Genomic DNA, 263,359 nt, shown 5'->3' with positions numbered 1-263,359 from the left:
AAATGGTTTTCATCAAAGTCCTTTCAGTATGTAGACGTATAACAGAAGATTAGACTGGTGAAGACCAGACTGGTGGTACATAGCAAACCCTTAGTAGATGTTTAATTGAACCAAATCACCTTTATTCAGAACTAGGCCATAGCAAAATGGCTTGAAAGCAGGACAAAATGCTATTATAATAATGTATGACTATACTGATTCATCGTTCAATACATGATAGATGTAACAAGACATTTTGTGGGTCAGTATTTATTGTGTATACTTTTTCTTTGAAATATTTGGTTATTTGTGTTGCAAGTTTTGAGCTGTGAACTTGTCATTGAACTATGAACATCTATGACTCACTATAGATACAAAGTGTTGCATTCTGCTCTTTATTTATTGCAGCTCATGTTTTTAACAATAATACATGTAGAACATTTAGAGGAGACGATACTATTTTAGGGTTTGGGTTGAGTATTAGTGTTTATCACCTGTATTTACTTCAGCTATATAATCACACTCACAAATTTGTTATCACAACAGGCCCAGGACCAAACCAAGGCTACATCAGGACTAAACTAGGCTGGGACCAGCACCAAACCAAGTAAGTATGAACACATTTTCTATTACACACCTACAACAGTTTGATTTTGAAATTATGATGTCATGTCATTTATTCATTTGCTGTTAGTAAAGCCTCTGAGGGTTGCGCTGGGTGATTCTTATATCAAATCTATTCTTATATCAACTACATAGAATAACTACTTGTAGGGAGTCTATTGAGTTGTTCTGATGAGTGAATTAACAGGTTTTACAAGTATCCCTGTGCTCTTGTCTTAACTGAAGTGTAATCAGAGGAAGGTGACTTTGGGCTAGAGTGGTGATGTCACTGACCCCTACAGAGTGATTGAAGCCTCTCAATGGGGCCTCCTCTCAAACTGATGCTGCACAACACACAACTATAAAGTGCATAGGAAAATAGAACATACAGACATATATATACATATATATGTATGGACTTTTAAATTATCTGAAATTATGACAAACGTTTTTATTCTTTATAAGCCAAAATTGTCAATAGAACTAAATGACTCTCTGTTTAGTTCCATTCTTAATTTCTACAGTGTACATATTGAAAATGATAAGACTTGTGATATTTAGTTAATGGTAAAATATATCAACCTTTTCTGTGGGTTTGTTCACGTTTGATACTTAAACCTAATTTAAATACACGTTAAACCTAATTTCTTTTGGATTAATATAATGTTTAAATATTGTTACTTATGTATTAATTTTTGTCAACTTTGCCCACCCTTATTTGTAGATTGCTAAAAAATTAAATACAGTTCTGGAGGAATTTTCTTACAGTTAGAGTAAAAAGTTACCAAAAATATTGCAGTTCAAATCATTACATTTTTATTCCCAAATCTCAAAGGTTTTTCATTCATAATATAATTTACATGAGCTGAATGGGTCTCACCTGAGTGTTCAAAGCTGTTTCCTGTTTATTTGCTGCTACAATTGTTTTGTTCCTGACATTTTAGCTCAGCCGACTGGCAGTGCCATTAATAGGTTTGACATTTTAACATATAGCTTTGGCATTTTCATGTATTAATACGGGAATTTGATTGTACTTTTCAGTTCAGAGAGATTGAGGGCTTTAATAAATGACTGTGGCGTATGCAGTCAGAGCTGGCAGAATGTGTAATTATGTTTCAAACAGGTTCTAATGATTGGGCCTTCTTACATAACAGGTTAATACTGAATAAAGTGCACCTGTCAAAACACTCACTAAATCTAATCTGCTGCAGTTAATACAAAGTCAATCTAAAGACAGTGAAAATGATTGGCCACCTTTCTGTCAAACCGTGGGTCTCTTGTCCTGTTTCTCTCCCACTATGGTCAGGAGATATGCAGAGGTATAGACCAGTGAATACAAATTGCTGATTGAGAATGATCATGAATGTTTATCCAGCTCTTCTCAACTCAGTGGAGATTAGCAGAATATTTTATGAATTATTTAACATCTCATAATCTAAACTTCATCTTGGTAAATGACAACATAATACATTTTACTCAAAGGAAAATATTGAATGTTATTATTGCTCTTATTTATTTATTTATTTTTATTTTGAACATGCAAATGTATTCAGATTTTTCACTGTAACACATAGCTGATACCAAAACATAACCAAGCCAACAACAGCTATACAAAGTGTCAGCAAATTAAATTAAATGGATCAAATATAATTTTTCATGAATAATGCCATGGAAATCCGTGTTATAACAGTGCATTCAATATAATAATTGTAAGACATTGGTGGTTTTAATATTGTCATTCAGTAGAGTTTCTTATTTCTGTGATGGTTTTTGTCAGTATCTTGTTGCCTCTGTACTTGGTAGACTGTGTTAGGAATGGATTTGCCTATTTAAGTTTGTGCCTCTAGTTTGGACTCAAGTGAAAGATGCATTGAGTTGTGACTGTAGTTTTTTTGTCTGTCTGTCTGTCTGTCTGTCTGTTGTGGCTCAGCAGGACTCCACTCTTCATCAAGAACCAAACAGAGCTGTACCTGCCTATGTCTGCAGCCAGACGTCACCTTGATTATGATTACGTCTTCACCTCCCCTGGTCATGTTGCTTTATAAACCAAAAAAACAACAATATTGTACAGTTGTAGGTTACAAATACACATGAAAAGTTAACTTATTTCACCATGGAAATAATTAATAATTTGATATAATTGTACCTCCATAACAGATGTTTATACAGTTATTTTAAAGTGTGACTAAACACCTAAACTCCACTCAAAACCACATTGCAAATAGAGCTGCCAGTTTGGATAGAAGTATCTCAACAACATAAAACAAAATCTTACACTCCCTTTTATAATTTGCTGTCTTACAAAGTGGTATGGTCATATCCCCCCAAACTACCTCCTCCTCTTCCTTTTAGTTCTTTTCCTTCTTTGCCTCCAACACACTCCCAGCACTTTGGCAAATACATCCTATGAGCGGACTTTGCAGACGCAGTGTTTTCTTAGAGAACAAGCAAATCAGCTTTTTGGCTACTAGATCACAACAACCTTAAAATATTGTGTGCTTTTGTAAGTGCAACTTTAGAAAATACATTATATTACTAATATCTCTTTATGCAGCCACTATGCTCATGTGAGGCTTGTGTATGTTCTATGCCTATTTAACGCCATCTCTGTTTTTGAAAGAAACATCCAAACAGAAAATGTTGAACCTTTTCATTATTTGTTAGGGATTCGCTCCACAAATTTGCCATATTCATCTAATGTATTAAAGTTTTATACTGTATTTATAATTTATGCTGATAGGGAAGAGATTGAACTTTGTGCCCTTTTGTTTCATGTGGCTAGATTGAGTAATTAGAGATATTAAACCAGGACAAAACATCTGCAATCACACAGTTAAACAGCAACATATCTGAAGTTGCATTTTGTTTCATTTACGTATGTTTAACACACAAACCCTGCATATTTAGGCTGAGATCTTCTCTCAGACTTTGTTCCACCTTGTGATGTCATGTGTCAATAAAGAAAGTGCTCCACCGTATTTTTAAACTCCACACATCTTCACTAGAATCATTTGAATAATTTGAGCTCCACAATTGCCAATCTTTGCTGATCTAAAGATAAAAGGTAGATGTTAACTTGAAAACTACTCCTCAAGGTGGAACAGAGCATTTTGAGCTTTGGAGATGTACACAGACAGCTCCAGGTATGTTTTTGAAGAGGTAACAACATTCTAACATGATTTAAAGCCCACAAGAGTCCATTTTGCGTACTATAGGACCTTTAAAGATTGTAGATTGTTGTGATGTCACGTGACTGCTAACCCATTCCTCACGGTGAGTCCTCTTGTTGTTCAGTCACCATGGCATTTAATGTACACATTTATTTAGTCCAGTGCAGCGTGGCAGCCCTGATCTGACAGCTCCTATGTGATGTATTGTTACTTTAAGAAGCTCTTGTATGCACGTGCACAGGAGGAGGTATAGACACTGTTTATTTCATTAGAGTCAATGGAGACACAAGACAGAACCTGATGGTGCAGTGAGTAATGAAGGGTCTGGCAGTGTGACCAAAATAATATGCTTCTCCCTTATGTCCTTAAATGAATGATGTAATGAACAAAGCCCTGCCCAAAATTTTGTAACAAAGGGGGGCATTTTCAATTAGAAATCTGTGGAAAAACATTAGAAATAGACAGGTTTTTGGACTTTTGAGCTTATTTTCTATCAGCCTTAAATTTCACTTTAATACGAAGAGATAGCTGCAGAAAATGTGACTACACAGCTCTCTTATAGGTTTGTGGCAAAAAATTGACTTAGTGGGAGGGGGAGTAACAAATTTAAATTACATAATTTGGGGAAAATAATCAAAATTAACCCTACATATTGGTCCAAACACATCTTTAGAGCTTATCGGCCATCAGTTGCTCTAGATTCGAAGCTATTGGAGTTGGCCATGAAAAAACCCATTTCAGTTGATCACTAACAAAAATGAATAGTCATATGTGTAATAACAGAGGTTTCAGAAGTAGTTATGGACAAGAAATTATTCTCAAAACATTAACTGTCAAGAGCAATGACTGTAGTGTCCAAAGAAAAGTGTTGACATGATACTGAAATTTAAAACTAATTTCATTTATACAAAAAAATTCTCTATACTATAAAGTAAATTTCACATACCCATTGATTAACCTTTTGCACTTAGCACATATATTGTATGGACAAGGATTTAATCTCAAGGCCATTCAAAAACTATATTCAGGAAAAAAAAAATCTGTTTTTAGAATCAATTAAAAACTCCAGATCTTGAGCTAGGTTTGGTAAGTTCTATTCAGACGAAGGAGTGGTGTATTGTGCATGCTGGGTAAGCTGGTTTTAACTGTTATTTCATCAAGAAAGCTGCAATGAAATTGAGTCATTAAGTGCATGGAGGTGCTGCCAAAACAACATTTATCCATATTTTTCTATACTACATGGATTGGATTTATTAATCAAAATATAACGTTCTCCTCATCTTATGTCACCATTACGACAATTCTTTTTTAAGCATTATTCTACGATACACCCCTTTTTGTGCATTAAGACACACACATGGGTCAGTGTGTGTGCGTCTGTAGAAACTCTTAACCTTCAGTAGACGTATTTCATCTGCACTGCCTTGGTTTCAATCAGTGCTAATGGAAGAGCTGGCCACGACTCAGCTCTGCGCGTATACAGACTTTATATGAGCTCTGCAGCAGTCACGATCATCTCCACTGTATGCTCACAACTCCAGCTCAGCAAAAACAGTTGTACGTACATTTGTGGTGAAGGCCATCTAGAGGTAATTGTCAGAAGCAAGTTTTCCATCTAGATCGCAGTAGTAGAGGTTGGAATAGTTTCAATTAATCACTCAACTGTTTTCCTTATATCCTTATGTGGCTCTGTTACAATTTTTTATTTGATTTTGTGTTGTCTAAAACAAATTAGATTGACCCAAGTGTAGGATTCACGATTACAAAATGACTAAAGCCTGATTCAATTTAATTAACTGCACACCCCTACTGTTCCTACACAATAACTACAAGTAAAGGCAGAGAGATGTTGTAGTTGTTACTATTATTTATGGATATCCGTATGTGGGTGACATTAGCTTAGTCAGTAGAGCGTTTGTCCACTGATCCAAACATTGGAGGTTCAAATCGAGTTCCCACAGATGAATGCTATTGTTGTGTCCTTGGGCAAGACACTTAAGCCACCTCACTCCCCAGTGTCTGCATACATTAGTGCTTGAATGTGCATGTGAATGGGTGAGTGGTTCCTTGATGTAAAGCGCTTTGAGTGCCTTGAAGATGGAAAAGCGCTATACAAAAAAGTGTCCCTGACCATTAATGATTGATGACTTTAACTACCATTACTTCTTCTACTGTTAGAAATATTGCTAATCTCTACTCAGTGAATTACCCTGATTGTAATAAAAGAATACAATATGCTTTCAACTTGTACTTTCATTTCCAGTACAATTGCCTTTTGCAGTCGCTGCCATAAATACTATTGCCAATGCTGCTTTTATTAATATTACAAACTGTGATGACAACAACTATGACACTTACTTACCAAATATCTAGTTACTCTCCACATCCAATAACTGAATAGATTTTGCTGAGTTAACATTTCCACAGTCCATTTTTCCTATCCTTAAGTGTACAGCAGCTCTTCAGAAATAATGACTTTTCCCATTAATGGAAAAATCCCATAGACTCACACTATCTCCTCCTATGTCTCCCCTATGACATGCTAAAAGATATGTAACACGCAATGGCCATCATGAGGATATGCACTTTGATGTAGCCACACTTATCCTATATTGACTTTATATTTTTGAGCAATTATGCAGCATCAGTCAGTGTCAGAAGAACTGGCTTGCGATGGTAAGAACCCCATTAGTGAGATTGCAGTGGCTTCAGTGCCGCATAAAAAATAGGAGGAACAAGTAAGTTAATGTACTCCGAATGGCTAAGAATATGCTACCTCCTTGTCTCCATGGATATTTTTTCCTTTGCCTGAAATGTTTGCAGTATAGCTTTAAACTTGTATTTTGTATCAATTCAATGTTTTGTTTTGTTTTTTAAGAGCACATATTACGCTGTTTTCTGATCTATGTTATTCTCTTGTTTCCTCATCAAAAATATATCTGGAGTTGGGTTTTGTTTCATTCACACATATTTAACACAAAAATCCTGCATATTTAGGCTGAGTCATTCTCTCAAACAGACAACTCTCTGTTCCACCTTCACTAGAATCATTTGGATGACTTCAGCCCTTGAAGTGTCAATCTCAACTGAACAAAAGGGACAAGATAGCTGTTAAATTGAAAACTACTGCTTCATGACATCACAAGGTGGAGCAGAGCATTCGAGTTTTGGAGATGTAGACAGACCAATAGTTTTATCTGGACTGCAAAGTTTTAAAGCCTCCCAGAGAGTCAGTGCAGTTTTGAGTTGTTGTTGCACATGAACATTGAACATTTTACACAAATAATCCTACATTCATATCTCATATTTTAGCTGCGAAACTTCTCCTAAATTCTCAGTTGAAATGAATAGGATTCTCTTAATCAGAAGTGCCACCACAAAGAGAGAGTGGTTTAGGCAGATTTACAGCAAGTGGGTGGGGTGGAATAAGATCAATAAAGTTATGAAATGTACATGAATGAATAACAGTGAGATGAATCTTTGTCACGCTTGCCCTGATTTAAAACTGCTCCACAATATTTAGCAACAGGAAGTTGTACGGTAGCATGTGTAAAAGGAGAATCAAAGTGAATTTCCATTGTAAAATCCAAGAGAGAGAGTTAATGGTGCAGAACGTACATATGCATTCGCTATGTCAATACTGAAGCCTCTAAATGAACAGGGGTCAGCTACTGTAATAAATAGGTGACCGAGTTTATTGGATATGCATAAAACATGAGTTGTCTCTATTCAATCACACTAATGCAAGGTTCATGTGGAGCTATAGATAAAGCAAGGCAATACAGTGGAGTTCAGTAACAAGATTTATTTCTATTACACATATGTAGCCACTAATTTACAATGTTTCTGTAAGGAATATTGTTTGGTGAGAATTCATGGGTTTCAGTTTCCTGTTTATAAGCCCCATTTTGAGTACTTTTCACTATCCAAAAGATAATTAGTTTTGAATTGTTAATTGCTATGGCAACAATGTTTTGTCACTCTGAAACCCATTGATTGGTTGCTGATCTGTGTTACATGGGGTCTAATACCAATAAATAAATAAAAAGTGGTTAAAAAGAGCATTTCTTGCTAAAACAATTGAAACAATCCATTTGGTTCAGTGTAATTGCATATTAAATACATAAAATATGAAATTAAATGTAAAGATGTTTCTTCTAATCAAATGTTGAAAATAATATTAGTAAAAATACATTTGTGTAGGAGAACAAACATTTTAGTTGAAAGCTTTTGTTTGGTCTAATAGGATTTGCTGTTGTGGTTTCTGAATGGACCGCTGTTTCTGAATGTCACTTCTGGTAAACACATTTATTCAACTATGATGTCAGAATACTTTTGACTAAATGGTAACATTAGTAATTAGCATATTAACTCTCCATTGATTTAACATTATTAATGCCTAATTACCTACATTAGGCTTACTGAAAATTTTAGTGTGAGGACAATTCAAGTCTTCATTTAAGCCACAGTCTCACTTTATTTCACAAAGACTGCACATGATGTTATGTATCTCCTTTATTGATTGTCATTTGACTTTTCACATTCATCCTCCTGTGCATTCCTCAGCTGGAGTGATGTTTGACACTGTAAAAAAAAAAAAACTTCAAGTGGAGGTCACACGCCATTGTAAGTAACCTGGTTAGAGAGGTCAAAGGGCATGCTACCTCATTGGGATTAGTTGCTATAGGTCCTGGTTAAACATTGCTACTGACAGATTATATGAACAAATTGAACTAGCCTGCGGTTGCCAGTCCTCACTATTTTCATCACCTACATTGTTTTTCAAAATTGTATGGCCGGCTTCATGTTCACGTTTCCAGAAGTAGCCTATTTGTGTTTTTGGTGCTCACCCTGTCACACTGATCAAGATGAACTGTGGTGCACTGCCCAAATTCAATCTTACAGACTGGGACATCAATAATATATTAGTGGAGCAGTTAGCAGCCTAAAGATATCAGTATTGATCTGACTGTTTAGATTCAGTTTGTTCGGACTCAGAGATGAATGGGCTTTCGGGTGCTCTTGAGGCCCATTTAATTTTACTCACACTCACTGCGCTGTTTCGTGTTTGGCTGAAGTAATATGGGCCATCTACTGGACTATTGACATTAGTGGACTATAGTTGCTATCAAGATTAAACTCATTGGGAAAACAAGCTAAAAGGTTTGTTATTATACTGGGAGCAAATGTGGGTAGTATTCAAATGCATTTACTTTAGTCACTTTTTAAAGGTCCTATATTAGGCAAAACTGTCTCATGTGCAGCTTTTAGCCATGCTGGTACCTACTCAAAAAACATTCCTGAAGTTGTGTTTTGTTTCATTCACACATGCTTGATTAATCCTGGATTATAAGGCTGCTTGCATCCCCAAAATTCAAAATGGTGTATGAATTTAAAAACACAGCATTTCCTGTATTGTGTATTTGTGCTAGTAGAGTTTGTGAAGAGGAAACAACATTATAACATAAATCAAAAATAGGGCGATAAATTGTACTTTTAGTTTTCAGGCTGCATATTTTGAATCATATGTGAGTAAATTCACAAAGTAATTCATAAAGTTTTATGTTGACAATATTAAATTATTGTTTTTTGTTCAGGCAACCATCTTTACTTTTATTGTAGATTTATGCCATGCAGCTGTATCACTTTATTGGGATTTCCCTCATATGGACAATAGACAGCTGGCTGTAAATGTCCAGTCTGCAAATCAAAATGCCATGAAGTGAAGTGAAACTGATGGAAAACACTTCCTCCATCGGGGTGCACAACTTCTGTTTACAGAGAGAATCAATTGATGCTCTCAGCACTGCTCTGTTTTTGCTTTTGCTCTTTGTCAAATGAATCAATGCCAATCGGCATTTTAATGGAGTGAAAGTGAGAAAAGTCCATGCTCAATGCTAATTATGGCATTTAGTTTGACTGTCCTGTTCGCTCCTTTGACCAATAATATTTGTTTCCTCAAAACATTAGACAGTTAGAGAGTGTTTTTTCAAAATCTTTTCAAGTAACAGTTAAATGTATTCAGTTCAGCATTCTGGAAAAACACATTTAGAAATACTGAAATCAGTTCATGTAATGCACGTAATGTCTGAAAATGGCTTTGAATGTGTTTTGAATGTGGCTTTCTCATTTACATATTTGTTTTTACTTTAAACATTTAAGAAAACTTTACCCAATTCAAATTTGATTTGTTATTACATTAAGTATTTACATTAAAAAGATTATATTAATTAAAGCCAACATTGCATTTTTGGAGTCTAAGTTTGTAAGAACTGAGGAGTATCAGATTGGTGTTGATATATTTTTAATTGATTAGTCCTGCTTTTTTGGGACACATTCAGCAACAAACTGCAGATATTTGTGGATACTCCCACTTATCTGACTGAAATAGTGGAATAGCAACAGAAACAGCGAGTGTGCTCTTTTTATTTGTATCAGTTTAAGGGCCATTCCTCTGCATTTGGAAAACGGTCCCCAGTCTGTAACAGAGAAATAAAATGGTAAATAGGTTTGCTCATGTTAGATCTAATTATGGCTCTGCATCCAGAGAGTAACCTGATTATCTTCTGCTGTTTCCTCTATGGACTTTACATATGAATCAGGATAAGGCAGAGGAGGACAGATACACTGATATTTGCCTTATATTTTTCTCACATGATTTTTACAATCTTAAAATCATGACAAACAGAATTTTAAACAATTTGAAGTGGTCCAGAGTTATTCCTCACTTACCTTAAGCATTCAAGCATTTTAATTATTCAGTGCGATGAGTTTCTCAATTCTCAGAGACCATGGTAGTTTTGTCGTGATGGTAAAGTTAAGAACAACTAGCATGCCAATGTGCACTTCCTGATTATTGGACAATAAAATCCTTTCTACTTGAATGCAGACAGCACACAGCAAACGTATTTTGACCTCAAGCTGCCTAACATGTCTGTATGGGTCAAGACAAGTTTTGCTCAAATACATGGCAAAAAATCTGGTACACGCCCTTTAAGACCTTTGTATTTGTACAACTAATTATTGCAATGGATTAAAATGTAAAGCCTACAGCATGAAGAAAAATCATGTGTTTTATTGACAATATGAAATCCATGTTAGACAACATAGCATACAATAACGGTGATATAATTAGGCTTTGTTGGACCCTCTTTCTCTTGTTAATAAATCAATTATTAATCCATTAATTAATAAGTCATGACTCCATTCAATTAGTGAATCCTTATGGGAGCTTGGGATTCACCCTGATGTACAATATTCTGCTGTGTTAGGGATACCGACTGTTTGATGCTGGCACTCGTATCAACACTGCACACATAGGCACAATGGAGGACAGGCAATGCAATGTAACTCTGAACCACTAACAGAAGAGTCATGATAGATATAAAACTATAGAAACAATGTCATAAAACATATAAACACAGCACGTTTATTTTTATTTTTTTATGGTTTTAGCTAATTAACTAAGTCACTTTTAAATAAAGGGTATTTTGATTGATTCATGACAACTATAGAAAAATGTGCAAAATATGAGTAATTTGTGAGATAGGATCATTTATGTGTTCAGTATATGGCTTGGACCAATTATACAAATTCCAGTCACAAGGGTCAGTAATGGAACCAAACATTATCAGTTAGTAATATGATTGGATTCTTGTGTCAATTTCAATAAATATCTGCAACATTTTAACTTACGTTGACCTGCATCAACCTTACACACATATAACATATAGGTACAAACAGCAATTGGAACAGGCAATCCAATGTAACCCTTAACCACAGATTTTGATTCATGGTAGATATAAAACCAAAGAGTCAAATGAATAACATGATCTAGACAAGCAGTGCGTGTTCATTTATTCATACTACTTCTGTGTGTGTATGTGTGACAATATTGGCTAGCAGTTCTGTGGCTGTCATGGTCATATGTCATGTGTAAATGACACTGTCGTAAAGAATTACAGAGCGCGCAGCAGAGGAGAGCACGCTGCCAAGGCTTTGTTAACCAGATAAATGTTTCTGGCCCCTAAGCTGCCAGTTACCCACAAGACGCTATCAGTTCAAATCTAAACAACATCCTGTCTGCTCCAACAGGTGCCTGCAGGTAAAGACGGATAGATCTCTGTGAGAGATCATACTACAGAATCTTAGTGTTAATTTTTTTATCAGTAAGTTTTGATGCATATGGCCTAAAGAGTTCTGTAACATTGCAGGATAGGGTCCAAGTTACTAAAGGGTCCTTAAAGGACCAAATATCATTGAAAATTTGTTCTTATAACAGGTAGCTTCATGAGCTTCATTTGACTGGAGCTGAACACTACAGGTCACACTCCCTTAATCCACTCCTTTATACAGTCTATTTTCAGCTTAATCATTCCTGACTGAGATCAAGATCACTGAGTGATAGAGTCAAAGTGATAGAGTTGAAGTGTACATACCTCTAATTATTTTTAGGCATTATTAATACTTATTATGTTATGTGATTATGTAATATGATCTAAGAAATGAATTTAGAGAAATTACCAATGATTAATTTACACATAAAGACAATGCAACCTGAGACAATAATTGAATGTATAAATACACTGAAAACCTGCAGTAATTAGATGAGTTTTCCTTTATGTTAGAAAAAAAAGCCTAACAAAGCATAAATATCTCAAATTATAATTGCAAATTCTATAAATAATTTACTGGGCTACTTATCCATCCTCCAACCAGGATGAAAGTGGAAACAATTATTTGTGCCAAGTGGATGTCTTATTAAGAATTGACAACTTTGACGAGAGGAGGCTTTGAATTCATCCATATTATGAAGCCTCATCATCTTTGCACCTGCCAGATCTGCCTTTTCATCTTGATATGATTTCATGTTTGTGTAGAGCAGTGGAGCATAGAGCTGACGTATAGCTGGTCGTAGCCTTGTTTACCCTAGTATATGCTCATAATTTGCTCCCAAGGCTGCTCCTCCCTCCTCCATTCATTCACATTGCGGGTCTTAAGTAAATCACTGTGAAGGATCCCCCTCCTCCGAACGGTGGCGTAATGTAATTTGTGAGGTGGAGGTTGTGTGGGTTCAGCTGATTACGTGAGCACTGCGGAGACTGGACTGGGCTCTTGTCAGCTCATCGTCAAGAACCAGGGAGTTAGCTCTGAGCAGGTGAGGATAAGGCTATGAGTGGGACTAGAAATGTTCACGTTCTGTAGTGCACTTTAAATAACTGCTTAATCCACAAAAATATGGTCATTCAATGATTTTGTGCCATGTCTTTTTGGCAGAGGGTCCATCACCTATTGATTTCCATGGAGATGTTATTGTTTCGCCTATTCTTCTGTATGGCATTATACCTGTCTATCTCAGTGGAGAAGTGCAGGTGGTACCACAAGGCCAAGTTACAGCTCAGATCTGTAGACAGGCAAGCGCACTTATAGTAAGTTTCAACACCTGTAATTGATTGCCAAAAAACTTACAAAATGCATCTTTAATGATAACTAATTCTATTGGATTTGATTTAGTATTCAGCTTCACAAAACGACTTTCCCTTACTATCTCACAATCACACAAGGAAAGATGATGATGTGTCTTGCCAAACAGTATTGTGCCTGCAACTGGGATTGAACTACCAGTCTAATCAAATGCTTTGCCCATACTGTTGTCTATCCCACAGGTCTGCGTTCATTACCAAAAATAAAGGTGTATCATCATCAAATCCAACTCACAACAATTGTCATTTATGGTTAATTTGGGATTTGTTTTCCCCTCTGTCTTTAAGATTTAATGATCGCCTGTCACTTCCTACAGTCTGTATTATTTCTCACCAGAACACCTTCCACAGAGCAGCTTAAACCCTCTCCTGGTGCCTGGGCTCTCCCCTCGGGCCTATTAGAGCCTAATTGGGGCCTAGCTACTTACCACTGATGGGATCAATGAGCGAGGCAGCAGCGGACACTCACCATTTTCATTACTTACCGCAGTTCGATACATACGGCAGCTACCACAGCAGTTAGTGAATGAAGGATGAGGTATGGAAGGAAAGCAGTGGAGTATGGCTCTTTGGTGTAAGGGTATTTTTTCCAAAGCTTTCAGATCTATTGAATGCATGTGGTTACAAGTAACAGTTTGATAATATTTTTGTTTAATTTAGTTTATTTGCCAGTTTAATACATAGAGCAGCCCCCACAGCAGTTAATGAATGAAGAATGAGGTATAAAGGGAAAGTAGCAGAGTATCACTCTTTGGTGTGGGGGTATTTTTTCCGACACTTTTTGATCTATTGGACATATCTGGTTACAAGATAGAGACAAAGTTAAAACAACATTGATAAACATGTGCAAAAAGCTCATATTTGCATAGCACAACAATATTTTTCTCCATGTAGGTGCTAGAGGATTCCTATGCTGATCACGATAGTAAGATAGTAAGGTGGTTTGAATTACTTTGTGTACTACTGGTGCTCTACAAATAAACATCCCTTGCTTTAATGTTTGTTATTTGTGCATGTAAATGCTCAAATAGTCATAGACTTTTCTGAAATAATATTTCAAAGCTGACATGTTGTGTAGGGGGACATTGCTAAGAGAAGGTTTAATGACAGATGTTGGAGCCACGTTACTTATCTGTACCTCCTGGCACTGTGAGGCGCTATTTGTAATTTATGCAAGTACCTGCCCTATAAAAGGGGAGGAAAATGTGCATACAGGTGTTGAAGGTATGCATATTTTGACCGTCATCAATGAGTACTGAATCTGTGTATGTTTTGGATGGCCGTAAGGTACGCCAATAAACTAATTGAGAAACACAGTATTTGGACACTTTTATGGAGGACACGCGTCCGAGACACCACACACGCTGCAGCCATAGCGGACCTTTCATAGGGCAAGTTTTGGCCGCTACAACAGATATGGCATTCAAATCGGTTATCAGGTAAATAATTCCATAAAACCTTGGCAAAACCTGGCTGCAGTGAACATAAAATGCTCTCTTATCAGTTCTCCTTTGAGAGGAAGGCTAATATTTGCTATTCCATTACAACAACAGGAGAAAAATCAATTCATCAAATATGCAAGTCAATTCACAACTGTAGCCTGAATAAGGCTTCAGACATTACTTTTTGTGTAATGAAATTCAAATGACCACAGAGCCCTTTCTCTTTGCTCAAACAAAAAGACACCTGCAATTGAATGAAACTGAAATTTGTACCAAAATATTTCAAAAACATCAAAAATGTCAAGCTTTTCTTTTCTAGTATATTTTGCATGTAATTGTTGCTGTCTAAAAGAAAAAAGCCTGTTGAGTAGTCTTGATATTTTGCCTTGTTGTTCTCAGTGATAACGTCTGTCAGCTTTTCTTCATCTAAAATGGGATGTGACTGAATACATGAGTGGAGCAGCATGTAATCTAATGGAAGCATAAGACAAAGGAAGTCACTGGTAAACTGGTCCGTAGCACACCTGACAGCTGAGAGCTTGATATGTAGCAGAAACCAGACAACTCGATCAATATGGTTTATAGACACAGACCTGTATGGGAGAGACACTGTATATGGCAAGGCTCCAATGTGTTTTAGCAATGATTAAAAGATAAACCGTAAGGCTTTTAACAACAGTATCAAGTGTTCAGAACTTTTCATTTTATAATTACTGAAAAAGTTGCCAATTTAAGATAATAGAGTACATGTATTTACCTTGTCGACCTGTTTTGGCTGCTAGCTGCAAGCCATCTTCAAGACTGTCACCGGTTGTTACTTCCTGTAGGCGTGATCAGCCTGATGGACCTGGCAAGTCACTCAGACTGACACGCCTCCCGTCACCCGGTGTTCTCTGGAGGAGGGTGCTCCAGGCATGTGAAAGGAGGAATGCTCCGTCATCCTGGTTAATCCGTCTGTGCCCCGTTTCCTGATTTCAGTGGCCTCCCTGATTCAGCGTTCAGCGAATTTGTTGTATTCCGATCCAGTGACCCGTGCCTAGTCCCAGTCTATAATGTGGTTATTTGTTTTACAGTGATCTGATAAGGCAGATTTTAGGTTTTCCTGCTGTTCTTTGTCTTTTTGCTTTCTGGCGGTCTCGATTTTGTAGATGGATTTTGGGCTGATGACAGTTCTGAAGGCTTGCACCTAGCAGCTGAAACATGTCAACAAGGTAAATACATCCACTGTATTGGCTTAAAAAATGAACAGTAAGTTGCTAATGTTTAAAAAAAGACAAAATTAACACTTTTGGATTGCTGAACAAATTAGTTGATGTGTATACTCTTACCTCAAGAAGCCCTGGGTGTGGAGTGGGTTTTCTTTAGGTCCCTTGTTTTTCTCCATTAACTCAAAACATGTTCGACAGGCCTTGATCCAGTTATTTCGGACCAAACTCCCTGCTCAAAATCTGGAGATGGTCCAAATAGATTGTCCGAGGCACTAGTTGAAAAAAAAAAAAAAAAAAATCCTATTAAGTTACGGTACAGAGGGTTTTCATATTTCTAGAATTAAATACAGTAATTCTAAGTATCTGTGATCTTACATTTTCTCCATGCAGGGCCAGATATCACTCAGGAGGGGTAGCAACAGCAAAGCACAGGCTTCCTACTCCCAAGACGCTTCCTCCTGCATCTCCAGGTCTTGTTATTGGCTGAAGAACTCTTTACCTTCTGTTTTAAAATAATCAACTTCACAGAATAGTCCCACATGACTCACACTTTGTTTTCACTGTTGGTAGACTGTTGGTACTGTATATGTACCAATCGACCATCAGCGGCTATCAGTGATGACTATAAGTACTCAGAGTCAGCGATAGATATGCCTAAAAATCCCTAAAACTAACTTCACGAATCTCCAATCCCAATATGTAAAACCATAGGCCTACTTAATGTGCAGTGTTAGCGTAAATAAAACTCGAAGGCTAGATGACAACACCTCTTAATCAAAGTCTGTTGTGTTAGCCGTGTATAGCTAATTAGGCTACTCTTAACTGGGGCAATTAGCTGAGATGCTGAGAGCACTCTATAGCTAATTATTGCTAATGCTAAACCAAACTGGGTCTCTTCTAACTGAAAAGCAAGTCTATGACCATGGACCTTTTATTACGGTATTGTCCCAACTACATTCAGATAGAAAACCGGTTGCTGGGTTTCAGATGACATCACTACATTATAAATATGGCTTGGTCTATATTTCATGGCAAAGTACAGTGTAATCAATAGGAAAAACTGACTCTTGCCCCCTATCTGGAAGTATAACCTCGTCACATTCAAGCTGAAAACTACCAATAATGTAATATAATTGAATTTTAACCATTAAGCCTATTAAACCAACAAAAACCAGTCAGGGTGGTCAATAAGAAGACTGGCGCAAAAACACATTAATTACTTGGAAGAGGTAAAAAGATCCTTATTTTGAAAGCTGTGGTTTAAAACAAACCATTAATGGGAGAGATGTGATCCTGTGGTGCACAATGGAATGAAGCTGTATTTTTATAAGCCCTGAGCCACATTTATATTTTCTGCATTTCTCCAAATTATTTTTTCTTCTTGCAGTTGTGCTCCTTTCTCATGGTAATTGGTGCACTTAGTCTAATGTAGGTAATGACTGTTTTCCAGGCTGGCCCCTTATCCAAAAATCCATAACTGGGCCAAGATTTATTACTTTAAATTACATCATCTATGTGCTCCTGTTAAGTAGCATTTCCTTTATCTTCAGCTGTCCCATTTTCATATACTTTGTACTTCATATTTACACAAAAATATGATATTCTAGAAATTGGTGTGTGGCCCATTAAATAAAAATGGGCTATGTGACTTTCCTGGTGGAGGTTTATTGCACCTGCTTGTTGCCATGGAGATGTTATTGCTTTGCCTGGAATGCTGCGCAGTATGGCATTAAACCAGTTGGTCTTATTTATTCAATTACAGATATTTCTTTGCTATTTAAAAAAACACACTTATGCATTCTTGTTGTAAGTGGACTTGCCTCTCACACTGGTAAAGGGTGGTGTCCCCTGCTTATCTCCATTAAAATAAATGAATTTAATCCTACATCCAACATCTCTTTGAAGAAAAGAATGTGTCATGCAGGCGTTTCTTGTGTCATTGTTTGAGAATAAGTAATTTTTGCCGAAGGACTAAGGCCTTCTATGTTTAGAACATCCTATTGATGAGGCTTTTTCACATTGTTGTTTTCTCAGGGGAGGACAGTCATGCACCCTACAGTCTGGCTCTAGGGCAGGTGCAGATCCTGTTGGTGGAAATATTCATAAGACTTCCGCGACCGCCCAGATGGGAGTTCAACCAGAGGATTGTGTGAAGAAAAATGTGATGATCCATTGTAAAGGAGGAGTTAGACATGTAAAGTGACCAACATATGAAGAGAAGAAAAATGTATATGATTAGATGCTTACATATCGTAATTATTTTGTCTAAGCCCCAAGTCAAGGAAGATCATAGAACTTGTGTCAAATAAATATATAAAGCAGGAAGGAGCATTTGTTGAGGTAATGTATGCAAAAACACAGGATATAATTTCAGTATAAAGTCAGTATATTCTCATAATTTATACATAGACCTACATATTCGTGAGGATGGGTATTTCCACAAAGTACAAATACCAGAAATTGTCAGCATTTTTATTAAACTAATCCAGGTCTGTCACCTGCAGTGTGTCACTCAAATGGAGCAACAGTCTCTGACACTAACGCTAATAACATTTCACTATACGCCTGCACATATACAGCGTGTTGTTGTAGATACAGTATACAGTGACATGTACTTTTGACCCTATGAACTGTGTAATGACTCCGCCACTTTGCACATCTGGTCTTTCTAAATTTACTGGACACGAAAACTAAATTGACAATAAAATCTATTACATTATCTATAAATCTAACTTTTTCCCATTGAAAAGTTAAAAATGGCAGGTAGCTACTCCATTTGCAAGAAATTGTGTCAACATAGTGAATACCTGTAAATCGTAAACCATTATTCATTTAATAGTGCACAAAGTTTACAACTGTATTGGAATGTGATGAATCTAATTATTCAGAAATGGCTCAACTTGACTCAGAAATCCTTTGGGGAGCTACTTGGAAGTTGGTGAGGATCTTGTAGCACCCAGGTTAATTGGAGACATCTGTATGGTCCAGTCCATTCAAAATCATAAAAATACTAAAACAACCATAGCTAATAAACAATATATATATATAGGGAAAAAAAAACTAAATAAATAATGAATAACTAAGCAAAACTACCAAAAATAACCACTGGTCTGCTCTTCTGTCCAAAGGTCTGAAATGTAAAGTGGATGTGTTTAATCTTTGACTGGCCCTGGTTGGAGGCATCAATCAAAACAGCCACCTCTGAATCTTATAACTGTCACCACTGTCAGAGCTGTCAATCACCCGCTCCCTCCCCTTCTCACATGAAAATTAATCTCATTGTACTGCATGTATCAAAATATATATGGAAAGACAATACAACTGATGGCTGCTAAATAATATAATTTATTTAACTTACCTCACATATGTTTACAACTATATACTCTTATAGGCATAATAAATAAATAGCTCATTTTACTGTTGACAAAGCTGCATTTAAAATCTAATTAAAATTAGAGTTTCTATGCTTTTTTGGTATATTTACAAGTATCACACAAAAATACATTGCATTTTACAACACAGAGCTACAGACATTCATGTTACATTCACATTTAGTTTGATGAGATTGCCTGACACTTTGCATAGCATCAGAGCACAGTTTAACCCACGTCCTTATCAAACATACTGTGACAGTTCTAAGTCTGTGTCTAATAATGTAAAATGTTATAATTATACAGTATGACATTTCAGTATCAACATATTGTTCAAGCAAACCAATATGGCACTGATAAAACTCTCCTACAACACATGGTCACTGGATTTAGAAACTGGACATAATCTGAGTTTACTTTTTCTTCATATGTGTGTAACATGTCCTTGACCTTTCCATACTTTTAGGCCTGTCATGATAACAATGTTTGACAAAGTATGACATATAGCTACATTAAAATACCATGAAAAAATAGTCTATACCACTGATGCAATAACTTTAAAGCAGGATAAGCCCAGCAAGTTGTTTTATAAATGCATATTGTTTAAAAAATAAAACAAAACATAAGCTGCAATAAATGAATGAAGCAGAATCAAACAGTTAGTACCTATAATCAAAGAAGTTACCTGTTTGCCTCACTAAATCTTAAATCTTACGGTTCTCCATTAATTCAAAGAAAATGTACACATGATAAGCACTGAGCTTTCAGATATTGAATTATAAATTGATATAGTGACAGGCCTAATTCAACCATTGATCTCTGAATTAAGGCATAAGTTCCTAAGTGAAAACAGACTTAAACATACAACATCAAACCACAGGTGAACAAAGACAACATAGAAAGTAGTTACTGGCCGGAGTCTCATACTGTACATAGCAGGAGCCTTGAAGGGACTTATTCTCTGTCTCTGTACAGTAGAAGAAAACTGACCATCACTGCAGCGTTAATCAAATGTCCCGAGGGCTAATCAGGGACAGGATCAATACTGACCGGCCCCTCCGCCAGCGTCCTGGACTAACACTCATTTCCTGTCTCCTCTAACCTGCTGCGCTCAATAAAAGGTTTAGGACAAGGAAACAAACAATCATAAACACCCACACATACAACAATTCAGATATTTAAGACCATTTATCACTGACCTGGGCAATGAGAGGAGCTTAAACATTTAAACACTTGGAAAACAGTCTGCCAATGAAGGTATGAACCATATTAAAAATATAACCGCTTATATGCAAGAGCTGCAAATAGACATACTTAATGAATGTAGGCTAGAAAGGTTCATATTTGGACCATAATTTACTTCATCAAATATACCAAACATATGTAAACAAAGACATCATTCCTTAACAGTTTTCTTACTCTGCAATCCATTGCAATATCTTTTTTTTTTTTTTTTTTTTTTTAAGTTCAAGATCTTCTTCAGATACCTAAAGAGTTTGTTTGTATATCCACACACTATTGAACAGCACTGGCAAGTACCAAATTTACTGGTACACTTTGGCTTTGAATATATGAAATTTTATGTGATTATATTTTTAGTAATTGATTTATTTTTATCCTAAGAAATAGATGCAATGGCTTTGTGGATGGAGTCTCATTTAGAAAATTGAACTCTGTAATTAATTAGTAGTGTGACTGATGTTCTGAGTCATGATCTTATTTCTTAGCTAATTTGCAAGTAGCTCTGGATCTTGGCAAAATGTGAAGGGCAAACTTCTGCATGGACCATCAAAGACACCACTTAACAAAAGGACAATTTTTTTTTACACAGTGTTTAACTATCTGCACCTTAAAACATTATTGCTCTATTGTCTACTATGCAAATTAAATGTAAAAAAAAAAAAAAGCCTAAGACCTGATCTGAGGTCTATACACACACATAAACAGTATCGACACAATACAATTTTTATGATTAGATATTGCACTTTTCTCTTTACCAAAGCAGTCCGTTGTTCAAATATCCTTCAGTCAACTTTAGCAGCGTCAGTCTGGTTCTGTTGAGATGTTCCTTTGTCACACAAATTTGATTGAAAATTTTACTTCCTCAGACCTCTCCTTAATAAAAAGCATAAACTTGTATAGTCACTTTCTATGCATCCAGTGTGGCAGTAGCAAGTTTCCTGAAGAATACATCCTTTTACATTGTAGTATCTTAAAATTGATTTGTGCCGCTTAGTCCTCATTTTCAGATGGCTCAGGACTTGATCCACCATCGTCGCTCAAGATCTCAGTGTTTGTAAATGTCCCACCCCGTGATGCTCCCAACGCTTGTCTGACCGGTGCCATCTCTGCTAATCTAATATTATCCTGGTTGTTAACTAGTGTAGTCTTGTCCATAATCTCCTTGCTATGCTTGGACACCACTGCATCCAAAAAGTCATATTTGTGGGACAGCATACCACTTTCAAATAAATATTTAGTCAGATATGAAAAGCCAATGTTAGCCAATAATGAAGCTAGCATTGAAACAGATTTGAATGGGAAACGTTGCTGGATAAAATACTCCACATCCCCTGTAAGATGGTGGACCTTCTCTTGAGTAACCCAGCCGGGGTAGTAGATAAACGGGGGTAGTTTGAGGTAGGGTTCGCCTCCACCGATGCGCAACAAAAGTCCAAAAGTGTAGCCAGCCACAGAGCCATATGTATTAGTCCCTTTGACGAACAAAACACTAAGAAGTTGAGGAAAGATGATGACGTAAACCAGATCTGAACTCAAGTACCAGAGGCCATAGACAGATCCAGTTAGTAAAGCCATGGCAGTAGCAGCTGCTCCAAAAACAAAGATTGTGCAGCGCATCACCCATACTATTTCCCAGTCCGATGCCTGAACAAGAGAGAAAAACGTTCAAAATGAAATTAAGTTCAAGATGCTTCAGTAGTCTTATGGGATTATCAGAATGTCACGCAAGCACTAAACTTAAATGGTTGCATCAAGATAAGAAGTGGTTCTTCAACTGCATTATGCAAAGTCCCTCTGGTAGTAATACAGATTAACTGATGTTTTTGATATCCTTTGGGCTTCTCTCTAAAAAGTCATGGTAAGTGAAGCACCCGGGAACCCATTTCTGAATATTGAATTAGACATGGTCAGTACTACCAAGCCAGACATTGTTTAGCCTATACTGTACATGTTTTACTCTAAGTTGATTGGTGAACATGAAGTACCAAAAAAGAAAAGAAAAGAAAAGAAAAGAAAAAACACAATCACACACAAGGAGTAACATGCAAACTTTGCACAAAATGGCCCCACAACCAAAAAGGATGAGACCAAGGTGCTGGCCACTCAGTCAATGTTTGATGCTGATACAGTCAAATATCTACCATGAATCAAATTTAAAACAAGTGAAGAAGAGAATAACATGCATAAAATACAAATATATAAGATAAGCATGCAAGGGCAGCAGATTTGTTTTGTGAGAACCACAAATCGAAAAAGTCAAAAGAACCAGAAAGTTTTGATTAATTTGGCCACTTTTTCTTTACAACAAACAAACAACAGAAATGACAGAACAAAAACTGAAATTGATTTATTGATTGTTGTTCAGACTTTTCTAAAATTGGTGTAGCAGTAATTGTATTATTATCATTGTTGGCACTTACCGATTGTCGGAAGGCCTCTTGATAGATGTTCTTGGCAAACATGGAGCTGGCGGAGAGGATGGATGAGTCTGCGGATGACATCACAGCCGCTGAGACCGCCCCCAAACCAAAAAAAGAAATATAGGGCGGGCACAGGTGTTGGAGGACTATGGGTAAAATCATGTCCGACTCATCTTTGTCCTTTGGAGCTAAAGATCCATAAGTTGTCTGGTTCCAATCTGCAAGACAAAGGATTGAGAGTGGGCCAAGAGATAAATATTTTAAGCATCAAAAATACTCAGAGTTATGCGATGGATTTTTAAAGCTAGTACAGTAGGGGCAACAATAAAATGCTGTTTGCACTGTTACAATTTCTGTACGTACTTCTGTTATTTTCTACTGTTTTTACCTTTTTAAATATCCAAGTGTGGTTTAAAGGTGAAGTTTGTAACTTTTCTGGTGGAGGAACCTCCTCTACTTAACAGTATGACATTAAACTTATCTATTTCTTTAGAGCCAAATAGGTGATGCCACAACAGCAAGTTACCAATCAGATCTGTGGTGGGGTGATCCAGCTCACAGTGTGAAAGTATGTTTTTCATTCAAGGTATTGTTTCAGCAATAAAACACCTTTAATGCAATAAATACAAGATAAGTTTAATGCCACACAATGGAACATACCAGGCAGAGCAACCTCTCGATGGAGAAAGCAGGTGATAAACCCCCCACCAGAAAAGTTACAAAGTGCATCTTTATTTTTTCTATATTTCAAACCTTTAATTAAGCGATGGCAATACAAACAGTCAGTTTAGTTTCATGAGATGATTGATTAGTTTACAGTTGTGCAACATCAACTTTGAGTAATGACCCAGCGTTGTTGAATATATAATGCTCTTTAATTGGATTTTAATTGACTTTTTCATTAATAATCATTGAATTAATAATGTTTCATACTTGAAGCATTGTAAAGTATTATCAATATTGACCTGACATTTTGACATAACTGAATCGAGAAATACAGATGAACAAAGAGGTTGTATTAATCAAATTCAGTAGTAATTCACAAGTAGTGTTAAAGCTGGACAATTTTGAACATATACTGTATCTAATGGCTACTAATTATAAGTCAGTTTATTTAAAAAATAAAAATATAAAATAAATATTCAGTTCACAGTGCACATTTTAAAACATCCAGGAGTAACAGTTGAGGAAGGACTGAAATATTAACTGCTAAACAACAACAGTCACAGGTAAAATTTATAAATACACTTTTAATAGCCTTAATAAAGTATGAACCTTAATTCATAATGAACTAGAATGATCCAGGCTAAGTAACTAACCTTTTGTGGTTAATTTTACATTTACATTTACATTTTGTTCTAGACTATGTGTTGACTATGTGCTGACTATTATTTACAAGACAATGCAGAAAATATCAAGATACTAATTTCTGTCGATATGGCCCAGCCCTAGTTGAATGTACAAAGCAGGTATACTGGAGGTGTTTAATCTCATCTGACTGGGACTCACTACTGCTCTGGGTTCAGCTGGCCTTTACGTCTCTCAGCGGGACAGTGAATCATGTTTGCTCTTTCACCTGCCCCCCACATCAGTCTGAACCTACCAACCATTTCAACTGTATCACATAACATTAAGATATCTGTCTGCATCTCTCCCGTCTTCCTGGCTGTATCTCAAAATCTTAAGCTAATTAGCGATTACATAGAAACCGCCTCGACCAAAATAACGAGCTCCTCCTCAGATGTAATATTCACCAAATCATGGTCTGGTGCACTCCCGTACGGCTCGTGACAGGATACTTCTGCCTCCTGATACTGTATCTCTCTGTATTTTCACGTCTAAAAACAGTCAGTAAACATGTCGGCTCTGCTTTGATCTGTGGCTCTGTTTGAATAAAGGATCACTCTTCTGGACGCAGCCACTGACTTGTGATGTTTCATTCACTGCTTAATCAATGTGTGTGTGTGTGTGTGTGTGTGTGCATGCACCTAATTCACAGATTACCAAGAGATTTGGTTTCATGTGCAATTTAGTCTTAATAGATTTGTGTTTTTATGCTCTATATAAATATGTTAGTAGCACCCATGTCTTTTAGGTTTATTTTTTATTTTGAAGAACTTCTTTTTGAGAATATTGCAAGCCTAACTTTTCCATTCCAGTCATGGCAGAAATTATCCTAAAACATCACTGATGGCACAACTTTGAAGTACATACATGCACAATTCACGTTCATGCAGACAAGGTACATATGAGGAACCATGCTGATCAACAAAGTAATCGAGTGAAGGTAAAAATACATATATAAATTGTCATTACCAGTGGAAGCTCCTATGGCTCCAATCAGGACGGAGGGCACAGCCATAACTAGACAGCCAAAAGCCGCGAGGAAAGAGAGCACCTGTGCGTATGTGGCTGAAGAGGCTGAAAGAACCCTCTGAAAATACACCTGCCATGGGATCCCCCCTAACATCTGCAAACAGATCACCAGTCAATATACTGCACAGAAGTTATAACCTTAAAGAGCTGGGACCTTATGACATACCAATAAACAGAAGTTGTCAGCCCACAGCCACTTGTCCTCAGGCACAATCTTCCCCAGCCATGGACTTTGGTAGATCACTTCTTTAGCAGTGATACTGATGTCTGACACAGCCGGGTTGGACAAAGCAAAAGGCACGCTGATCCACTATAGGGAAAACAGAATGTGTTCAGTCTTGTATAAGCATCAAGGTATACTTTCATTATCCCCATAGGAAAATTTCTTCTCTACATGCTGCAGTGAAGCACCCAGAACCCATTTCTGAATATTGAGTTAGACATGGTCAAGACTATGAGCTAGAAGTTATTAACCTATACTGTGCTTGTTTTAGGTTGATTGAGGAACCTGAAGTACCAAAAGAAAACACACCCGCACACAAGGAGTAACATGCAAACTTTGCACATAATGACCCCACTCAACCCAAGAACCAAAGTGGTGAGACCAAGGTGCTGGCCACAGTCATTTTTTGATGCTAATGTAGTCAAATATCAACCATGAATGTAAGACCCACTTGTAAGAGGCTGTTAAAAGTACGAGGGGTCTAAAATCAAACACAGTGTTTAAAGTCAGACTAAATACCTAAACTCCACCCACAAGATTGTAGTAGCAAAAAAAGTTAATTTAACCTAAAACTAGGTCCTGGGTTTCATTCAATGATGAGTTTCCCTTGTGTTTTCTCAACCTCTAAGGACTAATCTTCCATCCAGTCTTTGCAATTTCTTTGAAATAATTGCATAACAACAAATAAGGTGCTTTACTTTTCTTAAAAAACAAAAACAAAACAACAACACTTCAATCAGTCTCAAACTCATAGATGTCACATATTTGGCTATAGCTTTTTTATGCCCAGCCTAAAATTTACCAATCCAAGAAAGATGCAGAAGAGCTGGACCACATCCGTATAGGCCACAGAGTAAAGTCCTCCCACCAGAGTGTAGAAGATGGCTATGAGAGCTGAAATTACTACTGACATGTTGATGTTTATGTCTACGATGACACTCAGAGTGGCACCTGCAAACAAGACCAATTATATTTTCCAGATAAGTTAATTAATATATTTCCATTTTAATGATTTCAGTTAACTGAGAACGTACCCAGGGCAGACAAAATGGCGGCTGACCAGAAGATTTCTCCCATGAGCGCTGGGATGAAGAGCAGTCCACCCATCCTCTTCCCGTACAGCAGTTGGAATGGGTCCAGCATGGTGACGTATCCTTGAGAACGCATCGGCTTGGCAAAGAAAAGGCCTCCTGAGTGATGCAAACCATTTAAGTAAGTCAGACAAATGGCCAGTCATTTAATGAATGAATGAATAGGGAGAACTTTATGAGTCACCACAGTAAGCAAGGTACACTACTGCTGTCTGGGTGTATTTGGACAGTTTATTTAAGGTAAAATACATCCTACTTTAAACAGGTATACTACCATTAATACAATTTCTTTGAGTCTCCTTTTCATAATTAAATTGGCCCACTCAAAATAGCATATACCACAGTCAGTAAAGTTGGTTGTACAAGCATGAACAGCAGTACGCAAAATCTATTTATAATTATAATTTGGGCAGTCCACAATAATGCTACATGAAAAAGAATACATTTGGACTTCATGCACTGTGCAATATTCAGCTTTTAATCTCAGCATAGCATTTTTCATGAGTCTAAAGGTATATATATATGTAGGTTTAATTGTCATCAAAGTGAAGTGTTCTTACCCACTACTAGACTGAGAGCGTATCCAAACGGAGCTTGTGCCCAGGCCAGTCCATAGTCGGGCAGATACACATACTCTGCTGTCCCGTTGATGTAGCCCCCACCTACCCATGTGGCTGGAGAGAACAATATGCAGTTTGAATGCAATGTTTAAGAATGCATTGACATTATGCAACAAATTCTATTCAGTTTGTGTGTTGCAAGGATTAAAGTTGATTGATAATACAGTAATATAATTGGTCCATTGCCAATATTCGTCACGTGAGGTGTGTATTTGCACTGTTCTGTATGTCTTACACTTAAGAGTCTTAGGTTTAAAAAAAAAAAAAAAAAAAAAAAAAAAAAAAACTAAAAAGATGTGCCATGGTTGTACGTAAAAAGCATTTCCATACTGTGCGCACCGAAACTTTTGAGAGAAATTTTTGCACAGTTAGCAAAACGACCAAAAACTAGTAAAACACACTCTAAAATGTTAAATGCTAGGTGATGGACGTCAAAAAAACTCACCAGTCATCGTGAATCCGCCAACGAACAGTCCAATGTCCCTTCCTCCGACCATGATTCTCTCGCTGCGGTCTCCATCAGCAGTAACTCCGGAGTTTTTATTCTTCCACGCAGCCCAAATTCCCACAAACAAAATCAAAACGTAAAAAAGCACAATAGCCACGAGACCCTCGATATGAATTGCCATCTTCTTCCTCTGGTCCGCGTAACTCCGCCGAGATCAAGTGCTACTGTGCGCCCTGGACCAGTGTCATGGAGAGCTAAGGGAAAGAGACAGTCGAGTGATTGAGACGAGAGCGCACGGGACAAAAGGCAGAACCAAGACTAATCTTTCTTTAAATGGAGTATTAACATTACTACAATAATAGCCACACCACTTGTCCTAATTACTTATTATCTTACAAAGGCACTGGTAGATTATAAAGCTATTTCAAGGATAAAGAAATAGAAACTGTACTAAAGGGAATTATTTTTAATTAGCTGACTTTACTGATAGTCAAGATGACGAAGATGATTTTCCCTACAGCTCTAAATGACCAAAACCACGAAGAGCTCATTAACTAAAAGAATTGTGGGTTTTACATTGTCTTACAGTGGACCTCATAAAATGAAATTGTTCATTTAGGTTATGTAATCACGTTTGACTGATAATGTGAGCTGAGTATCTAAAATTCAAAGTATCATGTCAGAAATGAAGACTGTTTAGTCAAAGCTATGACGGGTAGAGCCCGTATTAGACTCTACCCAAAGCATGTTTAGTTTGCGCACTGGGCGACATTATAAGTACCAACTAATTGATACTTTTTGGAAACATCCTACTTATAAATCAGTTTTTGTTGCACACGTTGTTCGATTGCGTAAAAGTGAACGTCTCTTTTCCAACCATTACGCACGGTCTAAAATGGCCAAACAGAAACTAAAATCAGTCACAATTTAGTTTCAGTGTGCTTTGATCAAACACGACCTCATCTTGCGTTTCTACTGACTCTGTGGTTCCAGGTATCAGTCCAGTATTGCAATATTGATTCCTCTAAATCAACGCCTGTCTCTGCAGTCAAATGCGGTTACTGAGTCAACGTCTTTTAGTTGAACAGCAGATTGTTAAATTAAAGACAAATGCAATCAGAATGCTTACCTTTTTCTTTATCGGAGCAGGGTCAGCCTAAGAAATCACTCCAGGAAGATTTCAAAGTGCAAAATATGATCTTGTTTAAGTTAAAATGTTAAAACTGGGCAATGTTCCTTTAGGTTGAACGAACCCAGTTGTCCTATGTTGTTTAAAAGTGCGCGTCGAGCGGGGAGCGAACGATGGAGAGAGCGGCGCGTGGAAGAGGAGGGGGTGGAGATGAATGGGAGTGGAGGGTTTATTGGGTGCTGTCAGGGTGGGTACACACGGGATGAATGTCTTCCAGGCCTGGACCAAAATAGCACCTAATAGAGAGTGGCGTGACGCACGGCTTCTCCGCTTCGGGAAAGCTTTCCAATATCAGAATATCATACTGGCAAAACCTTTACTTCCCAGGTTACGTCCAAATACTGATTTACGATCGTGCGCGCGGCTCCAACAAGTTAAGCGTCAGGGTTTTCTGCAGACGTGGGCTCTATAGTCGGAAGTACGACGTAAAGCACCCATATAACAATTTTAAGTGTACATCAATTTACTTTTATGACTATTGCCAATCTGAAACCATTCTTTACAACTTCAAACTCGACTTTCACAATTCTCGCTTACCGTGTGTAATTTCATGGTCCTTTTTACGGGTTCAGAAAAGGTCAGTTCATATTTTTCTACTTCGAAAACTCACTTCACCTTGATCAACAACTGTTATGATGCCTTCGATTCTCCAATTACATCAGCAGCAATACAACCAAGCGCAGTTATTGGAGAGGTTTGGATTGGAGCTGACCATGGTACTGAAACGAAGACTCTTTTAATGCTCAATATTTTCTGATCTGTACATCTTCATTCATGCATTTACAAGTAATCACAATATTTGAATACACTTGGACTCCAAAAAGTTGTATGATTTGACATGGTAATTATCTGAAAAATACTTATTAGTAGTCATAAATGTTTTTGCTTGCTGTAGTAGACCTTCTGTACTAAAAAAACGTTTTTTTCAGCAATCCAGAATTTAAGCAAATTTTAAGTTTCTTAGTTCATTGCTTGAATCGTGACAAGTCCCTTTATTAAGTGCGTGGCTGTCAGAAACGAAGGCAGAGGTTAGCTTTAATTGGAAGAGGTTTCACTAATATACACGGATAAATAAAGCCAAGCTGTCAGCATAACCATAAACGTATAAAGCACACTGCTGTCCAAAATTTTGAAATAGGCTTTAGCGCATAAAACAGACTTCAGAAACTTGTGCTGTGGAAGCAATTAACCTAAACTCCAGAGGTTCTTTGGCTCCATCTAGCGATCTTCTGTTTTTGTGCATCATGTTGTATGAACATAAAATTAAAAATGCATTTTATGTCACCAATTGCATATTTATTATTTCTATGGTTGCATTAACACTGATTTATTATCTTTAAATCAAAATATAGTTCAAATTAGTATCTTAGAAAACATCATGATTAGATTAAGGGGCACTTAACTTTTATAAAGGCAAAATTAATAAATGAAAATTTACGTATCTTCCAAAACACTTTTTTTTTTTTTTTTTTTTTGTGGTGTAGTCTTCTGCAAACAAGTGTACAACTACAAGAGTGTTATATCTTGTATGCACCTACTGTATCTATTACAAGATGTATGACTCCCCCTTGTGGTAACACCTAAAAAACATTTCAGTGAAGATTTAACAGTAAAAATGAATCTCTTGAGGTCCAAGAAAAGTCTAAAGATTCACAAAAAGTTGTGTGTAATGTGGATGACATCAAAATTCTATTAAAAGTTATGATTTTAGTCCAGAATCATAAGATACAAAGACTCCATAGTGTGATATTTAAACATAGTTATTGAGTCTGTATCCATTGCTGGACAGAGAGGTTACAGAAGGAGCCCGGTTGTCTTTGAGAGCCTCTGGGGGGTTGTAAGGTGGAGCAGGAGGGTAGATGTTGTTAAAAGCTGGAGGAGGAGACATGGGTTGACTCCTCTGTGTGTGAAACTCTGGACGTCTGGACCCACTTCTTCTACTGCTGCTCCAACAGATCACCACCCCCCCAACCAAGCTGAGGCATGAAGCAGCATAACCAAGGTATACACACAGACCAATCTCGTATTTAAAGCCAGCAGGGAGGAATGGGTCATAGAACTCCATTACCACATCATTGGTGGTCCATATGACAGTTATCAGGCAGAGGATCCCAGCACAGATGAAGCAGACGCCTCCGCTCAGAGCCAGGGGGGACTTGATGATGGAGCGGTGTGCAAAATAGGTGCACTTCATCCCCAAAACACTAACCACACCAGCCAGTACAGAGGTGACACAAGACAGGACCATAAGAGCTCGGGCTGCCTGCCAAGGGTTAAAAATAGGAGCAGTTAAGAGTTTTTTTTTTGTTTTTTTTTTTACAGCAGTTAGAGTTTTGTTACATATTACCAGAGGTTTAAAAAAAAAAAAAAAAAAAAAGAGGCTGATGTTTTCGTTAGCAGTTATAAATTAAAGGAATGTTTACCGTTCTCAATGTTATTTTGTATTTCTAACATAATATCTATAAATGTTTGAATAATGTTTGAAGAAGTCCTCTGAAAAAAAAACACTTCTTGTTATATTAAAGCTTAATATAACAGAAGGAAGTTGTAAGAAAAAAATCACATTAAGAAAAAAATCACATCTTCTGAACTAGTATTCCTTACATGCCTAGTGGATAGTAGATCCAGGCATAATGCTTTATTCTATACCAAGCAGTTGCAGTTACTAATGATAATGTTATCCATTTTGACTCCAATGACAACTACACAACTACTACCTTTTGACCAGCATTACATTTTTTTCTCTCTACAAATCAAAATTTCTAAAGAAAGAAAAAAAAACTCACATTGGAACAGATGTGTAAATCTGTAAGAGTTTTTACAGTATCTGGTACTTTTATTTATTTTTTAAATCTTTTTGCAATGTTATCTACATACCACTTGGCCAGGCATCCTTGCAAAAAAAATGTATTTGCATATTTCTAACCCGGTTAAATAAGGGTTAATAAATTAATCATGTTGCTCTTCCTCTCACCTGCAGATCCCGGGGCAGAGCCAGCATGGACCTGTAGACCTCACACTGATATATGCCAGTGCTGTGCCACACACACTCCATCCACAGGCCCTTCATGTATGATGTGGCTGTGATGATGTTAGACCCCACATAGGCTGTACTCCTCCAGTGGGGCAGCACTGTGGAGACTACAGTTCCCACAAACCCCAGCATCCCCAGGAAGAAGCCCAGGATCTGTACTGCCATGTTAGCCATGTCTGCGTCACTCACTCCAATATGTCACAACAGAAAGAGAGAAAACAAATTCATATATGAAAAAGATAGTTTTTATGTTTGTTTATTTTTATTTTGAAGTGTTATTTTTTCAACTTCACTAAAAAATGTAAATATTTTTAAGGTAATACTGAAACAGTACCATGAAAGTCTGATAGCTAGGCAGTAGAATCAGAAGCAAAATCAATTTACAGGAATAAGGAAAACTTGTCAAATAAAAATGTGTAAAGATACAGTGACAGTGCATTCCCATATCCGTATCCCTTTAGAAGCCATTGCCATAGACAGGTTGTGCAATCTCCCTGTTATTGCTGCCATGTTGTTACGCGTACAGTAAAATCCAATGAGCTTACATAGAGTCGGTGAGGCATCCTAGTAGTTTCCCTTGAGTTTGCACTGAAATAGCTGAATAAACTTTTAGTATGGTGCCATATGTCTCCCATGAGTGGCAGGTGACTGCATGTGTAACTAATGAGAGCAGTGTTCAGCTCCACCTGTTTAGAATTCCACTCTGGAGTCCTCCCACAAGAACAGAGCCAGGCAGGGAATTAAACATTTACAGAAGGTGCCCAAGCTCACAGCCTTGTTAAAAAATATCTACTGTTTCTTAAGGAAGGTGGTGTTACATATAAGACACTGTGGGTGGAAGTGGTAGTGGGAAGGTAGAAAATTATGTAATATTAAAGTGATTTGATTTCTCAAGATGTCAAATGTCAAATAATTTAAATAGTTGCCTCATTAAAAACAATGGCTTTCAAAGTTAAGTTAATAATTTATTTTTCCAACACTAGGCTTTATAACTGTTAACTTTGCTGAGGCTGAATTTATTGTTTATTGTTTCATGCCACTTACACTGTATTTCATATTTGAGTCATAATCTTACTACATTGTGTCTTATGTAGGTCTGTCATGATAATACATTTTGAAGTACGATACATTGCTATATACTGCTGAAGAAAATATAGACAATAAAGGATAACACTGAAATTAAATTATGCCACTGACTCAATAACCCCAAAGTAATATTATCCCCAGAAAACTATTCTAAATACATAATAGGGTTAAAAAAAAAAAAACTGCACTAAATAAATCCAGTGCACTCACATTTGAACACAGAAATCAAATCTTGTGTGAAACAACAATTCTAAGTAAGCACATCTGTTTGTGTAAATGTGTTCATTTATTATATAATTTAAATGAAATATAAAAACAAACAAGAGTAATTGTTGTGCTCAATTAAAAAAAAAAAACTTACAAAGGCATTTTTTGTAAAGGAAAGCAATTGTTTTCAATGTAAAAAGTGGTATTGTTGGAGCCTTCTCCATCCAACAACTGGCCTTATTGTTGCCACTTAATGATTGACTACATGGACATTACCAGGGAGAGAAAGGAAGGAAAACAAGCTTCCTTTTAATGATAAGGCATTATTGTTGTCGTAAAATGAACTACTGAGCTGAAGAACAGTTTTGTTTAAATACTCACCAATAAGGTTATGGCTGGATTAGTGAGGCATGCTTACAGGTGTCTGGGCAGCACATTAGACCAAAGAGGAGATTGGAGAGGGTCCAAATCAAACTGATACTGGCAAAGATCAGATCCCGTCTGTCTCTGCATCTGTCTGAACAAATAAGCAAAACTTGTGTGTTCAAAGGAGGACAACTCTTGTGAGTGAGTTATATATCATTAACAACTACATAATCTAAATGAGTATTAGGCATAATATGTCAATGAGACAAGGATTGAGGTAGATAAACAGGGGTAACTAAGACTGTTCCAACTACACAAAACAGATATTATATACATTTTAATTATGCTAGCCCATATTTTTATAACTATTTTTAACAGTAAGCTATATTTTAACAAAATGTACAATGTTACATAATGTTTATTTGATAAAGAGTTACTTACTGTGATGCAAGTTATACAAATGTCATGTCCTCTCTGAGCCTGAGGTCCATCTTCTTGCACTCCTCTGCTTGTCTCTCACAACAATAAAAGGTGCATTTTGACACCCATTGGGGCTGGTCCTCCGTCCAAGACGGAATGGGATGATCCGTGTGAACGGGTGCCAGTGGGAGACGCCATTTGCACGAGGAAGGTGTAAGAGTCTTAGTTAAACTGTGTAATCCTGTGATTAGGTGAGCAGTTCACACAGGCAGTTTGGATTACATTGGGTAAACATATAATGGCTTGATTCCCATTATGAATTAAAACTTTACTATTTAGGCAATAGGCTATACAAAGTAGAACTGCAAGATATCAAATAAACTCACTATTCTAAACCACATCAGATTTTGTTAAAATTAAATGATCTCATCCAGTTCAATTTGTGGACCATGACATACTGCCCATATCAAATCTATAACCTCTTTCCATTCATCTTTCAATTTTGTGACAAGATTTTTAAAAACTGGGACACACCTGGGTTGGGGTGATTGGTAATAATAAAGCTGTGAAAAGAGAGCATAATCAATAATGCACTTGGTCCATTCATTCATGTTTTCTATATATCTTGGCTAAACCAAAAAAATACATTCCCCTCTTTACTGTTGGTGGGTATTAAATTGTTAAAAAACAAAACAAAACAAGGAACTCCTGGAACATGTCTTGTATAAAACTGAGACAAATGACTGTCCTGGGTAAATAGGGATGTCATTGTCTAGTCACTGTAGACCAGAGTAGTATTGGTAGTGTCACCTGCTTGTGTGCGTGGGGAGAGATAGAGCCACACAATGAAACATTCCAAGCAAAGCGATAACATCTCCATGACGACAAGAAGGGTGTGGAGCCCTCTACATCTTTAACTCATCTAATCAAATCTAGCCAATTAATTATGATTCTTGAGTTTAAAATTCATGCCTAACTATATGACTTTACAAGGGACACATATAAATAGAAAGCCACTGCATATTCGGATAAAAGATTTTGAGAAAAATAATACAGAATACTCGCTCACATGAAAGACAAGACCGCAGTTTTGCGCGCTGAAGATTCCCCGACAACGCACATCCCGGAAGTCTATGTTCAATATGTACATTTATGTAATTAATTTCTAAAATAAGCTAAATAAACACTTCCATAGTTTTAATCATGCTTTACTACAATATTTTAAAATAATTAAAGATTTCTACTAAAAAAATCATAATTTTGTCTTTCTGATTGAGTTCTTCGTTTTGCCTTTTCGCGCCGCTGAAGTTGACTGATTCCCGGGAAAATACAGCTGTTTTTTTCTGTCTTTATTTAGCATTAAATATTGGTCAGATATCCTTTAATGTCACGTACAGAGTTTGTTTAGTGGAACACGTTCACACATTATTTGATTAGCAAACTAGCAACCAGATAATTATTGGTTAGCACCGTGGACTGTATATACTTTGTAAGTGATGAGTAGCATTTTACATTTATTCCTGGCTAATGTATATCGTATTACCGTCATAATTTGAGGCTTGTCGCAATATTGCCTTGTTTTAAAAGTTCATGATAGTTGTTTTGTGTGTTTAATGTGTTTTTTCAGGAACCGTCATGGTAAAGTTAAAGAGGGCCTCACGTAATTTCGGGAAATCTTGGATGACCCACGGCCCGTACAGGAGGTCCCATGCCGCGGGGAGGAGGATGCAAACACGGAGTCAAGTCACCGTCAACGCCCGGGACAACAACGATAACTTCTTCCAACGCCTCCCGTCAGAAGTACTGTACATTATACTGGAGAAACTGTCTGGTAACTACTAATATGTGTTTAAAACTCCTTTAATAAACAGGCTAAACATCGTAATTTGACAGTTTAACGGGTTAAATCTGCCCAGTGCTAAGACAACTCAAAATAAAATACAAAATAAAAACCTATGTATGCTAATTCTCAATGGGAAACCTGATTTAAAGATTTTGTATTAGTCTTTTGACTAAAAAGTCCACATTTCGTCCCCTTGTAATTTTATCTCGAGTTCCAAAAATATTATGTTGATTAAACTGGCAAATAAACAAATTGATCACTGGTTGGAAGGGACAGTTTTGATTGAGATGAAAAGGACTGGGTTTATGGGGTTTACTAAATCATATTAAATTGATTTCACTTGTGTTTTAGTGCTTGAGTTAAGTGTGTTTGGCATGACATCTAAGGACAACACCAGTTATGTCATGGCCTACATCTCATCTCAAAAGTGGACCAACAAGGAGATCACCCAAAACTTTCATCTCCCAACCTGCCAGGAGAAGAAAGCCAATATCTGCCACTACAGAGAGCTAGGTAAGAACTAATTAGATGTGTGTATCTTATAACTTAAGAGGCATTTTAAATTTTTTCTTTATTTAATTCTTAGGGCTGTTGTTCAAGAGATGCACACTGCTGCTTCCAACAAAGAAGAGGTTGAAGTTCATCTTCAGTAGATTCTCACAGGTCAGGTTATAATACACTAGAGGTGGGCGGCCAAAAAATTATTATTATTTTTTATCAATCTCGATCTTGCTGAAAATGTGAATAATTGCACAACCCTAGAATACACTAAACACTTGTACATTTCCTGTGCCATTATAAAGTGACTATCGATACTCTGTCTCATCTCATTCAGATTCCTTGTTTTATGTTGGAGCATTGCTTTGTTCAAGACTGCCTTGGGTTTGCATGCCTTGGGGGCTTTCTTCAGGTAAAATGAAGCATCCTTTACTATATACAATAACAACAGTGGAAGAAAATAAAAACATGTTTAGTTATTACTAAAAGCAGTCTATACATTACCTGTGATAGAGAAAATACATTACACAATAGATAAGCACATTTCTACTATCTCACTCATTATACTAAGTATAAGACCTGCTACTTTTCAGATTCAGTTTTTGCTTTATTTGTTCTTTATCTAAAAACATTAAGAACTCACTCATATTAACAATTTATTTTTTCAAGAGCTAGATAATATTAACCTTTTAATTTCTCAATTTCTTTCCAGACACTGATCGCGGGATGGGATGAGCTGGAGTGCCACAGGGTATTCAAATTCCTATGTGACCTCACTAACATTCTGTCCAAAACTGAGGCCCTTGTGCACAGCAAACCAGGTGGGACATCATATATACATACACACACCACCTGATCAAAAAAAAAACAAAAAAAAGAAGAAACTCCTCTTGTGTTCCAGGGGTACACTGCTTCCAGGAGGTGAAACTTCACCTCTTTTACCGTAATGTCCTGTTAGATCCCTGGTCAAACCGTCTGGAGTGTCAGTTCTGGTTAATTGAGCTCCTGAAGCCGTGGCCTATGGTCAGTCAGGCCCATCTCCTGCTCCTCCTCTACGGACCACTGCTGCCCGAAGGTCTGTGTCATTAACCAGAGAGAAGTCTGTTGAGTTCTCTTCAGACTAAGATGCGTGGATTTGATTAAAATGCATAAAACACATTAAAAGTTATACTTCCAGTAGTTTTTGAATGTCTGTGTTTTATTAGTTTATTTATTTGGTTAGTTATTTAGCTGTCATCAAACTGACCACTACGCTTCCTGGTGTTCTATTGAATACTTTAATAATAATTTTACATTTGAAATACATATCCCATATTTTAACTACCATTATAATACTCTCAAAATGCTTGAGCCTTTGTTAAAATATCCATATTTTTGTTTTAAAATAGCTTTTGTAGCTAAAAATATCTAATTGTAGAATCTTCAGTGGTGATCCTTATTGATAAATGTTATTGATTGTCCTCTGCTGAAATCAATAAGCAGTGTACTTAACGTAATATTAATTAAAAAGTGATCCCTGTGTGATTGATGTAATAACTGTTTTCTTCAGGTACAGTAGGCTGGCAGGAGCTGGTGGAGACGCCGCTCCCTCACAGTGCTCTGTGGGACTTGGCCCGAGCTCTGCTGCTGCTCTTTAGTAAACTGAAAGTCAGAGGCTGGTCTACATTCTCCATACTGGCCATCCTGGAGGAGCTCACTGGTACTGCCTTTATCATACTGGTTAATGGTTGCAGATATCTGATATACTGTGTATTACACGAAAAATAAAATCACCTTATTCGCCCCTATGGGAAGTAAGTTTTGGTCTACACTGCTGCACAAACCTTCACAAAACCACGATATTTCATCAATTAAATATAAGAAAATGCCTGACCCACATTAAAACCAACACATAGTATTATTAACTTTAATGTGCACCATGTAACCTTTCTGGTTGGGAGCCACTATCTGCTTGTTTCCATGGAGATGTTATTGCTTTAGAATGTTTTATAGTATAGCACTGAAATGATCTATCTTGTGTCAAAACTATTAGGTCTTTATTGTTCATGAATACAAAAACATGCATTCCACTAAGAGCGGTGTTGCCTCTCTATAGATCTGACCTATGACTTGGCGATAAATTTGCTGTTGAACATTCCAGGCGAAATAACATCTGCATGGAAACAAGAAGGTGGGAGGCACCCTCTACCTGAAAAGTGCAGCTTTAAAGATCCTGTATTACACAAAACTGACTTGTGAGCTTTTAGTCATGCTATAATGTTGTCCTCAAAAACATACCTGGAGTTGTGTTTTGTTACATTCACACGTTTTTGTAACCCTTTATTATTATTAGTCTGTTTACTTCTCCAAAGTTCAAAATTCTCTGTTCTACCTGGTGACAGAGATTGGCAATTCCAAGACTGAAATTATCCAATTTCTATTCCAATTCTAGTAAAGGTGTATTTAAAGCACAGTGGAGCACTTCATGTATTATCACATGACATCACAAGGTTTTCTGTTTGAGAGAAGAACTCAGCCTAAATCTGCAGGGTTTGTGTGTCAAACATGTGTGAATGAAACAAAACACAACTCCAGGTATGCTTGTGATGAGGAACCATAATTATAACATAGATCAGAAAGTAGTGTAATATGGGCCTTTTAAATGGTTCGTGTCCTTCTACAGTAATTCCTCAGCCATGGCATGTGGAGAACGTGGCTCGTCTCTTGTTGCTCTGTGGCAGTCACCTCTGCTACGCTTTTCTATCCAGCAAAATTCTCACTGGACGTCTAGAGGAGATCCCAAGGCTCATAGTCTACATAATACTGGTAAGTCAACATGATGACTATATAGAATATTGTTGTCAGGTATGTATAACTAATATTACTTTGGCCATAGGTGTGCGAAAAGGATGGCTATAACATGAACTGGGCTGTGAAGCTGGTGCTGCAGCTCTGCAAAGATTTCAGGACCGATCCAGAAAGGTTCTTCTTTCTCCAAACCCTGGAAAACATGTTCGTAGAGACCACCAGGGACTTCTTTGAGATTTCTATTGGAGGTTAGTTTTCAATTCATTAAAGAAATACTCAGACACCTAAACATTGGCTATGTTTAAATGCACACAAAAAATCATTGGATTTCTGGAGCAATCACATTGAAATGTCATGCAAACAGTTACATTTAATGTGAGTAATCTGACTGAAAAGAACATTTATGCAAAATAATGGCTATCTAATGTGGGAAAAAGAGAGAAAATGTTAAAGATTGAAAGAGTTATTTTAAAATTCATTTTGCGCTATCTTCCAAATATAATTAATAGTTACTCTAAAGATCAATTGATAAACTGACACATGTCAGCGTTTTTGCTTTTGCTCTTCTAATTATTCAGTTTTACGGACCATGCAATATACCATATCATGTTATTGTTTATTGTCTGTGATGCAGGGAACTTTGAAGAGGGCAGAGAGATCTTCCAGACCCTGTACATCCTGCTTGACTCCAGTGCTCGATTTCACGCCAAGTTCCTGCACATGTTCTTCAAAAGACCAGAGATGTGATGACAGACAGCCATGTGAATGTGAATGAGGTTTTATACAAAATCCTGTTGAATGTGCTATCTACTTATTATTTATTGTATTTATTGGCCTTGTTTAATTTCTTCTCAACTTCTGTCTAAAACCTTGTACTGAAAATGCAATAATATACTTTTATAAAATAAACCGTCACTCAGTTTGGTTAAAGAAGTTTTAATTAACATTCTTATTAAAAGCATGTGGCTTCAATAAAAAAGCTGTTTATATAGCAATTTCAGTAATAATGCTGTTGCATAAATATCTGGTCTACATCTGTTAGAAATCACATAGAAATCACATCTACAAATTATGTAAACACAAAGCAAAAGCAATTTATCTAATATGAACATTAAAATATAAGGCCTGTAAAAAAGACAGTCCATGGGTGAAAATATCCAGTGCACTTCATTCATGTGGACACTCAGTTGTTCATATGTTCATTGTTTTGATATGACCTGGAAAAACAAACTAGAAATTAGATTCTTATGTAAAATGTACTCACTCATTGGGGTACTAAGGCAGTAAACAACATTGGGGATGAAAAAGGCTTGGCTTGAAAGAGATTCAAGTCAGGTGGATATGTGTGAAATGATGGGGTCAAAGTGTGTGCTTATGTGCAGGCAATAAGTCTTAATACTATTCTTTAGCACAAAACTGATGACTTTTTATAGGAGCACTAACTCCTGGTCTGGGATACAACTCCAATGAAATAATATTGCTTTGTGTGCTGCAGCTGTACGGTATTTTAACATTTGGCATTATTTAACTTAAATTCCAGGCAAATTAATAGCATCTCTGTTGAGGCAAGCAGGCAGCATACCCATACCCACCAGAAAAATGTCACATAGTACAACTTTAATAATTAATGAAAATATGTTATTCATATATTAATTATATCGGACACAGGGGTTAGCAATAAATTAGAGTAATTAAATAAAAATGGTGAGGAAACCACAGAAGAGTTTAGAACCGACCAAACGGTGTAGTTGTAATTTTGAACATGTACCACAAGATGGCAACAAAACACCCACATACTAGTACTATACAGTCTATCAAAGGTACACAGAACACAGATGGAAAACAAAATCAAGTCATGCCAAATCACACTTAATACTTACAGTGAAATTTGTTCTGTGGACAAAAATATAACTCATTACTGGTAGTAGACATAATTGCAACTATATCTACTCCTTCAACTGACAGATAAACTTTAAGCATATAATTAGATGTCTGTACCTTGAAGCCAGTCAAGTCCTTCCTGGAGGCCCTCTCCTTTAATAGCGTTGCTGGCACTGAAAGAGGCACGAGACGTTAATCTGTGGTACACGATAGCCCTCACTCACTTTCTCAGACTTTTCCTGGATCTCAAAGTTAAACCTGAGCACCTCTAATCCATCTGCACTCCATCTGGCTAATGAGCAAACTGGGAGGAAAACACTTACAAATCCACTTGCTGTAAGAAATAACTTCCTCTTGGTGTTTATCAAAGTTTAACCAAACTGAGACAACTACAGTTTGCCTTGTGAACATGTCAACACTTCAAACTCTCGTTTGTTGATTCACTTTTTATTACACTCTAGCTCTCCTCTTTTCTATCAGTACCATGTCTGGAAAAATGGACAAGTAAAAGTAAAGCTGATAATTAAAAGGTGATGATTCTGGTTGGTAGTGGCTCAAAGTGTTTTATAATAGCAGGCTGTATATAATCTCTGTGTATTTGATTTTTTTATGGATCTTTTACCTATGAATATCAAAATTTGAATCTGACTCTTGGTATTTAGTTAATCATTGTTCAAAACCACATTGTAACATTTTTCTACAAGTTATAAAAAACACTGAAAACTAAAACATATGTACAAATATAAATCACAGTGAAGTTGCCTGATGCACGCAATTTAATTATTACATATAAAAAGTTCTCACCATTCTATCATCTAATTGAATAAGGCATAAAAAGGCATAAAAAAGTGGTACTAGCCAGACATTTTAACTGGCTGGTACCACAGCAGGAGATCAACCATCGTAATGCCTTAGTGACACCTGCTTTTCCATTGTGATCCCTGTAATCTCTTTGTTTGGTGTAGTGAGAAAAGTGGTATTAGATCAGATGGTACTCTACCAGATGTGCCATGGCTTGTCCTGGATACTCTCCAAAGACAGTGCTTGCGTGATCTTATTGGACGACATTGCATCCTGCAGGTCCATCTTGTTGGCGAAGAATAACACAGGGATCTTCTTGTTGCAAATGTCTGGAAACAAAAGCCAAAGTCAAATTTAGTGTCAAATATCACCAAAATTCAACTGTAATATACATTTTTATACAAATTTGACAACTACACTAATTTGGATGGTGCTTGAACAAATTTGACCTTGAATTTGATCTTGACTTGAACAAATTTCCTCACATTTTGAATCTTGTAATGGTGCACTGTCCATGCCTTTCTCAATGGAAATATTACAGTTTCTCTTAGTATGTTCCTCAGTATGGCATTTAATGAGTCTATTTTGGAATTACAGATGTTTCTATTGCTTGCACCTTAAAAATATGTGTTTTTGCTGTGAACTGAGTTGCCTATTATCTAATCTCAGTACTTTGCCATGGTTGGCATCACCTACTTGTCTCCATGGAGAAAGACAAGATTACTGATAGTGTAGGACATTCACGGCAACACAATAAGATCCACCTCCAGAAAAGTAACATAGAGCACCTTTAAGTAGAAATACATGATGCATTTTTCTTATGTACAGTCATTATGTGGCTCAATATAAAGCCTTTACCCCTAAGATGTTATTTGTAGATTCTATGTTTAGCATTTTAGATAGGGCCAAAGTAATTTGTTATTACCTTCATGCTTCAGAAGAGTGTCCAGTTCTTCTTTGACAACCACCATTCGCAATTTGTCTCCACTATCAATCACAAAGATGATGGCATGGCTATCCCTGTTGAGAACATAAAAAATAGCTTCACAACATTATAATAAAACAATATATTTATTATAATGTTGTGAAGCTATTTTTCAAGTATAATGAAGAGTTAAGGGTGTCTTACTTGTAATAGTGTTCCCATAAGTTTCTGTATTTTCCTTGGCCTGACATATCGAACACAGTAAAAGAAAGGCTATGCACAGATAATAAAAATCTATTTAAAATTACTTCTTATTTACATACAAAGATACATCACATAGTTGTTTCATATACCTTGAGGTCTTGAACTTCTCAATGTTGAAGCCAATGGTTGGGACGATATCTTGAGCCTGTGTCTACGTGTACAACCACACACACCAAAACACACAGAAAGAGACAAGTAATGGCAGATATGTCAACTAGAACTTGCTATGAGGTAAGCGAGAGGGCTTTACCTGACTAACATGCTTCCACTCCGCTGATAATGGCCCTAAATGATTTGAATGCTGAAAATAAGCAGTAAGTGGGGCATTCACATCACATAATTTAAAGGTGCACTATGTAACTTTTCATGTGCAGGGCCGTCTGCAGCCTCTTGTCTCAAAGGAGATGCTATTGCTTGACCAGGTATATTCCACAGCTTGACATGTAAAATATTTGTAATCTATTAAATTACAGGGGTTCTGTCCTGTAACCTCCCCTGGTGGTGTATCCTGCTTGATGTCGTTGATAGAGATAGATAAGTTAAATGCTATGCTATGAAACATTGCAGGCAAAGCATAACATCTCCATGGAGACAAGCAGAGACACTACAACAGAAAAGTTACATAGAAAAATATTTTGCAGGCTTTTTATATATTACCCTAATCAGTGACTGGTCTATCACAACTGACCCCTTGATTACTACATGTGAGATACAATGTTGATGTAAAAACAATAATATGTTTTCAGTACTTACATTTGCAGGTTTAAGTTGGTTTATTATTGTAGTTTTCCCACTATTGTCCAGTCCCAGGCACAAAACATTGACCTCTTTCTTCCTAAGACCGAGCCAGCCTGAAAGTTTATCTAGCAACCCCATTATTATAGGCACTATGACCTACACACCACTCAAATACAAGAGTACATCACCCCATAGAGGCCTGTCTAATCGTAAGCGATTACTCTACATTTGAAATATCTCGTAAAAGCTACTAATAGTCCTCTCGTGCATTCATACAGGCTAAGATGCTGCCAACACTGTCCCGGCTTGTGGGGGGTAATCCTATTACGGGAATTAAGCTGGAGCACCTGGTGACCTGAGAGCCTTCATCTCTATTGGACACCCCTGTACTCACTGTTTAGTTCAGTGAGGTCATAAATTTATTTGTTGTGTTATTTCTTATGATTCTAGTCACAGTCATTTGTAATTGTGTTCCATCAAATGACTGATATTGCCAAATTCAGTTTTTTATCTAGGCTAGTACACTATGTACAGTTATACCATGGTGTTTGAGCTTTCTAATGCTAACTGAAAACCATAGTAACCAATGAAGACCATAACTGCACCAACTTCAACTTTATGTATACAGGTCTATGTAGCAAAAAACATCTAAAACTTTATGTGCAACTTTACCCATGTTCAAGACTTTCCAATGTGCGGCTGATACAATTTTAATCAACAAATAAATTTCACAGAAAGTTATCAATCTTTAACTGTACTAAACTAAGCTTTACTAGAGTATAGAGTTAACTTGCAAGTCTTCTGAAAGTTCAGATGCACTGTAATTTGTGAAAATGGTTTGGCATGGCAGTCCTATTGCATGTCACTATTGGACACTATTGGACTGGCAAAGCCGCCCCAGCTGTTAGTGTTGGTAAACAACACAGGAGCTCAGAGACTGTGGACATTTGGAGTCACTCTCTCGTGTCACACTGCCTTTTACACATAATTCAGACCATCTGTGGCTCTCTACTGTGGAGTGTGTACAAGTTATTAAAACACAACACTGGGTAAATGACAAATGTCATGGTAACATCACACAAATGTCATGACATTTGAATAGTAAATCAGAGAGAGAATGAAGGAGTGCAATCTGATATTGTACAAGACAGATGCTGAGCAAAAATCGCAAACATTTCTCAACATTATAAATGTATTATTGTTTATAGGTCAAACAGCTCCATCAAGTGGTTACAATTTGTACAGTTTTGCCCCAAATAATTTTTTTTAAATTGACGTGACAATTGTCTTTGTTAATGCTGGTTTGTAACCAAAACAAATTAGTCTGAACAATGTTAGTTGTTTCATTTGGATTGTGTGAATGTGTACTTCTGTCTAACAAAAAATAATGACTACTGCTTCACTGCCATAAAAAAGTATCATGAATTATGGGTAAAGCAATCCTATCACATCTGGTAGAGTGCAATTATGCCGCTTTTGCCCATATTGTTGTTTTCCCATCATCATTTTGCAAAATAAAACTCAAACCCAAATGCAATAAGCAGTCAACCACCAGAACTGTTCATCTTTATTTGCAAATAAATAGTCGCTGTAACTGCCTCTTACAGTGTGCAAGATCTACAACATCTCTTTGGAAATCATAGAAAAATAAAATACAAGAGTTTTAACTTGTACCTGGTACAAAAGAACGTCCTAACATTGCTCAGCAGTAGAACATGCTAAACAAACAGCATCTGATATTCTCCTTATTTCTGTAGCAGGTCTGTGAGTGTGTGCATGTGTGACGGGCCCCCCTCCTGTACATGAATACAATACTATGTGAAGGTCTTAGGCAGGTATTAGAAGCAACACAAATATGTTGATGTAAAGGAACAATGTTGAACTAGAAGCACTTGGACATTTGGAGAGTACCTCTGCTAAGGCGCTGGTAATGTTTTGCAATTGTAAAGATATAGTGCCCTCACCTGGACTGAAAAAAAAAAAAAACATTCTATAACCTGCAGTCAAATCCCTCAGCAGTCTACTAAAATGTATTATTTGTTATACTTGTCATGAAATTAGACTTTAAATAGATAATATATTATGCCATGTTTTTCAATCTATATTTTATTTTAAAGAATATATTTGAGTAGATAAATAAAAAAAACATCAACTTATCTATCCAATAACTAATAACTATACAAAATGAATCTCTTTCCCTTAAACCATAATCAACTCTGTGACAGGAAGGCACAGATCCAGATAAAATTCATCGCTGTACATCATGACAGTTATGCAGAGATAATGATAACGTGAAACAAAATATAAAGAACATAATGTCTAGGTCCGTGGATCTTAGTGTATCCTTCTATAACCACTGTAAGGCATTCTGTGTGTCCATGGGAGAACTAGTACTAAAACTATTGACTGATTAAGATGCTGCTTTATATTCAATATCTTTCTCTGATGACCTGGCCTCTAAACTACCACTACTTTAAATACCCAACCATCATATATAAATAACTTCTGAAGCCTTTACCTTTTCTAAATATGATAAACTCTATGCAACACTGCCAATTCACTGGTAAGATAGCAAACATTTCAAAACCAAGCTTCCTCCTATATCTGCTTATGTACATATATTTGCCACATTGCTACTAGCATAACCATAATTATAGCATCATCCAGTTCAAATCAGGTCTTGACTGGTGTGCCAAGTGGAGTGTTATAGGCGAAAATAAGTAAGTTGGAAAGTGAGTTCCTACTAGCACCGAACAACAAGTCTATGTATTATTCAGTATTTAGAACAGTTTATGAACATTCATTTAAGACAGTGGGGAGTGTACTTCCAGGCAATATTGACATTCAAAAGCAGGATTGTGGATTAGAAGTATATGGTTCCTTTGAAGGCAACTGATCAAACTTTGCGAAGTTGTCTGGTGAATGGTTTCTGTGGTGTATATGTGTTAACATTTCCCATTGCACTTTTTCTAATCTCTTTCTGAGAACTGAGACTGTATATTGCTGTATTGCTGATTTTGATAGAAAATAAATCAATTATAATATCCAAATTCACTAGGGCTTTTTCACATACAAGACTGCACATTAATAGATATAAGTTTATGATAACAATTAATCGATTAGTTGTCTATACACTTTTGAAACATTCAATAAAGTTCTTCTCATACTTTGCTCTCTATGTCTTCAAGTATTAGCCTACCAGATTCACTGGAGAGAATGGATAAATAAGCAAATTTCATAATAAATAATTTAAAATAAAGACGTCTCAAATTGCACACCCGATAGCAGCTACATGAGCACATAAGTCAACAAAAAGTCAAGATTGAGTAGATTATGTTTGCAAATCTACTTGGCTAGGTTACATTCCCCTATAAGTGCGGACCAGGCCAGTCTTTAGTCCTTACAGTCTAGCCCAATGTCAGATGAGCTGGAGAGTAGAAAAACCTATGGTACTACGAAGGTGTCCCAACCAGGAGCAAAGTCCACTGTGCCAGTTTGTCCATGTTAAACAAAGTGTTTGGACATTTTGGGCACAGGCTTTGTTCTAGACTTCACTCCCCTCTATGCACCCGTCCCAGGTGGGATCATATGTGGGGTCGTATGAGGAGTCAAAGTTTGTCCTCATACATGGAACCCCTTGTCGTGTTCGTGCAGCAGTTGGAGGTGTAGAGTCTGAGCACTGCTGATGATTCGTCGCTGGTGTCCAATCAGCTCCACCCCCACACGCCTCACATCTCTAGGCCCAGAGCAGGAGACAGACACACACAGAACAACAGACACTTTAGGGCCTCTTATGATACAGACAGATGTAATTGATGTAAGTGTAATTTATCTTTTTGAGTATCAACAATGATGGGCCCAAAATAGGGCCCTAGGATTCTCCTACAGTCTGTGATTGCTGACAGCAAATATGCTGATTACCCTTCATGCAATTTAATATTTAAAATTTTGTTTACATTTTTGTATAATAACGTAAACTACTGTAATCCTTATTGCATAATTTATAAGTAAATTATTACATTTACATTATTAGATACTAGTAATTATATATTTATATAATCTGTACATGTGACATGCATTTCATAGACCTTGATTTCAGATTTAGTTTTGGGACCTGTCTATCTATCAATGAGGGACGCAACAATACAGTTTTGACACAATTCAATATTTGTCGTGATATATAGGCCATGATATCAATATGATGCACAAAAATGAATGTTTCCTCTATTTAGCTATCTATCTAGTTTCTTCTGTAACTGTCTTTATTACTCACTCAATGCTCATCCTGGCCACAGCGTCCAGAGTGTTGTATCCTGCTGCCATAAAGTTACTTTTGTATTGCGACATCTTGATGGAGTCCAGCCACTCGCCCACAGAGATAAACATGGGGTAGTCCATCTCTTCACTCGGACATGGGGACTCTGGAAGACTGAGGGGTTACAGACCGGCGTTAGGGCTCTGTCTTAAATTACATAAAGCTATAAAAGCAGAATCTGTATAATAGGATCCAGTTTTATAAGCCGGAGTAAAAGACTTGATTAACTTTATTAACTCCCCTCACAAGGAAGAGGAGTGCTACGCTCTGACAAATGGGGGCAAGATCATCTTAACTGTATTAAGTGTAATGGCAATGTGATTTTGCAAACAAGAGAGTTTGTCACAGAAGGAATATGAAAGGAAAAAGTAGACCATTTTAATGAGTGAAGGGAAGATAGATTATTCCTGTTTAAGTTGTACAGTTAAGTTATACAATAAAGCATAATAAACAATTTATCATAAAATAGTACTGTGAAATTCTTCAAATTAACATACTCAAAAAAATTATTTACTGAGTATGTGCATTCTTGCACAAGTATAAGGTGTTCCCTATTCTAAATGTTATTGTAGCTTTATACGAAAACCATATATTATAGTATGTACACATAAAATGTGTAATACACTGCAACATTTATAGCTAGTGCTAATTTGCAATGTCTGACCTCTTTAGAAGGGCTTTTACAAACAAAATTCACATTTATATAAGTTTAACATTATACAAAGGCAGAACATGTCATTATGCATTACTGTACCTTTGAATATCCTCTACCAGTGGCAGGAGGCTGCTGGGATTGCGAATGAGTTTATCCAAAAATGTTACGATGTCGACAAATTTGGGCCGATGACTCCTCTCCTTCTGCCAGCAGTGCAGCATGAGCTGGTGCAGAGCCACAGGGCAGCCCAGGGGCGCCGGCAGTCTGTAGCCCTCTTCAATGGACAGAATCACCTAGAGACACAGCACAGACCAGAGACGAGTGTGATTGCATGGGAAGCTGATGAGGAAAGAGGGTTTTATGTAAAGCAAGTGACAAGTTTTGAAAGTTGAACCGAAGGTCTTCCAAGGCTACAAGGCTGGATATCTGGGATACTGTTTTTCAGAGCACTGATTGTTGAACTTTTCACCTCAGAAAAACTTTGGCATTTTACTGAGTCCAAATCATTACTAAACATTCATCAATTCAAGACTAAAACAGGTATGAACTCTGTCTATTATAAAATAAAATTATAGGTATAGGCAAAAAGGACAAAAGAGAAAAAGCCCAATGGCTGGTGGTTCAGATATCCTTAATTCATAAAACTACTTCTACCTTCCTGCAGTATTCATTTGTTTGTGCAGTTGTGTAATGGAGGATTCTTGAGAGGCTGCAGGCTCAAAACTGACACCTAAAATGTAAAGTTTCAATCAGGACAACTGTAAATCAGGACTAAATCAGGTCAGTATTAAATTGAGATTCAACAAGGACTAAATCAGTAGTAAACCAGGTTTAAAACCAATTCTTAATCAGGACTAAATCAGAACGTACCAATGCTCTAATCATTTCTAACTTACTTAGAAAGTTTCAGTGATACATGAGTGCATGATAAAGAGTGCAGCACTTGATATCAGCTACTCCTCTGGCTCTCATGGATGAAAAGACCAGACTTTTTATATAAATCATTGCCCAGCAGCCTTAGCCTCTCCCTTTATCTCTCCTTTTTTATGTATTATTGTATGCTTTAGTAGATAGTCCGCACCATGTATCTCACTGGAGTCCTGTGATCGGTGGCCGACCAAGGAAGAGATAGTGTAACTGGTGACACAGTGAAGCTTGGCAGACATTTTTCGCCTTGGAAAGCACTTCTAAGCAATTCCCAAACAGAATAAATCCATGCCCAAATCCCACAGACCTTAGTGGAAATGTGTGTATGTGTGTGCTGGATTACAGAGGAGATTTCAGACTCAGTGGAGAAAAGGATGGCTCTGCTTCCTCTATAGGCCTGGTCCAATCCATGTCCACAAGTCCAGGATGAAGGGGTCACTAAGCTGAGCCAAACCCACAGATTTAAACCCTCACTGGATGGACAAGTGCTCAGAACCACTGACCTTTATGGTGCAATTCTTCTTCTTCTTTTTATCCATATTGTAGCAGTGTTGCTGTCCTATATCCCACAGCAGCTAAAGGCATTTCTTTGGTACAAGTTGTGCAAAAGGGCAAACAGTTTTAACCATTATCATACAGTGTGTTGTTGCATTTAATTAGATGATTGTCAAACTTTGTATCACAACTTGTACCACTTGAAAAAAGATCTCCCAAAGCTTTCCAAATACTAAATAAATTAAGTAATCCATGATGTAAACTTAATCAGGTCTTAACTGTAGCCACAGAAAAATCATTTAACATGCATTATAATTGGTGAGAAGAGACATTGTTGATTGAACACTTTAAGACTGGATGTTGAAATCCCAATGAAAAGCTGGACATAATCCACTGCCTGCAATGCAGCATTAGAAGAGAAATTGTTATCATTTTAAATTGAATTGCAGCATACTATAGTGATGCTTTCAATGACCATACAGATAGAATTAGAGAAGACTTCAATAAAACCCCCGGAATCGAAAAATGTAAGTACCTTTATGATTTTGCAACATCAAACATTTAATTTCACATGATTACAACCTTCAGAGAAAACAATCAGAAACATTTGACTACAGTGAAAATACTCACATCCTGATTAGACATCTCCCAATATGGCCGCTCCCCATATGACATCACTTCCCACATGACAATGCCATAGCTCCACGTGTCGCTGGCTGACGAGAACTTTCTGTATGCAATTGCCTCTGGAGCTGTCCACCGGATTGGGATCTTTCCTCCCTGTAACACAAATTAATTATTGAGAATATGAAAAAAATCTTTTACTATTCTGGATGCATGTAAAGTAGACAGTAAAAAAAACAAACAAACAACACTATAAGGTCCAATTTGCGGGTTGTGACTCAGGCATGGGCTGCAAAAAATGATGGTGATGATACTAACATACTTTTGTAGCCACAGCCGCCCTGGGAAGCAAGGCTGCCAAACTGCACCATCTGCCTCACTACGAATCACTCACTCATTCACTCACACACACACATACACACACATATACACACATATACACACACCTGCACACACCACATTCACACTAAGCAAGGTGGGTGAAGTGTTTTGCCTAAGGACACAACAACAATACCAGACTACTAGAGCTACTACTGACCCAGTGTCATCTGGTATGCCCACAGCTGTCTCCCATCCCAGAACTAACCAGGTCAAACCCTGCTAAGCTTCCAAGATCAGACTAGATTGGACATTGTTAATTACAAAGCCTATTCTACAAAAACAGATGCCATATACTGTGACTATTAAAACTGCTCTTCTTATGAAAGTTGTTAATAATGACAACACATTGGACCAGTTTAAACAGTTTATCCTAAAAAATTTAGAGCTGTACCATAGAAGAAATAGTACACCGCATCTGCACCACAAGCACTAAGCAACTATGACAAAAATAATGATAAATGCTAACACTAGAAATTTAGTAATGATGTAAAATAAAAAGGATGGTATGGACACCTATGATTAATCCCTGACAGCTGCTGGAGCAAAACTTAAGTAGTTTCAGTCTCTGTATTTTCTTCAACATTTTCAGACTTTTCTGCTAATGAGGATTTGTCACTGCGCCATGAGCAGTTATCCATCTGGCAGTACACATGACTTTAGTACATCTTAACATTTGAAAGCTAAGATGTTTTTATTGCATGGTTCATCAGTTTTTATCATGCATCTAGGTATTTTTTCAGTGTATAAGAGAAATGTATAAGCAATTAAGAAAAAAATATTTAGGCATCAAATTCCACAATGAGCATTGAAAAATATTTGTGCAATTTGTGCATGAAGCTTCTTAAATTGTCGGATCATTGCTGACAAATTTGTCTAGTCACATCTGTTGCCCCAATTAGCTACATGGTTTATTTTGGCTGTTTAGAAAAGAACGTAGGGACAAGGTCTACTAGGAGCGGACAATTTCCGTGGAGCTCAGATAATTGGCTACAAGAAGCTCACTCGATGAAGATGATAAACTTATAACCTGTTGTAAAAGTCTTTAATTATGTTATAATGGTTCACCCTCATCATGAATTTTTTAAAAATCATCATTTAGCCTAACTAAGTATTGTATTTTGATTGATTCATGCATGTTTGAATAATGAAGTATTAGGATTAGTAGTATAAAGTCCTGCATTTGAGGCTTGTGTGCTCAGGAAATGTTTGCTTTCACCTACCCCCTATCTCTGCTGACTACATAAAAAAAAATCTGATTTTCAGTCATAAACGTTCAAAAATATAAACAGTGTAAAAGAAACTGTGTTGCTTTCTACAGTGCAATGCTATTATGAAGAAATACGGCCAGCTGCAGAGAACCAGTTACACAGTTTTGTGGAGCCATTTCCAAATGTTAAGTTGTTTCAGAACAATATTGCAGGTTACAATGAACAAAACAGTTATTGCTAAATACCAGGAAAAGCATTTGTCTTTTTAACATTACTATAATATTTACCGTAGTGGTGTAGGCTGCCTCGGGGTCATCCTCTAAGACTCTGGACAGGCCGAAGTCGGACACTTTACACACCAGGTTACTGTTGACCAGAATGTTTCGAGCAGCCAGGTCTCTGTGCACATAGCCCATGTCCGACAGGTACTTCATCCCTGAGGCGATCCCACGCAGCATGCCCACCAGCTGGATCACCGTGAAGTGACCATCGTGTTGCTGTCAGAGGGAGAAAATTGAACTGTCAAACTACAAACTATGGATAATCCACACACAGGACAAAGTAGAGATAAAATTACAGACAGAGGTATATGAAAATGTAAAGTAATGAAAATGTTATTTCAGGTTTTGTGTTTCAATATCTATTTTGCTATTTTGAACTTGTGTGTGTATGTGTGTGTACAAGACGTGAGTGCTTCACTGGAACAAACTGTGTTGGAAAAGTATATAAGTATATTTGAAAACCCATTTTTAGTGTTAGTGACTGACCAGGATTTGAATATCTAGATAGTAATGTTTCAAAAGTGCTACTAACTACACATTTGTTTCTTTTTGTAAACTGCATGTACCAAAAATGTGTTCTGAAATTCATCTTCACTTTTGTCAATGACTGTTACTAGGGGGCAGCCTGAAGATTAGTATGCAGGATTTTAAATCTCCTTCTGTTCTTTTTGTCTATGATAACTGTGATAACACACAAAATTATATAGAGAAGAGGTCATAATAATATCTGCTAACACTTTATAACAACTACACTCAATTAGCCTTAATAAAGCATGAAGGAAGACTTAATTTATAATGCACAAATATCTTATTAAGAACGCTTCAGGGTTAGTAACTCTTTAACTAATGCCTAACCCTAATCTGTACTTTCTTAATGCTTTATTGCGGCTAATTAACGTGTACTTATTATAATAAAGTGTAACATCATTTTGTCAGTGCAGTTCATTTATATACTTATATACTGGGGCACAGTTCCTTGGATCACTCACCCTTAGAAAAGAGTCCAGTGAGCCGTTCTCCATGTACTCCACCACTATCATCACAGGACGGCCTGTAACACATAACATGACCGATCACCTTCTATACATATCAAAGACAAATCCAGGAGAGAAGCATCTGAACCCTGAGCACACATAAGAGGATGTATTCTCCTCGCAAACAGGGCTCTATGTGATGTCTTCCAGGGTTTATCCATTGATTAGTGCTGCTTGTTGATGAGTGTTTGCATGTGTTCGCACTAAAGCCCATTAAACACCAGTGACCTACAGCTCAGGTGAAGAGCACTTAGGGACAAGATGTTGTCCTTATATGTACTATTACAAATTTGCACATACCACCCACATATTTTTAAAGATGCACTATGCAACTTTTCTGGTGAAGGGTAAGCTATCTGTTTATCTTCATATATAAGATATGAATGGACATAGTTAATGTGTTAGCTCTTGTAGTTTCTATGATACTCGTGGTCGGGTTTCCAAATATGGAGACAAAATGTGCACCTGTAACTGTTAACATCGGGAGCTTCATTTGAGTGGCGCCAAATGCTATGGGTGACGCCACACTTGTTTAGTCCAACTTTTATACAGTCTATGGTTCATAGATCAGTTATTGCTTTGCCTGGAATATTCCACAGTAAGACATTCTAAACACATCTTGCAATTATTCAATAACAAATATTTTTATTGTTTAAAAAAACAATTACTCTGAGTGGGCACAACTTTCCACAGTTCTGGCAAGACACTTGGCCTAATAACATCACCTGCTTATCTTCATGGAGATAGACGCGTTTACGGCCTGTGCAGCATTACAGGCAAAACTAAAAATAACATTTCCGTGGAAACAAGCAGATGGTCAGCACCTTTAAAGTTAGTTTAACTGCTTATTTCATTTATTTTTTTAGTTTGTATATGATGTCCTTCATGTTCAGATTACTTTATTTGTACCTGTTGGTAGAATGTGTTTCCATAAATTAGTACTATTAGAGCATTCTCCACAGGGCTGAAAAAAAACAAAAACAAAAACAAAAAAAACAAACAAACTGCAAATTGTCAAAAACTTGAACATAACCTCTATCAAATATGATGTATTGTATCGCAAAAATACTGGAAATGCAAAGAACCACAAAAAGCTCTTCTCATCTCAATAAATCCAGAAGTTGTTTATTGAGTATTGCAAGAATTAACATTTTGAACAGGTGCATTCAGTTTTATTCAGAAACCCTGAGCCTCCATGTTGTGTTTGTGAAAGAGCGTGCTGTAAAACCCACTGCTTCAGACAGTAATAAAGACTTATTGTGGCAATAATGTGTGATTGTGCCTTCAACATGAAAATAGACCTATGGCTTTTGTTGAATATTGTTGGTGTTGCATAAATAAAAATAGTTTTATAAATATGAATACATAGTTTAATAGCATATCTACCTACCCCCTTCTGGCTTCTGGGGAAATTAAGGACTTATAAAATGAGAAATGTGGAAGTGACTTGAGCATGTGATGACACTCCAAATGAGGGACTTTTATGGCATACTTAAAACACAGCTGTTCTCTCTACACCTCTGCATAAAGATGTTTTCTTTTGCAATTATTGTCATCATTGCAGTTTGTTCAGTAAATTAGCTTTGGACCTAACTAAAATGAACAATGTATAATGTAGAGTAACATTTACTACAACAAAATTTCAAGTCTTTTCTTTAACTTTTTACAATATTGGCTGAAAGATCTCTGGCTGGTGATGATGCCCAAAATAGGTCTAATAAGATCAGCCTTTGCACCTACCAGTTGAGAATTATATTTTACTAGTTAGTAGTAGATAGTAAATAGCAGTATATTAGGCCTGCCATTGATCATGTCTTAAATGAACATATCATGCATCACGGTGGCTTTAATTGGCATTCAACATGCTTTGGTATTAGTCTTTCACATTTTCTAACTTAAAAGACTCAAATTTGGAAAATACACTAAAAATGACAACTCCCTTTCCTGTGTGAAGTTTAGGCCCTCTGTTGTCAGCAGTGAGAATGGACACTGAATAAATGCATTTGTGAGCAGTCAGAGAAGATGACCTTGTAAACAGGAGGCATTCTTTTGATGAGTCAACAACAACATTGTTAAAAGCTCAAAAAAGTAGAACTTATGTATTATGCATGTTACTATGTTTTATTACAATTATTGCAGTTCTAGAGTCCAAACTAGAGCCATTTACATGTTGATTTGGCATGTTATATGTGCTAATCTCATTATAACGCTTCAAATGACCTAGCTGCAATTGATGGGAATTAATTTGTCCAAGCTACACCTATGAGAGAATTGCCATGGTCCAGGAACAATATCTAGTTATGCAGTGCAGCGCTTGAACGAAAACAAACGCACCTGTTTACCTGCGCCTAATGTGTCACCTGCTATTAGATCACAGGTATGGAAGTCAGTCACAGCACAATACGCTCCATAATTAGTCTCCCAAGAACAACAACAGATGTGAGTGCCGACGGGAGAGAGAGAGTTAGGGAGGAAGAGAGAGGGAGATGGAGAATGGAAGAAATGAGAAAGAGAGAAAAGCAAAGAAGAGAGATAGAGAAAGAGAGCGACAGAAGAAGAAAAAAGGGAGAGCTAGATTGAGAGAGGGAAAACAAACAAGATACTCCACTACAGTGAAATAATTTCATGTTGATATTATATTTATTATATTTTCTGGATTTCTTACACACCTGCTATGGAAACTTTGGTCATTAAAAGTGGCAGAGGCGTTTCTCGTAGGCCTGTAAGGACGTAATCAAAACAACTTGTACAAGAGCGAAAAAATACATAGTTTTTGGCATCTTTACTACCTATAATTTGCACACAAAACGGGTAGATATGTCAGTATCATATTTACCAACTCTGTCATATAACTTTCATCAATACCTATTAACATGCATCTCATCTTGACCTCCATTTCATGCATAAATCAGTTTGGAAACACATTATTGAATTGGTCATTACATTTACCATTAGACTTGACAAGGCAACCTGGGTTTAACCTATTGCTGCTGAAGGCCTGTTTTTGAAGGTGGTAATTCAGTAACGAGACTCTAGGTTTTTGAAAAGCCTTCTTGAGTTGTCTGCAGGTCACAGCTGAAGAGTGTCCTCTATCTCTACACAAGTCTACGGGGGACACATTGAAATTCACTGTCACGTCCTGCTTGATACTGGTGCTGTAAAAACAACCATATGTTGCACTAGGTGAGGCCCGTAAAACAGCACTCGTTAACATGCGCACACTACTGCTACTGCTGCTGCAAGACTCTGCGTGCACACAGAACAGGCAGACGTGGTCGAGTGTTGGTACATGAAGTGCACTGCATAACCTTTCTGGTGTGGATGGTCTGCTTCCTACTTGTGTCCATGGTGATGTTATTGCTTTACCTTGAATGTTCCAGTATGGATAATTATTTATGTTGCATTCATTTCAATAAATTTTTATTGTGAGCTGGGTCACATCTCCACACTTCTGTCCAGCAACTGGGTGGTGTCACCTACATGTCTTCATGGAGATAGATACGTTTAATTCTTTACTGTGGAACATTCCAGACTAAGCAATAACATGGCAGTCTCTCAGCGAGAAAAGTTACAAACCTTTAAGTGAATTGAGTTGTGCTGTTATTAAAAGTGTTGTCGGTAATGTTGAATTATCAGGGATGAACATGATTTTGTTGAAACTGAAAGCCCTGACATTTACTCTTTTATCTCTCTTATATTTTGAACCCTGATGGACAAAACACTGTCTGAGAAAGTCAGGCATTTGACAACATGCCTGATTGGACAAAATTGCTTCTACAGTTCTCAGTTCCTCAAATTCCTTTTAAAATGCATGTTCCCCTGTCCTCTGCTTTTACAAAACATTTGCCTGAATAAGAAGTAATAAAAGTCACGTACAATGTACAAAAAAGTGTCTCATGTGGAAGTGATGCAAACCAATTTGCTTACATGGACAAATAAAGCCTATTAAGTAAGTAAGTTTTGCTAAAATCTTGGTTTTGAACACAGCTTTTGCCAGTTTACAGTATTGTGGTGTCACTGAGCAACACATTTCATCTGTCTTACTTAGACTAATGCAGTTTTATGAATGTGATTGATTCAGAGTCAGAGCTTAACACCAACAAGTGTGAATGAATCATAGTCAGTGGTCTCACTTTAACAGCAACAATCTTATTAACATCCAGATAAAAGTTATTAAAGGAAACTTTTTCAAAAAACACATAAAATAAGTAACTGATCCTACGTTTTAGTGCTTTTAAATAAGAAACAATGTCTCTCACTGATCAGATTCATGCAAAAACTGAGGTTCAACCTTTTAAAAGCCCCATAGAGCAGTAAATGTATTCAGTGGGAGATAAACTGTTGTGTGGGCGAGGAAGGCGCTAAGTTTCAAAATGCACTTAACATTTTGTGAAGCATTTTCTATTTCTAGCTCAGCATGAAGGTCGCCACGAAATATCTTTTGGCTGCTTTGTATTGGTGGAATATTTTAGGTACTGAAAAATGCTGCCTCATTCTGTTTATATTGACCATCAAATATTGACCATTTTTATTTTTACTATACATTTTTAGTTGGGTATTTATTGTGTTTACAAATAAAACTACTTCATTCTTAAAAAAAAGTATATACAAAATTACAGAAGTCACTGCTGATGTTGTTAATTCAAATGGCTAAACTGGGATCTATTTTACCTGTGGCTGTTTAAAGTTATTATCCTTAACTGCAAGGCAAATAGCTCAGAGGCAAAACAGACCTAGACCAATGTCCCACCTTTGCATTAAAGACTTATCCACCAAGTTAATTAAAAATCAAGAATGCTTCAGTGCTGCCTTCCACATCAATGAGTATGTTTCACATACTTGTATGTATAAAGATACAAATATACATTTATAAAAATTTTTGAGTGACATCACAAGCTATTATAAATCCTAAAATATTGTGAAAATTGTAACTTTAACATGTTTTTTTATACGGTTGCACTTTTGGGCTTACAGATGTACTTACTTTTGGTGACAACTCCCTCCAGTCTGATGATATTGGGGTGGTCAAACTGTCCCATGATTGACGCTTCTCGCAGAAAGTCCCGCCTCTGTCGCTCCACATATCCTCCTTTCAGAGTCTTTATGGCAACGGCAATCTCCTTCTTCCCCGGGGTCCTGAGTCTGCCGCTACACACCTCCCCAAACTCTCCTACAAACATACAGTACAGTATCGTGTACATTAAAAATGTACTTTATCACCACCGGAGGGCAGTGTTGTCATGTCCATCCCATCTGAAGTAGAGCCTCTCCATTGATAAGTTCATCAAAACAGAATAGTTCTCACACAATGACATTTGGTTATTTTTGTTTTATAAATGCACATAATTAAATAATGTTTGTCTCAACCAACAATTTTTCTTAATTTTACAGAAATGGCAGAAAAGAAAAGTATAGAATAGGAATGCAAATTGTATTAAAATGAATAACATGCAGAAATAGCTCATTATATAATTGTTCCAAAACCTCACATAATGACTTCAAATGTATTAAACTTTACAGCATTTAGTCTAAAAGGAGCTGGCCAGTGATTCAAATTTGCAACAGTATGGCAGTTGTCAATTGCCTGTATTGTCATCATAAGATAACCTATTAATATAGCGTACATTTTGTTGATAGTTACTACTGACAGACCTTCTACACTCCTCTATATGCAGCTGTGTACATCATTTAGCCTGTCTCATGGGTTGTCAGCTCTCTCACCTGCTCCGATCACTCTCTCAATACGGATGCGACACGGGTCGATCTCCTTGGTGAACTCGTGCACGGCTTGTGTGGGGTCCTCATACGTGTCAGGGTCAACGTAGGTCTTTATCCCCGGGAACGGCACTGCACAAACAAACACATAATGAGTGTCAGGGGCACCTCTCTCTACCACAACCACTGCAGACTGTAGACTAGCATGCACAAGGGATAAATTATTAAGAAAATATACTATACTGCTATGTGACCACTACTGCAACTACTAGTACTAATACTACTACTGTTTGTTGAACCAGATATACCCCTGCAGCACCAATATGGTACTTACGGCTAATCAAACTTCTTCCATTATTACATACTGAAATTAACTGCTACTAATATCAGCAAAAATCTTCTTCAACATTTATTTTAAATACATGCATAGTATGTTATGATAATGTAAACTAGCATTAAATCTACAGCAATGCAAGAAATCTAATCCTATTTAACACATTGATGCTGCTTGATGGTGTGAAATGTGTGATACACTGAATTAAGTTCTGTAGCTTTATATAAAATGAGCTGATTTCAGTACACAAACACTGAATAATGAGCCCCATTCACAGACAGAAGCTTATGCAAGTTAAACACTTAGCTGCATTAACATCATCTATCTCAAACATCCATTTCCATGGAGACAAGCAAGTGACTCCTCCAAACCAAGTTTTTTTTTGGCAATAAAACCCCTTGTAACCAAATAAACGGAAGGTCGGTTTATACCATAATGTGGAACATCCCAGACAAAGACAAATAGTCACAGTTTTATATAGTGCTTTTCCATCTTCAAGGCACTCAAAGCAGTTTTGTGTGGGACTCAAACCGCCAACCTTCAAATGAGTAGACAAATGCTCTAACAACTAAGCGACTGCTTCTACTTTACACTTTATTGCTACATAAGCAGTTGACGGACCTACCACCAAAAAGCTTACCTAGTGCAACCATAGCCCATCCAGAAATCTCACCAGGACCACAATGACAATTTGTTGCTTACTTTCATTATTGCCTGTAAATAGTGTTTGGTGATATTACTTAATGCGCCAAAGGAACACTTTAGGGAAGGAGCCAGAGCTACAAGGAAGCCAAATGCAATTATATTATTTTAATTTTCCATTAGAGACGACACATTCAGTGAAATGTTAGAACGGAGCACTGAGCTGGGGTAACACAACTCCTTTCATTGCCCAAATTCATGTTTATTTAATTGGCTACAGTTTAATAGATGATAATAATTAGTGGCTAATCATTTCATCTAAATACCACACAGTCCAACCAGCATTACATTACATGACATTACATTAGAGGATGCTCAAATGTAAATGGTCCAGTGTTGCATATTCAACACTAAAAGACTGATGAAGAAGTCCTTGCAATTCTTTTAAATGTTTAGGTACCTGTTGATTTGCCAATGCAACAACTAAGTAAAATTGTCAAGCGGTTCTTTTTACCAAGTTACAAATAAAGGATTAGGATCTGACAAAGTTTCATACGAAGTAACTTGCCATGGTTCAAATATCACCATTGTGAGATAGGGTCTATCTAAGTCGATGCCCTCCATGTGCTTCTGTCTACTTGTTTAGTTCTTTTCTGTTCTCTGATTTGCATTTAGATAAGGTGTTTTAGATTAGGTGAAGAGGCTCTATTGCCTTCACTGCTCATATGGCTTATTTGGCACTGGAGTGGCTATCAACACTTTTTTGGCTGACCCATTGGTAATTTTTGTCTGATAATTATCATTTGGAGAAAAATAAGTGCCTCTTAAATACTAACTAGAAAATAGAAGTTTCACATACATCTGTATTGGGCACTTGGATGGAATTTTGTCAATACATTAACTTCTGTAAAAATGTGTTCATCTCCACAGTTTGTCTCTGGCCATTAGAAAAACAAATAAACCACGCATTCTGACACAGGTGCTACAAATTCATTTTGACACACAGTGATGCATTTCCACCTGCCTATCGATTATGAACACAGAGGCAATTGATCCTAAGCCCGAAGTCCAATAACTTCTCTCCAGCTCAGCGCAGAGGAGTAACATACTGTAGCACTCACAAACACTCGGGCTTTTGCAGATGGAAAGAAGATATTTTAACTAAAGTATTATGATGTCTTAAGTGACTTGGACCTATACATTTTCGTTGTAATAATACTAATGCATTAATGTTATATAGCTTTTTTCAGATGCTCAATGTTGGTTTAGAATTTCATGCATTATTATTGTAGCCACAGCTGTCTTAGGGTAGACTGACTAAATACCATCCGACTGCAGTGTCTTGCCCAAGGACACAAGCACAATAATGCAATGTTATCATCATTCAGATTCATTACGAGAATCTGATTTGGAAAAAGATGACCAAACTACGACAATGAATACTCAATACTGTATGTTATAATTATTTTACAAATTCAGGGTTTAGTTCTTCTGTTCTGTTCTTCTAAAAGTGGGAATCCCAACAACGCCAACCCAACAAAGCACCTGTCTACTGCCTTTGAGCAAGTACAAGATCAATCTACCAGTTCTCTCTGTGACCCTTGACCTCTCTTTATGTTTGAAGGCTGGACTAGACACAGGTACTACCCCTGTCTCCGATCAATACCATATCACACAACAAAAAAACTACAATATGTTCTCTCTGATGCATTGAGTCACTTCATCCACTCCCTGAGGACCACCCCAGCATCCCAGAAGCCTCTGCGTTTGATACAGCAATTCTCTACTGCACTTTGTTTGTTAGCCATCTTCAAAAGCTCATTTAAACCAAAAGTTCTATTTTCTTACCTTCTGCGGTGTGTGTATGTCTATCTAGTATACTCCTTTATTATGTTACCTTTCAACTCACTCCAACCAATCCCAATTTTACCTCATGTTCTCATTTTCACTTGACAGCAATCTTCCCTCAGCTAGGTGCTTTTACACATCTTTGTTGGGATGAAGACTTATAGAAAAATAGTTCAAAGAAAATGAAGCTATTGGAAGGAGTACATTGAGAGATATTACATAACAAGCTTAAAAGAGAAGGTACTACTGCATGCATGGATTATATACTGTAGTAGCTTACTCATCTGTACATTTTCAACCCTAAAGGAAATAAATGTAGGTCTACATTTTCAAAATATATATAGAATCCAGGTTTTACAGGTCCTATATTATGCAAAAAAGATTCTTGTGAGTTTTATGCCATATTATAATGCTTTTACCTCTTCAAAACATACCTGGTGTTTGGTTCAGTGATTGGATAAATAAAAAAAGTACCCGCCTATGGTCAAGCGAATGAATTCTAATGCTGCAAGGTCAGATGGTGTCTATGAAATGAAACCGGCTGATGAATCAGGCAAAGAGAAAAGCAATTCCAGGTCTGAACCCAAATCCAAATGATTCTAGTGAAGGTGGAAGACTGGAGTTTAAAAACACAGTGGAGCACTTTCTGTATTACTACATGACATCACAAGGTGGAACAGAGTGTTCTCCAATTGAGGAAAAACTCGACCTAAATATGCAAGATTTGTGTGTTAAATCTATGAAAGAAACAAAACACAACTCATAACTATATGCTATGCTTTTGATAAGGAAACAACAGTATAACAAATTATAAAAATGTAATATGAGCCCTTGAAATGTTCTTCAAGTTGACCCCAAATAAGATCTTAACCCTCTAAGGAAGTACTAGATAATGGATTGATTTCACTGATGGGACAATGTGCTATAATACAGTATGAATAGACAGTGAAGAGGACTTACCCAGGCCATTCTGGTAGCTGGCCCTCCTCTTGTCCTCTGCGGTCATCTTGGCTTTAATGTACCACTGACACCTGCAACATAGAGAGATATTAAACCCCATAAGAGCTGTCCAATTATCTATTCAACAACATTTAAGTGGACATATAGTGTAAAGTCGACTTTTATGAGCTTGTAATCATGTTATAATGCTCTTCTCTTGCATTAGCTAACTCATAGTTGTATTATGATTGCCCAAAAAGAACACTCGCAAACTGCTGGTAGATTTTCAGGTTGGCTAGAAATACTATTAATTAACATTGGACAGAAAAGGTTCCTCTTTCAACATTATAGCATAAATTGGTCTAAAGATCGTTATCCCCAATGCCCAGAATGGAAAAATCTAAATATAAACCATGGAGTATTAATATGACTGCTCAAAACAAATACAAAATATAATTAAACCTTTAAAAATGTGATAAGGAGTCAAGTATAAAAGGTGCATTGTGCAAATTTTCTGGTGAAGGGTGTGTCAAATCCTTTTCTCCAAGGAGACATTATTGCTTTGTCTGGAATGTTTCACATTATGGCATTAAACCTTTCAGGATGCCTGTTTTTCTAGGTATTTTCTGAGCTATACACCACCTATAATTTAATAAATATAAGATAGAGCTGTTTAATGTCATAGTGTGAAACATTCTAGGCAGAGCAATGACATATTAATAGAAATAATCAGGTGATGGATCCCCAACCAAAAAGTGACACTGTGCACCTTTAAATATAAGGTGCAGTAATTTAACTACTATTTTAAACTAAAGAATGCATAGACCTGGAAGACCTCCACATACAGACGCCTACGAAACAAGAGCTGAACAATGCAATAGCCTAATGGAAACTGTAATTCATTGTTAACACTGTTGTTGATAATGTCACAGATTTATAAAAGTCATATAAAGGCAATCTGTTGTGTGAGAAACTGAATGTAAACAAAAGCTGAATAAGAAGGATACTGTTTTCAGCTAATGTACCAGAAAAGTCAGACATTTGAGAAGTAATGGGGCTGATTTGTTGTTTTGGTCAAAGAAAAAATATGTAATGAACTTTTAAGTGAGTTTATTCAACATACAAAATGGTTGTTGGCCAAGTACTCACAACTTAAAAAAATGGGCAGTTTAAGCTAGGCCAAAAGGGTAAGCAATGGTGGAAAGATCTTAGCGACAACAACAAAAAGCAAAATCCTTTGTTTTTTAAATTCTTAATTATAATATGACTTATGAGTGGCCAAAATCTATTCTAAACATGAAGGTATATTTATTTAGTGGATGATCTCACCACTCCGAAGTTTAAATACTTTCTCACAGAATGCTGATTTCCTTATCCATGGTTTCAGAATGATGAAAAATTAGGACCGCTGCCATAGTAATTAACAATTTAAGACATATTCGGATAACATATATATTTACCTACACATATCTTTTGAATGGGAAACAGTCCTAAAATGTTGTATATAACAATACATTCAAACCCATGAACACATTAAAAGTTGTAAACGCTACACTGACAGAAGTAGAAACAGAAGAAACAGGTGAGACACTGTACATCACTTTATTATCGACTACACAGTCTGTTAGCAGTGTATGTACCATGTTCCCATTGTGACGCACACAATCTCTCACTTGCACCAGAGACTCCTGTAAAACACTTGCTGGATATTTACTTGTTGAAAAGCGTATCTGACACTGCTCTGAGGATGGCACTGGCAGCAAGTGAAGTATGAACTCAAATTCCCAATACACAAAAACAAAATGTGTCAAATTCAGAGTCACTTCACAGGAGCAGGTCTTTAGAGTGAGGCGGTTTGGAGTGGTTTGTCCCTTAACGCTGTTCTGAATGTATACAGCGCAGTGGATGAGATGAGAGATAGTGTCTAGTGTAGCTGAGGGAGCTATAGGAGAGATGAACTACACAGACATCGGACCACACATGAGGCTGGAAAGTAGCAGTGCAGCTAAGTACTCTTGCCCCTTAGCAACAAGTTACAAGGTTTGATTCCCTGTCTATGGGGATCTGTCACATTTATCTAATTTTAGTCCTGGTTTGATCCCAGTTTTGTCTTGATGTAGACTTGGTTTGATCCTGTTGTAGTCCCAATTTTAATCTCAGTTAACACAAATTTAAGAAGTGTGTTAAAATAACACAGTTTATGTGTTCTATTGAGTCTTATACCCCAGACATAGTTACCGACATAATTATAGTAAATAAATATTATAAAAATTTTATAATTATGTGGTGTATTTAAATTTGATATATATATAAATATATATATATATATATATATATATATATATATATATATATATATATATATATATATATATATATATATATATATGGACAATGTTTTGACTCAATTGTCAAACAGGGCAGGGGTCATAAAGTCTTGAATTGAATAAACCCTTTCAGGCATCATAAAATTGTTTCCCCTATTGCAATTCATTTATTTGTCAGGAACATAAAAACTGATGGCCATGAAACAACCGAAATCTGTTGTCTTAGTATATCGCCAAGTTGTTGTAATTCATTCTGCCATTTTGTGCAAAATTGAAACTTTTTCGCCGCATAGACACATTCAATGACAATGTGAATATAGCACACACACGCTTGCAAAAATGTATCTTCGTGCTTGTTTTCGCTGGAGAAAAACAAAAACACAATAACTACAACTTGCCAAGGCGCTGCTGGAGCTACACTCACCCATGGCACCCGACCATTATCTGCGTCTGATGTCAAGGCAAATGGCCAAGCTGCTCATCTACAATGTGCCGTCCCTGTGCTCGGCTCATTCACGCTCAATTGATCGAGTGCTTAGACCCGCCTCCTCCGACTGCGTCTGGGCCAAAGTAGTGAACCGTCCAAACACACAGGACAGAGAGCTCACTGCCAATGATACAGAGGCTGGAGCTTGGTTTGTAACTGTGGCAGCTGTCCAACCTTATATCTATGACTATTAGTACCATTATCTACTATATGGGCTGTAGTTGGAGCATTCTTACAGTGGTTTTCTTTTCTGTTTTTATTGATTTAAATTAGTTTGAAATGCAGAGAATTTATTGGTTCAATCCAGAGAAAAAAATCTTCATCACTTCGCTAAAGGCAGTCATTCCTAACCTATAACCTATAACCTATAAAGGTACTTTTCCTTCTTCTTCTTTCTTCCTCGTTGGATCAGAAGATTGGTATTATTTGGTATGGGGTATCCAAATATACTTAAATCCCAGGTATCAATATCAGGACTCAACAGCCTATATTTTATTAACATTTCAAGGGTACTCAAGGGGTACTAGGTATTGTTTTACCCCATTTACACATACACCAATATTACAAACACAAGAGGAAAACTGGATTAAGCATTTCTAAAGTGTAAAAAAAAAAACATCAATATGAAAAATAGAGCAGAGATCTAACTACCAACCCTTTGATTCCTTTCAGAGGGAATATAAGTTCAGAAAGCAATTGATAAAGCCATCTGTGTCCCCTTTTCATGTGGGCAGGTATATTTGGTAGCATAGGTGCATGTGTGTCTGAGCCCCTCTCTGCCCTTTGAAGCCTTCACATAATCCAGGTTGCCAGATTAGAGCCGGTGTCAAAGGTGCTCTGAGCGGCGGGGGTTGCCAGATTGGGTCTTTTTGGGCTCAGTGGACTCTGCGGACCCCCAGACACTGATGGACAGAGCAGATAGCGCTAACCAGGGCCTGGGATTTAGACAGCGCCTGTTGACCTCTGCCGATGGGGTCAAGTTATTCATTAAAGTAACAGTGGCATGTGTTGTTATCAGCCATTTCCAGTCCCATCCTCTGATCCTCCTTATCCGCCATGGCTCTGTCTCCTCTATAAGCTTTCATGTTGAAAAGAGCAGAACACCCACAATACCCTCTATGCTATCAACCACAAAAGGCCTGGGCTGCTGCTTAGCTCTCTGGATTGTCAAGATACATTTTCATTTTATGTTTATGTTGAAGCACAATCCCCAAGGAGAGACAGCGGGCCCAGTGTCCTAATCAGAGCATCAGTGTAATACGAGCCACTGCTCTTTGGCCTGACATGACTGCAGACAGCTCATTACAGAAGACCTCCTGCTGCAGGGACCAAAGGGCACAGAAGAGGACAGAAATGCAATGTAAAGTATGAAGAAAATTTTAATTGAAAGGATTAGTGATTGTTTTATGAGTGGTATAGAAAAATCCATATTTAGGCTGTGTTCGCACTTGTCCTGGTTTGATACTGTTGGTTTTTATATGTTGAGTGCAAATTTCCTCGAGTGGGACAATAAAGAAGTTGAACTTGATCGCACTGATGTGGACTTGTTCTTGTTCTAGTCCTGATTTAGTCTTGGTCTAGTCAATGTCGGTCTAGAATGTTCCACAGAATGGCATTAAACTTTCATACCTTCAAGAAGACAAGCAGGAGGCTTCAGCCAAGTTGCGGGTGTATCTGTGTAGAGGTGTGCAGGTTGAAAGTGTGTCAGGGTGGCTGTGGTGGGTGGGCGTGAGGAAATGATTATAAATACCTTTGCAGAGCATTTTGGGTAATAGGCAATATATGAAAAGTACATCATATATAAATAAAGTTTGATTGATAAGTTGTTATTTAAAATGCACAATTCATGTAGAAGAAATAAAATCACCTGATTTAGCCACCACAGGAGAGAATGAGTGAAGGAGAATGAGTGAAAGTGTGTACTGTAAAAATATTTACAGAAGAAATGAAGAGGGAGATAAGATAAATGTGTAGGGATCACTCAAACATAATAAAACCAGACTAGATGTGTTACTTATGAAGGAGCAATATTATACCTATGTTAAAATAAATCAGTTTAGCACAACACAGTTTATATTTTTTCCCTTTGTCTGTGTTATATGTGTGTATGCGGATATGTTTTGTCTGTCTCAGGGACTGCAGATGGAAATGAGCTCCGAGAGCTACAGTCTGGTACAAAGCATCTCTTTAATATTTCTTTGATTAATGCTCCTGTACATGGCCCCTGTCCAATAAACTAAACTAAACTTTGGCGTTGTAACATTTTGTCACTTTAACCAAAGCACTACAGTTGTTATATATTTTTATATTCATAGGTTATCATCAGAAATCTTGCATCTTAAACAGATGTAGACCAGAGCATATATTACTGTCTTGAGCATGATATTCTTACTAAACAAAATGTGTTAGAAAAATGTAAAAGCAGGTCATTTGATTAGCACATTTAATAATGCATTAAGTTAAATGCCAGTCTGTTTTACATACAGTATACCATACAGATTTTCATGCAGTTATTCAGAATCAACCTTTGCCATTTGTTTCATAAATTAAAAACAACTTTTGGACAGCTCTGAAGAACATTTGGTGTTTTTCTTTAGTTTGGAGCCCTTCCCACTCAGGTCATAGAAACACTGGATATGACAGATATGGCATTAAAAACAGCAGGACTTAAGTGGGTTTGTAGTTCATCTTAAAAATACTTCCTCTTTAGCAAGAACATAAACATCGTAAAGGTTGTTTTAGTGAAGTGTGAAAGAGAGACTCACACCAGACTACACAAACAAGGAGGCAACAAAGTGAAGAAGTATAGATTCACCTTGAGAGCAGTCCTCTTTGTAGCTCAAGGAAACTTACCATTTAAAAAGAACTGTTTGAGGTTTAACATGATAAATTGAAATCATCTAATTTAAATGTGGGTTTACAAGGTTCTTTAAAGTGCATTGTGTAACTTTTCTGGTAGAGGCTCCGTCAAATATTTTTCTCTGTGGAGATTTTATTGCTTTGTCTGTAATTTTTTACAGTATGGTATTAAACCTTTCTATCTTCATGGACACCAAACCAGACCAAGATACAGGTCAGATCTGTGGAGAGACAAATCACCTCACAATGAGAATGCCTGTTTTTCTAGGTATTTTTGTGCTACAAAACCACCTGTAATTTAAGGTAGAACTGTTTAATGCCATACTGTCGAACATTCTAAGCAGAGCAGAGACATATTCATAGAAACAAACAGGTGACGAACCTCTAAACAAAAAGTAACATAATGCACCTTTAGTGCAAGCAAAGTTGGAAATTGACTACTATTACTTTTAGAACATGCTTAGATGTTAAGGAAACTAATAATATGTACATATCAATATGTGGCCTACAATACAATATGTGATTTCAAGTACAGTTACAAACAATCCCAACTGTATGTACAGCAATTTTGCAAGTAGATGATATTTCAGACTGAAAATAAATTAAAAAGTATGTTTTAGAAATGTGTTTGAGTCTGGATTTCTGATGAAACACATTTTGGATGTTTTGTTGGCTCTGCACAGTTATTTGTGAGTGTCTTGGGGCTAGAAACCAAATGACTGACTCTCCAAACCTCATGTAGTTCACACTTTACTGGAATCATTGCTGATGTTTGGGCCTGGTTGTTCTTTTGCACATTAGCTGTCACTCACATATCTACAGAAAACACCACGAGACACATCATGCAGGACTGCAGCGAGCTGAATAGATGTTCTGCTTTAAATACATTTATTTAGTTTTGCATTTTAAACATGGTATAAATAGAACTGCATGACATTTTTTTGTGGAGTAACTTAAAAAAGTAATTTCTGCATCTCAGGATTAAAAACATAGCATGAAATATGTCTATTTTATGGATACTGTCATTGTGTCCTTATAGGCAAGACAACCACCGGCCACCGCTGTCTGTGTACATGCGTGTGGGTATGGGTGATTCCTTGATGTGGAGCAGTTTTGCTTTGAAAAGTGCTATAAATGTGTTAATTTATTACCATTTAAGTCTCCTCTTTTTGGTGCACCATTTTGAGCACTTTTTACCATTTAAAATATATAATCATTAGTTTTCAGCTGTTACTACGGCAATGGTGCTAACTGCTTTCATTCTGAAACCAAATGTCTGATGTACATGATGATGCTTCAGAAACCTGTTCAAAAAGAGACTGCTGGTTGTGCTTTTCTCTGGATTCTCAATTAGGAGAATATAATATTTAATTTAAACTGAAAATTGCTATGGCATCAGTGCTGGATTTTCATCACTTTGAAACCCATAGTCTCAGGACTTTGCATCACAATTATAAGCAACATACGTATAATTTTACATTTTACATTTCACAACATTAGACAGACTATATTAAAGCTGTCTTACCTTCCAGTGATGAGCAGAAACAGAGTGAGGATGACGAGGAGAGTAAATCCTCCCACAGCTGCCGTGACGATGACCAGCACCTGCCCCTGGTCGGCTGCCAAGTCCGAAGCTTTGAACAATCACATGCAAAACAATAGGAAAATATGGAGAGAGATTAGATGTAAAACGTGAAACAAGACAAAAAGTATGCATATTTGAATGTAAAGTATGGGACATTAACATGAAAGAGCCAAAAAGAGGAGAGAGAAAAAATAGATTCACAGTTATTTTAAATATTCCATTTAATCAGGGCACCATACATACGGAGCACGCAGATATTACAGAAAAATGTTTGATCATCGCTTTGTAATGCAAAAACCTTGTCAGCCCCTCCACTGGAGTGATCCATAGACCGGCTGCTGTTTAATTAATATTATTCATTCATGAAATTGTGATTTAGTCCATGATCATTTGGTTAAATTGGTCTCATTTGATATTCATGATTTTCTTCTTTCTCTGTCTTGTCACAGGGCTAACGAATCCCAGATAATTGAAAGATGATTGCCATTACCAAACTTATTTCGATAATATTTCACACTTAATGAATATGAATGGGCAAGGGCTACAGCGATGGACTATAGAGGTGGATACAGTGCGTGGACGGGCATCTGGTTTAAGGCTTTAGAGAGAACAGGACTGGAGGTGAGCGTGACCGTGGACATGTACAGTGGACTTACTATAGTGTGCAGTGGGTATGTACATTTACAAGGACAGAGCAGAGGTCCACATGAGCAGATTGAGTGGAGAAGTTAAAAAAAAATATTTTGCTTTAATATCACAATTATTTTATTTTATGTATTATTGTAAATGTGAGCTGGAAATATTGGTTATGGGCACATTTTAGAGATTTTTCAGAAGTAGTCCTTATAAACTTAATTTTAAAAGGTCAATTAAAATTTTTTTAATATTTGCCACAAGACAGGCTATTTGCGGTCTCACTTCATCTGAAAACAACAAGATCCATCCCTCATAGGTTCCACAGAATTGGAATGGTCAAAGAGTTCTGACAGACCATTAGGAAACTGACAAGAATGTGAAAATCAAACAAACAAACAACAACAACAAAAACAACAGCAATACCCATAAACTAATCTAAACTAAAACTTGGAATTGAAAAATTATTTTGTACAAATATCAATAGTAAAAAAAAAAAATTGTATACACATATAATACACTAACATAAACTCTTAGAATGCTGTTATTTTGTGCTTCTTATTTGCCTTGTTACACATAGGCGCAGTACGTAAATCACTTTAATGTAGATTTAATATAAAAGACATAACCACTGGCACAAAAAATAAATAAAAATTGAAAACAGAATAACCCAAAAAGAAGCTTCTGATTATATTTAGAAATTGCATTAGAGGCAGATTTACAGATGAAAACTGTTTTCCTTAAAAATAGGCTGTTTGGGGCAACAATATTCAAGGTCAGATTTTTACCTTGGGCTTTGTTGGGGAGTAAACATACGGAATAGATATTTGATAAACCATCACAAAATGACGAGTGAAGTGAGATAGAAACAAACAGGAGTTAGAAGGCTGTGAGCGAGTGACAGGAGAGGAGACAGAGGAGCAGAGCGTGGACAGTGAGTGACAGGGGGATGGACAGGGCCACAGAAAGCTGCAGCGACAGGGGCCTGGGCTGCCTTCTCTTTGACATAAAAGGCAGCCCAGTACAAAGGCCTGGCCCAATGCCTCCTGATCTACAGATAAAACCAGGTCTGAGGCTTTGGAGAGCACAGCCAAATCACCCCCAACAATAGCTAACCTGACATGAAAGGCCAGCCGCACCTTTGTACTTTAGGAGTCGACTTCCAATAAATCCACTACACACACACAAAAACATTCAATCAAAACATTAAGCAGGTATTGGCATTTTCCCTAAGAGACTAGACTCAATAGGAAGACACAGGGAGGAAATCTGTTTTAGAGACAAAGTTTGAGAACAAGTGGCCACACATGCATATAGAATTATCAACAGCTGCACTTCTGTAACATCGCCTAGAATATTTGTAAGATAATCCATGTAGAGTTATATGGAATCATATTGGGTCTAAACTTTAAATTCTTCCTTATTTTTTTATATATGAGCTTCTAGGATAGTATAATGTGTAAATATAATCTGAATCATCTGAAATATATTCAGAATAAATGGGCAACTGAGAAAAGCAATAGGTAAACATGGTTGTTTTCTCAACTACTGCTGCTATAATGTCCACTCTTTTAATTATTGTGGTATCAAAGCATCTGATTCTCTCAGATTATCTCAAAAAGTTTTAAAAAGTTTGCTAGATTCAGTGATTTGCATATTAATTGTGCATGTGTTCTACCCCAGATGCCCTTCCCCCAGGAAAAGTAGCATGCTCAACAATAGGCTCATTAGACCATATTCGCATAACTGAAATAAGCTGATGTGGCATATTTCTTTGCTATGAAATACTATTATCCAAGGGTATTTTTGAATAGGATACATTTGACCTAGCTTCTAAACAGAAATAGCTGGAAGATCAATGGAGATATTTTAGAGGACAAAACATGTAGAAGAAGCTACATCAATAACAAGGTCAAGTTATATATTATATTAAATTGTAAGTCCCACAATAGTAAAAATAGATACACAAAATGGAAATATATTCAAAGTGACTGACAGTTCTTTGGCAAAGACACATTTTTACACTAGAAATACCATTACACAACATGTTTAATTAGGCATGCATAGTAAAGCATATGAAATAATTGGATCAAAAAGGTGTAAATTATGTATTGCCAAATGAACGAGCTTGTCTTCCACTTCGCTAACGCGGAAACTAATTTACATGCAAGTCTGGGGCAACCCAAGGGACTGTGTTAACTTTTAGCATATTTAAAACTTCTCTGCAGTGGATTGAGATGCAGCCAGTGGGAGTGTGGCATTGTTGTTTCACTTCAAATTTCATGTGTTTCTTGAATACATTTCCCTATAACCAGTCTAAAAATATGAGTCTGCGTATGCACATATAGATGCAGACTTTGGGATCCTCTGCACTTATTATTTGCTGTTGTGACATTGATGCAAAGAGCCTCCAGTGCGACTCCAGGGCATCTGAACTTCACCTGACCCTGCACCTCTGCTTACAGCAGGCATTTTCAGCCACGGAAATGTCTTCAGCTGATAACTGTTATGGCCAGAGGATATTTTTAATAGTTAAGTGAGTCTATTTGCTGTCGTTTGGGTTGGAGTTTGATGTTTTTTATGTGGTCTTGCAACTAGGATCTTGTCCTGTGAACGTTTGAGTGATATTGGTGGGAATTTCTTGGACCTGGCCAGTTCAGTTCTGCACTATGTAATTTTTATAGTGGAGGGTCACCAACACGTTTCCATGGGGATGTTGCCTGGTGATGTGACCTACTTGGATGTTTAATGCCAAAGTTGTACATACAAGGCCACGTAATAACAACTCCCTGGAGACATGCAGAAAAATTACATACTGCACCTTTTTTTTTTTTTTTTTTTTTTTTTTGCATTTTTTGTGTCCTATGTAGTTTGTGAACCTTTATCTAAAGCTAAGGAAGTTCTCTAGTAAATTGTGTTATCATGTGAACAGTGGATAAGCCATTTAGCAGAACTGTTTGTTCTTCAAAAGTTCTTCAAATATTTGAAAGTTTCAGTGTTATAATGAAGTAATGGATAGATCATATATGTAAGATATACAGTAATGAAGTACTCACAGTCTCCCGTTGTCTCGTACTCGTATTTGGGGGAGTAGGAGCTGTACCCGGCCACTGTCCTGGTTCGTACACTGAAGACATACCATGTGGCAGGCTTCAATCCAGAAACAATCACACTGGGAGCCCTGGTGCGAGTGGAGGAGTAACTCATCTGCTCATGGTCCTGAAAGAAAGAAAAGAATCATTCAGAAAGATAGAACATTAAAATATAATGAGGAGTTTTATAGCAGGTTTGTATATTAACCAGATCCTATGTACACTACAATTTTTATCACTTTTGTTGACTAAGTATGTATATACTGAGAATTTACTCATTTCAAAACAGCCAATCAATGCAGCCCTATGATATTGTGTTGTTCATGTTATGTGCTGTTCTTCAGAACTGAAGATGCTTCTTGGATGAGGGGGGAAATGTATTCTCTCACTACAGTTGACAGAATTACATTTTCTTCATTTGCTATCTCCACAGAGGCAAGCAGATGGCAGACACGTCACTGGAGAAGTTACATGTTGCATCTTTAAATAACTCATATTACGCTATTTACTAATCTATGTTATAATGTCTCCCCATCAAAAACATACTTGAAGTTGTGTTTTGTTTAATTCACACATGTTTTACACACAAACCCTGCATATTTAGGCTGAGTTCTTCTCTCAAACAGAAAACACTCCATCTGGCGATGTCATGTGGTAATACATGAAGTGCCCCATTGTGTTTTTAAACTCCATACACCTTTACTTGAATCATTTGGGTACTTTCAACCCTGGAAATGCCAATCTGTACTGAACAAAAAGTAAAAGTGTTAATTTGAAAACTACTGCTTCATGACATCACGAGGTGGAATAGAGCAGTTCGTGCTCTGGAAATTTAGACAGAATAATAATATAGGATTACTCAAACATGTGTGTATGGACCAAAACACAACTCCAGGTGTGTTTTTGTGGAGGTTTTCCAACACATACCTAGCTTCCTAATTGTTCACCACACTGAATTTATAAGTATGTTTCATCACTTAGCTATCGTCATTGAAAAGCTGACAACTACTAGCATGCATACCAGCTAAAAACACTTTGTAATTTGATGCATACAGCACAGAGTGGTCTCATTTTAAGTGTAGCAGCTACTTTTAATATACCTGCACTGGGGCAAAACAAACCTTACTTTATGGCATAAAAGAAAACAGCTCCTTTAATATTACGCCTGATCTATATGATAAATAATTGAACACCACTGTATGGAGATGTGGTTTGGCATTGTCTACTAACTCCACTAAAAAGACTCCAAGTTACTGGCCAAGCTCCACCTGCGCCCACTGTATCTCTAACAATGTAATCATTCAGCTTCAACCTCCAGTCCAGATTTGGCTGTGCAGCACGGCCCTGGTCACATAAAATTGCTTACTACGCTTGTGTGCACTCGAGGCTAAATTTCTGCAGCACCCACAACCAGTTTGAAATGAGTAGCTGCTATCACAATACAGTAGCAGTGAGCCGTCTATAAAGATGGGCAGTACGCAGTTCAATATGGGTTGACTGTAATCTTGGCACAACCTCCCTGTGTTATATAGAAAGTAAATAGAGTTTGTTATACCTTTTCATAGTATTTGACCTCGTACTCCAGAATGGGCAGGGCCGTCTGTTCCGGCTGCTGCCAGGAGAGGGCGATGCTGTTTGGGGAGGCCCAGTCCTTCTTCATGGCACCGACCACAGATGGACCTGTAATGGCAAAGAAGTTATATACAGTCAATAATGTGGTTGTTTTAAACAAAGTGGAGTGTAAGTGTTTGAATGACCAAAAGAAATCTGTAATACAGTTTTGTTGTCATTGTTCTATTTCTATGTTTAGGTGAAATTATTTAGACAGTGACAAAATCATAAAGCAAAAAATGCAAATACCAAAAAATTTTTACAAATTTCTTGCTTAAAAGACACAAAAAAGTTAGTAATAAGATGCCCAAGCCGTTTCAATTATGAACTTCTGAACGTTTATTTTTAAGTTCACATGTGAATAATAATATAAAACACAAACTCAATATACCACCACTGCATTGTGAATATTACTGTTACAATATTACAAGCAAGCAAATTAGTCAATTACATGGGTTAGAAATTTTTTAATCATCCCATCAGCTAATGCATTTTCTTTTTCAAGCTACATTATCTTACCACTAACCACTCAGAAATGCCCTGAAACCAGTTAGCAATTAGTCTTATAAGCACTTAAATCTATTCCATAAATCCGGATTAATATTTGTAACTCCTCATTGTGAGGCCAGGTATTCGATTTTTTTCAGTGCATTGAAACGCCTAATAAAACCTACTGTAAATCATGAATGTATTTACTATTTGCCTTCATATCACCACATTTCAGAGCAGCCTTCTTCACATACACCTCAAAGTCGGAAGCTTTTCTTTTCCAGCCGTATAAAGTCTTGTTGATGACAAGAGACCGCTTGACCCCGACTGGCAGCCTGTCTAACCCATATGTGTGCTGAATACTAAGAGCTGCTACTGTATATGGGCCATACAACTCCAGTGCGTTTTCTATGCAACACACACAAACACATACACTACAGAAGACAGACGCTTTTTATATTTATCAGCAGAAAATTATCACATGTCCATGGTCCGCATTCAATTATATGATTTCAAAGGATTTATTCCCATGGAGAGAGTAAAAAATGCATGCGTTTTGACTTTTCCCCGTAGATTCACATTTTAATTGAAAATAAGAACGATGAAGCTACTTGGACTCAATTGCATTACCTTGGCTGTATGAAATATTGCATGTTGGGTAATTGTAGAGTGGTGCTCCCATGAGAGGTCCGCACATGTAACTGTCCCAAGAGTCATTATTGTACATTATAGGGATGTTATAGTGGAAGCTGACTCAATACAAAAGAATAAGTTATGGTGTATGAAATAAAAATATGCTTTCTTGTAAACTGGTCTGTGCTGCAAAATATCTGACAGGATGTTTGCATCGCACTGACCTCTTAAAGGGAATATAGTATGCTAAATCAACATTATGAGCTTTTAACCTTGTTATAGTGATGTTCAGGCTCAGTTGCATTTCGATTGATTCATACATATTTGAGTAAACCTGCAGTATTCTATCTTCAAGGCTTAAGTTCAAACAAAAAAAGGCGTTTTTGGTTTTAAGAAATGGACTACGTATCACAGACGTAGAGTTAAAAAATGTCATGTAACCACTTTTCCGCAATAAATATGTAGATAAAAGTCTGCCACTGCCACTATAGAGGGGCAAAGCCTTTCACTTCTGTAGTTTTGAACAGGAAGGAACTTTATATCAATATCACATTTTTCAATTAACAAATGTAAAATAAGGATCTATGCTATAATTCATAAGTACAAAGTCTCTGCATTTTAACAAACACATGTAATCATTTGACTGGATATGCATATGCACATTTGGTTGTTCCTCTTCTCAAGCTGCCTTCAAACTGACACAGGATTTGCTGACCAGTCCTCCTGTAAAACTACCTACCTACCTATCCATCTATACATATCTTTGGGACATCACAAAATGTCCATATTATGAGACAGACAGATGCTGTATAGAGAACAGTAAAGGTATGATTTTTATAGCATCTCCATCATGCAATCACATGCTTTGTCCTTTACCTACTGAGCAATCAGGCAATGAGCTGAATATGTCATTTAAAATCACATCTATAGGTAACCATTTTGTAGCACTGAACTGTAATTTAAACTAAGTGAGAAAAGAGGATGAAAATGAATAATTTTTTTCTGTATATACTTTCAAAATACTCATCGACATCTAAAGAATAGTGGATTTTAGAATATATAGAGAATAAAATAACCTCAATCTTATGGCACACTGACACAAAAAATGAACTCTCCCAAACAAGCAGTAAATCAAAACTAGTTCATTTTCAAGGTTAATTCTGTATTTTCACCAAACTGAAATTCACTTAACATGTCTGGCATTACATGGTTTTCTTTTTTTTTTTTTTTTTTACATAAAATCTATTTTAATGCTTGGCTTCTTCTTAATAACCTGCACTTAATAGGCTCTCCAGGTTTGGCACTCTTTGTGAAATGTTGGCAGAAAGTACAATATTAATATCATGCGTGAGTGAAAACAGCTATCGTGCATTATAAACCCAATCAGTGAAGTCTATATGTTTGCATACATGAGCACATTCGGACGTATATAGCTGTATTTGGACACGTGCATATTTGGTCCTTTGCAGAAATGAGCAGAGCAGACGGAGTAGAAAATGCACCAATACAATGCAATAGGCCAATAGTGCTGACATCTCATTAGCTGTTCTGTTATAGGCCTAATAAGTTTATATGACAGTCTTGTTTTATATAATAAATTGGTCACATACAGACTGGGCAATGCATCTGTCAACATCAAAATAATCACCACTGACACCTGAAACACTTACAAGAGGGATATTACACTATTGGGTATTAATTGCAAACACATAAAAATATTAGATCACCATGTTACTTTTAATTGTTTTGAAAATGTCACTGTATTACTGTATTAACATGTTTTTATTAATGTTATGTTTAATAAGTTTAATTTTAGTTTTTGATGCTCTGAGTCACTCCCATTTCACAGCACAATAGACGTGCATTCTGCTAATGAAACTACTACACATCGCATCAGCGTTTGTTTTGTATCCTGCTTTTGAATACTTGTAAAATTGCCATGCGTACGCTTATGGGCTGAGGATGTTTGCTGAGCCCAGCCTTCACCTAATTTTCCATAGTCTCAGTAATATAGCTAATGATGATTTTGACAGAAAGGGCATCTGGATAAAACATGCAGTTCTTGGAGTGTGGTTAGTATCTAATAAGGAAGGAACAGCAGTGAAGAGTAGTAAAAGGTTTGGCCAGTTCAATAGATGACCAACTGTAGTTCAATAAGAATAAGTGCTTCATGCTAACACGGTGTCAGAATTCATATTGCATCCGCTTGTTTGCAGCACATTAGGCAGGTGCTTTCATATCTTTGTAGAGTGAAAGTGGCTTGCAATGACGAGATGTTACATGATCTAACTTTGTCTAATTTTATACTTTGTCCCATGGTCCTCAGTGGCAGCTTTTGTGCTCACACAGCTGGGAGTGTGACCAGGCCAGCGCTCTTGGCTGGTGATCGCAGTGATGTAGTCCGAAAACCAAGCAAAGACCCAGTAATATGTTTGGCAGCTGCTGTTAGCACACTGCCAATGATAGGGAACAATAAACACAGACACACAGTACTCCTCTGAGTCCAACCACACTTTATAACGATATTTTACACCTGTCCTCTGTCTAGAATGAGCCAATCAGCATCAGGCAACTATTAGTGTAAAGTTTATTAACAATAAAACTAAAGTGATTATAACAATAACAAAGTAAAACACATTCATTTGGAGTTCGTATTTGTATTACATATTTTAGCATTTAGTTGTTATTTTTTTCCCATGATTTATGGAGCAAAATAAATGACTTCTTCTTTGACTGTTCTAAATGCCATGTTCATAATTGCAAATTCTGAGATCACCCAAGCCAGCCAGTACATTCAGTGATTCATGGATTTGGATTAGATGATAATGTTAATTGTTATTTTAATTGTTAGCCAATTGCTACACCTGCAGACAAGATTTGCTTCAAAATGTGAAAAAGAGTATCTTCTATTAACTACCACAATACATGCCTTGATTATGGGCTACAGTGGGTCAGCCAAAATGCATTTCCTATACTTTACATCATGCTGTCTCTACAAATCTTGAGGGACATGATTACTACAACAACAACTACTACTACTACCAGTGTTGGGAAGGTTACTTTTAAAATGTATCCCCCTAGAGATTACAGATTACATACCACAAAATGTAGTTTGTAATGGAATCCATTAAATTACTTAAGGTGACCAACGCAATCTAAATAGTTTGGATTACTTGATATTGTCATGCTTTTTAAAACTACATGAATGTAGCAACCACATCCCCCACATGGAAGGACGGTGGTGTCTGCGCAGTACAGAAGGAGATGTCGTCTGCATGTTCTCAGATTGATGATGATCATGAAGGTGAGTGTTTGAGGGTGTTTGTGGGTGTTTGTGTGCTCGTCCCCTCATGTGGCAGGTCACTATAAGACAGTACTGGAGATATCATGAGCCTGTGCAAGTTGTTTTCACCATTACCAATAGTTCCAATTTGACATTTAACTTGTAGGCAATTTTATATTTGTTATTTTTTTATATCTCACGCCAGGAGAAGTGGGTGGACGGTGTAACCCCATGTACCACGCCCAATACACGCCTGTCCCTCTCTTCTTTAAATATAAAGTGATGTCTGAATTTCCAATACACAAATGCGTTTTTGCCCATGCACTGCTGGCTCTGTTCTACTGGCTCCTCGATCTCGTCCATTGTGTGACTGACACCACCAACGTTAATAAGATGTTTACATAGCTCTTATTGCGTGCGTTCTGTTTGGGTTTCCGGCAGTGAATGGAATTACCGGGAAAAAAAAAAAAAAAAACAGCCCATAATGTGAAAACAGGAAAATACCACCATGTAATTCATTTATTTCAACAAAGCAACTGTATTCCAATTACCACTCATTGAAACTGAAACTGTAACGAATACAGTTACTCATAATCTGTATTCTGATTACGTAACACCGGCATATGACATCTGTTACTCCCCAACACTGACTATTACTACTACTACCACTTTATGCCACTGACACAATAACAGTAAAGCAGGATAATCCCAGTAAACCATTTTTTAAATAGACAGAATCATTAAAAGGTCTGAAATGCAACAAATGAATAACAGAATGAAACAATAGTTAGCCATAGAAGTTATTTATTTAGCCCTCTACAGCTCAAATTTGAGCGTATTACAACTGCAATTACACAAATCTATGAGCGGGTTTGCCTCTCTACAGATCGGATATGTAACTTGGTTTGGTCTCCATGAAAATAAAAAGGTTTAATGCCGTACTGTGAAACATTCCAGACAAAGAAGTAACATTTCCATGGACCAGTGCAGTTCGCATTGCTGTTTGGATTAAAGAAATCCAAACAGAAAGTTGTAAAGTTTCAGGCAAAGGCATAATAACGGTCCCATTGTTGCATCGGTTTAGTCTAAATACAAGTCTATAGCTGCTCACTGCCATTTAAAAGCCCACAATTTCGTTTTGCAGTTTCCATCATTCTCGCTTAAGAGGACAAAGGCAAACAGAGAGGGAATGTTGTTAGAACAAATTATAGCAATTATCACAGAAAGGAGCTTAACACCAGCTAATGATTCAACACTGCTATAAAAAGCCACAAAATCCTTCGGCAAAACGCACACCAAACTGAGCACAATTTGACTATGACAAGCAGTGAGAATCGAAGTGAAAACAAATCTGCACTTTTTCTTACACTATAGAGACCGATCTGATAGTCGTGTGTGAATAAGTATTTCTTCTTGTGAGATTTTGTAAACACAGAAGGGTTTGATGTGGCTGTTGTCGTGCTCAGCTAAGATTAATTGTACCTGCATCAGGGAGTGAAGATCCCATCGAGCGTGTAATCTTGTGTTATCAAAATGTATTCGGGGTAATTTGCACAGTAAACACTTAGGCATTATTCATTAGGGGGTTTATAAAGGAGGGCTTTCATCTCAGCCTGCAAATCAATATGAGAAATGTGAAGATGGCGACGTGGTGCAGTTTATGAAAACACAAATGACTCAACCCAAAGGAATACACGTTCAGATTGCCTGTGAAATAGGTACACATGTGATACTGTGTTGGAGTCACTGTGTTAATTAAAAACTATAAAAAATCATTTAGTAGGCTGCACACTTTTGGGAAAATTATCACTGGGAATTTTCAGTGTTTTGATTACATGTAATGAGAAATACGGAATTTCTTTGTTCACTATATCTTGGTATAAAAAAGCTTAAATAAGTAACATCAAAATGGATTTATGGTGCGGTCATTTTTGTCTTCAACAATTTTCCTCTGTTGAACAAAAATTCTGCTAAAATTGTGATGCTGAACAAAACACTTAGTTTGAGACGTGTTCAGATCCAAAATAATTGTGAAAACAAATAATGAACCATACGAGTTCTTAACAGCACAGTCATATCATGCTTTAAGATTAAATTGGAATCAATGCATTTTGCAGCTCTGTTTTACTTTTATAGACACTAACAATGGGCAAGTTATAGTAATTTTTGGGTTAGGTAACTTATTTTAACATGAAATAAAGTAAAATGAGACTTATGATTTAGATGTCACTGTTCTTTTTTCATAAGTAATTACCATGTAACTACATTACAATAACTACTCAATACAAAAGGGAAATATAGGCCTAAGAAAAAGTATATATATTATGTATGTATGTATGTATGTATGTATGTATGTATGTGTATATATATATATTTTGGCATTTGAGCACATTTCTGAAGCATTGCTATAATGCTGTCTGAATATATGGTACGAATGTTGTGAAAATAAAAATAAGGATGAAAAAGAAATCTAGTAAGCATTATACAATTACTTTAATTTTGGTCTTCCAATATTATTTCCAAATAAAAGTTGTTTGTTAACAGACCAGTGAGTTAAGAAAACCACACTGTTAAAAAGAACTTTTATTATACAATTAGTTATTTTCATCCCATTACCTTGAATGAAGTGTTACAAAAATCCAGATCTTATCATTATTCACTTAAAGCTAGACTAGTATTTTATCATTTCAACTCATAGGTGTGATTGCCTGGAACTGAGGACAGCCATGTTCAATGATTTTTCATGCCCTTATCCTACAGAAGTTGTAACATATACACCAGGGGACCTGCTATAGCCGCTCAGACACATTGGAAAGGCATTAGAAACACCAGTCAATTACGATGGCCAATGAATCGATTTTCCAGTCAAGCGTGGTTAAGCTCAACATAAACTAATGGGGAGTCTTTAAATGAGCTTGACCTGCATATGATTTTAATTAGCTTTCCTGCCCCAAAGGCTTCCATTAACTGTTTAAAAAAATCAATAGGGGCGGTATTGATGCGGCGAGCGGGGTCTAAGCGATGTCCTAACACAGCAGTGATTCACCGTAGATGGAGAGATAGACCCAAAAAGAGGAGGAACGCACAATAGAAAAGTTTATTTGATGATATTGATGCGTGTTAGGCTGAGAAAGGGAAGAGAAGAATGCTTTGAGAATTACAATAATACACAAAACAACATCTCTATTTGAGCTAATAGTAACAAAACACAACAATAACTAAACACATTTTGCAGATGAGTTTAGAGGGGGAATACATTATTTGCAGTGAAATGAAAATGAGAGATATGCATCATTACTGAAATGTGAGCACATTTTGACACCTCAAATAAAACCTGCCAGCAGATGTTATTTGTCTTTGGATGAGTAAGTAATTTTTCAAATAACAAATAGTCTGTCTTCATTTATTCATATTCTCATCTCCTGTTTTTCACCAATAAGTTAGAATTTTAGTAAGATCCTTTCAGTTAACATTTCATTTTACTGGCTGAAATATGTAATATTTTTCATGTTCACAAAACCTGCAGAGTCCGAATATTGAAATTTGAAAACTTGAGAAAAGGCTCATTAACCATTTTTTAAAATGCAGACATTGCCAAATTTTAATAGGGAATCAGGTTTGGGCAATATTTCCCCCAAACCCAAAAGCCAGATATTATGCTGTATACTTATATTGTGTTGAGATTTATTTGAATCAATGTACATATTAACAGTGAATGACACAGAGTCAGCTTTGTTTAACACAAACCCTGCAAATTTAGGCTGTGTTCCTCTCTCAAACAGAAAACACTCACTTTCTTTTGTTACGTGGCAATATATGAACTTCACTTCACTGTGTTTTTACACTCCATACACCTTCACTAGAACTATTTTAATCATTTCAGCCCTAGAACTGCCAATCTCTATTAAACAAAAGTTAAAAGGTAGATGTTAACTTGAAAACTACCACTTGATGACATTAAAAGGTGGAACAGTTATCATGAGGACTAAAACTGAAATTCAAACCAGGACCAAGCCAGGACTCAAAGTGGATCAATGCGTGTCTCATGTCTGTGCATTCACTGTGGAGATATGGATCCAGGAAGCACAAGTTAATACGTGTTTCGAACTCGCACTGTTTGTGATAATTATGAGCCATTGGAGCATGAGACGTACTGTGATATTAAGGGGAAATAGCTGCACTGCTTGAAGCCAGATGCAATTTTGTAAAAAGTACTTTTAGAGACACTTTAAGAGATTCTTTGCAGCCATTTGAGAGATGCTTCAGTAAAAGTGAGAAAATGGGAATTGATTGTTACTGTCACAATGAAAAGTTTGAGCATTGGTGTAATCATTTGTGTATTTGTCTATTTTTAATATGCAGTGGAGCAGAGGGGTTTCTAACTGTATAACACTCAATGCTTGAACGTGACAAAGAAAAGCAAAATGAAAAGCTAATTAATCTTTTGTTTTTGTAGTGACCAGATGGCTGCAGAGTGGAAACATAGACTCAAGTGGTGGGAGAGAGTGGGAGTTTATTTTATCATTATGTTAAAGGTAAAAAAAAACAAACTTTCTGATATAATTTGACATTTTGTGATTTAAGTTATTTCTGGACCTATGTGGAAGTGTGGAGTCTTTCACAGTTTCCAAAATATTTAAGTTACTTCAGCAATAGCATATGTATAAGTAGCATTTTAAAGCTTAAATACTGTATACTGCCCAACATTCACTCATTGAAAATAATGGATCAGTTTTCTATAGTGTTTTTTTGTACAGTCAAAGACGCTTTACAGAGCATTATTCATTCACTCCACAGTCGGTGGTGGTAAGCTATTATTGTAGCCACAGCTGCTCTGGGCAGACTGGCAAAAACGAGGCTGTCAATCTGCACCATCGGCTCCTCCGATACTACCAGAATTCACACAGTGCCTTGCCCAAGGACACACCAACTGTAAGCACACACTGGATTAAACTAGCAACTTCAGGGGTTGTATGTGATTGCTCTAACCACTGAGCTACAGCTTTTTCATACTTCAGAGGTGCACTATGTACATTTTCTGGTTGAGGTCCCACCACCTCCTTTACTCCAGGGAGATGATATTGCTTTGCATGAAATGTTCCATACTAAGGCATTAAACTTTAAATCAGGTAAGATGTGAGAAATCTTGCTCCCAGTAAGAATGCATGATTTTCAAATTATTATTTTAATCAATAAAACACCTGCAATTCAACAAATACAAGACAAATCACATTTTATGCCCTACTACGGAGCAATAACACCTCCATAAAGAGAAGCAGGTAGTAGATGCTCCACCAGAAAAGTTCCATAGCACACCTTTAAAGGAGGCTACACACACAAAGTTTACTTCTTGGACTAAGTATTCCCCTGTATACAGGCTATGCTAATATCTGAACACTGGGGAAAGTAGATCATAGTACTTTGCATATCACCTGCTCCTCACTGCAGTACTGCCTTCCTCTGTACTTCTGCATACATTGAATACACCTTTGTCCCTCTTCTTCACTACAATCTCCATATAAAGCACAACGATTTGCTTTGTGTTTGTCCAACACATACCTCCCTCCCCACTGCGTACAGACACCCGCTTGTTTTTCCATAAGAATATTGTCCCTGCTCACTGTCTTAGAGGAAAAATGATTGTGACCCTCATGACACTAAATAGCTGTCAACTGGATCTAAACTGGGACATTTCGTGATTCTCCCCTCGGTACACCTGCAGTCCCACCCCCCGCTGAGGTGGCTGTCTTTGGGCTTGACAGAAGAGAAATGCTCCTTACAACATCCTGGGCCAAACCAGATGGTGCAACCTGGAGTCTCCCCAAACATTTATCATGTCTATCTACTGGGTACGGGGAGTTAACAGGTAATTAAAATCATCAGTCACACAACAAAAGCAGGCATTGGAGAGAGGGGCAGAGGGGCAGAGAGAGAAAGGGGGACTTGGGGTTAGTTGGAAGAGTTTTTGTGTTTTGGTCTACAGGGAGAGGACAGGGCTGTGTACAGGAAGATCAATGTTTTAAATGGTTTCTTTTGTTTTGTGTAAACTAAAGTGTGAGCTAATTTCACAAGAAAAGATTTGGTCTTTTTTTTTTTTTTGGAAAGCAGATATGTTTTTATGAACACAGCTCACATCTTGAATTTATTTTAAGTGTATCTCTGACATTTTCTAACCAAAATCAATATTGCAGTCTCATAACTTTCAGGCTATTACTGTTTGTGCTGCATTATTCATTCACTTTCCACTACTTCTGTGTAAAAACAGCATTAACTGGAGTTGACAGTACTCTGAACTATTTATTAAAGGTCCTATATTACACAAAACTGCCTCTTGTGAGCTTTAAACCATGTTACCTCATCAAAACATATCTGGAGTTGTGTTTTGTTTCATTCACATTCACACACACAAAATATCATGAAGCGGTCGTTTTCATGTTAACAGCTACGTTTTACCTTTAGATCAATAGAGATTTTAGATCAATAGAGAGAAATTATCCAAATGATTCAAGTGGAGCTGTATTACCACATGAAATCACAAGATGGAACAGAGTGTTTTCCTTCTGAGGAAACAATTCAGCCTAAATAAGCAGTATATGTGTACAATACAACAATACAGGAAACAATCTTATAACAGATCAGAAAATGACATAATCTGAGCCCTAAATAAATTATTTAAAAATTCAGATTCTGTAGTTACTGCTGCTCTGGAGCTGACTGACAGAGCCATGCCTGCCAGTCTGAGCCAATCACTGAACACCGCCTATCTCTCCATTATGCACCACAAATTATGTGTAAGAAAAGGATATATATTTGCTGTAATTAAACAAAATAATTTCAATTGAAATTTGATTAAAAAATGAAATGAAAAAAAAGCAAAACAAAAAAACAAAAACAAACATAAAGCATGTACGTTTTCTTTCAGTGACAGTTATGAGACCAACTAGTTTGCACATGACATCTGACACTGCCACTCTCCCCTCTCTCTCTCACTCTGTCCCTCTCTCCTCACCTTCTTGTCCACAGTAATGGGGACATGGACAAGCAGTGACGTGTGCAAAGGGCCACTAAAACCAGCCCTTAGACCGGCCCGACACAATCAATACTCATTTAACCTACGCCTCTCATCTCAGCAAAAGTAATTAATGAGCAGAGCGGAAGTGTGTGTCTGTGACAGCTGATTTCCCCTGGTCCTGTCCTTAGACCTGCTCCTCTTTAAGTGCTTCATTATGGTTCAAATCGAGCTTTAGTCAAAACCAAAGTGAGTTGGAATTCGCAAACCTGTCTGAACATTCATTAACAAGGAAGAAAGTTTACATCTTATATTTCTGATCTGTTTTGTAACATGACATTTACATTTGCAAATCTGTAATTCAGTCATTTATATGCAAGCATTGCTGTGACAATAAAGAGTATTTAATACATTTCAATTTGACAAATGACATAAGAAATTATATATGAATGTGCATGAATAGTCTATCCTGTATTACAGTAGGAGAAACAACAATTGTATCACTTCTTTAATGACCTGTCAAAACCACATTTTATCATTATAATACAATTACAATGAGGTAATGCTTTAAACAAAAGTAAAAGTTTGAAATTATGTGATTGTAAATTAAAGCTTTGTTCACATTTGTGATTGTGTTGAGTTTGGGTGTGAGCTCAGTTTAGTTCCTGATTTAGTCCTGATCCAGTCCAAGATTAGTTTCAAATTTCATCCCAGTTTAGAATCATTTGTTCATTTGTTTTTCAAAATGAAACCAAAAATAAGAAAATGAAAAAACAACTATTTTCTTTATTATTTGTCTCCAAAACCAAAATGAAAAAATTGATAATGATAAATTTTTTATTCAGTTTTCTATTTTGTCTTTAAATGAAATGGAATAAACGGCTAATAGCAGTTTCCTGTTTCTATGACTTAAACTGCCGGACTGAACCAGAACTAAAACCAGGACTAAAACAGGACTGAAACAGGACTACACCAGGACTAAACCAGGACTGAAATAGGACTGAGTGTCGGGAAGGGCCCGGAGGTGCACCCATGTAGATTGTCGGGTGATCAGAGCTGAGACCGGGACAAGACCGAGACTGAGGTCAGGACCAGGACTGAGAACGGGACTGAGACCGGGACCAGATCAGGACTGAATCGTTATCCATTTTTTCATTTTAGTTTTGGAGACAAATAATGAAGAAAACAGTTGTTTTTTTTGTTTTCTTATTTTTGGTTGTATTTTGAAAAAGGAATGAATGAATGATACACGGATTGTACAAGTAAACCTTAATTTATATAGGAACCAAACCTATGCTTTTTTGAGTATGGCACTATGACTATTTCAAGTACTGTGCATTTGGCACTAACGTCATAACAACAGTAAATTACACTTCCTTTAAATCTTATATCAAGTCCGTGAATCCATGAAGACCATAAAAGTTTGGAGTACTTTTGAGTGCATAAGGGTGAAGTGGCTGCAGTGACGTACAGTGTTAAGGGTAATATAAATATCCGACCCTCATATAACTCACCCAGAGAGAACGCACAGCAGCGGCCTCACAGCGGGAACATCGCAATACTTTGGGTTCCTATAGCGATGAGTCTAATAGAGCTGTCTTCATGTAACCTGCCTCAAAGTCAGACTAGAGCCCACTCACTCTCCTCTCTGCAGGAACTGATCAGGACCAATTATCTCAGTGTATATGATGCTGCAGACACTAATGTATAAGGTGAAAAACATAGAGGTGAAGCCGGTGATCTGCGCAACGCATATGAGAATTATTAAAGCTCTATAACCTCTGTTAGTGACAATTTACAGAATGTATTTAATGACTCATCTTTATTCAATGACAGTCAGTGCAATAAGAATGTGCTATTGCAGAAGTGTTATTATTTTGTATTATGTTGGCGCCCTATATCCCATCTGATTTGTACGTCTTTAACATCTTCAGACAATAGAGGAAAGGAAACTATAATAATGAAGATAAATAGGCTGTATACGTAGTGCTTTTCATATGGTATTTACTCAGTCCCCAACAGTTATTCGCAGCCAGACACCACTGCATTAGATTATAATGAGCATGACCTTTTGCGTATAAAATATTGGAAATCATTAGCGGTAGTATAAAAAGTTGTATTTTGCTGTTCTGAGGAGAGCTGTTTATCAGGGTTGTAAATGAGCCTGTTATGTCCCAAAATAGTGACCTTTAACCTTAAATGTAAATCTGGGCTGAATACTTACTTTGATTGTTGATTGTCTGTTGCAGTGGCATTAGTGTGAGGTTAAATAATATGAACTTTGACCTTTTCCCTTTCATCAAAAATATGTTTGGAAAAAATGTAATGCATACATATTAATATTTCTCATCAACGAAATGTAATAGAGCAGTTTACAGTTTACAGGTCCAATACAGTACCTACCCCAGCTAAGGTGGTCCTGACGAAGCAAAGATTTTCATATATATTTTTTTTATTAAATACCGGTACATGCTTTTTTCCAAACAGTCCCTGTAACACGGGAATAAAATGATAATATTACGACAGGATTATCAGACTACATCACTTCGCGCTCTACTACACGTCTCCTTGCAGAAAGAGCCATTGTCCTATGTTGTATCATGTTAGTGTCTTGTAGAATTTCATCAGATTTCAGGCTCTCCCGGAGGTGGGGCTAGTCATATCAATCAGGTATGAATGGATGTCCAGCTACTGAAGTTTGAGCCATGTCTTCTCGTCATTTACGCACTTACCTACATTTAACGCATATGGGTTATTAAGTCGTATCCCACTCACTAATGTTCATTTCGCATCATAACCTATTTTATCACATGGCGATAAACTGTTTTAGTGCGCTGACAACATCACTAGGTAGTGCTGCAACTTCACGTTAACTGCACAGACAGTGGCGCTTTCTGCAGTGTGCACATTCGCTGTGTTGATAAATAAATAATCCGTCCATATATTAGCTGCATCATTTTATAAGCCACAGGGTTCAAAGTGTGAGAAAAAAGTAGCCGCTTATAGTCCGGAAATTAGGGTACATTTGTGAAAATATAATTGTGGCTGGGAGGATAAACAGCTATTTTCTTTTTTCATTTCACATATTTCACTGATTGTGTATCACTAGAAAGTCACCAACCAGTTTTCACCAACTCTTTCTTAACATATTATATTTAACACATTAAACCAAATGTACATTCTACATTCTTGTTGCACTTCTTACATTCTTGCACAGAGCGGAGAGGTTGTCCACAGCGTAAAGGGCCACTGGATATTGGGGCAGACGCAGCTGTCATGGTGAATACTTTGACTGAGTGAGCTGAACGCAACCCCATTTAAATGAACTGAAGTGACAAAGCCATCGGCAGCTGATTTATCGAAGTTTCTCAAGACATCGGCACCCGCTTTTCTTTGCAGAAAATCCCGCCTGAAGATTGAAGAGGGCTTTAGGTGGGAGCTGAAAGAAAGGAAACTTCACAGAACATCCATCAGGATCGCAGAACAATGAATCCAATCAGTCCGTATTAATGAGCCACGCTTAAAATAGTCCCCGTTGTGAGGTGAAACCGAGGGGAATGATCTTTGCAGGGGGGATAGGCGCTTCCTGATAAAAGTCTGAGCATAAATCATTTTGCGGGAGGTGGAAATAGGTAATCTTTTTTGCTTCAAACTCACCTGCCTCAGAGTCAAGCTGAATAGGGTGCAGGGGAGAGCTATTCTTAAGGCTGACTGGTGAATGGTGGTGAATAGGTGACTTACAGTGTCGCTGAGCTGGCTGCAGAGACGTGGAGGACCATGTGCAAAGAGGAGGGAGTGTGGAGGGACTTGGGGCCCACTGGCAGATTTCACATCAAGCCAAAAGTCCATGTCAAACTATAAGGAAGTACACATAGCCTTTGAATGCATTATCATCTAAACTTATGAACTTCGAACCACTAGTTACTTATACATTTGTTATCAATGTTATCAACATTCTTTGGGGGGTAAAACTAATTAGAGGGACTGCTCTGTCTGAAGTTTGAGTTTTTAATCTGACTTTTGTTTTAACACAATCTGAGCATAAACAATTGACTCAGTTGAAACTACAACAGGTGAGTTGCTTTGTGCTACTAAACAAGTCCCTCTCAAATAGAGCATTTTCATCTCATCAAGAAATCTTTTAGCTAAAAAATAGAGTAAAAGAAAAGCCTCTTTATACATTTTGGATGTTTTTATTGTCCTGAAAAACAAACAGCATTTCTTTAACCATCTTGCATCTCCATAAACCTGGTTCGTACTTGGCCGGGAGGAGGGACTTCACTTGCTTATTTTCATGAAAATGATATAAAACATTGAGAATGAGAATGTTCCAAGATTTTAACTTTCCATTTTCATTGAATCACATCTGGAAAGTCATCCAGTGTTGCTTTAAAAATCACAGTTTATTTATCAGTGTAAATCTAAATTAATTAGACAAGCAGCACCATAAAGATATAAAGTAAGAGTCTTTGTAAATGCTGCAAACTAAAGGCCAATGTCATAGAAAGTAACAACTTTAAGACAATTAGTTTGAAGAGTTTTGTCAGGCGTTTGTCAGACTGTCTGTCCATATCAATTTCTTTTACATTTGTATGCGGGCGGCCCAATGCAAACAGACAGACACAAGGCCAGTGAAGACTGCAGCCCCCTCCTGAGCCCAGCTGTGCTTGTATGGCCTCTCTCACCTCATATTCACTTGTACCACGTTTACACTACATTATATCTCTTTCTTAAATGGCTTAATATATCTTAGCCTCTTCCATAAATACAAACTAGGTCTAGGGCAATCTTTCTTCTGCTGAATCTGACCTTTTAGCTCCCATTTGTTTGCATACACAGCTGTTGTTTTTCTTTACAGCCAAATAAATGCATCAGGAGGAATAAAGTACTATGCAAAAAATAATGTTCCTTTTTTTTCATTTAAAAAAGGATTTTAAAGACAATCATACAAATAAAAGAAAAAAATATTAAGTTTTGGGTCTATTCGAAATACTTTTTATTTCAGGTGTAAACGCTCTTTGGAAATGAAACTAATTTCATTTTCATATTAAAACATTTTCAAATTGCTTTCAATTAAGGATGTCAATTATGGCAGCTATTAACGGAAAGTCATTTTAATGGCGACAAGTTAACGCAAATTAATCGCTAGTTGATTTTGGCACATTATATAAATATATAGGCACATTTCTCCCTCCAAAATCAACTAAACTCAAATTGACTGTAGACTTTTCCATTAAAAAAGTCCAAGCTGATCACTGATGATTAGAAGTGACTGAATCTCAAATTTGATTCATTGCGCACCCTAGTAAAGAATACTAATATGCAAGTTGAAAAGTAGACACAAAATCCCTATACCTCACTATAGTAAAGACAATACAAAAATGTGTTCTGTCAGCAAGTGAATTTATAGCATCAGCATAGCCAATCTCTCCACAACAATATTTATGTATAATGCATTTATGGAAGCATTTTCACTCCTGGCTATAAGTCTACCCAGCATTGTATACTTGTATTATAGCAGACAGGTAAGTTCACAGAGGTCAGGATTGAGGTAAGGATTTGTGTACACAGGGTGGCACAGGTCAGGGGCAGATATAAAGGTATTTGCCCCAGGCAGGATGAGCGGCGAGGTTAGCAGATGCCCCAGGTCGCTGATGTCCCAAAGGAAAAACCTGCAAACCAAATCTGCCAACAGCACAGTTAGCAGCACCTGGCAACTAGTCCATGGCAGCTGCACTCATCCATTACTGGGGGTATATGCAATTAACACTGTACATTTTGATTATAGTGCGTGTGCTAAATGACAACACAAACGACTCACTGGGAACCTATTCATACAACAACTGTTAGTGCTTTGTGCAGATGACAGTATAAAGAATATATTACCGTTTGACTGATACCGATACCACCTTAAATTACACCTATGACCCATAATTGTTCAGGCAACAACCATTAAGTTCTTCTAAGTCAAAGTGATTTAGAGCTTTAATGAACATTTTCTAACTAGATTATCATAAAGGGGCACTTTGTATCATTCGTTCATTTGTTTTTCAATATGAAACCAAAAATAAGAAAACGAGAAAACAACTATTTCCTTCATTATTTGTCTCCAAAACCAAATGAAAAAATGGATAAGATTTGTTTTTTCAGTTTTCAATTTAGTGTTTAAATGAAAAATGGAAAAAAAACAAAACAAAACAAAAAAAAAACAGATAATGACCGTTTCACATTTCCTTGATTTAAACCGTGATGCGAACCAGGACTGAACCAGGACTAAACCAGAACTAAGCCAGGAAAAAACCAGGACTAAACCAGGAGTAAACCAACACTAAACCGGGACTAAACTGGTCTCATTCCCGGTCCTGTTCCCAGTCTCAGTCCTGGTCTCAATTGTGGTCTGGGCACGTTCTCAGTCCTGGTCTGGTCCGCGTCTCAGTCCCGGTCTCAGTCCTGGTTTAGACCTGGTTTAGTCCTGGTTCGGTCCTGGCTCAGTCCAACATAACAGTGTAAGTTACAGAAATGGGAAAAGTCCGTTATCCTTTTTTTCCATTATTCCTTTAAACACAGAATCGAAAACTGAAAAAAAAAAAAAAAAAAAAGAAACTAATCTGTTTTTTCATTTTGGTTAAGAAGAAAATAGTTGTTCATTCATTTTCATGATACACAGATTATGTAATTTTTGTGGTAGTGGGTCTGCCTCCTGCTAGTCTTCATGGAGCAGTTACTGATTTCCATGGAATTTTCCAAATTATAGCATTAAATTCCACGGAGACATGCAGATTATACCACCAAGCCAAGTCACACATCAGAGGAGATGCCACTCACTGTATGGATGCATGTTTTTTTCAAAGCCATCTTAGCAGTATCATATCATTAAATACATAGAGATAGAAAATATTAAACTGTGGAACATAAAAGGCAATACAATAACATATGTATCTATGGAGACACAAAAGATGGCAGACCTGAAATCAGAAAAGTTACACCTTTTCTGATTTCACCTTGGTGCACCTTAAAATTCTGCTCTACTTTTGCAACAAAGAAAAGACAAACATTGTTCTAAGTCTGAAATAACAATCAGACACAAATGCATTGAGACTCACACTTTATAAAATGGTGTTTGGTATTTCCTCTGCCCTGCTTTTTCTGTTGTTTTAGGTGTAAAGGTGTAAACATTTGTAGTTCCTGGTTGGTTATATGGAGGAACAAACTGACTGTAAATCTGATCACACTCACATGCATAGCACAGAGCACATCATGTCAAAAAAAAAAAAAAAATCATGATGGAAGACAGGAGATAAAGACATATGTTCAAAGGCTCAACCAACTGACAGAAACAGATTTTGTCCAGATGTTGTTCCAGTCAAATCTTTTTATTGATTTCTACCTCAACTTTCAGAGTGCAATTTTTTAAGTGCTATAGGTTTTTCTTTATTAAGGCTTTGTGTTTTATAACTTTTAAAACTTAGTAATTGCAATGACTGGAGGCAACAGTATAAGTAAAGCAAGCAAAAATGGAGGTGTACAGACTTCAAAAAGAAACAGAGCAGTGCCTGGAGAAAGAGGGTACGCCCCGACATCAGATGCAATGTTTTGAGCTCAGACAGACTGACTATGACCAATTACAGGGTTCAAATGTATGGGAATGAAATGAAACAAGTCCAGATATGATTTTCACAAGAGAACAGCTTTTATGACACAGTAAATATCTCATAAAAGTTAGTTTCATCTAGCCTAGTAAATAAGACATTACACCTTAAGCATTCTGTCTTTATTATTTCTACAGTTTCTATTTCTACAATTGTCATATTTGAATATAACTTAGATTAACTTTGGTTTCAACAATATTCTATTTCTCATATTGAGAAACCACAATTTTAAGAATTAAACTCCTATAGAGAATACCACACCATTTAAAAGATCCAAGAAGATAATTGCCAATCTAAAATGAGTGAATCTTGATAAGATTAAACTCGGATTAATTTCACAACCCCCAACAGACTCACATGGACCACTATGAAGTTATCTCTTAACACTTAAAATGACCCCTTAAAACTTTGGTCGATCTCTGTATTTAAACTTCAGACACACGTTAGTGCAGTGTATCTGTGGTAAATGTATTTCTGGACCGGAGAACAGTGTCTGATGAAAAACCCTGCAGATGTGGATGTTCGGTGCGTTCCATCTCTGCCGCTCGGAGCTTCATCATGACGACTCTCTTTATCAATCTCACCTTCTTCTCTGGCTCGCCTGTGTCTCTGCATGTGTCTCTGCGTGTGTCTCTGCACGTGTCTCTGCCCACGTCTGTCAATGTGTCCCTGTCCATGTCTCTGAATGCATCTCTGCCCATGTTTCTGAATGTGTCTCTGCCTGTACGTCTTTCTGTGTGTCTGCCTGAGTCTCTGCCTGTGTCTCTTCCTGTGTTTCTGTCTGTGTCATGTGTCTCTGCCCGTGTCTTTGAATGTGTCCCTGCTTGTGTCTCAGCTTGTGTCTCTACCTGTGTCTATCCTGTGTCTGGATGAGTCTCTGACCGTGTGTCTGAATGTGTCTCTGCCCATGTCTCTCAGTGTGTCTCTGCTTGGGCCTCTTTCTGTGTGTTTATCTGTCTTGTGTCTCTGACTGTGTCTCTGTCTGTGTCTGTATATGTGTCCCTACCTGTGTCTTTTAATGTGTCCCTGCTTGTGTCTCAGCTTGTGTCTCTACCTGTGCCTCTCCTGTGTCTGACTGAGACTCTGCCTGAATCTCTGCCCGTGTATCTGAATGTCTCTCTGAATGTGTCCCTGCCCGTGCGTCTGAATGTGTGTCTACCTGTGTCTTTCCTGTGTCTGCCTGCGTCTCTGCCTGTGCTTCTTTCTGTGTGTCTGCCTGAGTCTTTGAATGTGTCCCTGCCCATATTCCTGCCCATGTCTCTGACCATGTCTCTGCCCGTGTCTCTGCCTGTGTCCCTGCCCGTGTCTCTGCCAATGTCTCTGCCCATGTCCCTGCCAGTGTCTCTGCCTGTGTCTCTGCCAATGTCTCTGCCGGTGTCTCTGTCTGTGCCTCCTTTTATGTGTGTGCCTGAGTCTCTGCCTGTGTTTCTGCGTGTGTCTTGTGTCTCTGCCCCTGTCTCTGCCTCTCGCGCCCCGACTCCGTTGCGCTGAGCGAGTTGTGATCCAATCAGGGGCTGGCTGTGGCAATCACCGGCAGCTGATTGGTTTTATAATCCTCACTCAGGGTTTCAGATGGCCCGGCGCCGCTGCTCTGATGGTTGTCATAGTCACACACATGTAAAGGGCCAGACGCACACTCTTCCTCTTTCTATACAATCTCTGCTCTCAATGTCAGAACAAAAGGAAACCCTACCGAAGGATGAACTACAAAATATCTTATCTAGATTTAGTCCACACAGTATGAAAGTTCTAGCAATCTTAAACTAGACATTTCGTGCATTATGTGGCTCTTGAAACATGCTTTTGGACTACTGGCATTAGTATTTTAAAATAGTGGAGATTGCAACACAGTGATTTCTGAGTGCTGACCTCATGAACAGGATTAAGAAAAGAAGTCAGTTAAGCATAATTCCATGTTTTAAAGTAATGTTTGTATGATATGTCTCCTTTGAAAGAAAAAATGACTGTCTTGAATTATAAATAAATCAAAGCTCCTCCTTCGTATATACAAATTCTTACAATTGAGACTATTTTTAAAAAATATCATAAATATTTAAAAATAGAAAATCTTCTCAAAACTTTGACATTACGTATAATTATGAAAAACATTTTTAAGTGCCAACATTTGATATTCTCTCTCTTTTCCTATTTTATTATCAATTCATTGGTAACAATGTAATAGAAGAATCTCACTTTTAAGTGTACTAATATTAGTTCAGTTATACTGGAAGTAGTTCAGTTCAATAACAGAATGCTTCCTGTTTTATATCGAGTTGACATACTGTAAAATTATATTTATGTTTGTTTTCAAGTCGTTATTTTAAGAATTTTATAATATACAAAATCTCAAAAAAACACAATGACTCCAAAGTCTCAAGAGTAATCTGGACTGTTTGAAAATTCACCAAAAGCCATAAAAATGAATAATTCTGCCTGTGTTCCCTGTGCCCCTCCAAGCACTGTTTATACTGTTTACCATGAGCACTGCACATTTCTGTATTTGAGAGGATGATGCAACTCCATGTCTGAAACCAGCAACCAGTCCTGCCCTAAAGGACAAGCGGAGGTGAAGTACGGGTGATGCAGCTAAAATCACAGATTAATAACTTGTGTACTCAACTCACATGAAGAGCTGTTTATATTAGAAATACTAAGACATTAGCACTACTAGTTACAATTTTTGATTAACTACAACTACCAAAAGAGATACAAGTTCATTCATTTTGAGATTATCCTCTATGAGGATACAAAACCAAATAATTGGTCCTCAAGCTTGCAAAGATTTGGGTAATCATTCATCAAATCATTCATCAGATACCATTGTTAATACCTTTGCCTCATCAACTTTAGATGTAATATTTCTATATGGGTCAATGGGTCATCATATAATGAGAGGGTTACCAGTAGAGCCCGACCGATATGGATTTTGCTGTGGCCGATATGAAACCAATATAATGGAAGTTGGAGCTGCCGATAGCCGATATATAAAAATTCACTGTAAATGTTGAATTGTTTAAAAAACTTAGGTTTGGCTCTGGTGGATTTTAAATTGGGTTTATTTAGGCAACATTTATTGTTATTCTGCCTCTTTACATCATATTTACAGACAGTAGGTTGACTTAATGGCATTTTTGCATCACATTCTAGACACTAGTGATGGGTATTCCAGTTCTTTTTAGAGAACCGGCTCTTTTGGCTCGGCTCACTAAAAGCTGCTGGTTCTTTTGGCTCCCAAGTGGCTCTTCAGATTGTTTTGTTGCAAGCAGGACTAAAGCACGTCTAAAGCAGGACTGAATCAGGACTGAACCAGGTCTAAACCAGGACTGAAAAAGGACTAAACCGGGACTTATTTATTTTATGCTAAACTACAGTCAAATATGCTCGTTTTTTTGTTTTTTAATCCTACGTACACGCAAATTTCTCAAAGTTTCGTTTTCAGCCGCTGCTGCTGTCAAACCACGAATCTGCACGCGGCGTGAAGAGAAAAAAAGTGAGAGAAAGAGAAAACACGGCTCCCAATAAGGATCAGGCTCCCGTCGTTCCCTTCAAAGAGCCGGTTCTAAGAGTCATTTCGTTCGCGACGGACCCATAACTAGTAAAGAAAGTAGCGCTATTAGCCTTTAGCCGTAAATACGTGCGCGCCGCGGTAATTAATTATATGCGCAAATGTCATAATTCACAGCTCATTTACATATCAGTGCAGGTCCAGTAGCAAATATACGGCCAATATAGTCACTTTAGAACAGACCAATAGAAAACAGTCTGTTTATGTGTGGGAGCTACAGCAGCTAACCCATAACAAATGACAAAAACTAGCTTCAGAGTCGACATATTTCCAACACTCACCGCTCATACAGGCTCCTCCTCACATCACAAATCTGCACTAATAAATGTCCTTTTAATCCAAACTCAAACCGATTGTCTGTAAAAAGAATATAATCTCAGTGTTTGGATCTGTGTCTGCAGGTGTAAACAAACACACGTGAGTGACACGATAAATACTGATGTGGAGCCACATATTAGGACATTTATCTGTCTGTAAATTGGATTAAATGAACAGAATGTAGAGAGTCTAAGCTTTATAACGAGGTATAACATGCCCACGTGAAATATCGGCCCCTATCAGCAAGCATATCGGCCGATAGCCGATATGCCTAAAGTTGCCCATATCAGCCGATAATATCGGCCAACCGATATATCGGTCGGGCTCTAGTTACCAGTTTAATCCCACTTCTTAACAGTGCATATGTGGTTGTGTCCTTGGGTAAAATATTTCACCCACTTTGTTTACGTATGTGATCAGATCTTGTGCAAACAGCTACATTGCTATGAGTCTGCCCCAGCACAGTTATGACTATAATAGTATAACCACCAACAAGTGTGTTTTCCTTGGCAGCCATGATTATTGATACATTAATAATTGTGACAATTTTTGAAATTTAATTGAAACCACTTTCAATTTGTGCTACATTTTAACATTCAGAAAGTTTTATTCCATAAAACTTCACACACTTTTTGACTGTGAACAAAAAACAAAATTAAGGATTTCACTGTATCCAGTGCAGTGTCACCTTCCAGAAAAGCTCTATAGAAAACCAAAACACACTCATTCAAATCCACAAAGTAGTGAGGTATATCAAAGGCTCTGCTCTCGTCTTGCGGGTCATTGGCACGAGTCTGTTGCTGTACAGAGCATCTTGTTGTGCATGTTTCACTGTAAAGCCACACTCCCATACAGATAATATCTCTCTGTTGTGAATCTGATACTGCCTATAACCTATGTCCCATTTAGCATGTCCTTGTCCTACATCTGTGAAAAGGACAAACATGACTTCTGTAATAACCAGCCTTATACTTGTCCCTGCATGTCACAGCAAATGGCGATGTATTCATGAAATCAAGAGAAATATGCAAAAGAGTCACATTTTAAAAGCTCAGGGCACTTTTTGGGAGAATTGAAATTGCACAGTAATTTTCTGGATCTGCCTGGTATCGCCCTGGGAGTTGATAGAATAGGTTTCCAAAATTGTCTTCTGCTTGTATCTATCTAGTCAAATGTCAACGGATAATGTGACTATTGTGCAAGTGCATAAAAGTTGTGTGTAGGGATGTCAACCCTGGTCGGTTAATAATAATCATACTTATTCAGTGAATATAAGTAACAATCATGACTGAATTATGGAAGCAAAATTAAGCTATTTCAATACAATCTGATGCCCGTAAAGTTAACTTAAATTGTAATGTTTCTTCTCAGAATAATTGTAAATGTAAAATTGTATATGTAACATATTGTGAGAAATTATTGGAAAATCAGGTCCCACAGATGAAAGCTGTTGTTGAGCCCTTGAGCAAGACACTTTACCCACCTGGTCCCAAGGGTCTGCGTACACCGGTGCATGAATGTATGTGCCTTGAAGGTGGATAAGTGCTACACAAAATGTGACCATTTACCTCACAAAAATGTTCGTGTACATGATGAAATGACATCCAAGATGCATCCAATTGATTCAACAGGTGATAGGAACTTGTCTCAGTTGGCAGAGGAATACACAACAACAAACTACTACTCTATCCTGGGTAAAAAGAAAACAAATAGTTAAAAACTTAAGATAGCCAGAAATACAAGATGAGCCTGAGAAATACAAAAGCTTGAGTTCAGAAAATATAATACAACCCATGCCACATAATGCAATGGGAGCATGATAATATTCCATGTTGAAATAAAGTTCTGCCTTCTGTGACTATGAAGTCTCCAGCAAGTTAAATCACTAACAGTTTCAAGTAGTCACCAGGTCAACTTCTTATTTTATAAAACAGATTTGGAAAAAGCAAGACTTCTTCTAAACCAAACAAACAAATAAACAATCAAAAACAAAATAAAACATAAACAGTCCAAATGACCACTGAAATTTATTTACTTTAGCAACATAAAAACTTGGGAAAACCTTTATTACATTAGTCCTATACTTGATTAATATGGTCTCAGTTAAATAACTACCAATTTCATTATGTCATTACCTGTAGTTGGGGTTTAACAGTCACCAGTTTAACTTCAGCAGAACTGATAAAACAAAAGGAGAAGCAAGACATCTTCTAAAACAAACAAACAAACAAATAAACAAACAAAAAAACATAAACAGTCCGAATTCCATCTTACTGAAATAATTTTTATCTCTAGCTACATAAAGGCTGATAAAACATTGAGAACTTTACTGTATTAGTCCTATACATGGTAAATATGGCCCCAGTTAACCTTTACAGAAAACAAATATGTCCAAACAAGCAAAGGCAGTCCTTATAAACCCCACTCTTCATCCTCCGCTCAGACATTTCCTCCTCACAGTAGTGTATATGTGCACTGGAGCGGGTGCACCACAGGGACCAGCCTTCAGTCCGGAGCTGTTGGAGACAATGTAAAGCCAGAGCCCCCTGCCCCTGCCTGTCTGTCTGAGGCACACATCCATACATACAGGCCCTCCACCCTCACAGTCCTGGGATAAGCAGGTCTGGGCCAGGCTTGTACCCTTCACTTGCTGTCAATGACAACATGAGCCCATAGCCGCTACGCACCGCTAACCACAAATCACTGCTTCACACTCTCTCTCTGTCTGGGTTGTTCAGCTTAAAACTATATTTACTCAAATCTTCCTATCACAAAGTATATAAGATTAAAGTAATAATTCTCAAAGGTAAGACAGTGGGTTGTTGTGCTGGATTTGATTAAAATACGAAATAGTCATTTAGTTTTGAATGTGTTTTTCTGATCTTTGTCACAGCGCTATTTCCTGATTCTTTCTTTATTATTGGTTAAAGATTAGTTTGATTCTTTTCGGTGCACTGTGTAACATTTCTGCTGAAGAACACACCACTTGCACAGCTCCAAGGGGATATTATTGCTTTGTAATGTGTTCCACAGTATGGCATTTAAGGTATTATATCATTAAAAAATGTATTCTTGTGAGCTTTTAGCCTTGTTACCTCGTCTCAGACAGTGGAGTTGTGATTGTTTTCTTTCACACAATGGTATATTATTATTATCTCCAGAGCTCAAAATGCTCTGTTCCACCTTATGATGTCATAAAGCAGTAGTCATCAATAGAGAGAGAAATTATCCAAATGATTCTAATGAAGGTGCATGCAGTTTAAAAACAAAGTAGAGCACTTCCTATATTGTGACATCACCAGGTGGAATAAAGTGTTTGCTGTTTGAAAGAAGAACTCAGCCTAAATATACAGGATTTGTGTGTTAAACCTGCATGAATGAAACAAAACACAACTCCACGTATGTTTTTGTTGTGTTTGTTGCTCAAAAATAATAGAGGAACATTTTTCATAGGGGAAGAATTGTATCAATGTATAAAACATGCCAACCGTGTATTAAATCTAGAAAAATAAATTAATATTAATTACAAATGTGTTCAGTCTTAAAAATAGAAAAAAAACCTAGTTATTATTGTTCCACATTGGGATCTTGTGCCATCTGAGGTACAGCTCATCTTTTTGTAATGAAATGCAAAAGTGATTTTTAATTTAAAAATTCTGATTAAATAAGTAGACAAACACTGCATTTGTATTCCTTTTCTAAGCTGCAAACATACTTAGTATTTGATGCCAGAATGCTTGCAGACACCCAAACAACAACAACAAAGCATTACCTTAAGGTCTGTTTTTATCAATATAAGAAAGAAATGCCATACAAAATATAAAGGCGAATAGTATGCTAAGATGAGAAATATTGAATAGCATATAGCATAACACAATTTCAATACAAATTCAAGTTGGTGTGTAAATAAAAACTCATTCTGATTCTAAATTAAAAAGAAAATGTAACTTTAATGTATGAGATCCAACACTCTGTCATATGGTCTAAAAAGGCAGTATTCTCTGAGGTCCAGTGTGACAAAGCCTCAGTCCCACAGCTCCAGGCCCCTCCACACTTGACTGTCTCCAGCCACTGCACACAGATGCACATGGCTCACTGTGGAGCGGAGGGCTTAGACCAACTTTATATTCAAACTTTATTCAAAAGAAGTCCAAGGACATTTTTAAAGGGCATTTCCAAAAAGCACCTCTTAGAATTAAAGATGCAGCTAATTATAAAGTACCAAATACTTGTGTATGTTTTTAAACAAGCACAAAACAATAGAGAGGGATATTCAGCAGCAAGTAATGTTATTCTTTGGAGTATTGATAATAGAGTAACTTATTTATTCTATTCGTGTAATTATTTTATGCCAATTCATTTAAATGGAGCTGTGTAATCTATGAGAACACCCATACATGGAACGAAATAATCAGTGAAAAAAGCACTCCCAGACGATTTCAATTTAAAATGCCATATTGTTAAACATTATTGCTCTGAAAAGAAATAGGCCCTTTGCATCTGCAAATGAGCATTTGCAACATTTATGCACAAACCAATTATTTATAACCACCTCTAAAATAAACTGAAGATGAGAAATACAATATGCAATAACAATTAATATGTTATTGTTTTGTATGCTAAACGTAACGAGCTCTACTTAAAGGTGCACTAAACACCACACCCGGTAGAAATCCAGCACTTGTCATCATAGATAGATTTACTACTTTGCTGACAAGGTTCCATTATAACATTAAACCATCTCCATGGAGACAAGCTGGTATTTCTTTTACCAACAAAAACACCTGTACTGTATGTGAATGAATGCAAAATAGTGCAAGATAAATGCAAGTAGCACAATGGATCATTCCAAGCAAAGCAATAACATCTCCATGGAGAAAAAAAAATGGCAGACCCCCTTCCCTCCCTCACCAGAAAGGTTTCATAGTTCACCTTCAGGTCAGCAAATATTCATTTCATTGTCATATAATATGCATTTTTTAAGGGATACACACTCTGAACTCATGGTATATTGTTGAGTAGATTGGAAATCAATATACTTTCTTCACGCTTAATATTATTGTTCTTCTTGTTGTGGCTCATGAGGAATGACCCCACAAGGACATAGCGTCTTACTCAAGGACAGTTTGACAGAGAAGCGTGTGCTAACAGGACAGTGGAGGTCTATGGGGATTTAGTGTTGGCCTGAGCAGTGTGAGCGCCATCCATCTGTGCTATTGTAGTGGTTGAAATGACACACAAGCGCATACGTGCACAATGTGAACACATGGCTTAAGTCTGCACACATACTCTGTGATAGATGTGTTTTGGTCGTGACAGCGGCAAGATTCAGAGGAGCTCCAAGTGTGGGAATCAATATGCATAAGGGGTACAAAAATAATAGAAATGCATGGGGAGAACAGCAGGGGGTGGAGTAGGACTACGGTTTTCTGTTTAGTACTGTTACTTTAAAATAATATGTAGATGTAGAAAAACAGTATTGATGAAGAAAATGAATGTTCAAGTTAAGAATCAATTGGTCAAATGAGCTAATCCATTGAATCATATTAATGTTTTATAATTTGGTAAATTGTTATATAAAATGAAACAAATGATCATGTGTTTTGCCCAAATGTTGTCCATAACTCTCTTATCACATATTGCCATACATAGTAAACAAAAAAGTCAACTTCAGGATAATACTGGTAAATTATCACACATTTCTATCTCCATTGGGCACTCAAAGCACTTGACGGAACCTCCCTCCATTCACATGATTGTCTTGTCCATGGACACACCAACAAAGTGCACCCGTGGGAACTAGAAACAAACCGTTATTGGCTCTGACTTCCCGGTCAACTTTGCTAATGCTGTTTGTGGTGTTCGAACCTGCAACCTTTGGATTAGTGAACAAAGACACGTCAAACTGAGGCACGGCACTGCTGTCCATTCAACTAAAGTATGATCTTATAAAACACGGTACAGTCTTAAAGGTCCTATATTTCACAAAATTGACTCTGGTGAGCTTTAGCAATGTTAGAATGTTATTACCAGGAGATATGTTTTATTTCATTCACACGTTTATTTCATTGTCACTTTATTATTAGCTCCAAAGCTCAAAATGCTCGATTGCACCTTATGATGTCATGCAATGGTAGTTTTCAGGTTTGATTTAGATTTTTGATTGATTGGTTTTGAATTAGATTTTTTAAATTGATTTGATTTTTATTTGGATCCCCATTAGCTGATATCAGTGACAACAGCTACTCTTCTTGGGGTCCACATATAACACAGAACAACAACAAATGAGACACTTGCAAACAAAACAGTTACACAAAAATGAAAAGGTAAACAGCTGTTAGTAGATATTGGCAATTCTAGAGCTGAAACTATCCAAACAATTCTACTGAAGGTGTATGGAGCTTAAAAACACAAAGGAGCACTTCCTGTATTACCACATCACAAGGTGGAACAGAGTGTAGCTTGTGTGTGAAACGTGTGAATGAAACAAAGCACAACTCCAGGTATATTTTTGATGGAAAAATATCATTATAGCATAGATAAGAAAACAGTGTAATATGGGCCCTTTAAGTAAATGAGCAACACCACTTCTTACTACCACTTATGCAAACATGTTGAGGTTTGAGTTTCTCTTCGAAAGACAAGACAAGCTTTGTTTTATCTTTAACTTTCTCCCATTTACAGCGATGTGTGCTGAGGGAGATTCATGGGACAGCTCCAGGCTTCAGCCAGCCCGGCTCACACAGCCTCTGTTTCCACAATTGATTTTGTGTTAAATGCACAAGAGCCAGACCTCAATAACCCCCAAACACTGCTATTGGCCACTCTTTAAAAATGTCAGGATGTTTAAACGCCTATCCAAATTTCCCTCAGGACAAAAAGAACACTGGTTTTATTACAGCAATAACAGATAACTTTAACATGTGCATAACTTAAAGGTGCACTTTGTTACTTTTATGATTGTCTCCATGGAGATGTTATTGCTTTGCCGGGAGTGTTTAACAGTAAGCTATAAAAGTTGTCAATCTCTATGGTGACACGCAGGTGATCCAACCAGACAAGTTACAGGTCAGATCTGTGGGGAAACAACCCTGCTCACTGTTATAACGCATGTTTCAAGGTATTTTAAGCAATAAAAAACCACAATAAAAGGTAACACGATTACGGAGAAGGAGGTGGTGTCCAAATTGAAATCCTTTTTATTCATGGTCTTCAAGCCACCATACTAATTTGGCAATAACATTAAAATATGATACCTTTGTTGCATACAATTGTACCATAGTCCTCATTTTGTTACTTCACTGACTGATTATATAAACCATGTGCCCGCTTCTTGTAAGCTTGACAGGTTGAGTTTTTTGTTTTGTTTTTCAGTGTAGCGAGCAATCATTTGATCATGTTTTTGTTCATTCCCTTCACACTTTCCCTGTCTCTTTCTACATAATTGCCTGATTGTTCTAAAGCATGTAAACATCTCCTTAGACAATATAACTGTTTTGATTTCCTTTTCATCCACAACAGAAAGAGCATTTGTACCCAGTTAACTTTGCGTCTGGATTCCTGCAGGACTAACCTTCATTATATGTGAGTGCTGACTCCGGTGTTTGTGCTAAAGCAGCTCTGGGATTGGCCATTACCACTGTTAGCTTTCATTGTGAAGGTTAAATGTCTAGACTAAGAGCCCTGCTGTTATATATAGAAAATACACTTTAAATGGACACTGTTGGTGGCAGTAATTATGTGCTTCTTGTATTGATTTCAACAGGTTTGAACCATTTTTAACTGTACAAGTTTAAAGGGCATTTAATACATGAAATAGTAGCTTGATTGCATTTCTGCTGTAGTTTTATTGGAAAGAAATACTTTTTCCTGGGTAAAGTTATGTTGATATCCATGCCATGTAGCCTTGTGTCCTGTACTTACCCTATGCCTGGAAAGAAAAGTGAGAATGCACCAGTTGTAATTTTACTTAAATATGGGGACATGGGACAGATTTAGAATTTTGTGGATGGTGCACAATACATGACTGGAGTCTGCATGACACAGAGAAACTATGATTCCACACTGAACAACTGACAGACATGAGAGAGAGCACACTACGCCACTCTTGACAAACAACTCAAGATCATTCTCCCTACAAAGTAAAGTTAATAATCCATAAAAAACAACATAATGATTAAACAGCAAATTGTGATGTTTCATAAGCTCATATTATCTTGATGTAGGTTGCTGCTCAATGATTTCTGCAGTGTGAGAGAAATCATGAGTAAACACGTATTACTGTGAAATTAATTATTCATTTGTCATAAGTATTGTTATGTTAAGTGTGGAAGCATATGTGCGTATTTTTTCATTGGCTAAACAGCTTTATGTGACCCCTGGCCGACCAAAACAACTCAAAGTACTGGCACTAGCGATGATGGTAACTGACTCGGGATTTTCTAAAATGGACACTGTGGCAACAGGTGAAGAGGCAGTTCTTTGTCATTTGAAGTGCTCCAAACAGCAGACATCAACTGCAAGAGAGGAGAAGACAAGAGGAGTGCATGGTTTATGTTTGTTAGCGCTTCAGCTCGAGAACCATGTTCAGTTCTGGGGTAAAAATAGTGTTGTGCACTTTTTTATTATTAAATTGGTGTTTGGACAGTGATACTAAGCACATGCCTGACTGTTGGGATTGTTAGTGCGTCTCTCTTCTAACAAGATGAAAATAGTTTTTGTACATAGACACTTTGCTCCGCCTCTCCTCCATGACTGAAACAGCTGCACCTTCAACTAGTGATAACTGGGACTAAATATGGCTGAAAATCAGAGGAAAATCTGGGCAAAATTGTGTAGTGTGTTCCCGTCTTAAAATTATAGATCACCATGATTACCAAGTTACAATTTACCTACTTGAGTAAATCTACAGCCACTTTCATATAAGAGTAATTTAAAACTTTTTTCAAAATTGTAAACATATCAAAAATGCACTTGTTTGTTGCTTGGAATTAGCAGGGATGATAGCAAATTTTGGTCAACTCATTATTAAGATGAAATATTTCATCTACTTACTTTGGTATTATTTTGACAAATACACTTAACATTTCAGACAAATAATACAATTTAGTTGTTCCATATATTACATTTTCTTTCATTTCTTTTATTATTTTTCCTCATTTCACCCCTGTCCATGTAACTCACCTTGCGTCACACACCCCCTATAGCGTGTTTATAGTCACCATACATCATGTGCTTTGGTCAGTAATCACCAATGATGCTCCTAACCCAAACCATTTAGATCACCGCTGCAGAGTCCATAGTGGTTTGATAGAGCTGCGGCCATTATGTGCTCCTCTGTGTGTGCCTTACTCAGCAATATCAGCCCATTATAGGTGTATACGTCTCTGCACACCGCTCATTCTCCCATGTGTTTGTTATGCATGTGCAATTGTGTATGTGCATTTGAGTGGGTATAGAGCGTATGGGCCGATTTGCACAGTTGTGGACTCAGCACTGTGCTCTCTTAATACATAGAGCAGACTCCCCTGACAAGAGCACTCAATCATGCTAATTTTCCACCAATACAGCATTATTCACCTGCGCTGATAAAAAGTCAGGATTCAAACCTAAATGCTTTTGTGGGAAGTTGACAAGTTATCAGGTCACGGAGAAGGGTATCTCAAAGTCTGCAGGAAAAATGTCTGACCTATTAAGAGATACATTTATATAATTAATAAGGCTGTAACAATTTACTAAAATAGTAGATCAGCATAACAAGGAACAGAAAATGTACATACTATACTAGGCATTATAACCATAAAAAAGTGTGTAGGGAGTTTAAAAAGTCAAAACTTGTATGTTTAAAGGGCCAGTATTATGCTATTTTCTGATGTATGTTATAATATTTCCTCATCCTAAACATACCTGGAGTTTTGTTTGTTTCTTTCACACATATTTAACATACAAACTCTGCATGCTGAGGCTGAGTTCTTTTCTCAAACTGAAAACACTTTGTTCCACTTTGTAATGTCATATGGTAATACAGGAAGAGCTCCATTGTGTTTTTAAACTCCACACACCTTACTAGAACTATGGATACTTTCTATTTGTCAAAGATGAAAATTTTCAAAAACATCTTGAGGTTTGCTACCTGCTTGTCTCTCAGTAAATATTTTTGCATGGCCTGATATGTTCCTCAATATGGCATTAAACTGACTTATCTTACTGTTACAGATGTTTTTTATTGACATGCATTGTTACTGTGAGCAAGCTTGCCTTTCCACAGATCTGACTGCTAACTTAGTCCGGTGATGCGATTTGTTTGTCTCCATGGAAGTCTCCAAAGAGGTTTAATGCCATTCCAGGTAAACAACACCTCTATGGAAATGTTACCGGTCCATCAAAATTTACGTTGTACCAAATGCCAAAATGTGGATTATTGGGAATCGAAAACGTTAGTAACCACTTTGCATTTTGTAACAGTAAGAGGCTTATTATACGTCTCTTTCTGGTAATAAGAACAAATCAAATCAATGACGCAGGGTCTCTGGCTAAGCACCTTCAGTTTTACAGCATACACTAGACCTGTACAGTTTGCAGTAAAAGTTTATTTGTAATGTCAGAAGATTTGATGTCATGTAATAAAACTGAGTCAAGGTGCAGGGATAAGGATATTTATTGAAGTGAAATCAATGAGTGCATATTACAAACAGGCTGAGAGTGAAAGTGTTTCCTTGAATCATGATGTCCCATTAACCTGCTCTGCCTGTGCTGTTCAAATATAATATAATATAGAATAGAACTCTTTTCAAAGCATTTGCACAGAGAAATGCTAGCTTTCCACAAAATTATAATCTAGAACTATAGGCTCAGTGCCCAACAGAGCCTGGCAACCTCACTGTTAGGGTCACTACTTCCTGTCTAATTTTAGCTTTTGGTTTTTGCAATCATACTAAAATTTCAAGATAAGGCATGTTAACAATGTTAAAATATACACACACAAAAATTAATACTTTACCGTCTGGAGGAAAGAGAGATGTTTGTATCTTAATGCTAATGCTAATGCTAATCTTAAGGCATAATAAATATTACAACAATACCACAAACTAAAGAATTTTACATATAAAAATAACTGAGTAATATTTATTTGAATTTATTTCAATTTTAATAAGTTGTTTATTTTAAGTATTACAGTTTTTATAAAAATTAAAAATACACTGAGCTAGCTAGCGTGCTGCTGTGGCCAGAGCCTACTGGTCAGAATATTTGTAAACAAGGACATATCTGTCTTTTTCTTTTTACCAGCACCAGAGCACTATAGAGATGAAAGCTGCAGTCTGTGGAGTCCAAGTCCCATAGATTTAGTGTTGGCTGTAGCCTTCCCACTGCCCACTGCTGCACCATAACACAGCCATATCCATATATTATCAAAGTACAAATGTCCACAGTGCAGTTGTTGAAATGTTGTTATTGCATTTGTATTGGGCTAGTGGGTTAGAATACAGTGTAAATCCTGAATACTTTGAAGACCAGAGTTTCAGGCAGTACTTTTGGAATGAACTACAGTATATTTGTGTACTTATGGGAGACACTTGGCCACCTTGTCCAGTATACGTGTGGTGTGTGGGAGTAAACTGCGGTTTTAATTTAGTCTGAAAAGTCCTTCAAATACATAATCCTATGAATTGCTCTTGAAATCATATTGTCAATTTGCAGGACAGATTCAAATCAATCTAAACTGTTCCTCGCTTACGCCTTAGTAACAACCCTTTACATTGCTAGTAATGCTTGACTAGCAATGTAAAGGGTGAAGACTACACACATTTATTGTTTAAGGTTCAAAATGTAATTTTGTTTTTACTTACAACAAGGAAAATAAATCCTTGAAGATCATTCAGCAGCTCTTTCTTACTGGTTTGCGATAAACAAAATACTTAGATACTCAAATGTGATGCTGCTTATTTATTGAATGCCAACTTGCTTTGAGTTCTAAGAGCCCGTCAGGACATATGACACCAGTTTCAATTGCATTTCTATTGACTTAGATGTAACTTTATAAACAACACATTCATGGCTTTCAGCTGCAGGTACCATTTTGAGAACTTTAACATTTCAAAAGACCGAACTATTTTGAACTAGTAATTGCCATGGCAATGGGGCTAATGTTCCATCACTCTGACACCCATGGATTGACATGTACTGTAGCTGAAGCAGGTCATGGATACAGAGTGCTATATGCATCATGTACTAGCCCTAATAACATGTCTGCAGTAAAAGTACATTGTGACTGCATGTTCTCCACTCACTCTCCTTGAGCACTTGCCTCTATTAAAAGTCACCAGTGTCATCCAGGACCACACACCCCTCTCCTGAGACACTCTGGAGTTGATAGCGAGCTTAAAGTTGTTCTGCTTTCTAAAGAGTGATGAAAAAACTAACATATTTACCTTGGAGACCCTTTTATCTGCTCCATAAAGATGAGTGGGGCCTCGAGGGGCGCAGTCAGTATAAAAAGGTGAAATTATACTGGCATTAATGTGTACCTGCGGAGGCCAGGCACTTGCACACTTCAGTTTGACTAGAGGATGAGAGTATTTCCAGCGTCGTTTGGCCGTTAAAATCACCTGAACCACACTGAAGGAGCCATTAGCCCACACCGGGGAAAAGTCTGCGCTACGAAATGCCACAGTTAGTATAGATCATAAAACATGTCAATATATGGGCCTTAATGAACTGGAGTTTCTTCCCACTTTCTTGTATTGTTTAATCTTGTATTTATCTTGCTAGGACCATATATTAAAGCAGCTTTCTGTACTACAGTAATCAATGAGAAATGATGGACACTCAAGGGGAAAAAACAAGTATTACAAATGCATGGGACTTGTGGGGGGAAAAGCCCCGTTTTTTCTTCCCAGTCCGCCCCTGATGGGACATCATATTTCAACAATGTATAAGAAAAATTTCTTATAAACATTTATGTATATATAGAATAAATGAAGATTTACACAGTTATGAAATTGTCCAAATTAAATATTGATTTCGTTACAACTCTGCTCGCCACGTCGATGTAGTCCCTTCCCTCTCTGACACTGCACCATGACAGAAAAATCTGCACTCAGAAAATACTATGTGGAAATCTGTTTCCACATGGTTTTCACTGAGCTACTCGCTTAATTGTATGAAAAAATAAATAAAAATACTATGGATGTACCGATACAGATTTTTTGTTCCAATACCAATTTCGATATTTTGGCTTTGAGTATCTGCCAATACTAGGACAAACATTTAAAATATAATTTATTTAGTAAATCATCTTAATACCCCAATTTATAGACCAAATAGGATATCAGCTGAACCAATACCCAATAAATCAAAAATATCCAATGTTGTACTGGTGCATCTCTAGCATTAACCCGAACTAGAAAGTCTGGTACAAGACCTTTTAATGTTTAATTTTTTGTGTTGGTGTTCAAGCTGCTTATTATCATTTTTGTCTGCAATTCCTACTGTCACATCGTTCTCACAAAATATAATTAGTTGCCCAAAAATGGCAGCGTGATTTTAGTAATTTTAAGCACCAGAAATAGCACACACAATGCTAGCTGATCTTTCTGACTGCTCAACAATACCTCCATGCTATAACATATCTCTGCAAAGTCATATGGCGTGTCACCTTGTCCTTAATTTCCGTGTTTGTGTCCTAGTTAAAAGGCTGTGGTTAACATTAGCGGCTGGGGAGCTCTAAATGATACACTTGGAGCTGTCTGCAGAAGAGAGCGGACAAGGAGAGGTGCACGGGTCAGCTGGAGGTCAGGGTTAGACTCAGGGTCAAAGCCTTCAAAGTGCAATGTGCTTTTTCTGCAGCAGAGTGTATACAGTTGGCCATTGTGCCAGCTGGGCCCGCTTCCACACACAACAAGCTCCATACATAAACTCAGCCCAGGAACCTTTAATCTGGTCCATCTGTGCGGCTAGCTTTCATCATAACTTTATACACTGTGCACTACAATCGAAGCCACCTATCTGCTGGGCTCAGACACAAAATCTATTAAAACTTATAAAGAGACCAAAAGCATTTTATTGTAATATTATTGTAATAGGGAAGAAGCTTTGGTGACCCTTGCAGTTAAATTAAACTTTTGTTAATGTGTTCTGTGTTTTATTTTTAATTGTTCTAATTTATGTTTTTATTATTACAGTAACTTCATGACTTTAGTTTGCTGTTGTAGCTCTTTGAGGTTTCCTTGAAATAAGAATTACATGACATAATAAACTATTTTCTTACCACAATGTCACAGTACATCTTATAGAATAGCTTTCCTTTCACAATTATTTGATTTGGATTTAAAATTACAACCTGATTCAAGCAGTATAGCAAGATGCAAAATTCTGCATTGACATTTGGCTCATCAAAACACCATACTTTTCCAAGAACATCAACTGTAAATCAGAATAATCTTTTCCTTTTTTATATCATGGTGAGTAATCAGTGAGATGACACGATTATGATCAAGAGTAAAACTTGTTTAAGTCAAAGACAGACAGCACACACATAATAATTATAAATCTGACATTTAAAGGACACGACTGAAACTCACAGGGGATTAAAGGAAGATTACAAATGAAATGGGATAAGAAAGTAACCTAAAGCTATGATTGTGCTGTAATTGAGCAACAGTGTTACAGTGACATGCACACAATGGCCACAATACTAATCACAATCAAATCAAGGAATAATCAACGTAACGTAATTTTAACTGCAAATAACAAAATATTACCTTATAATGTTTAAAACAGCTCTGTAGTTTAGAGTTCCTCAAACATGTTCTGAAATGCACGAGACTCTTGTTTTAGTTCAGCAATTCATACATTACTCTTCTCTTAAATGTTATCGTGTCTCTATGGGGTTAAAATTGACACTATCAACTGAATTCAGATTTAAAAACATCTAATTGTAATCAAAAAATCTAAAACATGCACACAGAATAAGCTTTAACAAAAGACTGGTTAAAGATGATACTATATAGAGTGTTAAACCAACTTGCAATTAGGCCTGGCAAGATACTGACTTCTCATTCAATAAATGACAGATGGAACAATACTTTGTGTGGGGGAAGTATTCATCATGGATACTTTTTCTTTGTACTAGTAGGGACTTTTAGTTATTTTTCAGTACTATAAGATTTGGCTGTAGAGGGTTGAATAAATAACTTCAAACTCATGCAGCATCAGTTTCTTATTTTATTGTATTTTATTTTTTTTTATCGCAACTCATGTTTTTAAGAATTCATTTATAATATTTCAGGGAGATATTCCTACTTTAGATGTATTGTGTAAGCAGTATTAAATTACTTTTTTCTTTATTGTTATTTCTGTATATTTTCTTCATCATGACAGGCCAACTTATGATCCTGTAGCTGTTGCGTGGATGTATTCCCTGTCCCATAGTTCCTTGGGTGTCTCCCCTCTCAGACGCCCTGATAATGGAGCCACCCTTGAGAGCAACTCTGCCACATTGATATACACGACACAGAGCGCTCTTGTGTTCTTAAAATGTCCAGCGCAGTGACACAAACTGTTCCCTTGACACACCTCCGCATTCGCACATGGCACAGGGTAATTGGGGCCCCTGGGGGTGCTCCTTGGGCCCCCAGAGCCAAGGGCGCTCATCTCTTACAAAGGAGCAGATAAATCAAAGAGTTAATAAGCCAGCAGCATGGAGAGGACTATTTATGACCGCGAGGAGCACAAGGCCAGAGTCCAGCTGTGCACCGCTCACACGTACTGTTAGAACGTGATCTGCAATGCACTGTCACCATCTGGATCTGACTGGAAAGAAAGAGCAGGAGAATTTCACAGGTAAAGAATAGGAAATAAGTGAAAACAAACCATTTTATTATTTATATAATATTCATTATTAGATTTTTTTTGTCAATTTTTCTTTTTGTTTGGCTAAATGTCAAAATCTATTAAAAAAAGAAAAGAAAAAAGAAAGTGCAGAACAGGTAAAGAATGGGATTTTATTTATTTTGTACATTTTAAACAAATAAAACAATATGTGATAAATAAAATATTACAATATGTTTAAACTATCACCAACTAAGAATGGAAACACTTTTAAGTCACAATGGAAAAAAAAATTGAAGTTTGAAATGATTTGTTACAGTCACAGCTTCTGCTACTTCTACAACTTAAAGGTGCATTATATAACTTTTTCTACACTTTTCTTTTCATTACTTTCTTGATTTCTTTGATTGGAATGTCCCAAAGTATGAGATTAAAAAGTCTATTTTGCGTGTATTCAATTACAGGTGTTTAACTGCTCAAAAACAGCTTAAAAATGATCATTGTTTTTGTGAGTGGGATCACCTCTTCAGAGACCCGGAGGCATCAATTGGTTGTCGACATCGAGATCCAGTAGAATACTTTTAATGCCATACTCTGGAACATTTAGGGCAAAGCAATATCACTAGACCCTACACCAGAAAAGTTGCACAGTGCACCATTAGGTATAAACAACAGAAGAAAACTCACTACTCTTACTGCTACTACTTCAACTAAATCAAACTTCTAGAAAGTGTAATTGTGCCTAATGAAGTAATGGTTTCTCATCAGTGCTTAATAATCCCATATATTTTCTTGTAGCACTGTTCATCATCACTAACTTTTTTCCATTAGTCCATAATAGAGCACACATCCTTATACAAAACCAGGCAGCAGAGTACAGCACTTTATTGATTCCTCTGCAGAAAGTCTCCCGTCTCCCCCCCTCCCTCCTCCCCCCTGCCCTGTGTTTTGGAACCCTCCGGTCATTCTGCGCTGCCAATTTGTAGCCCTGTTGTTATTATTAGTGTTTCTCAAGCTGCGGGCCTGGGACACGAGCGCACAAGCTTTATGATGCCTCGCCTAATAAACATCATTGTAATTTTCCCAGGCTGGTAATTAAGTGCGGAGCTAATTTGTCATAGTTAGTTAGAGCAGAGCACCGTTTCCTGGAGAAGGGGCTACAGTGGCTGAGAAGGGCCAAGAGTTGAACACTTTGCTCATTTATAGCCAGCGCTGCCTAATGGGACTGGATGTCATGTTTTTGAAGGATGGAGCAAAGCCAGTGTGGATCAAGGTGGGCCAGAGGTTTCTCGACATAGTTTGTGACTCCCTCATTTTTTGGTTCTTGATCATAGTTCCCAGTGACAGATATGGGTTTTTGAATATTCATGAATTTGAAAATGAAAAGGCCCTGCCAAGTTGTATGCATTTGCATTCCTGCCATGCCACTGGTTAAATGTTTTCCTGGACGGGAGAGTTATGAACATGCCAGCAGATCATTTAAAATCTGGAAAACAACTTGTTAAGCTCTGCATCGGGTTCATAAAGAGTTTTGGAGACTCTGCTAAGCTAAAATTTAAAAAAAAGAAGTGACTGAATGACATTGAGCAGACATTGTGTGAATGCTGCTGATGAAAAAATGATCTACATAGCATTAATAGAGCTGGGCTGACAACTGCTATCCAATAATGACTACCTGTTTTGTCTTCATGAAGATGCTATTACTTCCATCATGGAGACAAGCAGATGGCATAACCAGACCAAGGTACAGGTCAGATCTGTGGGGAGGCGAACCAGCTCGTAGTAAGAATGCTTTTTATTTTATTTTTTTTTTACCAATAAAAGCACCTGCAATAAACAAATTCCTCACCACACAGGCTTAAAGGGGCAGTCCGGAATTTTGGACATAGAGCCCCATTGCACTGAGCCAGAGTGTTGGAGATGTGTGGAGACACTTTTTTAAATATTCCATCCAGTCCTTGTATTTGCAGAGGTCTGGTGCTAGGATAGTGCAATGGCATAGACCGTATATATAAGTGGACATAGCTAACACGCCAGCCGCCACGTGCCAAATAGGAAGTTCACCAGGAGGCTCTTCCGGCTCCTTCTGACTGTGGCTCCAATTGACTTACATTAGGATCTTGTTGCCCCTCTCTCTGTACCTGCTGCTCTATCATCTTGGTCTTAAAATGTTCGTATTAACCCGCGACACATGATCCTGAATTTTTTTTTTTTGGTGTTTTCTCCGTCCAAAAAATCCTACTCATAATACAGAACCTGGCTCCAGATTTGCTCCTGTAACTGTTTGCATTGCAAGCCTCATTTGAGCGGCACTGAATGCTATGGGTGACGTCACACTCTCTTAGTCCACTTCTTTTATACAGTCTATGGTCAATGGCCATAGTTAGCCTGTCACTAAAAACAGTGGCAGGCTAAGTATGGCCATTGACATGCACTAGCCTAGCATCAGCCACCTCTGCAAATACAAGGACTGGATGAAATATTTAAAAAAGTGTCTCCACACATCTCCAACACTCTGGCTAACTAGGAAATGAGGCCCTGTATCCAAAATTCTGGACAGTCCCTTTAATGTCATACTATGAAACATTCCAGGAAGTGCAATGATATCTCCAAAGAGTCAAGCAGGTAGTGCATCCTTCACCAGAAAAGTTGCATAATGCATTTTAAAAATCTGTAATTACACCCCTATATGTAACATGCATTGTTTATTCTTGCTTTTGTGTATTTCACACAGTTCAGTTTACATACAAAATGACCTCCAGTTTGAGTTAGACCATAAGCTACACAGAGCAGGTGGGCCATTACGTTTACAATACAACCATAAAACTACAAAGAGCCAAATGAGACAAAACAGACGATTGTGCAAATAAATGTAATTATCATGGACTAGCAACAACTGTAATGGTAAAATCAACTAGGTCACCTTTTAGGGCTTCATATTCTTTACAATGGGTGTACAGTAAACAGGATATTTTATGCTTCCAGATGCCAAGTAAACAATGCTTCTAATCAGGTTTGGGAAAAATAAGTGCCTGTGAACAAACATAACTCCAAATATGTTGCCATTATAATGCACAATATCCCAGAGAATACTTTAGCACTATTTAGCATCAACTGGATCATAATTCTGTGATGTGTTTCATAATCATATTCAGTTTGGCACAGTATTAACTTGGTGATGCAGTGTGAGCTTTGAGGAAGGTCTCTGAACCGTTTTAAATGAGTAAATGATTTAACAGTGTTTTGTGCGTCAGGACTCAAGGCTACATTTCTGTCGTTTTTCTGAATAGATTTGTGTTGATCTGCAATACCTCATTCTGTGTGTAATCATGGAGGCTCAAGTCAACAGTCAAGAGCATAAACTGAAAAAGAGTATCTGCAGTTTGTGGGCGTGTTGTGTGTGATTTACTACTGGGACGTGTGCGTATTATTTCTGCTGCGAAACTGATGAGAGCGTTCAGCAAGTGCAAATGTGTGCCTCTGTGCCTGGGCTGTACTGAAGTGTTGAAGGGATGTTGCGAATTAACAGTTGGAGTAAGGATTGTGTGACGAGGACCTGTGAAATCTTATAACAGTAGGTTAACCAGCGTTAGCCTCTTCTTTTAGTGAACAAATAACACACGTGCTTGTTTTATTGGAGCGAGGCAGAGACAGGGATGCACACTGGGCCATCCAGGATCCGCAGTCTCCACTTTAGAACATGGGACACTCTTTAGGACATGAGACAAATGTGTGAATGACCAGTTTGAAATACTGCTGTTGTTGAACGCTCTGAATCAACGCACTGTATCAAAACTTGTAGGAGTCAAGGCCAAAGTGTTGCATTACTGCTGCTTTGAAAACAACTTGTTATCTGATCTGTCCATGTGGGTCAATTTAAATAATTTAAAATAACTATCAAATGCTATCTATACTTGCGCAAATGGCAGCATCTATCCCTTTTCTCTCACAGCTGTAATAAATCTGGCAGCACTCACTAAACAACTTCATTTGCATTTCCTCTTCCTCAGATTTTACACCCAGTTTTCGTTCGCTCATAGGAGCAAAATTGTGTGGTGTCTCTGTGAGAAATTGAGTTGAGTTTTTGCTCCACTTTTAGTGTTTCGAGCTGTTTAACACATGACAAAACGAATGAAAGTGTTAAAGGCCCCGTACTGGGTTTTTCCCATGTACAGTATTTGGGCAAAATATGTCTTGCCCCAGTACAGATAAAAAGTATGAGCAGCTCTTGAGGTCAAAATAAATCTGCTCTGTACTGTCTGCCTCTAATTATTCTATTTGTTGTTGGCTGCATGGTAAGAGCAAAACTTTGCTCTGGTCTCTGAGAGTTGTGAAAAGCGCTTAGGAACTCCTCACGGTGCATAGGAGGAGTAACTTTGGACATCTACAAACAGTTTTTCACATTTTCAGGTACAGTCCCTTTAGTGTGGGCCTATGTGGGCCTGGTAGTTGAATATAGCATCAATGTTCATTTCATCTTGGGCTATTGTTAAATTACATGAAAAGATGAATGTACCCAAGGTCACAGTAAAAATAATTTAGAAAAGTAAAAAGTGGGGCACAGTGAAAAGTTCAGGGCTAAATTTGGGTTCCATAATTAGATCTAAATCACCAGACTAAGGTGAACTTTAAATAACAAAACATATGAAAAGAATATAGATTTCCTTACACCTGCAAAAGAGTTGCCAGTAGGGAAAAAGGCAACAAATTATGGATAATGGGGATTATTATGTTGATTTAATTTGATTATTTTATTTTTGTTTGTTTTGTTGTAATTGCTATTGACCTGTTGTTTGTTGTTTAATGGTGCACTATCTAGCTTTTCAGGTGCCTGCTAATATGGCAGTAATTGTATCTATCTCCATTGAGAAAGGCAATTTTCAGCACCAGGCCTGCTCAAAGGTCAGATCTATGAAGAGGCAAGCCTGCTCACAGTAAGAATGCAAGATTTTCAAGACATTTAATATTTTTTTCCCCTGGATCCAAGCGAGTAATGCACCTCCATAAAAGATAAAGATGAAGATAAGATAAAATAAGTTACAATGGCCCTTTTCTGTACTACTACAACAAAAATGTGTTTCGGTAACAGCTTTGCTTGGCCAAACAATTTCCGCCATTTATTTCTACACAACATCAAAAGTAGCCCCAAAGGCTTGCATGATAACATCTATTTACTCAACCACAAAAGACAAGCTGAATACACTTTGAAGTCAACTACATTTGCCTTCAAGTAACTAACAAGAAAGTAACCAATCACTTCCAGTCAATGCACAGTCAATGCCTTTCTCTCATATACAAGACTGCTCATCTTACACTGCACCTTTTCATCTACAAAAGCCTGTCTGTTAAGTCTCTTGTTGTTGTGGAGACGTTCAGATTAATTAGAGAAATATTCCTGCGAATGCTTAAAGTGACATGCACGATTAAACAGCTGCTTCCTGTGATTAAAGACACACACTCCAGTTTCTAGGTCATTTCCTGCTCCTCTCCCGGCTCTCGTACACCTGTCCACCCCTCCTTCATAACGTATTATCCCGCCAGAGTATGGAAATCCTTTTAATTACTTCTGAATGGCCCCTGTCTGCATGCGTTTTACAGTGCTGTTCAGGGCAGTTATGTTTAATGACGCACAGTTAGAGTTAATATTATATATCAGAGGCTAAAGTAACAAACTGCAGAGGTGGAGTAGGAAGAGGGATTTGACTTTATACTTTTTATATGTACAGTATTGATTTTTACTTCTGTGTAATATCTGAGGGAAAATTTCTTTTTTTTTTAACTTGGGAGAGTAGAAACAGAAAATAGAAGGCATCTAATGATAACAGTAGTAGTAGCAGTAGTAGTAGTAGTAGTAGTAGTAGTAGCCATGTACTAAGACAAGCAGTGGTAGTGGTAATATAAGTAGTTGGTGCAAAAGTACAGAAGTACCACTACAACATTAAAAGTAGTTGTAGTAGTAGATGTTGTAGTAAATGCTTTAAATAACATTTGGTGAACATCTCTACTTTCATTGATTTCTGCATAAGTCAACAGAAAGTTCAGAGCCACAGGTTGACGGTTCAATCCTAGCTCCCATGGATGCATATGGAGGTTGTGTCTTTGGGCAAGACACGTGACCCACCTCACTCCCAGTGCCTGGATACAATGGTGTACGAAAGTATATGTAAATCGGTGGGTGAGTGGTTCGTAACGTGCTGAGAGTTCCCATTGGAGTTAGAAAAGCACAGCCATTCAAGTCAAATAAGTACAAGTTCTTCTATTTCTGTCAAATGGCTTGACATAACTACTTTCTGAACGCTTTCAAGCATTAACTATATAATGCTATGATTTAGTTTAGTCCATCTCACAATCAGAAAAAGTAGGAACTTCTGTGGTATGATAAAATAAAGGGTATTTATGACATTTTTTTTTCTTTTTTTTTTTTTAGAATTACCATGCCACTGTACTGAAATACGTATTCTTCCACGCATAAAATGTACTCATAAAAGGCATACATACACACAAGCACGTAAGAGGTCATGGACATGTCAGCTGCCAGCTTACATTTTCTAGTGGGTTCTGTTCCTAAAGGCATAAACAGTGTCAGTGGTGTAACGCTGTCTTCAGTCTTGCAACAGACGTGTATCAAGTGAATACACATGGGGCTGTGTTAGACCAAAACTAATGCTCACTTCAACTCTCACTCAACTCTAACTTCCAATGGTGTAGTTGATTTAAGAAATTCCTGGTCGACTTAAGATCGATTAGTCAACTAAAAAGGGGCGTGGCAAAAGCTTTTTAAATGTTTCAGTATCTATGATCTGACAATGTATCTGATTATCTAAGACGAGGTGATGAAAAAAATACACTTTGAATTGATAAACAAAAAAGTACAAAGACATTTATGTGTAAAAATAAATGAATAAATACATTTAATTCATGATTCTCTCCCAAATCTTCAGTGAGCTCACTTTATCACATTATTCCCTTTCCTTTCAGCTACTGTTCATTTAAATTTGAATAATCTAAATTAAATGTTTAGTCAACTAATACTCTCTTAAGTTGACTAAATCTCCACTGACAAATTAAATAAACTGAAGAACTAAATGACTAAAGGACTACAGCCCACAGACGGTATAAAGAAGTAGACTAAGTGAGAGCGATGTCACCCATAGTGTTCTGCTCCAGTCAAATGAAGCTCACAAGGCTAACTGTTACAGGAGCCAATTTGAAGCCACGTCCATATTACAAATAGGAATTTATTTATGCACAAAATAGATAAATAAAAACCAGGATCATGTAGAGTGGCTTAACACGAACATTTTAAGACCAAAATGACAAGGCTCACAGCAGCAGCTACAGAGAAAGGGATGACAATTTTTCAATGTAAAGTCAGTTGAAAACAAAGTCGAAGAAGCCAAAAGCATCTCCATGAACATTTCCTATTTGGAACAAGGCAGCTAGCAGGTTAGCTATGTCCATTTACATATAGAGTCTGTGCTACAGCCATACTAACTTCACTGCTGCATCACCACCCACGACCAGGCCTCTATGTTGTTTGTCTATATAGCATGCGTACTATTCCTGTATCTCATCTAAGAGCTTTTCTCAGCCTGTGCCTTATCATCAGAATCATAATTAGCAGGTGCTACATAATCAACTGAGCTATGTTATTTTAATTGGTGCATTTGTGCCAACACAGATAAATCACTGATTAAAACGTGTGTTTAAGCATTTTCTAAGTTTTTACCTTCAAAGTTTAAAAGTTTATAGGCATATTTCCTGACAGTTTATATTCTCACTTCATGTAGTTTTATTTATCAGGTTTGAAAGTGTATATATATATATATATATATATATATATATATATATATATATATATATATATATATATATATATATATATATATATATATATATATATATATATATATATATATATATATATATATATACACATACATATATAAAACCTATAAAAGTGCACCATTTAACTTCTCTGGTGGAAGATCTGGTGTCTTTTTGCTTTGCCCACAATGTTTCACAGTATGGCATTAAACATATGTAGCGTTTTACGATCTCAAACTAAGGTTTTCACTGTATCAACTTTAAATGTTAAGCATTCAGGGAGAAGACAGTCTTTAAGAATCTTTCTTTCTTTCGTTCTGAAATTCATAGTTCACCGTGAGTAATTATCCATCTAATCTAACAAGTATATATTAACATTTTTATAACCACAATTACTGATTCATCTCAACCTATCTTATATGGATACTTTGCAGCTGGGTCTGATGGTACTGTAGGCTCTGCTCTGTCTGTTACTCAAATTGCACTTTAATAAAAGCTTTATTTAAACACAATCTGATTAAAAAGATCTAACTTAGTTACCTACAAAAGGTGAAATAATTTGTGCTGTTAAACAAGTTTATCAAATATAAAATTACAGTCACAAGCTAGTTAGCATTAACTAACAGTTTCTAAGTTAGTGGCAGCCACTCTCACCTTTTTGTTGAAAATGAAACACCTAAACACCATGAACCATGAACACTTGTGTTGATCATAGGCTCCTGTGTTTGCTAATACAACCATAAAGACGCATGCAGAACACCCCCAGCATGATGTCACTGCAAAGTATCAATATAGAATCAATGAAAGGGGGTAAAAAAAAAAAAGATCACAATTTTAGGTTGTGTATATATGTTTCCAGGGTGTTTGCAGAGCTTGAAATATCTATTTCTTTGTTGGAAGATAGGTTGCAAGTTAAATGTTTAAAATCCAAACTTTTCTTCCTGTATATCCCCTAATAACAAACCAGGAAGTTGTCTGGGGGTCCACAAGACAGCTGGAGCACCTCACTTTAGTCACTGCAGACTTTAGAAAACAAATGCGCTGGTAATTTCCCCCGACTCTTGGTGCCTATCTCCAAATACAAAGAGGATTTAGTTTGGGCTGAGACTCTCCCATGCCGTTAATCCTTATACTTTACAATCCAGTGTCTTTGCATATATATGTGTGTGTTCTATCCCCCATTTCTCCCATCAAATGAATCAAAAACAGTGAAAAGGTTATGCCTGACAGCAAATTATCACTATATGGCAACCCTTATTTCATCTGTGCAGTATTGTGTGGGCGTGCATGTTTAAGGGAAGACTATTATCTGCAAAAAGCAAAGAGTTTAGCAAAAGGGGGCATCTGCATTTTAATAACTATGTCTAATTTATTTCATTATGACTGGCCGCACTTTAAATTCCTCACGACTTCATTTCTGCTGATGGCGTCGCTATGGTAATACGGTTTGTTTTGTCTGTGCACCTTCTCAAACAGACCCATCCGAGTGGGTTTAAAGCAGCTGTGTGTAAATGTATTGGTCTGTATGCATTATTATACAGCAAAAATGATTACTGCAGCAGCACACAGATTCCAGCTCTCCTTAGAAGATTTGCATTATTTTCTATCAAGGAAATTCACAGGGTCGGGAATATTTTGCATTTCTACCGCAGACATCACAGAAAGTAATCTTTGGTTCAATAAATGCAGGGGAAAATATGTCTGAAAGGTAAAAAAAAACTGGAGGATTGATACAAAAAAGCAACAACAATAACGTATACACTTCATTCATGTCATCACATATTTCAGTTCACCTTTTTGTGAACCAAGTAGCCAAAGTTTGGGGTCATAATCAGCAAATAAAAAGGAGTAACATTACAAAGCAAAATGTAATTATAAAAAAAAAAAAAAAAAAGTCTTACTTAAACCTGTTCAATCAGATTGTAGAGGTAATAGTATGTATTTGGATGATGGTAATTAAACCAGTACAGAATCCATACAGAGATTTAGCACAAGGATTATCAAGAGAAGAACTGAACCCGCAACCTTCTGTTAGTTCAAAACTATGCGATTGCTGGACATTCCACCTTAGAGATGCACCTAGAACACCCCCAGTCTGAGTATCAGTATAGACTAAATAAAAGGGGGAAAATTAGAGATCTTCCTGTGGAGTGTTTGTGGAGTTTTAAATATCTATTACTTTGTTGAAAGTTAAATGTTTAAAATCTGATGGTAATTTAATCAGTACAGAATCCACACAGAGATTTAGGACAGAGATTATCAGGAGAAGAACTGAACCAACAACCTTCTATTAGTACAAACCACTTGATGCCAAAACCAACTACTGCAACTACTGAACATCCCACCATAGAGATGCATGTTGAACACCCCCAGCACACTTAATGAGAGGTTTGCAAGAGGGTGAATAGTCTTAACACGTCATATAAGTTTTATAAATTGGTGGACTACCCAACCAACTGGATAATAATTTGCTGTGAAGAAAGTACCAGACCATCTTGCTTTTCAACAGAAAGTAGGAGGGGCTAGCTCACTTTGCTACCCTTTTTCCTTCATGGGTAATATGGCTCCTCATGTCAGTCAATTAAAAATGTCCATAAAGTGCCACTTGCTATTATGGTTAATTGGGAGTGGAACTCCCAATTAACCATGATACTTTTAGCAGCAAGATTCAGCTAAAAATTTTGTGAATATAAAAACCATGAAATAGATCCATGTATAGTGGATTGACATCTCTAATTAAATGAAGCTGGGAGGTCATTTACACATGGTCTCATTATACACTAAGCATACCTACAAATACGTTAAAGTGGCAGTAATTCAGTAATAATTGTGAGGGTAACTTTGTAAATGTCATCCTTCTTCACTTTTACAGAAATAGCTATAGGATACCAAGATGTGAATATCCAACCCACTAACTAGCTTACCACATGCTGTTCTAATTGGAGTGTGAATGGCACAAGCAAAGGTGCAAAGTTAGGATAAAAATAAGTATATATCTTTATCTGTACTATATCGCAAATTGGAAGTAGAAAGAAATCACACAAAAAACATGTCAGTGGGATAGCAATGACTGAATACAATGTGAATGAACATATTATGTAGTAAGGGAGTCCATAACCTGCTTGTCTCCATGGAGATGTTACTGCTTTGTCTGAGATGTCCCACAGCATGGCATAAAGTTTATCTGTCCTACATGTATTCAAGTGCAGGTGTTATTATTACAGCAAACTGAACTTTAATAATGTGCATTCTTGCTGTTAGCAGGGTCACCGCTCTACAGATCTGACCTGTAACTTAGCCTGCATGTGTAACCTGCTCATCTCTATGATGAATGTCAAGGTTACATAGTGCACTTTTAAATGTGTGTTCTTTGAAACTCCACGCACTAGAATATTTACCAGTATAACACATTTTGGAGTGTAGTGAGCCACCAATACTTATGCAAAACATGTCAGTCGACACCTCCACTATTTCCACTCCAACTTTTCACACACTCTACAAATGTTATACCACATTTAAATCACTCATGAAGCACTGAATTATGCAAGAAAAAGAGGTAGGAGGCGGTCAAATACCTTCACACATTTTTAAACCAGTGCAAATCGGCTGCTAAAGTAATCCATAAATGTGCACAGAATTACTCACAGCCACTTGGTAGTATTATACAATATGGACATAAAAATAAACTAATATTGCGATTTGGTGTATAGACCACAGTGCACTCAACACTGGGACCACACAAACCTTATGTTGTCCTTTTACCACTTGAATCACCATGGTTACTTACTTTGGATGACTTTTGAGATATAATGGCCACTGGAACTACAAGATTTGCGAAGTAGCAATTGCTTTGTGAACAAGAATGTTTCGTCTCCATGGACGCTTAATCAACTAACCCTGTGCTTTTTTAGACCGTTACGATGCAAGTGGCAATGTTCAAAAATGCATAGGATAGTTGTATTAATTTAGTTCATATTTCAGTTCTCCCTCAATGCTCCTGAATGCGTTCAAAATGTGCACCATGTACTCAATCCAAGTAGTTAATAATTTTCAAATGCATTTTTTTCATTTCATTCTCAATAAGCATGTTGACAACAAATGAACTATAAAGTACATCCTGGCTTCTATATAGTATACACCATTTAAAACAGGGGGCTCAGTGATTATAGCAGTGGTCCACCAACCCAAAGGTCAGAGGATCAATTAGTGCAGTGTTATTGTGCCCTTAGGCAAGACACTTCACTCACATCGCCTAGTATCAAAGTGGTGTTTGCGTGACTGATTGGTAATGGACGAGAAGCTTACCATCTCCGAGTGTGGAGTGAATAAACAATGTCTATCATGTCGTGCTTTGAGAGACTTTGACAACACCTACAAAGCACATTACAAGTGCTACCCACTGTTATTATTATTATTACCATTTTACTGTTGCAACACTAATGTTACTATCCAATCTGCTATGTGGTGATAAAGTTGTGGCTAGTACATGTCAGTCACTGAATGTGATCAAGTCTCAGTAGAAGCCATATGCCACATCCCCTGAGCATGTTAGATAACACAGTAACCAGGTGTGTTAGTGATCAAATGTGCCTAGTGGACAGCCGGGGGAGCTGCCACTAGACTGTGTGCTAAACTGGGCATCCTAATGAAATAAAAGGGCCGGGTGCAACATTGAGTTACCTGTAAAGGCTGGAGCTGTTCCACCGAGACTGAATAATGCATTTAATGGTTTGGCACAGAAATGTATTTTCCCCACAGCCCCCTGTCAGCAGAAGGATGGAGGGAAAGGTAGAAAGAACAAAAACAAACATGCAGGGAGGAGGACCAACAGCCAATTGAAATATGGAGAAGAGAATAGTCAAGGGAGATGGCAAGAGGGCGGAGAGGGGAGGCAGAAAGCACTGTTTGCAAATCACAAATTAAAAACATAAGCGTTCTACACACCATACCATGTCCCATAGGAAATATACAGCTTTCTGAGTAAAAAAGCAAATTTGGAGCAGGGATCTAGACACAGACAGCCCTGGCCTCTTTCCATCACATAAAGCACCAGCTGAGAATGCAAAACTACAGACTACAATAACATTTAGCAGATATCATTGGAATTGTACCACTTTCTCGCTTCACTGGCAACTCCATTGCAATATATAGGCAGCACAGTCACACTCTATTTGACAAATGGCCACAGTAGTAATGGTAATTTTAAAAAGTGAATGATACTTTGACAAAGACAGAAAAGAGAGGATTTGAGCTGACAACTGAATTTTCAGCCATGGTGAATTAATAACTTTAGCGGGTCCCACTGACAGTACGGGGGCATATATGAACAACAATGAAACAGCATAAACACAAATATGAACTTGCAATTGATACACATCACACATAATGGCTGCTTTTCGCATTCACAGCTGTATATTTATTTTCTGACATTTAAACAGTTATTTGATATAATGTAAGGACAATAATAAGTCTTAGAAAAAGAAGGAGTCTTAGAAGGACTCTTTACAATACATGAGATTATAAAATTGGACTGGAATGTTTCTGTGATAACTTCATTGCCACATTGGGGTCATTCCACCTAAATTCACCCCAAAAAATTGCAATTTGAACCCTCGCATTGTCCAATTGCAAAGAAAATTGGTGTATGGGTAAGTCATAGCCAACAAAGCCAAAATCTCAAATTTTAGCACAATCAGAGTAACGGTCTCCGAGATATCGCAATTTCTTTTTTCACTTTTTTGCGTGGTCGCCAAATTTCAAATTGTATTTACTCTGTAACTACTGGTCCAGTATCAAAAACCAAGGTATTTCTAGAAAGTGGAAATCATAAAGAATCCAAATCTATTTTTGCATTTGAGTACTTTTGAGATGATTTACCTTTTGACCTATATTTTGACCTTGAAACTGACAATAAGGGACACGCCCGACCTCAATGACACCAATAGAAAAAATTTAACCTTATACATATATTACAACATAATGAAAATTCTGGATGGGTTTTCTTTTTTACTTTCACACAAAGTTACCTAGAAGCTGACTTACCCCTATGTTGAGATATGCTAAATATCCATGTAAAATTAGAAATTTTGGCTTTTCTGGCTATGATTTACAATATATATCAAGTTTCATCAAAATTTGACAAAGTAGGGTTTAACTCATTGGGTGAACTGAGGTGGACTGACCCATTGCCATAGGTCATCCACCGTTATCATCATCACAGAACCTGATATGTGAATATTGACAGTGTATTGACATTTTGGAGCTCATATCATCAACGTTCCCTGGGGATGTGATGCAAACTGTAGCTCTGTCTGAATCTCTGTTATTCAAATTAAACTTTCATCTGGGCCTTAATTTAATGTAATCTGACCAGAAAGATCTGATTTAGCTGTAACTACAACAGGTGATCTGAGTTGTACTGTTAAACACGTCTGTCAGACATCAAATTACAGTCACAAGATAGCTCGCTCAGTTAGTCACTTTCACGATTTTTTTCAGTTTTCAGACTATCTTAAAATGTTTTTTGGCTGTGTTTGCTAATGTGTGCATTGTGTCATCATGTTAACTTCCAAACATTGACCCATACAAATACATGTAGAACACTCCGAGCGTGATGTCACCAGAAAGTATCAATATCAGCGTTTATAAGAAGATCAGTTTTGTACTCACCTCCCTGGTCTGTGCTGACGGTGATGAAAGCCACTTGCCGAGGGAACGAACTCAAGTCGGACACTCCGTTGAGCGACTCGATCTCAAAGGTGTAGTTGGCGTGAGCGGAGAAGTCGGTGACGGTGACAGTGGCGTTGGTGAGCCCTAGTGGTCGGGGCAGGAATCGCAGCTCCTCTTCGCAGATGTGGCACTGGTCCGGCTCCGGTCCACAGCGCTTACACTGGACGTTGTAGGTGAGGTCTCGGCGACCCCCGGTGTCACTAGGAGGGGACCACTCCAGTAACAAAAAGGAGTCATTCAGGTTAAACATCAGGTTACGAGGAGGAGAGGGAGGACCTGCAAACAACAGAGACATTGTTTTATTTATTTATTTACTTGGCTTTTACGGCCATTTTGATAGGACGGATATGGCTTAAATTGGGGAGAGAGAGGGGAGAAACATTTGGCAAGAGGTCAAGGCTGGGAATTGAACCCTCAATGCCAAGGTGGTAACGCTTCACTAAACCACTACCACTAACACCAGCAAGCACCAACGCAAACAGTACTGATACAGGGCAGATTTTAGATTGTTTTGATTGTACTGGAAAGAACTTTAGATGCCTTAAGTTTTGAAAAGGGATCTTTAATAAACACTGACTCATTGATATTAAAAACTGAGTTAGTAAAGTGCTCATTCTGAATCAATGTATGAATAGTTAAAATAATTAGTGCTGTCATGCGATTAAAAAAATTGAGAGATTAATTAATTATGATCTGTAATTAATTAATCTAATTAATCTCATTTTAATCTCACCTAAAAATTGCTGAGAAAAGCCTTCAATTTGAGGTATTTTCATTTAAATTCATTATTACATTATTGTGGCAGATCAAAAGACTGATATAGATTAAAAAAAGTGACTTTATAAAGTCATTTATTGTTTAACAAATCTCTTCAAATTGGCTGTTGAGCCCAAGTCTCCATGAATAAGAAACTGTTTGCTGTAAAGTAGCAAAGACGAGGAAATCTGAACATAATAACTTTTGTCTACTTAAAGACAGTAAAAAGTCCAGTCTTTCCTTAACCATATAAAAAATATTATTGATAGAGAAATGCTTTATATATGAGATCACTGGTTTTAGTCCTTGTTTTAGTCCTGGTTTAGACCTGCTTTAGTCCTACTTTAGTCCTAGTTTAGTCCTGGAATGAATTAATCCTGGTTTTAGACCTGGTTTTAGTTCTGGTTTTAGTTCTGGTTTAGTCCTGGTTTTAGTTCTGGTTTTAATTCTGGTTTAGTCCTGGTTTAGTCCTGGTTTAGTCCAGGACTGGATTAGTCCTGGACTGGATTAGTCCTGGTTTTAGTCTTGGTGTTAGTTCTGGTTTAGAGGCGCAGAGGAGGAAGCGCGGTTTACGCAGCGATCCACACGCGGCGCATGGAAGCACGTCGGTGTCTGCGCAGTGTCTACGGAAGGAAACGTGGTCCTCGCGTTCTCAGGTTAATGACGATGATGAAGGTGTGTGTTTGTGTTTGTGTGCGTGTCCCCTCATGTGGCAGGTCACTATAGGACAGTAGTGCAGACATCATGAGCCTATGCATGTTGTTTTCACCAGTGACATTTAAGTTGTAGGCGATTTTATATTTGTTATTTTCTTTTATATTTCACGTCGGGAGAATAATTTCCAAGACACAAATGTGTTTTTACCTGTGCACTGCTGACTCTGTTCTACTGGCTCTTCCACCTCGTCCATTGTGCGACTGACGCCGCCAACGTTAACATGACGTTTACATCACTCTTACTGCGCGCGTTTTGTGTGGGTTTCCGGCAATGAGTGGAATTATCGAAATAAAAAAATGTATAAATGTGTTTTTTTGTGTGTGTGTGTGTGTTGTTGTTCCAACAACACATAAAAACAGGTTTTATAATAAAGCAACTCGCATACAGAAACAGTAAAGTTAGAGATTAAAAATTAGATTAACGCAATTAAAAAACATAACACGCTAAATATGACTGTAATTAATTAATCGCAATTAACGCGATAATTTGACACCCCTAAAAATAATATCATCATAAATTAAATTATCAAATAAATTATCATGCTGTTGGTTTTGAGCAAGACAACCTTTGGAGCTCTCTGGGTTGCAAATAACATTGTAAATAGGAGGTAAAAATAAACGTGGGTATACCACATTAATAGATAAATATTGCTGACCAAAAGTTTGCAGGTAAAAAGCATTTCCGAAGTTTAGACTTGAAAAACCTCTAAGAAACATATTAAAACAGAGTATAATTCATTCATTTTAATTTCAGTTCATTAAAATAAGATCTTTCTTATGTGGTCCACTGCACACACTTTCTAAACTGTATTTTTTGGTTTGTGGAGTAATATTAACCCTACCACTGTGAAGGAACAGCAGGGAACAAGGCAACGTAGAAGTAAACAAAATGTGTCTCAGTGCAATTATTTATTCATTTATTCAAGTTTGCAACAGATTTGCAATTTAAAACTTAGTGATTATCGACTTTGTAAAAGATATCAGTGCATTGCTGTACCTATGATCAGCACATTATAATCGATTTACAAACAAAATATTATAAATGCTGTGATGTTTGTAAATATGATCTAAAAACATGAATCAGTAGGAGGCAAGGCAATGGTGGGTAAGAAATATGAGAGAAGTTGAAAAACACCAATGAAACCTAATCTGCAAGCTGTGCACAAAGCTGGCCTGACTTCTTAAACTTTTTTGGGCTCCCTAGATCGCAGTTAACTTGTCAAACTTTCTGAAGAATTGTCAAAATTGGAATAAACACGGGTATACATTGGCAATGGGAAAACATAACAATGTATGGTTCTTGGCTCATGCAAACGCATTCACAGAGGGTGCGTTTGTGCATGGGGTACGCATTGTGTTGGAGCAGGCTGCAGCTGTCAGCCGGGCGGAGTTAAAAGACCTGGGGGATCGGAAACGTCCCGTCCTGCCAAGCTCACTGTCTGCTTGTACAATGGGATGTTTTCCCCTCCCCAGACGACTCCTCCCCCTGTGTTACCCCTGCAGACTGCACTGATTCCTCCCACGCATCTTGCTCTGTCATTTTTATTGCCAGTACTATAGGAAGAAGCATGTATTCTGTGCTACATTATAGTTTTTGACAAACTATTTTAAATATAAAATGAACTGAAGCATAAAACAAGTCAAAAGTGTTTGAAACATTAGATTTGTCGCATCAAAATCGAGTTTGACATTTCAGTATCATAACACATCTGATATAGAGAACATTTCTGAACTGAAAATTTGAAGTTGAAATCTCAATCCTGATGCAATATGTTCGGTAATTTAAGAATAAGTAATCTAACTAACTAGATAAAACATCTGAAAACATGTGATTATGAAATGTGATGTAAATAAAACAGTTTTTTGTTTTTCGTTAAATCATCTCACTGAAATATTGATGCTCCACAGTGCATTCAAAAAATCTACCTTTTAATATTAATGAGATTCATTTGTAGAATTATTCCTTGTCTCTATATCTCAAAATGTAGACCTATACAAAGAGAACAACTTCCCCTTTTTTAATCTCCCTGTATCTCCTCCCCGCTTTCCACCCGGGACAGTCCCCCTGTGAGCCCCGCCCCACAGAGCTGCCCCACTGTCATCAATCAGCCCGCTCTCCTTCAGGGGGGTAGATGGTATCGCGCGATCCCCTCGCCAGCTCTACCTCTCTTCACCTTTATCGCACTCAGGTGACACCCCTCCCTCCGTCTTCAGGCCTAAACTCTTTAATCTCCATTTCAATTCCTCACTTGAAGGAAATAGTTTATGGGCTGGGCCAGGAGGAAGCCCTGTTTTACAATGCATCACCACGACGACAGAGAATGTGCCTTATAATTGGGTTTAGAGGACATTTGCTTGTGGTCACAGTTAAAGTACTGGTGTCTCCACTGGTAGTACTGTGGCATCTCCACAAACCTGACTCCTACTTGGCCTAGAGGAGTGCCTCGATCTGCTCGTCTCCATGTTGCTCCTTTGGCTGTCATTTTCCACAGTATGGCAGAAAGTCTTTCTCCATTAAAATGTTCTGACGTATGTATGGTTTTAACTTTCTATGTCCCATGGGATTAGGGATGTGCCACCTCCAGAAAGTTACATGGTGTTACTTTAAAAACAAAGAACATAAGTTACTTGATATATGTATATAATACAGTTGCCTCATTCATCCTCTATTCTGAATGTCTCCATCTCTAAAAAAGTGCAGCTCCACTGTAACATGCCTTTAAGAGCCACAGACAGCCTGGTGAGCTCTGCGCACGGCCACGTCTATCTCATGACAGCCAAATGGATTTTTAATTAAAGCAGAATTAGTCCAGTTAAACTGTAATTTAATGCAAATATGCAGTCTTAATGACAGTTACAGACTCACAGACCAGAAGAGGCAGGCGTGTGACCCATAGACTCTAATGCACTAGAAGAACACAGCTGTATCTGTAATCATTTATCACCCAGTTAAAAATACAAATAAAGTGAACTGTGGGCTGTTTTGCAAGATTTAATGCCACATTGTGGAATGTTCTATGAACGTGGTGACGAGCAAGTGGCAGACCTCCAGAAATAAGAACTGCCTAAGCCCACTGATCAATTATAACTAAAAGTGTACATTAAAAGTACATAAAAATGTATTGATTTATTGTAAAAGCATTTTTATTTTAAGGCTTCTGATTCTCCGTGAGGAATGGTGTGATCAAGAACCAACTATTATTACTGATCTCAACTGTAAATTTTCTTTTTGATATTTCAAATTAAATTTCAGTGTAAATGATCCCTGAAAATGTCTCTTATCCTTCATTAGAAAGCATTATCACATTGTACAGACATCAAACCAACAATCCAGCAGTACTCACGCGTGCAGGCCATAGTGGGCGGGTCTTTGTCTGCGCGGTAGAAGCCCGTCTCACAGCGGCACACGGCTGAGCCCTCACTGAAGCTGAAGCTGTGAGGAGGACACTTGGAGCACTTTATGTTTCCAGCGAACGCCTTGAAGAAGCCCGGGTGACACGCTGAGGACAGACACACAAAAACAAAAGACATTAGGCCAAATCTGAACCACTCATGCAATTCAAGTTTTACTTTAAGTCGTAATCAAAACACTGCTAAAAACATTACTAAAATGTGTCACTATGTTTCTGTGATATGAAGTTGTGAGTGTGAAGCTTTGTGTGCATCACATAATAATCATGCTTTTAAATAAATGCAACTTACACCTGTGGCACATCTGTAAAATAACTTTTTCACATACTCTATTTGAATTCAGAAAGCAGGAGAGAGCATCTTGCTGAAATGCTTCTAACAAATATACAGTTTAAGGAGCTGTACACAATTTTTACCATCTCAAAAATATGAAATGAGTTAAATGAAACAGTTTGCAGTGGTTCAAACTCATTCCTCACTTTCCTCATGCATTCTGAGCAAGTATTCACCACTTTTTGTTTTACATATGTTTCACAACCTGGGGCCAAAGCAGAACATCCTAATAACAGCCTAATAACAATAAAAAAATGCTATTATTACAAGGAATCAGAGAAGGACATAAAATGGAACATTGTGCAGTTGTACGTGTGCACTGCTAACCTCCTTCTATCCCGTCTCTACTACAGCTGCAGGACTCCCCTCAGCCTCTCAGACTCTTTATTTTCCCCGCAGGTGACTCTAGACACTTTTCCCAATCAATCACAGCATCAATGATATCTCTGACAAGGTCTACCCATCAAACTTTATCCCTCCATAAATTACTCATAACTCATCAATTATCTGTCTCCTCTTGGTAAAATACAACCCTCAAACTCTGGATCTGAAAAGAACAAACAACAATGTAATCAATAAATAAAGCCGACTTCTTTGTCAGAGAGGGGTGTATTTAGGTGTCCAGCCTCCACATTCCCATTTGCTGCAGTTTGTCAGTGAGTTCATCGATTTCACAAGCAGCGACAGTGCGGGCCCAGATCACCTTGAAGAGGCCACAGTCTCTGAGCTGTGAGCGTCTCTGCTGTGCTGATGAATGGAGCTGCAGGGGACAAGGAAGACCCCCACACCAGAGAGATCTTCAAACACAGACAACAACGAGAACACGGGGGACGGTTTAAATATAGAAATTCTATCTTAGAGTTGTATAATTCATCTAGATTGAGATTGATAGAAATAAATGACAGCACTGTTATCCTTGCATGTAAATTGTCCCTGCATTTTGCTTGAACTTTTCAGTGTTGATGACAAAGGGAGAGGTATTCTGTATTTTTGTCATTTTACGCTGTTTTTTTGCTTGTTTTTTTGTGACAAACTTAAATTGTAAAAAACAAAAATAATAATAAATGGTTTCACTTCATAGAAACCGTCTGACCTCGCAGCTTTGGAATTTGTTCGTTCGACGATATCATTTTTATTTCATTGGTGTCATTTAACCAATCGCTGCTATTTGGTCGTGGTATGTAATGCGCCACTAACGGGGCTAACTGGTATATTAAGCTTTTCCCAAATCCCATAGGAGAGAGCAATATCTTCTTTCCCCTTGATGAAATTCACCAAACATTCTCTTTATCCGAACTTGCACTTCCGGGTTTTTTGCGGACCGTCTATTGTATTTTGATTCCTGACCTAGTTGCTGGAGAAAAATGAAATTGAGCAGAAGCAGTAGGTGGCGCCAGCCTTGCTATTAAATCATTGCATTATTTCTGAAAAAGAAAAGAAAAATTAAGTGAAAAAAGAATGAATGTGAATTTGTATATTGGAAATTATTATTGATAGAAAGTTTTATTAAATAGACAATTTGGACAGCTGAAGGTCATACTGAAACTGCTGAAACTATGGGCAGTTCTGGTAGACAAACAGGATTATTATAGTAATAGTAATAAAAATAGTAATAATCAGCTTTCTTCCTTTCTTTCTTCTAACTTCTTTTTTTAAGTGAATATATGTACAGTGCAGTTTCTATTTAAACCACTGCCATCACGGTCTATGTTTAACACTATGATGAGTTGCATACCCAACGGCGGACCAAGGCTGCCTCTGTCATTAACCTCTGATATGGAGTTGTCCTTGAGTCAAAATCTGTCACTCACCCCTCATATTAACCCTGCACCCCAGCCCCCCCGGCCCACACACCTCCCCCACTCTGCCGGACCCTGCTTTAGCCAGTCAACCTAATGATGCCACAGTCCGACCTCAGCAGAGCGGTGGGGATGTTTTGAATCCTGCCCTGCTCCACTGCGGTCTATCTGGCCCGGACCAATGGACCCAAGGCCACTGCACACGAGGAGGGACACACAAATGATGGCAGAGAGGTTATATCACGCACACATACGCACACATGCACACACTGGGAAAGGGGTCTTGGCAAAGCTGGTGACAAACGGTGGACTTGACCAGAGTGGACAGCCTGTCAATATGAGTGAGACCTGGATATTTTGACTGAAGAGAGACAAGCGGGCACTTAAAGGCGAAGTCTGCAAATCAAAATGTCATGCTTTTTGGTCCATCAAGGTCAACATGCTGCGAAAGGTTAGTCAAAACTTAAATATAAAGAAACATGTGAGAGAACTGTACTGACAATGTGAAAAAAAAAAAAAAAAAAAAACCTATGAATGAGAATGTTACATTGTGCACTTTTAACATGCAACTAAAGCACAAATATATTTGCATATTGCAAGTTTTATAGCTGTTGTACACTGAAAGTAGCAAATTTTACAATCTTGCCATGCAAGATGAAAACTATAAACAAAAACTATAAATCTAACCCCTGCAGTCTCTTTTCTCGCATTCTGATTATAAGAAACATCATAACAATGGCAGAAGTCTGCCATATCTCTCTCTATATACTTTACTACTAGCCATGTTAAGAAAGAGATAGCTACATTTATGGTATGTATGGAAAATACATTTCTGGTATCAGCTGCATTCAGGTTTATGCATGTGATAGTATATGGCCATATTTTAAAGAATATTTCCAGAACGATATGTGAAAGTGTAATAAAATGTGTTGAGCGGAATATTAGCATACACAATCTCATGCATGTTTCGATATCTTTACTTCACACGTAAATATAGATGCACAGCAGATATGTCTAAAGCATAGGTGTGTGTATGAGGCGAAGCCTGAATGAAGCCTGCGGGGGGCGCTGATCTACTCTGAGCCCTTTGCCCAAGGTTAATGAGGTCTGGAAGTGTTCCAGAACATCTCCAAGAGCTGAGTCCACAGTCCCAGCTCGGAGTCTCCGCTCAGGCCCCTTCAGACCAGAGCGGACCACATGGAGCTGAACCACTACAGCACATAGAGTGGTTTAAACTTCACTGTCCATCACACCCATCTGCCCCTCTGTCCTAAATTATACAGGACGACTAAGTCTAATCGAGTGATCTCAGCCCTGTAGAAATTGCACATTACCACATTACAAGAGCATGCTAACACCTCATTTCCTTTGGCTAATAGTCAGGCTATTCCAGCTAAAAGACCCAATCACATCCAGGAAATAGACTTAAAGCTCCATCTACTTCAGAGTGTGAGAGTGAGTGCAGAGGAATGAACAGGTCGTGGACGGAGGCCGGTGATGGGTCCCTCTCCAGCGAAGAAGAACAATTCCAAGAGGAGCACAATTCTGCAGCATTTACTATCAGAACCACATCAACAAATGTTGCAGAATAGTTCAGCTCTTGAAATCAAAAGAAGCCAGCGAGGTGAGCGAGGAGGAGGCCAAGCAAAGGATGAGTTGCAGAGATGGGAAGATGCAGCCTGAAAGTTAGTGGAAAAATGGAGAAGAGTGATCCTACACTTTCATTGTCACATCACATACATGGCTTATACTTGACTTACAATACTCATACCTGTACAAAACCATAATCATGGTGTGTTAATTAACAATACACAGCATACTAATAATGTCCATATATTCAATGTAGGACAATTTCCATGAACAAAAAGGTTGTTTTTATCATTTAATTGTTTTGGGACAGCCCTCTATCATACCCAACAGGCATTAAAACATTATTGCTTACAGAAGTGCCTTAACTTTTGTACACAAAGGTACATTTTAACTGTACACAGCAAAACACTGCTTTGAGTGGTGAGGCTAAAAGTGACTCAAGTGCAATCTTTCACAAACAGGAGATTACACAATTCTCAAGTTTGCCTAGAGAAAATGTCATCAAATCTTTGGTTCAGTAATGTAACAAAACAATCCCATCCATTTTGCTCTCTAAAGAAACAATCTTCATTCAAGTTATCACCAACACAAGTGGATTGGCCTAAGTGTCATCTATATTTGAACGGCTTCATCTCTCTCTGTACAGCACCTACAAACACTTTAAAATGACTGAAATAGCACGTCTCTCTCTTAGCGTCTCTTACAAAGCCCTCCTCTGCCTCCTCTGAATCATTACACATGTAATCAGGAACAGCACTCAGAGGCTCTTCAAATGAACAGGCCTCTCTCTCTCTCACCCTCTCTCCCTCTATCTCTCTCCCTCTCTATCACCTTCTCTCTCTCTGCACTCACTTTATTTATTTTGCTCCGATAAGGCGCTATCTGTGATTCACACTGGAGAATGGAGAGGCACTTCTCAGAACATTTCAGCTCAGGTCTTAACAAAGATGTTTCTTAATTAGTGACAGAAGGCAAGCCCCCAGTAAAAGAAATAAAACAGGCTATTAATTAAAGATGCACAATGTAACTTTTCTGGTGGAGTCCATGGAGATGTTGTGTTGCCTGGAATGTTCCATCATATGGCATTCAACTTACCTTAACTCTGTGGAGTGGCAACCTAGCTCAGGGGGGAAAAAAATACAAATTCTAATATATATTCAAGGTAAACACTGCTTCTATCAATCAATCAATCAATCAAACTTTATTTATAAAGCGTTCACACTCACATACATAACATGCTAAAATACATACAACTACACTTAGTAAAATGTGAGGCTGAATACAGGTGAACCAGCTGAGAAAGCACCATCAGAGGAGCCGTCTACACCACGAGCAGAGAGCCGTCAGCCGCCACCAGGAACGACCACAGGGCCCAGGGGAGAGATGAAGCCAAAGCACCACCCCTCCACCAGGAGCCCACAGGACAGACCCAGCAGCCGCAGCCGACCTCTGCTCCTGATGCAGAGGGCTCCTACAGAGGAAACACTGTAAATCCTAAAAATATGCCTAAAATAAATAAATATAATAAAATGTGTACAATAGAAACAAGTAAAAGTATAAGATTTCAATCAAAAGCTAAGCTAAAAAGGTGGGTCTTGAGCCTATTCTTAAAAACATGAACATTCTCTGCAGCCCTGAGCTCCTCCAGCAGGCTGTTCCATAGACGAGGGCCGTAGTACTGGAAAGACGCCTCTCTGTGAGTGTGTGTCCTGACTTTGGAATGACCAGGAGCCTGCTGCCAGAGGAGCGCAGGGTCCGCGAGGGTTCGTAGGGTAAAAGCAGTTCTGAAAGATAGGGAGGCCCAAGACCATTAAGACATTTAAAAAACAGTAAAAGAACTTTAAAATTGATCATAAACCTCACAGGGAGCCAATGCAGTGATTTTAAAACCAGTGTAATGTGGTGCTTCTATAGGTAAAGCAATTACATCTCTATGAAGTCAAGTCAACCCAAAAGTTCTGATTATAACTAACAATGAATAACTAATGTAATAAACTGTAGAGACCAAACACATGAAACAGTCCTGGGTAAAAACTGTCTGGATCCACACAATATCTTGATCATGTCCCAGATATTGGCATCACAGATAAGTGCCTATACATTGTTTTCATCCTTTTCATGTAGATTTCTCATGCCCTCGGAGGTGTTTACAAGTTGGCATTTTAACTTTCACAAAGACAATATTGTACTATGTTGCAATCTTCTCCAGCTGGCTTTGTGATTTTAATCTCAGATGACATTTAGGGATCAGTGGATTTCACACACACAGAAATTATTAAAATGTTGACAATGTATTTGAATGCTAAGCTGATCCTAAAGCTGCAACAACAAAAACAAACAACTATGGGAATAAGGTACTACAACTATTACTATGAATACTATTACTACTACTACGACTACTACAACTACAGTACCTCAATTACTTATAGATGGAAACTAGGGGTGTGCAAAAAATTGAAACATTGATGTATTGTGATTTTAAATTTGGTGATACACTACCGTTATCATGGGCTGCTGTACTGATAAATCACCAAAAGTATTTCTTTTTAAATTTTTTTGTGACAGCACTACAATTTTGCTGCTTATTTAGTGGAATTATTTTTTGTTTATACAATACAGTTGACATTTTCACTGTTTTGATGATTAGAATCGATGTATTTCATATGAACTTTGCATAGTTAGTGGTTTTACAAAGAAATATTGATCCTAAACTGTATTTGGTTCTTAAAAAACAGCAATATATCACAGAGTATCATGTGTAATATATCGATTATCACATGTATCACCATATTGTGATAATATCATGAGCCTTGTATCATGTATCATATCGAATTGTGAGCAACCTTGTAATTTCCAGCCCTAATGGAAATAGCCATTTACACTTAGTTTCTTGATATACTATATTTTTTAATTTGCACCGTCTCTCTGAGGTTAGTTTAAATTGCGTACAATCGCTTTTCATTTAAATTTGTCCATTAATACCCTGTTCTGCTGTACTCCGCCATAGTAATTTAAAGACCATCAATTACATTTGTGATTTACTTCAGCTTCAATTAAGAATTTAATTAGTTATTTTTCGCACCGAGTCTGGATCATTGAAGCTTTAGAGAAACACATCGACCACAAGTCCATTACAAAGATTCCAAGGCAACGGACAAAGTAAGACTCTTAAATGTGAGTTATTTTTACTCACATTAGGCAATCAGTGCTAATCATCTGTATTGCACTGACAACAAGGTCCATGTACAATGCTACACTAAAGCCTTCTCTTCACTACCAGTTCAAAGAAAAAACTGAAATCTATTCCACTGCCTCCCAGGTACACACACACGCACACACACACCCACACACACACACACACACACGCACACACACACCCACACACGGACACACACACGCATACACACACCCACACACGGACACACACACGCATACCTGTTGTTCTCATGACATACATTTTCATGCAACTGCACATTTTTAATTTGCACCAAATGCAACACGAGCCCACACGGGAAAAGTCGATAATTTAGAGCACTATATAAGGGAAGTAAATATGATACAAAACTCAAATGTCATTAGAGGAATGTACACAAGAGAGGAAAAAAGTGGGGCAAAGTAGTAAGAGATAGAGGAGCAAACTGGGAGAATGTTGTACTAAGTAAACAGATGTACAGTAGTTGTGGTTGAATTGAACATTAGCGTTGACAATATTTTGATATTACTTTGTGCCATCTGGCCACTGTGAGACTAAAAGTGAACCTAAAATACAATAAAAGTAAAACAAAGTGGGTACATCATGAATATGCCTATAAAACTTTTTTTTTTACATTATAGTTTTAACAGTCAAGTACCATTTTGAAGAGAGAAATGGGTAGGAGTCATGCCGTATTCTAATCATAATTTATTATTATTTGTAAAAATCAAAGTGCAATTTAACTATTTTACGTTATTTTTTACAATGTTTAGTTATGAATCAGAGATTCCCAGTGAAGCACTTTTTGCTTTGCTTGTCTTCCTTCCTTATTTACCGAATCAACAGGTGTCAGCATTATTTGTTAAAAGCTTTACAACAGAATAGCTTTTAATTCCCTATCAGCAGAAAGCATAATTTTTCTTAAATCCAACCAAACTACACCCACAAACTAGCTGGTAATTAAACATTTATAGTGCTGTACATTTAGAACATTAAAAGGTTATAAAGAAAGCAATTAAATTACATCAATAAACCATAAGTACTAGATTTAAGCTCAGACAGCACAGGACAGAGGCTCAGAGACGGTGTTGTATCTACAGTGGCATTATCGTGCGTGGGATCTTTTTATGGACTGGAGAGGTCATCCCTTTATGGCTGTGTTTATGGTGCGTCTGAAGAGTCCGGTGTCAGACGAACTAACAAGGCGGTAAACCCTCCAACAACATCACTTAGCCAAGCGAAGGAACGCCGCGGACCACTCTAAATCTCACCACGGAGACAAAACACAGAGGCGCAAGGAGGCTACGGGTGCCCTGTGAAACAAGGGCTTTATGGGCTCTGTGATAATGGCCCGCATTGTAAAAAAGACACTAAAGAGGCGCGAATTTTAAGAAACAGGAACGACTGCGTGGAGATAGTGATTTGTGGATGGGTTCCTTTATGACTTATGACTTAGAACTGACATTTCGCAAGTACATTTGGTTTTGGGGGGAGTTATTACAAACTTCTTCACTTGCAAAACATTTACACTTTGTGAGTAAATGTCATGTCACAAATAGATTGCACCAATATATTAATGGATTTTAAGGTGCACTGTGTAACTTTTCTGGAGGGGGTACGCCATCAGCTTGTCTCCATGGTGATGTTATTGCTTTACCAGGGATGTTCCACAGTATGGCAATGAACAAAAATATCTTGCATTTACTCCATTATAGGAGTTTTTATTTCTCAAAACTACAACAAAACGTGCATTATTGTGTACTGTTAGCAGGCTCACTTACAGATCTGATGTGCAACTTAGTGATGTGTCTGTTTGTCTCCATGGAGATAGTTAAATTAAATGCCATACTGTAGAACATCCCAGGAAAAAAACAATAACAGCTACATGGAGTACAAGCAGGTGACGAACCCCCTACTAGAGAAGATACACCTTTAAACTACCTCAATTCCATTAAAGGTGCACTATGTAACTTTCCTGTACTCCAGCTACTTGTCTCCATGGTAGGGGTGTTACGATATCCAAGTCTCACGATACGATATTGCTACAGCATGAACCTCATGGTACGATATTTATTGCAATATCATGGGAAGGCTCACGATTAGAGATGTAACAATATCTCGCTGTACAATATTTTCATGATATACATACAAAATGTGAATATGTGACTTTTCCTCTTAAAATGCCTTAACAAGACTTAATCCAAACAACTAAGACTCAAAAGTGCTTAGAACTGTTATTTCTTCTTGTAGTCACTGAAATGGAGCAAAGGATCATGGTCTCCTCTGTCTTTTAGCTATTGCTGCACCATAACTCTTAATTTAAGCAAAGAAATATAATTCGATATATTGTGAGGGTCCATGATATTATTGTGAGAACATTGACGATATGATATCATGATATTTCAGTTATTGTTACATCCCTACTCCATTTAGATGTTATCACTTTGTCTGGACTGTATGCCATTCCATTTATATTCAGGAAGAAAAGCAGGTAACGTCACCATGAACATGATCTGACCAGGTTATGGGTCAGATCTGTGGAGATATGACAAAAGTTACATATAGCAACTTTGATTACTGAATAAAAATGTTCTAATACAGATGAGCTTAGAGTAAAGTGAACATATAAACAAATTCAGAAAATCTAATGATTATGCAAACATTATGATATGACCAGTGACAAGAGATGAGTAAATAGCCGTTTAGTATAGGCCTTATCCTGAACTGAGACATCAGTGTTGTATTGTCTTGTTCAATCTATCTACAAACATGATAAGAGATAAGTGGGACAAGACACAATTCACACAAGATGAGATGTGTCCTCAAGAACGAGCCAAGACAGGAGCACGGACTCACATTTTTAAATTTATTTTTGCTGTTATTGTAGCACTGGAAATACTGCTTCTCAAGAGGTGTAACCCTGCACTGTTAACCTTCTTTTTTGTCCACGGAAAATCTTAAGACATGGAAAACATCTCACAAAATCACTTCTCACATGTGTGTACAATTTTACGGGAACTTTAACTCACGATATCTAATGTAACGAGATCTTGTCCGTATATATCCCTATAAATAAGTGCTTCTGAATGTTACTGAGAAACGGTTATGGTAGTCTGAATACCATCACAGCCGAGACAGGCTATGACAGACTATTGTTGCAAAAATACAATGTCATATCTCATTCTCTTGTAAAACTTCACTATTTTTTTTTTTATTTGTGGGAATCCATCCACTATATTGACAGCAAATAACCCTACAGCAAAGCCAAAAAAAAAAAAAAACACTTTGTCACTTTAACAGAGGATACAAAGCTTTATTCTACCAAAGAGTATTACAAATGGACATTGAATGAATTTCTTAAACCTTGTTCTTGCCACGACTGATGCTGATTGTATTCCTAACATGCTGCTTAAGTTAACAGCAAATTGCCTTTAGCAGAGGTTGCATTAGCATAAAGGCCTTCTAGTCCAAAATAAACAACTGCTGTGTCTTCTGAAAAATAGAAAAGCCCAAACAAAAGAGGAAGATAATGATACAGCGGCATTTTAGAAACATCCACGTTGACAACATAATGAAGATGCAGTGAAATTACAATGGATCAGTCAGTTTGAACACTTGGGTGAGACTCTCCTCTGTAGCAGTTTTGGCTTTTAGACTTCAAGCACAAATTTCATCTATGAAATGAAGCATTTTTTTAAACCAAAGAACAACATTGAAAACATTTATAAATAATAAATAATACATTAAAACACTGCACACTGAAATTAGCTGCTCATTTTGATTTCTGTGCTGCTGTTATAATACTGCCACCCCACCACTTAGCACTTATTTCTTTTCACAGTGAATTTAATGAAAACTATAGGTCTTTTCTTAATTTACATCATGATAAGTAAACACCTCTTTTTGAGAGAGAGAGAGAGAGAGATATTATGGATCCCAAGGGAAATCCAAATTTTGCTGCAGTGAACTGGTACAGTTTTGCTGCAACATTTATACTGTGCTTCTCAGTGGCCTTTGTGTCTCAGTGCAGTTTAACAGAAGGACTAGTAAGGGAGGGTCAGCAGATCCTGTGGAAGAACAAAAGTGTCCCTCCAGGGGGAACCAGGAGAACACAACAGGAAAGGCTAGTATTGTAGTCAAGACCGCACTAATCGAGACCAAGACCTGTCTGAAACCACAGGGTCCCGAGACCGAGACAAGACCAAGACCATGGCCCATCAACCAAATCAAGACCATCTTTGTCATTTTCTACATTTATTTGTATTTTGGTCAGTTATTTTGGCACATATAAATCAATGTTTTAAAAAATCTATCTCTATTTTATCTGACAAGTGTTAATTTAAGCTTAAAATAAGTCAAGCAAACTGCACTACACTTAAACACTCTGTGCCCCTTTATTGACCCTCACCCAAAGTTTGAGATCTCCTTCTTTAAACCTACATCCATTGGCACTTTTCAGAAAATTGCTTCAAAGTGTTGCACCAGAATTGTAAAAATATATATCAAACTAGTCCCCTTGAAAAACAACACATAACACGCTCAAGACTTCTTTTATTTGGAAATATATTAGGATTATAAATACTTAATATTCATAACATGTTCCTGTGCTGTGTGGGATGTTCATGCGCCATCCGGATGCCCTCCCGCAGCAGCGCACAGCCCCTCGCCTGCTCCCTGTATCGGCTCAGCACTGCTCTATAGTTTGGTTTGATCTGATATGTACAAAAGCTGCTCATTCACATGAGGCCGTTTACAGCGATGTCCTAAAGTGTGTTTTCTTACCCTGTCTGCAGTCCTAATGCAGCCGGGCTCTGACAGAGATCAGTGTGTGCATTCAGTGACAGCTCCGGGCTGTGAGAGTAGAGCAGACGCGCATCTCGTATGTGCTGCTCTTTTGGCAGCAGCGGTCAGTAGAGCTTTGTACAGCGGCTCAAGAAGCGAATAGTGCACATGAACACTGCTCTGTACAGACACCTGCGCATCCTGCTCTGTGTGCTCATGGCGTATATCAGTCACTTGTGCGGGGCAAATGCAGGTCGTGCAGTCACCCTCATGTTTTAATGGTCTAATCCATGTCTCTGCACAAAGCAATAACATCAGAAACATTTACATGACAATAAACATATTCCATAATCCACAAGACATCCACATGCGTGGGACCAAATGCAGTGGACACCTGTGAGACGAGAATGTGAGTGGTCAGCAGTAGCAATGGTAGGAGTGGACTGCCGGGACAGGCAGGAGCGGGTGTGAACAGGGGGAGAGCAGCGGTCACTGAGTCTACTGTGGGATGGGGAGCACATGAGACAGACACAGATCTGCTGTGTAATAGAAGGCAAACGAACTGTGAAACGCAGAGAAAACTAAAAAGGTTGACGTGTGTGCATGTGCATGGGCTTACAGGGGTGCGCATGTGCACGGGAGTGTTCAGAACACAAACCCAGCCAATTGTGTCACAGCCCAACCAAAATTCTATATTCCTGGTGCCCCTGCTGGTGCGTACTTGCATCGTGGGGCTTGAATTGCACATGCTGTACTTGCTCGTTGTTAAACTCCCATGATATGATGTTAAGAACTGAGCCCAGAGTTTAAGAAACATGGAAAGATATTTTTGGAAAGATATTTTTGTCAGCAACACATTAGTAAAAATCCAGTGTAAGGGAAGGGAGCGAGAAATCATTAGACAGAGTTCAGAGTAAAACAAGTCTCATGACAATGAGACTGAGAGAAGATTTTGCCTGTCGTTGTGTGGGGGTGCATTGTGCAGACAGATACTAATTCAAAGACAAATATGGCATTGAAAAAGTCTTTGAGCATTTCTATGTCCTGATTTAAACTTTAGGTACTTTATGTTGGCATATTAAGATATCAGGAATATGCAGTCTCATTCACATACAGGGTGGCAGTTACTTATTTTGTTCACTTCACAGTTCCAAAGGTTTAACCCCGACTCTAGCCAGGGCATTCGGTTGTTGTGTTTTTGAGTAAGATACTTAGCCTATAGCATTTTTTACTTTTATTTTTTATTTTTCTCAATCGCTTTTCTCTATTAAAAATTGACATTTCCAAACAGCTCACACAAAATCCTAAACAGAATTTTAGCTTTCCAAAACTAAATTTCATCTCAGCAGAATGCAGTTTTTCATTCAATATTGATCAATCATCTCCCAAAACCAAGTTTTTCCATCAAGACTCCCAGACTGTGCTCATGTATTCTTCTGTGCTCTTTCGTCCCTTTGCCGGTGCAGCTCAAAAGTCTCAGTCCTGCTCTCAGTGACCACAGCTCTCTCACACTTTACACATATGAAGTTGGGACTGGATGAGTTGTGTTTTTTGCCTAAAACCCGTGAACAAAAACAAATGGGATGACTAAAATTGAAAGATGTTGGAATAACAAATACACCGGCAAATACACCAACACTATGTTTGTAATGCATGTGTTTTTACATAAAATTACAGATGTTTACATCTTACTGTATGTAGGATGTATGTATCCTAAAGACCTTCTTCATGTTTGTGTTTTTTTTTGTTTTTTTTATTTCCGTTATGTTCTGTTTAATTTTGTTTCCTGAAATGAGTGAGTTTGGACCATTGTCCTTAACCACATGAGAGTAGGCCTGTAGGTGAATTTACTGATCATATATGTTTGTGAATGAGATCTGTGTCAGGTGTTCTGAGAAAGAGCCTGAGAACTGTGTGAACTGATGAGAAATGTTCCAAATAAGTTGACCACGTGTGCCCCGTTCAGATACATGCTCGAATCAAAACCAAGTTTAAAAAAATGTGCTAAAACAACAACAAACTATAAACTATGACATATTACCATAGTCAAGATAATTAGTTTCAAAATGGCACCTAGAGTTATGATTGGTCAATTAATCACATTTAATCAAACTGAGATCTACTAGTTTGCTTGGTCAACATAGTCTCCATTCAATCCTGTGGCAATGAAAGTTTGTTTTTTGGACCAGACTTTGGAGGACTAAATTGGATTATTTCCCACAGGAATGATAGTACACAGTAGGTTGGTTTCAATTGTTCTCTTTCTTTTCACTTATTTGTTTTTTAGTCTTTCTAAACATATGTTCAAATTTGACCACAAAAACACACCGAACTGGTAAACAGCAATCCTTTGTAGTCTTGCCAAGTGTAGCATTCATTATTGGCAGCCAAGGAGCTTACTGAGTGTAGAATGACTGAATATGTCCACAAGCTCTATATGTAACAATAATTGGGACAGCGCAAGACAAACAATTTTTGATGGCGATTATTCACATGCGTCTGCAATGATAAGATCTCTCCAGGACCGGACATGTCGACAAAGTCAAAAGGACACAACATGATACATCTTACAAAAAGAAACTGATTGGTCTAATGGCAGGAGCATAACAGTGTCCATTGGGCTTCACTGTGACATAGGTTAATGCTCCACTTACTCATTACAATGATAGAAGACACATTTAGAGGATGAGCAGATCATAAGGCTGTGCAGGATTAAAGCACCTAAATTGACTGATGTATTTTAATCTTACTTCAGCTCCATTATGCCATCTCCGTATCATTATATCATTATATCATATCCACGGCCCACCTAGATCCCCGCTGTGAATGTGAGTGGCCATTCTTCAGCAGGATACATGTAACCTTTCCAGGTGTGAATGGGACTTGCATTTGTTTTCCTGAGCAGCAGCGCACCTTAGCACACTGTCGACTCTCTAATGTGGTTAGAGTTTGTGCCTCAGAGAAGTTACTTAGCAAAAGGACACAAAGCGCTTCACACACCAGCCCCCTTCGTGATAAAGTGTTCCGTCAAAGGATGAGCGGGGAACATTTGCCAGTAATTAGAGGAGAATGAGCACAACTGGAGCACGGATCTCTCTAGTTAATGATCTGAGGAAAGCAGAGTGTACTTTCAGCAGACACACCTGTAACCTGCATGAGCGTAACCCGCATAATGCAAGATAACACCCAAAGATTGAAATAGGATCATTAGCTAAATTTGAGTATTATGTATAACTTATTAATATGGATACAGGTCTCAGCATTTTGTAACGACTTTAGAAAGGCACTTTGCAGAGGAGCAGAAAACTGTTGTGTCCTTAGGCAAGACACTTGACCTGCATTGTCTAATATGAATGTGGTGCGTGCGTGAGCAGTGGTGGTGATAATAGTAAGCCTTTGTGTTACTTAGATCCTTGCCAACTTCAATAAGGATAACAAATACACACTTTTAGACCACAAATGGGTGTTTGAAAGCCTGTGACTGGACCAGAATTTTGCTACTTATGTAATAATAACAATAGAGGTATTTTTACACAGTAGTGTTCTTGGGGTTTAGAGGTGGGTGAGTAAACTGTGCCAGATGTCTAAGTATGAGTACTACAGAGCAGCTAATTCGGTCACTGCTGTTCTCTTACATGTTTGGAAGTTGTAAAAAAAGAGAGAAAAAATTAAGAGAACATATCAACAAACATTTTATGGTGATCTAAATGTAAGACTTTACATGCTTTATACTTCCTAAACTTGCTTTCACTGGGATAAAAGATTTTTTTTTTTTTTAGCTCTACATGTGCAAAACGTGTGTGGGCAAAAACTACAGCGCTCGTTCCTGTCTCATTTTCGGATACACAGATTACATTGCAGAATGTCTATTTAAAGTTACATTTGTATCTTGTTTGGCTGCCATATATCAGTTACTTTTTCACCTGAATAACACAATGAGGGGCGACAAATAAATGTGTAAGTGTGTCAGACTCTGGTCACATATTCTTTAAAAAGCGGGTGGCAAATCGTACACCTTTACCTCAAAACTGTAATACTGAGAAAGAATACAGACATTTGGAGCTTACATACAGATGCTGAAGTTTTAGAAAGGTGTCTATTGGAAAGGGTGAAAATTGGCTAAGAATATGCATGCTGTGCATTATTATGGCACATTATTAAACCCAGGTGAGGATTTTTTTTTGCAATTGTGAGATAGAGCTTTTGCGAAGAACTTTGACACAATATATATCAAATAAGCATGTATGAATACCGCAATAAATGCCAACATAGCTCACTAAAATTGTCAGTCCATAATTATTAGGAAATATGTGGGTTTTGTGTTTCATAGTAGCGCTGCAAGCCATTAGTCGTTTGGTTGATTAATTTGTCAATGGCATCTTTATTATCAGTTGGTTATCAGATTTACATGAACCACGGCAGGAAAAAAGGCTTGCAGGAAATTAACTGTAGTTTCGTATTATCCTTTTTTTAACATCAAATCTGCAGTTTAATAAAATAAACTTACTTACTAGTTTACTTTTTTTGAATGCAGTAATTTTTGCATAAACTTTTGCGAGTTTGGTGCCTTTGAAATGTCTGGCTTTCAGGTGTCATGCTATTGCCCTCTGAAAACAAACCCAGATAATCCATTAATAAAAACATAATGTAATAATAATAATGAAACTTAATGCACATTTCCTCGGATGAGATCACTCTCTAGGATTATATGTCTGTGTACTAAACTCCTCATTTACGCTTTTCTAATCTCTCTTCACACACTGAGGCAGTCCGGTCCATCCAGCCCGATCTGCTCCTGATCCATAGACTGTAATAGTGTTTAATAAGGCTGACATTACGGCAGGATAATCCCACTCTCTCATGCACCGACACACAACCAATTCCATTTCCACCACCTCAGCCATTTCAAAAGCTCATTTCGGGGGGAAAGGAGGTAGGTCCGGGCCTGCTGCGAAACACAGAGGGCCTCAAATATCAATTACGACTGATGAAAAAGAGGGAGAATAGCTGATGGGAGCTACTTTTCCTTTAACGCTGTCCTATTCATTTCATTTTAATGTTTTTATTAAAGAGCGATAAAAGCATATGATGAAAGGAAATTAATATGGGAGAGGAGGACAAGTGGATAGAAAAGTGGACCCATAACATAAGTTTAAAGTTTAGTAAATGTATGCAAAGCCAGCACATCTATGGGGGTAACTATTTGACCAGCTTATAGGGAGGAGGGCTTCATGTTGGCACGGTGACAGTACTAAAATCTGAAACTCGATTTTGATATAGAAAGGACTCACCATGATAATACAGCACATATGTTTTAGACATTAGAATGAAATTTTCAACAAAAACAGCTTCTTTACAACAGACAATTCTTTTCTGTATAGTAATAGTAGTAGTAGTAGTAGTAGTAGTAGATGATATGAATTAGTAACTTCTTTTAACTAGCCAGTAAGCATTCTTTAAGTTTTTTTTAGTAAGTTACTAGTTAGCGTACTAAAAAAACTGCTTCAAGATACATGCTGTACTGTCTACGCTGTGCGTTGAAGAAAGTGGAAACAAATGAAAAGAGCATTAAATGTACTAACAACGCAAACCCAAGGATTGTCAGTACCATATAGGAGTATGCGTTATCCTGTATGTCATCTATAAATATTTTAAAGTGAGTATGAAGTGCCTATGGATAGACTAAATATTGTTGTGTGACTTCAACCATTTTGTGGATCTCTGTGAATCTCGAGATTTGCACATTGCTCCATCTTTTACAAATCACTCTCCTGTCCCCAGTTTGTGTAATTAGTTTAGTTTGATTGCATTTGCACAGAACAGGCAGTGTGAAATGTCTTATTGCTTTTGAACTGAACACAGTGGGTAAACTAATGCGCTCAACATGATCAATAAATCATATCTGAGCACATCAACTCCCCGCCAACTGGAAAATGAAGATGCTTCAGCTCAAAGGTGAAAAATCCATAAAAACTATTCAAACTAAAATTATTCAAATATTTGAATCCCAGTAAAGCATACAGTGTCTCATGCAGTGATTTTACATGTGTATATTTTTTTGTTCATGCCGATTTATATATTGCAAGTTTTTCCCTAATGTGTTTACTGTAATAGGCTATTTGGGAAAATTTATGTACTGAAAATCCCCACGTCTCTTTGGTATTTATCTATGTTATTTATGAACGTCTGTGAATATAACTAACTTTGTTCTTCCTTTTGTGATTCAGATGGCAATGGTCCTGGAGCTTTTTCGGCTGCAGAGCGATGGGACATCACCAATGGCCACATGGTCAGTGTTAGTAAGTCTCTTGATAGACAGTGTTAATTATAGTTGATTATATGCAAAACTAACTTTGACTCTTTCACAAAGGCACCCAAGACTGCTGTATATGGCAGAGAGGTTTTCAGACTAACTGCCCCAGAATATAGAGGACATGCCCTGCCTGCTTCAGCTGAGGGAGGTGGTCCTGGATTCAGTCCTTGCTCTCATGTTCAGCCAGTGGACGCCTCCCATGGATGCTCCATATTTTAGCTGAGTGCTCCAGTGTTACTTTTATCATTATTTTCAGCATCAAACGGTCCAAAACATCATGGCAAAAATCTTTCAGATGTTTACAGGAAAACAAGTTTTTCAAAATCTGAAGTCCTATTCAAAAAGTCTGCTCCAGGCCATTACTATTACCACAGCTGACAGAATCTGTGAACTATTCCCACAGATAAATACTGAAGAGGTTCCACAGTTCACTGAAGACCTGGAGATACCTGATCTCCTTTCATCTGAGCAAGGAACTCTAAAAGAAACTGCAGAAACACCCCCTGAGGCAATCCCTGCTACTGAACAAATCCCTACTGTTGAACTAATACCTGCTGTTCAACTGGTATCTGTTCTTGAACTGGCACCTGATCTTGAACTGATACGTCATCACAATCAGATACCTAAAACAGAAATCTCTGATCCTAGACTGATCGGTAGAGCTCCAGGTTGCAGTATGGCCTCCCAATACTCTAGAGCGCTCTGATACTGTGGAGCTCTCTGATCCTGTTGAGCTCTCTGTTACAGTAGAGCCTGATAAAGTACAGCCTCCTGATACATTAGCGCTCCTTGATACAGTTAAGACTCCAAATACAATAGAGCTCCCTAATGCAGTAGAGCTCTCAGACACCTTTAAGCTTCATAATGTAGTAGAGTACTCTGATACTGTAGAGCCTCTTGATATAGTAGAGCTCCCTGATACAGCTTCATGATGCAGTAGAGCCTCTTGTTACTGTAGAGCCTGATGCAGTAGAGCTTGATACAGTAGACAGTCCTGACACAGTGGAGCTTGAAGTTCATACAGAGCTACTCTCGCTTCCCAGATCCTGACTAAGAACAAGTCGTTCCTCTTGATTTATTGTCATCAATAAAAGTATATCGCATTGCAGTTTGAAGTCAGTTATAGTATAATTCTATAAGCTGTCAAAAATCTTACCTGTCCAGCCAGAAACAAGTGGTTTGACAAAATTTTACAACGAGATAAACAGCATGGATTTTCTCAAAATCAACAACTGAAGCACCAAACTATCACTTATGTAAAATCAGTTATACATTTTGTTCTCAATGTTATGAGAATTTTATAGAGGAGATGTCTTCCGCATTTGAGACACACATTCACCGTTATGTTGCTTATGTAGTGTATGTCTTTAATGTTTCACTTACACAGTATTGTTCCCAGTGTTCCCGAGAGCATGTGCAGTTTTACTACAAAATAGAAAACAGTTCAATATAACGTTTGAAAAAATACCTGTGGATATAGCTGTGCAATCTTCTCACTGTCCCTCTGCCACAGCTCCCCTCCTTCCCTACAGGGTGGTGAAGGCAGTTGGTCCACTTTGTAAAAAAACCCCTACCGTTCGCTAATCACACTGACCGCTAGTTTCAAAATTAAAGCTGTCACAAGCCCTGCAGGACACCGTTTGGCCCAAGCAATGTGGTTCCTAGCGCTTAAATGGATACGCCACAAGAGGCCTTTCTTATCGGAGCTTTTCACACGGAGGTTGCAGTTAAAACCATTTAGCTCTAATTTAAGCATTATGTCGAATAATCGGTGATGGAGGATTGGTAACAGATGGTGTGCAGGCTGAGATTGCATTGTTTTAGAGTTGTGGTGAATAGAGCGCGCTCTGTTGTAATGAGAAAAATGGGGATAGTGCCACATAGCAAAGGCAATAACATGAGTCATCTTCATAGATTAGGAACAATCCAATAGTTATGTACTGCTGTTTGTAATTACAATGGTGACATTTATGGCTTCTGAAATTTCAGTAAAGATTTCAAACTTGATAGGAAATATTGATGAGTAAATTATTGAATGCATGAAAAAAAAAGTTCTATAAACTGTACAATCTAGACCTTAAATAAAACCCATATTTAAGCACAGTCTATAAAATTTTACATGTTGTCCTACTGGCAGAGTTGGCTTTTGACTAGGGCTGCTTGATTATGGAAAAAATCATTATCACAATTATTTTGGTCAATATTGAAATCACAATTATTCAAACTATTATTTTTTTGTTATATGACGCATTTATTCAAGCATTTCTCTCTCTCTCAAAAAAAAAATAAAAATAAAAAATCACAATCACAATTAGGCATGTAATAATATCCAAATATCGAAATCTCTCAGTACGATATTTTCACGATATACATCTCACAGTACTATATTTTTTGGAGGCTACAAAACTGTTAATGTGATTTTCCTCTTAAAATGCCTTGGCAATACTTAATCCAAAGAACTAAGATTTGTAAGTACTGAGAACTGTTATTTCTTCATGTAGTCTACACTGAAATGGAGCAAAGGATCATGGTCTATGTAGTTCCCTCTGTCTTTTTGTCTATTGCTGCACCATAACTCTTAATTTAAGCAAAACGACTTATAATTTGATATATCTTGTCATGGTCTACGATATTGTTGTGAGAACTTTGACGGTACAATATCATGATATTTCGGTTATTGTTACATCCCTAACGAGGACAGGAAGAGCAGTGAGGACAGCTAGAGACAAGGACAGGGAGAGGAGTGAAGACAGTCAGAGACAAAGACAGGAGTAGGAGTGAAGACACTCGGAGATGACACTGCAAAACTTTTGTCGCTGTGACAGTCCTTATTGAAGGTCAGCGCAGATTCACTGTGTGTTTTAGAATGGACTTTATTAACTGTTTTTATCACATAAGTGACATTAGCGTACCTGACAGGTTGTATAGTATGACCAAGTGTGCCGAGCTTTGGCCCTCCTCCTCCAACAAGGCCAAAGTCCCAACCGGGCTGTGTCTGGGCACGGTTCGATTGCGCTCACACTGAACAAACATACTGTGCTTTAGGGGCTATCTGTGCACGGTTCTAAAGTCCTAGCGTGAGTGCACCCTAAATCACTTCAACTCAATTATAATGAGTGTGGAGATCGTTTGACATGAAATTGTGATCAAAATTCCTTACTTTTTTGCTTTACTTTTAACTATGGCTCATTTTATTCAGGGCCTTAATTAACTTTAAAAAAAAACATAGATGTCGTGCAGCTGATTTGGTGGGATGCAGACAAGTCGTTCAATTAAAGTTAAGCAAGAAGCTGTGGTTAAGATGAGTCTCTAGGAAATGAATGTACGTCAGTGTAATCTCCCCAAGAAACCCAGCATGCATGAATGTGAGTGTGATATTTTAATTTCAGTGTTTTCTTCACTTATAGTTCTGCATATTTGCTGTAATGCAGGTGTGTTGCAGCTCAAAGTCTGTATAATAAACAGTAGCATGGGACCCAGGGCAGCAGGTCCTCCCTCCAGCTGACGTACTGTAAATCATAATAACTACACAAAGATCATTTAGAAGTTGTTGAATGTGCAGCTCTCTACAAAGCACAAAAGCTCCCCCGAGCCAATGCCTTGCTTCTGCAGAGTAAAAAACAAAAAGAAAAACAAGGCCGACTTTTCTGTATGCGCTAAAGACAGCTATATATCATGAGGAGATTACAAAATGTGGAAGTATGTAGTTTAATATTTGTGCAGGGAGCATGATATGGTGTGTAACAGCAGGACATATGCCTTATACTAATGTAAAAATCCATTATACAATAGTTTTTCTCTTTTATGGTAAAAGTAGTGCAGGATTTGGATAAAAATACAATTCCACAGTCCTGTGTTTGGACTTAAGTGTAAAAAAAAATAAATACAGTGGTCGCTCGTTTATCGCAGGGGTTACGGTCTAAAAATAACCCGCAATAGGTGAAATCCGCAAAGTAGTCAGCTTTATATCTTACAATAATTATACATGTTTTAAGGCTTAATTAGACTGTAAAACCCCTCACCACACACTTTATACACTTTTCTCAGACAGGACAGTTACAACCCTTTTTGCATCCTTCTTAAAAGTTATTGCTTCTGTTGTCCTTATGTTATTTTCCTCCTTCTTTATGTGACGAACCGAAGATTAATTTATTCCGTAATGGAGCCCTATAGCGCAGAGTCCTGCACGAGTCCATTTTTGGAGACTCGCACCCATCCGCACCCGCACAGTACAGCACACCCGCCCATTAACCCGTGATTTTATCAAAGTTAAACATGCATCCACCTGTTACCCGCCCAGGCTCATCATAAGGACTAATCTAGGACTGAACCAGGAGGACTAAACGAGGACTAAACTACGACTAAACCAGAACTGAACCAGGACTCACTGTCAGAATGGGCTTGGAGGTGCGCCCGTGTAGACTGTCGGGTGAGAGGCGAAAGGATTGTGCAGAGCTCCACGCCCCACGGTTCAGACCTGGTTTAGATATGGTTTAGTCCTGGTGTAGTTCTGGTGTAGTTTTGGTGTAGTCCTGGTTTAGTCCTGATTTAGTCCTGACCAAGCCCCGAGGTTTCAAAATGGCCGCCTATTCAAGTCAATGTGCCGAGCTCAATGCCGCATGATCCCAGATTAGCTTAGACCGGCTAGGTACTTCCGGTGGCTGTGGGCCGACCAAGCATGCGCAGTAGTGCTCTTTTGTCCTGCAGGCACACGCACGGAACGCGGGCTCCTGTATCATGTGATCTCTTTGACCAATTAGAGTGAGAGGAGATAGAGCAGAGCAGAGCAGAGCCGGAGCTAACGCTAAAGCATTTTTTAAGACAACTGAGGATTTTGAGCTGAGAAAAAGTTTATGATATAAAAATAGGTAAAAATCGCCAACAAATCCAGCATTTTTGAAAGTTGTAGGTGCCCTGTCAGCCGAACACGAGCAGTTTGTGATTACATTGCACTCTTTGAGAAAAAGGGGATTTTTGTTCCGCTGAAGTTCCAGTAAGTGGCCACTACATCAACTGGAGGCAGCTATAAGCCAGCAATACCCTATCCAGTTATTTTAATAGATCCATGGTCCTGACCCACCCGAGTGTAATTACTACCTGCCTGCATACCCACCCATAATTCCAGAATGTTAAAACCCGCCCATTTCAGCAACTATTTGCCTGTATTCGCGGGAACCTGACCAGGTACAGGACTTTGGTCTACAGTCCCTTAGCCAATCAGGATGCAGGGAGAGGAACGCAATGCATGTTCATATGCTGTAAAAATAATAATAATAATAATGATAAAATAAAAAATAAAAAAAAGAAATCTGCGAAACATCAAGGCCATGAAAGGTGAACCATGTTATATAGTGAAGGACGGCTGCAAATGTATTTTTTTTCCTGTTGAAAAATGACTGTGTTCATATAATTTATCTATAGGAGCTTAAATCAGGCTTGAATTGAAACACTTTAAACATAGTATATTAGAATGATATGGTTCCTCTTAAGTAAACGTGAACAGGGTTTATAAAAAATACTTGATGGAACTCACGTCTGTAGATATCCCCAATTAAGCCCCAGTGGAGTCTTCCTGCAGTTTTAACATATTAGAAAAATGCAGTGTCAAAACCTTATGCTGTATCCTATTAGCCTAACCACGGGCAACTTCACTGCAAGAACAAGAGAACATGCTTCCCATTGTCTGCTCTCCCAGTTTGTCTATGTCCTGTTTTATTTTTATCTCAGACACACATTACCAAACCCTGCTAATTCTCCCTCCAAAACATGCAAACACATCCGCCGCCCACTCTCCCAACACCTGCTACTTGAGCTGCAAAATAACAACTCCGAGGCTAAGGTATCACCCCTGTCTTCGTGCTAAAATATGGCTTAATCACGTAGCGAGAGAAAAGGGGAAGATTTTAATTAGCCAGGCACAAGAAGTGTTCATTAAGCGTCTCCGCCGGCCCATTGCATCCTCGCGGGCTCTGTCCTGGTGCAGAGCTGTGGAGGCCATTAGGTAGGACTACGTAGCGATGAGGGGGAACTGATAAATCTAGCACACAGCAGGAGACAGATGATGCTTCGGCACTTTTCACTGCGATAGAGGGAGGTAAATCGTAAGGCTGTCAATAGCACTGGCTGAGTTATGGACTTCAGGGTGGAAAGCAGTCAATATCAGTGGGTGAAAAGTTAAAAGTGAGTTTGATATGTTGCGGCGGAGGGAGCAAATGTGGTGCTGATTGAAAATACTTATGATGAAGAAAGAGAACTTGAATTTAAGTATTTGAGTGCTGGAGGCAATCACAACAGTAACAACCGCTACCTCTAAATATTAAAACAAATGTCTTCTGATTGCAGGTGAACTTCTTTGACAGTATATTTATTAACTGGTTCATCATAATTAAGTATATAACTAAGTATATAATTTAAGTTAAGGCAAGGTGGTGCACAATCAAGCCATGTACATAATGTTTGTAGATATGAGGAGTGTGAATTAATTTGTATTATAGCATGGTATTTTTGCAGGAAATTAAAACATTTAAAAATGTAAAAAAGCTTTCCAAACAACTCCTACGACATTGGCTGGAGTAAAATCTACTTCATTGTTGTTTATACTGTTTCAAAGATTGTCAGTGAATCATTTTCTCCCTATTTCATGTTTTTAAGATGCAAACACTACTAAACGAAGATTTTTATTTTTTTTAATAGTTAATTCTTCAAAACCACTAGCAAAGACAAGTCATCAAAAAACTTTGTAGCTGCAGTATAAGTGTGTATGCAGCATTTTACAGATGGACAAATATTTATGATTTACACAGACTGGAAAATGCCTCTGTGCAAAGTCATAATTATTTGTTTTTGCAATGCCAATTCTGATGACAAACAAGATCTGGAGAACATGTGTCTCATTTGCGAGGCAATCTCCAATTAGCACAAGTTTTCCGCTGCAAGCACTAAAGCAATGCTATAAGAATAGCTGTGATGCTCTTCATATATAATGCATAAACACCTCCCAAGTCGGACCAGCGTTTCCCCTGCTCCCATAATCCTTTCCTCTCCCACTGCCAGCCATCACACTATATCACTTGATCCCTTTTTCACAGCCCCCCGGAGAGCCGAGCGTTACCAAAGAGAAAAGTGAAATGAGAAATTCTCGTTGCCACCTAATTGCAAGGGCCAAATCGATCCCGTAATAGATTCCTTCTGTCCGACATCCAGTCCTCGCTGACAGCACTATCAGACAGACAAATCAGAGCGTTCAGTGTCTCTCAGTGCGTGGGGCGGAGAAGGGGGAGAGAGGGGGGAGATGGGGTCTACAACATGGCAGCCACCGGACGAGGGACATCCGAGAGTGATTGCTTGGAAATGAGAGACAGAAGGAGATTGAAGGCTGCTGACGTACAGCTTTGTCGGGCAGGGCTCTGGATGTATGCATCGCAATAGGATAAATAAATCAAGGGAAATAAAGGGCTATAGGAAAGAGATTGGAAAAAGAGTTGTGTAAAATGGGAAAAACACAGTGGGTGAAATGAAATGTGTTTCATCGTAAGTTTTATATAAAATCTATAAGCAATCGACTGCTGCTTCTCAAGACACTGTCTGTATACGACTACTGTATACCAGATATTTAGGCTACTGAAGGAGCCTGTTAAAATAAAACAAAAGGAACAATATCATCTAGTTTGGTGTTCACATCAGTTGTGCAAGTAGCAATTGGTATAGATTCATTTAAACCCTTCTCATTTTTAGTCTTTAGGCTGTACCTGATTTTTACTGTCTTAAAATCGTGAGTACCAGAATGAATTTAAAACAGTTTGCAGTGGTCCAAAGTTATTCCTCACTTAACTTAGGCATTCTGAGCATTTTAATTATTCACAGTAATGATATAAGCACTTTTCACAGCTCTCAGAGACCAGATTGGAGTTTTGCCATAATGGTAAAGCTAAGAAAAACTATACTTCCTGATTATTGGACAACAAAATACTTTCTAATTAGATGCAGACAGCACACAAAGGATACCTTTTGACCTCAAGAACTATAATATATAGGCCCAGTGTTGGGCACGTTACTTTGAAAAAGTAAAATTAGTTATTGCTACTTCTCCCAAAACCTAACTGAGTTAGTAACTGAGATACTCCACTATAAGAGTAACTAATTACTAGGGAAAGTAACTATTATGTTACTTTTTTTTTTAAGGGCGCACTCACACTAGGACTTTTGAACTGTGCCATGCTCAAGCACGATTGTCTAGGGTTCTAAGTTCAGCACTCACACCTGCACAACCGAACTGAGCCATGGCCAATAATGTCATCACACGGCACAGTTTGTTTACATGTGGCACAGCAGAGTGGAGAAATAAGTTCAGCGGCATAAATATCTATTAAATAGTGAGATCAATATGAGTCCTGTTGCGATATGTTCTCCCCCGTGAGTTTATGGATATAATCATAGCGCAGAGAAGTGAGGACAGCCGAAGAATTTCTGTCTCTGTCACAGTCCTTATTGAAGGTAAGAGTGGGTTTATGTTTTGGAGGGGGCTTTATTCAGTTTTCCTCGTATGAGTAACATCAGCACATCTAACAGGGCATGTATAATGATCGTGCATGTGAGCGTACATGAGCAACTGTGCCGTGCCGTGTCTCTGTAAGCCATGATGTGAGCCAAGTCAGATGACAGCTTCAATGAGTAGCTTCAGTAATGCACAGTAATGGTGTGTTGGTAATGGTAACAATGTTGGAACGATAGAAAATATAACTAGTTAGTTCATTATTCCCATCACTGCATAGGCCTATATACTGGAGCTAGACACATTTTCATCAAATGCATAGTACAAAATCAGGGATCTTTAAATTAATCACCTCAAACCTGTACAATATTTTGTTTGACTTCAGAGTTTTGTCAACCCCATCAATAAAGTTGATATAAGTGTAATTTAAGCCTGTCTACATCATAAATCAGGGTAAAACAACCTACCATTAGCAACTCACTACTGCACCAAGAACTAAAACATTACACAATGCTGCAAGAAATTTAGCCAATGGAAAGACTAAGGAATAAACAAAATATAATTAAATCAATTTGCAATTAAATCATTTGAATGATTTCAGTCCTGTAATTGTTCATCTCTACTGAACTAAATGGAAAAGGGAGCTATTAACTTGAAAACTTCAGCTCCATGACATCACAAGATGGTGTGGAGGTGTGAATGAAACAAAACATAACATCAGGTATGTTGTTGAGGAGGTAACAACATTATAACATGGGTTAAAGCTTACAGGAGTCAATTTTGCCAAACATAGTACCTTTAACATAACACACAAGACATACGGATTGCATTTCTCACATCATTGTCAAAATTGGACACACTTAACATATGTTTTTTCAGATTTAGCATCACACTTGCATATTTTGTGAGACTTGTATCATGGGGTCTCACAACTTTGCCATGAAGTGCTACGTACCTCAATCTGTTTTTCCATAGCACAATTTTCCGTCAGGTCTGAGAAGTGGTTTAATAATTGAAGGTGAGATGGTGTGATAACACTAAACACTGACAGTAAACAGTTTTCGATTGCGTGGCTTTGAGTGTCGTGCCGTTATTATCTGCTGTCACTCTGAATAAAGACAACGGAAAGCTTCACTGATGGAGACGTGGCCGGATCAATCCCCCATAAAACAACTTATATTGGTTTATAAATCAAAGCTATCGTCTGGGCCGGCGAACCCCCATAAGCATACATCAACACTAATGTAAGGAGTGGGATGAGCTGTGGCTAGTAATGGACAATAGACAATAGACATGCACAACCACACAATACAAAAGGGAAGTTTATGTAAGTTCACGACTCTGTATCCTTGTGATTTTGTATTTTTTTTAAATAAACCCATAACCCTCACCTTGGTCCTAAATAGAGCTGGATATCATAAGGAAGTTACAGATACGAAATATACCGTATTTCAATACATAAGTCATGATACGATACCTATCTCGATACAGAGCACTTTCGATATGTTGTGCTTCAATATGATATTTAATACGTTTCAGTAAAAAATAAAGGCTACAAGTTGCTATTAAATCATTTTCTATGCAAAATTAATATAAAAGACTCGCATTTTAACAGGGTATCTCAAAGTTTGACTACCCCAAATTTAAGAGTTTTTTAAGACCTCTTTAAGACCACTTAAATGAAAATTAAGACCAACATTGCACCCATTATGTGGGCGAAAAACACCAGATCCAATTCCAGTAATGACCAACCAACTACGGTACTATAGCCACTGTGGATTAAACCCACACTTCCCCATGATCCATCCAATGTTTTCCTCCTCTCTACTGATTGTTTACTCATTGCCGCCGGCGCCAGAAAGTATTGTTCGTGCATACTCCAAAGACTCCTCCCTCCATTTAACATTGCACTGCAGCCCGGTTGAGTAGACAAAAAATAGGCTAATGAAATTTAAGACCTTTGTGAAAAAAATAAGACTTGGACAACATAATTAAATACTTTTTAAGGCCTTAATTTAGGAACATGAAATTTAAGACCTTTTTAAAACTTTTAAGACCCCGCAGCTACCCTGTTTAATCACCAAAACAGTGAAGATGTCAAATGTGAGGCATAAACAAATTTCTTTTCTCCAAACAAGCAACAAAATTGTAGCAGTCACAAAGTAATTTCGTAAAATATCTCAAAAAATACTCTTGACAATGTATCAATACAACAACCCACAATATCGAAACAGTATCATCAAACTGAACTATACGATATATCGATATTTGGGTATTTTTGCAATAATCTCCAGTGCCTAATTTTAACCATAACCACACAACAAGACCCTAAAACCATGATTGTATCCTAAAAGACATTAACTTCAATCAAAGCTCAACTTTAACCCTACAACAAAGTGCTCCTAATTATTGATACTTTGCAGTGACATCATGCTGGGGGTGTTCTACATGTGTCTCTATGTTGGAATGTTCACCAGTTTCCATGGAGACACAATGCACATATTAGCAAATGCTGTTAAAAAGCATTAGGATCTGAAAACACAAAATAGATTTAAACACCACACTTTCAGGAGCCTGTGATCAACATGAAAGTCAAATCTGTTAAGGTGTTTGATTTTCAACAACAAAGGTGAATGTGACTAAGTGAAAAACTGTTGGTTAATGCTAGTTTGTGTGGCTTTGTATGTGACAAATTCTGTTTAACAGCACAAATCATCTCCCCTGTTGTAGTTCCAGCTAAATCAGCTCTTTCAGGTTAGACTGAGAGTTAAAATAAAGATCAGATTAATGTCTGACAGAGCAAATCCAACAGTTTTGTGGTCCTCTGTGTCATTTTTATTTATTTTACTTATTGCTATTTTATGATTTTTTATGGTTTTGATTTTGTTAATTTTTTTTTACTGGTTTTATTGTTTTAGGACTGGTATGATGAAATTTTTAGCAATTTACCAATGTGCAACACTTTGGAAACTGCGCTGTTGGTAAAATGTACTATATAAATAACATGGATTTGGATTTGGATGTTAACGTGACATCCGCTGAAAAGTATCAATACCAAAAACTGAAAAAGTTCCTAAAATGTGGGAACATAGAGCTAACATAGCTGACCCTTAGAAAACCTTGCAATTGGAAATGTTCAAATTACATTGCACTTTAGGAAAATATGAATTTAAACCATGGTCCTTTGTTGATAACTACTGGCCTTTACTGTGGCAGGGAATTTGACTTTTGGGGATTTTGGACGAACAGTGTGTTTGACAAGTTGCTGACTCTAAGTGGAGCAGAGTTTAACCGTTACAATGAAGAACGGCAGTTTAAAATGGCTCCACAAATGCAATTCTGGACTATAGAGATGATTTGTGTCACAGCTCCAGCACTAAACGTAAATCACAACCTTAAATGTGGCTGAAGTTTTACACTTAAACTTAGCTCAAAATGAATAAAATGTTTTAAAATATAACAGAATATAACTTCCTGCACTGCACTAATTTTGGCAAACTACTTGTGTAACTGTAAAACACACTCTTTCCTTTGTGAAAAACATGATTCAAGGACCCTCAAAAAGAAAATCTGTTTTTGTCATCCACTGTGACAGCAATACCAAATTGTATACCAGACACATTTACTGTTATCAAAAGTGTAAAATGCTGTTACGAAGTTTCTGAAATAAAATATATTGTAAGTTAGATCTCTTCACTTTGCTCTAAAGAAAAGTCTACACACTAATGCTGCAAAAGTGTTGATATTGACTGTTATGTAGACTGACAAAACTGAAAAGGTGAATCTCTAATTAAAATAAATTGCACAAGTTGGGAATCAAACTCTGATCACCTGAGTATGTGCTCTGTGGTTGAGGCATACATCATTCAAGCTCATTAAAACGTACCATTGTCCTGCTTTAAAAGGAGAAACATAGTCAAATACCTACTGCAGTTGTACTCACAGGCAAGACACTTCCATCAATGTGTTAGAGATTTCTTACTTCATCTTACTTCTTACGAGAAGAGTTAGCTTGATTCATCAGCCGGTTTCACTTTGTGGAAACCTTCTGACCTCACAGCATTAGGATTCGTTCGCTTGACGGTAAGCGGGTACTTTTTTTATTTAACCAATCGCTGCTATTTGGTTGTGACATATGTATTGTGCCGGGGCTAACTGGTATATTATGGGTCTCCAACCTTTTTCCTCCTGTGAGCTACTTTTTGTAAAATTAAAATGCCAGAGAGCAAATTTTCGCAAGAAATTTTGTAAATATAAGAGCCAGGGTAATCCAAAGATGAGGTACAGTTAAATTTCTATAAAAGATAACCCATTATCCAGTTATCAATGCACAAAATTAGACATCAAAATTATACATTTGCAAAGGAAATAGGCAATTAATCAATCAAATTTGAGTTATTCAGCACAAGCTATTTGGAAGGGGGTGGAGAGCTACTGGTAGCTCCCGAGCTACAGGTTGGAGACCACTGTGGTATCTTAAACTTTTCCCAAATCCCGTAGGAATAAGGAGAATAACGTCTTTTCCCTTGATAAAATTCACCAAACATTCTCTTTGATCCAGCTTTAAATCCTCAATCTCAGGAATCTTTGCCAACACAGAATGTATGGCTTTGTCTGCATCCATCTCGACCGCTTTTTTTACTGTTGTGCTGTACCACAAAAGGGACCCAAACAGGCGCTTCAGTTTGACAACATGGCTTCACAGCTCGTCGCTGATTGACCGGTGTGCGGTCTACAACTTCCGGGGTTCTTGCAAACCGTCTAGTGTATTCTGATTCCTGACCTAGTTGCTGGAGTGAAATGAAATGGAGCGGAGGCACTAGAGAAGAGTGGAAGGAAAGATACAATTATAGATAGGTGTTGTTGTAGTAGATTGTGGATGGAGACAATAAAAAAGAACACATGTAAAGCACTCTGAAGACTTTGAGAGCCTTGGAACACAATATACAAAATGTAGTTAAAAGTTGAAATGAAATATCCAAAAGGGATACAAAAATATTACAATATAGGAGACATATATTGATAAAAAACAGTTATTTGCAATCATGAAAAATATGAAATGGAAATCACAAACAAGCTTGCCATCTCTTAACATTGCTAAACTCCTCCGTTAAGCTCATCTGCATTTTCCAACCCCTCTCTGCTCCATCCATGACCAATACTTTTCCATAATCCTACATTTGAACTTAATCAATCAAGTCGTGAGGATTACTTCAAACACTCTTCACCCTCCTTGATGGCTTCATTGTTGTGCCGAGGTCAGCCAAAGTTCAGAGCCCCATCCACCTCCAGGGGAACGTCTTCACACCAGTCTGCTCTGAGAGTGACCCAATTTTTACTATCTCCTCTTTCCGCTTCCTCGACATTGGATTAAGTCTATCCACGGGACGGTTGTGCATGTACTGTGTGTGTGTGCATGTGCGTGTGTGTGTGTGAGGGCTTTCCACAGCGTGACTAACAAGCTTGGCTGTTGCACTTCCCAGATTGAGAGACACCTACTGCCAGCTCAAGTCTTTTGTATCCCGGGGTCATCATTGCCTTTTGCTGCTGTTGGTGTAGAAGGAGCTACTGAGGTGGAGTTAACAGAAGAGACAAATGCACTCAACCTGTAATGTCAAATATATAAGGAATTATACAGACATGGCATTTTACGAGGAAAACTAAGTTATCCAGATCTATTTGACTACTGATACTTTGCAGTGACATCGCGCTGGGGGTGTTCTGCCTGTGTGTATATATGGCGGCAGCAGTTACCATGGTGACATAACACACACATTACCAAACGCTGCTCAAAAAAGAAACTCAAGAAAAATACAAAATAGATTGAAACAATTCATTTTCAAGAGCCTGTGACGAGCATCTGTGGTTCTATTTAGGAGATGTTGATTTTCAGCAAAAAAGGTGAGAGTGACTAACTGAGCTTGTGACTGTAATTTTATGTGTGAGAAGCAAGACACTTCAACCGCATTGCCTTGTATGAATGTGGTGTGTGCGCGAGTGTTGTGGTGATGGTTGGAAAGGCCAATGGCACTGATTGGCAGCCTCGCTTCAGTCGGTCTACCGTAAGGCAGCGGTGGCTTTCCACCACCGAGTGTGGAGCAAATGAATAATGCACAAAATTGTAAGCTGTTTGGAAAAGCGCTATAAAACGAATGTGTTGTTATTATTAATATGTGAAGTTGTCAGGTCATTTAAATTCATACACACTCACACTACTCAGAAACTGCCAAACAAAATGTATGGACAAACTAAAAGCAACTTACAACATAAATATGGAAAATACATAATTTATGAGTTATATGATAGATGATGCATTATATATTTTCCATGTTAATGAACTGTCACATCTTAATATCTCTTATAGTCTTTTTATTCGGTCTACTTCAAGAAAGATGTTTCTATAATTGCAACAAACTTGTCATAAGTTGATCTTTTTGACGAATAGCAGTATGACAAACGATCATACATACTGAAATACATTGCTCCAGTGACTCATCTCAACATATTCACAACGAAATGGAAAAATAATTATTTAAAGGTCCTATAGTACACAGAACTGACTCTTGTAAGTTTTTAGCCATGTTATAATGTTGTTAGTGTAACCTGGAATTGTGTTTTGATTCAGTCAGATGCTGAAAATGCTTTGTTGCACCTTATGATGTCATGTAGTGGTAGTTTTCAAGTTAAGTGCTGCCTTTTACCTTTTATGTTTTCTGTTTGAGAGAAGTATTCAGCCTACATATACAAGTCAGGTTGTGTGTTAAACATGTATGAATAAAACAGAACACAACTCCAGGTATGTTTCTAATGAGGAAACCACATAATAACACAAGATGGGCCCTGTCAAAAAATAGAGGCACCCAACTAGTGAAACTAAAACCACTTGCGTTGCTAATATTTGTGTTCTGGGATATTAAAATGTCTAGTGCCTGAAGTAAAGCAGTAATTATTCCAGTGAGATAAGGACTAGGAGAGGGTCAAGATGGAGTCGGCACTGACCTCCAGTCACACTTAAGATAGCATCAGGACGTCTTAATTAAAAACCACTTCCAAAATCCTATCCCTCACCATCTCCCTAATGAAGACTCCTCATAAATCATTCACGACAAGTTTTAAAAGACATCAAAATTATTAGAAGACTGGGTTTTTTTGGTTAAAGTCTGTGAGACAAACAAGCTGCCAAGAAGACAAAATATAGTCATCAAGTGAATGTGAACTTGGAATAACCTCTTTTTTTTCTTTTTTTTTTCGCAAATTCGTTCTTCCTTTTTAAACCGTCTCCCGCTGACGAAAACCAACTTTCATTTATGACAACTTTGCACTTCAATCCAAGGCCTGTGATGTCTATCTGGGCCATGTTGCGCTATACGTACCCCTTTTTATAACTAATTCACTTTGTCGCTTCCGAAATAGAACACACGCAAGTATGAAGGAGGATAGGGAAGGAGTTGAAAAGTAGCCGAGTTTGACAGGAATATGCTCCAGGAAAAAAAAAAGAAAAAAGACATCAGACATTGTCACTTGCTTTTGTTTTTTCGAGACTTACCGCGCCGAGACAGGCAAGCGGCTATGTATGCATGTATGCAGGGTGCCGCTACATTTGGGAGTTTATTTTTTCCCCTCCTTTCTTTGATCACTTCTCAGCTTTGAAGTGCGTCTCCGTGAAGAGGGGGGCTGGAGCAGAGGAAGCGGAAAAAATATAGAGAAGTCATCGTAAGTTCACACCATAACTAGGACTCTTGTGAAAAAAGAAATACAATCTGCATAATTTATTCTACTAGACAGTTTCGGAAATGGGGAACGCGATGAGGTGGTGTCCGTGATACCGCCCAGATCCGCACTACTTGACAATCCCCAATTAAGCGCTCTCCCAATTCACATTTGTTCTCAATTAGAGCCTGAAGTGCGACAATTCAAGATCCTCTAATACTCATCAAATGACTGATTAGGAGAGAGACAGGGAATGGCATCCACTGTGAAGTCTTATCTGTAATGTAAATGAGCCAAGATGGAGCAGAGGATGGATGGACCAATTAGTATGCATGCATTATATCTTTCACTTTAACAAGATGCGTTTTTATTTAGAAATACCTTGTTTTCTACCACTGCTGGGATGTTTTTATAACGTGCTAATCATCACTTCGAATCAGAACGCACAAAATTCCCAAATGACTGTATTCTGTAACATCCTATTTTTCATATTTGAAAATCACAAAACTAAATACAGAAACAAGTTAGTTACAGTGTCAGGTGTGTACATTTTGAGAAAAGAGGTTACACTTTTGTATGTTAACTGTGACATAAATATTATAGTTTACTAATGGGTATGTTAGTTTTTGGGAAACTTTGAGTTGCATACACATATTGGCATACATAATATACATGTCAATTGTATGAACACATTTACATATATGTATAAATGTGTGTCTTTGTGGGATTATAATTTTTAAAAAAATTGATTGAAATGATTGAATATGAAGTAAAATCACCAACAATTTTAGTACCCAGGAAAACTCTGGAAAGCGCATAAGGATAATGCAGTATTATGTTGGGGATTTTTATATTCCAAAAGTTGGTTCAATAAGCAATAAATTAGTCATGTAGTTGCCAACACAGATTTCGAATAATCTGTATCTTCTTTGTTTATAATTACAACATACGGATCTGCCATTCATACAATCCCCATTACAGCAGATTCTGAATGATTTGATTGGGTTTAAGCCTAATAATCATTTATCACTCAGATAACTGTTTACAGTGCTGACATGTGAGACGTGACACTAAACGCTCTGGTCGTGTGACAGCAGCTATTTCCAGCACACACAGAACACTACACACAGGTTACAGAGCACAGCTGCTTAATGACAACTCAGGGGAGAGGCGCATTAGCATACACTGATGTTCAAAGAGCATAGGATTATGATGGCAACGAAAACAAACAATAGTACAGTATATGTGGAGCAAATGGAACTGTCACTTTTCTGCAACCATTCACACATACTTATCACTTATTCTGAATTAAAAAAGAAAGAAAGCAAGAAAGAAAGAAATATCAAATCTAACATGTAAGTGATAACTAAAGCAACTCAGATGCATTTAAAATGTGCAGATGACAAATAGGCCAGTGTACAGTAAAGAAAAAAGTGTTGTAATTACATCAGTAATGGGCAGAGTTAATGAGGAAGGTGGGGTGCCACTGTTCTAATCTAAATTGTAAATCTTTTCATATAAGATCAAGACCTCAATCATCCAAATCAGCATGGGGATGGCTGACCACTGAGACTGAACCAGCTGGAGCACAAAAAGAAAAATACCAAAACTAGACTACAGCAATACATTTGAACTACTAACTAAAACCCACTGATTGATTGCGTTAATTGCACCGTGAAGTACTTAGTAACACTGTTTAGAAAAGTGCTGTACAAATAAAGATGGGGTTAGATATTTAAAGGTGCACTATTTAACTTTTATGGTCCAGGGTCTGCTACCTTCTTACATCAGTGGACATGTTATTGCTTTGGCTTTAAACTTACCAGTATCTATCTCTTTGAAGACAAGCAGGTAGCTCCACCGTGTTGTCACAGGTCAGATCTCGGGAAAGGCCCTTTCACTCATAAGATAAGATAGATATGTTTAATGACATACTTTAGAACATTCAAGGCAAAGCAATAACATCTCCTTAAAACCAGTTTGATTGATTCATACATAAGTAATGCTGTTTTGTCCTGCACTTGAGTCTTGAGTGCTCAGAAAATTTCAGTTTTCATCTATCTACATCAAGTGATCTGCACTTGCAATTATTAAAAAATAAACAAATCTGATTCCTCGTCAAACATGTAGGGTTCAAAAATGTCACATTGTAATTTTTCAACCGTAAAAACCTAATTTTAAATCTAGATGCTATTTGCTGATGGTGTTCTAAAAAAAAAGTCGGCATAATAAGCAGAGTGCCTCGGATCAGTTTTTTCTTCATAATTTAAAATCTGCAGCTTGTTATTGTGAAATGAAAAGACGGGGCTTCTCACCTCTCCTGTTTTGAACATGAAATCAATATACCTGTTTGTATTATTAAACTGATTTAGATCAATATTGTGTTTCAGAAAGAACAAAACACAAAAAAAGAATCTGTGTATGTTATAGTTTAAAGGTCCTATATTACTCAAAACGTACTTTTTGTGAGCTTTAAGACATGTTAGAATGCTGTTTTGTTCACACATATTTGAGTAACCCTTTATTAGTCTGTCTACATCTCCACAGCTCAAAATGCTCTGTCCCACCTTGTGATGTCATAAAGGGTAATTCCAGGGCTGAAATCATCCAAATGATTATTGTGAAGATGTAAAAAGTAAAAAAAAAAAAAAAAACTATATAAGGTACCACATGACATCACAAGGTGGAACAGAGTGTTTTTAGCCAGTGAGAAGAACTCAACCTAAATATGTATGACTTGTGTGTTTAACGTGTGTGTGTGACAAAAAACACAACTCCAGGTATGTTTTTGATGAGGAAACAACATTATAACATAGCTCAGAAAAGTATAGCCTTTTAAAATAAGAATCTATGTATCCGATAGTTTAATACTAAATACTCCAAAAAGCTATAAGTATGTCTTCAAGAAGAGTAACATCACTTCGTACACTTCAAAGAGCAAACCCAATTTTCTTTACAAAGTTTCTATTTCTGTCTCTAACTTTATCTTCTGTTCACAGCGTACTGTGACAACTTGGTCCTCCTCACACTGCACCTAACACCCATGTCCCTGTCCCTCCCCTCTTCTCCACTGACACCCCCAATTAGCTCTGAAGTGTCTGTGGCTTGTTACACTAAAAGCATCCCTTTTGGAAATGCCACCGTGTGTCCCTGCAGCGTGCCGGCTCGAGCCCCCTGGAGCGCCTCCTGTGGGCATGTTTGTTTGTTACACCGTGTTTTTGTTGGAGCCAAATGTTGTCCCTTGCATCAGTGCTTGCTTATACCACTACGAAGCTTGTTGTTTGACTGTGAATCCAGGTGGTACAGGGAGAGCAATATAAGCTGTTATGTGCAAGTGATTTATTGTGTTAGCTTTGCGTTAGCCTCTTGAGTATGTGTGTGTGTGTGTGTGTGCAGAGTGGAGATGTCTCATTTGGCGGCTGGACAGCTTGAGCGATATGTGCTGTAATTGTTGTCTGACTATCCTGGAGGTGTAATTGAAAATGTCTTATAAGTAAAAGTTTTTTAGGTTGTTGATCCTGAGCCTGCCAATTAACATTACAAAAGTCTAGCATGCTCCAACTGCCAAATTACCTAGGTTGGACAGCTCTCTGCTGCCCGTATTCGGAGTGATTTGTGCTGGCAGCCTTGTTTAGCTGCATGTAATAGTAGGCAAATCATAAGCTGTGAATATTAAGCTGAGGTCTTCAAAGTATTTAACACATTCACTATGTCAAGGCAGGTCGAGCACTGTAAAAAATGAGAAAATGTTAATTATCGTGCATTCAGATGAAGCTACAACATTAAACCACATGCTGAATAAAAGCAGAGATCATTAACCTTGCAAAATCAATATTGTGAATAATATCGTCAAAATTAATTAGACTTGCTGAACTACCTTTGGTTCTGTAAAACTGCTTTCTTAAATGAAATTAGTGTATTCAGGTACAATACTATATTTTATGGATCATACTACTATCTGAATTTCATGTTTGCCGTTTTATTTATTTATTTTTGCCTATAACATCAAGTAATCAAATCCTTAATCTCTGTGACTAGCCGGCGGTTCGTCTCATTGAAATTCTGCATCTGGACTATAAAAAGCTGTACAAGTACCCATAATTTGCCATAAGTGAGAAGCCAAAAGGGACAACAACATCCCTAAACTTTTTCACGACTGACTTTGTATATATGTTTAAAAGTAAAGAAACTCAGATTCTCCAAATGTGTTCACACTTGCATACATATCAAAGTTGGAACTAAACTGGGACTAAACCAGAACAAAATCTTAAAGCGCCCCATATTACTCTATTTTCTAATCCATGTTATAATGATGTTTCCTCATCACAAGCATACCTTGAGTCATGTTTGTTCACAACAACTGCATATTTAGGCTTACTTCCTCTCTCAAACAGAAAGCGCTCTGTTCCATCTTGTGATGCCATATGGTAATACATGAAGTCACTGCATCACTGTGTTTTTAACTCCTTACACCTTCACCAGACCCATTTGGATAATTTCAAAAGGTAAAAGGTAGTTGTTAACTTGAAAACTACTGCTTCATGATAAGCATTTTGAGCTTTTGGAAATGTAGACAGACTAGACAGGAAGGATTATGTGTGAATGAAACAAAACACAACTCCAGGTATGTTTTTTGAAGGTAACAATATTCTAACAAAGCTTAAAGCTCACAAGAGTCAGTGTTGCGTAATATACTGAACCTTTAACTAAATCTCGACCAAAACAGGATTAAACAATGTCTAAACCAGGCGCAACCACCTTTATGAACTCCGTCTTCATCATATGTGACTTCCACTGAACATACAAACAAGTGTCACTGTGTCTTATGTGTCAATATGAACTTCACTATCATCTGGACAAAACAAACAGCTCCACAGACACTGTGAATGTGATTACATATTCATAACACTGCAGAGAGCTCTTAAACCAATAAACAAGAGCTGCTGTAAAAACAAAGTAGTAAGCTGTATTAAGTTAAACAATAAAATGAAAATAAATAAGGATAGAATGTGATTGTTACAGATCATTGGTTCCCAAGTGTTTTCTTGTGTGTGTGTAGTCATCTGTTCTTTGTAACCAAGTATACATTTTCTGGTATCTTTAGATCATCATAGTAACACAAAAATTATTATGATCATGATTGTGATTATGATTATTAGTATTATTATTAATATTATTATTAGTAGTATTTAGGGGTGTAACGGTACATGTATTCATGCAGAACAATTTCAGTATGTGCAGCTACATGGAAGGCTCAGCTCTTTAATATTCAGGAGGGAACTCATCCAGGATTGGGCTGGCAGTGTTTCCTGCAGTGCTTTATAGTTAGGGCAGCCGCCTTGACAACAATTGCCCCTCGCCTTGACTACGTCCCTCTGAACCACATGAAAAAACAAGGTAAGTATACCGTTACATCCTATTATAAATATTAATATTAATATTAGTTGTAGTAGTAGTAGTAGTAGTAGTAGTAGTAGTAACTAAAGACTTGAAAAGGTTGCAGTTAGTATAACTGGAGTAGCCTAGCAGTAATGTAGTAATGTAGTAGGCATTCAATACTTATTTATTTGTGCTAGAATAATGATAATATGAGTCATATTATTCCACCTCGGTGATTCACTTGGAAAAACAAAAAGTAACAAACAAACATTGTGGTGAAGTGTCAATCATGAGCAGAGGGAGAGGTCCTGTCCCATTAGCAGCAGGGACACTTATTGATGTGTGGGCTGTGGAGCACCTGCAGGGGGTTATATTTAGACATGAGTTTCCTGGAGCCACATGCACTGCCCATGAAGCCACAGCACACCATACACCATACACTTTACAGAGAAGAGTTGGGCCAAAGCAGGACATGGGAATTTATCTCTAGTATGCTTTACACCAGGGAAACGTACACAAGAGGCACCTCACTGGAAAATGGATGAAAATGAAATGTGCATTGTGTATTACATCTGCAAATGAATAAATAACAGATTTTGTTTCAACCTGGAAAGACTCAGATAAACACAAAAGGAAAGTATTAGTAAACTTTATTGAATGAGCTATATTTGACGTTCAGACCTCGGCAGAAGATATTGCGATGAAGGGTGTGGTCGGTGAGGTGATGTTTAGGTGAAGTCTTTGCCCCGGGGCCTGGACACTGGAGGTGGTAGAGGTGACACTGAGGAAAGTGAAGGGGACGATGAGAGGATAAGGGGGTGCTATGGAAGAGATGGAGATGGAGGCACAAAATGAAGTGGCTGAGCAACTTCGAAGGGGGTTTAAATTTGGCAGACTGGGTGTAGTGCACAACGGGTAGGAGTAATGGGATTGAGGTGATGAAAGCTGAGAGCAGGTAAACTCTGTGGAAGTGATGAAGTAGACGAGAGCAAGGTTAGGTCTTCCAGTCTGAGGTTCATTATTAAAATTTGGGGGAAATGTACACCAAATCTCCTAAGCCTCATAAGTTACCGTGGCTTGGGACCAGCTTGTTATGTGATTGAAATAGCAGCTAATGGTTGGGTGTCTGCAATTAAATTTTTGTATTAAAGTAACTAAAGCTATTTAATGGGTGTCTGCCTCCTGTTTGTGGGGGCCATTTTCACCATTCAAAAGATCTTAATTTTGTTTTGAAATATTAATTGCTTTGGCAACTGTGTTAATTGTCCATCACTCTGAAACCCATGGACTCTGAATCAGCAACATTTATTGACATCGTTGGGAAAAAGAATATCTCTTTAGCATTTCACAGTGTCAAAGAAAATACAGCAAAAAACATACGCTCACTAGTATAAATGGCTCAATCAATGCTAAATATGGATTTTATTTCAGGATTTTATCAGATCACAATGCGCTTTCATGAAATTCAATGACGGAGGCATTATTGTTAGAAATCTACTTTTTGTCAAGAAGATTGCGTGTGCCAAAATCGCTCTTAGTGCAATATATTTTACAGCCTGAATTTTCATGAGTCAATAAAATAAGAGGAAAGTGGTTCTTTGCTGTGTTCTCCTACTCACAGTCTGCCGGATGGTATAAATAAACTGCAACTCCAATTACATGTTGTCACAAGCATGATTCTCATCGCATTATATTACATTGCTCTGAAAGGACGGCGCTTTTATTTTAGGAAAAACGTGATGTAGGCTTCTGTTGCCGCCGCTAACGAGCAGATACTGAGGACTAGTGTGGACATTTGGATTTAATGAAAAGTTAATGAAGCTGTTCTTATGAAGCTATTTTAATACATTTTTAGGAAATTTCTATTTAAATGATCTATGCAGGAGTTCAAGTGTGGTTCAGATATAAACACTACACTATCGCTTTATAGAAACAGGAAACATTCACGTTGTTTCAAAATGTAATTGCAGCTTGATATATGGGGTTAAATGCATAAGCTTGTGTTATTTTTAATTGAATCTCATTTTGATTGGAAACTGTCAAAGTTTACAAGTGACTTCAATTTAACTTGCAGGAAAACATACGCAACATCTAATTTTACCATATACAGAACTGTCAGTAAATTAAGGAGGCAAAACAAGTTCAATTCATGGTTAATTGAGATATACTCCTGCAATAAACCTCACAATTAGTACTTTAATTTATGAAAATCATAGACTGTATCAGAGGTGGGACCAAGTCGTTGTTTTGCAAGTCTCAAGTAAGTCTCAACTCTTTAACCTTAAGTCCGGGTCAAGTCCCAAGTCAAAAACAGGCAAGTCCAAGTCGAGTCTCGAGTCACTGCCCCATAAGTCCAAGCCAAGTCCAAGTCGTTTGCTTTGAGCTTCAAGTCATTTCATGTCTTTAAACCAAAGAACCAAATATAGCTTTGATTTTTGCAATTTATATGAATTTTAAACAAAACTGTACTAAGTCATTGTATATGAGTATTTATATAAGTTGTTATATGAGTTGTAGAAATGCAAATTTTTCCTTTTTAAATATCTTCACAAAAGTGCAAATTATTACGGTCAGAACAAAAAGAGTTAAGATTTAAGAGTGCTTAATAACAGTTCATTTGTCAACTAGTCTAAGCATCAAGTCTTCTCAAGGCACAAGGCTCAAGTCCAAGTCAAGTCCCAAGTCACTGACCTTCAAGTCCAAGTCGAGTCCAAAGTCTTAGTCCATTTTATCAAGTCAAGTCTCAGGTCCAAAAAATACTGACTCAAGTCAAGGAGTCCAAGTCATGACTTGCAAGTCCCTAACACTGGACTGTATATAAACAGACATAGCAAACCTGCTGGCTGCCACTTTCCAAATGGGAAGTAAGCATGGAGGCATTTCCAACTCCATTTACTCTGGCTCCACTTGACTTTACAATAAAAAATGGCCACCCCTCTCTCTATAACTGCTGCAGTGAGCCTCGCCATTTGGGTCTTAAAATTTCCATATTAAAATGTTCTACATGATCTGCTTCTTTTTTTCACTATTTTGTTCATAAATAAATTCCTTATATGAGACTCCTCCTATTACTGCTAGCCTCATCAGCTTCACTTGACTTGAGTTGTAACATCATAATTCCCTTAGTCCACTTCTTTATACAGTCTACGGAAAAAAAAAAGCACAATACTTTGAGACAGTCTTTTCTTGCTATTAAAAACATGGAGCCAAGATGATATTTTAGTTTAATTCCATTTCAAATGAGAAACTGAAAGCTGATTGATGAACCATTGTAGCTCACACAAAACCTGAAATATGTTGTAGAAATATCTTTGTCTGATCAGGTTATTATATGTAAACATTTCCTACAAGCATTGTCGCATTAAAGAAGAAGCATAATTAAATATTGACCATGTTTTTTTTAAATTGTCATGAGGCTAACAACACAATAATACATCTCTGTACAACAAATTCTCTTCGGTGTCATTAAGCAAGTTAGTAGTTATACGCTGTAGTTTTATTAAGATGAATGGCTATGAGGACCACCACCTGCAATAGTGCTAAAGATAACAGGGCTGTTGGTCCGGGCCTCTGCTCCCATTGCGACCCATAGTAATAACCCACATCCCTCAGGTCCATTCTGTGTGAGTGTGCACGGTTTTAAGTGAATACTTTAGCTGCTCTATACAGTAAGCAATATATGACTATCTAAAGGTCAGGTGCGCAGCATGAGCACTATCCATCACCTGTCTACAAACAGCCACAGGGGGATCCGCGAGGAGGTGGACTAAACTTGGATTGTACAAGTTTTAGGGTGGATTGCGGACTACAAACTTTCTTTATTCCAAAAGTAAAGTGGGCATGTTCAGGGCTCTTCTATGGTCCATGAATGTCAGAGTGAACCTAATGGGGCTGAACGACATTATGCTCAAACATGAACAATGCGACCGAGCTAGCACAGAAGCCAAGTGTTAGCCAATTCTCTGGGTACATATTTGTGCTATTTATGTACAAGCCTGTGGTGTATTTTAGGATTTGTGCTAGGTCAACTATTCCACTTTGTATTGGACTTATAATGTGCAAAGAAAGGTGATTTATTATTTTTTGTATTGTCTACTTCCTCTTATAAACATTTTAACAATTAAACCCCACGCTTTTTCACAATTTAGCCATGTTCTAATGTTGCTACCTCATCAAAAACATGCCTGGAGTTGTGTTTTCTTTCATTTACACTTTTGAATAACCCTTTATTATTAGTCTATCTACATTTCAGAAGCTCAAAATGCTTTGTTCCTACCTTGTGATGTCATGAAGTGGTAAGTTTCAAGTTAACAGCTACATTTTACCCTTTGTTCAATAGCGATTGGCAATTCTAGGGCTGAAATTATCCAAATGATTCTAGTGAAGGTGTATGGAGTTTAGAAACACAGTGGAGCACTTCCTGTACTACCACATGACATCATAAGGTGGAGTGTTTTCTCTGTTTGGGAGAAGAACTCAGCTTAAATATGCAGGATGTGTACGATAAACAAAATTCCAGGTATGGTTTTGATGATGAAACAACATTATAACAATAGATCATAAAACAGCATAATATGGGCCCTTTAAGTATTGAAAGTAATGGGGCCTATACAAGAAATGACGGGACTGAGACAAAATATACCCAGAACAATAGTTACTATTTGCCAGGAAAGAAACTAATACTAACAACTTTTGCTAATTGTTCACAAAATGGCATGACTTTTTTTTTTTTTTTTTTTTTCACTGCAAAAAACGCCATTGTAAGCAAGACCATTGTCACTATTGTGCTGTGTTGTATTCTTTAAAGAACTTGAATAATAGATTCAAGCCAAAATTTTCTGTAAACTGCTGAGAGGTAGAAATCTAAAAACTCCCAAAAAATAAGAACAGAAGTGTGCAAGTTGTTGATGCGTTCACTTTTTATATACAGTAGATCTGGATGGAGGTGTGCATTAGGAGCAAAAATATTAAAATCTTTTTGGTAAATTTGGTGATACAGAATCGTTATCATAATTTGCGGAACGATATATCAGCAGGAGTATTTTTGGGTATATTTTAGCATTTTTTTTGTAACTACACAAGAACTTATTTAGAGGAATGAAATTTGATATAGAATAGACTTTGCAGAAGTAGTGGTTTAACAAAGAAATAGAGTTGCTAAAATGTATTTGTCACATGTATCGCCATATCATGATAATATCGTATTTTGAGCCGTGCATAGTTTCGTGAGGGACCCTGTGATTCCGAGCCCTAGTGTAGGAATTGCACATTTTAACTTCAAATGAAAAGCTGCTGCAACAAAATGTATAGTGAAAGTACATCATAGCAAATATGTGCCAAACATGAAAAAGAATGAAACATGTTGCAGAAGAAATTGCACTTGTTCGTCCCATACAGATCCCTACTTCTTTGCTGTTATGTCATATTTTTGTGGAGTACAAATGGCATCCAGAGCCAGACGAAGGAGCCATTTTGACTGCAATGACTTGTTGTGAGCCACAGAAAATCAAAGTGGTCATTTCAGAGGAAGGAGAGTGAATAGTTCCCTCTATACTCTGTGAAAGTAAAGGTTTTTATTCAGACTTCAAATAGGCACCTTTCTTTGACTAAGTAGAGAGTGCGTATATAGTCAAAAACATAGTGATTGTTTGACTCTTCAGTGCCTTCATAGGTCATGTAAGGTAAAAATCAGGACACCATATTAAGGCTAAGGTGCACTTTATTGAACTCTTAGGGAAACTTACTTCTTATTTAGTTTTCTGTTTTCTTAGTTTAATTCACCATATTTTAGCTATGGTTTCCAAGAACTGATCAGCATCGTCTTGGTTTCAGGAGACATGGCCTAGTCCAGGGGTGGGCAAACTTTCTGGCTCGCGGGCCACATAGGGTCCGGACAGAAGACAGGACATAACGTGTTAAGAGCTCAGATTCATTACATTCTTATTCACATTTATCTAGGACTTCAGACGCGCTACACTTTTCATCACTGCTGTGAAAGATTCAGAACACATAAAACTGTTGAGACCTGTTCCACTGCAACACCACCAGTGAATGTATATCGAGAGTTCACCATTTTTGAACATGACTGGTAACAGCTCAAAAACAAAGCTCACACCAAACAACCACAGATATACACCTGTGAGTGAGATAAAACCTGACTCCAAAATGCTGTACACATTAATAATTACAACTCAGAGTCCACTGGTTTCCTTGATTGATTTTTAACAACTCAAAATGGAAGCAGTGCAGTCTTATATCTTAAACACCAACTACTTCACTCATGGTCCGAATAACTCCTGTAAGAACACTTTCCCATAAAGCATTGCGGCCAACAGAATACGCCGCAACTCAATGTATATATAGTGCGCCATCTATTGGGAAACGCTGGAAATGCATGACAAATAAAACATCAACAAAGTTTATTATTGTAATTTATTCCAGTTTGGCGGGCCGGATTAAAAGGTTTAAAGGGCCGCATTCGGCCCCCGGGCCGTAGTTTGCCCACCCCTGGCCTAGTCCATGTGTAGTTCCAGGTTTAGTCCCAGCTTAATCACAAAAAAAACAAAAAAAAAAAAAAACACGAGCAGTTAGTTGCTGAAATACCAAACTCACCCACCCCAAGAACCAAACCAGTGAGGCAAAAGTGTTTTCAGCCACATATGCCACATACACACATTTGTATACCACAATTATAAATGCCAGTTATTTCACATTAGTTATTTCATTTTACATATTTCACCTTTCACAGTCATTCAATAAAGGGATTTTAAAGACATTAAAGAAGACCTTTTGATTCAATATACATGGCCGTATCACCCATGGGCACTTGAGAACATTGTGGTATGGTGAAATATACACTCAGAGCTCCTGACACTGCTGCAAGGCAAAATCCAATATGTTTCATGTGACAAAGCCAGGGCCACTGAAATGTTAGCAGGTGCACAGAGTGAACCCCAGGCCAGACTTTGGGCTTGTCCGACATAAAAGTTCTGGATTATGAGAGAGAACAGAAGTACTCTTAAATACAACATATTTTCCACATTTGCTTTCTAATAAAACAGCTGTGGTATAAGGGCCCAGCTGTAACTAAAGGAGTGAAACAACCACTGCAGCTTTGGCCCCTGAGGCGCTGCAGTCGAACCTGCACAGAGCTTTATAATGACACTTGTTTGAATCCTGGAACAATGAGCGGCCGATATATGGCCCAGCTTAACCTGTGACAGAGGAAACAGAGGGAACAGAGAGAACAGAGGGATAGCGAACACAGGCATTTCAGTGAAGTCTACAAGACCAAATGAATGCAGCAGACTGGGAATGCTAAACACTGGAGTTAAAACACAAATGAAATGTCTTGGCTCTCTGTTGTGGGGAGATGCACCAGTCTATATTAAAGACAAGTTGAACATAAAGAATACATTTCACCTGTCCCACCAGCCGTCTGATGAGCGCGGCTGTAATCACGGCTGCAGTTTGGCACTGATTACGTTGCAGCTGGCTGTGCAGCTGGGGAACCGTCTCACCTACTCCCACCACAAAACCAATTGTAATCAACTGCAGAGACATCTGGCTCTAAATGGTACAGGAGCAGGACTGAGGAGTGTCCAAAGGATGTGTGGACAGGCCATTAGAACGAGATTTTAGTACAATCTATAATGTCGTTGGTGGATTCTATTAAGGGATGATTGGTTGAGCAAATTGTGAATATTATAATTTTTAAACCATAAACATTTAGCCATTGACAACATGTATATACTTTGGTAAATTTTGTCAATTTGTCAATTTCATTTGCTACCTTCAGCCAACAACATTAATGGTGCCACATCAACACAAGTGAGTGACTGTACCAAGCCAGATCAGAGTGGTGAACTCATAGTAAGAATGATTTTTAAAGATATTTTTAAGCAATAAAAATTAACTGAATATATTTTATAGGCCTGTTCATATACCATGCAGTATTCCAGGCACAACAATACAATCTGTATGGAGACAAGCAGTAGCATAACTAACACTACAAAAGTTACACAGTGCACCATTAATTCACACGAATCCTTACAAGTTGTATTGGACAAATCTATTGATTTAAATTGAAACAAATTGGTAAATGTGGATGAGCTGAAATCAGATGACTCTGTATTGGAAGAGACTGGTCAGTGATTGCCTTATAGTTAAACTCACCTGAACTTTCATTAAATTACACACTGAAATATATTTTGAAAAGATAAGTTGCACTTGGACAATATTTTCTAACTCCTGTCATTTATAAATTCATTGTTATTGCCCAGGGCTGCAGGGTGCATGTCCCTCCCTGTATGAACTCTGTTTCCAAACTACTTTGTGGATTACAGAGATCTTTCATTGGACCATCACGACGCCGTGTAGCTGATCCCACAGTTTCCCTGCTGTGAGCTGCTGGCTTTTCTGATCCACAGTTTGTATCAGAGCGCTCAGATCAAACTCACTCAGGTAATCTATCACATCAAGATGGCCTCTGGGAACTACACACATCACAGGCCACTGACTCCAAACAGTAAACTATATAGACTACAAAGCACCGTGCCAGGTACTACCACCAAACACACCCAAGTTACTCTCTTTAGCAATGTTTGTAAATGATATGCCTATTATAGCCACAAACTCTTATCCAATTTTACACTTGGATAGTTACACTGTTGATAATATGGGAGTGTGAGGGCAAAATTATAAGGAAGCAACATTATCAAAAGATATATGTAATGGAATATGGTGCAGACTCAGGACAAAAGCACACCATCAGTTTAGTAAATAGGTTAATAAATAGGTAGAGGCAGTGTATGGGGATGCAGCAGATCAATGGCAAGTTTGAGTAAGTGGACTTTTCAACAGTGCATCAGAAGTAAGTGTACCAAGGGCACAGTCAAAATAAACAACTTATAGTCTGTAATATAAAGTTACATCTGAGTAAAGTCGCACAAAAGTTATATGTATAGAAACAGAAAAAAAAAATCTGATGTTGCCCGGAGGTTTTGAGGTGTGCAGAATCGGATGACATTTTAAAATTTTAAGAGCCACATAAATGAAAATGAATTAATTAATATATAAAAACTTCCATATGGGTTGGCCTATTTTTCATGTACAATGTTAATTATGGTGTAATTCTGAATAAAAAACTTCCAACACAAAACAAACAGACCTGCTCTTTCTGTGAGAAAGTGAAGGCGACAGGCCAGTGTCATTGGATGGGCTAATCTGGACCTGCTTTTGGTGGGTATTCAGATCTTGTTTTGCAGGTTTTGCTGTTGAAACCAGGCAACAATTACTTCTACTAACTTGTTCCAAATGAAGTGAAGTGAATTAAACTGAAATTGTAGTTAATTTCAGCAATTCATATGTATATTTATGTGTATATTTCTATGGTCCATTGAGAATAATGTTTTATATAAATCTGCAAACCCTGGATTTCTATTTCTGTTCACAACAACATATTCGAAATGAATGCAAAGGTTAGATTAAAGTGACCCGGCACTCACCCACACAGGCTCCATCTATCTCCTCATGTCCAACGCTGCAGACGCATCTCCCCAGCGGCACCAGCCAATCACCATCCGCTCCACAGAACAGTTTGGGCGTGTCCCGTTCTTCTGCGTGGTCTATGCACGCCCCTCTCACCTCCACCAGCGAAGAAGAGTCCCCCCGAGGCACTGTGTCCGGGAATGACGCCAAGTTCCTCAAAGTGAACGGGCATTTCTTATAGTAGACCCTCACTGAAACCAAAGCGATGCACGCTCCTATGTCCTGGAACGCCAAGTAAAAGCCTTTTTTGGTCATAGGCCCCACCTCACGCACCTCGGTGTTTAATTTCAAAATTCGATCACCCAAATCCATCTGGGTGAAGCTCTCGTCTGCAGCTATAGTATCGATTTTGGTGTATTGCGTGGATTTGAATTTGATGTTGTGAACTTCATCGGTCTCATGGTAGAAGAGATTGAATGTTTCTTTGCAGGTACCAGAGACCCAGGGGATGGAGTTGCAGTCTCGTAGTGTAAATCGTAGTTCCACGTAGATTTTCTGAGCGGCCTGACGTGGGATCCAGTTGGAGCGGAGCCAGTTGTTTTGGTTCGGTTCCATCACATTGCAGACCTGGAAAGTGTGGATGGGACGGTTATGCTCGTCCATCTCCGTAATGGCGTCCCACTGTGGAAAGATAACAAAGACGTATGTTAAAAATGAGAAACCAGTCTTTTACAGTTAAATTTTTGTTTGTGATACCAAACAAAATTTTCACCTTTTTACCTTCTCACTCTACAGGGTGTATCCATGCTTTTAGCTTTGTCATTAATTAGAATCAAAATGAAACTTACATTTATTCATCCCCAAGGGTACACTGTTTGCAGCCAATTAGCAAAAGAATAGAAGTTATAAAAAATTTATGAAATAAAAATAAATATCACTATCACAGTCTGTTTTGTTTTCAGTTTATCAACTAAAGCCCAGTGAAAATAAGATAAACATAGATTACAAATTATGAAAACATAGTATCCTCACAACATAATTATATATTGCAGATTGCATTAGATTAGATTTTATATTTAGATTTTAAATAGATTTTATGAATGAAATCAACAATAACTGATAATATCAAGTTTAAAATTATAATGTAGTGGTTTAATAGATTTTCAAGATTTACTCCATCCACATGTCTAATAATAAATAACAAAAATAGTTGTATACCATCAGTACTATTTTCTACAACTCAGCATCACTCAATTTCCTCTCTTTCTCCATTTGTCTGGATGAAATGCCCTCTCTATTTGGAGCAGCTTCGTCAAAAGCTCAACAGTGTCTAAGTCACATGAGCACAGGGCATGCTGGGATACCGAGGGTCACCCGTCGTCATAGTGATAAAAGCAATAGAAGTTAAAGGGTGTTTTTTGGCTGCTAGCTCCTGGATTTCACTGGAGCGGGGACTAGTTAAAAGCGTGACCCCAGCACCGCCACAGAAAAAACAGGAACACAATCTAATTACTGTCCTGCCCTGGGACAGACTTCTTGTAGAAACTGAACGTTGAGTGCTTCAGTTTTGTTTATAGAGGTCCAAGTGTGCACCTCTAAACCTGAGTCTCCTTGCAATATTTGTACAGTAAAGTGAACAAGGAATACTCCAGATATGTCTTTAAGAGCTGTTACATTTAAAATGTATATAATGTCCTGTAAGAAAAACTAAGATTATTTAAGGATTGGTAACTAAATCATCTAGTAACTAAAATTAAATATTTTATAGACGAACTTTGAATGTTCAAGTTAAATATTGACTATATTGACCAACTTGCACTGTTATCTTCCAAACCAGATGATATTTCTTATCTGTTGGCCAACATTTTGACTTTTTAGTGTATCAGCTATCGGCCTTCACTCTCTAGCACAAGCTGATATTTTGTTTTGGTTGATCTGCTGCCTAAAAACTACACACAAAGCTTTATTTGAACTATTTAAAGTGAAAAGCACAAAATGCACAAAAACATGGCTAAACTCCTCTCTTAAAGGTTTGTGATAGAAAAAGAGTTGTGGGGCAGTGTTTAGTAAATTTTAATGACAAAATTTGTGGAAAATAATCCAAATGGGCCATTCATATCGGCTCAAAAATAGTTTATTTTTAAAGAGTTTATTGGTTATCAGTTTCTGCGGATTCTAAACAATCGGCATAGGCCATAGAAAATTAGAAGTATCAATTTTTGTCTAAACTTCTGTCAACTTTCAGAATAATTAACACGGCAACTTCAAGCACCTTTTCCTGGAATGATTTTCTCAATTCAAACTGTGCTATCGACACAGTGATGTACAGTACTTCAGAGCCAATTGAAGCCATTGAAGCCTCATAACATAAAATCACTAAACACTCCCGGGAGGTCAGGTACATAAGGCCACATTAGCACATTAATTACTGTCCAACAACTTCACATGTCTTCTTCTGCTGCCATCCTGAGGCCTGCATGACTGAACCTTCTGCTAATTAATTATTACGTGGAAAGCAGATTGACTCGAGCGCAGAAATACAGTGGTTAGAAACAGAGACGCTGCTTAATTTACCAATACTATTTGCCTGATAAGCTTGCACATTTAATAAGCTGTTTTGCACTTAGCTAAATATTACCTCTTGATGAGAGTAGTAATCACAGCCTAATGTTTGCTTTCACATACTCATTATCCTCTTTAATAACAGGCTTTAATTCAATCATCCACAGGGACAGACTCTAATGTGCATTTCTCTCAAGGTGCGACTCTGTATTATAGTCAACAAATTGATTATAATTTCAGATGTGACTGGCCGATACATGACTAATCACAAAAACACTTCACACAAGTGTTGGAGTAAATAAAGTAATCTCTACTAAATATGGCTCCACACGGTTTGCTGAAGATGGTTATTGTGTGCGGGTTGTTTTCCAGATTGTCATTTGAAGGACTTTTGCACAACTGGGTTATATGTCATTTTCAACTGACATTTTTCCCAATTTGACAACCTTGTAATATCCACAAATAACATGGAGGTGGTACAGTTGACTGGATTATGTCGCCATAGATAAGAGTAATGCTATACCGTGGAACACTCTATACCATAAGGGGACACCTAGAACATAAATTCTGGTCGTATCACAATGTATTTTTCACATTTGGGCCACTTTAACTGCAGGAGACACGAGGGCCAATCAAAATCTGAGGTCTGTATTTGAGCCCCGGGCCTTAGTTTGGACTTCCCTAATCACGCCAAAGCAGTAACATGAAGAAAAGCAGGTGGCAGACACTCCACCAGAAAAGTGACACGGTGCACCTTTGCCATAAATCAGACTATTTGTACAGTGCTTAAGGGGGCACCATAACACATTTGAGATTTAAAATTGATGGATGAATTTGGCTGAACAGACCTTTTTAATGTTTCATGATTTTTCCAGGCTGTTCTTTAACTTGTTGTTTTTCACATTGATTGCAGCAGGCAGTTTTTGCTTGGTGAACTTGTATTCTTGTATAACCATTTGGATATTTTTAATGCTGACTTTTGTATTTAATTATAAGATGATTTAACACATAGTTGTAGCTAACAAGGTTTTCCCTGAAACAAGGTCTCACTTTTAGTAGTAGAATTTTTTTCAAGTTTCAGTTCAAAGTACAGTGTTGGGTAGGGATGAGACAAGATACCATGTCACAAGATCTTGCAAGACAAAATTGCCACAAGAGAAAAGTGATCTTGTGAGATTTGTTTCCCATGTGTTAATATTTGGATTGAACAAAAAGGGGTTTAGTGTTCAGTGTGTGTGTTACGTCTCTTATAGTTCCAAAAGCAGTACTAGAACGGCAACAAAATATTAAATAAAATGAAAAATAAAAAACTATGAGGGCAAAACTGGAAACTGGCAATCGCCAAATGTATAAATTATGTAAAAATATCATCTTGTTTTGTTCTCATGGACCCAGTCTCATATGTCTTGAAGAAACTGTGTGTCGTCCCCTAGTGCTGGAGCATGCTCATTATTGTAAGAGTCGAGCCAGTGGACAATGCATGTTCTCATTATTTTATGTCTCATTACAACATGTCCTTACAATGTAAATGAATGTTTATAGATATTATACATTTTTACTGTGGAAAAAGTGTCAAGAACGTGACCTACTTTTAGAAAATAGTGACTCAAATACATTTTTGATTCAATTTGTGGATGAGTGCTCTTTAATATTTGGGAATGATCGTTATGTAAATTGTTGGAAGATCCGTCCCCTGGTAGTCGCCATGAAGTCAAAACTGTGGCAACATTCATATAGGGAAGGCAAAAAACTTGAGTCTGAAAACATACAGGTGGCAGACACTCCATCCGATAAGTTACACAGTGCATCTTTAAATTTATATATTTTGTCATTGTCTGCTACAGGATCTTTGAAAACATTTGTTTGAAAACAAGTTTGTCCTTGGCACATCACTGAAATTTTGGAATATGTTCAAACTAAATGTAAAAAGCTACAATTACTTCAGCGTCAGCACAATGTATGGTACAATAAACATTAATAAAATATTTATTGTGATAAAAAAGGTAGACAGCAGGCAGTAGGTAGGGGTGGCAGTAGCTCAGTTGCAGCATTCGTCCACTGATCTGAAGGCTGGCGGTTCAAATCCCGCTCTGGACATAAACATTGTAGGTTGAGCAACAGGTTGGCTAGTGTGACTCCAGCTCCCACAGATGAATGCTGTTGTTGTGTCCTTGAGCAAGACACTTAACCCACCTCGCCCCCAGTGTCTGCGTACACTGGTGTATGGATGTGTGTGTGAATGGGTGAGTGGTTCTTTGTTGTAAAGCGCTTTGAGTGGCTTGAAAGTGGAAAAACAATATAGAAAAATGTCACCATTTACCATAAAATTATAATTATTCATATCCATACATGTTTTTAAACTGTACCCCATGCTAAGTCCAATTACAAAACAATACTTTGGTATATTAGATTCACCATAGCTTCAAACACATAATCCAGCACTAGACTGTATATATGTATCTTGTGTACTTGTGAGTTTGGGTGCAGCCCGACTTGACTTTGCTCAACTTTCCCCACAGACTGAGCCCTTCCCTTAGCACAAGGTCAGACGTGGCCCAGAGCCGCACTTCCCAGAACATGTTTTATAGAATATCACTGCTGTTTTCTGTTCCGGCAAATATCCAATACCTGCGCATTAAACTGAGGCCATCGCTCTTATTACATTTCACTTTTAATGACAAAGTACTGCGTGGGGGGTGAAGGAGAGAGAGGGAGCAAATGAGGTAGCAACAAATAAATGTTTTGGTGGAAGACAAATGAACTAGGAGAACGGTTATTGCAGATTAAAATGACTAGACAAAGTTGTTTCTACTGCCACTACCAATACCAACTACTACTGCATTTGTGACTACTACTCTACTAAATTATTCCCCACAATTACACAGAGTATATTTTACACTTTGTAAATACACTAAGTAATATAACACAAAGCAACATAATCCACTACCACTAAACCTAACCACTATTGCTGCTATGTTAACTACTACTTCACAAATACCTAAAATGACAAATATATACAAGAGAAATTGTTTTACCGTCTATATATTTTTTTCTCATTAACCACTATGTAACTTTGCCTTTTAATGCGCATTCAATTTGTAGGCCAAGCCACGTTACAGGTCAGATCAGGGGAGATGCAGGCCAGCTCACAGAAAGGTATTTAAGGTATATTTTGAGATAAAAACATCTAAGAAAAAATAAAATACAAGGTATGTTTAATGCTAGTGTGAAATCTTCTGAAGCAATAACGTGCTTGCCTGGCCAACCAGAGGTACACGCTTTGACAAAACTTCACAAAGATGAGTGGATCTGGAGCCTTGTCCTGTCTCCCTGATATCACAGTTAGAGCGTGAATGACAGGTGGATTAACCAATCAGAGAGAAGCATGGTCCATTTGCGTCAAAAACAAACATGACAGTTTACATGTGAAAAAGGGAAAAAACAACACAAAGAACTGAGAAAAGCACCAAACTATTACTTATCTCAGATAAAAGAAGTTTTATATTTTGTTCTGAATGACATGAGAATTTTGGAGAGGAGATTTCTTCTGGATTTTCACGCTCTATTGTAGAAAGGACTTGAAGGACTAGAAAGGCTGGTGCCCCCTAGTGCCTCCGCTCAATTTCATTTCTCTCCAGCGACTAGGTCAAGAATCGGGAATACACTAGACGGTTTGCAAGGACTCCAGAAGTTGTAAACCGCATGTTGGCCAGTCAGCAAAGAGCTGTGAAGCCATGACATCAAACTCAAGCGCCTGGTACAGCACAACAGCAAACAAAGCGGTCAAGATGGATGTAAACAAAGCCATACATTCTGTTTTGGCAACGATTCCCGAGATCGAGGATTTAAGAATGTTTGGTGAATTTTATCATCGGACGTTATTGCCCTTCTTCCTATGGGCTTTAGCGCATTCCATACGTCACGTCCAAATAGCAGGAATTGGTTAAGTAAAAAAAAGTACGTACCGTCGAGCAAAGAAATCCTAATGCTGCGAGGTCAGACAGTTTCCACAAAGTGAAACCAGCTGCTGAATCAGGCTAAAAAGGATCGGCTGTTCAGGCAAATAATGCTAAGTAAATGCTAGAAATAACAAATTAAACAACAAAAAGTTACGCAGTGCAACTTTAAACACATCACTGCATGGGGAGTTTGAGACGAAGAGAAACAGGTAAATACATTGCAGAGCTCAGGCTAGAGACATGTCATCATGATGTTTTTTCAGACAATCCCCACTTCCCCTGGAGCGGTGAAATGTGCTCCAAATGTGGTGTGAGATAAAGCTGAGATAGAGGCGGAGCCGACGTCAGAGCGATTCGTCCCCAGAGAGAAAACAATTCACCCTGATAGGAACACAGTGTGGTTTTAATCTCCCACTAAACACCATTCACAAGTGATATAAAGTCCTCCAAGCAGGCTGTGATTGCACCAACATTACAGCATCGCTACTGAAATGTTTTGTCTTACAAGCAATTAAACAACAGTCTTGTAAAGTTGGCCTGGATTTTCGGAGCTTTTAGCAGGGCAATATTCACTCGAAATTCATAGCTTTAGCGCACTGTCTAGACATTTAATTGAAAAATGGGTAGATTGATTACGACCCCACACAAAGGCATCCGTAGCCCGGGTCTAACATGAAAGAGATTCAATCATTTGACTGGCTACTCGCCCAGAGGTGAGTTGCTTTTATTGTAATAGGGAAACCGGAGTCCCATTGACGGCTGTACACTTTTAACAATAGTCCTGTAACCAGCTCCATTCTATTTCCATTAATATTAAAGATTCATCCGAGTGAAAACCCCAGACACATGAATGAGACTGAGGTGGTAAAAATATGAGATGAAATGTAAAACAAAACCTAAGGCAAGGTATTAGCAATGGCAGTGGTAAAGATGTACAGTAAGTGAATTCAAATGATTCAGTTAGAAATATTTTTCCGCTTAGTATCACAGTTATTCAAACATTTTTAATTTCCGTAGGGTTCACATTTCACTGCAAAAACAAATTATTTTCTTCTAGTTAGGGTTTCTGCATTTCCTTTATCAAAACTGAGCAATGTCAGGGATTCATTTTCTTGACGTATTGAAGTCTGTCACCGGCAATGGGCACTGTAATGATAGAAACAGTGGACTGCAAAGTAACATCAATTTATCCTTTGGCTGAAGTAGAAAAATAAATAAAATATAATTACTTCAGCATAAAATGAATGACATTGATTTAAGATTTTACAAATGTTGCTTTTTGAAAATGAAAATAGGCAAAAAGACGCAATTACACATGAATAATACGGGAACGCTGCGTGTGCTCAGACCAAAAACAAACAGCCTCTCTTTACACGGCGGCACGTCTGCACTACTCTTGTATTAAAGTCTGTTTTGTAGAGTTCGCATGGGAATAGGCCCCTTTTGTCACTGCAAAACACACTATTATAATCACAAATTACACATCTGTTTTATTCATACCCTCAGAGACATCCCCGCCTGCGTTATACTCTCCAAAATTACCAAACACACCTACACATGTATTCAGTTCATGTGCAATCTGCATTTCATTTTTACTTAAATCAGTAAAAAATATTATCATCTGAAATAAGGATGGGAATTGTGTACTGAGCAGACATAAAATTGATGAGTAGCATGGTCTATAATATGGATTTATGAATAAAACAGAGATTACAAAGAGAGACAAAGCTAAATTTCAAATGATCAATTAAACTTCAATTTTTGTTCACAAACACATCGGTGCCCTGGGAGGTACCGCAATGTTCAAGATATCCATTCATTTATAATACTGCTACATGAATTCCACTTCCACTTAAGTTGTCATAAGGAAATTTCAGTGTCTTGAGGATAGCAACAGCAAAATACAACTTCCAAAGATGCTCAGAAATGTTTATTCCATTGTAGACTGTATTAATACAGAAGAAGGCATCAGACATGGGACAATGTAATGAGTAATTATATTAATTTGTACAGACCTACTGCTCTTACAAAGGTTTGGTATAGTAAAGTGAGCTACAAATCCACATCTACGCACTGCTCTGAAACAGGCAGCTGCAGCTCAGAGCACCTCCAAAGCTTTTGTGCCCTCCATCAGTTTTTGGGAGTTTTTACACTGAGTGACATGAGCCCACAGCCTTGTCAAGGTGAAGAACAAGTGTCTGTGATCAGGACCAAAGGGAGAAACTGATGGACACCTTCAGTCAGAGTTAGAGCTAAAGACAGATTCTAACAAGGTGCAGCATCCTCTCTCAAAACAGAAAAACAGAGAGGGGGGCAGGCAAGACAAGAGAAGTTTGGGGAAGTTCAGTGCAAAGACTAAAGTTAGTGGAAATGTTCATTGAAGTTTTGTATGGAATGGTTTTATTAAATGGATAAAATGTAGTTGTTGGGTTTACTAATGATACAACTGTATATTATTTATTTGGCATGCTCTTAAAGTATTCAGTGCATCCTAAAGCCTTTGTCATAAATTTTTTGTTAAAAAATAAATAAATAAAAAGTTAGAAATTAGGGCTGGATGATTTTACGTGTAAATCATTTTATTTATTTTTTTCTCAAAAAAAAAAACTATTTTTAATTAGTTTTTTCCTCCCTCACCACTAAAAATGTTCTGGAAACTATAGAAAATGGTCAACACTGAAGACTGATGATGATATTTAACTCATAAGCCACAGGGTAAATCTTTTATGAATGAGATAAATCAAACTATTGCATTAAACATGCACCCCCAATATTTAATTTGATGACACAAATTTCAAAGCAGTCAGCGCTGGATAGCCCTGTGCTAAACTCTGGTCCCTGTGACTGCAGTGAGCAGCGTTTCTTACATTTTCAGTGCAATTTCCAATGCAAAAAAGTGGGGAATCGATTTTTTGCCCAGCCTTAGTGCTCATAATGGCTTTCATGGGACTTGAACTTCATCTCACAGATCTCTTAAATGGACATGTTAACCTGTGCTGTGCTACTAATAATTTAAGAAATTGAAGACATTTATGCCAGTTTAATCCCTCAGTAATTCAGTGATCAATTGTATCAAACATTTTAGAAAGTTTGAAACGAGACTAGAATAAATCCTAGTGTCTCTGGCCAGTACGATCAAATTGAAAATGGCTTCTTAATGGGAACCATAATGTCTTGATTGCAACAAAAAATGTTCAGATGACCACCATGGAAACTCTATTTAAAAAAGTTTCAAATGTTTCTCCTCTTGGGCCTCTGCAAAGATTGCAAACTGAATATGATTTTGATACTATTCATCAGTTTCTCACAAGTTAAATGTCTTCAAATGTTATTCAAAGTTGAGTCCAAATATTGTCCAAACTAAAACACAGTAAATAGTTTTCATTCAACAGGCTCCTCAAAGTGGACTCAGCTGCGTGGTCCAGGTGAGCTTGTCTGTCGCTCCAACCCCGAAACCCCCTCTGACCCCGGGTTCAGCACTGATGATGTCTCCAAGTCGCACCATCTGCCGTTTGGAAGGAACAAGAGCCCCATAAATATTTATCTCCTCTTTTCTGTTGTCATCTCCATGGATTTTGCAGCCGGTTTCCTGACGCTTCCCCTGCTTTAGTTTGGGAGAAGACACGATTTTACTTTAGTCACACACACAGACACTGGGGGGGGCGACGTGGGGAGCAGGTGTGCTTAGCTTGGCCTCTGAAGACTTCTCTCAATTAAAGTAAAGATAAGGACTATCCCATGTAAACACTCACAGCTGCTTCTGTCTCTTAACCTCACGAGAGTTTGTCTTTGAATTAAAACTTACTTAAAAAAAACATTTTTTAGGATGTTTATCATATTATTATATATATATTTATATATATTGTTAAAGGTCCTATATTTTTCAAAACTGACTCCTGTGAACTTTAAGCCATATTATAATGCTGTTCCCTCATCAAAACATACCTGTAGTTGTGTTTTGTTTAAGTCACAGATGTTTGAATAATCCTTTATTATTAGTCTGTCTACATCTCCAAAGCTCATAATGTTCCATTCCACCTTGTGATGTCATGAAGCGATAGTTTTAAACAGCTATAACAAGTGGAACACTTCCTGTATTACTACAAGAGAAGATGCTCAGGCTGAATATGCAGGATCTGTGTGTTAAATATGTGTAAAAGAAATAAAACACAATTCCAGGTATATTTTTGATGAGGAAACAACATTATTAGCTTGATTCATCAGCAGATTTCACTTTGTGGAAACAGTCTGACCTTGCAGCATTAGAATTCGTTCGCTCGATGGTAGGCATGTATTTTTATTATTTAACCAATCGGTGCTGTTTGGTCGTGACATGTGTAATGTGCCAAATCCCGTAGGATGAAGGCCAATAACGTCTTTCTGCTTGATAAAATTCACCAAATATTCTCTTTGTTCCATCTTTAAATCCTCGTCTACATCCATCTCGACCGCTTTGTTTACTGTTGTGCTGTACCACAAAAGGGACCCAGACAGGCGCTTGAGTTTGACGTCATGGCTTCATAGCTCTTCACTGATTGGCTGGTGTGCCGTCTACAACTTCCAGGGTTCTTGCAAATCGTCTAGTGTATTTTGATTCCTGACCTAGTTGCTGGAGAGAAATGAAATTGAGTGGAGGCACTAGGTGGGGCCATCTTGGCTACAACATTATAATGTAGATCAGAAAATAGCGTAAAATGGGTATAAAGAGCTAACCTGAGTCCTGACTTAACAAACAGAGAGCAAATATCTAATGCACTAGTCGTGTGATATCAAGCCACTGCGTCCAGTCTGGCTTGCAGTGATTCACTTATCTCTCGTATTGTTTGTTTTGGCTCCTGTTTGAACGAGTAAATGAACTGTGCAGAGGGGTGGTTTGCCCGAGATAAATGAAGCTACAATATCAATTCAAAAACACTGACAGCAAGATTTTGTCTCCAACATTGCTTAATATTGGATGAAATTTACTGGCCGACTACCAATGCTGTCCCCACATGCCCTCCCGTGCTTGTTTGTTGAATAAAACATGTAAAAATTATCTAATGAATTTGTTAGCCACTGTTTCAACATTTCATTTGGTTACATATTCATTCATCTTTTCAGGCTGTAGCGTTATGCAAAGCTAATCCTTTAACATTCTATTTGATCGCTTGAATTAAGTAAATTATTAGGTGGGAATCAAATGGAGTGCCCATATTGCACAATTTAATCTATATAATCTATGTTAATGTTGTTTCCTCATCAAAAACATACCTAGAGTTGTGTTTTGTTTTATTCACACATGTTCAATGCACAAACCCTGCATATTTAGACTGTTCTTTTCTGTTTCTGTTCTGCATTCTGTTCCACCTTGTGATGTCATGTGGTAATACAAGAAGTGCTCTACTGTATTTTTAAACCCTACACACCTTCACTAGAATCATTTGGACAATTTCAGCCCTGGAACTGCCAGTCTTTACTGAACTAAAAGTAAAAGGGAGTTTTGCAGATGTAGACAGACTAGCAATAAAGGATTACTTAAACATGTGTGAATGAAACAAAAAAACTCCAGATATGTTTTTGATGAGGCAACATTCTAACATGGCTTAAAGCTCACAAGAGTCAAATTTGTGTAATATATGACCTTTAAAAAGGTTGCTAATGACATATCTGTAAGCAACATGACACACACCTTTTCAGATTTTCTGATTAAATGCTAGAAAACTTTACATAATGTGTGGGGTAAATGTTATTGGCAATGCTGAGGACTGAACCCACAACCTCCTGTCAGTGAAACATGAGCTCTATTACACGTGATAGTCTCATTCCTCTTTGCTCTCTCTCGGGGGGACTGTGCTTGTCATTGTGTCCAGTACGGAGAGATTTTGATGTAATCCCAGTGTGCCCCGTGTGATGGACGAGGCACAAGTCAAACACGCACACAGACAAACACACACGCACAAACATCACGTACATACACACACAGTAGACAACTCGCAGTGGACAGTGAGGAGATGGATGGGGAGTCACAGCAAAACACACATTTCATTACAGCTCCACAAACTTAACAGACAATAAAGCATGCCACGTTTGGACAAGAGCAGCAAAAATCATTGACATTTAAAGACTATAAAACTTGACTTCTTCTATTATTGTATTGGGATATTGTGCGTTGCATGAAATATTTATATATTCAAGACAGGACATTTAAAATTCAGTTTGATTAATTGTGCACGCAGGTCCTTGCCAATAGCAAACTATAACTGCATGTTTTATGTGGAGTTGCAAAAAATAAATAAAACATAGGTGGATATTTTGTATTGAAATATATTGTTTTTATATAATAAAGTTGCAGGTTTAACTCAGAAATACTTTAAGTAGCCTATGCATGTGTTTCAGCTTCCTGATATATGAAACATTTGGATGACTTTTTCTTTGTTTGATTTAAATTGTTTTTCACTATGGCAACAGTCGTAATTTTTCATCACTCTGAAAACTATGGATTTCACTGTGACTACACAAATAGTAATAAATGCAAGAAAAAAGTATTTCCAGTATTTCTAACATGGTGATGGGAAAATTCCATTCAGTAAATGTCAATGTTTAGCACAGATCAGAATTTCAATTATACTTGTGAGAATAATTACTGACGTGGTATTCGAACAAAGTCTAAAAGTGTATGTGAAATCCCTCCTCTATTTCCCTCTAATGCCCTTGAGCTGCACAGTGAAGATAAACACATCACAAAGCTCCATGTATGTGTGTGTGTGCTACTGGGTCTATCCAGGCCTCATTAGGGACAAGTGGGGCTTAACTTGGGGGATTCCATCAATATCTGGCAACCTCCACGGCTCCTTCTGTTCAACTGAGTGCCAACAAGGAGATCGATACTTTGATTAAAGAATTATGGAAATGGATTTCACAGTGTACTTTTGGACTCCCAATTCAATTACAGAAAGAATGCCAATGTGGAAAATTGGGATTGGATTTGACACGAGACAGAAGCTGCCTAACAAAAACAAAATTATCTTTTAATCAAGTGAGGAAAACTGACTCAAAGTGTGCACCGTTTATAATGACTAACCAAAGTACTGCCATTTCAAAATCTATAATGGCTCAAGGTGAGGAAATAGACCACATGATTATTTATTTATTTTTAGTGGGGGGGGGGGGGGGTCTGCCACCATGAAATGCTGCTTTAGCTGTAATGTATCTTGACAACTTTTAAAAACATAAATAAGAACAATGAGCAGGGTTGCCTACCTGTAACTTGGCCTGGTGGAGTTACCTGCTTGTCTCCATGGATACAGGTAAGTTTAATGCAATAATGTGGAACATTCCTGGCAAAACAATAACATCTCCATGGAGACAAGCAGATAATGGACCCGGCAAGAAAAAAGTTACATAGTACACCGTCAAATGAACTGAATGGATTCAATGTAATAGAAAATGGCCACATATTTTGTAAAGTTTGAAAATAACAATCCGGCAAATAATTAATTTGAAATGCATCCAAAAAATAAAAGCAATAAACAGTTCTCCATAAACCTGCTTTTTAGTCTATATAATTAAGCAGGGTAGCACACATCTGCTTAGAGCTATAAACACTACATAAATGATAATGTAATGAATATATTTTTCAAGCATTATTACTCATGCTAATAGAAAACTAGCCAGGAGATATATGTGACACATCCAATATCACACATTCTAATTTATATGAAAAAACAGCAGCTTTTATCAATTCTTAGACAGATTATTTCTTAGGCAGGACAGTTTACGAACAAATATATTTCAGGTTATAAAGAGGGCACATTCATTTTCGCTATAGACATACAAATTAATCCTGGTATTGATCTGAAGTCCTGCCGCCCAGTTGTGATAACACTAATACTTTTCATACATCACGTTGGACAAAAACAGGGGTCGCTGCACACTGGCCTGTTATTCATCCAGTGTCAGGGTGCTGTGATTTAGCCCCGCCCCTTCGTCCCAAAAGTGCATTGTGTCGAGACGGGACAGGACCAATAAATCCTGTGCAGCTCAGAGCACCTGTGAACTCCGAGTGAGATCAGTTATTCTGCTGGCAGCGCTCTGCTCACACAAACATGGAGAACAGGACATAGGTGCAAGATCTGTGCTAAAATGGTATTAAAAAACAAACAAACAAAACTTAAGTACTTGAGTAAATGTTAAAAGCACAGTACAACGTTTTGGTTTGGCAGTGTAATTCCAGTTAGATAGATAAATGCTGTCGACATGTCCTTGGGCAAAACCTATAACCCACCTTGCTTCCAGTGCGTGTGTGAATGAGTGAGAGGTTCCTCGATGTAAAATGCTTTGAGTGCCCTAAAGGTGGAAAAGTGCTATATAAAAATGTGACCATTTACTACAAATATTTGTAATAGTTGTAGTTGTAGTTCAGTGTCTGTTGCTCCAAGCTTAATGCTACACCAACACTTTCTGCTACAGCTATTAATATTATAGAATACATTCTATACAGCATTTACTGCTACAGTACAACAGTTTTAGCCTGATTCATCAGCCGGTTTCACTTGATGGAAACAATTTGACCTTGAAGCATTAGAACTGGTTCGCTCGACGGTAGGCGGGTACTTTTTTATTTAACCAATTACTGCTATTTGGTCGTGACGTATGTAATGCTATCGGGGCTAACTGGTATATTAAGCTTTTCCCAAATCCTGCAGGAAGAAGAGCAATAATGTCTTTCCCCTTGATAGAATTCACCAAACATTGTCTTTGTTCTGGCTTTAAATCCTCAATCTCAGGAATAGTTGCCAACACAGAATGTATGGCTCTTCACTGATTGGCTGGTGCAAATCAACTCGCACTTCTGGGGTTCTTGGAAACCTTCCTGTGTATTCCAATTCCTGAACTAGTCACTGGAGAGAAATTAAACTGAGTGGAGGCGCTAGGTGGCGCCAGCCTGGCTACAACATTTTATCACAAAAACTACATTTATCCATTACCTACTTAGAAATTATTTGTGATTTTTTTGTTCCATTACAGAAATACTGTATGTTATAAAAGTCATCTTGCAAGTTTTCCTACACCTGTATTTTTAGTGTACTAAATGTGAATAAATGTGTCATGTGACGTTTACTTTTGTTCATCTCCATAGAAATGTAGTGTTGTCCAGAATATCCACAGCATGGTATTCAGCAAAAGATGTTCATTTTGTCTTCTTATATACTTTAACTTCTTGGGTTCTTTTTAAAGACAATGCAGTAAAGTGTGTTTACCTTGTTGACATGTTTCGGCTGCTAGCTGCAAGCCATCTTCAGAACTGTCACCGGTGTTGGTGGTGACGTGTCGTATATCAGCTGTTGTTTCTTCCTGTAGGCGTGGTCGGCCTGATGGACCTGGCAGGTCGCTCAGACTGACCACGCCTCCCGTCAGCGTTTGAACTTGTTGTTTTCCGATCGCTGGATCAAGGAGGCCATTGAAATCAGGAAACGAGGCACGGACAGCATTAACCATGATGACGGCGCGTTCCTCCTTTCACACACCTGGGACACCGTCCTCCAGAGAACACCGGGCGACGGGAGGCGTGGTCAGTCTGAGCGACCTGCCAGGTCCATCAGACTGATCACGCCTACAGGAAGTAACAACAGCTGATATACGACACATCACCACCAACACCGGTGACAGTTCTGAAGATGGCTTGCAGCTAGCAGCCGAAACATGTCAACGGTCTCCTTTCCACAGATCTAAACTATAACTTCTAGTATCATCACCTCCTCTTCTTTTCAACAGATAAGAGCAATACCATAAGGTGAAACATCATATCAACAGCATCTCCTTGCAGATAAGCAAATAGTGTGGTGTACCTTTAAGCATTGGTTAACTATATATACTGAGATTTGCCTTTGCCATGTGTGCAGCTACATAGAACTAGCAGACATGTTGGCTCGATAGCACTGATGGTAGTCTAATGTGTGGTCATTTATCAGCTACTGCGAGGTGCTAGACCTGCTTATCTCTTGATCAGTAATCTGGATGCATTTAGATAAACTTCTCTAAAGATATGTGGTTGTTTGCCAATGTTCTTGAGGGCCACATCTCATCAATTAAAAGAAAGGGCTAAAATGCAATCCCCATCGCTCTTGCAACCACTGTCTCTGCACCTATCAGCTGCACATCCCTGGATCAATATAAACAAGTGAACAGCAGTGAGCAAATGAAATCCAAAGAGCCTGGTCTCCTCTCCATCGCACATCCATCACAGAGAGGGGGAGCCAGCAGGGCGGCGCTGTAGGGGCCATCTGTCATCGCCACAGTGTTAGGACACGCTGACACTCTTGGTCATGGCCTTATGAGTTTTATCTGAACTCAAAAAAACGAGTTCAACCAAGCTGCAATGTCAAGTCTATGTGCTACAGTATGGCTGTTTTAACAATCTGTGTTTTTTGTTTTTTTTCCCCATGAGGGGTTGCCAAAGCATACGCAATAACCTATAGTCTGCAGGGATATACTGTATACTTATTTGACATACATTTTAGTAGTATTCGTTCATTTTCTTCATGAATTTGGCTGTCAGCAAACAACAAGCAACAACTTGATGGATAAAATGAAGAAAAAAAACCAAAAAAAAACAAACACATACCTTGCCTGAAACAACAGTCTTTATTGAAGCATTGCCATTAAAAAAGCACTACACGTTATACTCCTATTTGGAAAACCTACTTTTACATTTCTTTTTGCCTCATTTATGCGGCACACACTGAATATTCCTTAATTATAAACAACCCAGTATTAAGATTATATCATATCATCAAAACATTCACAATATTAACAATAGGACTGAATGATAATTTGATACATTGCCCACCTCTGTTATCAAGTTTGATTATATTTGAAGCACCAACTAATTTTCCTCCTAAAAAGGTAAATAAATGTCATTTCTACTTAAGACTGTCAGTCTTTACCTAAAATGTATTCATGCCAAACTGGTCATACTTCATCTGGAATAAATATGGGAAGTGCAGGATCCAATTTACCATCTGCTCTGACACTAAGGAGACACAAACTGTCACGGAGCTGGAAAAGTGTGACCAAACAAAAACAGACTTGTAAACGAGGACGTCTTTCTAAAATGTCACTAGCCTCCATCTGTCTACAGATCTTAAATTTGTAGATGCAGCAAAGAAACTGGATTAACTGTATTTGATCTAAAAATAATTAAACGTAAGCTTAAAGAGAACATAACACAAAATGAACACATGGGAGTCTAAAGCAGCTAGAATGTTTGTTGTATTAAGAATCTGTAGGACCGAGATGAACTCTGTGCATAATGAAACAAAATTAAAAACATCTTTCACTTGTTATAGTGCAATATAGACTAGGAAGCTCAGGACACCTCATAACATTACATCTGCAAGGCGTTTTATTTAAAATAGTACCAGCCAATGCAGTAGATTTAGACAATCTCCTATAATAAAGTAAGTGGTTTAAGTGGCAGTCTCTGTACTGCAAGGCACTAGAAATTGATGGCTCTAGGAAAAGCTAAAAGAGATGTACACAAAATCCAACAAAGCATAATGTAAAGTAACTGTATAGTGCCATGCTTGCCCATTAAATAAAATAACCACTAAATCTGCTCACTTCAAAGCTCTTCAAAAATATTTAGAATGAGACCATCAAGAGGATGGAGTGGAGAGTAGCCCTTTAGGCTGCTATATGTGTACCAGCTTTCATGCTGTCTACATCCTCAAAAGTACCACATTTTCTATTAATTTATGTGACCTTTAATCCATGCATTTCCAATCATGATTCATGCTAAATATGGGGCAACTGGGGCTGCAGTGCCCATCCACCAACTAAAGGTCTGGGGTTTGAACTCTGCTCTTACCAATGCATACAGATTTTATGACCTTTGGCACCCACCTTGCCTTTGTATGCATGTGGTGAGAGTTTGGTTGTCTATCCCAGGGCTAGTCAATGAATAAGGCGCAAAACTGAAAAGGCCATACAAATACTGGAAATTGAATTGAGTGCATGTGTGCTATGTAAGATTTCAACAATTCAGTAGTTTGATTTGACATGAATCTCAAGTACAATCCAGTTACCGTATTTTTCGGACTGTAAGTCGCACTTTTTTTCATGGTTTGGGCGGTCCTGTGACTTTGGTGTGAGCCTACACAAGCCTAGAGTGCCACAAGAGGGCGCTCTAGGCCTGTGTATTCTACTCATATTACTTTGGAACCACTGTCACTTGGTGCTCTACTGCACATGTCTCTTGCAGAAAGAGCTGCTGTCTTGTCAGTCACTTTAAAATTTAAACAAACAAAAAAAAACAACTGAGAAGACTGAAAACAAATGTTCAGAAAATGAAAATCATATTTTGAGATTACAAGATGCAAGTAGTGAAATATGCAGCCAAAAATTGGAACTGAGCAGCAGAAAGAAAGTTTGGAGTGAGTGAGAAACTTGTGACAACCGGGAGGGTGCACCATGCAACTTTCCTGGAAATCATTGGATGGATCGACAAAGCCTGGATTTCAGTGACAACCGAAACCATCCTGTCGGGATTCAGAATGGCCGAAATAATTCTAACTGATGGAACTGATGCTGCTACGCAGAAGAGAAAGCAACACTCCGTTAACCTCTGGATGTCGTGGAGTTGCTCAGAAGAGACACAGAGGATGAAGAATTCAATGGATTTAGTAATTTGGAGTGAGATGGAGAGTTTGGTAAACTTGTTATGTTGTTTATGCTATAGTTATCTGAATAAAAGTTAATATGTTATGTTAACAGCCTGTTGTTCTCTGTTCTGTTGCCTTTCAAGATGAAATGTTGGCTCCTGGTCTCTGATTTTATAAGATAAATTTCCCCCAAAAAGTGCAGCTTATAGTCTAGTGCAACTTATATATGTTTTTTGCTTCTTAATTATGCATTTTTTGGCTGGTGGGACTTACAATCTGGAGCGACTTATAGTCCAAAAAATATGGTATTTACCCAATCCTATAACAAATTATAGGAACTGATCTTCCTGTTGAAATTAATACATGTAGCAAAATACCTGCATAAGTAACAAAAGAAACTATTCAATCACTTGGATGTAACTCAGAACACCTAGACCCAAAAAGCAGCGATTTCCAATCCAGCTCTTGTTCTTATATAGTGAATTCGAACAGACAATAAATCCAGCTGTAATAGCAATACATCTCCATCTACCTGCGATCAATAGTGTTTAAAGCCCCGGTCTAGTCTTCCTGCAGCCTTGCCCTGCCTGTGGCTTATTTGCCTAAACAAAGATATTCCACTTGTACAGCGGCGCTGACACAGAGCAGTAGACCTTTCCCTTTTCCCACCAGCTCAGACGAACTGTGCGTGGGAAAAAGAGGAGAGGAGCTTGTCGTTTTACATATCTATTTTTGCCTGAGAGAGAGAAGCAGTGCAGAATGTCAATGTGGCCGACAGCAGCTGACTGATGTGGGATCACAGTGCTACGACACACAGGGTTTTTGCCAGTGGCTCAGGCCACTGAGGTGGGGATGGGGAGCAGCTCAGATAAGACCAGGTCACCCACGTGGAAACTAGACAGGGAAAAGGATAGTCGTCTGTGTTAGCCTGGACAGATAAAGCACTCTTTTTATTCAATGCAAAAATGTAAGTATGGTGCTGCAGGGTCGGTGATATTGACAAAAGAGATTTTACATTGCAAGTTTCTGATCTTTTTGTTTAATTCAAATCTTTCTGCAGCATATCTATTTTGTTTTTATTACAGACAATTCAAGACTATTAAATTTTAGCTGCCAGGTTTAAAAGTGCACTGTGCAACTTTTCTGGAGAAGGGTCCATCACTTGTTTGATTTCATGCAGTTGAAATTACTTTGTTAGGATTGCTCCACAAAATAGCAAACTTGAGAATCTCCATGGAGACATGCAGAGGGTGGCTACAGGTCAGATCTGTGGAGAGATGAACAGTAAAAAAGTATGTTCTTCAAGGTATTTTTCTGGCTCAAAAATACCTTGAAGAGTATAAATATAAGATAGCTATGTTTAATAACATACTGTGGAGCATTCAAGGCAACGTAGAAATATTTCCATGTAACATTTGAAAAAAAATATGTTTCAGTCAAATTGCCACAATTTATTTAAGATAATTTTTACTAAATGCTGTAGAAAATGGATGCTATTATTTTGAATGAGTGGCCAATAAATAGATATGGCTTCAATATGGGACACAACCCAAATGTACATAAGGCATCTAGCCATATGCTAATTTGCAGGCTCCACTGCAAGAGTTTTACATAAACACAATCACCTAACATTTGTTACCCTGAGAAACTGTGCCAAAATAGGCAAAGCTACAGTGAAAAGAAAAATGCAGATTAAAAACTATGCAAAACACAACATCTGTAACTGTGATAATTGCTGTGCTTTACATATTTTGGAGCCATTTTGTGCCTTTAAGTGTGGTGGCTTTTCTAAATACGAACTTGTTTCTTTTGTGTTCCAGCAGTCACATCTCGTCTTAAGAGCACATAATAAGACTCTCTTCTCCACACCAGCAGCTCTCAAAGTGATGATTCAGACACAGGGACCTAACTGGCACCAACTTAAGCCAAACACTGGAGTCAACGCTACAGACAACTCTGACATTTCAAATAGTGGAAAGGTCACTGGGCTCATTCTTCCATATCGCTCTCCACGGCTTCAGTTCAATCAAATTCATATCTGCTTTATTGATGTGGTACGAGAAAAAAGCTAACAATGTGCTATTGATTCAGGTGCAGAATAATGGAGCAAAATAGTGCTGATACAATGAGTAATAGTGTCCATCAAAGTTGAGAGTGGTTGAAAAAGAGCACCATAAATGTACATTTAGGCTACTTCAAAATTATATTAATAGAGTAGTAGTAGAAGTACAATAGTGATTAAAGACATCACTCAAGTAGAAGGAAAATCAAGAATTTGGAGACAAGTCATATACGAGTGCTCGAAAGCGTAACTGTCAGGCAGAGGTGGGTAAAATAGTCAAAATTTTGTGAGAAAATATTATTACTTGGGTAAAAGTACAAATGAATCAAGAAATTAATCTAAAATTTCTGCTCAATTAAGAGTAACTTAAAGAGTATCTGTCTGAGTATCAAGTGCAAGAAACACAAAAATTCTAATGATTTCATATTGTCAACATAAAGCTTTTGTCACTTGTAGACTTCAAACCAAAATTTTTACTCAAGTAATACTGTTACATTGTGAAATATATTACTCAAGTAGGAGTAAAAGTATGACTGAAAAATAGTAAAAAATTACTCAAGTAAAAGTAACTGAGTACTACCGACCTCTTCCAAAAGCTGCTCTAGCTTCACCCTTAGCATGAACAAATTATTTTTGCATCTGCCAAAATGATCCAGCCTCAAGACATCTTTAAAAAAAACAAAAAAAACAAAAAAAAAAACAGAAATTAAATGAGTTGTGAAAGGAGGATGTATGCAAAAAAATTTGAAAAAACACTGATGAAAAATGCAAACTATAAACCAGTCTAAACAAGACTTTAGGGTAGATCTTACCAGTTTTTTTATCGCATACTGATGATGATTTGATGCAGGCCTGGACTGTTTTAATTTGCCTTATTCCCATGCAAAACCGCTTGAGTGTATATTTTCCATCCACCTACAGGCAGGAATCTGAAGAGCCATCAAAACATGCCTCTAGCCCTCATGTGTCTAATGTGAGTTAATTACACTGCCAGCACTCAGACGCAGACAAATGAAGCAGCAAACACACAACCAACACAATACAAGATCTACTCTGTTTTCACAGTCTGCTGCTCCACTACCAGCCTGACAGCGAAAGAGGGGGGCGGCGAGGGAGGGAGACATCAAGAGGACGAGGAATCAAATAAGAGTGAGGGGACAGGAGATAAAAAGTGACACTTGATGCGGCACAGAGTTTGACAACTAAATATGAGCGTAAACACAGGCAAAATTCAATATTAAAACAAAGACCTCAAGCTGCCATCAAAACTGTCTGAAAATATTATCTTTTCCAGTGTCCTCTTTTGACACCTCCATCCATCATAGTCGAAGCCTGACAGGTGACCTTTTTTGATGATTCCCATGAAAGGAAAAAGTAAATATAGAATTTTTTTTTTTTTCTATGTTCCTCACCTCATCTCTCATCTTTGGTTTTCCTCTAGGCATCTCCATAATCTGACCTCTCTCAACATGAACAGTCCTTTTGATAAAGTTTGTGATTCAACAAGATCATCACTTTCAGCTCATCCTCCTGTCTTTTCCTCAATCACATCATCTTTGAAATACACAACAGGGCCTGTACTAATAATATCATAATATCTCTCAAAGTGCTCAGCTGTAAATGGTAGTAAATTGTCACCTTTTTATATAGAGCTTTTTCACCTTCAAGACACTCAAAGCACGTTACATCGAGGAACCATTCACACACATTCATATACCAGTGTACACAGGGGCAAGGTGGGTTAAGTGTCTTGCCCAGGACACAACAGTCTTCTGTGGGTAGACTGATAGAAACAAGGCTGCCATTCAGCACCGTCAGTTCCTCCACCCAGAGTCCTGCACCGGGTCTGAAATGGGCGGGTTTTAACGTTCTGGAATGTTATGGGCGGGTAGTGATTACACAAGAGCAGGTCAGGACTAAATCAGGACTACTCCAGGACTACACCTGAACTACACCAGGACTAAACCAGGTCTAAACCAGGACTAATCTTGGACTTACGAAAGAGAACCCTGAGCCCGTGGAGCAGAGTATCCGCAAAACGCGATCGGGCGACGGCTGCCCTTACCTCCGTGAGGCGTAGAGCTTTACGCCAGTCCTTTTGCCTGCGGTCACCCGACAGTCTCCTAAGTTAGTCCTGGTTTAGTCCTGGTTCAGTCTGTGGCGTGTGCGACGCAAAAGTGTGGCATCTCGATCAATGTTTCTTCTGCTCAGTAAATAATACCTGTGAAATGATGACAGTCGAGTCGCATCTGTGAATTCATATTTGTAATGAAGAAAGCGTAACCATTTCATTTCATTTTGTGATTGTAATTCTTGAAGTCGTAACTTTTCAATTCGTATTCTGATGGATGCTTCACTTACAATGCTTTTAATTTGTGTATTTATGTAACGGGTCCAGGCGGGTGCAGGTTTAACTTTGACATAATCACGGGTTAACGGTGCTGTACTGTATGGGTGCGGATGGGTGTGGGTCTTCAAAAAATGGACCTGTGCAGGACTCTGCCTTCACCATGAGTTCCAATAACGCACATACTGCATTCTTATTACAGTCAAGGTAGGTGAAGTGTCTTGTGTAAGGGCATGACGACAAAGCGACAACCCATCCAACATCTGAGCTGGCGGAGAGGCTCTAACCACTGAGCCACCATTGCCCTGGCTACCACACAGCTATCTGATCCTGATAAGTTTTGACAGACAAAACCGAAGAGCACATTCTGGATAAGCGGTACTATTACGACAGAGGTTCTCAACTCTGTCAATCCCAGATCTTCTGAATATTCCATCTGCTTACTCATAAAAGAGGACGATGTCAGCGACTGTCAATCTGTTACAAAAATGAAGGAAGAAGGGACAAGCTGAGTACTTGACAGATGAGGACATTATCTTTAAATGTGAGAAAATCAAAAATAAATCTCAAGCCCAAGAAGACACAGTTGCCGCATTCATGTGGAGTTAGAACTTGGCGCCCACAAGTTATGCCTGTTTGTGTCAAATGTTCCAAAATAAATGAATACAAAATTAGACTTAGACTTGAAGCCAAAAGTTCTCTGAAGTTCTTAGATTACATTATAGTTACTATGACTTGAATGGGCCTGTCATAAATCTTAAACCTAGACGAGATCCATTTCATCCACTCAACACCCACTTTGCCAATGGGCGTGAACTTCATAGCAGCTCTTTTGGGAAGTCATTTTCAAATCAGTTCTTTTAAATTCCCCTAAATCAGCTTGAGTCTCTTTACGGTATGCATTTTGGGTTTCTTCTAAGTCTTCCTCCACCTTCCTGTTGACCTGCCCGCGAGTCTGGTAACACTAGGAGACACCAGTCCTCTGCACAGCCATTTGACTCCAGTCTGAGGCGCTTAAACAAGCCTGCCTGGAAATGAGTGCAGACAGCGCTGGATTGTCTGGCCTGCTCAATCAATTAGGACAGAGAAAGAGGCCGAGAGAGAGAGGCAGCTCGGAGAGGGGCATCGCGTGTGGCGGAGCACGGCTTTTAGCGTCCTCTGAAGTTTGATAAAATGATAAGTGCATTTTAGAAGCGGTGCCAGACAAAACATTAATCTCAAATGAAACAATAGACAGCTAACAGGATGCTACTTCTGCTACAAATGGTGTTCCTACGCTACTTTCCTTTAGGCTATTTTGTAAGTTTAATGTGCATCAGGGTTTTACTCTATTGTGTGCAATAATGAGCAAATTTATTATTTATAAATGTTTCCATGTTTTAAAACTGGAGTAGCGAACATCATACAAGATGTAGCAACGTTTTTTTGAAAGGTGCATATAACTTTTCCTTAGGGACTACCTACAGCTTGTTTGCATGGAGATGTTACTGCCTTGCCTGAAATGTTCCACAGTACAGTCTTAAACTATACAGTAGTATATCTTGTATTTTCATTCATTCAAGTTGAAGCTGAGTATCTTGAAAAACATATATTCTAACTGTGTACGGTCTTGCATCCCCACAAATTTCCCCTGTAACATGGCCTGGTCATGTCAACTACCTGTGTCCATGGAGATAGATAAGATTAAAGCCATAGAGTGGTTTAGGCAAAACAATAGCAAAATTTGCGTATTACCACAACAATATTGCATGCAGTTAATAAAAGTCAACTTTCATCAGCATGACTAATAATTTAGTTTGAAATGATCCTGTAAACACCAGCTTTACCAATAATTGCAATTTATCTACCGTAATTTCAGGACTTTGAGCGCACATGAATATAAGCCACATCAACTAAATAACAAATGTTTTAAATTGTACATATATAGGCTGCACCTGAATATAAATCGCAGGTGTCCACGTCTTCAAGTCTTTCCATGAGGAGGATGTGTGCATGAAGCGCAGAATAACAGTTGAAAACATAATCAAACTAGTATCTTCCCCCACCCCCGTCTCTCCTCGCGTTCTGCTGTGCATGTCTCCAGCAGAAAGAGTCACTGTCCTGTCTGGAATCATGTCAGTGTCTTGTAGGATTTCAGCAGATTTTAGGCTCTCCCGGGGGTGGGGCTAGTTGTCTCAATAAGGTATGAGTGGATGTCCAGGCTACTGAAGTTTGAGACGTTTCTTCTCGTCATTTTCACACGGCGATAAACCGTTTGAGTGCACTGACAACATCGCCAGCTAGCCTAGATCCATGTGTTAACCATACAGACAGTGGTGCTTTGTGCACTCAAGCTATGCACATCCTCTGTGATGCCAAACCACAGACCGTATATATGAATCGACTATGCGCAAAACAAATAATCCGTCCATATATTAGCCACATTGTGATATAAGATGCAGGGTTCAAAGTGTGAGAAAAAAAGTAGCGTCTTATTGACCAGAAATCACAGTATTGCAATACTGCACCAAATAATCTCTTCAGCAGTGATTTTGCATATGCGTTTTTAACCACGCTTTGCATTGGCACAAATAACACAACCTGGCTTCTGACTTTTGAGGTAATATTGAATCTGATTCTTGGCTCATACTCCGGAAGAAAGATGAGATGAAGATGTTTTCCGTCACCCGCGGGTTTTCCTTTGACGGTAAGTGAGGATAAACTGCACAGCTCCAGGGTTTGGAGCATAACTAAGTGACCCTGTCTGTGGAAAACTTCAAGAATATAAATGAGATTGTGATTTCCAACTTTTGGGTTTGCTTGCATAGTGATTCCTCCTTTAAAATACCTAATTAGAAACACAATATCAATCTATTATTGTCTTCCTGTAGGATTAATATGGCGTCATATATCTTTTCAAAGTCCTTCTATAGTTCGCTTTTGGGCAAAAATTGTTCCCATGCCACTTTGAGTTTGACTTCTGCCTAATCATTTTTCACGACGAGTAAATAACAGTTGTATTTGCCAGCTATCTATCTTCGGCTCACTTTTTCCCCAGATATGTCAGCCATAACTTGGTTTTGGAAGACTTCAAGACAAATGATTTTCGATTTGGGGACTTTGCCATCTTTTGAGTGTTTCGCAAATTGATACCAAGGGTGAAAGGGAAGACGAGAGGGAGGTGGGTTTGTCCTGCAGTGCTGTGATCAATCTTCCAAGCGCTAGCATTTTGTTACAGAATTCCTATCCGTCCACAGCCTCCACAGGGATCTAAAGGGGTTTGAGGGCCGGGTGGCGACTCCAGGTTGTGATTGAATTAGCTAAAAAGGGAGGCTTCCAGTATGCCCCACTAGCAGTTTTATTACACAGGGAACACGAAAGCCTTACCTATGTGCCAGGAGAATTAGGTTATAATGAAATCTCAGATGAAGAGCCCGGCGTACTGGCAGCTTTCCTTCACTGTTCTTGTGAAACATGCACTCGCAATATTGAGGGAAATTACCTGAACTGAGCGAAAGTGTTACTTGATTTGATTGTAAAGGTTTGCTGTTTTGCATAAAAACTTCAAGTCAGGACATCCTAAAATGGGGAAAACACGATGTAATCATTTGCAAATCTCATGAAAACAATTGTATAATTAAAACAAAAAACAAACAAAAAGCAAAAACAAACAAGTGAAACAGACTGAAGTAACACACCGTAACAATGCTCTGCTCCATTACCAATGCTGCAGCAGAATCATCAACCACCCCAGCCTCTCCATCCATAACAAACATATTCCCCTTTTTATTTCAGATCCTGCCACAGTGCAGAAGTTTCTATATTCATTTTCTGTTATTGTAATGGTTGCCCTTTGTCAGTGGTTAAGTTTCTCTTGACATAAGTAAAAAAAAAAAAGCAGTCTTCTTGTTGTGCTCTAACATTAGATTTTATACTTTAAAAAGGATCTTAACGTGAAATTAAACTGGAACTTAACAGGAAATCACCTCAGTACGGAATGGTTTATTAAAATGCACCAGAGTTTACAGTAAAACATAATTTAAAAAGCATGCATGTGTGGGCTCTCCTCTTCACAGCTCTAACTTGTTACCTGGTGAGAGCACATGCTTGTCTGTTTAATGGCATGTTGTAGAAAATGGAAGAGAAAATGGATAACTCTCCTCCAAAAATGTTACATAGTGCACTCAGTGGTGTAGCAGACAGACACCGCTCTTGTTTGTACAGTGAAAAAGGTTAAGAAAGAACTAAATGTCATGGAAAGAGGTATGTTTACAGGATCTGTAGGTGAAGATGTTGATCTCAGAGGTGTTTGCCCTGTAGAGAGACATATAATTGAAGTGGAACAGTGTAAAGTTATGGGCAGGCTGCGCAGATCCACACTCAGATTTAGATGAGTCTCCTGCTAAGTTCAAAAGGGCTGAGGCCAGACCCACTGTGAAAGCATGTGGTGTGAGGACTGACTGCTCAGCATTTTAAACCTCGTATGCACAGTTTGTCAGTGAACATACAACACAGCCAAAAGAGCTGTGCAAAGCTAACAGAAAGGAATGTACAACTGAAAATATGATGACCACCAACAAGCAATAGTACAACAACTAAAGGGGACTGAAGAAAAATAATGAAATAATTTAGCAGGTATTTACATTTTTGAAAGAACTAATATAGTAATATACATTAATGAAATATGGACTTTAGAATCTATAAGTATACATTCTTTGTTCATTTTTTTTTATGTTTTCTTTCTTTCTTTTTTAATGTTTTGACCAGTAATACTACTACCTGTATAATTGGCCTATATATTTTAGGATATTATTTACCAGACAAGTAAGTAGAGAATGTAGAAAACTTTACCAAACAACAAGAGTTTTTGTCCAATTCCAAAAATGGTTCCTGTTTTGGTCTAGTTTTGTTTGGACCTTAACAACCCAGTACAAATGATCAAGGTCAGTTATTACTGTACTATAGAGAATATAGCACCCCGAGAAAAATACCAACTGCAAAGTGAAAAACAGAGAGGTTAGTTGCTGTGACAAGACCTACAATATTTGAGCGCAATTTCAGCCTTGGACCTTTAACACAAACCAATTTTCCAATACTAAAATATGTTATGATTTACCCAGTCCTATTCCTGTCTCAGCCGTAGCAGCTGTCGAAATTCTGCTTTTCAGTGCATTTTGACCTTGGCAATTTGGCAATGTGTGATACACGATAAAAGGCAGAAGCAAAATGTCTAAAATGAACTTAAAGTGTAACTGAAAAAAATCTTTAGTTTAGAAGAAGAGTAACAGCAGAGTGTATTTTCACAATTACTTCAATAATCTATAGAGCCATCTCAGATCACAAATGAACCAATATTTCAACTTAAAGGTGCACTATGTAACTTTTCTGGTGGAGATCTGCACCATCTGCTTATTTCAAAGGAGATGCAATTCCACAGTATAGTGTTTTTTTCTGTTTGTTTTTTAGTGTTGTATTTACATGCATCTTTTGAAAGATCTAACCAGTTACTTCCCTGATGAAGATAAAGGTTTAATGTTATAATGTGGAATATTTCAGGCAATTCAATAACAGCTCCATAGAGACAAGCAGATGGCATTCCCCTCCACCAGAACTTACATCTTGCAAATAAATTGAGCTATGCCAATAATTATGTTTAAGGACGATTAATCATGTTAATTGCAGACCTGTTACAATGATTACTGTATTTTTCGGACTATAAGTCGCACATTTTTTCATGGTTTGGGTGGTCCTGCGACTGGCAGAAAGCGGGGATGGAAAACACAGCTTCACAGTAACTGGGAGGGTCCGCAGTGCAACATTCCTGGAAGTCACTGGATGCATCGACAAAGCCTGAACTTCAATGACAACCGAAACCATCCTGTCAGGATTGAGAAAGGCCAGAATAATTCTAACTCGAACTGATGCTGAGTCTGATGACAGAAGAGGAAGAGGCACTCTGTTTTCCTTATGGATTTATGGTTTACCTCCAGAGGTCACACAGAAGTGACATCGAGGATGAAGAATTTAATGGATTTAGTGATTTGGAGTGAGATCGTGAGTTTGGTAAATTTATGTTCTGTCGTTTATCCTATAATTAACTGAATAACTGTTCTAATGTTACGTTAACATATTAACTCCTATTCAGCCTGTTGTTCTCTATTCTGTTGTTATTACTATAACTTGTCTTTCATGATGAAATGTCAGTTCCTGGTCTCTGATTTTATAAAACACATTTCCCCAAAAAAGTGCGACTTACAGTCCGGTGCGACTTATATATGTTTTTTTCTTCTTCATTATGCATTTTTTGGCTCTTGCGACTAGTCTGAAAAATACGGTACTATATCAACTCATTCTATACATGATAAGTTAAATAGAGGCTCAATATTTATGGTGTGTACATTTTCTTTGCACTAACAGGGAAAGCCTTGAGCTGTGGATTTAGAATAATTTGTATGGGATAAATCTCTACAAATCTCTTGGAGTATTGTGTCTGTGGCATAAATTGGTTTCATCATCCATATTTACTTCAGCAATATGTCGAACTTCAAAAAAGTTGTTAACTGATACAAAGAAATAACTGAAAAAACTGATATGTATACATAGGAGCGCAGTTATCTATTGAAAATATTTTTAGATGCAGAATAAAACACATGTACCACAAAATAGAAACCCTTTTGCCCTATTTCTCTTGCAGTTAGAAGCCCTTCCACTCAGGCGGACACAGAGGTGACACCAATTAGCCCATGCACAGGTCGGCTGCTCTGGTCTGGACCTGGAACTTCACCCACCAACACATTTTCTGCCCGACGACTACTTCTATTCAAGTGAATCCAAGTCAGAATTATCATTAACGCTGCAGCTCCAAGCCCCTGCTCCCAAGTGTAAAAGATAAAAATAACGTGGTTTAAGTGTGGCTAAAAATACTTCTATCAGATGTCTTTGTGGAGCACTTGATCAGGTTTGCACATGCTATCTCATTATCACTTCACAAACATTTAGTCATTAAAAGTAGAAATGTATCTGATTTAAATTATGTGGCATTGGTACTCAAACTGGACTCTGGTATATGTATTCAAAAAGGGTAGAGTTTTTTTTTACAACAATTTCTGCAGGTATTACAACTACTACTTACTTCTTTTGGTATTCTTTCATTAGTATTTGTTCTGCAGATATACTAGTATGACTGCATCTGATACTAGTATATTGCTGCTATCACAACTGTAGGATGCAAGTTCCGTTAAAGGGCCACTTGTGGTAACTTTTTGGTAGTCTCTTGTCTTTCTTGTCTGTGTTTCTTGTCTCCATGGCGATGTTGCTTTTCATCTAATGTTTGACAGTAGGCCAAAAAAATGTATTCATTCTATTTCATTTGAGGTGTTATTATGATTTAGACTAACTCATCAGTCACTTTCACTTCATAGAAACCGTCTGACCTCGGAGCATTAGAATTTGTTTGCTCTTTTTTTCATTTACCCTATTTGGTCGTGACGTATGTAATGCGCTGCTAACGGGACTAACTGGTATATTAAGCTTTTCCCAAATGGCCATAGGCCGTCTTTCCCCTTGATAGAATTCACCAAACATTGTCTTCTGTTCCGGCTTCAAATCCTCAATTTCGGGAATCCTTGCCAACACAGATGGCACAACAACATGTATGGGGCCCGAACTCTCACTTCTGGGGTTTTTGCAAACGGTCCAGTGTATTTTGATTCCTGACATAGTTGCTGAAGAGAAATGAAATTGAACAGAGTCACTAGGTGGCGCCAGCCTGGCTAATTATTATTAAAAAGGAAGCAAAAAGTGTCTTACTGTAAGCAGACTGGACTCTTGCCATCTCCACAGATCTAACCTCTAACTTAGCGTAGTGGAATCACCTGCTTGTCTCCATAGCAGTAGATAAGGTTTAATTAATTACTGTGGAACATTCCAGGAAAAGCAATAAGATCTCCATGGAGACAGGCAGGTAAAGGACCATCCACCAGAATAGTTAATGAACTTTTAAGTTTTTTCTGATACTGTGGAGACCACTTCCATATTACTCTTCCTACTACTTTTTAATACAATGAGTAATAGACTGATTGCAATCACTTTTTCTTACTTCTACATGCTCTGGCACTATCAAAGGAGCCTCTCTTGTTCCCTTTCCAGTTTTGGATAAAAGCTCTCATCTTCCCGTGGGCCTTCATTTGACTGACTACGCTGATTACTCAACATCCAAACTGCCACCTCTGCGTTGATCAGTCCGAATTTTCATTTTTAGTTTTCATTTCATCACGTCGTCCATGATGATTTTCTTCTTTGTAGTCTTCTGACAAGTCTAAATAGTCTGATGTGTGAGTGAAGACACTTAGTCCAGGCATGATAATTACTATATAGCGACTTATTGTTCAATATCTTTTAGATGGAACAATAATTTGGGGAGGTCAATATTTATGGTGGGGACTTTTTCTTAATGCTAGTGGGGAACGTTGTTATTTTTCTGTTCTCCAATAAAATTTGAGCTGTAGAGGGTTGAATAAATAACTTTTATGTCTTTTTATAGACACAAAATAACTACTAGTGTTGTTCATTCTGTTGTTTTATTGCAACTAGTGTTTTAACCACATTTATGCATTGAGAAGTGTTTTGGGGATTATCCTGCTTTAGGGTTATTGTGTCAGTGGTTTAAATTGGTTTCAGTATTATCATTCATCCCCTATATTTTCATTAACATTTCATTTTGGGAAGTAACTGAATATATTTATAGAGAATCCGTATTCTGAATACTCATTTTGAGTGACTGTATCCGGTTAAGATACTTTTTCATTTGGTGGTATTCGAAATACAGCTACTTTTCTAAAATCAAAGGAATACGTTACAGTGCTTGATCATGTAATTTCGGCTTCAAACTGCACTGCATGTGTGATTTTTACATCTCCAATTAGTGATATGAAATACTTTAAAAACACTGAAACAAATATAGAGCCGGTTTTGTCTTTACACTATCATTTAAATGCAATCTGATGCAAACATATTCTATGTATTCAGAAGGCAGTACTTTAATTGAACCATGTATCAGAATAAATACATCTTAATGCAGGTATTCAGTATTCTCTAATACATTTTCAAAGTATTCTTTCCATCACTTTTAACAATATATCATACCTCAGAGTTTGTTATAGTGACAGGCCTAAAGACACATTCCGTTTCATATGACAATTTCAAAATACGACAAGAGCTGATGTAGTACAGACTGTGGACACAATAGTTTGAGGTACATGTGTGCGAGCATCCTCTCTGTTGGTTGTGTATCTGACCACCGAGAGTGTGACAAATGGATGTGTCAGGGCTTGATGGAGCACCGCGATTGCTCCGCTAGGCACAAAGCTATTACACGACTATATAGACAGCCCAAAAAGAAAAATCCTGTTTCAATCACGCGCACATAATCGGACAGACTAAGAGAGATGTTCGGCCTGTTGATAGAAGAGTGGGTCTTTCCTATAGAGATATTTTCCCACAACACTATATGAATGCATTAGGTGACTCGAAATCATGGACTTCTTTTATGTAACTAAAGAAGACATTTTTTTGCTTTTGTGTTTTATTTCACTATCAAGCTGCTTAGATAATAGCACTGTATTAGTCTTTATAATATTGGACTCTTCAAGACTTCCTTGTATTCCTTTCTTACTGCTCTACACCACTTTACTATACTTTAAAGGTCCTACATTACACAACATTGACTCTTGTAAGTTTTAGGCCATGTTATAGAGCTGTTAACTCAAAAACATAACTGAAGTTGTGTTTTGTTTGTATGGAGTTTAAAAACACAGTGAAGTACTTCCTGTATTACCACACACCATCACAAGATGGAACGGAGTTTTTTTCAGTCTGAGGGAAGAACTCAGCCTAAATATGCAGGATTTGTGAAAATAGCATAATAGGGGCCCTTTATGCATTGTGCAGAGACAAAACAGTATGCAATGTTGATGACGGGAATCAAGATTGTACTGTCACACCTGAAAGAATTTTCAGTTAGCCTAATGTTAAACCAATGTAGATTTGGATGCTAACTTAGCGTTCATTCAAGAGTATTCAGACATTATAGTGTAAAAAACGTACTGTATTTACCGGTAGTGACTCAGCAGCTTGAGGTTTTCCACTTTTGTTTATTATTATTTTTTATGTTTTGGCCAGTGCAGCTCTATGGACCATTGCCAGTAATGTTAAAGTTTTTGACACCGGATTCCAAGCTCTATTACTGTCTTTGGCAACTTGTACTGCCTCTCCGTTGTATTACAAGTAGTTTATGTCAGAGGCCACACACACCTAGGGACAGACTCCACTTAGGCCTGTTAAGCCTTATTATATCAACTTATCAATTCAATATATGGATCTATATTCATATTTTTGCTATTTTTGATGTAATATCGTAAGATTTGAGCCACTGTTGGACGCTTGCTCATACAAAGCGTTAAGTGACAACTGAGCACAAAGCTAGAAACTGATCTTGCAGTTAGAATTCTACCTTCCGAACTCCCGAAGTACACCTGCAGCATTGACTTTACACAGTATATGACACAAGAACAAGCAAACAGAAGTAAGCAGTCCATTGGAGCTACAGTGGTGTGGCCTTGGGCTGACTTCCAGTGACCAGCGGACCACTACAGCGCACTGTGGCGTTAGCAGAGTGTGTGTGTTTGTGTGTGTGTGTGTGTTTATGACATTATAAATCTGGGGACTCGTGGGGACACAGCTTGTGCTTTTGGGGACATTTGCCACAGAGCTGCAGATATAAATCATTAAAGAGGGTTGATCTGAGGTTATGTTTGGGTTGTCAAATATTTTGCTCCAACTACCCAGAAAATAAATCACTATTAATGTACTCAGATAGCACATTCTCGAGTTAACCTTTGGAACACACAATTCGATGTAGCTTAACATAACTGCACACAATTAAAGTGTGTTATGATAAGCTGTAATTTCTATTTAATTATAAACTATTAGTACAATAATTTCAGCCATAAGAGGTCCCAAGCCCCTGTCATGATATAAGTGAGTGCCAGGCAGATTTGACCAGTCACAGTGTGAGAAAAATCAGAAACTTTAGGAACAGTGTTGATACGAATACTTAAGTAAAAGTGCAGATGTTGGAGCAAGCAAATACTCAAAAAAAGTAAAAGTATCACATGAAAACTGTTTTAAAATGTAACTAAAGAGTAAAAAGTAAAAGTATTTCACACAGACTTTGAGGTCTTATAAGGTGTGTAGTGATGTAGTGATTCTGATAAAGAGTTGTACTGAATTTTGTTCGACAGAAACAATTGAATCTATAGTTTTTCCTAGTTGTTTTTATTTCTATGTTTGTGCTCAGACTACAATTTAAAAATAAACCCCTCTGTCCTTTTAGCACGTTTCAAACGATCATGAAAATTACTTTCACTTTTCAGTCCAGTTCAAAAATGCAGGAGTATAAAGTAAATAAAAGTAAAACAATAACCAGTGTAAAATTGATTTAAGTAAAGAACAGATACTATAAAATCCATCCATTTTCTTCCCCTTAACCGGAGCTGGGTCGTGGGGTCAGCAGTTTAAGCAGGGACTCCCAGCCTTCCTTCACCCCAGACACGTCCTCCAGCTCCTCCGGGTGGACCCCGAGGTGTACCCAGGCCAGTCGAGAGATATAGTCCCTCCAGCGTGTCCTCAGTCTTCCCCGGGGCCTCCTCCCGGTGGGACGTGCCCGGAACAACTCCCAAGGGAGGCGTCCAGGAGGGATCCAGATCAGATGCTCGAGCCACCTCATCTGGCTCCTCTAAATGTGGAGGAGCAGTGGCTCTACTCTGAGCTCCTCATATGTGACTGAGCTCTTCACCCTATCTCTAAGGGAGTGCCCAGCCACCCTGTGGAGGAAACTCATTTCGGCCACTTGTATCCACGATCTCGTCCTTTCGGTCATTACCCAGAGCTCATGACCACAAGTGAGGGTAGGAACGTACATTGACGGTAAATTGAGAGCTTTGCCTTTCAACTCAGCTCCCTCGTTACCACAGCGGTCCGATACAGCGACCACATCACTGCAGACGCTGCACCGATCAGCCTGTCAATGTCACGCTCTGTCCTCCCCTCACTAGTGAACAAGACCCCGAGATACTTGAACTCCTCCACTTGAGGCAGGGACTCTCCACCCACCCGGAGAGGTATTATACTGTAATGCCCCAATTCCAAACACATGGATAGGTTGTGTTATAAGAAAAAAGTGAAAACAAATGTGTGAGACTTTTAAGTTGATCATTTGACTCGTGGATCCATGTACCTAACAATAATTAACACGAAAAAGTTTTGTGGCTTTTAAACAGTCTCTCAACACTACCTGACATCTTGTTCCAAATTTAAAACCACATTTCTATTCACCCCATTAGTTTAAAGTTTCTAACAAGCAATTATAGTTCGTCACAGCTCTCAAGTGACAAATCGTAATGTCTATTTCTAATTTCCAATGTGTTGAGCCCACCCACTTAAGGACTGTCAGAATCCCAGGAAAAAGCAAAAATGCTGATACTTGAACTCTCTTATCATGGAGAGCTGTTGAATCACAATAAGAGTTTGAAAAGCTCTCCTCTCAAAGATGTCTGACTGATGAGTTGTACAGAAAATACTTACTCCATCTCATATTGACCTTTGCTGTGGCTACATTAATCACTTGTCATCACTGTTTGTGGTTTTGAGCGATGATCAGGAGAGGTGAAATGGAAAAGACCACAACCTGCTTCAACTGAGCTAATTTCTCTCTGATGCAATACAGGAACTTTGGATATTGTCCTGGTCCCCCATGTCACACGGTTTACAACATTTGTTTTCTGAGTAGTTATTACTAGAGACGCTGTAATCCTTCATTCATCCAGGAGTGTAGAAAAGGTTTCAGCAGTGATCATCTGGGCACATTTTACAATCAATATGTATGAGACATGAAATTCGATTGTGTAATATTAACTTTCACTGATTTAAGTCTTGTTTGTCTCTGAACTAGAGTTTTTTTGGTGTATATTAGCTCAAATCAAAACCTTAACATGGCTATTGTTAGTTCCTTGGACAATTTCAGAAAATGTCTCTTCAGACCAGGAACTTCACATCAAGAGCTGTAGTTTTGGGCATGTTTTGACCCTGACAAATATTTAATTATTAATCTAATATTAAATCACTGTAAAATAGATTAATCACAAATACTCTGTTCTGTTTCAATCATATTTGGTAAATAAATGCTGTCTAACATGTCCCATGCTGATACAGTGGGTTGATTCCATACTCCAACAACTGTGTGTGTGCTCTTGGGCAAGAAATGTTAACCCATATCTTATATGATAATATAATGTTTCCGTTCATTGGTGCATTAGATGGTTCCATGATAGAGCCCACTGAAGTTTCGCTGGTGCCATGACAACAGGGTTGTCACAAAAATGCCAACAATGGGTTTGATTCTTCCTGTGTGGAGTCTGCACATTCTCCACGTGTCTGCGTAGGTTTCTCCTATCACTAAAACACATACAATAGGCTCCTCTCTGGGGCCTGAACTTCTCTGAAAAAGAGAATCTCAGCTGAACTATCCTAGTTAAATAAAGGTCAGTAACAGATACTAAAACTAAATCTAATAGAACAACTTTTTGACCTGTTTTAGGACAGTCTTGACCTGTTAGAACTAAGACTGCATGGTAACAGAAACTACATTTTTGGTGTTATAAGTTCAATTCTGTTGTCTAAAAAAGATTGATAAAGCGACATGATAATGAAATAATGTGTGCTGTTAAGATCGTCAGTCACTGGTCATAATGCTGTGTCTGACCAGAGTATATCAAAGACAGTCCACAGTGAGCTCCCTAATGCGCTTATCTAAATCCAGAGCAGTAGAAGTACTAACAGTCAGACTCAGTGACCTGTGAAAAGTTTGTGACCCCGTCTTATTTTTAACACAAGTTCTCCCACACGTCGCACTTTTCTCAAGGACAAATCACAGCCTGGGACTGAACAAGGTTTGGAATGTTTCTGCGCAGAGGAGGCAACTAGGACAAAAATGACAACAAAACACCCACTATTCCCCGGATATGTCAATATTATTTGCTGTCTGTATAGCTCCGAATGCAGCAGTTGAATTCCAATAACTTTGGCCCCATAACTTAAATCAAATAGCTGAAGTTGACTAAAGAAATTATTGGTCAACCACAGACATGAAAAGTAAACAACATCTTAATGTATAAAATTGATTTAGAATTCAGAAATAAAAAATCATACAGACCAGCACTAAACAAGGACTTGAACAGGTCTACATCAGGACTAATCTTGGCTCAAAACCTGAACCAAATCAGGACAAGTGTGAAAGTACCCTTACAAAGAATGCAGGTGCCTGTCCCAATTGAACCTGTAACCTCAAACCCCTGTAGTCTGTTGCTAAGTCCATATTATTTACTGTCTGCTACCTCCAAATGCAACTGCTGAATTTCAATCCCTTTTCACATCCCTGTCTAAAACCCAAATCTGTTTTCTATCCAGTGCAAACAAGGTCTATTCTATCCTCCTCGGTCGCCATGGCTTATTTTATTCATATATTCTGCTCTTGCGGTCGCCCTGCTGCTAATAACCTCCTCGCACTTAGCTTCCCGTGATGCTATCTCTCCATCTACATGCACGCCCCTCTCCTCTCCGCTATTCCCTCCATTCTTTAACTCTCCCTCATATTCCTGGCACGGAGCGGGTTAGCCCAAAAAAGCTGTCAGGATATGTTCTGCTGTCAGCGAGATGCCGGGAGGGAGTGCGCTGGGTATCGGCCTTGGCGTGTCCCTGACAAGAAACAAGCCAATTAGAAGGATTCCCCCAGTACTGCTTAAGCCCGGTTATGGCAGGGGTCCCCAAGATGAACACCAGAGAGCAGAATCATCATACCTTTTTATATTACGGACACCGCTTTAAGATATGGAGGGAAGCAGGAATCTTATTTTTGAGCTGCACTGTTGGATATCACTGAGGCACTTCAGTCTAACATATAAAAGAAATCAAACTTTCTCTTACTCTGTCCTACTTATCCACAGGAATTAGAGTAATAAAATTAGGACAGCTTCCAGAGTTTCCATACTTAACTACTCAAAGCTAAATAGACTTTAAAGTTATCAAAAGTTATCAAAATGACTTCTATTCAGGGGTTTAATTTCATGTTATAGGACCCATTTTGAGGACTTTAGACCATTCACAAGATATAAAAGAATGAGAACTTCGCACATCACTTTCTTGAAATGGGTGCGTTGGAAGAGAGGGAGCAGCCCAAGATCATGAACAGAGAAAAATCCCATACACCGTCTTACTTGCAAATTGTTCATTAGGCAAATGGCTAGCGCTGAAATGAAGTTGATGTTCTCATAAAATTCACAATGTGCAAGTCAGACGGTGTGCGGGATTTTTCTCCATTCATGACCATTCACAAGATAAAATATTTTGTTTTTAACTGTTAATTTCTATGGCAACTGTTATATTTTTCATCACTGTGAAATTCATTGATAATAGAAAGTTATGTGTCAGTATGCACTATAGTGTAGACTTACTACTCCTATAAATACTATAGTTACTAAAAGCATTTCACCAAGTTTTAAGACTTAACTTGAAACTACACTTTTACATCTCTAACTTTTACTGAACGTGTAGAAAATATATTAAAACATGTAACAAAATCCTCCTGTTTGTGATGATATGACAGTACAATTATACCTAAGAAAACCAATAAACCCCCAAACATGATTGAGTCAAATCCCATGCCCTGCAGATGAAATTGTGATTTGGGATTACACTGTCTAAAGCTGCACTGTGGGCCATCACTCCAGCGCTCCCTATCTGCACTGTGAAGGACAGAGAGACTTTTGCCCCTCACTGTTGCTCAAGTCCCACTCTCACGGCTAATAGTATTAAGGATGGAACAAGTGCTGTCAGATAAGCCTTTAGGTTGGGGGTTTGTGCAATCAATTACTGTGGATAAATATTGCAAAGAAAAGATTATGGATTACTATAGAGGCTTGAGAGAGTGTGCAAATTCTCTCATGTTTTTCTTCAATATCTTTGTTAGTGGATGCAATTTTTGCAAAGGAAACCAAATTACTACTGTATCATTCTTTCAGACATATGCAAACATGAATTATGTAACTTTTCTAACGAAGGATATGTCACCTAGTAGTCAAGGAGATTATTATGGAGTTATTGTTTTTGCCTGGAATGTAAGAGTTTAACATATCTGACATGTGTTCAGCTACAGGTGTTCTAAGTGATTGAAAAACATGCACCTGGTCGCCACTAGAAATAGTCCTATATTCCAGGCTGATATTTGCACTTTTTATTGAATTGGCTATTGGACTTAAATCTCCAGCACAGGCCAATAATTTGTTTTGGGTGACCTGTTGCCTAAAGAGTACACACAAATCTTTATTCGAACAGTTGCAAATAGAAAACTGCTCAAAATGTGACTGAATAGCCCCCTTGAAGGTTTGTGATAAAAAGAAACTTGAGGTGAGTATTTCATAAATTAAAATTATATAAATGGGCTGAAAATAATATATATCGACCCAAAAATGTCGACAGAGCTTATCGGCCATTGGTTTTGATTGATTCTAAGCAATCGTTATCAGCCATGAAAAAAACAAAACATCGGTCCAACTCTAGTCGCCTCTCCACAGATCTGCCCTGTAACTTGGTCTGGTGGTGCCTAGTTGTTTCCATTGAGACAAGTGTAATGCTATAGTGTGAAACATTCCAGTTAAAGTAATATCATCTCAATGGAGACAAGCAGATCTACGGTGCACCAGGAAAGTTAATGGATGTTAATGTCTAATAAAATAGCTCTATACATCAATGGAAACAGAAGGAACTAAGCTAAGCTCTGGTTTTGAAGACATCCTGATCTAATCATGTAGCTATTATAATGGGTTCTTTTAGCTTCTGTTCTAACACATCAACTTTTAAGGAAAAAAGCACTTACCCATTACATCAAGGTGCTGAAATAATCAGTTTTATTCTCTTTTACAGTGGTCATATAATAATCCACCTCACAAAAAGGATAATTATGGTTACATTTACTGCCTACTTGACTTATTTATGTTTATTATTCTGGTAATATGTAAAACATCTTCATTTAATGTTCTGCAGAAGAATGTAGATTACAGTATATTATGCGTATTGCTATATCTGTATGGAATAAATGTGGTAATATAAAACTTACCCATGCATAACCTCAACGGAGCCATAATATTGCACATCTATTAGAGACAGCAACATAAATTACGGTATGAATCTACTGTATGAATCATCCACTGTACCTCCCAGCCTTACACAATGATAAATAAAAAGTCTCACAAATTGAATTAAACTCTATATTATCTCTCAGCAAAGGTACAACTCTACTGCTTAAATTTTTATATTTCTTAATGTACCCATATTATATGTGCTAATGTAATTTCTTTTTATAGAACCATAAGTCTTGTGACCAGCGTTATAGCAGTTGCAAAGAAAATTCTCTTCAAAGCTATATATTTACATTAAATGACTGAAATGAACCGAATATTAATGCAATATAGGTGTGCTAGTTAAAATGCACAGTGTGCGTAGTACAAGACAAGACTATTTAACTATGGAGCTCTGTTTCTAAAAGGAAGAGCATAAACATCTCACCAACTGTCATGTAACCTGTTTGAGGCATCTTAAACAGACCACAAAAGTCTAACCCTAATTTGGCATATTTGAATCTACTATATGCAATTAATCAGTTTGTGCCAGTGGTGGAACATAACAAAGTAGAAGTAGTAAAGTACTGTACTTAAGTAAATAAAAATGTAAGCATCTGTACTTTACAGATGTGTGTGCAAAAATACTTTTTACTTTTTATTCTTTAAGTACATTTTAAATGGGTACTTTAACATTTTTACTTAACCTCCTAGGACCCGAACTCTTACATGGCACACTTTATTAATTTCTCTTTCTTATTTGGGCTGATTGGGACCTGATGAGTGCAAAGACAAAGAATTATATTTTTACATGATGTAGTTTCTGAGAAAAAATATGTCCACATATGATAAATAAAACATTTATTTTATGTTTTAATTATTCTGATGGAACATAATAAAGTCACAATTGACTAATGATCTGCAAAAATGTATGTAAATGTATAAAGTGCCTGAACAACCCAAAAAGTGTTGGACATATATGTCCATATGTGAACGCCAGGTCCTAGGACGCATCATGGATTTTTTCATGTGATACTTTTACTTAGGTATTTTTTACCCTGGTATCTTTACTTTTACTTAAAGGTGCACTGTGTAACTTTTCTACTTTTCTGCCTGTTTCTATGGTAATGTTCCTGTTTTGCCTGGGATGTTCCAGAATATGACATTAAACAAATATTGATTGTATTTAATAAAGTGTGTTCTCAATACTGCCACAAAAAATGTATTATTCCCATGAGTAGGCCTTGTCTTCTCCACAGATCTGACTTTGGCCTGGTGATGTAGCTTGCTTGTCTCCATGGAGATAGTTAACCTAAATGCCACTATTGTAGAACATTCCAGGAAAAAACAACATCTAGATGGATTCAAGCAGGTGGCGGACCTTCTACCAAAAAAGTTATGCTAAGCACCTTCAAGTAACAAAATCAAGTACTTCTTCCACCCCTGGGTTCTGGTTCCTGTCTAAGGCCCAAAGCAGCAGCGAGCAAGTGAATGAAAATGAATGATATATTGGCTCCAAGCTGAGAGTTTCATAATGCATGATTAAATAAAGACATCACAGCTTTGCACAGAGACACACACAGAAACTAATGTCTGGCCCTGAGCAGAGCGTGAGCGTCTGGGATCCACACTCTAATATTTGGCCTGCCCCTTACATAACCAATCATGTCCCACTAGGTCTGACTCACAGGCTCCCCTCAATCCCTGACAATAGATAAAAACAGGATTATTCCCTTGTCTTGCTTCATAATGGACAAGCGTCAGTCTTTGTGGTGTAACCTACTGTCACGGCCTTCTGTTATAGAATCATGGTGTGAAGACAAAAGCCCACATTAGGCATTCTTAATCCCTTAAAGCCTGTTTGGTGTAATTTAATAAATAAGCCTGTGCTCTCCTCGGGCACCGCTGGGAAATGACTCATGCATATTTGAGTGCCGGGCCTCTCTGAGTTCAGCTTTTATTGTGGTGGCATCCATTCTCTCGGTTTCTCTTACAGCGTACTTCATCACTATTCAAACACGAGAGTAATTAGATGAAAAGATTGTATTTTAAGACCCTGTATCGGATTTTTCTAATGTATTTGAGCAAAAGATCTGTACTGGGGCAAGACACATTGTATAGGAAGCTCTTGGGGTGAAAATAGGTCCACTGTGTGCAGCCTGCATCTATTTATAATGCAGGAAGTGTATGTTAGCATGCCAATTGTTGTTACCGTTACATACAACACAAGTCTGTTGTGGTTTCAGAAAGTTGTAAAAAGTGCTTATAAACTCACTGTATGGAATTCATAAGGTAAATGAGGAAAAATGTTAAACCACAACAAACTGTTTAAAATGGAATAATTTTGTTTTTCACATTTTTAAGACAGTAAAAATCTGGTGCAGTGCCTTTAAGAGAAAAAATGATTAATATATTTTAGGGGAAAGAAATGATCACAGCAAATATGTGCCTTAGTTGCTGACACTGGATAACTGAACAAGGGATAAATGGATATAAATAACCAATCAGTTACTTTTGCATTTAGTTACAAGGAGAAGTTTGGGAAATTTATGTTTCCTGCTGATGTTGCAAGGTTTTTTTTGGATCTATGAGAGGTATTTTTTCAGATAGGGTAAGGGTAAAGATCTAATTATCTGATATATTATTTATTCAAGATCCCTGACTAATATTTACTTTTACTTTGCTTTTTTTTTTATTAAGCTTTTTACATTTTCTTCCGATATACTTACACAAAGGTGGGTGCAGGTAAAAAAAAATAATAATTGTAAAGGTAACATTTTTCCCATAACACCCTTGCTAATCTGCAAACCTATAACTATATAATACATCTTTTAGAAAACCAAAACCATCTTTAAATGTCAGCCTCTCCTGTGCGTTAGTTACCTCTGTCTGGTGTTATTTCCGGTCGAAGCCCTTGAAAAACAATCAATGCCAGTTCAATGTATACAAAATTAATGAGTCTGTGCTGCAACAAGTCAACACATTTGCATCTTCATAACATTCCCCCACTCTGAACGTCATTAGCAAACATACAAACCTTTACATCTTCTCGAGGCCAAATCCAATCCAATGTTTGTTTTTTGTTTTTTTTTAAACTGACCTGAGCTTGCGTGGAGAGCAGTGATGGACTTCAAAGTGCCTTAACATGTGATCTCTCTGCAGGCAATCCGGTCATGGGGAAGACAGTAATTAATTGATTGAAGCGCCTCCGTCTTTTGCATGTAATTTTCACTTTAATTAAAACTATTCCCAGGTAAGCAGTGCTAATCGCGTATAAGTGAGCCCATAGCAAGGATTCAGGAGCTCAGCGTGGCTAATAAACTGTGATAGTAGCCAAAGCGACAGTAAAATCTGACTTAATATAATATGGAGATAAACGCCGCATGCATGGTGGGCTAATGCAGGGTGTCTGTTGAAATAATTAAATTAAAAGCTTGTAATGAGAATATGTTTCGAGACAATTATATTTTGTAATTTTACATTGACAGTGGGAGTTTAATTAATGTTAGTGGATTTGTTGCTATTTTTATGAGCCATGCAATATTACCCCAATGCATAGAGATAAGTTAGAATTCATCTATTCACCATATTAGAAACAGCACACTTATTTTTGCATTCTGAAAAGCTGCAAGTGGTGATAAAAATATGACATACCATTAGCAGCAATTAATCATATTGCAGTGGTGGAAAATTTTTAGTAAAATAATTACCTTTGTTTAATTTTGAGATACCATCGTACTCTTTCTGCAAAACCAGACCTGAATAATTACACTATTAAACTGAGCATTCTTACTGAAATGGCAAATACTGGGTACACACACACACACACACACACACACACACACACACACACACAGGTGTTGTTGTGCATTAATAAGTGTCAGAGTCACATAACATCACAAAAATCCCTGACTGCCAAGGTTACACATAAAAAAGGAGAAAAAATGTACAGTCTGACTGAGACATCGTGCAATTTTTTATAGAATCAACAATGGAAGCACCAAACTATTACTTATTTCAGGTAAAAGAAGTGACATATTTTGTTATGAATGTTACAAGAATTTTCCAGAGGAGGTGTTGTTGGCATTTGAGGGACATGTGCTACGAATTAGCGGCTGTGGTTGGATCATCTAAAGTTTGGACGGAGGATTTTCAGGCTCTATGGTCCAGTTCCAGTCCCTTTTGAATTTCGACAGAATGTAGAAGGGACTGGCTGGTCAAAACATCACAAGTACTAAAATCAGAGGTGGGACCAAGTGATCATTTTGCAAGTCTCAATTAAGTCTCAAGTCTTTGACCTCAAGTCCAAGTCAAGTCCCAAGTCAAATTCAGGCAAGTCCAGTTGAGTCTCGAAGCACTGGTCCATAAGTCCAAGTCAAGTCCAAGTCGTCTGCTTTGAGCTTCAAGTCATTTCAAGTCTTTAAACCAAAGTACCAAATAGAGCTTAAATTTTTGCAATTTATATGAATTTTAAACTAAATTGTACTTAAAAAGTCATAGTATATTTATAGATGAGTATTTATAGCAGGGGCCTCCCACCTGTAGCTCGGGAGCTACCAGTGGCTCTCCAACCCCTTTCAAGTAGCTTGCCAAGGGATTTCTGAATTACATGTATTGTCCTGAATAACTCAGATTTGATGAATTAAATGCCTATTATTATTGTTAATCTATCATTTTGATGCCTGACTTTGTGCACTCATAAATAAATAATGGTTTATGTTCTATGTTTTATCCAACTGTACCCCATCTAAGTCTTCCCCATGGCTCGTATGTGTACTTTATTTCCTGCGACAGCTAAAATTAGTAGCTTTCTTGAATATTCATTTTGTAAAGGTAGCTCACCTGAGGAAAAAGGTTGGAGACCCCTGATTTATAGAGTATATAAGAGTAGTAGAAATGCAAATGTTTCCTTTTTAAATGTCTTGACAAGATCTTAGATGAATCATTATAGTCAGAACAGAGAGAATTCAGATTTAAAAGTCCGAGTCAAGTCCCAAGTCAGTGACCTTCAAGTCCAAGTTGAGTCCCTTAGTCCATTTTATCAAGTCAAGTCTCAAGTCCTAAAAATAGTCTGACTTGAGTCCAAGTCAAGACTTGCAAGTCCCCACCTCTGACTAAAATACAAACTAAAATATAGCAACTGCAACAAAAAAGCAAGGTTGAAATGATGGTAATGAGAAAAGGAATTTTTGCCCAAAGAAACAAGTTATACCCAAAACAATGTACAAATAATTTCTCATTCTAACTTTGGTAATAGACTTTTGCCTGTGGACAAACAGGTGAAAGTTTTTTATTTACAGTTTCTCTGTACCATGTGACCAGCTACATTTCCACCTCGCTCATCAACCTGTAATGACATGGAGGCAGTATAGGTGCATGGGTGATTATTGAGAGATGCCATTGGTTTGTGATTGACAGCTGTGTCCTGACTGTGCATCTCTGTATGTAGGGCTCCTGTGTGCCGCTGATACCGGGCTGTGTCTAATATGCAACCGATTGACTTCCTGTTGCCGCTTGCAGGTAGAAGAGGGGATTTAAACTATTTTAGCTCCCAAGATCTGCACACCTCCCCTGGGCAGCTCACCCCGCGCCTTAAATATTAATGGTAAATGGAGGGGGTAGAATGGCTGACAGCTTAATCATGGCAGTAGCTCTCTCTCTCCCTCAATCTTTTCTCAGCTTCTCCTTGCCTCTCTCTCTCATCTTTCTCCCCTCACCTCTCTCTTTCCTCCCTTCTCTTGCCTCACCTCTCTCTCCGCCATCTCTCTCAATCTCTCTTTCTCTCTCTCAGTGCTGTGGGCGGCTGTCACACGACCTACATGATGTAATCGCCTCTATAGTCCTGATACGGCCACTGGGGGGCTGGGGGACAGATAGAGAGGGACAGACAGGGGAGAGGTCCTCGGGGAGCAGAGGTAGAGGATCATTTAGAGTGACTATGGACTGAATAGGTGTGAAGTCAGATATAGTCACTCAAACTGAAGACTATGGCCCCCAGCAAGACTCATTTTCACCTCTCACACAAATGTCACTGGTTAGACTTAAGAGCACTTTTCAGCAGTGAAACGACTGCAATTGAATAGATGCAAAAACAGGTGCAAAGAATGCCATACTGAGGAACATTCCAGGCCAAAAAATATCTAAATAGAGAAAAACAGATTTGGATGAAGACAGAGTGTGCCTGCAGCCAGGTATTTCAGAATCACATTAAAGGGCCCATCTCATGCAAAATAACTCTTTTCACATTGTATCTTATGCACATATACAAGCACAATTTGAGTTTTGGAACATCCATTACACAATAGTTATGAAATCTGATTTGTGGGAGGCAGTCACAGACCAGGAGCTTTGAAAGACCAGCGATTGCTCATCCCCCCACCCATCCTGAGAAAGCACAGGCTCCACCCTCCAAATGTGACATAGGCTCTGAGTGAGCCCTTCCTCTGTCCATCTCAGGGAGGGAGGGGGAGACAGGTGTGCACCCTGATAGCAGTAGGAATAAACTTTTATTCATCATGGCGATACAGCGCGTTCAGCCTTATCAGACTTGGAGGTGCACAAAGCGCAAGCACCACGTCGGCATCAGCTGAACATTACTGATTGGTAAAGTATTAATAAACACTAGTAGATAAACTTATTATATCATGTACACTGCAGTGTATAACAATTAGCTTATGCTGTTGCTTTTGTTTAGGTGTTCATGTGGGAATTGTCAGCCGATGAAGGGTGGAGGCGGGGTGGAGTTTGGGCGGAGGCAGTGGAGCGGAGGATGGGGACGGGTGTGAAGCGCCTTCTGCTATGTCAAACGCATCATAGGTGTAGCTGGCTGCGTCATCGTTGTAGCAGGCTTTAGTTCGCTGTCACGTGGGAGGGTGGCAGAAATACGCTGCAATTTGTAAAAGAAAACACCGACTCAATCTAAAAACCACTTCGGTGACATATACAAGGCCCACACATCACTCTTTCAGAAAGCTCTGAAAAGTTGATTTTGCATGAGATGGGCCCTTTAACAGGTTTATTAATTGTCACTGTTGAGAAGAAGGGAGAGCCCCACATAGGGTTACTTTGAGCTTTTTGCACATGTTTTTCAATGTGTTTTTAACTACAAATGGCAAATAAACTAACCTAACATAGACAATAATCCTAATCTTAATGGATATGGAGTAATAGGAAATTTTAGTACTGCCTTGTCCTCCAAAATCATTTCATTTATGGTTAACAGCAGTCATAAAGAAAATAAATATATGTTAAACTAAATAATCTAAAATCATACAATACTACAAACACACTGCGTCGCACTGAAGTGGAACTTTGTCTCCTGAATATTGGTAGAGTTAAATATTTGGTAATGAGATTTATGAGTGACTATGGGTAGAACCATTGATCAAACAATAATGAAACTCATGAGTAATTTTCTAATCAATATAATCTTGGCCCTGATCATTACAGTCATTTTGATAAGACTAGATACAAGCTTCTTTTTGAAAATGTAATGTGCATTTAATGGAGCTATTGATTGAAGTTGATAACCTATTTTGCTGCCCATTCTATTCCTGTAGCGCATTGCATTAGTGTAGTATAGTGTATTTTAGGACATTTCGAAATATTGTATACTATATAACTGCCATTGTATCATCTGCAGTATATATATAGGACATAATAATAGGCTATCTATCTATCTATCTATCTATCTATCTAGTAAAGCACAAAACCATCCTAAAATAAACCCTAGCCTCAAAACGCAGTGGCTCAAAATATCAAGAAGAATCAATGTTTACGAGTCTTACAAACCAAACAAAAATACAAGTGCCAGTGATACCATCTTTGCAGATTATGGTAATTAACATTCAGAAAGTGCAGCCCACGTCATGCTGCAGTAAATCTTGAAATCCACTGCCATCTGAAATGTCAGCCTAAGGTTAAATAATAGAGTGATTCTTCTCAGTGACACAGACAGCACAGACATTGACAAGGGAAGATGGAACATTATAAAGACACACTCCTCTGAGACGTGAGCTCATTATCTCTCTTCAAGTAACTGGATTTCCCAAGTGGATCTAAAACATGCATATGAATATTCTATGATAAAGGCTAAATATAGTGTGGTGATGTGTCCATGGGGATTCTATAGGGGCCAAAAAGAGAGACTGTTTTTGATTGGAAAAGTATACAGTATTGGTTTGATGTACATAAACAAACAATACATGCATCACAAATTTCGGACTTCTGGTCATTGCGCAATGCATACTGGGAAGGATTCTCCGAAAAACGTGAGCATCAGACTGCCATGTTTGTTTTCTCAGTGGGATGCGTCTATTGTCAAAGCCAATCTTTTCAAGTCTTTTGAACCATATCGCTTTTGTTTCTGGTTCTGATATTGTCATATTTTAGTTATGGGATTCAGACATCGTAATTGTGTGGTTGTTGAATGTCCCAGCAGTGGAAAACGGCTCGAGAAACGGGTTTCGGAAGTTTGCGAACTCCATAACTGCAGATCGGTGTGACTGCAAACCTCCATGTTTCCCTTCCCAATGGAATTGAAAAATAGGGAAAGGTGAAGACGATGGGCAGTATTGATACACAAGAAGCAAAGCAAAATCCCGATCCCTCGCTGAACCTTGCTTACGAATTTAAAAAGTCAGTGCCAAAGCGAAATACAACAGCTGTTCGCCAAGAAACACCTTCCACCACAAAGCGATCAAGATGTGATGTTGCTGTAAAATCGAACAAGAAAGTGCGAGCTCAGCCTGTTTGTCTTCTGTTCCTCTCGCTTAACAAATGGGATTTTGCTTTGATGGCACTCCACAGACAAAATGTTGGATGCAAACTTGGGATGTTTTCTTAGGCAGCCAAAGGTTACCTTTTTGGTCCTTCCTGTAGATCAATACTGCCCATCGCCTTCACTTTTCGCTATTTTTCAATTCCATTGGGAAGAGAAACAGCCTGAACGAAGGTTTGCAGTCACACAGATCTGATTCCCTTTTGCATTTACGGAGTTCTCAAACTTCCGAAGCCCATTTCTCAAGGTGTTTTCCACTGTTGGGACATTCAACAACCACACAATTATGATGTCTGAATCCCTTAACTAAAATATGACAATATCAGAACCAGAAACAAAAGCGATATGGTTCAAAAGACTTGAAAAGATCGGCTTTGACAATAGACACATTCCATTGGGAAAACAAACATGGCGGTTTGATGCTCACTTTTTCAGAAAATCCTTCCCAGTATGCATTGTGTGATTACTGGAAGGCTGAAATTTGTGATGCAAGTATTAAGCAGTATGATATTGCTCATAGACATTTTAAACTATGGTGGCTCTCACTATACAGATCAAAACCTGTCTAAAAGTAAAACCAAGGTATTTTTTCCATATTATGTATTTTCCGTATTGATACTTCAATACCAGTTTTAGCTGCAGTTAGTAAAAGTGTAAAATCACAGATGCTAATTAGTACTCTTACACCCTTACACATTTATGCAAAGTTGTGAATGGTGTAAGGATTGTGCAAGCTCCGATATTTTACAGAAATATATGCGTATAAATCAGATATTATCTCTTACCAGTACAGTATAGCTACAAATGCCTATTATGTGGGTTTTCATGAATGTAAACATACCCCATTGATAGGATAGGTCTTCCATCCCAGCTCTCCAAGCACAGACGTGGTATCCAACAGCACCACTGGAAAAAGCAGAGACAGATACAGCTATTAGCAACATGAGCAAAACAAAAGCCCCACGTCGTCTACTAATATTTTAATACCAGTCATAAGCACGTTCATTTAAACATTTGAGTATTAATAGAATTTGCGAGTTACATGAATATTTATGAGTATACAACAGGGAACGGTCTAGATTGGCATTTGTGACACAATTTGGAGTTGATGGATTAGAGTCAGATTGTTGTCAGCAGTCCATTCCCTTCTATGTGTCTCCTCTAGCTGCTGCTTTGAACCTTTCTTTTGCTGCTGGCTCAGGACTTAAACTATTTGTACTGCACAAAATGTTTCATTATGCCGACTATTAACCAGTGAGCTCTTGTGTTTATGAATTTGAATTTATTACACCTGCGCTGTATCCCCTCCATTGTATTCAATTATATCGGGCTTGCAGTGATTTATTCTCACCTTGCAGCCAGTATTAAAAAACATTGCATTTCGACTGGTGAAAATATTGCCATCCTTGACAGTATTTTGTCTTGGTCTCAAGGACAGAGGATTTAATAATTCAGGAGGAAAGTCTGCCGGTGACAAGTGATTTACAATGAACCAGAGTCGACACGGCTTTCCTGGAATTACCTTTGAGTTCATGCCAACATAACACTGTTAAATAAAGATGGGAAAACAAATTGGGGATTGTGCAATGGCAATAGACAGCGAGTGTTAAAGTATTAAAAACAAAATAATCTCTTGTCAAAAAATCGACATTCTCTTCTTAAGGCTAACTTCATGGAGTCAAGTTCAGTTCAATTTCAATACAAATAAATAGTCCTGATTTTGACCTTTATTCTGAACTTTACTGACAAGCATGGAAACAAACAGCTCCACTAGATTCACAAGATATTTTGGTTTCAGATTGTTATCAAGGGAGATGGAGCAGCAATTCCACACACACATTTCAACATATAGGCCTACCTTTGTTTCTTTTACTCCCAGGATCACATTCTATTGTTTGGTTCATCTGTCTCATTTCACTGCAAAACAAATCTGCATACAGTACAACCGAAGTAACCTTGAATTTTGAACCTTTGAACTTTTCTGGTGACTGATTTCTCCACGGAGATGTTAATGATGCTCTGCCTGAAATGTTTCATAGTGTTTCTTCAATTTCATGTGCATTCTGGGTGGGATTACTATGGACTAGGGGTGTAACTATAACCAAAATACCGTTATATTGTATCGCCAAAAATCTCAGTAATATCATGGACCATGATAATATATCAAATCACAAGTTTCTTTGTTTAAATTCATTGCAGCAATAGCTTAAAAAAAGAGGGAAACCTAACCCTAACCATGATACTTTGCTCCATTTTGATGAAAACTACATGAAGAAATAACAGTTCTAAGCACTTTTACATCTTATTCTTTCTCTTGTCAAGGCATTTTAAGAGGTAAAAGTAGCACATTCACAATTTTGTTAGCCTCCACAAACTATCACATTAAATACCGTACCGTGAGACGTATATTGTGAAAATCCGTGAGATTTGGATATCATTACATTCCCACTATGAAGATAAATAGGTTAAAGGCATAAACTGTATAAACCCATAGTGTTCAGTCTCCAGTCAAAAGAAGCTCAACAAGCCTAGAAGTTATGTGGTGAATTTGGAGATGAGTTCCATATTAGGAATAGAAACAGGAATCTACATGGAAAGGATCATATAGATGACTAATGTGAACATTTTAAGACCAAAATGAGGAGCCTGACAGCAGCAGTTAGATAGAAGGGGACAACATTATTTCAATACAAAGTGATGTGGGGCTGAAGTCGGCGGCGTGCCCATGCTCACTTTTTTATTTGGATTGCGGCGGCTAGCCATTTAGCTATGTAACTATTAGGGATGGGCATTCGATGAAATTTTCTTAATCGATCGTTGGAAGAATTAACGATCGATTATCGATTAATCATTAACGTTTTTATATTAAAATGATCATCATTATTATTACTATTTGCACTACTAATCTGCATAAATAAATTCAACTTTACGACATATAAACCATAACGACTCTAGAGCCACATCAATCCGTTTGACATTATAATGTGTTTAATTCAGTTTTGCGCAACTCTCATAGAAACGAAACTTAAAACCGCATCGCTAATTTGCATAAACTCAGCGAAGATAAAACTACAGCTCTTGTGTCGCTGATGCGGTCAGTTTCGGATTAAAAGACATGATTCAGTGGAATACAGGTTAGTGTCACCATATGTGCGTTTGTCAAAACCAGGACACCGTACGGGGGGGACTCATCATCGACATTGCGCGACTCTCACCTGGTAAAGCTTTTTCCCACTGGACATCGAAATATATGTTCCTACTTTGTACACTGTGCACATGGCCTCCCACTTGTCCCGAACGTAACGGAAAGCCTGGAATTTCTTGTACAAATCATCGTTAAATACACATGTGTGCTTCAGCACGCTGCAGACTGACCGAATGTTTGTGTTTGCTCGCTCCTTCTGAGTGCAGAGAGACACATGTATGGACCCTGTTTGGTCACGCTACCCACAGCAACCTACATTCGGTTTGTCGATTAAAATTAACGTAATCGATGAAATTCTTAATGATCAATTATCGATTAATCGATTAATCATGCCCATCCCTAGTCCCTATATATACACTGTACATGGTATGGTTAAAGGTCATACTGTGGAACATTCAAGGCAACACTATAATATTAGATAAGCACGGCGTGGGACGCTCCACCATAAGATACACAATGCAAGTTTAAGTGTGAGCAGAATATAAATATTACATTATACTGAACATAAGCCGTTTAAAGCACAAATAATCAGTGTTAGCAATACGCAGTAAGCTAAAACATGGTGCCATTATAAAAAGTGATATGAGACCAGGAGCTTTCACAGTGTCTATAAAAGCACATTTCCCCCAGCTCTTTGTTCCAGATGTGCAGCCCGATGTAGCCTGGACAAAGTCACTGTTTAATGGAGTGCATCGTTCATTATGTTTATGAGGAAACCAGATTGAGAATAATGGTACACAGAGCTCTCTTTATCCATATCCAGTGCCACCACACACAGTATCATTTTCTACTGTAGATGTATATGTGGCCCACTCTGTAACATGAGATCTGTTATTTCATTGATTTCCACATATTTCTGTTTTTCTGTGTTATCAGGAAGGACTGGACTCCATTTAGCAACTTGTATTCCTTCCAGATCAATGGTTCTCAATTTTTCCTACACCAAGAATTATCCAAGATAATATTTAGCTTTCTGAGTACCACCTGAACTGTCAGGCCTGAATTATTATGAAAATTAAACAGGTCTAAAATGAAACCATGGATAAGTATAGTTCTAAAAATGACATAAAGACTATAATATTCCTTTGATTTATTTGTAAAACAATTAAGATAATCCTTTGTTGTCTCCCATGGGAGAAATTCATCTTGGGACAGGGGACACGCTTTATTAAAAAACAGGACAACACAACAACAAAAGCACCGTACAAACATTCACCTAAGAACATGAATAAAAGACCAAGTATGACCACGAGTGATGTGCAGACAGGACCTTTGAGTCACTCTATACAGGCAAGTTCTTTGTAATCTTGTTTTCAATTAGTAACTGCACACTCCCTAAGAATATGTGCAGTTTTGATTGCACATTCCCTTGTCCGATGTGCAGTTTTGATTGCACATTCCCCTAACCTATGCACAGTTTTGATTGCACTTTCCCTTGTCCGATGTGCAGTTTTGATTCTACATTCCCTAAGGCTTTTACTTTTACTTTTTACTTGCACTATCTGAGTTTAGCAGATTAACAACTAATGGCATAAAAGAATATTTGAATCTGTTCAATTTACAGTTTTGGACCCTGAACCTTCTGCCTAATGGCATCAACTCAGACTGACTGTGAAGAACATGGATTGGGTCACTCGCACCTTCCTGCCTAGCTTCCTAACAGTCTCCTCAAAAATTTGCTGAAGTAAGCTAGGGGCCACATCCATTATTTTACCTGCTCTTTTAGTCACGGTAAAAATCTGTGATTTAAGTTTGACTGACAGGTTACCAAACCATTTTGACATGCTATAATGTAAAACTAAGAATTCATCCTCCAACCTTTTTTTTTTAATTTTGCACAATCTAAAGTTGTCTAATGGCTAAAATAGTATAAAAGCATGTATTATATCTAATCTCCCACAAAGCTGGCCTTGTCGAACTACACATTCTATGGTCACAATGTAAAAATAACTAAATTGGCTGTATTGAAATTCTGGCTTTTAGTTCATAGTTCAAATGTTGTCAGATTAGTTCGGCTTTAAAAATAGCACATTCTTTTACTGGATATTTGCTCTTTTCAGGTGGCCCAGTTTTGCATGACTAAAATGTCTATGGCCTCTTCCACAGTAGTTTAAACTCCAGTATCTCCGGCTCTTGTCACTTTTCATTTCTCCACTGTCGCTGTGAATGTCATTGCACATCTTCAGAGCTCCTGCCGTCTCTGCCAGACCTCACCTGCTTTTTGGCACCCTGAAAATCTGTGTGTGGGCGCTGTAACACAGAGGGCGGACTGGAGCTGGAACTGTTTCACATAGAGTTGATAGAGAGTTGTTAAAACAAGGAAGAAATATACAGTGCCTTATTTTGAGCATTTGTGGTGTTGGCTAATGCAGTGGTTCTCTATCTGTGGTAGAAGTGACACTATAGGTTTGTACAAGATATGCATTTTTTGTAGTAATCGGGGGTCTTACAGGGGTCTTGTTTCATTTAAATACATTTTAGTTCAACAGATCAGGCCTACGTTGTGGCCTGCTTGAATCCATGAAAATGTTATTGCTGAAAGTCTAGAATGTTCCACAGTATGGCATTATGGAATGTGTCTTGTTTATAAAATGTTCTATAAAAATAAACTTGGATTGGAACTGCATTTGTTCAATTACAATTGTTTTTACTGCTCAAAAATACCTGGAAAACCCTGTATTGTGCTTGTCTCTGTGAAGTTTAATGCCATACTGTGGAACATTCTGAGCAACATTTCTATGGTGACCATCTACCAGAACAGCTACAAAGTGCACATTTAAAGGGACAGTTTGAAATTTTGGACATAGGACCTCATTTCCTAGTTAGCCAGAGTGTTGGAGACATGCAGAGAATTTTAAAATATTCCATCCACTCTTTGTATTTGCAGAGGTCGCTGGTGCTAGGCTAGTGCATGTCAATGGTCACAGGTAGCCTGCCACTAAAAACAGTCTTACCCACTCCACAAAGCAGGCGAAATCTATTATTACACCCAACTGTCGACGTAATTGTCTGTGTTAATAAAATAATTTTAGAAGTAAAACCAACCTTGCATTTGAAGAATTTATGTCTGAGCAGCAGCAGCAAGTTGTACTTCCTGATAGAAAGCTGGGCAGCGGCGGACTGATATAAGAGAAAATAGTCCCTCAACATGCGATGATTCATGCGATGCAAGGTTAGTTTTAGTTTAAACATTATTCTATCAATACAGACATTTATATTGACAGTCTGGAGGAATAAAAGATTTACTTCAGGTGTTTTGTGGAGTGGGTAAGACTGTTTTAAGTGGCAGGCTAACCATTGACATGTGCTAACCTAGCACTAGTGACCTCTGCAAATACAAGGACTGGATGGAATTTTTTTAAAGTGTCTCCACACGTCTCCAACACTCTGGCTCACTAGGAAATGAGTTCCTATGTTCAAAATTCCGAACTGTCCCTTTAAATGAAATCAAATTGAAGGTTGTGATTATCAATATGAGGAAAAAAAAAAAAAAAAAATATATATATATATATATATATATATATATATATATGTATGTGTGTGTGTGTGTGTGTGTGTGTGTATTGTATATATTATATATATATATATATATATATTTATATATTTATATATATTATATATTATATATTTATATATATATATATATATATATGTGTGTGTGTGTGTGTGTATATATATATATATATATATATATATATATATATATATATATATATATATATATATATATATATATATATATATATATATATATCGCCCAGGTGGTATGTGGGTACCTGCCACCTGCCAGTACTGCATCTTTTTCTATTGCAAAAGAAAAATAAATACATAAAATAAAAGGATTAGTGAGTATTTCTATTGATGATGAAGCAGCCCAAAAGGGAACTTAATCCTAATAAAAACCCTAATAATCATGACAACGCACATTCCTCATTTTGAAGAAATTAAGTTCATATGAGAAATTATGCTTATTTGTAATTCAGTCCTAGTTTTAGTTAGATTTTTGATTTTATTCAGTACTGGTTTAGTCTGGATCAAGTTTAAAGATATCACTAATCCAAATATTGTCCGTGATAGCATAAATACAGTGTGAAAAGTTGGCGTCTCCCTGCTCCCTCTGTGTGAAAGCATGGAGCGTCTCTCCGGGGGCTTGTTTATAGTCGATCATTACTTCACATGTTATGACTCATTACAGCCGAATATGATCAGCAGCAGCCAACAACATTGTCCTCCACCACTTATTGTCTTGTTTCAGCTACGCTAACCACACAAACAATGATACACATATTTTAGCCTGGATTTGCAATGTATTTTCAACTCTTTTCAACAGCTTTTCAGTCTGTCACTCACAAAATGTCCACTTATGGCTTCACAAGTGCTCCTCTGGGTGCTCATTATGCCAACACAAATTTTAATCAGTGACAATATCATGGATTCATCTCCATTAGAACATCATTGCTGTGGGAAAGCTAGTTATTACAAATGAATGGAGTAAAAAGGAAGGCTGTTTGGTCATGCAACACTATCATTAGCGATTACACAGCTAATGTTGAGTGATTTTAGCGCGTTTCATTGACCAGAACAAGGCCAAAGCGAGAAAGAAAGAGAGAGATACAAGATCATCTGCAGCCACGAAGAGGCGCCACGCTGAGACCTGAAGATAAAATGGACATGCAGCTCTGGTAATTATTATGTAACATGCATGTACTCCAGGCATAGTTATGTACCACACAGCCTGTTTGATCTGTTTTTGATCTATTTAAAGGCATGAAATATTAATAATATTATGAACTATTTGCATGCACTTTCTGAAATAGAGATGGAAATATATAAAAGAGAAATGATCACAAGAAATGGCTGTTTTGGAGATATGTAAATTAAGAATAATATATTGTATTTAATTATTTATTTTTAATATGCAAAAAGAGCTAAGCTAAAGCAAAAGATCTTTTAATATAATCTTTCAAATGGGAACTACTTGAACCTCAAGACTTACAGAGAAATTTGAGCAAAAGGACTGCTATAATATTGTATAAACCTATATAAAACAATTCCTTGCCTAGCCAGATATAGTAGTCCCATTGGTAATTGAATGCCAATAGTGGAACTGTAAATAAATTCAGTTATTATTATTATTTTTTTTTTCTAATTTTACTTTCCATATTTGAAGTCATTTTGTGATCCATTTACTTATAAACTACTACTACTACTAATAAAGGAACCATTCATCATAGCATTTCTTTCGCCCATCTAAATTTATTGCCGTATTTGGAGTTGTGTTGCATAAAACCCCTCATATATTTCAAAGACAATCTTGTTTCAATTCAGTCAATATTAGAGCTTCCTTTGTGAGATAGAAATACACATATAGTGCTATTGACACATCTGTGGGTGGCCTACTATTATCAGATATACCACTGTAATCTTCACCTCAGCTTCCTAAGGCATAACATTCACATCTATTCATATCTCCATAATAAATCTACTGCATAATATATTTCCCCTATCAGATTTTTGCTTCTGAGATCACAGAAAAACATAACCAGCTTTAATGTGCACTGATTTACAGATTGAGTGTAGAAAATATTAAATGCTGGGTAGGGAGTGTGCAGTTTTTTAAGAGTTTCTATAATAACAGCTGAACCTGGGTTTCCTTAAAGAAGACATATTGTGCTCATATCTCCTGTATAGCTATAATATGTGACAGTTGTGGATCATTATGTTATAATTTGCTTTATCGCAATGTTAATCTAAAATGACTTCATAAAAGAAACGAGACCGCTGACTCCCACGTTAGAAAACTGCAGTGCCAAATGGGTACAGACAAAGAGTCGACACCTCCACTGGATAGATGCAGATAATGCTAGTGAGCAGCAGATTTTTTTTTTTTCCCTTTATACCAAAATGACTATGCAGTGCTGCCGAACCATCCGCATGTCACCAGCTAAGAAAATAATCAAATAAAATTGGTGACAGTGAAAATGGGGATTGATCAGCAATATGGCATCTTGAAAAGAAGCCATTAAAGTTTGCTCAATTCACTCCAAATACAACTTCGGGTGAGTTAATGGTGAGTGGAAACAACTGTAACATGGTTAAAAGCTCTGAAAAGTCATTTTTTTGCATAATATGTCTGCTTCAACCTGCACTGAGGACAAAAACACAAGTTGTACCTACTTACCCTCAATATGAAAGCTCAGAGGATCCAGAATTCTAACCTTGTAATATGATGAATGATTTGCTCCAGGTGCTGGTTTTTTGTGAGTGAGTATTTAGATCACAGAGCAACATTTTAGGTTTGTATGAAACTGATAATAGTCGCAGGATCTGGCAACTTAAAGTGAGGGGCAAATTTAGCCTGACAGCCAAAATACAATACAACACAAAATACAAATTCTACACCATGTACATATTTGCAATTAAATCTACTAATTTCCAGACTATTGAGCGCACTTGAATATAAACTGCATCAACTAAATTTTAACACAATTTTTAAACTGTACATATATTGGCCACAACTGAATATAAGCCAGAGGTGTACACGTTTTCAGGAACGTTTCCAAGTTTGGTCCATCTGCTTTTATCGCCTCTGAAAGCTTTTGTCATCTTTTTGTATTGAGTCAGTTCGCCACGCTGCTGTCACCAAATGTCACCATTGACGCATTGATGCCCGCTCTCTTTCCTTCTTCCACAGCCAGATCAACTGCCTTTAACTTAAAAGCTGCATAATCTGCATTTCTTCTTGTATTTTCCATGAGGAGGGTGTGTGCATGAAGCACAAAATAACTGTTCAAATCCCCCCTCTTTCCCCACGCTCTACTGCGCATGTCTCCTGCAAGAGCCGCTTCTCATAGGATTTCAGCAGTTTTCAGACTCTCTCGGGGGCGGGGCTAGTTCTGTCAATCAGGTATGAGCGGATGTCCGGCTACTGAAATTTGAGACATTTCTTCTAGTTATTTATGTACTCACCTGCATTTAGTGCATACGGGTAAGACGTATCCCCCTAACTAATGTTACTTTAGCATCATAACTTATTTTATCACACAGAAATAAACTATTTGAGTGTGCTGACAATATTGCTAACTAGTGTAGCAACTTCATGTTAACCTGCTGTGTTGCCAAACCATAGACCATTTATATGAATGGATGATGTGCCAAACAAAGAATCCGTCCATATATTAGCTGCATCGTTTTATTAGCCGCAGCGTTCAAAGTGTGAGAAAAAAGTAGCGGCTTATAGTCCAGAAATTACGGTAAGTGAGAATTACAATTGTTATCAGTAAAATTTAAATCTGATTTGAATGTACTGACCTTATACAATGTTGTTAAATATGAAATAAAAATCCTACTTGCCATACATTCAAATCCTTGGTGCTTCTTTCCCATCAACCCAAAATATGCACAATACACAAAAAAAGCTCCATCTTAGGTAGTCCTAACCAAGTCTAGCTCAAGATCTGGAGATGGGTCTGCTCCTGATTCTGTTACCCCAGTGGTATTTTGAGGAATGGGTCAAATGCAGAGGACAAAACAAATGTATCTTAGAAGCAACTAGAATTACAAGGTTTGGGACTAGCACAAATTGTTACTCTCCTCTTCGATGCACAGTTAAAATAAAAGTGCAACAAAAATCCATTGCGCTTTCATAAGCATTTCCAACCAAATATACACCTTTTATTATTATCGTATCATCTGCTATGGTCCACATTTAAAAACAACTTGTCCTTTGCATTTATATTGTCAATTCATGTCAACTATTCTCTGCTGACTTGGTCCCTTTTGAACGCTGCAGACAGATGAATTTGCACTTCACTTCCCTTAAAATAATCATAAAAAAAAAAATACTTATAAGAGGTGTGAAGACTCCTGCAGGGGAGAATATGCAAAAGCAGACCTTGTGTATTCCTTACTCTCCATGAGCCCGCTGACAAATGAAACGCCTCCACTCAGACACTTCGTAACATGTGTAGTTAGAGGTGTTACATGACAGGCTGCTCCAAGTCTACGCAAGTATTAGATTAAGTACGCTATATCACCAAGAGACATTTGAGCATATTTAAATTATATAGTGGAAAACACAACATATTTTTTGTTCAAGTGGCAGTGTATAAATGCATGCCAATAAATGTAAATATTGTCAGTGTATGTCATTTGTGATTCAATAAAAACAGATTTGGATTTTGGTGAAATAACAATGATGTAGTGTTTTTTTTTCTGGTATTAAAGAAGTCAAAAGCAAAGTTCTGTCAGTGTCAGTTTCTAACCCACAGTAAATTTAGTGAGGTATAGGGCTGCGCAACGAATGGAATTTGAATTAAATAGAGACCCAAAATAATTAAAAATAATAAATAGCAATAATTTAATGCCTTTTATCATGCCCCTATATGCCCAGCCTTGCAGTTTGTCACATTTATGACAGCTAGGGATGTAACAATAACCGAAATATCCTGATATCGTATCGCCGAAGTTCTCACAATAATATCGTGGACCCTCACAATATATCAAATTACAAGTTTCTTTGCTTAAATTAAGAGTTATGGTGCAGCAATAGCTAAAATAAGACAGAGGGAACTACATAGACCATGATCCTTTGCTCCATTTCAGTCTAGACTACAAGAAGAAATAACAGTTCTAAGCACTTTTAAGTCTTAGTTTTTTGGATTAAGTCTTGTCAAGGCAAGAGGAAAGAGGAAAACGTAGCATATTCACAGTTTTGTTTGTAAGCCTCCACTAAATATTGCAATAAATATCGTACCATGAGATGTATATTGTGAAAATATCGTACCGAGAGATTTAGATATTGTTACATCCCTAATCGTGAGCATCCCCACCATATCGTGAGCTTTCCCAATGTTTCGCAATGAATACCGTACTGTACCGTGACAATATCGTATCATGAGACTTGGATATCATTACACCCCTAATGACAGCGTTACATTTTGGTCATACATCACAGAATCACATCATGTATCATATCGGATTGTGAGGGCTAGTGATTCCGAGCCCTCGTAAATGGCTTAACAGGATTCATTTATCTGATGGTTTTATCTCAGATGCCCTGACTCTTGATCCATTGTCTTGGTGGCTGTACGATATGTGTGTCAATGTGAACTCAGTAATTGTCAGCGTAGCCTAAAACTGGCTGGGTGTACATCTCTATCCGTCCTCCCCGTTCTGTGCTCTCTTCAGCTCAGCACCCACGGACCCTGCCTGCAGCTACGGTCCTCTGGGACTTCCTCTGTGGGGTATAAATAGAACATGAGCCGGCCAACTCATAAATATACGGCTCTCAAGTAGAATGATGACATCTCCTGTCTGGCCTATGGTTCCACACTGTGCAAAACAAACACCTTAAAATAACTGCGCCCATTCCACAAACCTGGGGGCGCTGTCTTCACTCGCACTCATGTGAAGCACACTCGTCTTCAGGTGAGCACAACATTGGCTTTGTACATAAATATGACGGCCTCCTTATGAGTTTGTCAGTTGTGGGGTTGTTCAGAAGTCACCTACTAAACTTGTGTTGAAAAGTTGAATGCAGCTACAGAGGGTCACAGGCAAGTCAACATTTGTGTCAGTCCAAAGCATGGATAAGGAGACAAGGCAAATGGTTTAAATCACATACAAAACAAATCTGTGGATGGTTATATATGAGAGAAAATGCATAAAAGGGAAGAAGTACTGTTATCTTTTGTTATAATCAAGAATTATATTTTCAGGGATGCACTGATCCACTTTTTTCAGTTCTGACACCGACTTTGAAGTATCTGCCGATACATCATATCAAACAAAGCAGAGAACAGAGACTGAAACCAGTATTTCTTTCTTTTAAACAAAAATAACAAAAATAATAACAAAACAGATCCAAATGTGTTATGTAGCTGTTATTTATCTTTCATAACAACAGAACAACTTTGTGTAAATAAAAATTCAAACATTATGAGACTCTCTGAGCCAACAATGACCAGTAAACAGCCTTATTAAATCAATAATATGTCCAAACGCCATATTGGCTGAGCCGATATTTGCTGAGCCAATATCCAATCCAGCAATTTTTTCAGTATTGGTGCTGATATCCGATCCCAGCACCAGATCAGATGCCTCCCTAATATATCTGCAAAAATATTTTCTTGGATTATGCCTTGAATGTGTCAGTTAAAATGCAACTTGTTAATTGTTGTGATAAGCTTCTGTCATATTAAATCCTCAAAAGTAAAAGAAGTAGGTGACTCTAATTACAGCACTCCTTTGGCTACAAAATGACCAGATGTCATGATGTTTGTAAAAGTAAGCACATTCACTTCGGCGTAATTGCATTGGGACTAGTGAAAATGACTGGAGCATCTCTTGAGTGAATACATTATTTAACAGGGTAAACAAAGTACACTGGTATAAACAGACGAGCTGAAGATGTGCTGTGAAATTGAAAGCTATCTGTACCAGAGAGGACCTGACAGGCGTGACGCGATCTTTAACACAAGCACAAGATCAGACACTATAGAAAAGACAATGCAGCAAACACTGGGCTTGATTATACCCTTCAGGGGCTCTAAGTGTTAAATGAGTAGACCTGTTACTATATCGACTTATCGCTCAATAAACAAAGGATACACAAGATTTTTCTGGCTCAATATTTATCGTTTGTACACATTTGCACAGCAGAAGATTAAATCATTTGTTTACTTACTAATTGACACTATTATCTACTGGTGTGTTACAGTGTGCTGTTTTATTATTGCACACATTTGTTTCTGTACAATATGGTTCAAACTGTTTAATCATTGTTCTTCAATATTTTCAGTTATCTCAATGGGTTCAGAATGGTTTATCCTGGATTATAGATGATCATTTTAGGACGAGTGACTGAGACAATGTGGATGCAAAGTGGTGATGTTTTCAACTAAATTTTATTTTTAAATTAATTTTAAAACAGGAAAAGAGTTTATATTTAGTTTTTTCATACATATTTGAGAGTCACTTATATGTAGTACAAATGCAAGTGTTAAACTAGTGTTAAAAATCCTTATTAAATTAAATAAAGGAATAGAATCAATACTCAACTTTACTTTAGAAAAGACAAGACAATACTCAGTTTTATATTACCATGTGCTGTTATATCCATGCAATCCCTCAGTCATCCAGGTATGTTCGATAGTGGTTCGATACTAGTCGATGTGGTCTTACACTCCTGATACAGCTTAAGATCATTCTAAAGATATTCAGGGAAGGTTCATTTCTGTTCTGTGACTGTGCCTTTTTTAGTACCAATACCTGCTCAAAAGAGTATCTATTTGTGATTAAAATTTTTATATCGATTAGTATCAGATTTTCTATACTTTTGACAACACTATTCATGACATGATGTACAAAAGGTGTTCACTGGTTAAAACTTACATCATAAAACCACAATACTTTGGAGAACTCATTAGACAACATGAAGTGTGGGCCCAGCAAGATGATTTGTACCTATGGCCCAAAATGTGGTGCTACACCCCTGCATATACATATCCATATACATATGGATTAGCCGTAACTATCAAAGTAATAACAGCTTTGGAACAACTAGGCTACCTGCTGAGTTCATAGTGGTGATTACGACCAACACAATCACAATCATGTCAGAAGGTTTTTGCAAGACTATATTAAGGATCTTTTCATCTTAAAATTCAAATGAGTGTATTGTTTTCTAATCACACTAAACAAGTACTTTGGCATTTATGTTTTGTATTTGTTATTCTGTTACATAAAAAGGCAATTGTTAATGCCATGTTTGAGCTCTCAGCATTTTCCTGATCTGTACACTCCAAAGAAAAGCATGTTCCTTTGCTTAGTGTACCGAGTATACATAATGGGATTACTAAAAACAAAACAATGAATCAAAGAAAACAATTAACCTTTGTTACAACACATTAAGTTGTGTTCTGTTGTCCTCATGTAACCAGAAAAATTATAAATAATATTGTAATGTACAGTATATGTCTAAGTGCCAAGCAAAGCCTTTGATTTGAATAGTGCAGCTCATTTAAATACACTGTAGGATTAAATTAAATATCAGTCATATTGGCCACCTTCTTCTCCCTGTGTAATTACTTTGTGATGAGATTTGAGCGCAGATCCAGTTCAGCGCACGCCTGTCATTCTTTCCACTGAACAGTCATTACCATCATCACAGGGCGTCTTTGAACAAGGTGAGCGAGGAGAGGGCTTTCACTGGATTTGCAAGAATGAGGGACGTACATTCTCAAAATATGTACTTAAAGGAAATTACTCATATTTTAACCTTTAGCTTTGACAAATAATGGACAGATTTTGCAAACAAGAAATTGCAAAAAAGGTAGCTGTTGTGTTTACTTATATTTTTGGCATGGCATTTTTTAGGGTTAGGACTGATGCAGATACAAGTACAAGTTATGACTACAATAAGTACACATTTCAAATAGTATAATAGTTTATCTCCAGTCGTAATGTTGTTAATAATGGTCTGCATACCAGCTGGAATAAGCCAGTTCGAAGAATGGATTTAATTGTGCAATTTTAACCTACTATCTACAATTTAAACTATTAATACATCAATGCTTTGACAAGGGACACACGCAGAGAAAAAACAAATACCCAAACACCGATATCCACACTAGAGACAGACCAAAATATTGTTTGCTCGATATATCGGGCCGATATTCGTACTTTTTAGCAAATCGGGTATCGGCCTTAAATCTCCCACACAGCACAATACTTTACTGGGTTGATCTTCTGCCTAAAAATACACCATTTATCTGCCATCGGTTGCTCTGGATTCGAAGCAGAAAAACATCATCGTTTGATCTCTGATTCACACACACACATTCATTAAACAAGTGCATACAGACATTGTCTTCAAGGCTAGTGAACTGCTGAGCCCAAGGACACAACAGAAATATGCAATGATCGGAGTAGGTATCGACCTGCCTATGAGATCATTGAGCAAACGCTCTGAGCTACTGCAGATACAAAATCACCAATTATGTCTAATAGTGTCTAGTTACGTCCCACATTCTTTCTGATAAAATAAGTGAGTTTTTGAATGTCTAAAGCACATGGACACATGGCGGTGGCACATGAGTCAGAGGAGCAGTTCTGACATTTCCACGCTCGCTCGGACCACTCTGATTGATTTTTCCTGACAGCACACGGCTGCTGAATATCTACTTCAGACACTGGTGATGGAGATCTCAGTGCTTTTGTGCTGAGAATCAGTGAAGGCAAAGAGCTGTGATAGCGAGCCAAGCCTAAGTCCTTTCTATTCTCAACCCAACTGCAGGCAACATTGTTCTTTCATGTGGCACTAACTAGCTGAAGACTTTCCCTGACTGAGATGTTGGCATGGGCTTTAACTGATCTGATTGGACGTTCGTCAGATTCATTTATTTTCTGAGCGGTTCGCTTTCTTGACTTCTAATGCCCGAGTTTCACTGTCAGGGCAGAAAAAGGGAAAATCAATCCCAACTGTTTCAGAAGTGGCGAACAAAGACAGCATCTTGAGAATTACAGAGCAATCTTCTGGTTGGAAAAATTCTACAAGGGCACAGGAAATAGGAAGAGTAAACAAGTTTTGAGAAGTAGTTTCAACAACAAAACACTTATTCCACAAAAAAGGAATGTGGGGATTCATCTAATGTTTGACTCAATTTAAACCAAAGATTATAATCCCTTTAAATTTTACCGTCACTGGCAATATGAACAAATGGGGTCTTCATAGGGATGTAACCATATCCAAATTTCTAAATACGATATTTTCACGATATCCATCTCACAATAAGATATTTATTGCAATATAACAACATTATTAATATGCTACATTTCCCTTTTAAAATGCTTTGACAGTCCTTTGCTTTGTCATAATTCAAAGAACTAAGATTTAAAAGTGCTTATAACAGTTATTAGTCATGTCAGGTCGGCACTGAGATGGAGCAAAGGATCGTGGTCTTTGTAGTTCCCTCTGTTTTGTTTTGTTTGGGTTTTTTTTAAGCTATTGCTGCATCATAGCTATTAATAATCAAATAGACTTGTAATTCGATATATATTGTGATGGCCCACAATATTACTGTAGACTATTAATGATACATTATTACGATATTTTGGTTTCTGTTACATCCCTAGGAATTAATATGTACAAAACCAGCTATTCCTGCCTGTTAGACCTCTACAAAGATGTTCTGAAATGCATGAGATGAACTGCGAACTCAATCTTGAATTAAATGACAAAGAATGTAACACAATGCAATCTCAATAATAGCTTTCCTTTCCAAAATTGTTCACCTCCTGTCCCTTCAGTTGAAATGACAAGCTCTTAAAAAAGTCACAGAACAGAAAAATAGGACGCAATTCTTTGTGCTGAACCCCTTATCTTTAAAGTGTGCCTTATCTGCGCTTAGAAGCATGAAAAGCATATCAGATCACATCCCCTGTCTCGCCTTGACAAAAATAGAAAACACCATATTTCGCTATAAATAAAAATGATGGAAAAACTTTATCATTTGGAGAAAGAAATTGATAAATACAAACAACAGCTTGGCTTCATCCATCTCGAATAATGCAGCAATGTGTGCTATAAAACAAAGTACTTTCTCTGTCATCTGAGTTATTATCTGGCCCCATCTTCACTAAGCTGCCCCGCAGTTGTACCGCCGTCCCGGACCTGTCGATATGAGCGACTTTGGCACAATAGAAAGCAGACATCAGTTCAATCATGGCATCTTTGGACGGGGAAAAACCGCGAGTGCGAATGTTGTGTCTGAGAGAGCAGGGAGGAGCATTGAGTCTTATTGAACTCTCCACCAGAACAATAAAACACAACCTGGGGGGCAGATCCCGCTGTGCCCCTCTGCGATCGATATAGGGCTATTTTAAACCTCACGAGCGGTGCACCTGTGTGTTATACAAGGGGAGATACAAAGCCCAAAGGATAGGGGTAATATGGATAGCTAAAGTGGGGTCCAGAATTACAGTTGTTAACTTTTGTTGCAGTAGTAAAGCGGTAAACTATTAAGCTGGCTGTAAATATTGGTAAAATCCACTTGGGCTTTCTTTTCAGTAAACTAACCCTCAGATGACAAAAATACAGCGGCCCTAGTTATCAAGTAAGACGAAGCTATAGTAACAGATTGAATGTAAAAAAAAATGTATTAAGCCTTTTAAAGTAACACATGTGCAAATATAATGAGCCTCAATAGATCTGATGTTATTTGTTCCAAAGCCAGAACTTCCAACAGATGCCAGATGCCATGAATTACAAAATCCACATCTTAATGTTTATGGGAGTAGCATGTCAATGATGTTTAAAAAATTATATACATTTATACATTTCTAAACTGATCTTAAATATTCAACATTCAACATTAATCTCTGTTATGACCCATGGCTCAAGTTACATCTCGTAACTGTATTTACTGCAATGACTAATGACTATGAATATTTAGTGTAACTCAAATTCACATTAGCAGTTTCATTGATCTTTATTCCCTTGATGCCTGTTCAACTTTTCTGCAGTTATAATTTGGAAAACTTGCAAAAGCCATAAGATAACCTAGCTTAACTCTGAAAATAAAGTTGTTGCCTACAGTTACTTCCTTAATAGACATCATTACACTTCATGATTCCATCTCTGCTGTGCCATCTTTGCCTTTAGGTTATCATTTAGAAAGCTCGTTTGCATAGATGTTTTCAAAGTCATTTACGCACAGTGCAATAGCCTATAAAACATGTGAATTTCATTTTAAGTGAGAATGCATTTAAAACTGTTCTTAAACTTTACTCTGCATGCAGTGGGGTTGATGGATTTGGGCCACGTAGCTGCTGTCATCTACAACTTGACCCCCCATCTTCGCAGTGGAGGAAGTGGAATCGTCAATGCGAAACTTGCTGCAATAGCGCGTTTGCATCAGCGCTCCTCTCCAACAAAATGTGCTCAACGACTTTTAATAATGAGGTCGTGCTACTTTATTGACTGTTAACAGCACGGCACGGTATGGCACTAATAGTTAATTGCGTATAACATTCACGGAGCGCAAATGGACCTTGCCACAATGCGGGTGCCCGTCTTACCTTGATTGCAGTTGCCGACTCCAGTGATGACTACCCCCAGAAAAAGTGAAAAGAGGGAATATTTGTTGTCAAAACTCATGTCTGGTGCATTTAGGGACGATTGGACGTGCGTTATTCCCGTACAAAAAAGATGGTCTGAATTCCTCCGCAGGCGATCGTCCGGTGCGTTACATTTGGTCCCGGTTGGAGAGCAGTAGTGCTGGATAGCGGAACAACATCGGGTCCATCCTTTTCCCCCCAAAGCGAAGTCACAAGGCACAGTCCAAAACACTTGTCTTCATAACTTTGACGTCTTCTTACGCACTTATGGGACTGCCGTGGATCAAGCAATGCAAATTAATTCTCCGGTAAAGTAAGAGCAGGACTTAACCTACACTTGAGTGGTGTGCTGAAGTGGTTTCCGCGTAGGGTACGGTGGCGATGCAGAGGAGGCTGGCAGAGGGAGAGCAGCCCCGCGCACACAGCAGCTGCTACGGCGGGAAACTGAGCGCGTCTGGACCGTGGAGGAGAGACGCTCGGCACTAGGGGGGGTTAGCTCACAAGGCAACGGCGTGTTCACGTGTGTGCGCTGTGGAGAGTGGATGGATCGTGCGTCGTGCGTGCGTGAGGGAGAGGAGGAGAGTCTGTATGTCTTATCTATTGGTTCAAGTGCAGGGCTCGCTCAAGGATAGGGAATTAGACACGTTTGACACGTTAGGACGAGATACGATTCAGACGTGTTGGCCAGTGTCTGGGATTTTTTGAAATAGGCTAATGATAAAAAGTGTTTAGGAACGCCTTTATCAATGGTTAATCAAGCTATTAAACAGTATAATTAACAAAAGACGGTTGCCTAAATTAAGTCACATTAGTTTAACCACAGATCTTAGAGGAAGCACAACTCAGAACCTAGGAGGTGTTTATTTGGCAACATTAAAGGACCATACAGGCCTACCTGCTGTGCCTGCTTTAAAAAAAAAAAGAAGAAGAAGAAGAATATGTAGCCGTAGATCAAGCCGTAAAACAAACACACAAAATCCATCTAAAAAAAAAAAAAAATGCTATTGTGTAAGTTATTAGCTCACGCCACTGTTATAACTTTACCAGCAAAAGAAAAGTGTTTACCGAAAACTTTAAATTACCGTAATTCAGAAACACATTTGTAGCAAACACCTTAGTCTAATAACCCTGGTGTAATAATGTTTTGAGCCAATAATCAATAAGGCCCTTTAGAAACATAATTGCAGCATTTAGTGTGGAGGGGTCATCAATAGATCATCAGCGGTCCAGCACAAAAGAGTGAACCGGCCACTCAACATAATAAAAGGAACATACAAAGATACCACAAGATACCACGACTGAATTGAATGGCAAACACCCGTCCAGACATCTGCTGTTGACTGTGGACATGTGTGTCGTTAATACAGAGGAGCTCTCGGATGTTCCAGCTGCTCCCCAGAGAGAGAATAAGAACGAGAATAAGGACGATATGTCACGCTGACTTACTGCTGTGCGCACGGGGACATTTGTTTTTAGAGCTGGGAGCTTTCCAAACTAAAACAAACTATCCACAAAAAATGAAAATAAAGTTTACCACAAGTTTGATATCAGGGAAACTGTATTTATAGAAAAAACAACTTATCAACATTTTATCAAAAATATAGGCCTACCATTTAAATTGCACTTCAACAGATAAAAAATTCAGACAGATTCACCAAAAAAAAAGTTTAGTTTTGGGACTAAAACTAAATCTTGGACTAAAGAAAAAAAATAAGTGTGACATTTTCAGAAGGAATCTTAATCAAGCTTGCTTCCCAATAAAGCAGCCACAGTGATTTGATAGTTTTTTTACACAAGATGCTCTTCCTGTCCCTATTGTATCTCACCATGAAAACGACCAAAACCAAACCAAAAAATGTGTGCATCTATACATCTTATCTACACAACTATATCTTATTTAACAGTAGTTCAGTTACAAGTTACAAGCAATCTTAACTTACTCATAACGAGGTAGAAAAAAAAAAAAAAAAAGCTACATTCAACACTATGATGTTTTTCCTCGGTGCTTGCCAAATGACCAGTGTCAGCCAAGATGATAGAAGGTCTCGTCTCATCTTCGTGGACAACTGATCCAGTGAACAAGCAACGCTCCCCATCCCACTCAGGTTAAACACAGCCACAGTGTCTGCTCTGACGCCTCCAGTCAATCAGGACATGGGACCAGCTCACTCTATGTAAATACATCTTATCACAGGCTGTCAACAACACTGTGCGGTCGGCCAATCTCCAAGCACAACGGCCAGGAAAATGGGTGACAATATGGACGTGGGGGTGGATATGTAAAATATTGGCTACAGTAAGGAGAGTTTTTGTCTCTTAAATTCAAGTGTTGTGCGATAAAATGGATATTGTTAATTATTTGTTGATTTATTTGAGGTGAGTGTTCCATTTCTTGATACAATATCATGCATGCTTTAAGTGGCATATATGGTATAATGTTGTATCTGGAATTGTGTTTTGTTTCATTCACACGTTTACAGTAACACACAAACCCTGCATATAAAGGGTTAGGGTGTGATGAAATGCTACACTGTTTTTAAACTCCATACAGCTTCACTAGAATCAGTTGGATGATTTCAGGAAATGCCATTCTCTGCAGAACCAAATATAACTTTAAAACCACTACATGACATCACAAGGTGTAATAGAGCATTTTGAGCTTTGGAGATGTAAATTATTATTAGTCTAACATGTATAAATGAAACAAAACACAACTCCAGGTATGTTTTTGATGAGATAAGAACACTCTAACGTGACTTAAAGCTCACAAGAGTCAATTTTGTGTAATACTACTACTACTAATAATAATAATAGGACAGACAGTTAATTGACATATCCATAAAGTAACTTGACCCACTGACTTTTTAATAATAAATTGAAGTGGCACTAGTCCTATTTCAGTTCTTATGATATACACTTGATTTTTGTTTTATAAAATTCATTGTGATGAATTAAAGGGACAGTTTTGGACATAGGAACAAATTTCCTAGTTAGCCAGAGTGTTGGAGACGTGTGGAGACACTTTTTTAAAATATTCCATCCAGTCTTTTTATTTGCAGAGGTCGCTGGTGCTAGGCTAGTGCATGTTAATGGCCATAGTTAGCTTGCCACTAAAAACAGACTTACCCACTGCACAAAACACCCGAGACAAAACAATTATAAGACCAGACTGTCGATGTGAATGTCTGTGTTGATAGAATAATTTTAGAAGTAAAACCAAACTTGCATTTGAAGAATTAATATCTGAGCAGCAGCAGCAAGTTGTACTTCCTGATAGAAAGCTTGGCAGTGGCAGACTGATATATGAAAAAATAGTCCCTCAACATGCTATGATTCATGCGATGCAAAGTTAGTTTTATTTCAAACATTATTCTATCAACACAGACATTTACATCAACAGACTGGCATTATAATTGTTTTACTTCGGGTGCTTTGTGGAGTGGGTAAGACTGTTTTTAGTGACAGGCTAACTATGGCCATTGACATGCGCTAGCCTAGCACCAGCGACCTCTGCAAATACAAGGACTGGATGGAATTTAAAAGAAAAAAAAGTGTCTCCACATGTCTCCAACACTCTGGCTCAATAGGAAATGAGGCACTATGTCCCAAATTCTGAACTGTCCCTTTAATGAGTGTGCTTCACTTTAAGAACTGTGGTTTGTAGTGACACCAGTGTTACTTTGTGGTTTGTAGATAATATTTAGATGCAGACAGCACACAGCAGTCTCATTGTGACCCCTTTTACAATGCATCTGCACTGGGGTAAAAAAAATAAAATTCTTAATATGGACAAATGGATATAGACTCTTGAAAAGATTTCTGTGAACTAAAATTGAGTTGAGTACGATAACTGGGAAAAAGAGATCTTACTATTAATCTTCACAGTCCAATACTTTGCTTTGCTTTGGTGTAATGGTGGTCAATGGGACATGACTACAGCGTATATGGCCTAACAGTGAGCTACGGCGGCCTCTGTCCACAGAGACCCTGCTCTGTCCATCTGTCCTCATCCCAGGCAGGAGCAGGAACAGGAGCATCAGCACATCTGACACCAGCGATGAGCTTTTATGTCGCTAACGGCAACGCTAATGCCCCAATCACAATGAACTGCCAGCCAGTAGTGGATGGCTGTACACGGAGACTCAACTCAGGACTTCGACCTTAAAGCAACACAATGTAGAATTTGGACCATAAAAGAATGTTTACAGATTAAAGTTCTTGTACTTTATTTTTTACTTGAGCAAAATTAGTCTTACCCAGATATTTTGGAGCAGCTCTGAAGGTCAAAATAAGTCTGCGTGTGCTTTCTGCATCTAATTATAAAGCGTTTTACTGTCTGTTAATCAGGAAGTACGCTTTAGCATGCTACTTGTTGTTAGCTTTACCTCATGGCAAAACTCTGCACTTGTTTCTGAGAGCTGTGTAAAAGGCTTATAAACTTGTGGTGAATAATTATGGTGTTTGAATCCATAAGGTAAGTGAGGAATAACTTTGGACCACTGCAAAATGACCTAGTTTGGTTTTCCACATTCTTTGAAGACAGCAAAAATATGTAGAGTGCCTTTAAGAAAATACAGTCTTAATTCTCTACCAACTACATTTTTTATGTTTTAAAAATGTCAGAAAGTCAGGTAGGGTGTGAGGTTAAACAAATAACACATTACTGGCAGTTAAAAACCTTTATTTTCTTCCAATATCATTTGTCTAATGCATTACCATTTTTTAAATAAGCAAACAGCTTTACGTTTATGTAACAAACAGCCAGATAAAAAGCATTTTACCTTACTTTACTTATTTGAAGTATGGATTTTACTGAAATGGTTTTATTGTGACCTGAGCAATCATGAATACCAATTACACCTAATCTTGACTTTCTTAATTTTAAATCTCTTATAAATGATCTGGAAACTGGAAATGTGCAATGTGAATACTAGGTCTAATTTATTTTGTCAGTAACTTTTTTATTGATACAATGATGATTTCTTCATATTGTTATCATCCAGAGAGGCAAATCAAGTGAATGAAAATTAAGTGCAACTCTAAACATGCTCTTTTTTAACACAACAGGCTCTATTCATGCTTACGTCACAAACCAGGAAGACATTTGGAAACATGCGATGACAACTTCCTTTATAGTTACCAACACTGGGTTTGCCAACTGACTGTGATAAAACCCATTGAATTAAATGTCATCAGTGGTAAAATGAACACTGCATATGTATGTGCTGTTTGGAATCATCTTGAATTTGGCACCTTCATCTCTTCTAATCGCATGTACCCAGTGCACTCGGAGTTGTGTGTCAGTGGAAGGTCTGAAAACTGAGGTACCAGAACTCTACAATGACATGTAGATGAAGAAAACTGGGCCATTTTCTAAATTTTCCGAGATTTTGTCAGATTTACAAGTGAGAACAGAGCCCACCGGAACTTGTCATCGCATGTTTCTAAACGTCTTCCTGGTTTGTGACGTAAGCATGAATAGAGCCGATACAGCGTGTGGTGAATTATTTTTCTACAGAAGACAGTGCATGAGTGTACTTGTGTGTCTGGATAAGTGGTCAAATGGAGATGATGGGCAGAGGAGCACACATCTGCCAGCACGTGCGTGTGGTTGGTCAGGTCCAGGCTCTGTCCCTGGTCCCTGATGTCCACACTGTCTCCACCACAGTCATTTCAGCTCATCTCGTCTCCTGCGGCCGCTGCGTCCAGTAATGACCGTCACCGGCCACACACCTGCGCATCACAGCCCATTTTGATATCGCCAAAAACTTTATTATAATAATACACCAGAATATTCAGTCATGGGTTTCCTCATTTAAAGCCCCACTGTGTAACTTGTTATTGCACTGAAAAATGCAGGAACACGTATGCCTTTACTCAAGGGGGGCTTGCATGGGAGCTCCTCCTGCTTGTTTCCATGGAAATCTTGTTCTTTTGGCTATAATATTTATTTCACAATACGACATAAAACAGGCCTGTATCCATGGAGAATGTCCTTTAAATATTGTTTTAACTTTCCATCTCCAGGTGACATGGCATCTCCAGAGTTACCTGGTCTTGCTTTAAGTATAACAAATCAGAACCTGATCCATATTATATTGTCAAAACACAAGATTATGGCTTTCAGAATTTGACTGAAAATTCATTGTTGTATATTTTTGAAGTGGTACTGTTGATAGTAGGGCCCAACAGATATTATCAACTGATATGGGCACTTGGAGACATATCGGCTAGCAACCTAAATCTTGCCATGTCCATGTGAGCATGTTATACTTGTTATAAAGCTTAGAATCTCCATATTATGTCCATTTAATCCAATTTACAGACAAATGCATGTCCTAATATGTGGAGCCGCATGAATATTTATCTGCAGTCACGTCACTTATGTGCTCTTGTTTACACACACAGCTGCTGTCAACATGCTGGATTATATTATATTTACAGACGCTCGTTTTGAGTCAGGATTGAAAGAACATTTATTTGTGAAGACTTGTGATCTGAGAGGAGCCTGTGTGAGCGGTGAGTGTTCCAAATGTGTCAGTTTTTGAGCTACATTTGGGTCTTTTTCATTAGTTAGCGATTAGCTGCTGTAGCTCGCACACATAAAAAACCTGCTTTCTCTTACATCGGCCTACTGTAAAGTGACTATAGTGGCTGTGTACCTGTTAATGGACCTGCAATGATATGAAAAGTAACTGTGAATAGAGGTGTAAATGATCTGCATTTACACATAATTAATTACCGTGGCGCGCAAGCATTTACCGCTAAAGGTTGATAGCTGTAGTTTACTTACTTTCTTTACTGGTTAGAATGTGATGCAAAAATGTCATGAGGCTGAACTACTGTCTTTAAATATGACAGTAAAGAGGCAGAATAACAATAAATAGCCTAAATAAACCCAATATAAAATCCAGAAGAGCCAGATCTAATAATCAATTTATAATCAATGGAAGATTTATAGTGAATTTTGGCAGCACTAAATATATCGGCTTTTATATCGGCTATCGGCAGCTCCAACTCCCATTTTATCGGGATCATATCAACAGCAAAAAAATCCTTATTGGTCGGGCCCTAGTTGACAGACCAGTGTGCATGAGGTCATATTTATATATTTCAAAAATATGTAGCCCAAAAGGTCTTCCTGTCTCTCCCTCACACTGGGACGCTCCATGTTTATGTCTTGCTGTGTCTCCCCTGTCCTGTTTCTGCCTCTGCCCATTGTCTGCTCTGTGCTCCTGACCTCTCCGCTGTTCTGTCTGTGACTGCCTGCTCCTCTCCTCCTCTCTCTCTCTTTCTATCTCCCCCTCCGTCTCTCTCCCTCTCCTCTCTTTTCTCCCCTCTCTCCCTCTCTCCTCTCTGTACTGACGGCCTGATTACCAGACCTCTCTGTCGAGCTCGCCCCTTCTGTCCGACCCCCAGCCTCTCACTGTTAACTTCCATATGTCTTTACCCTGCGCTTGGCTTGTCCATTCTGGATTCTCCTTTGTTAAATACTGCCCGCACTATATTTTAGTGTAGTATCCACTTTTCTAAGGACTTGTGTTCTGTTGAGGAGGCACTTCCTGGGCTTTTGATGTAATAGGATACATTTCCAAGGGCTACTGTTAAACATAAACTGCAACTCCAATATTCTCTTCCACTGCTCAGCTACAAATATCTATTATTATTACACTTGTCAATTCCTTCATAGTATTGCTCCATTCCAGTGGCCTTAGAGCTTGAGCATGTGGCAAAATATATGAGTGTTGTAGAAATTAATTGCAATATGTGACATTATATAGAAAAGAGACAAATGATCTTTTAGAGTTAACACGGATCTATTCTGGCTTTAAAAACACAATTCATAATTCACCATAATTAGGATGTTCCTTTTTAGATCCACTGCATGACATCATCAAGTGGTAGTCAAAGGTCCACCTTCTCCAGACTCACTCCAGAAAATTTCAGCATACCCATATACTGTAGAAAAGAAGTGGACTAAGAGAGTGTGATGTCACCCATAGTGTTCAGCGCCATTCAAATGAGGCTCACGGTGTTAACGGTTACAGGAGTGAATCTGGAGCCAGACTCTTTGTTATGAAAAGGATTTTTTTGACCAACAAAATAGCGAAAAAAAAATTCAGGATCATGTAGAGCGGGTTAATATAAATATTTTAAGACCAAAATGACGAAGCTCACTGCAATAGTTATAGAGAGGGGGGCGACAAGATCTTAATGTGAGTCAAGTGAAGCCAGGGTCAGAAGGAGCCGGAAGAGCGTCCTTGCGAACTTCCTATTTGGCACGCTGCGGCTGGTGCCTTAGCTATGTCCACTCATATATACAGTCTATGGGCATACCATGTTCAGTGTGGTCAGCTGCTACTGTTTTAGACCAACATTTGGACTTGAAACAATACAATGCATATGCAGAATTTAAAGTTCCAATATTGCACAGCTTTAAGCCATGTTAGAATGTTGAGTAACCCTTTATTATTAATCCGTCTACATCTCCAAAGCTCAAAATTCTCAGTTCCATCTTGTCATGTCATGTAGTGGTAGTTTTCAAGTTACCAACAGTTATCTTTTACATTTAATTGAGTAGACATTGGCAATTCCAGAGCTGAAATCATCCAAATGATTCTTTTAAAACACAGAGGAGCAGTTCCTGTATTACCACGTGACAGCACAAAGTAGAACAGAGTGTTTTCTGTTTGAGAGGAAAACTAAATATACCAGGTTTGGGTGTTAAAGATGCATGAATGAAACAAAACATGACTCCAGGTATGCTAATGATGAAAAAAACAGATCAGAAAATGGCATAATATGGGCCCTGTAATCTAGAATATTAAAATGACACAAGAAAACACATTATGTAAACGATGAGCTGACAATGGTACCTGCTGCTGCTCACACCATTAACACATAATCTCTAAATCTGATGCTTAAATACGTATCACATAAATATACCCGATTGATTATTTTCAAAGCATTTGTCATGTGGCGTCTAACATTTAGTAAAATCTTCATAATCTGAGGATGTGGTACAATGGTGAACTCATTTCCCAACTCTTCATTATCATATTACCCTAGAGGGAGCATTCTTTTATCTAAACAAATCTGCCTTTTCCTGCCTGAGGTGAAGATGACATTGAATATTTTAAATAGCAAAGCACAAACCAAGTGACATGCAGAAAACAATTGCACACAAACAACTCATGATTACAGTGCTTCAGAATCGCCCTCAGCAATTTACAGTCTGCTTGTCTTCCTATTTGTTTTTCAAAATCAAGTCGAGCTTTTGATTTTCATTATGTCGGTGCAGGAGTGTGAGGCCTGCCCGCTCCGACAGTGGTGAATAAAAGCAGTTCTCCCTGGGTCAGGAGGCTGGAAATGAACAAGGAAACCACTGTATTGTCCAGGACTATTATGGAAATGTTATGGTGTAAGTACGTGTATTTACTGTGCTGAAGAGGTACAGAGGCAATCAGGGCAGGTCACACTGAGCTGTTGAATATAGACAAGAAAGGGCTATACAACTAGCTATACAACTGAAAACTGTGACTCATATCTGATGTACTTCACCATAGAAATAATTTAGAATAATTTAGATCCAGTGATAGCCATTCATGTGTTTATTTGGAGCTCAGAGTTGGAGGCATAAATCAGATTTTTTTTTTTTTGTCTGTAAATGACACTAACTAAAAGTATTTAAAAGAAGTATTTATTTAGCCTGATTCATCAGCTGTTTTCACTTCGTGGAAACCGTCTGACCTCGCAGCATTAGGATTCGTTCGCTCGACGGTAGGCGGATACTTTTTTATTTAACCAATTGCTGCTATTTGGTCGTGATGTATGTAATGTACCAGAATGCTCAGTGGTGTCCAAGTAATTGTTTGCACAACAGCAAACAAAGCAGAGAGTAAACATGTCTGTCAACGATCTTTGTCGTTTCTGCGAGATGAACTTGCGAATTAAAGGTGCAATTAAAAAATGCGCAGTTTGTATTTAACAAAGGAAGTCCAAACGAGGATAGCCTATGCAGTCTGCTATGATAACTCAGGTTGGTTCAGCTCTTTTACAAGAGCTTCTACAACTTCCACGGTTCATGCCGATTCCTGACCTCGTCACTGGAGAGAAATGAAACTGAGCAGAGGCACTAGGTGGCACTAGGATTTATTTGCATTAATGAGAACAAAAAAGTAATAAATTGAGGAGATGATTTTTTTTTTTGCCACAGTGTTGTAATTGTGGCCCTGTGGTCAATTAGACAGAAAACATTTGCCATACAGTATGTATTAGTAATATTTATACATACTGTACATACATAGAACACACATTTTCAACACAGATGAATGTAGATTATCTTAACACTTACCCTAACAGATGAATAATGATTTTTTTCCCCCCTTGTTGTCATGCATAGAATTTAATCCCCAAATTTGGTACAAATCCGATAATGCTGACATTTCATATGGTGTTGTTGCGATGCCTGTTTTATCAAACATTTCAATCCCATAACTGCTTTGGGGACTTTTCGTTGACGTTTAGCCCTTCAAAATCACTATTGTTTGCAAGGAAAATTAATGATAGAGAAGAAGAAGCCGGTGACGAACAATAGCCAAAAATAAGAGAGACTGGTGTCAAATAAGGCATAATTATATAAATGCATACATACAAGTACAAATAAAAAAAAAACAGAAATACAAATATATCTCTCAGCTATATACAAGAGGTGGTAAGGAGAAAATAGTTTAAAGATGAAGTAGTGATTGACCAGGCATAGGGTATGAATGTAATCCTGTATCTCTCTCTGTTTGAGCAGAGCTGTAGGAGCCTGTTGAAGAATAAGCTCCTCCATCCCTCCTCTGTCCCAATAAAAGTATTAGGATGACTTTATATTTAAATTTACAATGTCAGTGTTATAATGTATGCCAGTAAAAACAACTTAAGCCTAATTAGTATGAAAGGACCTGACTAATTGTGTATAAAGCAGTGCATAATTCAAAACAGCAGATCATTTCTATTCTCTATAAAAAGTCAACACCTTTGCGAGACCACAGAGTACAAAGTAAATAAAGAAATGAAATGTTTACTGGAGGAAAGTACTGCAACAAAACTACAAGGAGTTTATCCGAGTCAGAGATTAAAGAACATTGTAGAGGCTGTAAACACGGAGGGTGCAACAGAATGTTTTCAGGCAGCCATGCAAAACAGAGCCCCCACCTCATACACTACAGGTCCTGACTTTTACAACTACAGCAGGTTTATTCAATATAGTGCAGGGGCTTGGGGACTAGTTCAGGTCATTTAAAGGGCTGGTACCTGTTTTCAAACTATGAGTCAGAAATAGGTTTGAGGTTTTTTTTAACCATCCCACGGCACTTGGTCTTTTCTCCTTCTGTGATATTGCTCCTTGACACAGAAATAACTAGAATCATGCAGTGGTTTCCTTATAGTTCTCCAATCTCTGGTCTGTTTAGTATTTGCATTTTTGTTACACT

The 263,359-nt window shown here is 37.8% G+C and overlaps 5 protein-coding genes across 5 annotated transcripts; 1 reads left to right on the top strand and 4 right to left on the bottom strand.

Moving 5' to 3' along the window:
- Nucleotides 1–21,487: 21,487 nt before the first annotated feature.
- On the bottom strand, nucleotides 21,488–26,706 carry LOC110156088 (high-affinity choline transporter 1-like). The gene is made up of 6 exons (XM_020920273.2): nucleotides 26,551–26,706; nucleotides 26,319–26,467; nucleotides 25,460–25,603; nucleotides 25,234–25,387; nucleotides 22,918–23,135; nucleotides 21,488–22,141 (listed from the first exon to the last, which is right to left on the bottom strand). The coding sequence occupies exons 1-6, from the start codon at nucleotides 26,681–26,683 to the stop codon at nucleotides 21,488–21,490; spliced, it is 1,452 nt and encodes a 483-aa protein (XP_020775932.2). The 5' UTR covers nucleotides 26,684–26,706.
- Nucleotides 26,707–30,549: 3,843 nt separating this feature from the next.
- On the bottom strand, nucleotides 30,550–32,072 carry LOC110156218 (claudin-14-like). The gene is made up of 2 exons (XM_020920420.2): nucleotides 31,839–32,072; nucleotides 30,550–31,127 (listed from the first exon to the last, which is right to left on the bottom strand). Exons 1-2 carry the CDS (start codon nucleotides 32,070–32,072, stop codon nucleotides 30,615–30,617), a joined length of 747 nt encoding a protein of 248 aa, XP_020776079.1. The 3' UTR covers nucleotides 30,550–30,614.
- A 3,274-nt stretch (nucleotides 32,073–35,346) lies between these two features.
- On the top strand, nucleotides 35,347–39,852 carry LOC110156087 (F-box only protein 47). The gene is made up of 11 exons (XM_055149226.1): nucleotides 35,347–35,466; nucleotides 35,605–35,808; nucleotides 36,172–36,333; nucleotides 36,407–36,483; nucleotides 36,656–36,730; nucleotides 37,031–37,139; nucleotides 37,220–37,393; nucleotides 37,868–38,017; nucleotides 38,981–39,123; nucleotides 39,194–39,353; nucleotides 39,740–39,852. The coding sequence occupies exons 2-11, from the start codon at nucleotides 35,613–35,615 to the stop codon at nucleotides 39,850–39,852; spliced, it is 1,359 nt and encodes a 452-aa protein (XP_055005201.1). The 5' UTR covers nucleotides 35,347–35,466; nucleotides 35,605–35,612.
- A 436-nt stretch (nucleotides 39,853–40,288) lies between these two features.
- On the bottom strand, nucleotides 40,289–43,852 carry LOC110156086 (ADP-ribosylation factor-like protein 6). Its single transcript, XM_055149145.1, has 8 exons — nucleotides 43,730–43,852; nucleotides 43,066–43,127; nucleotides 42,917–42,985; nucleotides 42,713–42,807; nucleotides 41,987–42,116; nucleotides 41,104–41,159; nucleotides 40,986–40,998; nucleotides 40,289–40,322 (listed from the first exon to the last, which is right to left on the bottom strand). The coding sequence occupies exons 1-8, from the start codon at nucleotides 43,850–43,852 to the stop codon at nucleotides 40,289–40,291; spliced, it is 582 nt and encodes a 193-aa protein (XP_055005120.1).
- A 3,483-nt stretch (nucleotides 43,853–47,335) lies between these two features.
- Nucleotides 47,336–233,456, bottom strand: LOC110156043 (ephrin type-A receptor 6-like). The gene is made up of 16 exons (XM_020920227.2): nucleotides 233,397–233,456; nucleotides 183,016–183,679; nucleotides 133,853–134,008; nucleotides 128,977–129,312; nucleotides 75,651–75,775; nucleotides 74,060–74,222; nucleotides 70,311–70,419; nucleotides 63,134–63,204; nucleotides 59,356–59,481; nucleotides 58,619–58,804; nucleotides 53,590–53,651; nucleotides 52,607–52,816; nucleotides 50,737–50,886; nucleotides 48,784–48,977; nucleotides 47,988–48,143; nucleotides 47,336–47,450 (listed from the first exon to the last, which is right to left on the bottom strand). Exons 2-16 carry the CDS (start codon nucleotides 183,659–183,661, stop codon nucleotides 47,336–47,338), a joined length of 2,805 nt encoding a protein of 934 aa, XP_020775886.1. The 5' UTR covers nucleotides 183,662–183,679; nucleotides 233,397–233,456.
- Between the last annotated feature and the right edge of the window lie 29,903 nt (nucleotides 233,457–263,359).

Source organism: Boleophthalmus pectinirostris, unplaced genomic scaffold (genome assembly GCF_026225935.1).
Source record: "Boleophthalmus pectinirostris isolate CB_2022bp ecotype Guang Dong unplaced genomic scaffold, ASM2622593v1 HiC_scaffold_1, whole genome shotgun sequence".
Taxonomy (NCBI): Eukaryota; Metazoa; Chordata; class Actinopteri; order Gobiiformes; family Gobiidae; genus Boleophthalmus; species Boleophthalmus pectinirostris.
This window is presented reverse-complemented; position numbering and strand designations above follow the sequence as displayed.

Excerpts from the sequence above, each read along its gene's own strand:
- LOC110156088 (XM_020920273.2), bottom strand. The coding sequence starts at position 26,683 with ATGCGTTCTCAAGGATACGTCACCATGCTGGACCCATTCCAACTGCTG. Across the intron at positions 26,468-26,550 it reads CGCCATTTTGTCTGCCCTGG|GTGCCACTCTGAGTGTCATC; the intron begins GTACGTTCTCAG and ends TCTTGTTTGCAG. Across the intron at positions 22,142-22,917 it reads AAGAGGCCTTCCGACAATCG|GCATCGGACTGGGAAATAGT; the intron begins GTAAGTGCCAAC and ends TCTCTTGTTCAG.
- LOC110156218 (XM_020920420.2), bottom strand. The coding sequence starts at position 32,072 with ATGGCTAACATGGCAGTACAGATCCTGGGCTTCTTCCTGGGGATGCTG. Across the intron at positions 31,128-31,838 it reads CTCTGCCCCGGGATCTGCAG|GCAGCCCGAGCTCTTATGGT; the intron begins GTGAGAGGAAGA and ends AACCCTTGGCAG.
- LOC110156087 (XM_055149226.1), top strand. The coding sequence starts at position 35,613 with ATGGTAAAGTTAAAGAGGGCCTCACGTAATTTCGGGAAATCTTGGATG. Across the intron at positions 36,334-36,406 it reads CTGCCACTACAGAGAGCTAG|GGCTGTTGTTCAAGAGATGC; the intron begins GTAAGAACTAAT and ends TTTAATTCTTAG. Across the intron at positions 37,140-37,219 it reads CCTTGTGCACAGCAAACCAG|GGGTACACTGCTTCCAGGAG; the intron begins GTGGGACATCAT and ends CTTGTGTTCCAG.
- LOC110156086 (XM_055149145.1), bottom strand. The coding sequence starts at position 43,852 with ATGGGGTTGCTAGATAAACTTTCAGGCTGGCTCGGTCTTAGGAAGAAA. Across the intron at positions 42,808-42,916 it reads TTATGGGAACACTATTACAA|GGATAGCCATGCCATCATCT; the intron begins GTAAGACACCCT and ends TGTTCTCAACAG. Across the intron at positions 42,117-42,712 it reads CACTCTTCTGAAGCATGAAG|ACATTTGCAACAAGAAGATC; the intron begins GTAATAACAAAT and ends TTTTGTTTCCAG.
- LOC110156043 (XM_020920227.2), bottom strand. The coding sequence starts at position 183,661 with ATGGACGAGCATAACCGTCCCATCCACACTTTCCAGGTCTGCAATGTG. Across the intron at positions 59,482-63,133 it reads CAGCTACCAGAATGGCCTGG|TGCCGTTCCCGGGGATAAAG; the intron begins GTAAGTCCTCTT and ends TTGTTTGTGCAG. Across the intron at positions 53,652-58,618 it reads GGAGGGAGTTGTCACCAAAA|GCCGTCCTGTGATGATAGTG; the intron begins GTAAGTACATCT and ends TATGTGTTACAG.